Source organism: Pristiophorus japonicus, chromosome 7, assembly GCF_044704955.1.
Source record: "Pristiophorus japonicus isolate sPriJap1 chromosome 7, sPriJap1.hap1, whole genome shotgun sequence".
Taxonomy (NCBI): domain Eukaryota; kingdom Metazoa; phylum Chordata; class Chondrichthyes; family Pristiophoridae; genus Pristiophorus; species Pristiophorus japonicus.
In genome coordinates, this window is record NC_091983.1 from 102525662 (window position 1) to 102814019 (window position 288358).

Consider the following 288358-nt stretch of genomic DNA (forward strand, 5'->3'; position numbering starts at 1 on the left):
AGAGTGGTGAACCTGTGGAATTCTCTACCACAGAAAGTAGTTGAGGCCAATTCACTAAATATAGTCAAAAGGGAGTTAGATGAAGTCCTTACTACTCGGGGGATCAATGGGTATGGCGAGAAAGCAGGAAGGGGGTACTGAAGTTTCATGTTCAGCCATGAACTCATTGAATGGCGGTGCAGGCTAGAAGGGCTGAATGGCCTGCTCCTGCACCTATTTTCTATGTTTCTATGTTTCCATGTCTGCTTTTGTTGATAAAAGGCTCCCGAGGTATGGGAAATGGTCCACGTTGTCCAGGGCCGTGCCTTGGACCTTGATGACAGGGGGGCAGTGCTGTGCGGTGAGGACAAGCTGGTGGAGGACCTTTGTCAACTGCGAGTGTCTATGGAGCATCCTTCTCCATTTCGGATGCCTCCAAAAGTTCGTCAACATCCTCCGCCTGCTCCACAATGACATGCAGGCCGTGATCTTTACCAACGGATCCATTACAGACCAGATCCATGTCCGGACCGGGGTCAAACAGGGCTGCGTCATCACCCCAACCCTCTTCTCAATCTTCCTCACTGTCATGTTCCACCTCACAGTCAACAAACTTCCCGCTGGAGTGGAACTAAACTACAGAACCAGTGGGAAGCTGTTCAACCTTCGCCGTCTCCAGACCAGGTCCAATACCACCCCGACCTCTGTCGTCGAGCTACAGTACGTGGATGACGCCTGCGGCTGCGCACATTCAGAGGCTGAACTCCAGGACATAGTCGATGTATTTACTCAGGCGTACGAAACCATGGGCCTTGCGCTAAACAGACACAGTCAAGGGCCCTGTCAACCACAGTGGAGGGGAATCCTCGGTTGAGGAAAAATGAAGACATATCGGAAGCACTAGTATGGAAGGTGCCGGGTTAGAACAGATGTGATAGAGACAGAGAAATTGGGAGTAGGACTGGAATGAAGAACTTTTCATATATTTCACAAAAAGGCAGGCATAACTAGGACCCATAGCAATACCTTTTATTTGGAGGAAGTGAGTGGAGTCAAAGGAGAAGTTGTTCAATGTGAGAACGTTTAGCCAGGCAGAGGAGAGTGGTGGTGGATAGGGACTGGTTAGGAAGAAGTGGAGCATCCTCAGGTTGTCCTGGTGGGTGATGGCGGTGTAGAGGGATTGGACATCCAGAGTGAAAAGGATATGGTTGGGGTCAGGAAACGGTTAAAGTGGCGGAGGGGGTCGGAAGAGTCAAGGATATAGGTGGGAAGAGAGTGGACAAGGGGAGAAAAAAGAGTTGAGATAGGAAGAAATCCGTGGGGCAAGAACAGGCTGAAACGATGGATCTATCGGGGCAGTCCAGTTTGTCGACCTTGGGAAGGACTAGAAGCGGGCTGTGTGGGTTGGGGAACAATGAGGTGGGAGGCTGCGGAGAGAAGATCTCCTGAGGTGATGAGGTCAGTGACAGTCTTGGAAACAATGGCTTGATGTTCGGTAGTGGGCTCATGGTCCAGGGGGAGGTAGGAAGAGGTGTCAGAGAGTTGGCAAGCTAGAGGTCTGTTCACCAAACAACAATCACACCACCCTTCTCAGCTGGTTTGATGACAAGGTTATGGTTGGATCTGAGCAAGTGGAGTGCTGCAAGTTCAGAGGGAGGTAGGTTGGAGTGAGTGAGGGGAGTAGAGAAATTTTATGTGGTGCACTTGCTGTTCTCCCAAAGATTTATTTGAGTAAATTAACTGTGACACTGATCCATACACATCTCGAAAGTCCCAGATTAACTCACTGTTCTGAAATGAATCAACTTGTTTCAACAGTGGTGGTGTCCTTAATGGGGTAGATATTGGTATGCATTCTGCTCATTCTTCAGGCATTAAACGGGCACAAAGCATACCAATTTAACAGTAGGGCAGTCTGCACCCAATCCGCACAGCTTTTGTTTCCACTGCTAAAATCGTGCGGCCCCTTTTTTTGGCATCCCAAAAAATACCTGAAACAGTAATTTTACCCCTGGACTATGCTTCAGGGCCTGTGATCCTAGGCAGCAGCAAACCAAAGGTTGGTTTTTAAAATGTTTTAATTTACGGAGTGCTCCTCCGTCTCCACAGGAATCACAATCGCCCAACCTTTCCTCCCAGGCTTTCCCCGTGTGCCTCTGCTGACGAGGTAGGCAGCCTGAAATTGATGTTTTGACTCGGGCGAGCTGCCTGTGGAGACACGACCAGTGGCAGCAGCTCACGCCGTGTATGCTGATGTGGCACGAGCACCAATTTCCAGCGATCCTCAGGCATCTATTTTATCGTCTGACCATATCAACCTGTGATTATGAAATCTGACCGCTGGGTTTCCAAAATGTTTTCTGAAAATTTTTTGCAACTGATACTTTTTTTTCATGAACTGAAATTTCCAAAATTGTTCAAATAACAATTTAAACACAAAATGGTAATTACAAAATTCACAATAACAAGATTAAATTTAGCCACTGAATTGTCTTTTAATGACTTTATTAATTTTTATTTCCAGGCCTCAGCCTCTCTCAACAGCTTGAGCTTGGAGTTAACAATTTGGCCCAGAACTGTGAGCTAAATTTAAATTGTGCAGTCTGAGCACATGCAGTGTCCCTATTTTCCCATGATGCATTAGTACTATTCAGTCAGCTATACTGATGACATATTTTTCTTTAGCTTCTAGCACTTTCTGTTTAGAAGCTTTTCTTCAAATCATTTTGAAAAACAACAGGACGAAAGGTCATCAACCTGAAACGTTAACTCTGTTTCTCTCTCCACAGATACTGCCTGACCTGCAGAGTATTTCCAGCATTTTCTGTTTTTATTTCAGATTTCCAGCATCCGCAGTGTTTGCTTTTGACAAAAGATGTGTTCTGATAGCACACCAGTTGAACCTTTTATTTTATATTCTATAAATTTTAGAAAGTATTTTTAAGCTGAGAGGGAAAGAGAGAGGTTGAGTATGTGTATGAGAGAAAGTCTTCATGGTGATGTTCGTTTATTTTTTCAAAAGAAAGCAATTGGATTTTGAAGTTATCTAATTACCTTTGCTGTGTTTTGTTGAGTAAAAAATGCCATGCTAATAACTTAGAACTTTGAATTAGTTTTACATTTCCAACATCCGTGAGACCAAGGAGGAAAAGAGAGACAGAGAGAAAAGCACAATAGAAAGAAAGAAAGCCAGTTTCTTTCCTAATTCTAATTTGATTTCTTTTTTCAAAACCAAATAATTAGAATTTTGAAATCTAATAAATCATAGAATGATACAGTATAGAAGTAGGCCAGGGGCCCATCATGCCTGTGCTGGCTCTTTCGTAGAGCTATCCAGTTAATCACGTTCCCTGCTCTTCCCCCACCAAAAATGTGTTCCCTTCAAGTTGTTATCCCATTCTCTTTTGGATATTACTATTGAATCTGCTTCCACCACCCTTTCAAGCAATGCATTCCTGATCATAACAACTCACTGTGTAAACATTTTTCCTCATAGTGCCTCTGGTTCGTTTGCCCGTCATTTTAAATCTGTGTCCTCTGGTTACTGACCTTTCTGTCCCTGGAAACAGTTCCTCCTTATTTACTCTTATCAAACCGTTCATGATTTTGAACACCTCTAATAAATCTCGTCTTAACCTTCTCTGCTCTAAGGAGAACAACCCCAGCTTCTTCAGTCTCTCCACATCACTGAAGTCCCTCATCCCTGGTACAATTCAGGTAAATCTCTTCTGCACTCTTTCCAAGGCCTTAACATCCTTCCTAAAGTGTGGTGCCCAGAATTGAACACAATACTCCAGCTGAGGTCTAACCAGTGTTTAATAAAGATTTAGAATAACTTCCTTGCTTTTGTACTCTTTGTTTCTATCAATAAAACCAAGAATCCCAAAAGCGTTTTTAACAGATTTCTCAACTTCTCCTGCCATCTTCAAAGATGTGTGTGCCCCCAGATTTCTGTTCCTGCACCCCCTTTAAAATTAGACCATTTAGTTTATATTGCCTCTCCTCATTCTACCAATTATATCACTTCACACTTCTCTGTTAAATTTCATCTGACATGTGTCTGCCCATTTCACCAGTCTGTCTGACCTCCTAACGTCTGTTACTATCCTCCTCACTCCAAATTTCGTGTCATCTGCAAACTTTGAAATTATGCCCTGTATACCCAAGTCCAGGTCATTACTATATATCAAAAAGAGCTCCTGTAGGAAGGGAGGGCATGAGGCAGGGGTGGGGGCTGTGGTTTCTTTGCAACCACCCTCAGGTAGCCGATGGGAGTGGGGGAGAGTGAATGGAGGGTTACCGATAAGGTGAGTAACAACAGAGCAAGGGGAAGGGAAGGATGTAGGGGTGAAGGAGATAGTTCGAAGGGCAAAAGACAGGAGGAATGACAGGAGTGAGAGGGTGACAGGAAGGGAATTGGTAGTTGGTGAGGGGTAAGGTGCAGTGGAAATCAAAGGTTGGGATGATGTAGCTGAACGCTACATTTTCCTCACATCCCCACTCCAAATGTGGCCTGCAGCGATTGGTGACACCTTTCCCTGCCTTGCCATACCAGTCACCATCTCCCACTCACAAGGAAAGAAAATGATCTGGCCCATTCTCGGTGCCATTATGTCCTGATGGAAGCATCTCCCCCCTCCCCCCCCCCCCCCCCCCCCGGCACTGCTCTGGTACTCTACAGGAGACAGGCACCTAAAATACACTGCACCTGTCCAGGCCTAGAGTCCTGGTTTTCCTGTCCCAAACCATTAGCATAGCCTAGGGGCACCCCTGGTAGAGCCGAGAACCAACAGAAAAGGCAAGAAATGTAGAAGCAGCTGTGGATCTCGCATGATTGCAGCTGTGTGATGGGACTCTGAGATTGAGCTTTCTTACTGCTGATGGAGATCAGCGGCCAGAAGATCACAGTTACCTCTAAACATCTTGGGGAGGTAGGAGGTAGAAACATTTTTTAAATTGCTAACTTTTCTGTTTTTGACTTGCTCCCAGGATCCCAGCATACCTAAATGATTTGTAGAGGTGGTTGATTTGAATAATTCCAACCAATTACTACCTGGGTAAATTTATATACTTTTAATAGATTAAGCGATTGGGCAAAACTGTGGCAAATTGATCTCAGTATAGGCAAATATGAATCTAGTAGTAAGTGAAACTGGTTTTATTTCAGAATATGCAGTGTTTTCACTAAGTTTGTAAATGGCTAGCTATCTAAAGAGCCTCAATATCCACCAGTTGGAATATTGCCCACAAATGTAGAGTATTATTTAAATAGGAGTGATATTTATATTTGAAAAGTGCTTCAGGGTTCACATTATGAGTTTTAAATTATGGTGTAAATTGAAAAGTGAAAAATTCTAGTTTTGCAAGATTTCACAAAGAAGCGGCCTGCTTTCAACATTGGAATTAGCACGACAATTGAAACATGCTCAAAGAGCTTCATACAATAACTCAAATGAGGCTTTGTGCCTTTCAATGAATACAGGTTGATTTTTCAAAAAGTACAGCCAGTAATGCCTGGATCTTGAGTGCAAACATTAGAAGAAGCAACATGGTGATTAATGGATTACATGAAATGTGGAGAAGCAGCTCAAGAGTCACAGCTGGTGGTCTAATTCAAGATCTCTGCAAGAGCATTACAGAAACATGCTTCATTATTATTTAAGTAATTGGTTTATATTTTTATTTTATTTTTAGGTCTTTGTTTCATTACTGCTTAATGGATCTCATTTCAGAGCTTAGAATGTTTGTGATTAATGGACTGGAAACAGCACGAACTGCAAATTCTTATACTTTATTTCATAGTTTCCAAAGCATGAGGTTTGCAAAGAAGATGGAAGTGACAAATTATCTTAAATTAATTTTCTAGATTAGCAATAACCCTTGAATCAGAATTATTTCATACTTAACCAATATGAGTATAAGAACTGAACATCCCAAACCACTGTAAGTAATTTCATTGGCGTATGTTGACTAGATCTATCGATAATTGTTAAGTACATGTATTATAAAATCACAGAATGTTTCCAGCATGAAAGAAAGCCATTCGGCTCGTCAAACCTGTGCCTGCTCTTTGCAAAAGCACCTCAGCTAGTCCCGCTCCCCCGCCCTTTCCCCCTAGCCCTGCAAAAATGTTACTTTCAGGTACTTATCCAACTCCCTCTTTAAAGTCATGATTAAATCTGCATCCACCACCCTCTCCAGCAGTGCATTTCGGGTCCAAACCACTCGCTGCGTAAAAGGTTTTATCTTGTATCGCCAATCACCTTAAATCTGTGTCCTCTGGTTCTCAACCTTTCTGCCAATAGGAACTGTTTCTCTCAATCTACTCTATCCAGACACCTCATGATTTTGAACACCTCTATCAAATCTCCTCTCAATCTTCTCTGCTCTAAGGAGAACAACCCCAGCTTCTCCAGTCTATCCACATAACTGAAGTCCCTCATCCCTGGAATCATTCTCGGAAATCTTTTCTGCACCATTTCGAATGCCTTCACATACTTCCTAAGGTGCATTGTCCAGAATGGACACAATACTCCAGTTGAGGCCGAACCAATGTTTTATACAGATTCATCATTCTCGGAATAACCCAGTGAACTGTCCGAGAGGTTGGGAGTTCGAGAGGTTGGGAGTTCGAGAGGTTGGGAGTTCGAGAGGTTGGGAGTTCGAGAGGTTGGGAGTTCGAGAGGTTGGGAGTTCGAGAGGTCCGGGAGTTCGAGAGATCCGGGAGTTCGAGAGGTCCGGGAGTTGGAAAGGTCGGGAGTTTGAGAGGTCTGGGAGTTCAAGAGGTCGGAAGGTAGTGAGTTTGGGAGGCCAGAGAGGTCGGTGAGTTCGGGAGGCCAGAGAGGTCGGTGAGCTTGGGAGACCAGAGAGGTCGGTGAGCTCGGGGGACCAGAGAGGTCGGTGAGCTCAGGAGACCAGAGAGGTCAGTGAGTTTGGGAGCTCAGAGAGGTCGGTGAGTTGGTAAGTATCTCTCTTTTCTCTTTTTCTTTTTAATTAGATTTTAAACTAGATAAGTCTAACTAGAGGGATGGCAGGGCAGCTCAGTCCTGTGGAGTGCATGTCCTGCGGCATGTGGGAAGTTCTGGATGTTTCACACTGCCTAGACAACCAAGTGTACAGGAGGTGTCTCCAGCATCAACTACTCGAACTCTGCATTTCAGAGCTTGAGCGGTGACTGGAGTCAAGACGATGCATCCGCGAGACTGAGAGCTACGTGGATAGCATGTTTCAGGAGGTGGTCACCCCGCAGTTTCAAAGCAGAGGGGAAGTGGGTGAATACCAAATGTAGTAAGGATGTGAGGCAAGTAGTGCAGGAGTCCCCCCGTGAGTCCATCTCGCTTTCCAACCAATATTCTCTTCTGAGTATCGGTGAGGACGATGGTGCCTCGAGGTATTGCAGCCAGAGCCAATTCCATGGCACCATGGGTGGCTCGGCTGCACAGAGGGGAGGGACAAAGAATGAAAGAGCTCTACTGGTAGGTGATTCAATAATTAGGGGAATAGAGAGGTGTTTCTGCTGCTGTAGACGTGACTCCCGAATGGTATGGTGCCTCCCTGGTGCCAGGATCAAGGATGTCACAGAGCGGATGCAAAGCATTCTGCGGGGGAGAGGGTAAACAGCTAGAGGTCGTGGTCCATATCGGGATCAACGACATAGGTAAAAAGAGGGATGAGGTCCTACAGGCAGAATTCAGGGAGCTAGGAAGAAAATTAAAGGGTAGGACCTCAAAGGTAATAATCCCCGAGTTACTACCGGTGCCACGTGCTAATGAGTACAAGAATAGGATAGAGAGGATGAACACATGGCTGGAGAGTTGGTGTAGGAGGGAGGGCTTTAAAGTCTTGAGGCATTGGGACCGCTTCTGGGGGAGATGGGACCTGTACAAACTGGACGGGTTGCATCTCAACAGCGCTGGGACTAATATTCTTGCAGGGAGTTTGCTAGTGCTGTTGGGTAGAGTTTAAATTAGCTTGGCAGGGGGATAGGAACCTGAGAACAAATTCAATAGGGAAGGACGTAAAGCAGAAAGTGGATAACAAGAATTTAGAAAGCGAATCTGTCAAACAAGGTTAGTAAGTAGTAATCAAGGAGGTTTTCCTGTGCTAAATGATATATACTTTAATGCAAGGAGTATAGCAAATAAGGCGGATGAGCTAACAGCACAGGTAGATACTTGGGAGTATGACATTATAGCCATTACAGAAACATGGCTGAAAGAGGGGCAGGTTTGGCAGATCAATATTCCTGGCTACAGGGTTTTTAGACAAGACAGAGAGAGGGGTAAAAAAGTGGGGGGCATCGCAGTACTGATTAAAGAAACTATTACAGCGGTGAGGAAGGATGATATATTAGAGGGATCATCAAATGAGGCCATATGGGTCAAATTGAAAAATAAAAAACCGCCGCTCATAGTGCTGGGAGTGTATTATAGACCCCCAAACAGTGGGAGGGAGACAGAGGAGCAAATATGTAGGCAAATTGCTGTGAAGTCCAAAAACCATAGGGTAGTAATAGTAGGGGATTTTATTGATTAGGACAAATTTAGTGTGAAGGGTATAGAGGGTGCGGAATTCTTGAAATGCATTCAAGCAAACTTTTTTAATCAGTATGTAGCAAGCCCAACATGAGGGGGTGGTTTTGGACTTAGTTTGGGGTAATGAAGCTGGGCAGGTTGAAGGGGTATTAGTGGGAGAGCATTTGGGTGGCAGTGACCATAATTCAGTCAGATTCACATTGGTTATGGATAAGAACAAGGATAGGCCTGGAATAAAAGTCCCGAATTGGGTAAAAGCTAATTTTGCTAAGTTAAGGAGTGATTTGGCCACAATGGACTGGAAACAGCTACTTGTGGGTAAATCAGTGTCGGAACAGTGGGAGGCGTTCAAGGAGGAGATCCGGAAGGCTCAGGCCAAACGTGCCCTTAAAGAAAAAGGGTGGGAATAATAATTCTAGAGCCCCCTAGATGTCTAGGGACTTACAGGGAAGGCTAAAGGAAAAAAGGGATGCTTATGTCATATACCAACAGCTAAATACTATAGAATCTTTAGAGGAATATAGAAACTTAAAAGTCAAAATTAAAAAGGATATTAGGAATGCTAAGAGAGCACGAAAAATTCTTGGCTAGTAAAATTATGGAAAACCCTAAGATGTTCCATAAATATATTAAGGGTTAGAGGATAACTAAAGAAAGGGTAGGGCCTATTAGAGACATGAGGGTAATTTTGTGTGGAGGCGGAAGATGTTGGTAAGGTTCTTAACGAATACTTTGCATCTGTTTTCACAAAGGAAAGAGGTAATGCAGATACTGCTATCGAGGAGGAGTGTGATATTCTGGATGAAATAAATATAATGAGAGAGGAAGTATTAAGGGGTTTAGCAGCTTTGAAAGTAGATAAGTCCCCAGGCCCGGATGAAATGCATCCCAGGCTGTTGAGCGAAGTAAAAGAGGAAATGACAGAGGCCTTGACCATCATTTTCCTGTCCTCTTTGGATATGGGCATGGTGCTGGAGGATTGGTGAACTGCTAATGTACCCTTATTCAAGATGGGAGAAAGGGATAGGCTGAGTAATTATAGGCCTGTCAGCCTAACCTCAGTGGTGGGAAAATTATTGGAAAAAGTCTTGAAAGACAGGATAAATCTACATTTGGAAAGGCAAAGATTAATTAGAGACAATCAGTATGGATTTGTTAAGGGAAGATCGTGTTTGACTAACCTGATTGAATTTTTTGAGGAGGTAACCTAGAGGGTCGATGAGGGTAGTGCGTACTATGTAGTGTATATGGACCTTAGCAAAGCTTTTGATAAGGTCCCACTTGACAGACTGGTCACGAAGGTTGAAGCCCATGGGATCCAGGGCAAAGTGGCAAATTAGATCCAAAATTGGTTTAGAGATAGGAAGCAAAGGATAATGGTTGATGGATGTTTTTGTGACTGGAAGGATGTTTGCAGTGGGGTTCCGCAGGGTTCGGTACTGGGTCCCTTGCTTTTTGTGATATATATCAATAATTTAGATTTGAATATAGGGAGTATGATTAAGAAGATTGCAGATGACACTAAAATTGGCTGTGTGGTTGATAATGAAGAGGAAAGTCATAGGCTGCAGGAGGATATCAATCTACTGGTCAGCTGGACAGAGCAGTGGCAAATGGAAATTAATTCAGAGAAGTGTGAGGTAATGCACTTTGAGAGGGCTAATAAGGAAAGGGTATACACATTAAGCGGTAGGCCACTTAATAGTGTAGATGAACAAAGGGACAGAGTGCTTGTCCCCAGATCCCTGAAAGTAGCAGGCCAGGTGGATAAGGTGGTCAAGAAGGCATACAGAATGCTTGCCTTTATTGGCCAAGGCATAGAATATGCAGGGAGGTTATGCTTAAATTGTATAATACTTTGGTTAGGCCACAGCTGGAGTACTGCATGCAGTTCTGGTCACTATTATAGGAAGGACATGATTGCACTAGAGAGGGTACAGAGGAGATTTACTAGGATGCTGCCTGGAATGTAGAATCTTAGTTATGGATAGGCTGGGTTTGTTCTCATTAGAACAGAGGAGTTGAGAGGATACCTCATTGAGGTGCACAAAATATTGAGGGGCCTGGACATAGTGGATAGTTAGGGCCTATTTCCATTTGTTGGGGGGTCTATTACGAGGGGGCATAGTTTTAAGGTGGTTGGTGGAAGGTTTAGAAGGGATTTGACGGGGGGCTTCTTTACACAGAGGGTTGTGGGGATCTGGAACTCACTGCCTGGAAGAGTGGTGGTTGCAGAAACCTTCACCACTTTTAAGAGATGGTTGGATGGGCACTTAAAGTGCCGTAACCTGCAGGGTTATGGACCTAGAGCTGGTAATTGGGATTAGACTGGCTAACCTCTTGTTGGCCAGTGCAGATATAATGGTAAGTACTACAGGGAATTGAATATGGCCAGGGTGATCTGCTGGACTAGTTTCAATTGCCTGGATGGGTTGGAGAGGAATTTTCCCAGATTTTATTTTTCCTTAAATTGGCCTGGGTTTTTATCTGTTTTTTTTCCTCTCCCAGGAGATCACATGGCTCTGGTTAGGGTGGAGTGTAGAATGTTTCAGTGTAAGGTGTGTTGCAGTTGTGTGGGACGGACTGGTTGGGTTGGGTGCTCTTTACTTTTCCGCCATTGTTCATAGGTTTATATATAACCTTCAGGGCTGCTGACCATGGGCCGTGTGGCACTTTGTCGGCCGGCGCGGACACGATATGCCGAAATGGCCTCCTTCTGCGCTGTAAATTTCTATGTTTCTATCATAATTTCCATGCTTTTGTACTCTATACCTCGATTCATGAAGCCCAGGATCCTGTAAGCTTTTTTAACTGCTTTCTCAACCTGCCCTGCCACCTTCGATAATTTGTGCACATATACCCCTAGGTCTGTTCATGCACCCTCTTTAGGATTGTACCCTTTAGTTTATATTTTCTTTCCTCATTCTTTCTACTAAAATGTATAATTTCGCACTTTTCTGCATTAAATTTCATCTGCCACGTGTATGCCAATTCCACCAACCTGTCTATGTCCTCTTGATGTCTATCACTATCCTCACTGTTCACTATACTTACAAGTTTTGTGTCATCTGCAAATTTTGAAGTTGTGCCCTGTACACAATTTTTTGGTGTTGTCTCTGTCTATGAATAATGATCTAAAGTATTATTGGGCCGGATTTTCGAGAGGTTTGTGACCGGGTTTTCGCAGCGATTTGACCCTCCGTGGAAAAACCTAGTTGCAAAGCCCGGGTGGGATTCTCGGATATCTGTTTGTGGCGGCGCTTTCAAGTACCGCCGGGGAGAGGTGCTCCAACATGTAACGACGTGGACTACGTTACCGTCGTACTTTCGGCACTCTACCAACCCGTATGCCGCGCCCAGAATACCGACAGGTCAAACCTGTCGGTGCAGCCTTGCCAGCAGCAGTAAGTATGAAAACCTGCAAAAAAGGTAAGTTAGAGTTTAAAATTTTTTTTTGCAGCGATTAGATAGTTAAGGGTCTTGTAAATGTTTTTGGAATTTTTTTTCCCCCTCCCAACCTCGCACAGCGCAAACGACCCCGGACTAAAGTTGCCGAAACTCGCGGTTTGCACCGCAAATACTTGTGCAACGCCTTCCTTGGTCCATAACCCTGGTGCAGATGTAAAGGCCAAAAGTTCGACCTAAAAACGGTAGTGCAGCAAAAACGGTAAGTTTCATATATCGCTACCGTTTTCGCCGAAAAACCCTGAAAGCTGAAAATCCAGCCCATAGTACCTGTTGTATGTGCAGAGGATAATCACAATAATTTGTACCAGAATAAACCAAACTGAATATTTCAAAATATTCTAATATTATTTACATGCAATGATGATGTTGGTGCTTTCATTTAAAATCTATTTAAATTGTGGTACAGTGGCTACAAGTACCAACAGATAATGCAATGAGATACACTGTTGAAATTCCCTATACTTCTGAGTTCCAGATCTCAGACATGAAGTAAAATCACCAACACCTTTATAGTAAAACCAGAAAAGCGGACACCTAAGAAAATATTAATTAGAAAGAAATTCTAATATATTCTGAGTGGCATTGTTTTCTTGAACAGTGAAAGGTCTTATAATTTTTTTGAATTCCTTGTGACTTTTCAGTATTTTCATCAGTACCTCACTAAGTTATTGTGGATTGTAGCTATCACTCCTTGCCTTTTTTATTGAAGATAGAATAAGGAGCCGCCCATTTAAAACTGAGATGAGGAATTTCTTCTCTTGGAGGGTTGTAAATCTGTGGAATTCTCTGCCCCGGAGAGCTGTGGAGGCTGGGTCATTGAATATATTTAAGGCGGCGATAGACAGACTTTTGAGCAATAAGGAAGTAAAGGGTTATGGGCAGCGGGCAGGGAAGTGGAGTTGAGTCCATGATCAGATCAATTGATCTTATTGAATGGCGGAGCAGGTTCGAGGGGTCAAATGGCCTACTCCTGCTTCTATTTCTTATGTTCTTACAAAATGATCAAAAAACAAAATACTGGAACTGAAATCTAAAGGGCCTGGAACAGCGAGCTGTGTTAAGGTGCCCGATTGGTGGTCACATCGGGATTAGTACGGCCCTCGGGCCTTTCTCTTCGAGTGCTGTCGAATTAAAGCCGCAATAAGACTTCATGTTGAGGGTGCAGTAAGATTTTCTTTATTCTGGATGGATGAGCTAAAATTTAAGGGAACAATGTATTCTGGTAAAAATATGAAGTGAATCATGAATGAGACGAGGAACCACACTGGTTAAAAGCGTATGGCTTTATTCTGAAACTGCCATCACTGACAAGGCACTATGATTTACACTTTATTTCTTAAATTACAAACATGAATTGTCTGTTTGCATTGTTTGTTCTTATTGCAGCATTGCTGCAAAATTTACTTTATCAAAAATCAATGGGTCACATTTTTAAAAAAAACTAAAAACATCAACGTTGTACATTCTCCAGCTTGTGGCCATGCTGTGTGACATTTACCCATTTCTAGATCATCTTTTATTTTCAGATTACTGATTGAAGTCTTCAAAATCAAACCAAACAGTGATGCTATTTAACCTAAATAATGATTAATTTGCTGCAATACATGAAATCATGGTGCTAATGGGACATTGTTGCATTTAAGTCAGAGGGGATCATCTTGACTTTGGACAATAGTATAAAATGTGAGATATCAGTGCGGCCACCTGTTAAACACCTCTCATGATTTTTATTAACTTCAATGCCTCCCTTATCCGGGAATCAATGCCATTGCAACGTGAGGGAAAAACTGCAGGAAATGTTCACGCAGACAAGTAAAAATGCAGAAGTTGATGTTATAAAAATAATTGTACGATATTAACAATCTTCATAACCAATAAATTTGCAAAAAAATTGCACAAGCACAATTGCAGGATTGCAATTTTTTGAATTAGAACCCAATTCTTACAAAGGAATAACATTTTCCACTTGTTTACATAGCAGGTAAAGATGATCTACATTACCTAGTATTTCTAAAACTAACATTCCAATACTTCTTAGATATGCACAGATACAGTTACTCCAAATACTCGTACAATGACTACTCACAACTTGATCTTCCAGTCTAATAATGATACATTACTACTTTGTAAATTTTTAAAAACATGACAAGCTCCTTCAGTTTTTCAAATTGTAACAACCTATTACAAAAATGAATACGTGCTTACTACTTCATACAAACAGTTGACTCTCTTTTCCATTAAATAGAAAAGGTCTTTTTAAGTAAATAACAAATCTTCTCTGTACAAATACATTAACAAAAACAACTTCATCAAATACAAGATACAATACAGACAGTAAAAAACAGTAGAAATGCAGCCACGAGCGGTTTATAGTTCTAAAACAAACAGACTCATGAAGATTTCCTTTCATTGTTTTTAGTTGATAGAAGTGAAAATCAGTTTGAAGATCACAGAACTCCCATATTGATAAGCTATCAAATCTATATTGGTCATAACATGGACTGATACACTGATGTACAAGAAAGCCTCTGAATATATTAAAAAATGTCTGAAATAACTTACAAGGAACAGACAGTGGAGCCATTCATCCTTCTCTGAATTTTTAAAAAGCAGATGGCCAACATATTAATGAATTAAAGGAAATGTTATAGGGTTTTTTTTGGGAGAGGAATATTTATATGATCTTTTATGGTGCAGATAAACTACATTAAAAGTTTGGAGTTGAAATTGTGTTGTGCTATATTAGTAATGAATTCAGTAAAATATGTAGGTTAACAGCTTTGTTAAACAGCAGACAGAGGAATGTTGAATGAATGTATTTAATATGGCAGCCATCGATATCACACAGCATAATTTCACCCCATTGTGAAATTTTTGCATTGCTAAAAATCGTAACATAATTTATATTTCTTTACAATTTGTTTAACCACAGATTTACACATTGTTTTGAAAATGAAACAACATTACGATTGAATAAACTTTGACAAAACTTGTGACTTTGCTGTAATTTATTCTTGTTGCCTCTCAAACTTAAGTCGGGGACAGTAACATGAATATTAAACACTTGGGATTGAAATTCCTCCTGTCAATAATTTAAGTGAAAGTCAACTGTCATGTACTCACACCAACTTATTTTCAGCAGGAAGAATTTCATCCCTAAATTTCTGACCTTTGGCACTGAAAATGTTAAGTACAAACTTTATGGAAAACTGTAAAATCTAGGGAACAATTCAGTAAGCCTCTTGTACACTGTACTCACTGTCATATTGTACAAACAGTGCAAAACATAATGCTGTTTCTCACATAAGCAGCATTTTGCTTGGAATGCAAAATAAGCAAAACTATTTAAACATATTATTTAACAGTCTTTCAGTGCATTTCGTCTCTACACAGCAGTGTACAGTCCATTACTATGTATCATTACACACTATCTGCAACCAAGGCAAGTACAGTTCTATTAATTCAGTAGAACTACTTATTTAAAATTATAATCTATAAATAATATACAGCATATAAGTAACAGATACTTGGGAAAGAGTTCCCAGCCAGACCTAAATCTCTGGTTGTAGATATAGAATGTTAATTGTTTCGATTTTCACTGATTTTCATAAATACAAAGTGAAAACAGGTTGATATTCTGCAATATTCTGGGCAATTACATTAAAACACATTGTGGCACCAGCTATAGTGAAACCAGCACACAAAAGAAAACCCTTATGGTATTCTCTGCCAATATCCCACGTAGTTACTGCCAGAAATGAATAATCACATTGCACAAATGAATTGATTTTAGAATTACAGAAAATGAATCACGGTTTCACAATTAAAACCAGAGTACTGAATGCCCTTTGGAGTTCTCAGTAATTGTTTATCTTCTACCAACTTCTATCTGCAGAAAGATTATTTTCTTGTAATATTGACATGATCACTAGTATAAAATAGAATCATAAAACTGTACAGATTCAGAGAATATTTCCTCATCTGGAGTTTTTCCAAAATGGGAATAAAATAGTTTTGCTATTGTATTTTGGTTTAACTTTTTTAACTAACAAATGTTTTAGTTTTAGAAAAGCAATTAGTTTACATTGGATATAAAATGATATGCTGATAAAAGTACATATAAGAATAGGATTTCAGGTTTCTTTTATTTAATTAACATTAAACTTGAGTTTTGTGTGGTATTTTCATTCATGAAATAAAAGATACAATTCCACTTCTCTACTTTTCCTTTTCAGTTATATCTGTGACTTTTTATTTTCCAACCATAATGGCCTATAAATTCGATAGTGCCACTCCCATTTTTCAGGCACAAAACAGGCCTCTAAGCATCCAGCATGGCGGACCAGGCAAACACATTCAATACACACCGGAAGTGTGCCGCCCACCATACGGGTAAAGGCAGAAAAAGCAGGTGTCCAAGGTCCACGCCTGAAACAAGCGTTCGGCCCTTTCCATAAGGAAATAAGGGACCTCATGCCTGTTTGAGGCCCTAGTTTGCAAAATTGGGCTGCCAAGAAAAACGTGGTCTACATGCAGCCTAACCAGCAGTCCTTAAAGGGACCAGTGGAGACTGTCACCAAAAGTTAAACAAAAAATACTTGCCTGAATGTGTAGCTAGGAGGAACAGGAGTGCTCTTCCCAGCTTCACTGCAGTACCGAAGGCCTTTCCCCCTCTCCCGATTACCTTCCGTGCATTACATTCACCCCCTCCCTACTGATCATGCCCCACCTCCAATCCCGATCCCCCCCACTCCCTCCAGATCTCTTTCCCCCTCCGCCTGCCCGCTTTCCCAGGACCTACCTGAAGACCACCACAGAGGACGTAGCGGCCTGACATTGAAATCCTCTTCATGGGCAAGCTGCCTGGAACATCCAGCAGGCATCTGCAGCTCGCCGGTCTCATGCAGGCCGGCACAAACCAATTTCTAGGCCTGAATTCAATGGAAATGAAAATCGGGCAGAGCATATAACCAGCAGTCAATTCGCTATCGCTTGCTTTGCGCTGCTGCCCATGCTGAATTTTCATCCCCCAGTGTACCTGACAAATGTGCATTTTGTATCACCATGGAATTCTTTTCACTCTATTTGATACATAATAATAATGCTAAACACTTTACAACACACTTAAACACAGCACAAGAATATTTCTCTACATTTCAAAATTGCAAAATTTTTTTTTAAAAACCTTGTGTCAAAATCTACTTCAATTCACGATTTAAAAGCACCAAATCCTTTGAGCTGGCAGAAAAACATTGCAGCATATATTCAGCAACATGATTTAATCAGCATAATGTCACTACTTCAACAGATGGAATTGTTGCAGGAACGCAGGGCTGCACATTGATAACTGTGACCCTAAAGTTGAGCTGTGAGATGTAATGTGCCAACATGTAATGCATTTGTCTGAAATCCCCATCTCTGCTATTTTGGTAAAAGAGTTTATAATGCATTTATCTAAATTTATCTCTATTTTTCAAGAGGTAAATGATAAACTCTTTTATTAAAACTACAGTACTGGAAATTTCCTCCAACTAAATATTAGGAAAACCGAAGCCATCGTCTTCAGTCCGCGCCACAGACTCCGTTCCCTAGCCATCGACGCCATCCCTCGCCCTAGCATCTGTCTGCAGCTGAACCAGACTGTTCAAAACCTTGGTGTCATATCTGACCACATTTTTTTGACCACATATCTGCATAACTAAGGCCGCCTATTTCCACCTCCGTAACATCGCCTGACTCCGCCCTTGCCTCAGCTCTTTCTCTGCTGAAACCCTTATCCATGCCTCATGTTACCTCTTGACTTGACTATTCCAACACACTCCTGGCTGGTTTCCCACATTCTAACCTACGGAAACTTGAGATCATCCAAAACTCGGCTGTCCGTGTCCTAACTCGCAGCAAGTCCCGTTCACATTTCACCCCTGTGCTCGCTGACCTACATTGGCTCCTTGTTAAGCAACGCCTCGATTTTAAAATTTACATCCATCTTTTCAAATCCTTCCATGGCCTCAGCCCTCCCTATCTCTGTAATCCCCTCCAGGCCCACAACCCCCTGAGATTTTGCCGCTCTAATTCTGGTGTCTTGAATATCTCTGATTTTAATTGCAAAACCATTGGTGGCAGAGCCATCAACTGCCAAGACCCGAAGCTCTGGCATTCCATCCCTAAATCTCTCTACCTCTCTATCCTCCTTTAAGACACTCCTTCAAACCTATCTCTCTGACCAAGCTTTTGGTCATCTACCCTAATTTCTTCTTGTGTGGCTTGGTGTCAAATTTTGTTTTATAACTCTCCCGTGAAGCGCCTTGGGACATTTTACTACATTATAAGTGCTATATACGTTATTGTTGTAATATAATGGAGAGCGACAAATGCATTAAGCATCCGTATGTTAGTATCCCATGTGTAATTTCAGGGCCTATATTTTTTTTCCCGCTACTATTTACTTGATTACGACCTTGTAAGATCGTTTTTACTGAGGAAAGTAAAAAAGTATCAGCAGCTAAATTTGGCTTTGCATTTCAATGACTCTACAGAAACCATGTAACGACAATGTAAAACCTGTAGGATCAGATTACTGTGTCAACGGGAACTTGATAAAGTTCCAGAAGAACTGCAGATACAAATAGCTTGCACAGAGCTGATATTTTGAGATTTTTCTTATCCTGTCCAACCACATTCGCATCTATCCTACACCCTAATCTAGCTAGGGGGCAGTGAAATCATCTGCTTTGGTTCACTGGACTTTAGTACCAGTTGCATCAGCTGAGCTTCATACAACTGTCTTTTTTCTGACTTGTCAGCTTCCACGGAATTTACTCCACTGTTCCAGCTTTTTACAAGGTCCATTAATTGTTTAAATGCACAGTGAGTTGAAATTATTTGAACTGCCTTTTAAATTCTTAAAACATTTCTATATTCAGTGCCCAGTATACCCTAGCCACACACACCATTCTCTGTAATATCAGTGCAAAGTGGTTGTTCTTCACTTTGATGCTACAATTGTGGAGCTAGATTTTCTGCCTGCTCTGTGTGCATCCAGAGTCCGGGCCCAACCCAGCACTAGAGGAGGGAGTCTCACTCTGCTCTTGTCAGGTTAGACCTGGCCATACTCCATATTCACACGTTTAGCATTGGTACAAAGCACAAACTGCTAGTGTAAATGCACCTTCAGATTTTCCAGACCGCAAACATCTCTAGGGCAATCAGTACCACTCCTTTAGTGACAGGAGGCATACTTTACTAATTCAGGAAGGAACCCTTCCTGGATAGTTGTCACCTCCTATCTGAGATTTTATGGCTAAAAGAGACATTCTCACCTAATTCTAAATGCTAGTTAACACTGGGATTCAAGCTTGTATTTCCAAGCTGAAAGTACAGTATACTTGCACTGGAATTACTAGGCCCAGGGAAACTAGAATTTAAATTGAGAGTTACTAATTACTGTCGCCAAAACTCAATTGTATAGGTGTACGATCAGTCAAATGAAGAGTTAAAGCTACTAGCAATAAGGATATCACCAGCTCTAAATTCAAATGTCAAGTTGAAATGAAGATAGAAAGTAAAGGATTCGATCGATGGTTTTAGGTAGAGAATGCTCAGACCACCAGGCAGTTGAGGTTCCCAAGCAGGTATAATGTGAAACATTTAATAATACAAAACAAACAGAAAGCAAATAATTTCTGACAGTTACACTGAGCATGGATCAAGCCGAACAGAAGTATGAATAGACGGGTAAAAATACAGAGATTTTGATGAAAGAGCGTTGGACCTTGGAAGAACCAAGGGTACAGATGTTCATGGAAATCAATCGTATCTTGAAGACCATCGCGAGTCTTATTTGAGGACTGTTCTGAAAATTCCCATCCATGCTCACCTTTCCAAATGGAGAACAATATCCAGATGAATTAGATCAATGTACGATGAGGAGGGTTCTAATTCAGCTCAGAGGTTAGAAAGGAATTTCAGCAATTAAGATTTTTAAATATTTGGATGTCTTAGTGCATGAAATTGGTTGGATGGGCTCAAAGACTTGAATTATAGACCAATATATTTTCAAAAAACTATTCAGTCTGCATATTTAGAAGAAACCTTAGAAACGTTGAAACTCTAAACATTTGTAACTATGCACAATAAAACTGAAATAAGTGGCAAAACGATTTTACCCATTGTTACCAACTCAAGTTTTATACTTAAGACAGAATCCCAGCATCAAACAGATTGAAATGACTGCTGTAACTCTACAAAATCCTTTCCTATCTATTTGTATAACAGGCTAGATGGTTCAGAATCTAGTTCATCCTGGAAAATAGACGGAGACAGAATTGGAAACCCATTAGACCACCAAACAGTAAATTCAAAGTTTGCATCAGAAAGTAAAGAAACTAGGAAATGAGTGATGTGTTTCCTTGTACAGGACCATTATATTGCTTAAATACTCCAATGGTTCTGCTGTTTTCTACTATTGTTGTCACACGCATCAAAAAGTTAATTAATCTTGTATCAATCCAAAGTCACCCTTATTAAATAAGATACAGGGACCGAGCATTGAACTCCCCTACCTGCTGTCAGACCATATTGTATAGCTCAAGTTACTGCCAAGAATGTTAAAGTTAATACTGAAACATTACCTAACAGACCACTTAGAAAATAAGATCAGACACGTACTCCTGAACCCACTGCTGCCAAACTGAATAAGGTTCAAAAACAAACCATATGGCTGATCTTTTATCCAAACACTACTAAAGCCCTCAAAGCCTCCTTGATAAAATGCCAAAGACCGCCCTAAGTGGAGGAAGAGCATCCGGGAGGGCACTGAGCACCTCGAGTCTCGTCGCTGAGATCATGCAGAAAGCAAGCGCAGGCAGCGGAAGGAGTGTGCGGCAAACCAATCTTCCCACCCACCCTTTCCTTCAATGACTGTCTGTCCCACCTGTGACAGAGACTGTAATTCTTTATTGGACTGTTCAGTCACCTAAGAACTCATTTTTAGAATGGAAACATGTCTTCCTCGATTTCAAGGGACTACCTATGATAATGATGATGATGACTAAGACATTAAAAAAAGTATTGCATAGCACCCATATAATTAAAGTAGCTTGCTCACTTTGTACTAGGCTGGTGAAAATTGGCGCAAAATTATACTTCTGAACTGAAAATCTTCATGATTATTCTTAAAGGGAATTAATATTTTATTGAATTGTTCCATAATTCCTCAATTGTATAAAGGTATACCTTCTAGCCAATTGCCTCTTGATACCCTATAAACTGTTAGTTATATTATGTTGCCCTCACCATTACAACCCAGTGCCATCATAAATGGAGTGCTGTCCCAGGCTTATTATTTCTATTATGACATCACTGGAGTAGAACATCACATCATGTCACGACTGATGCAAGGGGGATTATATGCAAAATGCCTACTCCCAGATTGCCTTTAAGTAAAAGTACTTAGATGTACAAAACACTAGACAATGATCAACTGAAAGGCATCAGTAACAGTACAGATATTTTCTTTTACAATATTTATGCTTGCGGAATAAATCAGTAGAATATATTTCTCTTTCAGCTTGACAATGCAGTGCACATTGCTATCCCTTTTCTGGTAAGTATATGTTTCTCAATATCTGGAAATGGTAAAGGTTGTTATGCAACAAACAGGGAAACGATAGCAAAGTAAAAACTGTAACAACTGATGCCACTATCACCACAAGATTGTTTTGGTGAGATTACAACCTCTCTCAAGCACTGCAACATTTATGTAACATTAACCTTGATTTCTCAGATCACAGGGCAGATGTAAGTCAAAATATAGAATTAACCCCACTCTTTTATCAAGATATCATCATCAACTTTTAACAAAATTAACTGTTTACTGTTGTTTCTTGCTCACCTACTGACGGCAAACATCAGTCCCTACAAAGAAACTGTAACATAAAATAGTAAAGACAAACATGGAAACATAGAAACATAGAAAATAGGTGCAGGAGTAGGCCATTCGGCCCTTAGAGCCTGCACCACCATTGGATAAGATCATGGCTGATCGTTCCCTCAATACCCCTTTCCTGCTTTCTCTCCATACCCTTTGATCCCCTTAGCCGTAAGGGCCATATCTAACTCCCTCTTGAATATATCCAATGAACTGGCATCAACAACTCTCTGCGGCAGGGAATTCCACAGGTTAACAACTCTCTGAGTGAAGAAGTTTCTCCTCATCTCAGTCCTAAATGGCCTACCCCTTATCCTAAGACTGTGTCCCCTAGTTCTGGACTTCCCCAACATCGTGAATAATCTACCCGCATCTAACCTGCCCCGTCCAGTCAGAACCTTGTGTGTTTCTATGAGATCCCCTCTCATCCTTCTAAACTCCAATGTATAAAGACCCAGTTGATCCAGTCTCTCCTCATATGTCAGTCCAGCCATCCTGGGAATCAGTCTGGTGAACCTTCGCTGCACTCCCTCAATAGCAAGAACATCCTTCCTCAGCTTAGTAGACCAAAACTGAACACAGTATTCCAGGTGAAGCCTCACCAAGGCCCTGTACAACTGCAGTAAGACCTCCCTGCTCCTATACTCAAATCCCCTAGCTATGAAGGCCAACATACCATTTGTCTTCTTTACCACCTGCTATACCTGTATGCCAATTTTCAATGACTGATGTACCATGACACCCAGGTCTCGTTGCACCTCCCCTTTTCTTAATCTGCCACCATTCAGATAATATTCTGTCTTCGTGTTTTTGCCCCCAAAGTGGATAACCTCACATTTATCCACGTTATGCTGCATCTACCATGCATTTGACCTGTCTAAGTCACCCTGCAGCCTCTTAGAGTACCCCTCACAGCTCATACCGCCACCCAGTTTAGTGTCATGATATGAAATGTCTGGTTTGGGATGAGCCTGGAGACAGTTAGATAAAGTTAGAAGTGTAATTGGTGGTGTGGAGCAAGCTGAACACCAAAGGTGGTCTATGTTTCCATAGAATGCAGTCCTAATGTTACCATCATAGGCAGTCCCTCGGAATCGAGGAAGACTCCTAATGTTAACTGCTAAGAGCAATGTGTGAAAGATTAATTACACCAGAATGTTGAATAAAAGATCAACAAACATGGTAGAGAAAGTATTCCTGGAACAAAGGATACTCACTCACTCACTCAGAGGCAGTCACACTGCAGAAGCTAAACAAGAGTTTGCAAATGGTCTTTGGTGACGGTAGCATTAGGTCTGGTAACAATTCAGGAAAGAGCAACAATTATGCTAAAGATGGAATTTCAAACAAATTAGTCTGTTACTCTGAGGTTACACATGTTCCAAACATCTAAAAGGTTTTGCTTGAAAGTTATGACTTATATTTCTTTATATGAATGTTACCCGTTATTGTCTTATTTGTGTTTCAAAGACAGAAGGCAATGCTTTTGGTGCATCTTAGAATAAGATCTACAACAGTGCAAACAATGGACCTGCTCTGTTAGAAAGGTGTTCTCAGTATAATTTAGCTTTAACATTCCCACAGCATTGTTGTGAAACTATCAGCTCTGTGCTTTTTATGACTTGCTTGTCAATGCCAGCTGAATTTCTATTCCAGTGCTAATTTTGACCATTATTTCAAACACTAAAAGAAATTCAAACCATGTTGGCATTGTTCATGCATTGCCCTGGTACCAGTTAAACAGTAAGGTCTGTTACTGAGGACATTCGGTTGAATTTGCAATGTGTTGGGTAGATTGAAGCATGCAATGATGGCTAAATGCTTCCAACTATCCAAATATTCTAAAGTATCTAGCCAATTGTACAATTCAAAGCACCTCAATGCTATATAATCATACCTGAAGACCCCAAAATGCTATAAAAAGTAAAAATCCATACTTTTGAATACAAAAAAACAAGGTCACCTCCACCATCATTAGCCACGGGTATAAGGAAATGTTTAATAATTGAGGGTTAGTTAAGGAGGGTAGTGCATTTATTTCTTCAGTGGCTGGTACATTAAAGTATTAGGATCAAGTACAGAATTCCCAGTCTCCACAAATTTAGAGGAATAGTGTGAAGTTCCAGGACTAAGCGTGCTTGTAACGTTGTAAGTGATCCCAGGCATAACTGCCATAACTTCTGCAACCTTCTGTTTGAGCTCTTCAATTTCCTGATCTTGTTGGATTATATGTCCTGAAAAAAAATATTAATATAAGATAAGTGATTAAATCTGTGACAGTTTACCTATTCTCTAGTGTACCGAGCTCTTAATGTTTATTAGGCTAATTCTTTCTTGGAATAATGGGAAAGAAAGGAGGAGACAGCAAGATGAAGCAAATTGCTTACATTTCTTTATATTTATTTTAAATTGCCAAGTAAATAGGGTTAATATGTTACAGTAAAGGCGCAGGAGTAGGCCATTTAGCCCCTCAAGCCTGCTCCGTTATTCAATAAGAACATGGCTGATCTGATCCTGGCCTCAACTCCACTTCCCCGCCCACTCCCCATAACCCTTGACTCCCTTATCATACAAAAATCTGTCTATCTCCAACTTAAATATATTCCAAGACCCATCCTCCATAGCTCCCTGGGGTAGAGAATTCCAAAGATTCACGACCCTCTGAGAGAAGAAATTCCTTCTCATTTCTGTATTAAATGGGCGACCCCTTATTCTGAAACTATGCATCCTAGTTCTAGATTCCCCCACTATGGGAAACATCCTCTCTGCATCTACCCTGTCAAGCCCCCTCAGAATCTTATATGTTTCAATAAAATCACCTCTCATTCTTCAAAACTCCAAGGAGTACAGGCCCAACCTGTTCAACCTCCTAGAATTAAATAGCTTCATTGCTGAAATCTAAGCATTGTTTCAGCTTCACAGTTGTGAATTGCATTTTTAGGAAAGTGTCTGTCCCAGAGCCAGTGATCTGTCCCCTGATCAATGTAGGCCCGTGCTGCAGCCTGGCTGATAATTACGTGTCTGCCTGAAATGAGACTGTGCCATAAAGTTGAGTGCGGTGGTCACCTTCACAGCCCAGAGAGAGTAGTGCAGGCAGATAACCGTGGCTGCAGGTTCTCATGCAGTTGGTCACAGAGTTTCCCTATTTCCTGTTTGGTGATATACACTCTTCTTACGTATATTTCCTCAGGAAGGTGCCCATATGACCTGTGCTGCCTATATATTCTGGATTCGGGAGGGGGTGGGAGAGACTGGGTGGGGGGGAGGGGGTAATATCTGATGTGCTGTATCCTCCTCATATGCTACCTGACTCTCCTTAGCTCCATTCTGTGTTGCTGTTCCTCCTCTTGCATGACAGTGGCTTTACTGAGAAAGTTGCTGTGATATCTTCCTTACGACATCACAAACACACACATACATACAAGATGGCTCTACAGGAACTTGTCAGGTAACCTAGTCACATGATCCTTTTATTGTACAAACAGCAGTGGTTGGATTACCACAATAGTCCACCAGGTGGAGCTCTATATTACAGTCACCATACTCACTGTGGGTAGTGATTGGGAGCTAAAATCTGCCTGTAATCTCACCCTGTCAGAAGTAGCAAGAAGCAAGTCCAGGTCCAGGTCTGTATAGGCAGAATGCTTCAAGATAAAGCTGTCAAAAGTGGTTCCTAGCTGCAGGAATCTCTACCGGAACTCTCCAGACTCTGCAGGCTCAGAAAGTCCTCACTTCTGCCTGTCTCAGGTTTTGCTCACTGTAGCCGTGTCTTATCATTCTCAGTCCAACTTACCCCATGCGCATCGCCAGTGTAAAAGCAGGAGAGTTGAACCTGCAGCGTCATGGCTCTCATTATAATATATTTCAATGAATGTACTCAGGATTTAGCAAGCAGGTCACAAAAAGAGTCAAAAACCATGAGGCAACTTGGGTAGAAAAGCAGTGGCTTCTGTCCGATTTCCTTGCCACAAAAATATACTTGCCCCGCTAATGCACCGAAAATACATTGAAAAGAGCACAGAACTTCAAGTTCATTATCAAATCTGCTCTATAAGCATTCACAGTGTACTATGATTCTCCATTTATAAACACCATTGCTTACCTTGTGCAATCTCCAGTTGCCGTCTGGCATCCCCAAGAGCAGAGAAAAGGTCCAGTTTAATCCTAGTCTCTGCACTAAGATTGGTTTCTAAATGTTGTGTTTTATCCTGCATGGCTGAAAGTGCTGCCATCAACATTTCGGTGTCCTGTTCGTTTTCTTTATATTTACAAAGCTCCTGCAGAAAAGTGGGAAAAAAATTACAAATCCAAGTAAATCTTCAAAACGACTGGTTGAAAAGCATTCCGTGTTACTATTTTGTAATCCTTTACATAATCCATAACATCTCTTCCTGTCAAAGGAACATCTTGATGTATAAATTAAAAAAAATATTCAAATGATAGTTAAGAATTTTATGTGCAATCTCTCATTTATTTCTCCTTTCACTTGCTGATTTTAGTCATTTAGAATCTCACACAACAGTACTGAGGTTGATTTCTGCCGCCCCCAGTAATATTCTCAGTTCCTCTTTTATAGGTGCTGATTCTTGCTGGGTTATATCCACCTCAACCAAAGGATATCATTCCTAATGTTTCAGATTAAAGAATGAATGCTGCTAAGCTATTTGACAACAAGAGGCATCACAGGAGGTATGATTCTGTCATTACCCAAAATGCATAGCTTTGCAGCTGAAGTCATTAGCTAATAATTAAAAATGGTTACCATGACCAATTATTCCCCTTCCCCAGCCCAGAGATACTTACTGTACTTAAATGTTAATTTTGCCTGAATATTTTTCATTTTTATAAAACTTAGCATTTACACCAAAACATAGTTATGACAATTTATTATTTAAAGTAAAACATTAAACAAGCAATGCAAAGATAGTGTAGTGGTACTAGTCGAGCAACCCTGAAGGATTTGGGGCTTCTCAATACAAGCTTTAAGGATTAAATTAGCGGCTAAAGGCGCTGAGTTTGATTAAAATAATTAATTCAACAAAGACACTGTTAAAATGCCTGTTCAATGGCATGCTAGGATGACGGGCCACATTCAATTATCTTATTCCGCAGACAGTCTAGAAGGTTACAGATACGTCTGTGACAAGCTGTTATAAACATCAGATGCTGCAGTATCAACTTGTTTTAAGCCATGGGAGAATGTGAAAAAATACCAACAGCATGCCTTTGCCAGCAAGAAGAGCATAAAACATAAGAACATAAGAAAATAAGAAATAGGAGCAGGAGTAGGCCACCTGGCCCCTCGAGTTTGCTCTGTCATTTAATAAGATCATGGCTGATCTGATCATGGACTCAGCTCCACTTCCCTGCCCACTCCCCGTAACCCTTTATTCCCTTATTGCTCAAAAATCTGTCTTATCTCCGCCTTAAATATATTCAATGACCCAGCCTCCACAGCTCTCTGGGGCAGAGAATTCCACAGATTTACAACCTTCTGAGAGAAGAAATTTCTCTTCATCCCAGTTTTAAATGGGCACCCCCTTATTCTGAGACTTAGGGCTAGACTTTCGGCATCCATCCGCCCATTTATCACCCATATTACCGCCGAGATGCTCTTGACCGCCCATATTTGTGTATAAATGGAAACTACCGCCCGTTTACCGCCAATTTATCGCTGGCAGTATATTCAGCATTCAATTACTGCCGGTGATGAGCAAAACCGCCCACCCATGTATAAAAAAAAAATCTGACGTCATCACTCGTGCACCGCCCAGAAGACTGTTTATAATAGAAATGACCACCCAAATACCACCCAAATAATCGCCAAGCGCTACTTTCAGCATTTTGCCCATATACTGCCCACATTACCGCCCGCCCAAAAAGACACTCAGAAAAAGTTGCACTCACCTTACCTTACCCCGGCGGTGTGGACGCCATGTTTAAATTGGATGAAGTTGAAGAAAAGGTGCTTAAAGTTGATGGGAGCATTGAAATAATTTGTGAGTGATTTTAAGGGTGTTTTAAAATCTTGACAATCATCTGAGCACATTGTGTCAATGTTAAGTTTATATTGTGGTTGTTTAAGGACAATTCAAGAATTTGAAGACAGATTAGGGCATTTATAGTGATGGGGCCTGTAATTTCTCAGACAGTATTGCTGACTATTCACATGCTGCAGAATAGAGATGGGAGAAGGTTCATTGAAGAGCATTATGTGTTGAATCAAAGAGGTGGCAGACTGCTGAGGAGGAGGAGGAGGAGATCTTACACCAAAAGCATTTACAGGGATAAGCGATCATACCTGAACCTGTCCGATAGAAAGTGCATTAGAAGGCTGTGCTTCCGACAGGAGGTCATCAGTGAGATATGCTAACTAATTAAGGGAGATCTGCAGCCTGCCAGCACCATCAGGACCGCATTGCCCATTGAGGTAAAGGTTACTGCAGCACTTTCCTTCTATGCATCGGGCTCCTTTTAGGCCTCAGCTGGAGACATTTGCTGCATCTCTCAGCATGCCACACATTGCTGCATTCGACAGGTGACTGAAGCCCTTTACGCACGCAGGATGGACTTTATAAACTTCCCTATGACCAGAGAGGCACAGACTGAGAGGACATTGGGGTTCTCGAGAATAGCAAACATCCCCAAGGTCCAGGGTGCAATAGACTGTATGCTCATCGCCATGTGAGCACCTTTAGAGGAGTCAGAGGTTTACTATAACCAAAAAGGATTCATTCCACTTCCTGAACGTGCAGCGTGTTGTCTACCACAAGCAAATAATCATGGCAGTAAATGCCAATTTTCCAGGGAGCATTCATGATGCGCACATCTTGTGTGAGAGCACTGTCTCCGACCTCTTTAACAGTCAGCCACAAGGTCAATGCTGGATGCTTGGTGACAAAGAATACAGCTTCGCTACCTGGCTCTTGACACCCCTCCGTAAGCCCCGGACAGATGCCGAGCATCGCTACAATTAAAGCTATATAGCCACAAGCAATATCGTCAAAAAGACAATTGAAGTGCTGAAGCAGCGCTTCAGATGCCTGGACCACTCTGGAGACAACCTACAATACCACCCTGAGCAGGTCACTGAGTTCATTGTGGTCTGCTGCATGTTGCATAACTTAGCTATCAGGAGGGGACAGGAATTGCCAGATGGGACTGCCGGTCCACCTCAGGAGAGAGGAGAGGTGGACGAGGAGGAGGACGACCTCGGGGTGGACAATCAACCTGGCGACGAACCCATGCCCGCACCCCCCTCCACCCACACACCACTGGAAAAAGCCCCGTGGTAGTTACACAACTGCAAGACTGTTGCATTAGCAGCTCATAAATGAACGCTTTGCTTGAAGTTACGTTGGTGACAGTTACGTTACATTACGTTTCATCCTTGCCTGACCTGGCCATTGTTTGCAACCCTTGTATTGATGGTTAATCTTATGTCTGTTTGCAAAAGACATTGCACAACAATTGTAAGTGTAATAAAACTTTTATATAAATAAACAATTGAAAAAAACTTTAAAACATTTTTTTAGACATATAAAAATTTTAAATGGGAAATAACAAATAACAGATACAAACATTACAGAATAGAACCCCCCCCCCCCCCCGCACCCAGCAGTCAACAACTTTTTAATAACAATGTAAATAATTATAACAACTCCGCCTCCACCACCCAGCAAAAATTCTACCTGCGGCCACCGTTTGTTCTGCCTCTAACCCCCTGACCTTAACACGCCCTTTCCCCCTAATGTTACCCCTGTCCCTGGTCCTAACCGTATTAACTCCGAGCAGTCTTGAAGCAAGACACCTCGAGCGTGCTGCTGTCGGGGGTGGGGGTGGGGGGGGTGACAATGACCAATGACCCCGGAGAAGACTGGGTATCTGAAGACCCATCTCCAGAGTCAGAAGCAACTGCTTCCTCCTGACTCTCATCTGCCAGCATAGGTGGTACGGCAGCTTGGGGTGCAGTGCCATTTACCGAGTCCATCATTTGCCGCATGGCATCGATGGAATTGGTGGTTCACCGCATCACCGCAATCAGCTGCGTCATGTCCTCCTAATGACGAGCTGAAAGTGTGGCAATGTTGCCGGTTAACCCACCTATCGCCTGGAGGAGCTCTCGACCAATGTCGACGCTCGCCCTAGGCAGTGCTACCATGACCAGGTTGACATCCGCCTGTCTCTGAGCATGCCTACTTTACTGAATCAACCTCCCCGGATTCAGCATAGGTGCTGGACCACTCGGTGTGCCCTGCTGCAAGCCGCTTGGCCCCGCTACTTCTTCGGTTGAGGAAGAGGTGGCTGCAGGTAGATTGGACTCGAGTCCCCGAGACCCCTCCTCCACATTTTGGATTCAGCAGAGTGGTTGAGGGTCATCCATCCGATCCTTCTCCTCCTCTGTGGTCTCGTCTCCGGTGGTGAGCACCACTTGAACTAAAAGGGGCGACATCCAGGGGCCTCCAAAGGTCTCCGACACTTGGGTAACTAGAAAACATATGAGAGGTGAGTAGAAGAGGAGGGAAGGGCCAGGGTGACATGAGAATGCTTATGCTGTACAGGGATATGTAGGAGAAGCAACACTACGGCATTCGATATCACTGACAGACGTTACATTTAAATAACATGAACAGAAAGTACAGAAATTGCATGGCATTATAATATTTCATAATCCCAGCATTAATGACATTACATTGACTAATTAGCAATCTTGTTGTGCGAGGCCCCTTGGGGAAGAGTGACCATAATATGGTAGAATTCTTTATTAAGATGGAGAGTGACAGTGTTAATTCAGAGACTAGGGTCGTGAACTTATGCAAAGGTAACTTCGATGGTATGAGACATGAATTGGCTAGAATAGACTGGCAAATGATACGTAAAGGGTTGACGGTGGATAGGCAATGACAAATATTTAAAGATCACATGGATGAACTTCAACAATTGTACATCCCTGTCTGGAGTAAAAACAAAATGGGGAAGGTGGCTCAACCGTGGCTAACAAGAGAAATTAAGGATAGTGTTAAATCCAAGGAAGAGGCATATAAATTGGCCACAAAATGCAGCAAATCTGAGGACTGGGAGAAATTTAGAATTCAGCAGAGGAGGACAAAGGGTTTAATTAGGAGGGGGAAAATAGAGTATGGGAGGAAGCTTGCCGGGAACATAAAAACTGACTGAAAAAGCTTCGATAGATATGTGAAGAGAAAAAGATTAGTGAAAACAAACATAGGTCCCTTGCAGTCAGATTCAGGTGAATTTATAATGGGGAACAAAGAAATGGCAGACCAGTTGAATAAATACTTTGGTTCTGTCTTCACGAAGGAAGACACAAATAACCTTCCGGAAGTACTAGGGGACCGAGGGTCTAGTGAGAAGGAAGAACTGAAAGATATCCTTATTAGGTTGGAAATTTTGTTAGGGAAATTGATGGGATTGAAGGCCGATAAATCCCCGGGGCCTGATATTCTGCATCTCAGAGTACTTAGAGAAGTGTCCCTAGAAATAGTGGATGCATTGGTGATCATTTTCTAACAGTCGATTGACTCTGGATCAGTTCCTATGAACTGGAGGGTAGCTAATGTAACACCACTTTTTAAAAAAGGAAGGAGAAAGAAAACGGATAATTATAGACCAGTTAGCCTGACATCAGTAGTGGGGAAAATGTTGGAATCAATTATTAAAGATGAAATAACAGCGCATTTGGAAAGCAGCGACAGGATCGCTCCAAGTCAGCATGAATTTATGAAAGGGAAATCATGCTTGACAAATCTTCTAGAATTTTTTAAGGATATAACTGGTAGAGTGGACAAGGGAGAACCAATGGATGTGGTGTATTTGGACTTTCAAAAGGCTTTTGACAAGGTTCCACACAAGAGATTAGTGTTCAAAATTAAAGTACATGGTATTGGGGATAATGTATTGACGTGGCTAGAGAACTGGTTGGCAGACAGGAAGCAGAGAGTCGGGATAAACGGGTCCTTTTCAGAATGGCAGGCAGTGACTAGTGGGGTGCAGCAGGGCTCAGTGCTAGGACCCCAGCTATTTACAATATACATTAATGATTTGGATGAAGGAATTGAGTATAATATCTTCAAGTTTGCAGATGACACTAAACTGGGTGGCAGTGTGAGCTGTGAGGAGGACGCTAAGAGGCTGCAGAGTAATTTGGACAGGTTAGATGAATGGGCAAATGCATGACAGATGCAGTATAATGTGCATAAATGTGAGGTTATTCACTTAGGGAGCGAAAACAAGAAGGCAGAATATTATCTGAATGGCTGCAGATTAGGAAAAGGGGGGGGTACAACGAGACCTGGGTGTCATGGTACATCAGTCATTGAAAGTTGGCATGCAGGTACAGCAGGCTGTGAAGAAGGCAAATGGTATGTTGGCCTTCATAGCTAGGTGATTTGAGTATAGTAGCAGGGAGGTCTTACTGCAGTTGAACAAGGCCTTGGTGAGGCCTCACCTGGAATATTGTGTTCAGTTTTGGTCTCCTAATCTGAGGAAGGACATTCCTGATATTGAGGGAGTGCAGCAAAGGTTCACCAGACTGATTCCCGGGATGGCTGGACTGACATATGAGGAGAGACTGGATCAACAGGGCCTTTATTCACTGGAGTTTAGAAGGCTGAGAGGGGGTCTCATAGAAACATATAAAATTATGACAGGACTGGACAGGTTAGATGCAGGAAGAATGTTGGGGAAGTTCAGAACCAGGGGACACAGTCTAAGGATAAGAGGTGAGCCATTTAGGACTGAAATGAGGAGAAACTTCTTCACTCAGAGAGTTGTTAACCTGTGGAATTCCCTGCCGCAGAGAGTTGTTGATGCCAGTTCATTGGATATGTTCAAGAGAGAGTTAGATATGGCCCTTACATCTAAAGGGATCAAGAGGTCTGGAGAGAAAGCAGGAAAGAGGTATGAGGTGAATGATCAGCCATGATCTTATTTGAATGGTAGTGCAGGCTCGAAGGGCTGAATGGCCTACTCCTGCACCTATTTTCTATGTTTCTATGTCTATGTTTCTATGACATCATTCATATATTATATTCAAATGGCATTAAATTATATTAAATTACCCGGCGCCACAACCGGATCTACACCACCACGGGTGGCCGAACGATTATGGACCCCAACGAGGTCGGTCAGTTCTGCCAACTCTGCCTGCCTTCCTCCCGTGTGCCGATGCTCAGCGTGATTGGAAGATATCTTCTTCTGCAAAGATGACAAGAGCATAGTATAAGCTAATTGTCCAGGTACTAGTACGGAACACACAAATAGACATCCACAGTTAGTCATCGGCAAAGCTTTTCATCAATGGCCCATTAACGTTATATGTTATATACTAATACCGTTTGGATGCAATTGATGCATGATTAACACATCTACGTTCAGAGAAGCAATGTAATAAGATCGTGGATAGGAAGTAATGCATGACACCAAGATTACCCAGCTTAATTACAATCTGGCAGAGTTACATTTTAAGTAATGAGCCACGATTAAAATTATTTAAGTTATTAAAGTTATTAAAGTTAGTACTTACTCTAGCAGACGCAACCAGGTCGTTCCATCGCTTGCGGCACTGGCTCGGCTCACAAAAATCGTGCAGTGACGACGACAGCACCTTGGCGATCTCCGCCCATATGCATTGTTACACATTCTGGGGGGTTTCCTACACCCACCCCGTGTTAATTGGCTCCACTGCATCTCCACCTTGTGGACCAAGGCTGCGTGGCCTCATCCGAAAATCTCCTGACCCTTTTTCTCCCTCCAACCTCAGCCACTTCATCCACCTCACTCATGACAACTTCCTCATTATCCATAATTTATATTTGGGATGTCTAATAATTAGTTTTAAACTTTAAAGCCACAAAGATTCTACTTCCGCTTAATCTGGCTGAAAAATAGTCTCTCGCGCTCTCTCTTTCTCCCTCCCTTTCTCTTCTGCGCATGCGCAAATGACCTCTGACCTCCTGAATCGCGGGAAAAGTTAAGTGCCAGAATAAAAATGCGCATGCACAGAACGGCCGTTGCTAGGGACGCTGGCTTTGCACAATTGAATAGATCACTACCACCCACTTGAGATCGCTACCGCTACCGCACAAATGAAAAAGGCGAAACTAGTGGTTTTTAAAATGGGCGATATTCCTGCGGTTCTTAAATGTGGGACAACCACTACCGCCGGAAATATCGGCCATATATGGATGGTGGTGATCTAAGCTGAAAGTCTTGCCCTATGTCCCCTAGTTTTAGTTTTCCCGATGAGTGGAAATATCCTCTCTGCATCCACCTTGTCGAGGCCCCTCATTATCTTATATGTTTCGATAAGATCACCTCTCATTCTTCTGAACTCCAATGTGTATAGGCCCAACCTACTCAACCTATCTTCATAAGTCCACCCCCTCATCTCCAGAATCAACCTAGTGAACCTTCTCTGAACAGCCTCCAATGCAAGTATATCCTTCCTTAAATACGGAGACCAAAACTGTACGCAGTACTCGAGGTGTGGCCTCACCAATAGCCTGTACAGTTGTAGCAGGACTTCCCTGTTTTTATCCTCTATCCCCCTTGCAATAAAGGCCAACATTCCATTTGCCTTCCTGATTAATTGCTGTACCTGCATACTAACTTTTAGTGTTTCATGCGCAAGGGCCCCCAGGTCCCTCTGTACTGCAGCACTTTGTAATTTTTCTCCATTTAAATTATAACTTGCTTTTCTATTTTTTCTGCCAAAGTGGATAACCTCGCATTTTCCCACATTATACTCCATTTGCCAAATGTTTTCCCACTCACTTAGCCTGTCTATATCCCTTTGCAGATTTTTTGTTTCCTCCTCACAACTTGCTTTCCCACCCATCTTTGTATCATCAGCAAACTTGGCTACATTACACTCGGTCTCTTCATCCATGTCATTAATATAGATTGTAAATAGTTGAGGACCCAGCACCGATTCCTGCGACATCCCACTAGTCACTGTTTGCCAACCGGAAAATGATCCATTCATCCCGACTCTCTGTTTTCTGTTAGTTAGCCAATCCTCTATCCATGCTAATATATTGCCCCCAACCCTGTGAACTTTTAGCTTGTGCAGTAACTTCTTATGTGGCACCTTATCGAATGCCTTCTGGAAATCCAAATACACCACATCCACTGGTTCCCCCTTATCCACCATCCTCAATAAACTCCAGCAAATTTGTCAAACATGATTTCATAAAACCATGCTGACTCTGCCTAATTGAATTATGCTTTTCCAAATGTCCCGCTACTGTTTCCTTAATAATGGACTCCAGCATTTTCCCAACGTCAGAGGTTAGGCTAACTGGTCTATAGTTTCCTGCTTTTTGTCTGCCTCCTTTTCTAAATGGGGCGTTACATTTGTGGTTTTCCAATCCGCTGGGACTGCCGCAGAACCAAACTCTTTAATGGGCTTTAAATAGCTAATATATCTATGTAGCTACCTGTATATCTATATAATATAAATGGTGAACTGCATTTCCATGGAATGCACCTGATCCTCCTGCCAATATTTTTGCAGGAGATCAGTGGAATCATGCAGAAATTCTGTACATCTAACGTCCACTTCCAGTCCACCTCACTTCAAGTGTCACACCCTAACCCTGGATCCTGCTCACCCATTCTACCTCACATTTCCCATTTTCACTCTATTTCCAGTTTCTCTCCTTGTGGAGCTCAATCTGCCTCTGCTGGCACTCAATCAAATGCTATTGCACACAGCCAAAGAATCATAGCGCCACCCAGTACTCAACCAATGGTATTACACACAGCCAAAGAAGCACAGCACCACCCAGCACTCAACCAATGCTATCACACGCAGCCAAAGAACCACAGCACCACCCAGCACTCAACCAATGTTATTACACCCAGCCAAAGAACCACAGTGCCACCCAGCACTCAATCAATGCTATTAAATCAACCTGATGACCCAATGTCCTAGGGGGAATGTTTGCTAGTGCTGTTGGGGAGGGGTTAAGCTAATATGGCAGGGGGATGGGAACATATGCAGGGAGACAGAGGGAAGTAGAATGGGGGCAGAAGCAAAAGATAAGAAAAGTAAAAGTGGAGGGCAGAGAAACCCAAGGCAAAAAGCAAAAAGGGCGACATTACAGCAAAATTCTAAAGGGGCAAAGTGTGTTAAAAAGATAAGCCTGAAGGCTCTGTGCCTCAATGCGAGGAGTATTTGTAATAAGGTGGACGAATTAAGTGCGCAGATAGCAGTTAACGGATATGATGTAATTGGCATCACGGAGACATGGCTCCAGGGTGACCAAAGCTGGGAACTCAAAATTGAGGGGTATTCAACATTCAGGAAGGATAGACAGAAAGGAAAAGGAGGTGGGGTGGCGTTGCTGGTTAAAGAGGAAATTAATGCAATAGTAAGGAAGGACATTAGCTTGGATGATGTGGAATCGGTATGGGTGGAGCTACGGAATACCAAAGGGCAAAAAACACTAGTGGGAGTTGTGTACAGACCACCAAACAGTAGTAGTGAGGTTGGGGACGGCATCAAACAAGAAATTAGGGATGCGTGCAATAAAGGTACAGCAGTTATCATGGGCGACTTTAATCTACATATTCATTGGGCTAATCAAACTGGTAGCAATGCAGTGGAGGAGGATTTCCTGGAGTGTATTAGGGATGGTTTCCTAGACCAATATGTCGAGGAACCAACTAGAGGGCTGGCCATCCTTGACTGGGTGATGTGTAATGAGAAAGAACTAATTAACAATCTTGTTGTGCGAGGTTCCTTGTGGAAGAGTGACCATAATATGGTAGAATTCTTTATTAAGATGGAGAGTGACACAGTTAATTCAGAGACTAGGGTCCTGAACTTAAGGAAAGGTAACTTCGACGGTATGAGATGTGAATTGGCTAGAATAGAATGGCGAGTGATACTTAAGGGTTGACGGTGGATAGGCAATGGCAAACATTTAAAGATCACATGGATGAACTTCAACAATTGTACATCCCTGTCTGGAGTAAAAATAAAACGGGAAAGGTGGCTCAACCATGGCTAACAAGGGAAATTAAGGATCGTGTTAAATCCAAGGAAGAGGCATATAAACTGGCCAGAAACAGCAGAAAACCTGAGGATTGGGAGAATTTTGTAATACAGCAGAGGAGGACAAAGGGTTTAATTAGGAGGGGGAAAATAGAGTATGAGAGGAAGCTTGCTGGCAACATAAAAACTGACTGCAAAAGCTTCTATAGATGTGTGAAGACTAAAAGATTAGTGAAAACAAACGTAGGTCCCTTGCAGTCAGTCAGGTGAATTTATAATGGGGAACAAAGAAATGGCAGACCAGTTAAACAAATACTTTGGTTCTGTCTTCAAGAAGGAAGACACAAATAACCTTCTGGAAGTACTAGGGGACCGAGGGTCTAGTGAGAAGGAGGAACTGAAGGAAATCCTTATTAGGTGGGAAATTGTGTTAGGGAAATTGATGGGATTGAAGGCAGATAAATCCCCAGGGCCTGATAGTCTGCATCCCAGAGTACTTAAGGAAGTGGCCATAGAAATAGTGGATGCATTGGTGATCATTTTCTAACAGTCTATCGACTCTGGATCAGTTCCTATAGACTGGAGGGTAGCTAATGTAACACCACTTTTTAAGAAAGGAGGGAGAGAGAAAATGGGTAATTATAGACTGGTTAGCCTGACATCAGTAGTGGGGCAAATGTTGGAATCAATTATTAAAGATGAAATAGCAGCGCATTTGGAAAGCAGTGATGGGATCGCTCCAAGTCAGCATGGATTTATGAAAGGGAAATCATGCTTGACAAATCTTCTAGAATTTTTTAAGGATATAACTGGTAGAGTGGACAAGGGAGAACCAGTGGATGTGGTGTATTTGGACTTCCAAAAGGCTTTTGACAAGGTTCCACACAAGAGATTAGTGTTCAAAATTAAAGTACATGGTATTGGGGATAATGTATTGATGTGGATAGAGAACTGGTTGGCAGACAGGGAGCAGAAAGTCGGGATAAATGGGTCCTTTTCAGAATAGCAGGCAGTGACTAGTGGGGTGCCGCAGGGCTCAGTGCTAGGACCCCAGCTATTTACAATATACATTAATGATTTGGATGAAGGAATTGAGTATAATATCTCCAAGTTTTCAGATGACACTAAACTGGGTGGCGGTGTGAGCTGTGAGGAGGACGCTAAGAGGCTGCAGGGTAACTTGGACAGGTTAGATGAATGGGCAAATGCATGACAGATGCAGTGTAATGTGCATAAATGTGAGGCTATTCACTTAGGGAGCGAAAACAAGAAGGCGAATATTATCTGAATGGCGGCAGATTAGGAAAAGGGGAGGTGCAACAAGATCTGGGTGTCATGGTACATCAGTCATTGAAAGTTGGCATGCAGGTACAGCAGGCGGTGAAGAAGGCAGATGGCATGATGGCCTTCATAGCTAGGGGATTTGAGTTTAGGAGCAGGGAGGTCTTACTGCAGTTGTACAGGGCCTTGGTGAGGCCACACCTGGAATATTGTGTTCAGTTTTGGTCTCCTAATCTGAGGAAGGATGTTCTTGCTATTGAGGGAGTGCAGCGAAGGTTCACCAGACTGATTCCCGGGATGGCAGGACTGACATATGAGGAAAGACTGGATCGACAGGGCCTGTATTCACTATGTTTCTATCTTCGGCAGTCCCTCAAACGAGGATGACTTGCTTCCACATAGAAACATAGAAACATAGAAAATAGGTGCAGGAGTAGGTCATTCGGCCCTTCGAGCCTGCACCGCCATTCAATGAGTTCATGGCTGAACATACAACTTCAGTACCCCATTTCTGCTTTCTCGCCATACCCCTTGATCCTCCCTAGTAGTAAGGACTACAGCTAACTCCTTTTTGAATATATTTAGTGAATTGGCCTCAACAACTTCCTGTGGTAGAGAATTCCACAGGTTCACCACTCTCTGGGTGAAGAATTTTCTCCTCATCTCGGTCCTAAATGGCTTACCCCTTATCCTATGACTGTGACCCCTGGTTCTGGACTTCCCCAACATTGGGAACATTCTTCCTGCATCTAACCTGTCTAAACCCGTCAGAATTTTAAAGGTTTCTATGAGATCCCCTCTCATTCTTTTGAACTCCAGTGAATACAAGCCCAGTTGATCCAGTCTTTCTTGATATGTCAGTCCCGCCATCCCGAGAATCAGTCTGGTGAACCTTTGCTGCACTCCCTCACATGAGCCACCCAGCACTCAACCAATGCTATTACACCCAGCCAAAGAACCACAGCGCCACCCAGCACTCAGTCAATGCTGTTACACCCAGCCAACAAACCACAGCACCATCTAAGATTCAAATAATGGTATTACACAGAGCCAACCAACTAATGTCGCCCAGCATTCAACCAATGTGAAAACAACCAGTCATTAAACCACAGAACCACCCAGCACTCAAGCAATGGTTGAAATTTGCCGCAATGGTGATATTGGTGATGAAGACGAGCTTTTGTTGCAACGCATAAAAGTACTCTGAAGCTTGATGTGAGATGATTACCTGCACTTCCCACTCTACTTTTCTTAGGTGATCATCCTTCATTTTGAGTTCTGATTGCAGCTGTTTATATTCTGCATCCAATTCTTTCATTCTGCTCTTCAGGGTGTCTGTGCAGTCTCCCCTGGAAGGAATAATTCATAAGAGAGAAAATATACCACAAAACCCCCACTAACCACTGAAGTAATCTTGAAGGGCCAAACAGGTTGGTTGTTTGAGTGTCAAACTGGAGCTCAGTGATGCCATGGGTTCAAATCCTGGCACCCTTCTGGGTAACTAAAATAAGTGCTATATCATACGAGGTGAGAGTAGGGGTTGCATGGTGCTTCCAACACATGACAGTACCTGTCCTCACACATTCAGGACTGTTACAAAAGTAAACAGAGACCAGCATTAACCTTCTGGTGGTGAAAAGATAAGTCTCTCTATCTAATTAGGGAAAATATAAACTATCTTCAAAATCAAAAATTTATAAATAAGCTAATATATATTAATAAGGTAATTTAGAATGTATGCTAATATTTATCTTCTCTTTGCTGCCCATAGCTGAAAGTTCCTCGGTAAATTTTGCCTTTAATTTTTCCTCCCCCCATCCTCCACTCATTAGGAATGGTGGCAAATAGTAACAACTTGAATTTATATAGCACCTTTAACATAGTAAAAAGTCCAAAGGCGCTTCACAAGAGTGTTATCAAACACAAATTGATACCAAGCCAGAGAAGGAAACATTAAGACAGGTGACCAAAAGTTTGGTCAAAGTGGTAAATTTGAAGGATTGTCCTAAAGGAGGAGAGAGGTAGGGAGTCAGAGAGATATAGGAACCCTCAGGAGATCATTTTAAGCTGACCTGCCCAGTCAGTAGGAGCAGGTCTGAGCAGCCAATTCCACCTTCTACCTGGTCTCGGCAGGTTATCTCCGAGCCCCGCAGGTTCCTGCTAGCTTCCGGAGCGGGTGGCAAATCGGACGGTGGAATTTGAATGAGGCTCAGGAGCTAAAATACCCTGGGCCTCATTTCTGATGCAGTGGGTCATAGAAACATAGAAACATGGAAAATAGGTGCAGGAGTAGGCCATTCGGCCCTTCGAGCCTGCATTGCCATTCAATGAGTTCATGGCTAAACATGCAACTTCAGTACCCCATTCCTGCTTTCTCGCCATACCCCTTGATCCCCCTAGTAGTAAGGACTACATCTAACTCCTTTTTGAATATATTTAGTGAATTGGCCTCAACAACTTTCTGTGGTAGAGAATTCCACAGGTTCACTACTCTCTGGGTGAAGAAGTTTCTCCTCATCTCGGTCCTAAATGGCTTACCCCTTATCCTTAGACTGTGACCCCTGGTTCTGGACTTCCCCAACATTGGGAACATTCTTCCTGCAGTGTCTAACTCACAGCTACTCATTCGTCAAAAACTGGCCAACAGTTAAAATTGGTTTCAGTTTATAACGTTAAACTCCTCTCTTTGCATGTGGCAAATTTATTAAGGGATGACAATCCAGGGGAATGGAATACATCTCAACTTTGTGCTTAGTATGAGTCAAATGTATATACATAATTTAGGAAATAAACTTCCATCAGGTTCAACCAAATACGAGCCCAGACTGCATCTTCCCGTTGATTTGGGAGTAATAGGTGGCGTTAAACAAAAGGCTGCTGACCATGACTGCTGTAGCCACCCTGTAGCTAGCCTGTATATTGCATGAGACATGCACAGCACAGCAATACCTGATGGATGCATTGAGTGAGATGGCCCGAGCAAGAACTGCAGTTTCATCTGTTTTCCTCCTCTTTGCGTCCATTAGCTGCTTCTCCAGCAGAGCTCGACCCTCCAGTTCTGCCCTTAGCTTTTTCTCTAAGTAGGCGATGTTCTGCTTGTCTTTCTGTTTTGCTTGCAAAGCACAATGCATTCTTAAAATAAAGTGAAACACAACCGTTACACTAATATTATAGCATGCTTACTATTATCCATTTAATATGAGCAACACTGCCGATTAAATAATGCTAACCTCAGTGCTGTGCATTGACACCATTCCTACCTGGTTTGTAAAAGCTCATTTTCTTGTCGAAGCTGAACAAGCTCAGACCGTATTTTTTGTTTGCTGTTGGTCAAAACATTAACCTGACTGCGGAGCTCCTGTTCATATTGTCTAGAGACTTGTAGGTCTGCCTTCAGCTTCTTTATGTCATGCTCCAATCTAGGGAAAGGAAAATATATATGGTTAACTTTTAGTACTTCGTGAAAAGATTAACTTGTGTGGTTACATTCTTATAGTGAGACATATCAGTGGCTCGACAATACTGTGACCTGCATCATACCCGACAAGGAAAATGTCATCAAATGGAAAATGAAAGCGGTCCTCTCTTCTGTGTACCGTGAACTATCACACACTCACAAACACGCATCTTCATGGGATGCTGCTTTGTTTTTGCTACAAAATTAGCATATATAATCGCCCAGTAAATCTTGAAATGGGAATATATATTTCTTTCCCAAAAGATTTAGGAAAGCAGAAGAAGCCATTGACAGGTTTTGCTGCAAATGTAGGCCCAAAGTGATAAAAGCAAAGCAAGTAAAAATAAATGAAGTGCTTGTATTGCCATTAAAGAAGTTTTGTATCAGCAAAAGGGGTTTTAAAAATTTTCATTTCTTGCAGAACATAAGAACATAAGAAATAGGAGCAGGAGTAGGCCATTTAGCCCCTTGAGCCTGCTCCACCATCCAATGAGATCATGGCTGATCTGATCATAGACCCAGCTTCATTTTCCTGCCCGCTCCCCATAACCCTTCACTCCCTTATCGTTCAAAATTCTGTCTATCGCCACCTTAAATATATTCAATGACCCAGCCTCCACAGCTCTCTGGGGCAGAGAATTCCACAGAATTATGACACTCTGAAAGAAAAAAATTCTCCTCATCTCAGTTCTAAATGGGCGACCCCTTATTCTTAAACTATGGCCCCTAGTTCTACATTCCCCCACGAGTGGAAACATCCTCCCTGCATCTACCCTGTCAAGCCCTCTCAGTAACTTATATGTTTCAATAAGATCATCTTTCACTCTTCTAACTCCAATGAGTAAAGGCCCAACCTGCTTGAGCTTTCTTCATAAGTCAACCCCTTCAGGAATTAACCTAGTGAACCTTCTCTGGACTGCCTCCAATGCAAGTATATCCCTCCTTAAATAAAGAGACAAAAACTGCACGTAGTACTGTAGGTGTGGTCTCACCAATACCCTGCACAGTTGTAGCACGACTTCCCTACTTTTATACTCTATCCCCCTTGCAATAAAGGCCAACATACCATTTGCCTTCCTGATTACTTGCTGTTCCTGCAGACTAATTTTTTGTGTTTCATGCACAAGGACCCCAGGTCCCTCTGTACTGCAGCATTTTCTAATCTCTCTCCATTTAAATAATAATTTGCTGTTTTATTTTTCCTGCCAAAGTGGATAGCCTCACACTTTCCCATGTTATACTCCATCTGCCAAATTTTTGCCCACTCACTTAGCCTGTCTATATCCCATTGCAGATTCTTTGTGTCCTCCTCACAACTTGCTTTCCCACTCATCTTTGTATCATCAGCAAAAATTACACTCGGTCCCTTCATCCAAGTGATTAATATAGATTGTAAATAGTTAAGGCCCCAGCACTGATTCCTGCAGCACCTCGCTAGTCACCATTTGCCAACTGGAAAATGACCCATTTATCCAGACTCTCTGTTTTCTGTTAGTTAGACAATCCTCTATCCATGCTAAAAATTACCCCCACCCCCGTGAGCTCTTATCTTGTGCAGTAACCTTTTATGTAGCACCTTATCGAATGCCTTCTGGAAATCCACTGGTTCTCCCTTATCCACCCTGCTTATTACATCCTTAAAGAACTCTAGCAAATTTATCAAACATGATTTCCCTTTCTTAAAACCATGCTGACTCTGCTTGACTGTATTATGCTTTTCCAAATGTCCTGCTACTGCTTCCTTAATAATGGACTCCAGCATTTTCCTAATGACAGGTGTTAGGCTAACTGGTCTATCGTTTCCTGCTTTCTGACACCCTCCTTTTTTAAATAGGGGCGTTACATTTGTGGTTTTCCAATCCGCTGGGATCTCTCCAGAATCCAGGGAATTTTGGTAGATTGTAACCAATGCATCTATTATCTCTGTAGCCACTTCTTTTAAGACCCCAGGATGCAGGCTATCAGTTCCAAGGGACTTGTCCACCTTTAGTCCAATTATTTTACCAAGTACTTTTTCTTTGGTGATAGTGATTGTTTTAAGTTCCCCCCTCCATATAGCCCCTTGATTATCTATTATTATTGGGATGCTTTTAGTGTCTTCTACCGTGAAGACAGATACAAAATATTTGTTCAAAGTCTCAGCCATTTCCCTGTTCCCCATTATTAATTCCCTCCTCTAAGGGACCAATGTTTATTTTAGCTACTCTCTTCCTTTTTATATACCTGTAGAAGCTCTTACTATCTGTTTTTATATTTCTTGCTAGTTTACTCTCATAATCCATCTTCTCGCTCTTTATTATATTTTTAGTCGTCCTTTGCTAGTTTAAAAATGTTTTGCAATCCTCTGGCCTCCCACTAATCTTGGCAACATTGTATGCCTTTATTTTCAATGTGATACCATCCTTTACTCCCTTAGTTAGCCATGGATGGTTCTCAAATCTCTTAAAGTCTTTCCTTCTCACTGGAATATATTTTAGTTGAGAGTTATGAATCATCTCCTTAAATGTCTGCCACTGCTCATCAACCATCTTATACTTTAATCTATTTTCCCAGTCCACTTTAGTCAACTAGAAGGTCAGTCTACAACAGCGACTGAAGCCCTTGTCATCAGAGATGGTGGCAACTGTATTCTTGCCCTTGCAAGATGAAGTATTTGAATCACCCATACCTGTATCTACAGACTAGCAAAGCAGTTTTTTCCCCCCAATGTTCAGGGTACCTCATGTTAAGATACTTATCGTATCTCATGTTTTAAACTGGCTGTTCATGAGGTTTTTTTTCCAGAGATCATTAATTTCTTCTGTGGCTAAGGAAGCTAGTCTATCAGCCAGCAACGGAAAAACTGCATTAGTTCCTGGCTGGGAGACTTGAGCATATTGTCTACACCAGCAGTTCAGTGCGGTACTGTCACAGATGCTGTCTTTCGGATGAGATATTAAACCGAAGTCCTGTCCGTCCACTCAGATGGATGTAAATGATCCATCGCACTATTTGAAGAAGTGTTGAAGTTCGCCCCGGGGTCCTGTCCAAGATTTATCTCTCAAGCAACACCTAAAACAGGTTATCTGATCATTTATTTAATTGCTGTTTGTGGGACCTTGCTCTGTACAAATTGACTTCCATTATATTTATTATTATTTTTCCTATATTACCACACTGACTACACTTTAAAAATACTTCATTGGCTGTAAAGCACTTTGGAAAATCTTGAGATCACGAAAGGCAGTATATACATGCAAGTTCTTTCTTATTTCAACATCTGTTACTGGGCTGTGAGACCATGAGATGCCTCAAAGTAGTATTTTTGAACTGTTGGATACTACCAATTGTTCTCCCCTACCATCCTTGTCTCTATGTGCAGATTCTGCCTTGTTCTTGTCAGTCCGAGAGAAGGCATTGTCACAGCCCAACCATACCAGTTCTAGTGAAAGGTCACACCTCGAACCTACCTGTCCTCAGTCACTTTCAACCACTGCTCAACCATGTATTGCTAGCATTTTCTGGGTTAGATTTCCAGCATTCAAGGTATTTAAACAATCTGATTAAATTCCTTATGGGAAAAGTAATATCAGACTAATTTAGTTAAAGAATTTAAACATGGATGCTTGTGGATAGGCATTTAAAATGACTTAGAATGGGCTCACGCTTTAATAAAATTGTATCAATTCTATGAGATCATTTGAAATATATCAATTCTGTTTAGGCAAAAATTAAGTAAAGTTAGATTGTAGACAAGCAGGGCTGAGAGAAGTGAAAAGTGTACATGCTGCTCAACACGATGGAATACCGCTGAACTCATTATCCAAAGAGAAATGCAGAAAACTCTTGCTGTTATCAAGGATTAGGCTCACGAAACAACAACCAGGTGCAAAGGGTAGATTCACTAGTAATTCCTAAAAGGTTTGTGGCTGAGTTCATAGAAACTCTCAAGAAGATAGTATCTGGAAAATGTCCGAATACAAACCAGCTTATCGTAGTAAAACCAGACAACTGGTTGGGGTGGAGACAATAATCATAGAAAAAACAAACTGCAAGGCTAGCTAAGGAGTCGCATATAATGGTACGAGATAACGGAAGACAGAGAAGGATTGAGACACCTCAGCTTTGTCTGTCAAACCTAGTCAAGGAGATAGCTACACAAGATAAATGGGTCTTGGAAGGATTTCACAGGAATGATGTAGCACGTGACTAATCAGATAAGAGGCGCACGGGATGATGTAACAAAATTGTATGTACCAATGAAATTGCTGTAGTTGTATGCACCAATGAAATTGTTGTAGGTAGGCGAGGACTTGTGACACATTAAGGAAACAACCAATGAAGAACTTCCACGCATAGCTTCATGATTTTGTATGTATTTTGACTGTATAAAAACAGCAGCCCTGAGGCTGCTCGGAGAGAACGGTTGGGGATGCACCCAGTTGTGGAACTGGTGTGAGCCGTGTCTCCCTTGATCGACCGAGCAAATTAAACAACTCTTTTCTCTATATACAGATCTATGTTGAGTGTCTTTGCTAGACTCCACAACAAGTTCTAAAATGATTTTTTTAAATCTACGTTATATCAGAAGCTCTAAGCTGAGCTGCAGAATTAGAATGCACATGGTTCATTTATTTAATGGTGCTTCCCTTTTGCTGGAACCATTTGCTGAATCTGAATGAACAAGCTGCTCATTTTCAAAGACATTGTTGCCAAATTAAGTTAATTTAAGGGTTAAGTCATGGCATGAGAGCCCAGACGTGTGTCATGCTCCTCCTGTGTTATGTGGGAAGTCAGGGACGCTCCCAGTGTCCCTGACTTCTATGTTTGCATAAAATACATCTAGCTGCAGCTCCTGACAGACAGCATTGCGGCACTGGAGCTGCGCATGGATTCACTCTGGAGCATCCGCAATGCTGAGGATGTCGTGAATAGCACGTTTAGTGAGTTGGTCACACCGCAGGTAAAGATTACAAAGGCAGATAGGGAATGGGTGACCATGCTTGACAAATCTTCTGGAATTTTTTGAGGATATAACTAGTAGAATGGACAAGGGAGAACCAGTGGATGTGGTGTATTTGGACTTTCAAAGGGCTTGTGACAAGGTCCCACACAAGAGATTAGTGTGCAAAATTAAAGTACGTGATATTGGGGGTAATGTATTGATGTGGATAGAGAACTGGTTGGCAGACAGGAAGCAAAGAGTAGGAATAAACGGGTCCGTTTCAGAATGGCAGGCAGTGACTAGTGGGGTACCGCAAGGTTCAGTGTTGGGACCCCAGCTATTTACAATATACATTAATGATTTAGATGAAGGAATTGAGTGTAATATCTCCAAGTTTGCAGATGACACTAAGCTGGGTGGTGGTGTGAGCTGTGAGGGAGGATGCAGGGTGACTTGGACAGGTTAGGTGAGTGGGCAAATGCACGGCAGATGCAGTATAATCTAAATAAATGTGAGGTTATCCGCTATGGTGGCAAAAACAGGCAGGCAGAATATTATCTGAATGGTGATAGATTAGGAAAAGGGGAGGTGCAACGAGACCTGGGTGTCATGATACATCAGTCAGTGAAAGTTGCCATGCAGGTATAGCAGGCGGTGAAGAAGCCAAATGTCATGTTGGCCTTCATAGCTAGGGGATTTGAGTATAGGAGCAGATGGTCTTACTACAGTTGTACAGGGCCTTGGTGAGGCCACACCTTGAATATTGTGTACAGTTTTGGTCTCTTAATCTGAGGAAGGACATTCTTGCTATTGAGGGAGTGCAGCGAAGGTTCACCAAACTGATTCTCGGGATGGCAGGACTGACATATGAAGAAAGACTGGATCGACTAGGCTTATATTCACTGGAATTTAGAAGAATGAGAGGGGATCTCATAGAAACATATAAAATTCTGACGGGATTGGACAGGTTAGATGCAGGAAGAATGTTCCCGTTGTTGGGGAAGTCCAGAACCAGGGGTCATAGTCTAAGGATAAGGGGTAAGCCATTTAGGACTGAGATGAGGAGAAACATTTTCACTCAGAGAATTGTGAACCTGTGAAATTCTCTACCACAGAAAGTTGTTGAGGCCAGTTCAAAAAGGAGTTAGATGTGGCCCTTATGGCTAAAGGGATCAAGGGGTATGGAGAGAAAGCAGGAATGGGGTACTGAAGTTGCATGACCAGCCATGATCATATCGAATGGTGGTGCAGGCTCGAAGGGCCAAATGGCCTACTCCTGCACCTATTTTCTATGTTTCTATGTTTCTATATTTAGTTCAGGGTGTCTAGAAATGGGACAGAAATGATCAATTTGCAAAACTCAGTACCACAGCCCATTTAATGATTCCTCTCAGATTTAAATAAAAACAGACAACACAGATAGCATTTGTGGCAGATACAGGTACAGGTGTAGCGTCGAGAATCCGGAGTTCCGGAATCCAGAATGTTCCGGAATCCAGACTCAGGGTTGTCAGGAATCAGTAAAATGATCCGGAATTCGGACCCAACGACCCTGCCAACCTCAGGGCCTCGTCGCCTCCCGACCTCAGGCCTAGCCTCCTCTCACCTCGCCCTGCTCGCCTCGCTGCCACTGCCCTTACCTCAGGGCCTGCTCGGCGGCCCACCCAACGTCCTCTTTGGTGGGGCCCGCCCGAACACATCCTCGGCGGGGCCCTGCCCGACAACATCCTTGGCGGGGCCAGCGCAAGGGCATCCTTTGCGGGGCCGCCCGACGACCACCTTGGCAGGGCCCACCCGAGAACATCTTTGGTAGTGTTGGCATGAGGATGTCTTTGGTGGGGCTCGTCCGACAACAACATCCTTGGCGGGGCCGGAAGGCCCGAACAGTTCTTCGCCGGGAATCCTTAACACCCTTTCTGACGTTCCGAAATCCGAAAATACCTAAACCTGGGCTCGGGTTTTTCCAGATTCGTGACGTCAGAAAACAAATGGAAAATCCGGAAAAGCCCAGAATCCGGAATGGCCTTGGTCCCAAGGGCACCTGTACATTCAACATCACTGACTTCACAATCTCAGCTGCTTGCCCGTAGGGAGCATTTGCTCATAAGAAAAAAGAAATTGGAGCACCTGTGGTCTCTGGTTGTGCACCTTGCCCTTGCCCTGGTCAAAATATCATCATCAGAGCTGGGAAGCAGCTTAGTTGCTCTACTCTCAGCTGCAGCTTAGGGGCAGTTCAAGGAAAATTGGAAATTAAAAAAAGCATAATATACTTTACACTTTTTCAATTTTGTGATATTTAAGATTATGTTATCGAATCCAAGGGGTAGAAATTGAATCTAATTATGCCCATTTTACAGGCACAAAATGGGCACAATGAGACCCAATTTGGGGACCAACAACCTGCACCTCATTGAAAAACATCTGACTCGGAATTGGGTCGGGCCATGTTTCAAGGAGTTAGGCCCCTTGTATATGCTAAAACCTGATGTAGGGTCTCTCTGGGAAATTGAGCTGCCCTGAGCACAGCAAGCCAATGTCTGCTTTACTCCACTCAGGTTTTTTAGCTCTTGAATGTGGCCTAGCCAGCAGCTGCCATCGAAAACGTAAGTTTCATTTTTTTTTAAGTGATATGGAGCCAGGAGGAGATACCAACAAGCTCCGATTAAGTAAATGTGACCCTCAATCGATTAACAAATTGGACATGAGATAAAGAGAAAAAACGGCTTCTCCAATTTCTGCAGAGGGAATGGGGAAGCGGATCACTAGGATGAGTGTAAGCAATTGCTGAAATATGTTGAAAGGGTGATTGGAAGAGCAAAGAGAGACCTGGAAAAAGGCACAGTAGTTGAGGCTAAGCACAAGAGTAAAAACTTCTTGCAGTAACACAACAGTAACAGGGCAGTCAGAGAAGAGTTCAGAACAGTAAAAGATGCAATGGGCTTAAAACTGAGGAGCACAGAATGGTAATTATTATGAATTATGACTTCATCCAAGTATTCACAAGGGAAGACATGAGCAACATGCCATCTCAAAAATATCCAGAGCACAATGAATTGCTTCATCATATATGAGATGGAAGTTCTAGACAGGCTAAAGGACTAAAAACAAATAAATCTCCAGAACAGACAGTATTTATTGCAGAGTGCTGAGAGATACTAGGACGGAGATTTGTGAGGCACTGACAATTATTGTGAAGGAGTCAAACTGGGGAGATATCAATAGATTGAAAACAGGCTAATGATTTTTTAAATTCATTTACGGGATGTGGGCATCGCTGGCATGACCAGCATTTATTGCCCATTCATAATTGCCCTTGAGAAAGTGGTGGTGAGTCACCTTCTTGAACCATTGCAGTCCATATGGTGAGGGTACTCCCAAAGTGCTGTTAGGGAGGGAGTCCCAGGATTTTGACCCAGCAGGGATGAAGGAAGGATGACATATTTTCAAGTCAGTATGGTGTGTGACTTTGAGGGAAACTTGGAGGTGGTGTTGTTCCCGTTCGCTTGTTGCCCTTGGTTGTAGATTTGGGAGGTGCTGCCGAAGAAGCCTTGGCAAGTTGCTGCAGTGCATCTTGTAGATGGTACACACTGTAGCCACGTTGCGCCGGTGGTGGAGGGAGTGAATGTTTAAGGTGGTGGATGGGGTACCAAACTAGTGGGCTGCTTTTTCCTGGATGGTGTTGAGCTTCTTGAGTGTTGTTGGAGCTGCACTCAAGAAGCTCTACAAGGGAGCAAGCTATCTTAGATCTGGTCCTGTGTAATGAGACAGGAATAATGAGCGATCTCCGAGCAAAAGATCCTCTCGGAATGAGTGATCACAGTATGGTTGAATTTGTAATACAGATTGAGGGTGAGGAAGTAGTGTCTCAAACGAGCATACTATACTTAAACAAAGGGGTCTACAGTGGGATGAGGGCAGAGTTGGCTAAAGTAGACTGGGAACATAGACTAAACGGTGGCACAATTGAGGAACAGTGGAGGACTTTTAAGGAGCTCTTTCATAGTGCTCAACAAAAATATATTCCAGTGAAAAAGAAGGGCGGTAAGAGAAGGGATAACCAGCCGTGGATAACCAAGGAAATAAAGGAGAGTATCAAATTAAAAACCAATGCGTATAAGGTGGCCAAGGTTAGTGGGAAACTAGAAGATTGGGAGAATTTTAAACGACAGCAAAGAATGACTAAGAAAGCAATAAAGAAAGGAAAGATAGATTACGAAAGTAAACTTCGCAAAACATAAAAACAGATAGTAAAAGCTTTACAGATATATAAAATGGAAAAGAGTGACTAAAGTAAATGTTGGTCCCTTAGAAGATGAGAAGGGGGATTTAATAATGGGAAATGTGGAAATGGCTGAGACCTTAAACAATTATTTTGCTTCAGTCTTCACAGTGGAAGATACAAAAACCATGCCAAAAATTGCTGGTCATGGGAATGTGGGAAGGGAGGACCTTGAGACAATCAATATCACTAGGGGGGTAATGCTGGACCGACTAATGGGACTCAAGGTAGACAAGTCCCCTGGTCCTGATGAAATGCATCCCAGGGTATTAAAAGAGATGGCGGAAGTTATAGCAGATGCATTCGTTATAATCTACCAAAATTCTCTGGACTCTGGGGAGGTATCAGCGGATTGGAAAGCAGCTAATGTAACGCCTCTGTTTAAAAAAGGGGGCAGACAAAAGGCAGGTAACTATAGGCCGGTTAGTTTAACATCTATAGTGGGGAAAATGCTTGAAACTATCATTAAGGAAGAAATAGCGGGACATCTAGATAGGAATAGTGCAATCAAGCAGACGCAACATGGATTCATGAAGGGGAAATCATGTTTAACCAATTTACTGGAATTCTTTGAGGATATAACGAGCATGGTGGATAGAGGTGTACCGATGGATGTGGTGTATTTAGATTTCCAAAAGGCATTCGATAAGGTGCCACACAAAAGGTTACTGCAGAAGATAAAGGTACGCGGAGTCAGAGGAAATGTATTAGCATGGATCGAGAATTGGCTGGCTAACAGAAAGCAGAGAGTCGGGATAAATGGGTCCTTTTCGAGTTGGAACAGGGATCGGTGCTGGGACCACAACTGTTTACAATATACATAGATGACCTGGAAGAGGGGACAGAGTGTAGTGTAACAAAATTTGCAGATGACACAAAGATTAGTGGGAAAGCGGGTTGTGTAGAGGACACAGAGAGGCTGCAAAGAGATTTAGATAGGTTAAGCGAATGGGCTAAGGTTTGGCAGATGGAATACAATGTCAGAAAGTGTGAGGTCATCCACCTTGGAAAAAAAAACATTAAAAGGGAATTTTATTTGAATGGGGAGAAATTACAACATGCTGCGGTGCAGAGGAACCTGAGGGTCCTTGTGCATGAATCCCAAAAAGTTAGTTTGCAGGTGCAGCAGGTAATCAGGAAGGCGAATGGAATGTTGGCCTTCATTGCGAGAGGGATGGAGTACAAAAGCAGGGAGGTCCTGCTGCAACTGTATAGGGTATTGGTGAGGCCGCACCTGGAGTACTGCCTGCAGTTTTGGTCACCTTACTTAAGGAAGGATATACTAGCTTTGGAGGGGGTACAGAGACGTTTCACTAGGCTGATTCCGGAGATGAGGGGGTTAACTTATGATTATAGTTTGAGTAGACTGGGTCTTTACTCGTTGGAGTTCAGAAGGATGAGGGGGGATCTTATAGAAACATTTAAAATAATGAAAGGGATAGACAAGATAGAGGCGGAGAGGTTTTTTTCACTGGTCGGGGAGACTAGAACTAAGGGGCACAGCCTCAAAATACGGGGAAGCCAATTTAAAACCGAGTTGAGAAGGAATTTCTTCTCCCAGAGGGTTGTGAATCTGTGGAATTCTCTGCCCAAGGAAGCAGTTGAGGCTAGCTCATTGAATGTATTCAAATCACAGATAGATAGATTTTTAACCAATAAGGGAATTAAGGGTTACGGGGAGCGGGCGGGTAAGTGGAGCTGAGTCCATGGCCAGATCAGCCATGATCTTGTTGAATGGCGGAGCAGGCTCGAGGGGCTAGATGGCCTACTCCTGTTCCTAATTCTTATGTTCTTATGTTCTTATGTATCCAGACAAGTGGAGAGTATTCCATCACACCCCTGACTTGTGCCTTGTAGGTGGTGGAAAGGCTGTGGGAAGTCAGGAGGTGAGACACTCACCACAGAATACCCAGCCTCTGACCTGCTCTTGTAGCCATAGTATTTATGTGGCTGGTCCAGATAAGTTTCTGGTCAATGGTGACCCCCAGGATGTTGATGGTGGGGGATTCAATGATGGTAGTGCCATTGAATATCATGGGGAGGTGTTAAAACTGTCCCTGTTGGAGATGGTCATTGCCTGGTACTTGTGTGGCGCGAATGTTACTTGCCACTTATCAGCCCAAACCTGGCTGTTGTCCAGGTCCTGCTGCATGTGGGCATGGACTACTCCATTATCTGAGGAGTTGCGAATGGAACTGAACACTGTGCAATCATCAGCGAACATCCCCACTTCTGACCTTATGTTGGAGGGAAGGTCGTTGATGAAGCAGCTGAAGATGGTTGGGCCTAGGACACTGCCCTAAGGAATTCCTGCAGCCATGACCTGGGTCTGTGATGATTGATGTCCAACAACCACAACCATCTTCCTTTGTGCTAGGTATGACTCCAGCCAGTGGTATTACCCATATTCAAAAAAGGTGACAAAATAGACACTGCCTGACCAATCTCTCTGACTTCTTTGAGGAAGTGCAACCCGAATAGACTGTGGGAAGCCCTATGAAATGGTGTACCTCAACTTCCAAAAGGTTTTCGGTAAAGTTCCACATGGAAGGCTGTTAATTAAACTCAAAGCTGTGGGAATTCAGGGAAAGACCTGGGAATGGATAACAAATTGGCTGAAGGGTAGGAAACAATAAGTACTCCTTAGAGGAGTTATATCAGAGTTGGGGAAGTCCTCAGTGGGCTACCTCAGGGCCTGGTGCTGGAACTACTATTGGTTTCAATTTAAATAAATAACCTGGATTCAGAAACTCAATGTAAAGTGGTCATATTTTTAAATGATATCAACTAGGTGGGGCAATGCAATCGGCAGAGAAAGTATAGAATGCGTTGAACAAAATACTCGTAGATGGAAGTTAATGCAGACAAGTGTAAATCATAGAAAATTATGACATAGAAGGAGACCATCTGGCCCATCATGTCCGTGCCAGTCATAAAAGAGTTACCCAGCCTAATCCCACCTTCCAGCACAAGTCCGTAGAACTATAGGTTATGGCTCTTTAAGTGCACATCCAAGTACCTTTTAAATGTGACAAGGGTGTATGCCTCTACCACCCTTTCAGGCAGTGAGTTCCAGACTCCCATCACCCTCTGGATGAAGAAATGGTTCCTCATCTCCCCTCTAATCCTTCCACCAATACTTTAAATCTATGCCCCCTGGTTATTGACCCCTCTGCTAAGGAAAATAAGTCTTTCCTATCCACTTTATCTAGGCCCCTCATAATTTTATACATCTCAATGAAATCTCCCCTCAGCCTCCTCTGTTCCAAGGAAAACAATCCCAGCCTAACCAATCTTTCCTCATAGCTAAAGTTATCCAGTCCTGGTAACATCCTTGTAAATTTCCTCTACTCCCTCTCTAGTGCAATCACATCCTTCCTGTAATGTGGTGACCAGAACTGCATACAGTACTCAAGCTGGGGCCTAACTAGTGTTGTATAGAGCTCAAGCATTACTTACCTACATAGGGCCCAAGTTTTCCCCCAGGGTGCGCCAACTTTGAGGAACAGAAACGGCACCTGTTATTTACCTTTGTATTCTCCCAACAGTCTGGTCGATCCAGGCCCTTGGCGCAGCGAGGCGGAACGCATGGAGTGTGGAGCCAGGTCCTGGCGCAGAAAACAGTGCCGGGACCTCTGCACATGCATGCTAGAGTGTGCGCGCATGTGCAGTAGCTTCTCGCAGCCTGAATCTGTGCAGGCTGTGTGGGAGGGGCCCAGAGAACGCCATCCCTAGCCCTGGCCGAATGAGCTCCCTGGGCATTGAAGATCGGGATTCGGGCTTCCCTCCCTTTCAGCTCCCCCCCATCCCTTCCTCCCGTTCAGCTCCCCTCCTACTCCCTCCCTTTCATTCCCCTCCCCCCCACTCCCTCCCGTTCAGCCCCCCCCCACCTCCCATTCATTCTACCCCCTCCCGTTCAGCCGCCTCCCCCCTCCCTTCCGTTCAGCCTCCCCCCCTCCCTCCCATTCAGCCTCCACCCCCTTCCCTCCCGTTCAGCCTCCCCCCTCCCTCCCTCCCGTTCAGCTCCCCTCCCTTTCATCCTCCCCCCACTCCCTCCCGTTCAGCCTCCCCCCCACCTCCCATTCATCCTCCCCCCCTCCCGTTCAGCCGCCTCCCCCTTCCCTTCCGTTCAGCCTCCCCCCTCCCTCCTGTTCTGCCTCCCTCCTCCTCCCGCCCTCCCGTTCAGCTCCCCCCCTACCTCCCATTCATCCTCCCTCCCTCCCGTTCAGCCGCCTACCCCCCTCCCTCCCGTTCAGCCTCCACCCCCTCCCTCCCATTCAACCTCCACCCCATTCCTTCCCGTTCAGCCTCCCCCCTCCCATCCTCCCATTCAGCCACCCTCCCTCCCATTCAGCTGCCCCCTCCTCTTCCCGTTCAGCCCTTCCCCCCACTTCTGATGAGCCCTTCCCCTTCCTCCCCCCTTCTCTCCCCCCTCCCTCCCCTCACCTCTGCTTGGTTGATTTATTGATTTATTTATCATTTATTATTGATGATGGCTCTTTATTTGTAAAAGTGAAGTGTTTAATGTTTGTAAACTTCCCTCCCCCTCCCTCCCCCCTCCTCTGCCCCCTCCCTCCCCCTCCTCTCCCTCCTCCTCTCCCCTCCCTCCTCTCCCCCTCTCTCCCCGCTCCTCTCCCTCCTCCCACCGCCCCTCCTCTCTCCCCTCTCACTGCCCCTCATCTGCCCCCTCCCTTCCCCTCCTCTCCCCCCTCCCTCCCCCCCCCCCACTCGCCCCACCCCTCGCTGTCAGAAACAGAGAAAGACACTGACAGAGACAGAGACACTGACAGAGACAGAGAGAGAGACACTGGGGTGGGGGGGGGGGAGGGGGCATCCCAGCATGCTGTTGGAGGGCTCCTGGTGCTGCAGTAGGTGAGTAGAAACTTAATGTTTTATTTATTGATTTATTTTTTATTTTTTTTTTATTTTTTATTTTTTTATTTTTTTATTGATTTATTGGTTGATTTATTGATTTATTTATCATTTATTATTGATGATGGCTCTTTATTTGTAAAAGTGAAGTGTTTAATGTTTGTAAACTTCCCTCCCCCCCCCCATCTCTCGTTCCCTACGCCTGATTTATAAGTGTAGGCAAGATTTTTCTGAGTGTACAAAATCTACACTTACTCCATTCTACGTTAGTTTCGAGTAAGTTTTCGTTGCCTAAACTTGCAAAACAGGCGTAAGTGGCTGGTAACACTCCCTTTTGAAAAAAAAAACTGTTCTAAAACGAAACTATTCTAACTCACTAGAACTGGAGCAAACTAAATGCCGAAAGTTGCAATTTCTAAGATACTCCATTCTAAACTAGTTGCTCCAAAAATATAGGAGCAACTCAGGCCGAAACTTGAGCCCAAAGAAAGGAAAAATAAATTGCATGCATACTCCATGAATATTGCTGAAATTACTACAGGTAAAGTTGAAAAAGACCTAGCAGTCTTAGTCAACTGAACAGTAAACATGTCTAACCAATGTAGCAAAACAATCAACAAACTAATAGGATGTTGAACCATATAGCCAAAAAAGATAATAAGTCACAGGAGGTAATGAGCAAACTGTATTGTGCTCTGGTCAGATTGCACCTTGAATACAACATCCAGTCTGATCACCAAGAAACAAGAGAGACTTTCAAGGCATTGAAGAGAAGAGCCACCATACTGATCCCTAGTGTCAGGGTCAGAGTGATGGGGATAGACTGGCGCCTTTCAGTCTGAAAATACATTTTAGAGGTGGTCTTATAGAGGTTTATAAAATTGTTAAGGGTGTAGAAAATGTTAACCTCAAATATTACATTTCATTCAGAACTAGGGGACACAGGTTCAAACTAGTAAAATGTAATTTTAGAACTGATATTTGGAAAGCCTTTTTCACACAAAGAGTGATCAACGAGTGGAGTGCATTTCTAGATAGAGTATTGGAGGCAAAAATCCTATAACCATTTGAAAAGCAATTGGATGCTACAATGGGGGAACCTTACGATCTCTCTGGATGGGTGAATTAAGATGGGCTAACTGGCCTTCCTCATCTATAATTATTTTAATGGATGTAATCCCATTGTAACTGCAAGGATCACAGCCCCATGGATTTTCAGGGCCATAATGGACTAGAAATTCAGCGATTTTATGACCAGGTTTTTGGCGATCTTTCACCCTTTTTAGCGAAAACCCGGTCGGCAGGAAATTTGGTGACGTTTTGCGGCAGTGCTTTCCACCTACCGATGGGGAGAGGAGCGCCGTCGTGCAAGACCCGAAATAGTGTTTTCGCCAAAAATTTGGGTCTCTCTGTACCCGTATTCAATGCTCAGAATAACGACAGGATAAAACCTGTCGTGCAGCCCTGCCAGCAGCAGTAAGTATGAAGACCTACAAAAAAGGTAAATTAAAGTTTTTATTTTTAAATTCTTTTTCAGTGAGTCGATAGATAAATGTCTTGTGAAATTTTGTAAATTTTTTGTTTTGTTTTTTTCCAATTTTCTTTTGTGTTTTTCCCCCCCCCAAGGCTTCTCTCGTAGCGTTATCAGCCTCGGACTAAAGTTGGTGGGGATCGTGGTTTGCGGTACGAATCCTTGTGCAACGTCGATTTTTACCGCTGCGCAAATTGAAGGTTGAATTTACAGCCTACTAGTGGTAGCGAAGTGAAAGAGGTAATTTTGGTGAAAAAAATACCGTTTTTGCTGAAAACCGAATTTCAAGCCCATAGTATTTATCTTTCGTGGAAATATTCAAATTGTAAATTAGGCTTCAGAGAAGTCACAAAGGACATAAAGTACAGGTTGAATATCTCTGATAAGCTGTAAATATATACATATCAGAAATATTATGATTATTGCAGTTCTGGTTCGATGTGAGCCATTGCTGTAACATGTTGCTAAGCCACAAATAGCTCTGCATTATGTTATATTCAATTGATGTTATGAAACAGCTCTTTGGGCCACTTTCAATAAATTAGAAGGTAGCATTTACATTAGTCAGTCTTTTATCATTGCATTCTTATTTATAAATAATAGTTTGGAAGAAGAGGTAAACAATGGCCCTGAAATTGCGGCCTCTCCGGATGTGTGCAATGTGTGCACAGGCCCGAAGAGGTATCGCAAGTTCCAGGTTTAGGCGCGCAAAGCGCATGTGCCGAAATCCGGCACTTGCAAACTGTCAACGTTTCTTTTGACAGTTCTAACGTATTCCCGGGAGAAGGGCATTCACGGGCGGAGATTTGGGCTATCTGCCAGAAAATGTCCTTAAAACTCTTACACCTGGTAAAAGCAGGCGCAAGGCCTGCTTTTACCAGCGTAAGAGTTTCAAAAGATAGAAAAATTAAATGTTATCACTAATTTTTATATTAAAACCCTATCTCTTAAGGTAAGTTTATTTTTAACCCTATTAAAACATTTTTTTTAATTTTCAAAAAAATAAATGTTTTCCTAAAACATTTAATTTAATTCAATTTCAATTAATTTTAAATATGTGAGGTGTATTTTTAATTTATTGCGTTGTGTTTCTGTGTTTTTGGGGATATTCTTATTGATAGTAATGGGAGCTCGTATAAACGGAACGCACTATTATTATCAATGAGAATACTCCATGTTCATTGGTAGTCCAGGCCCATGTGATCACGGGTTGTGCTTACGTTCCTGGGATGCGTGGGAATCTGCGCTGCACTCCGCATATAGGCCTCGGACCGGAAGTGTTTGATCCTCCCGGACCACCAGGTACGTTTGTAAAAAAATTTTCGGTCAGAGGCATCCGACCGTAATTTTCGGTCCAATAATGATGACCTTCTTTATATTTTGGGAGCAGCATAACTTGCTGCTTATAATCTCATGTGAATGCAGTGAGTTGTGTTGCACATACTTTGACAATCAAGATCATTAGTCTTCTGAACTAAGACTGGATTTATACTGGATTTGTTGCAAACTCGAAACTAGTCTGAGGTGGCTTCCTGGAGGGTGTTTTAACCTTACTCCTGAGCAATACTTTCACTTTTAGGTTGATGCACACCCATTTGTTCAGAATAATCCCTGCCGTTTCCCTTTTGTCCACTTTGCTGTGTGTTATTGCTTTGTATGGATTCCAAGAGTCATTGTTTGCCTCAGCAAGTGACAACTTCAGTTATTAATAACTCTATAAATTACTTTAGATTTGTGCTAATTTCAATACATTTGTTTTGATCTGCACAACAATAAAAAGCCTCAGCTCTGTGTAAGTTTAAATATAAGGGACTAGAAATTGCATAGCGCACCATTTGGGGCGCTAACTTTTGCGGGAATGCAAAAGTATTGGTGGGCACTTGACAAGCGAATCCGATGTGAACTTCCGGTTTAGCGTTCCAAGAGGGAAGTGGAGTGTTAAATCAAGCACTACCACTTCTCTTGGAGTGTTAAACAGAGTAAGAGGAGCGGTAGCGGCAGAGCGCTGCACAATGTCCTGAGAATTGTCAGTGACGACACCTGCGATCCACGATGAGCAGCCCCAAGCACTGATCTGAGAGAGTGCAGGGCTGATCAATCGCGGGATTGAAATAATTCAAAAAACAGCACACTGGGGTGATAAAATGTTGGCCTTCCTGACCACCAATGCTTTTAATTACCATTCCCTAAGCGGCCGGCCAAGCTCACAACGCCTCCTGCAGCTGCTGTTGTTGACACCCAGTGATGCTGCAGGGGGCAGAAGCGAAGATCCGGGTCGATAATGGGGCGCTGCGCACAGGATAATGTCATGATCTACGGGGCGCAGGAGATCGAGGCAGTAAGTTTTAACGCCAGTGTTAATCTACCATCCAATTTTGCAGGCATCAGTAATTTCATCATGCCCAATCAGTAAGCCATTAGCGGCCATTATTGCCCCCTGGAGGCGCTAACAGGAGGCGCAAAGGAGGCCAATTTCTCCCCAAAGAACTCAATTCTGATGAAACTTTTATTTATGACAGATGAACTGCAGAACAAGTTGAAACTAAATAATACTTCAGTTGTCCCAATACCATGTAAATGGTTATTAAAGCTGCATGTTTACATTATCAGCATTGATATGGCAATCTTGTGAGAACTATAGCACTTGACTGAAAAAGCTTCAATGAAAAATTTTCCCTACTCAGGAGGGTTAACAACATGGGAGTCTCCAGAATAGATAATCGATCTCCCGAGTGCTGCTGCTGATAACCCGGGAGTAAAGCACAATATGTTCCGGTTTGTGCCTGTGTGCCTTCGATAGCCCAAACTGTCAGTTCTGGAAGAACCCGTCTGACTTGCATGTATATGTATATTTGTGCAAAAAGGCAAATCCTTTTTTAAATGCGAGTGGCTTTTGTTGTGGCTGAAAATTACGAATGAGCAAATACATAATTGGTTAATTACTCAGCATAGTTATAATGTGTAACATTTTTTTAAATTCTAACAAATGTCTACACACCTTGTATTGCCGTTGCACATAGCTTTTTTCCTACTGTGCACCTGGACTCAGTTTGTATGTATTAATATTAATGCACGGTTCAAGCTTTATATGTCTGTTAATACATTGAGCGCGTGGCCCCACACTATTCTGAGGTGACTAGGTCATGGTGCTATGGTTCAGATGTCATCTTCACCTTTACTCTGTAAATAAGTCTGTGATGTTATCTAAATAGTTCAGATTTAGCTCCCAGTAAAATGCAGGTCTGTTCCTTGCCAGAATGAGAGAGAGTGCAATTTCTGCAGAATTTACCAAGTTGCATAGGATACTACTCCAGTAACAAAGTCAGCAGTATAAATGTTTTCTTTAAAACCTCAGATATCTTGATTGTTGTTTCCTATCAAAGATTGCCCACTTGTCGGTGAAACAAGAAAGAGTGGCTGGCACCGCAGAACAAAACAAATTATTATGTGTCCAGATAAAATGCCAGATAATGGAGTTATGACCAAGCATCACATGATCAACCTCCAGCAATAAATCCAACCAGAGATGGCAAACTTTATGCTCAGCCATGTAACCAATAATTTGCATTATGTAAAATATTAATACTGATTGAAATGTGTTTATTTTGCAACCATCATGGTTAAAATTTGTACAAATTGATAAATAACAAATAAAGCTGTTTCATTGAAGAAAAGCTAGCGAGAGAAATTCAACTCATGACTGTCCATTTTGCACCTGAAAATTGAGCAGCCAGGTGTTTAAAACCATAAGTGGGTGGGGGGCACCTCAGCTATCCAATTGGTGCTAAGGCCTGCCTGGTGCTATATATAGGTGGGGCTGTAAATGAGCGAGCAGCCCGCACACCTAAAACAGATATAAAATTAAAATAAAATAAGCTGGAAATACTTATCAAGTCAGGCAGCGTCTGTCGAAGGGTCATCGACCTGAAACGTTAATTCTGTTTCTCTCTCCAGACACTGCCTGACCTGAGCATTTCCAGCATTTTCTGTTTTTAGTTCAGATTTCCAGTGTCCGCAGTATTTTGCTTTTGAAACATGTCAGGCTGCGTTACTGTGCCAAATCATAGGTTGCTGGACCCCGATGCAAAATTAAGGTACAATGGGCGTCTTCTCATTGAAACAAATAAAATCTTCTTTCAATAGCTCTATGACCATTTTGACTGATACAGTGTCACCTCTTGGTCAAGTAAGAAGAACAGGTGTTCTTGTTTTATTAGTTTTTAGAGGTTACAGTGCTACCTCAGGAGGAAGTAACAACGGCAGGCGTTACCACTACAGCGGAACCTATTGATTTCAATGATCTTGGGGCTAGACAGCATTAAATGTTTATATGGACTTTTTTTACATATCACAGAATTTCAATTTCAGTTAAAGATTAGATTCAGGAATTTTTTTTAATTTGTAAATTTTCAAAAAGACGCAAATGTCATATATTGAAAGTAATGTTGTTAATCTTGTTAATGACACAAGTTGACAGATTAATTTGATTTATAATGGCTGAATTAGACTCTTGACCAAATGTTTTGTCAGTTACCTTTTTTAGCCAAGTTCACCTCACTAACATTTAACTATGCACATTTCTGCATTTAAGGTTTAGGACCCTAGCCAAAACATGGACATCTTACCGTAGCACAGCCTCTGGTTTGCTGTTTTGATGATTCAAAGAGCCATTCTCAAAGATCCCTTTGCGTGTGCTTGTGTTCTTGCCTGAGCACTTTTGCTTCTTCTCATTCTTGGCAAAGATCACATTGCCATTTGATGTACCATGTGCCTTTGGTGATATATGCTTGCAGACTTTTGAGGTTTCGGCACATAAATCATCATGGGGTAGATTTTCTGTACTTCCAAATGACTCGTAGTCCGTAGTCTTGTTGAAGTGGTTTTCCACACATTCTGTTTCACTCATTCTAGAGTCAGCTGCTTGTAAACAGTTACTAGCTGTAAGAGCTTGTTTTGGGACTTCTTTCTCTTTCTCTTTGCCTTTTTCTTTAAATTCTAGTTCCGGTAAGGCTAAAGTGTATTTCTTCCCGATTGCAATGACTCTAGTTGCATGCTGGTATTGAGAGCACATCGGAAGCCCTTTAAATGCTAAAGCAAACAAAAAAACATTTTGTAGCATAAAAGGGGAATGCTGGGACTATACATCAGGTCTGTCAGCATCTGTAAGGGGAAAGGGCAGATTAATGTTTTGCATATCCGTCCTTCAAAAGGAGGTGTTTTGAAGAAGGATCCATACTTAAAATGGTTACCTATCTTTTTTCCTTACAACTGCTGATGGTTTCGAGTGCGAAATTGAAACAATAAACTAGTCTATACTGGGCCTCTTTGAATAAAGATAAAATAAAATTCCAATTCAGAACAATTTCGATATGAAGATGATTGTCCCTTAACATAAAGTGACATGTACTGGGGTTCTTGCTCTAAACATTCTTTTTGTGTTAAATTCTTTTTATTCTAGTGGGAAGGATGAGGAGATTTCTGCTTGGAGGGTTAGGGTTAGCAGGTCTCTGATAGTTGGTTGCTCAGATATGGCGGAGGGATGTGTTGCTTCATGGTAGATGTATATTCAGCGAATCCTTCATGGCTTATGGGGAAAAGTGGATGCTTCCTTCTGCTATGTGTGTACCATTTATTCTAACATGGAGGATCAGTGAGGTCTTACCAAGTGTGCATGAAACTACATCAGTAGAGCATTTGTGAAAGGACAAAGCATATATATGCAGGTTCAAAATGGGTATATTTTTCCCATGAATGATATCACCTTTGCAAGGATCAATGTGTTATTTAGTTTCCTGTTTCAAGAATGAATCTCAGTGCAGACAGGCTATGGAAGAATGCACCTCGGCTCTCCAATGCAATGTTAACATTTTAGACCAGATTTGGAGAAAGTTGACATTACTTTCCTCTCCTGGATGAGAGTTTCACCCATCAAGAGCGGAATATTCAGAATCTCGGTGTGCATTGTGCACAATTTCCCACCCAAATCAGTCAGAATATCATACGTAGCATGCACCAGAATTTCTAATTGACACTCTCAGGTTGAAATCTTACCAGCTCTGTGAGTGCGAGTTTGGAGGCGGGCCCGCTGCCAAAATGTCCGTGATTGACAGTGGGGCGGAATCCGCCCTGAACCTGCCTCCTTGTGAATTTCCAAAATGCCAGACCTGGCACTAAGCGATGTGTCAGGCAATTCTGCTCGTTAAGAAGCTGCATAAAGCTATTTTAGCAGAATTTCACTAGGTCCAAAGGATTTTTCCATGTTTTTTACGAGGGTCCCATCCCTCGGGTACCATGTCAGGTTAGTGTATTGGGTTCTCAACAACTCTGGGTTGGTTTGATTAGTTGACAGTTGCAGAAGTGGTATAAAAGCTGTTCAATTTCCAATCAAGAAGCTGGAGCCTTCAGGATTTGGAATACACTTTTCAGCTTTATGGAGGTTTGAAGTGTTTGCAGTGAACTCTCTATCCACTGTCACCGCCTTGGAGCAACTCTCTCACCACTGACAGATCACTTCTGTCATCTCAACTTCAGCTGCCATCAATTCCATCAGCATTGGTGCCCTTGAAAAAAATCTCATGTTGGTCCTCAGAATCTCACCACAATCAGCCCCAACACCAGCATCAGCAACAACACCAACCTTCTCCACAATCACCTGATGCTACACAGGACACAGGACATCAGCACCCGACCACATTGCTGCCAGGGACAGGGATGGCCTCATCGTGGCCAGATTTACTTCACTTGACGCTGTACACCCTGGCTGCCACATGATGTGCCAGGTTGGAATCACCCCCACACCAACACCATAAAGCATCCCTGCAATGCACAAGCCATTCCTTTCACACTCATCGTCATTGCGGGGAGGGTGGGTGGGGGCGGGGGGGTTACCCTTATGTCTCACCATTCACTATGACTCACTAAGCCACTTTCAAAGGTGCACACAAATTTGTCCAAGAATGCAGATTGTTCAAAATAAAGATTTCAATGTTTGACAACACATTAGCAGAAACTCTACATGAATATTTGGCTAAAAGACCCAAGTGCCTATCCTTGTGTGTTGGTAGTTGATATGATTGGACAAGAATGAGGGTGAGTGTGAGGGGTGGCTAGTGAGGTGGGGATGTGATAATGTAGATAGAGGGAGGATGGGTGGAGGTAAGTTGGTGTGAGTAAGGATGTACAGGAGTAGTGTAGAGAAGGTAGAATAATGGGGATATGATGAATGGCACAGCAGGATGAGGCTGAGTGTGGCTTTGCAGTAACATTTTGTGATCTACTGAGATCATTGAAAGGTTTGCACTACTGCAGCCAGGATCTCCTGACAACATCCCTACTTGTACCTGCCTGTTTAATGTGCAACCAGACTGTATTGGTGTCCTGGGGAGTTCTCTTCCGCCCATTGGAAGGGAAGACAACCTCTCTGCATGCTGTGACTCCCTCTATAAGCATCAGGAGGGAGTGATTGGAAAGCCTGTGTGCAGCCATGCACCTTTGTGCAGTGCTTGTCAGTGCTTGCAGCAGCTCAATGCTGTAGAACCCTGACAACACAACTGTCAAAATCAATGTGGGCACGATCCCTTTAAGAAAATCGGCTGATCATGCATCATCAAATGATGTCATTAGACTCACTTCCTTTTAATTGGCAGGGCACCTCGCAGGGCGGGCTTAACAAGCCCCAGGCACGTAAACTAACTTGGACAGAGTGGGCTGCAACCAAGAGCAAGGTTCCAGCACACACCCGAAGTCACACACCTCGCTCCCGATCCGGTCGGAAAAATCACGGCCTATGTGGGTGATGCATCGCTTTGGGAGCACAAAATCGGAAAATACCCCTCATATTGCATGGTTCTCAAATAGTCGGATGTGCCTATTGATGATCTGTCCAGGGGGTGCAGCAAAGGATGAGAAAAAAAAACAATATTCTAAACTTACTGTCAGTCAGTGGTTTAAGCAGGTAAAAACTCGTCAATATGTCAGTCGAACCCTCAATAGACTCAAGTTTGTGTGTGCCAATTCCCAATCCACCACCTTCTTCCATTGGTCTCCCAAACTGCCAACACTTGTCCTATTGCTTCTTGTTACCCAGCTCATCTGACATTCTGTCCTCTCCTGCCTGACTCTCTTGACCTGTTGCGCCCTTCCACAGCTGAGATTGGGGGAGGTTGGGGTGGTTGTTCATAGGCTGACAAACAAAGAAACAAACAGAAAACCCCTGCCAGTATCTATAGCCGGTGGGTAATAAGAATTTTTGGTGGGACATGTGCTGCAAACGTTGAAGAGCTTCTAGCATGTTGCATTTAGCAGTTAAATAAATATATCCTGTGGTGCCTCAACATGTATCCTCCATTTGTTTAAGAATAGGGGATTAAAAGCATAGATTTATGTGAACAAATGTATGGCAATGATTAAGCTAGTATCAGTGAGAAATGGAAATCTGTTCCAAATACCTTCTTCCAAGCTGCGGTCCTGTCTTGCTTGTAGCTGTTGTTCTGAGGGTAAGGCCTGCCGAAGAAGTTGCATGAAGAACTCATTCTGTTTTTGAACTTCTTTTTGTTTCCTTAATTTAATTTTGTAGCAAATGTAACTTTTAATTTCAAAACCTAAAGACACCACTGGATATCCAATACTAAAAAAAAGAAACGGAATGTCACTTAATGAAAGCAAGAGAAGAGAAAGAACTTGTATTTACATAGAGCTTTGACAAAAATACATCCCAACCATTTCAAGGCCAAAGAATTACTTTTGTAGTGTAATGTAGGAAAACGTAACAGCCAATTTGCAGACAGCGCGGTACCATGAGATAAATGACCAGTTCAGCGTTTTTTTCATAATGAAGTATAAATGTTGGACCTTAGCATCTATAATAATAAAATCTGAAGAGGTATTGTTTTGATAAAGCTGAAACCTTATAGATTTTATTTCTAAACACTTTATTTTCTAAGAAATATAGGTAACTATATAATGAAAGTATATCGTACTAGTCAACCTCCTGCAGCATTGCACACAAAGGATTCAAAACCGAGTGTAGTTTTTAAGTGAAGCGGGGTTAGGAGAGGAATAATTTCCGGGTGTGTAGAAATAATTTAGTCTGCATTTTAAAAATCATTCATTCTGTAGCTATTTATTTTCCATAATATACTTTGACAAAATTTACAGCAATTTAGGAAAGAGAGAAGTGAAGTTTTTTGCAGCACAGGAGTTTCCCTGGAGTAAAGACTGAGGAGCTGACAGACGCTAAACTGTGGCATTGTCCTATCACCACTGGCAGCCTGACAAGATTCCATTACAAGTGTCAACAAAGGCATATATAAAGTGAAAGTTGACAAGAGTGTAGAAGTATGATTTTTGTAATACATTATATTGATATGTATATAGCAAAATAGATACAACGTAAGAGTTCAGAAGAATGAGAGGTGATCTTATCGAAACATATAAGATTATGAGGGGGCTTAACAAGGTGGATGCAGAGAGAATGTTTCCACTGATGGGGGAGACTAGAACTAGAGGGCATGATCTTAGAATAAGGGGTTGCCCATTTAAAACAGAGATGAGGAGAAATTTCTTCTCTTAGAGGGTTGTAAATCTGTGGAATTCGCTGTCTGAGAGAGCTGTGGAAGCTGGGACGTTGAATAAATTTAAGACAGAAATAGACAGTTTCTTAAATGATAAGGGGATAAAGGTTTATGGGCAGCGGGTGGGGAAGTGGACCTGAGTCCATGATCAGATCAGCCATGATCTTATTGAATGGCGGAGCATGCTCGAGGGGCCTTATGGCCTATTCCTGCTCCTATTTCTTATGTTCTTATGTTCTTAAAAAGTTAGTTCCAGCCAGGAACAGCTGTGTACTCAACTGATGCTAGAACTTCCCAGCTCAGATGCTTAAAAGTATTGAAAGTATTGAATTCCATGCTATTGAATGGAGCCAATCTGAGATATATATGGATCACATCTATAATAGTTATCAATACAGGGAAAATAAATAACTAAAATATGGATAAGAGGTGGATTACCCCTTTAAATAGAAATTGTGGATGGCAAACTATTTGGTGCTGAAAGTGCTTCCACACCAGCTAGATGTTAATGATAAGAGTGAAAATCATTTATTTTAGTTTAAAAATGTGATCTATTGTGATATATATTTCACTCTTTAAAAATACATACAGTTTCATGGGGAAAGATTTCCACCGGTCAGTGACACAAATATAGTGGAGACAGTTCTTATATTCATTATTTCTAGAAGTCATCAGTAGTCAAAAAAAACAGATTTATAATTTCATTTCGAACAGCAATCAGAGTAAATCTTTCAGCCATCATACAAATGAGCTGACCTCACTAGATAATGCAAGGTCAGTTCATTTACATAAATTGATGGCACTTAGGCATGTCAGGAGTTTTCTTTTGCCTCTCCCATGGGATTGCATGGTGTGTGAGTGTGTTTGTGTGGGTGGGGGTTTGGGGAATGGCAGTAACGGTGTGCAGAAGTTACAATGTGCTAGGATAGGTCAGGCGCAATGCACAAGCTTACCGATTCCTTTTTTTCGTATGTTCACGTGCTGAGCCCAAGATCAGATCAGCCATGATCTTATTAAATGGCGGAGCAGGCTCAAGGGGCCAAATGGTCAACTCCTGCTCCTATTTCTTATGTTCTTATGTTAATGCTGACAGAAAAGAACTATTTTCTAGCCATGATATTCACCTTGTTGAAGAACATAAAATAAATAAAAAATAAAGGTTCCTCTAATACTGATTCTCAGAAATTGCCTCAAGTGCCTGTTGCTTCAAAATCACTGCTTTATGAGTAATCTTGCACGTATATAAAGATGCTTTTAAGTACAGCATCCCCTCAAAATACAGAGCATTGTTTTGAGTGGTCTTCAGAACAACAGATGTGCTGTGCTCTCCTTGCAGTTATGAATCACTGTCATTCCTACCCTTAGTATTCTTCCCAATCTTTCACAGCAACATGTGTATGTTGATAGGTAGATGCTTCTGTCACATCAGTCTGATCAAAAATATTTTTCAGCATATGTGAGTAGATTAAACTGCTCAGAAATATGGGAATCTCATACAGTAGCCTATGTAACATGCATTTGCGGCTGAGGCAAGATTAGAGTCAATTATATGGAGTATGAAGAATATATTCAGATTGAAGTATTAGGTATTGCAGGGACATGAATCTGAAACCACAATAGTGTAAACCAAAGTGAAGTATGCAATAAAAGATAGCAAAATGTTGCTATCATCTTTAAATGGCTCATGTTATGCCTCATTTAACCCACTGGATGGCTTCGATTAATTCTGCCTGCAGCATGATAATGTTATCTTAGAAATGGTGTTAAAACAGATCTATTTTCAAAGCAGACATTAAGTTTAATTTAACTCAAATTATAAAGGCATTTAAATATTTTTAATTGACAAAGGTAACATTAAGCAGGAAGTATAATGTAAAGATAAGTAGCAGAAGTTGTCATTAATTACCCTGCTGGAGTCTCAGGTAATTAATATAGTTTTAGGCCAATTCATTTTTTAAATAATCCCTATTATAAGACTCATCTATGGAGCTTCATATCAATTTATCTGTTACATAGTAATGCTGGTATAGTAAAGATGGCTTCAATTTTTGTAAGTGCCTGCTTCTATTGTTATTTTTGGCACGTGGCGTACTGGGTCACTTGCTGAATGAATTTTGTCTCGTTTTTGCCTTTCCCACCCCTTGGTGCTCCTGAGATCCACCATCTCATTCAGGCCTCAAATTCCTGAAAAAGAATGCTGCATCTCAGTTTCAATTTGGCAGTCTGAGAAAAATGTAGGAAATTGTCTTGTGCTCTGAAGTTGCTCCATTTTTTTAAATACAGTGGGTGGAGCAGATATGGAGGGGAGTGACTTAAAATGGGGGTAGAAATTAATTGAGGCAAAGGAAGAGGAATTTGCTCACCATTGATACAAAAACAAAATGCTGCGGATGCTGGAAATCTGAAATAAATACAGAAAATGTTGCTAATATTCAGCAGGCCAGGCAGCATCTGTGGCGAGAGAAACAGAGTTAATGTTTCAGAATTATGGCAAAAGGTCAGCGACCTAAAACATAACTCTGTTTCTCTCTCCACAAATGCTGCCTGACCTGTTGTGTTTTTCCACCATTTTCTGTTATTATTTGCTCACCACTGAAATGCATTGAATGGTGTTGTTAAGATGCTGTAATTGCTCAGTAAATATGAATTAAAATCAGTGTGTAAAAAGTCCAACAATATAGGGAGCACTGCTGGTACTAGTAATTGGAAATGAACCAGAACAGATAAGTGTAGGGGAACATCTAGGGAATAGCAATCACAACATAATAAGGGTGAAGATTATGGGCTAGAATTTCCTATGGCTTACTGCCCGGTTTCAGAGCGGTATTGGCCATTGTGGGCGGTAATCAGGTGAGCGAAGATTTCCTTACTCAAGTTATGCCAGTGGTTTCGAGGTACCGCTGGGGAGCGGACCACTGGCATGCACCGTCCTGAGATCGCTCTGGCACGATATTTGACTCAGCAGTGACCCGTAGGTAAGTTTTTTAAAAAATCTCGTGAGGATCAGCAGAGCTGGGCAGTAGGTGAGTAGCTCTTCAAGATAAAGGTTAGTAATTGTTTTTTTACTAATTATTAAAAAATGTGTTGTGGTGATTTAGTTTTAAAGTGTTTTGGTAATGTTTTTTTGATTTTTTTAGTTGATGTTTTTTGAAAAATTATTTTTATTGTTTTTCTGGTGTTTGGCCCAACCTGCAGCCTTGGGATAAATTTTTATTTTTTTTATTTTTTTCCCATTTTGTTTACGAACCGCCCAATTGACCCTAAATTGCACTTTTTCGCCCAGAATGGGAGTGCAAGGCCCATATTTCTTGCTTGGCAGATTTTAAAATTTTTTGCGGGGAAGTTTTCGCCGGCAATAATCTTCCCAGTCTTAGCAGTCTTTTGGGCGGCGATCAGGCGCTGGCAGGCTGATGGGAAACTCTAGCCCAAAGATGACAAAGGGACATAAAGACTAAAGTAATGAATTGGACAATGAGAATGGAACTAGGGAAAATAGATTAGAAAACTTTACTGACAAACATAGAAATAGAACAGGAGTGGTAAACATTTAAACAGTGATCAATATAGGAGAAATATATCCCACTAAATAGCAAGAACAAATGAGCCAGCAATAACATACCATGGATGAATAAAGAAATAAGGAAAGAATTAAAACTAAAGAAATAACAAATACTAAGTACATAGGCAGTAAAGGGGGGGGATGACAAAAGGGAATATGAAAAGGTTAGGAAAGAAGTCTAAAGAACCATTCAGAATGCAAAGAGAAACTACAAAATTTAATTATCCTGGAATATAAAAAGAAACAATAAAGTATTCTACAAAAACATAAATAACAACAGAGAAATCAAGATAGGGATGGGGCCACTAAGGAATGCATAATGGCAAACTCACAGGTAATGACAGAAAAATGGCAGAAATAGTAAATAGTTACTTTGCTTCAGTATTTACCAGAGAAACTAACATGGTGGACATGACATTAGAAGAAGAGATCAAAAAGGATAGAAAGTGGGGAGATAATTGGCAAACTAATCAAATTTAGAGAGGCTAAGACCCCTGGTCCAGAAGGATTGCATCTGCACATATTAAAAGCAGTTAGGGAAGAGATAGCAGAGGCATTATTATGTATATATAAATAAATTTGTTAGGAAAGGGAATTGTGCCAGAGAACTGGTGGACAGCTGATGTGATTCCTATATATAAAAAGGGAGATATAATAGGGAACTATACAACAATTAGCTTACCATTGAAGATAGGAAGGATAATGGAATTCTTAATCAAATTAATAGAAAAACATCTAGAACTGGAAAATATAATAGAGTAGTCAGCACAGATTCGAAATGGAAAGTTCATACCTGACTAACGGTATTGAATTATTTGAAGAAGTAATAAAAAATGTAGATAAGGGTAATGCAGCAGACATCATATATTTGGATTTCAAAAAAGCCTTTGATAAGGTACTGCATATTAAACACATAATTAAGGTCAGAGCATGTGGAGTCAGGGAACAAGTATCAAAATAATGGCAAGCTGGCTACAAAACAGAAAACAGAGAGTAGGGGTTAAAGGTAGTTACTCAGATTGGCAAAAGGTGGGAAGTGTTCCACAACGATCAGTGCTGGGACCACTGTTGTTCATTAGTTACATAAACAATTTGGACTCGGGAATCTGAAGTACAATTTCAAAATTTGCCGATGACACCAAATTGGGGCATGTAGTTATTACAGTGGACTGCAAAAAATATGGAACGACATTAATAAAGCTACAGAATAGGCACGTAATTGGCAAAGTAACTTCAATATAGATAAGTGTGAGGCATTACATTTTGATAGGAAAAATAAGGAGGCCACATACACCTTGGAAAATATGTGTCTAAATGGGGTAGAAAAATAGAGGATCTGGGGCTTCAGATACACCAATCACTAAAAATAGCAATATAGGTTAATAAGGCCATAAAAAAAAACAAAGCACAGGGGTTCATTTCTAGAGGGATAGAATTGAAAAGAAAAGTTATGTTAAACTTGTATAGAACCTTGGTTAGACCATACTTGGAGTACTGTGCACAGTTCTGGTCTCCATATTATAAAAAGGATATAGAGACACTGGAGAAGATGCAAAAAAGATTTACGAGAATTATACCAGAACTGAGAGGTTATACCCATCAGGAAAGATTGAACAGGCTGGGGCTCTTTTAGCTAGAAAAGAGAAGACCGAGGGATGACCTGATAGAGGTCTTCAAGATTATGAAAGCATTTGATAGGGTTGATGCAGAGAAGATGTTTCTACTTACGGGCAAGACCAGAACTACAGCCCATAAATATAAAATAATCATAATAAATCCAAAAGGGAATTCAGGAGCAACTTCTTTACCCAGAGAGTGATTCAACTGTGGAACCCATTACCACAGGGAGTAGTTGAGGCGAATAGCATAGAACCATTCAAGAGGAAGTTAGATAAGTACATAAGGGGGAAAGGTCTCGAAGGAAATATTGATGGAGTTAAATGAAGAAGGGTGGGATGAGGCTCGAGTGGAGCATAAGCACCGCCATGTATCTGTTGGGCTGAATGGCCTGTTTCTGTACTGTAAATACTTTGTAATTACTTTGTAAACTCACCACAGAAAGTTAAGTCTTGTCCATTACACTCAAAGTACCCTTTTAACAATGTGATAAGTATTAATTATTGTCAAACAACCTCTCTGGCAATAAAAGGTAACTATTACAAGTGTGGAGTCTCATTTCTTCAGGTTTTAATTGTTGTTGGAAATTTTTAAAATGTAGATAAGAACATAAGAACATAAGAAATAGTTGCAGATGTATGCCATTTGGCCCCTCGAACCTGCTCCGCCTTTTAATACGATCATGGCTGATCCGATCATGGAATCAGGTCCACTTCCCTGCCCGTTCTCCATAACCCCTTATCCCCTTATCAGTTAAGAAACTGTCTATCTCTGTCTTAAGTTTATTCAATGACCCAGCTTCCACAGTTCTCTGAAGCAACAAATTCCACAGATTTACAACCCTCTGAGAGAAGAAATTCCTCATCTCAGTTTTAAATGGGCCGCCCCTTATTCTAAGATTATGCCCCCGAGTTCTAGTCTCCCCTATCAGTGGAAATATCCTCTCTGCATCCACCTTGTCAAGCCTCCTCATAATCTTATATGTTTCGATAAGATCACCTCTCATTCTTCTGAATTCCAATGAGTAGAGGCCTAACCTACTCAACCTTTCCTCATAAGTCAACCCCCTCATCTCTAGAATCAATCTAGTGAACCTTCTCTGAACTGCCTCCAAAGCAAGTATACCCTTTCTTAAATATGGAAATCAAAACTGTACGCAGTATTCCAGGTATGGCTTCACCAATATCTTATATAACTGTAGCAAGTCTTCCCTGCTTTTATACTCCATCCCCTTTGCAATAAAGGCCAAGATTCCATTGGCCTTCCTGATCACTTGCTGTACCTGCATACTAATCTTTTGTATTTCATGCACCAGGACCCCCAGGTCCTGCTGTACTGCAGCACTTTGCAATTTTTCTCTATTTAAATAATAACTTGCTCTTTGATTTTTTCTGCCAAAGTGCATAATCTCACACTTTCCAACATTATACGCCATCTGCCAAATTTTTGCCCACTCACTTAGCCTGTCTATGTCCTTTTGCAGGTTTTTTGTGTCCTCCTCACACATTGCTTTTCCTCCCATCTTTGTATCGTCAGCAAACTTGGCTACATCACACTCAGTCCCTTCATCCAAGTCATTAATATAGATTGTAAATAATTGGGGTCCCAGCACTGATCCCTGTGGCACCCCACTAGTTACTGATTGTCAACCCAAGAATGAACCATTTATCTCAACTCTCTGTTTTCTGTTAGTTAGCCAATCCTCCATCCATGCTAATATATTACCCCCAACCCCGGAAACTTTTATCTTGGCAGTAACCTTTTCTGTGACACCTTGTCAAATGCCTTCTGGAATTCCAAATACATCCTTTATCCACCCCATTCATCACATTCTTTCAAAATTCCAGCAAATTTGTCAAACATGACTTCCCCTTCATAAATCCATGCTGACTCTGCCTGACTGAATTATGCTTTTCCAAATGTCCTGCTACTGCTTCTTTAATAATGGACGCCAACATTTTCCCAACCACAGTTTTTAGGCTAACTGGTCTATAGTTTCCTGCTTTTTGTCTGCCTCCTTTTTTTAAATAGGGGCATTACATTTGCAGTTTTCCAATCTGCTGGGACCTCCCCAGAATCCAGGGAACTTGGGTAAATTATAACCAATGCATCCACAATCCCTGTTGCTACTTCTCTTGACCCTAGGATGCAGGCCATCAGGTCCAGGGGATTTATCCACCTTTAGTCCCAACCATTATCTTATTGAATACCACCTCCTTAGTGATTGTGATTATGTTAAGTTCCATCCCCCCACCACCCACCGCCTCCCCCCCCCTCCCCCACCACCCCCATAGCCCCTTGACTATCCTCTGTTGGGATATTTTTAGTGTCCTCTACCGTAAAGACTAATACAAAATATTTGTTCAGAGTTTCTGCAATTTCCATGTTCGCCATCACGAATTCTCCAGTCTCATCTCCTAAGGGACCAACATTTACTTTAGCCACTCTTTTCCTTTTTATATATCTGTAGAAACTCTTGCCATTTGTTTTTATACTTCGAGTTAGTTTACTTTCATAGTCTATCTTCTCTTTCTTAATCATTTTTTTAGTCATTCTTTGCTGGCTTTTAAAAGCTTCCCAATCTTCTGTCCTCCCACTAGTTTTGGCCACTTTGTATGCCCTTGTTTTGAATTGGATACCATCCTTTATTTCTTTAGTTAGCCATGGATGACTATCTTTTCTTTTACATCCTTTCCTCCTCATTCGAATATATTTTTCTTGAGAATTATGAAATATCTCCTTAAATGTATGCCATTGTTCATCAACCTTTCTACACTTTAATCTATTTGCCCAGTCCATTTTAGTCAACTCTGCCCTCATACCTTTGTAGTCTCCTTTATTTAAGCTTAGTATGCTGGGTTGAGATCCAACTTTCTCCATCCGAATTTGAAATTCAACCATGCTATGATCACTCATTCCAAGGGAATCCTTTACTAGGAGATTGTTTATTAATCTTGTCTCATTACACAGGACCAGGTCTAAGATAGCCTGCCCCGGTTGGTTCCGTTACATACTACTCAAGGAACCCATTCCTTATGCATTCTATGAACTATTCCTCAAGGCTACTCTGACCAATTTGATTTGTCCAATCGATATGGAGGTTAAAATCACCCATGATTATTGCTGTTCCCTTTTTACAAACCCCCACTATTTCTTGGTTTATACTCCGACCAACAGAGTTGCTACTCTTAGGGGGCCTATAGACTGTGCCCACCAGTGACTTTTCCCCCTTATTATTCCTCATCTCACCCAAACTGTTTCAACATCCTGATCATTTGAGCCAATATCGTTTCTCACTATTGCAGTGTAGGATTTCTCTTTCATTTCTCTCTCTCTTATTCCAATCTTTCTATTCCTCTCTTTCTTTCTTTTTCTGTACCTGATTTGGCATTGAATTCACTCACTCTAATTTACACTTCCTTCTCAATTTCACAATCCTTCAATCTGATTGGTTATAGAGATACATATTTGGTTGCCTGGTTCAGTCAGGTCCTGTTTTCCTCACTGCAGCTCACACTTTCAGCAGCTTATAATATGAAAATAAAAACCTAAACGTGCAAGGATAAATCGAACTAGCTGTAGATGGCATTAGATGCTGTACCACAGTAACATTTTGCCCAATGAGTTAATCGCATGTTTCTACTATCTTCTTAACAGAATGAATCCCAGGCTCCAAATACTGCTTCTTGTTAGTGAACCAACTACGAGTACACAGATTGCGGTCATGCAAGGCAAGACTAATTGCATTTGAACCCAGTATCTAAATAATACGAAAATAAGTAAAATTATTGCAGTTGTCAGATTTGTAACCAAGAACTTTTGGGTACTTTTGGGTACTCCAGTCTATGTTCCTTTAAATGATTATACTGCAGCAGGTGAACACATTTGAACCCTATTTTTTTAACTTGAAAAATAAAAATAACAGTCATGGTACCATATTCTTGGGCAGTTAACATTGGGCAGTTGACATTCAGCTCTGTAAAATGTATTCAGCACATATCCTAAGAACATGTGTAAAGAGGTTATTGCTGATTCTTATAAAGACCGGAAGGATTTTTTCAAAGTTTGCGTGATTCTTTTTGTTATCAACCTAATTGGATTATTTACGCTGCTCACTGTCCAGCTTTTAATTTCCAACGCTTATTAACTGCTATTTTAAAATGTATTTTTCAGATTTTAGGTTTTAGAAACATAGAAACATAGAAAATAGGTGCAGGAGTAGGCCATTCGTCCCTTCGAGCCTGCACCGCCATTCAATGAGTTCATGGCTGAACTTGCAACTTCAGTACCCCATTCCTGCTTTCTCGCCATACCCCTTGATCCCCCTAGTAGTAAGGACTACATCTAACTCCTTTTTGTTGAATTAGTGTTTCCATCGGATTAATGAAAGCTATGGAAGTGGACATTTAAGCGCAGAATACTTCTGCGCAGCTTCCAGTTCGATAGCAACAGTCACTCTGTAAAAATAATCCATCACAATTAAACCCAAATTATCAGAGGAAATTCCTTGAAATACTTTTGTTGCAAAATGTTTGTGCTAAAGAGTGAGGGAAGGTCAGCGTTGCAGGTAAATGAAGATTTTCTATTTCTGGTACCCAAGTGTCACAATGAAGCAACTCCCTCAGTCGGTGCAACAGGCACAGGCGGAGGCTAAACTTCCCTTTATTCTGCATCAGCAGTGGTCCTGTGTCCCAAACCGAGACCCCCTGGCCCTCCCTAGCAGATCGCACGTGCGACCATTGTACATCATTCCCATCCGAATGGCTTGTTAATCTGATTAGCGATTAGAATGATAATTGTTTAAGTGAGAGCAGAATTATAGTCAGTTTTGTGATGCGTGTCTGTCCAAACTCATGTGTAATGGTTTTAACAGCCATTACACAAGTTATACCGGAATCCTCAGTGGAAAGACATTTGGAATTTCCTATTTCCAATGAGCAAATGTTGACAGTGCTCAACCAACATTAGTTAAAGAAAGAATCATGCAGTGCCAGCTACTGAAAACAATATTGTCAAAGGAGAGCTGAACTGCTGCTTAAGCACCATCTCCTGTCATCTGACAAATCTCCAGACCACACCTTTACATCCTCTAGAGCACCAAGATCATCAGTGCAGAGGCATGAAATCAGCAGAAAGAATATATAAAGTTTAAAACCAAATGTATCTTTTAAAGTTCAAACTGTCTTATAAATGCCAAAATGTATTGGATTCTATGACTTACCAGTGTGCTGCAAATGGGCGGCAAAGATCTACATTGAAATTTCTTAAATCCTTAAATCTGATTGTTGCTTCTATATAAATAAAAAGTATCCAAAGAGACAAAGTAGACAAGCAAACACCTCTATCTGCAGGGAAAGAAAAGAAATGCTTAGTGTTAGAAATTATACCATTGATAAACAGATCTGATCATATACAGTTTACAAATATAATTACAAATGAAAGGTTAATTTGTACAATGTAGTGTACTGGAACACTAACCTATGGCACCATTGTATCTAATGTGAACCAAGTATAATATGGATTCCTTAAATAATTTTGTTGAAAAGAAAAGTGACCACTAATATTTCTGTGTCTTCTCTTCTTCCAGTTATTCCAGTCTGTGCCTTCTTCAAATGTTATTTATTTTTCTAGTGAAACGCTGAAAACTCTTATCACTGAATAAATGATTTATGATACGATCAATCAGAACAATAGTAATTGACAACAGGAAGAAACTGCTGATCAAGATTGCATGAGAGGACATAAAAGAAGTGTGATAAATGTTCATGTGGGTGATTCTTGTGATCCAGAAGGATAGCAACTATTCACTACAGTCAGTAGTGCTGCAGGCTAATCTCTATTGCCAAAGGTCTGAGTTATAAGGAAAGACTGAAAAAACATAGGGGTTGAAATTCAGTATCGCCATTTTTGAGGCACATTTTTGAGACAGTGTCAGCAGCTGAGAACATTTTTTAATGTCTCGCTTTAGGCGCGGACCCCAAGCGCAAAATTCAGTGTTGCCGCCTAAAGAGTGGATAGCAGCATAAAATCATGGCGTTGCATAGAAACATAGAAACATAGAAAATAGGTGCAGGAGTAGGCCATTCGGCCCTTCGTGCCTGCACCGCCATTCAATGAGTTCATGGCTGAACATGCAACTTCAGTACTCCATTCCTGCTTTCTCGCCATACCCCTTGATCCCCCTAGTAGTAAGGACTACATCTAACTCCTTTTTGAATATATTTAGTGAATTGGCCTCAACAATTTTCTGTGGTAGAGAATTCCACAGGTTCACCACTCTCTGGGTGAAGAAGTTTCTCCTCATCTCGGTCCTAAATGGCTTACCCCTTATCCTTAGACTGTGACTCCTGGTTCTGGACTTCCCCAACATTGGGAACATTCTTCCTGCATCTAACCTGTCTAAACCCATCAGAATTTTAAATGTTTCTATGAGATCCCCACTCATTCTTCTGAACTCCAGTGAATACAAGCCCAGTTGATCCAGTCTTTCTTGATATGTCAGTCCCGCCATCCCGGGAATCCGTCTGGTGAACCTGCGCTGCACTCCCTCAATAGCAAGAATATTCTTCCTCAAGTTAGGAGACCAAAACTGTACACAATACTCCAAGTGTGGCCTCACCAAGGCCCTGTACAACTGTAGCAACACCTCCCTGCCCCTGTACTCAAATCCCCTCGCTATAAAGGCCAACATACCATTTGCTTTCTTAACCGCCTGCTGTACCTGCATGCCAACCTTCAATGACTGATGTACCATGACACCCAGGTCTCGTTGCACCTCCCCTTTTCCTAATCTGTCACCATTCAGATAATAGTCTGTCTCTCTGTTTTTACCACCAAAGTGGATAACCTCACATTTATCCACATTATACTTCATCTGCCATGCATTTGCCCACTCACCTAACCTATCCAAGTCACTCTGCAGCCTCATAGCATCCTCCTCGTAGCTCACACTGCCACCCAACTTAGTGTCATCCGCAAATTTGGAGATACTACATTTAATCCCCTCATCTAAATCATTAATGTACAATGCACAATGTAAACAGCTGGGGCCCCAGCACAGAACCTTGCGGTACCCGACTAGTCACTGCCTGCCATTCTGAAAAGTATCCATTTACTCCTACTCTTTGCTTCCTGTCTGCCAACCAGTTCTCAATCCACGTCAGCACACAACCCCCAATCCCATGTGCTTTAACTTTGCACATTAATCTCTTGTGTGGGACCTTGTCGAAAGCCTTCTGAAAGTCCAAATACACCACATCAACTGGTTTTCCCTTGTCCACTCTACTGGAAACATCCTCAAAAAATTCCAGAAGGTTTGTCAAGCATGATTTCCCTTTCACAAATCCATGCTATGACATCCTTAATAATTGATTCCATCATTTTACACACGACCGATGTCAGGCTGACCGGTCTATAATTCCCTGTTTTCTCTCACCCTCCTTTTTTAAAAAGTGGGGTTACATTGGCTACCCTCCACTCCATAGGAACTGATCCAGAGTCTATGGAATGTTGGAAAATGATTGTCAATGCATCCACTATTTCCAAGGCCACCTCTTTAAGTACTCTGGGATGCAGTCCATTAGGCCCTGGGGATTTATCGGCCTTCAATCCCATCAATTTCCCTAACACAATTTCCCGACCTACACACTTTGCACACTTACCTGGAGGCGCTACGCTACGCTAAGTGAGCCGTTAACCATGGGCTCAACATCCGGGAGTTAGGCAGCACTTGGAGCTGCGCCACAGACACAATGGCGCCACTTGGATTGAATTGAGGCGTTGATTGGCGCCTCAACATCTCGTGGGTATATTCGCTTCCTACGCACTCACTCAGATGGTGAGCATGGCAGACCTAGCAGCAGCTTGCCACATGCCCATCGGTTCACGGACGCCGCAGTCAATGCACTCCTTTATATATTGGAGAGGTGTCAGCAGGTGCTGTGGACAGAGGATGAGAGGAGACCACCACCACAAACGTACCGAATGCTATGGAGGGAGATAGCAGAGCAAGTGTCTGCGAGTGACACAGTGCCAAGGACAGCAATGCAATGCAGAAAAAAGTAGAACAACCTGACGCGTTTAGTGAAGATGAATATCTTTAATTTCAAACTTCAACATGCTTTGCTCTGACCTCAATGTGCACTCTCTGCTCAATGTACTGTTTCCGAATCCATGTTCTAAGTGGGTGAGGTCACAGTCAAGGTTCCCATTTGCAGACTCACCCACTACAAGGGCCTACATGCGCTGTTAACCTTGCCACTTGGTTCTGCAGACCCACCCCTCATGTTGTTGACTCCTCAGTCTTACATGAGTCTTCATATGTGTGTCAAATATGGTAGCCTCCCCGTTACTGTTAGGTCCTGGCTGCCTAAACCCACCATTGCCACAGCAAGTTCACGCAGCAAATGGTAGTTACATTGAACTCTTGATGCAGAGGCAAATAGATTCAACGGATGCACTGACCACTGCCATCCTGTCTGGGGCCCCATATGCTCAACGGGGAGCTAACCTTGCCGAACCAGGGCAGTAATCTGACCTCACCCAGATTTCTGCAGATGAAGATGCTCTGCCCCGGGGTAACAACAGCCTGTTGGGCCAGTTGGAACGTGATGTCGTTTCTCAGGACGACATCATTCCGCCTTCGCAGCTGCCGCTCTCTGCTACCCATCCACAACAGAGTGTTGCCACACAAGTTGAAGTTATGCATTCCACAGCCGGGTCTTCCAGGGTCCGAGCTGGTCGAAGACATCCTGCTGAGCCATCATGTATGGCTGCAACTCCAAATCAGCAATCGACGACCAGTCTTGCTTAAGGCCCTGAGACCCCATTGAGGAGCAGTAGTCGTGGGAGGGTGTAGAAAGGAAGGGCTGGTAAAGTACTCTTCAAGACAAAGTAAAGACCTGTGGGAAGATGGCCACATGTGGTCACCTTTTGAAGATATGGGGCTGGAATCTCCATTTTTGAACTTATCACCCAAAAATGGGCGTTATTTCCGGCGTCGGCGGTAAAAAAGAGTTTTCGGATCGCCGGCTTCTCGCACATTCTCAAAACACCGAATTTACATTTTTGAAAATGGGCGTTACCGTGAGCAATATCAAATGGGCGGTAGTGTTAAAATTTTTTGACCTTTTTCCGTAAAGTGTGGCCATCCTTAGCAAGGGCATGACAACGCTCGATTCCCACGATTCTGGAGGTCAAGGGTGACCATGACATGCGCAGAAGAGGAGACAGAGAGAGGGAGCTCAGAGTGACTGAAGGCGTGGCTGGATGTGGTGTGCCGGCTTTGGGAGGAAGGAGGGAGACTTTAGAGCTTCACAGCAAGTAGGCAAACAAAAAGTAGCTTTTAACAGCCACATATTTGATCGAATTTGCCCTACAATGGAGGGAGAGGAGGAGGCAGCACAGCACGCTGTGGAGGCTGATGCTGGAGAGAGCAGTGAGGTGGGAGAGGAGCACATTGGAGGGTGAAAAAGAGCCAGAAGGTTCTCGGTCGAGGCAAATGCCTCCCTCCTGCAGGAGGTCGAGTCACACTGGGGTGATTTGACACAGGGAGGGCGTGGGAAGCCCATGCCAAAGACCTACCAGAGGATATGGACCGAGATAGCAGAGGTGGTCTCGTCGGCGACCAACGAGGTGCGTGAGGGCAACCAATGCCGCAAACGATGGAACGACCTTGTGGGATCCGCAAGAGTAAGTATTACATTGATTTACATGTACTTATATATTTATATAATTTGATTTGTAACAGTCATGAGTGAATATCAGCAGATGTGAGGTCTTCACTTGGACCGGGAATGTTTTACAAAAAGCCTGCAGTCACGGTGTATGTCTTTAGGTAAAGATTGATAATTATCATCATAATCATGATTACATCTGTCGGTTATGTGTTGTATCAGTGTCTGTGACAGTACGTAGTAATGATATTGTTGTGTATGGAGAAAGAGTCAGACTGAACACTGAGCTCAAATTAAAGTATAACCGTAATATTTTATTGCAGGTCTCCGGAGTGCCTCTCCAACCTGTGAAGCCTTCTTAAATACCTGTGCTCCCAAGGGATTATGAGATCCCTTGGGACTCCGGTGAATGGGCCCTCTGGTGGCTGTACTGAGTAAATACAAGTCCACGTATATAACAACATTCCCCCGCAAAGTCAATAGTGTAACTATTTACAATGTGAGTCAATCTGGGGCCCTTCTTGTCCTGGTTGATCATCTCGATGTGAAAGCTGGTGTTGTTGAATCATTTGTTGGGCCCTCGCTGGACTGCTGTGCAGCTGGCCTTGTTGGGCTGCCTGGTGTGTTAGGCCCTGCAGGGCTGCTGTGGATGATGGGTTCTGCTTCGTGGTCAACCGTGGTGTCGGTTGCCACTGGTGTGTGTGTTGGGGGATCAAAAAAGGTAGGGTCCAAGGTGTGTTGCTCAGGGTAGTGCGTGAATCTAAGTTTGATTTGGTCCAAGTCTTTCCGGTGAATGAGTCCATTTGAAAGTTTGACCCAAAACATCCTGCTCCCCTCTTTGGCCACGACAGTGCTGGGAAGCCACTTGGGACCTTGTCCATAATTTAATACAAATACAGGATCACTGACTTCAATCTCACGTGACACATTTGCGCTATCATGGTATACACTTTGTTGAAGCAGCCTGCTCTCTACCTGTTCATGTAGATCGGGGTGAACTAACGAGAGCCTTGTCTTAAGTGCTCTTTTCATGAGCAGTTCAGCAGGTGGGATCCCAGTGAGTGCGTGTGGTCTTGTGCGGTATCTAAGCAGGACACGGGATAAGTCAGTCTGCAGTGAGCCTTCAGTTACCCTCTTCAAGCCTTGCTTGATGGTTTGCACTGCTCTCTCTGCCTGACCATTGGACGCTGGTTTAAACGGGGCAGATGTGACATGTTTGATCCCGTTACGGGTCATGAATTCTTTGAACTCAACACTGGTAAAACATGGCCCATTGTCGCTCACCAGGACATCGGGTAAGCTGTGTGTGGCAAACATGTCCCGCAGGCTTTCAGTGGTGGCAGCGGACGTGCTAGCCGACATTATCTCACATTCAATCCACTTGGAGTACGCGTCTACAACCACAAGGAACATTTTACCCAAGAACAGGCCTCCATAGTCGATGTGTACCCTAGACCACGGTTTGGAGGGCCAAGACCATAAACTTAACGGCGCCTCCCTGGGTCCATTGCTTAACTGCGAGCATGTATTACATCTGTGAACGCAGGACTCTAAGTCCGCATCGATACCGGGCCACCACATGTGGGATCTGGCTATCGCTTTCATCATTACGATGCCTGGGTGGGTACAATGGAGGTCATTGATGAAGGTGTCTCTGCCCTTCTTGGAGATCACTACTCAGTTGCCCCACAGAAGGCAGTCTGCCTGTATAGACATTTCATCTTTGCGCCGCTGGAACGGCTTTATCTCTTCTTACATTTCCACTGGGACACTGGACCAGCTCCCGTGAAGCATACAGCTTTTGAGCGGTCCTGGCTTGTCCAGGTTTTGATCTGCCGGGCAGTGACGGGTGATTACTCACTCTCAAATGCTTCCATAACCATGGCTAGATCTGCGGGCTGTGCCATTTCCACCCCCGTGGTGGGCAATGGCAGCCTACTGAGAGCATCGGCTCAGTTTTCTGTGCCTGGACTGTGGCGGATGGCATAGTTGTGAGCGCCCATCTCTGGATGTGAGCCGATGTGTTGGTATTTATCCCTTTACTCTCGAAAAACAGGGATATAAGTGGCTTATGGTCAGTTTCCAATTTGAATTTTAGCCCAAACAGGTATTGATGCATTTTCTTTACCCCATAGACATACACTAACGCTTCTTTTTCAATCATGCTGTAGGCTCTCTCGGCCTTAGACAGACTCCTGGATGCATAAGCAACCGGTTGCAGTTTCCCGAAATCATTAGCTTTTTGCAATACACACCCGATGCCATATGACGACGCATCACATGCTTGTACCAGATGCTCACATGGATCATACAACACAAGCAATTTGTTTGAGCATAACAATTTTCTCGCTTTTACAAAGGCATTTTCTTGGCTTTTTCCCCAAACCCATTCACCCGCTTTTCATAGTAAGACATGTAGTGGCTCTAGCAGTGTGCTGAGACCCGGTAAGAAGTTACCAAAGTAGTTCAAGAGTCCCAGAAACGACCGCAGCTCCATCACGTTTTGTGGCCTCGGTGCGTTCTCGATTGCCTCCGTCTTCGCGTTGGTGGGCCTGATGCCATCCGCCACAATCCTCCTTCTCAGGAACTCCACTTCAGGCACCAGGAAAACGCACTTCGAGCGTTTTAACCTGGGCCCCACGCGGTTGAGTCAACTAAGAACCTCCTCCAGGTTCTGCAGGTGCTCGACTGTGTTCCGACCTGTGACCAAGATGTCGTCCTGGAAGACCACGGTGTGCGGGACTGACTTCAGTAAACTTTCCATGTTTCTCTGGAATATCGCCGCAGCTAAACGGATTCCAAACGGGCATCTGTTATAAATAAAAAGACCTTTGTGCATGTTGATGCAGGTGAGGGCCTTTGATGATTCCTCCAGTTCCTGCGTCATGTAGGCTGAAGTCAGATCTAGCTTTGTGAACGTCTTTCCTCCCGCCAGCGTTGCAAAGAGGTCGTTGGCCTTTGGTAGTGGGTATTGGTCCTGCAGGGAGAAACGATTGTTAGTTACTTTGTAATCGCCACAGATTCTGAAGGTGCCGTCTCCCTCGAGGACTGGGACAATAGGACTGGCTCACTCACTGAACTCGGTGAAATAATGCCCTCTCATTGCAGCCAGTCTAGCTCGATCTCTACCCTTTCTCTCATCATGTATGGTACTGCTCGCGCCTTGTGATGGTCGCATCCCTGGAATTAGGTGGATCTGCACTTTTGCTCCTTGGAATTTCCCGATGCCTGGTTCGAACAGCGAAGGAAATTTGTTTAAGACCTGGACACACGAAGTGTCGTCAGCAGGCGATAGCGCTCGGACGTCGTTCCGGTTCCATCGTATCTTTCCCAGTCAGCTCCTGCCGAGCAGCATGGGACCATCGCCCGGTACCAGCCAGAGTGGTAGCTTGTACACCGCTCCATCGTAGGGGACCTTTACAATAGCACTGCCGATTACAGGAATCAGTTCTTTTGTGTAAGTTCTTAGTCTCGGTGCGAACTGGGGTTAAGACTGGCCTTGAGGCCTTGTTGCACCACAACCTTTCGAAAGTCTTTTTTTGCACATGATGGACAGGCTCGCGCCTGTGTCCAGCTCTATTGACACCGGGAGTCCATTTAGTTCAACATTCAGCATTATCGGGGAACAAGTCATGGTGAATGTGTGCACCCCATGTACCTCTACCTCCTCTATCTGAGGCTCTGGTTTGTAGTGATCCTCCATGGATCTGTCCTCCTTTGCAACATGGTGATTTGCAGGTGTGACAGGCTTAGCAGCTCGCCTGCACACTCGTTGGAGGTGTTCCATTGTTCCACAGCCCTTGCAAACGTATCCTTTGAATCGGCATGAATGGAAATGATGATCACCCCCGCAGCATCAACAAGGTGTTAATGGCCTTGCATTCATCACCCTTGATGGTGGACCCTGAGACATCTGCAGACGTGTAGCTGCAGGTATGTGTGACCTGCCCTGTACGTTATGATTCGAAAACAACATCACTTTGTTCACAGTTCTTGTAGCAGCACTTGTGTGCTGAGAGATTTGTTTCGTATTGTCACTGATGGCAATGAACGCCTGGGCTATCGCTATGGCCTTACTCAAAGTTGGGGTCTCTGCAGTCAAAAGATTGCGAAGTATGGTTTCGTGGCCAATGCCAAGTACGAAAAAGTCTCTGAGCATATCCTCCAAATGTCCTTCAAATTCGCAATGCCCTGCAAGGCGTCTCAGCTCGGCAACATAACTCGCCACTTCCTGGCCTTCAGACCTTTTGTAGGTGTAGAACTGGTACCTCGCCATCAGAACGCTTTCCTTCGGGTTCAAATGCTCTCGGACCAGTGTGCACAAATCATCGTACGATTTCTCCGTGGGTTTCGCTGGGGTGAGCAGATTCTTCATGAGACCATACGTTGGTGCCCCACAGATGGTGAGGAGGATCGCTCTACATTTGGCAGCGCTCTCTTCCCCATCTAGCTCGTTGGCCACGAAGTATTGGTCAAGTCGCTCCACAAAAGTTTCCCAATCATCTCCCTCCCACCAGTCCCCAGCGACATCACTAACTTGGAGGAGCAAGTCCTAGCACTCGTAAGGAAGCAACCCTGGACAGTCACAGACACATCTGCAGACCCTGAAGGGATACCACGTGAGAAAAGCTTACACCATTGCATGATGTAAAGTCAATAGATGTCACACCAACTCATATCCGTACAATCTTATATGATAGATTGATAGATGATTTTTAAAAGTGTCATAGAAATAATGCTGGATGAATGAAAAGCATTGCAATCCACAATGTGTTGATGGTCATGAAACGTGATGTCTGTGATGATTTTGAGAGCGGTGGTGCTTTTGTCATGCATATGCTGTGTGTAGTGCTGGACTCACCTTGTCAATCAAGCACCCCCTCCTCTAAGAACCTCATTTGTGTCTTGCAGCTCAGCCAGCAGTGCGGCCCCAGGCAAGGCCACGAGGCCAGAGGTGGGGGTGCGGGGCAGGAGTCGGCGGATGATCCTACTACATCTGGTGCTGAGGAGTTCTGATTATCGCCCATCAATCCGCTGGGTCTGTTCTCGACGGATGAGAGCGCAGACTTTGAAGAACCTGCATCACCACGCTCCAGAACCCATTCTACACCAAGGCCTTACTATTTGTCCTCCGTTCATTCCCGCTTCCACTCTGGAGGTGCCGACCCCAAGCACCTCTCCACAGGACACCCCATTTGTCCCCAGGACGGCGCCGACCCCATGGAGGCTTCGTGGATGCGGCAGGTCTATTCCACGAGTGCGACATGACAGCGGAGAAATGGTTCAGTTGTCCAAGAGGACTGCAGACATATGTGACCAGCTCATCGAAGCTTTGGGGGGCATATCCCGACACCTGGGCACCATGTCCGAGTACATTCCACGCATAGCGGAGTCCCTGGATGTGATAGCGAGGAACACTGCTGGCACAGCCCTCCCAGTGGTCCTAGAGCGCGACACTTCATCCCGAGGTTCCACATCACCACTGTGAATGACAGATGCGAAAAAGACCAAGATCCTGCTTCTACATCAGAGAATGTGGCCCCCTCGGCACCCCCCACTCCCGTACCCATCCAACCAACACATCTGCCTTCATTGCCCCCAATGAAGCACCGCCTGAGGAGCTCCTCGGCCAGACGCCGTGGAGCGAGGAGGGGAAGGGATAGAGGTGGGGAGAAGAAAGAGAGGGGGGAAGGAAAGTGAGGTGCATGTCCGCAGGTGATGGCTGTGTTATATCTCCATCTGGGTGTATGAAATTTGTTGTAATGTAGGGGGGAGAGGACCACCCTCCTGCTTTGCCTTTGTATTCTGTGTTGCTGGACATGTTGACTGTTATATATGTGGACTTGTATTTTCTCTACAGCCACCAGAGGGTTCATTCCCTGGAGTCCCAAGGGATACAATAATCCCTTGGGAGCACAGGTATTTAAAAAAGCTTCACAGGTTGGAGAGGCACTCTGGAGACCTGCAATAAAAGACTAAGGTCACACTTTACTTTGAGCTCACAGTGTTCAGTCTGATTCTTTCTCCATACACAACATTGAACATGTGATTGATGTCAATGGTGGAAAAAGTGGGGTGTGGGCGGGGGTTGGGTGTTATTGACTGTGTTACTTATGATTTCAGACCAATGTTGGTATTAAACTTTTGTTATTGAACATAACCTTGTTGCGCATTGTCTCAGATAGCTGGACCGTTACACACTGGTGATTCCTTCCCGTGAAAGGGTTAAATACAACTTAACATCAATAAAAGTAAACTTTAACTGACACCAAGGTGATGGGCACCACTGATGTCTGAGCTGCACACACACACACACACAGCAGTTGTCACTCAGAGCAGCGCTCTTTCAGGCAAATCTTTCCGATATCAGCTCCTCATGTAAGGGTGGGACTTAACAAATGCCAGCCACACCGCTGGCGTCCGTCCCGGTTAGTTCCACTTTTTGTGGGTGTTTTTTGAATGGGCAATATTCTGGGCGATATGTGTGGGAGGTGGTGAAATTGTCGGTGGGCGATCTCCATGTAGTTTGAGTAAATATGCTCTTCACGACAAAAAACAGTCGCTGGCCGTTATTATTGAATCTCGGCGTTAAGTCCGTGAGGAAAGTAACGCTGGGCAATAATATGGGCGTTGAAATCGCCCATTCTGCTGATTCTGCCCAAAAAAAGTGGGCAATGGTAATATTTTTTCTCGCCGTTAATTGGGAAAATAACGCTCAGCGATAAGTCTCGTAACAAAGCCCGTCAGTTTCCATTTTGTGCCAAAATGGGCGATATCTGGGCATTATACGTCATTTCAGCGGTTAAATGGGCTTTAAATGGGCATTAAGCAGGCAAAAAAGTGGAGGTTCTAGCCCATGAGCTTTTAAAACTAGTTGCACTTGTATCACCCACCAAATACTTGCTTGATAGTCACCAGAGATGGCTAGTGTTGTGTATCTGTAAAGCATGCATTCCCATGTTCCGTCACCAGGGAGCTCATCCCCTGAAGTCCCAAGGGATCCCAGCATCCCTTGGGAGCACTGTATATAAGCCGACCCCTAAGGGCTGTTCCTCATTCTGGAGTGTCTTATTAAAGACTGAGGTCACTGTTACTTTAACCTCCCTGTGTGCAGCCTCATCTGTGTTCGGAACACAATAACTGGCGACGAGAATACGAATCCAACGCAAAGATGCAGCAAACTGTGGGCATCCTGGAGAAATTCTCGGAGGATGAGAACTGGGAAGCCTATGTCGAACAGCGAGACCAGTACTTTGTAGCCAACAAGCTGGACGGAGAAGGAAATGCTGCAAAAAGGAGAGCGGTCCTCCTCACGGTCTGCAGGGCACCAACCTACAGCCTCATGAAGAATCTTCTGGCTCCGGTGAAACCCACACATAAGTCGTATGAGGAGCTGTGTACATTGGTTCGGGAGCATCGTAACCCGAGGGAGAGCGTGCTGATGGCAAGGTATCGGTTCTACACGTGCCAGCGATCTGAAGGTCAGGAAGTGGCGAGCTACGACGCCGAGCTAAGGCGACTTGCAGGATAATGTGAGTTTGATGGCTACCTGGAGCAATTGCTCAGAGACTTTTTTGTACTGGGCATTGGCCACGAGACCATCCTACGAAAACTTTTGACTGTGGAGACACCAACCCTCAGTAAGGCCATTGCGATAGCACAGGCATTTATGTCCACCAGTTATACACCAAACAAATCTCTCAGCTCACAAGTGCTAGCAATGTTCATAAATTAACTGGAACTGTGTTTGCGAGCAGAAATGTACAGAGCAGAACCAACGAGTCTGCAACTGCCAGCAAGCCTCAGGGGACCCTGATGACTCAGAGTCTGCAACAAAGGATGAATGCAAGGCAATACACCTTGTTGGCATTATGGAGGCTTCCATTCAGCCTATTCATGCCGCTTCAAAGGGTATGTTTGCAAGAGCTGTGGAACAATGTGACACCTCCAATGAGCTTGCAAACCAGCTGCAAGCTCTGCAAAACCTGCTAACCACCACGTGGTGGAGGAAGATCGGTCCATGGTGGATCATAGCAATTTCGAGCCTCAGAGAGAGGAGGCAGATGCTGAAGTACACGGGGTGCACACATTTCCGATGAAATGTCCACCTATAATGCTAAACGTAAAATTGAATGGCTTACCCGTAGCCATGGAACTAGACACTGGCGCTAGCCAATCCATCATGAGTAAAAAGATGTTTGAGAAACTGTGGTGCAACAAGGCATTCAGACCAGCCCTGAGTCCCATCCACACGAAACTGAGAACGTACACCAAAGAGTTTATCACTGTCCTGGGCAGCGCCATGGTCAAGGTCACCTACGAGGGCACGGTGCACGAACTGCCACTCTGGATTATCCCGGGCGATGGCCCCAAACTGCTTGAAAGGAGCTGGCTGGGCAAAATCCACTAGAACTGGGATGACATCCGAGTGCTATCACATGTCGATGAGGCCTCATATACCCAGGTTCTTAAAAAATGTCCTTCCCTTTTTGAGCCAGGCATTGGAAACTTTACCGGGGTGAAGGTATGGATCCACTTGGTCCCAGAGGCACGACCCTTTCACCACAAGGCATGAGCGGTACCTCACATGATGAGAGAGAGAGTGGAAATCGAGCTGGACAGGCTGCAACGCGAGGGCATCATCTCCCCAGTGGAATTCAGCGAGTGGGCCAGCCCAATTGTTCCAGTACTCAAAAGTAATGGCACGGTTAGGATTTGCGGCGATTATAAAGTAACTATTAATCGTTTCTCGTGACAGGACCAATACCCGCTACCTAAGGCAGACGACCTATTTGCGACGCTGGCAAGAGGCAAGATGTTCACCAAGCTCGACCTGACTTCGGCCTACATGACACAGGAGCTGGAGGAGTCTTCGAAGGGCCTCACCTGCATCAACACGCACAAGGGGCTGTTCATCTACAACAGATGCCCGTTTGGAATTAGATTGGCTGCAGCGATCTTCCAGAGAAACATGGAGAGCCTACTCAAGTCGGTACCACACATGGTGGTCTTTCAGGACGACATATTGGTCACGGGTCGGGACACCACCGAGCACCCCTTCAAAACCTGGAGGAGGTCCTCCAGCGACTGGATAGCGTAGGGCTGCGGCTGAAGAGGTCGAAATGCGTCTTCATGGCAACAGAAGTGAAGTTTTTGGGGAGAAAGATCGCGGCAGACGGCATTCGGCCCACAGACGCCAAGACTGAGGCTATCAGGAACGCGCCCAGGCCCCAGAATGTCACGGAGCTGCGGTCGTTCCTGGGACTCCTCAACTATTTTGGTAACTTCCTATGGAGATTAAGCATCCTTTTAGAGCCCCTACATGTGTTATTGTGCAAAGGTGAGAACTGGGTATGGGGAAAAAAAAACAAGTAATTGCTTTTGTGAAAGCCAGAAACATTTTATGCTCCAACAAGCTGCTTGTATTGTATAATCCGTGTAAAAGGCTTGTGCTAGCATGTGATGCGCGGCGTACGGAGTCGGGTATGTATTACAACAAGCTAACGTTGCGGGGAAGTTGCAACCTGTCGCCTATGCCTCCAGGAGCTTGTCTAAGGCCGAGAGGGCCTACAGCATGATTGAGAAAGAGGCATTAGCGTGTGTGTTCGGGGTAAAGAAAATGCATCAGTACCTGTTTGGCTTCAAATTTGAGCTGGAAACCGATCACAAGCCCCTCATATCCCTGTTCGCTGAAAACAAGGGGATAAATACAAATGCCTCAGCCCGCATACAAAGGTGGGCACTCACGCTATCAGCGTATAAATATACCATCCGCCACAGGCCAGGCACCGAGAACTGTGCGGATGCTCTCAGTCGGCTACCATTGCCCACCACGGGGGTGGAAATGGCACAGCCTGCAAACTTGTTGATGGTCGTGGAAGCGTTTGAAAATGATAAATCGCCTGTCACAGCCCGCCACATTAGGACTTGGACCAGCCAAGATCCTCTGCTGTCCCGAGTAAAAAACTGTGTACTGCATGGGAGCTGGGCCAGCATCCCCGTTGAAATGCAAGAGCCAATCAAGCCGTTCCAGCGGCGAAAGGACGAGCTGTCCATTCAGGCAGACTGCCTGTTGTGGGGTAACCGCGTAGTGCTACCAAAAAAGGACAGGGAAACGTTAATCTCGGATCTCCACAGCTCACACCCGGGTATAGTAATGATGAAAGCAATAGCCAGATCCCACGTGTGGTGGGCCGGTATCGACTCTGACTTAGATTCCTCTGTATGGCAATGCAGCGTATGTGCTCAGTTGAGGAACGTGCCCAGAGAGGCACCACTAAGTTTGTGGTCCTGGCCCTCCAGACCATGGGCGAGGATCCATGTCGACTATGTGGGCCCGTTTCTCGGTAAAATGTTTCTGGTGGTGGTGGATGCTTTTTCAAAATGGATTGAATGTGAAATAATGTCAGGAAGCACTGCCACCGCCACCATTAAAAGCCTGAGGGCCATGTTTGCCACCCACGGCCTGCCTGACTTACTAGTCAGTGACAACGGGCCATGTTTCACCAGTGCCGAATTTAAAGAATTCATGACCCGCAATGGGATCAAACATGTCACCACGGCCCCGTTTAAACCAGCCTCCAATGGGCAGGCAGAGCGGGCAGTACAAACAATCAAACAGAGCCTTAAACAGATGGCTCACTCCAAACCCGCCTGTCCTGAGTACTGCTCAGCTACCACACGAGACCCCACTCGCTCACAGGGGTGCCCCCGGCTGAACCAATGAAAAGGACACTTAAAACCAGACTCTCGCTGGTTCACCCCAACCTGCATGATTAGGTAGCGAGCAGGCGGCAGCAACAAAATGTAAACGATGGTCGGGCCACTGTGTCACGGGAAATTGATCTGAATGACCCTGTGTATGTGATAAACTATGGAAATGGTCCCAAGTGGATCGCGGGCACGGTGATAGCTAAAGAAGGGAATAGGGTGTTTATGGTCAAACTAGACAATGGATAAATTTGCAGAAAGCACCTGGATCAAAGGAGGATGCGGTTCATAGACTGCCCTGAACAACCCACAGCAGACATCACCTTTTTTGAGCCCACAACACACACGCAAAGGATCAACGACACCACGCCAGACCAGGAAATCGAACCCATCATGCCCAACAGCCCAGCAAGGCCAGACTCACCTAGCAGCCCTGCAGGGCCAACAACATGCCAGCCCAGCGAGGGCACAGCCAACACACCAGAACAGACATTTGTACCGAGGCGGTCCACCAGGGAAAGAAAGGCTCCCAATCGCCTCACCTTGTAAATAGTTTTCATTTTGACTTTGGGGGGGGGGGGTGGCGGGGAGTGATGTTGTGTATCTGTAAAGCGTGCAATCCCATGTTCCGTCACCAGGGAGCTCATCCCCTGAAGTCCCAAGGGATCCCAGCATCCCTTGGGAGCACTGTATATAAGCCGGCCCCTAAGGCCTGTTGCTCACTCTGGAGTGTCTTAATAAAGACTGAGGTCACTGTTACTTTAACCTCCATGTGTGCAGCCTCATCTGTGTTAGGAACACAATAACTAGGTTGTTGCAATGTGAGCTCATGTAAATTGTTGCACTTGGCTGAACGATGCAACCATTGTTTGGTAGTCGCCAGAGATGGCTATCTTGTTACAAAATTAACTGATGTCAATAGTTGCTCTTGGATGTCTCTGAGAATGTTTGAAGGGGTTTTGTAGGTATGTTGATGTGTTGGGGATGAAGTTGTTGTCTTGAGGTTGTTTTCGGCACACATGGTTTATATTTACAATAAACCAGCTTTTGATTGTTCACATGATTATGCAGTGTGCGTAGCGATGTGTTTAGTTGATGCCCACGTGTATAGGCTGGCCATTCGGCACGTCAAGAGTCATTCATTGGAATTGATCAGCGATGAGTCTTAGACAAGCATCCCTTCCAGCCACAGCAGTGTCATGCTGCCTCCTCCTTGTCTTCCTCGTCATCGTCGTCCTCCTCCTGAGGTGGGTCATCCATCCCTGGTGGTAATGGATGGCCCCTCATAATGGCCAGGTTGTGCAGCATGCAGTAGACAATGGTGAACAGGTGAATACTGGAATGCCACTCCAGAGCGGTCAAGGTAGCGGAAATGTTGCTCTGGAACCCCGATAGTTTGCTCGATAATAGCCCGGGTTGTGGTATGGCTGGTGTTGTAGCGCTGCTCGACAGGGATGGTGGGATTGCGGAGAGGTGTCATCAGCCAGGGGGCCACACCATATCCTTTGTCGCCCAGGAGCCAGCCGTGGCTTTCATGCGGTGGCTTGAAGAGTTGTGGCACACTGGTCTCCCGCAGGATGAAGGCATCGTGGCAGCTGCCAGGATATCAAGCATTGACAGCGAGAATCATCTGCCTGTGATCGCAGACCAGATGTACATTGAGGGAGTGGAATCCCTTGCGATTCCGAAAGGCCCTTTCATTGTGGGGCAGGGCCCTCAAACCCATATGTATACAATCAATGGTTCCCTGAAACTTGGGAACGCCCGCTATCCTGGCAAAGCCATGGGTGCGCTCATCCTGGTCTTCCCTGGACATGCTGAACTTGATGTAATCCATTAGTTTGCTGTAGAAATTGTTGGTCACCTGGCAAATGCAACAATGTACTGCAAACTGCGAGATGTTGCCTATATTGCCGACAGGAGACTGGAAGGAGCCAGTAGCATAGAAGTTCAGTGTTGCTGTCACTTTCACTGCCACTGACAGCGAGGTCCTGGTGCCGACGTCAGCTGCCAGGTATGTCTGCAGAAGGTTGCAAAGCTCCGTGACCAACTCCTTGCTGAACCTCAGCCTTCTTATGCAGTGCTCCTCAGACATCTCAAGATAAGAGTAATGCGCACAGTAAACCCTGCGTCTGTACGGGCTCCTGCCCCGCTGTCTGGGGTGTCTCCTCTGGGGAGGATCCTCATTTTCCCTAAGCTGTCTCTGCAGCCGGCGTCTTTCAAGTCGGCGCCGCAGATGTGTGATCACTGAGTCCATAACTTGGCACAGGTCACAGCGAAATGCAACTTTCAAATTTTCCCGATATGGAACCCAACAATGTGTCCCAGATACTAGTACCCAATCTGACGAGTCAACAGCAATACGACGCCAACATTCTACTCTCTGTGCAGAGGAACAAAGGGATCTTGAAGTGCAGGTCCACAGATCTCTGAAGGTAGCAGGCCAGGTAGATAAGGTGGTTAAGAAGGCATAGAAACATAGAAAATAGGTGCAGGAGTAGGCCATTCGGCCCTTCTAGCCTGCATCGCCATTCAATGAGTTCATGACTGAACATGCAACTTCAGTACCCCATTCCTGCTTTCTCACCATACCCCTTGATTCCCCTAGTAGTAAGGACTTCATCTAACTCCTTTTTGAATATATTCAATGAACTGGCCTCAACAACTTTCTGTGGTAGAGAATTCCACAGGTTCACCACTCTCTGGGTGAAGAAATTCCTCCTCATCTCGGTCCTAATTGGCTTACCCCTTATCCTTAGACTGTGTCCCCTGGTTCTGGACTTCCCCAACATTGGGAACATTCTTCCTGCATCTAACCTGTCTAACCCCATCAGAATTTTAAATGTTTCTATGAGGTCCCCTCTCATTCTTCTGAACTCCAGTGAATACAAGCCCAGTTGATCCAGTCTTTCTTGCGAGGTCAGTCCCGCCATCCCGGGAATCAGTCTGGTGAATCTTCGCTGCACTCCCTCAATAGCAGGAATGTCCTTCCTCAGGTTAGGAGACCAAAACTGTACACAATACTCCAGGTGTGGCCTCACCAAGGCCCTGTACAACTGTAGCAACACCTCCCTGCCCCTGTACTCAAATCCCCTCGCTATGAAGGCCAACATGCCATTTGCTTTCTTAACCACCTGCTGTACCTGCATGCCAACCTTCAATGACTGATGTACCATGACACCCAGGTCTCTTTGCACCTCCCCTTTTCCTAATCTGTCACCATTCAGATAATAGTCTGTTTCTCTGTTTTTACCACCAAAGTGGATAACTTCACATTTATCCATATTATACTTCATCTGCCATGCATTTGCCCACTCACCTAACCTATCCAAGTCACTCTGCAGCCTCATAGCATCCTCCTCGCAGCTCACACTGCCACCCAACTTAGTGTCATCCGCAAATTTGGAGATACTACATTTAATCCCCTCGTCTAAATCATTAATGTACAGTGTAAACAGCTGGGGCCCCAGCACAGAAACTTGCGGTACCCCACTAGTCGCTGCCTGCCATTCTGAAAAGTCCCCATTTACTCCTACTCTTTGCTTCCTGTCTGACAACCAGTTCTCAATCCATGTCAGCACACTACCCCCAATCCCATGTGCTTTAACTTTGCACATTAATCTCTTGTGTGGGACCTTGTCGAAAGCCTTCTGAAAGTCCAAATATACCACATCAACTGGTTCTCCCTTGTCCACTCTACTGGAAACATCCTCAAAAAATTCCAGAAGATTTGTCAAGCATGATTTCCCTTTCACAAATCCATGCTGATTTGGACCTATCATATCACCTCTTTCCAAATGCACTGCTATGACATCCTTAATAATTGATTCCATCATTTTACCCACTACCGATGTCAGGCTGACCGGTCTATAATTCCCTGTTTTCTCTCTGCCTCCTTTTTTAAAAAGTGGGGTTACATTGGCTACCCTCCACTCCATAGGAACTGATCCAGAGTCAATGGAATGTTGGAAAATGACTGTCAATGCATCCACTATTTCCAAGGCCACTTCCTTAAGTACTCTGGGATGCAGTCCATCAGGCCCTGGGGATTTATCGGCCTTCAATCCCATCAGTTTCCCCAATACAATTTCCCGACTAATAAGGATTTCCCTCAGTTCCTCCTCCTTACTGGACCCTCCGACCCCTTTTATATCCGGAAGGTTGTTTGTGTCCTCCTCAGTGAATACCGAACCAAAGTACTTGTTCAATTGGTCCGCCATTTCTTTGTTCCCCGTTATGACTTCCCCTGATTCTGACTGCAGGGGACCTACGTTTGTTTTTACTAACCTTTTTCTCTTTACATATCTATAGAAACTTTTGCAATCCGTCTTAATGTTCCCTGCAAGCTTCTTCTCATACTCCATTTTCCCTGCCCTAATCAAACCCTTTGTCCTCCTCTGCTGAGTTCTAAATTTCTCCAAGTCCCCGGGTTCGCTGCTATTTCTGGCCAATTTGTATGCCACTTCCTTGGCTTTAATACTATCCCGGATTTCCCTTGATAGCCACGGTTGAGCCACCTTCCCTTTTTTATTTTTACGCCAGACAGGAATGTACAATTGTTGTAATTCATCCATGCGGTCTCTAAATGTCTGCCATTGCCCATCCACAGTCAACCCCTTAAGTATCATTCACCAATCTATCCTAGCCAATTCACGCCTCATACCTTCAAAGTTACCCTTCTTTAAGTTCTGGACCATGGTCTCTGAATTAACTGTTTCATTCTCCATCCTAATGCAGAATTCCACCATATTGTGGTCACTCTTCCCCAAGGGGCCTCGCACAACGAGATTGCTAATTAATCCTCTCTCATTACACAACACCCAGTCTAAGATGGCCTCCCCCCTAGTTGGTTCCTCGACATATTGGTCTAAAAAACCATCCCTTATGCACTCCAGGAAATCCTCCTCCACCGTATTGCTTCCAGTTTGGTTAACCCAATCGATGTGCATATTGAATACTTGCCTTTATTAGCTGAGGCATTGAATACAAGAGATGAAGGTTATGCTTGAATTGTATAAAACACTGCAGAGACCACAGCTAGAATTATGCAAGCAGCTCTGGTCATGTTGTGACCAGAAAGATGTGATTGCACTAGAGAGGGTACAGAGGAGATTTACGAGGAAGTTGCCTAGACTGGAGAAATTTAGCTATGAGGAAATATTGGATAGGCTGGGTTTGTTTTCTTTGGAACAGAGGAGGCTGAGGGGAGACTTCATTGAGGTGTATACATTTAATGAAGGGCCTAGATAGAGAGAACTATTTCCCTTAGCAGAGAGGCCAAAAACCAGGGGGCAAAGATTTAAAGTAATTGATAAGAGGTTTAGATGAGATTTGAGGGAGAATTTCTTCACCCAGGGGGTGGTGAGGATCTGGAACTCACTGCCTGATAGTGCGGTAGAGGCAGTGACCCTCACCACATTTAAAAAGTGCAGGGATGTGCACTTGAAATGCCATAACCTCCAGGGTTATGGACCAAGAGCTGGAAAGTGGGATTAGGCTGGATAGCTCTTTGTTGGCTGGTGTGGACACGATGGGCTGAAACAGGGGACCGAGAGTGTAGCGAGGAGGAGAAACTAAAGATAATCCTTATTAGCCAGGAAATTGTGTTAGGGAAATTGATGGGATTGAAGGCAGATAAATCCCCAGGGCCTGATAGTCTGCATCCCAGAGTACTTAAGGAAGTGGCCCTAGAAATAGTGGATGCATTGGTGGTCATTTCCAACATTCTATCATCTCTGGATCAGTTCCTATGGACTGGAGGGTAGCTAATGTAACACCACTTTTAAAAAAGGAGGGGGAGAGAAAACAGTGAATTATAGACCAGTTAGCCAGACATCGGTAATGGGAAAAATGTTGGAATCAATTATTGAAGATATAATAGTCGCTCATTTGGAAAGCAGTGACAGGATCGGTCCAAGTCAGCATGTATTTATGAAAGGAAAATCATGCTTGACAAATCTTCTAGAATTTTTTGAGGATGTAACTAGTAGAGTGGACAAGGGAGAACCGTGGATGTGGTGTATTTGGACTTTCAAAAGGCTTTTGACAAGGTCCCACACAAGAGATTAGTGTGCAAAATTAAAACACATAGTATTGGGGGTAATGTATTGACATGGATAGAGAACTGGTTGACAGACAGGAAGTAAAGAGTAGGAATAAATGGGTCCTTTTCAGAATGGCAGGCAGTGACTAGTGGGGTACCACAAGGTTCAGTGCTGGGACGCCAGCTATTTACAATATACATTAATGATTTAGACGAAGGAATTCAATGTAATATCTCCAAGTTTGCAGATGACACTAAGCAGGATGGCAGTATGAGCTGTGAGGAGGATGCTAAGAGGCTGCAGGGTGACTTGGACAGGTTAGGTGAGTGGGCAAATGCATGGCAGATGCAGTGTAATGTAGATAAGTGTGAGGTTATCCACTTTGGTGGTAAAAACAGGAAGGTAGAATATTATCTGAATGGTGACAGATTAGGAAAAGGGGAGGTGCAACGAGACCTGGGTGTCATGGTATATCAGTCATTGAAAGTTGGCATGCAGGTACAGCAGGTAGTGAAGAAGACATGGCATGTCGGCCTTCATAGCGAGAAAATTTGAGGATAGGAGCAGGGAGGTCTTACTGCAGTTGTACAGGTGTGGCCTTGGTGAGGCCACACCTTGAATATTGTGTTCAGTTTTGGGCTCCTAATCTGAGAAGGACATTCTTGCTATTGAGGGAGTGCAGCGAAGGTTGACCAGACTGATTCCCGGGATGGCAGGACTGACATATGAAGAAAGATTGGATCGACTAGGCTTATATTCACTGGAATTTAGAAGAATGAGAGGGGATCTCATAGAAGCATATAAAATTCTGACGGGACTGGACATGTTAGATGCAGGAAGAATGTTCCCAATGTTGGGGAAGTCCAGAACCAGGGGTCACTGTCTAAGTATAAGGGTAAGCCATTTAGGACCGAGATGAGGAGAAACTTCTTCACTCAGATAATTGTGAACCTGTGGAATTCTCTACCACAGAAAGTTGTTGAGGCCAGTTCGTTAGATATATTCAAAAGGAAGTTAGATGTGACCCTTACAGCTAAAGGGATCAAGGGGTATGGAGAGAAAGCAGGAATGGGGTACTGAAGTTACATGATCAGCCATGATCATATTGAATGGTGGTGCAACTCGAAGGGCCAAATGGCCTTCTCCTGTACCTATTTTCTATGTTTCTATGTTTCTATGTTTCCATGCTGTAAATTTCTATGATTCTATGAATATGGGAGTATTGTGCTGGGGGAGAATTGCAACCTTCAAAAAGCCTTTGGTTGAAGGTATGCAGCAACAGGCTGGGGCAGCAGAAGATAACTATTAAATGGTTTGAAGGATTGAGTAGACTATCAAGTCGCTATCATAGATAGCTCATGTGAGATTTTGTGGCACTTGAAAAAAATGTTTTCCACGGGAAGAGTGGGCAGAGGCACCCAAAGAAGGGAGCAGGGGATTGAAAAGAAGCAGAATGAAGCTGGTCTACACACATTCTTGAATCAAATCCAGCAACAGAGAGAAATACTGCTGTGTGTGCATGGGAGGAAACCTCAGCAAAGTGTCTTGCGTGCCATGTAGAGGAAGGTGCCAGTGACACTGAGTCCCACCTCTTTCACCCCCAGAACTGCAGACTAGTGCCAGAAAAAGATCAAAGACCTGATGAGAGCAGGCAAGATTACATACTGTCAAATCTCACTTTTTTACAGTACCAAAATTTCTCCCTTTATCTTGGATACCGTGAGGACTAATACACTGTTCATCCTCTAAAATTATTAGCTGCACAAGCTATCCTTCATACTGCACTATGGTTCAGGAGTTCACTAACTGTATCTTACAATGTGTGCTTGCATGTCCCATAACAGGAATGACTTAAATACTGCAGTTTTAAATCCCTTCCTTCACCGTAACAAGCTGCTAACAGCAGATATGATACACCAGCTGTCTGATGCCACCTTTAAATCCTTTAAATGCTATGTTTCACCTTAAGTACTTAATCTTGTGACATGAGAAACTTACACACAATTCCCATGAAAGGGAAGGGACTGGAGCGTACATCCCTGATATCAGAGAGCTCACCCCCTATCAGGAGCAGAAAAACAGCTGGTGAGAACACACTCTCGTCAAGCACTGGGTGATGGCAGGATCCTGGGCCCATGTTTCTCTACCCCAACCACTAAAATCTCACCTCCGGCGTCATTTTCTTTCTTGCTTGCACACACCTCCTCCCTCAGGTACTGTTACTGGGGGAATTAGACTGTGCAAGTGAGATTGTGCTACTGTACTGGGTGATTTACGGAGCATGAGGAAACTGGAGGAGTGAAAAGTGGATGAATCTTCTCAGCAGAGGCAGAGAAAAACGCTATCACAATTCATGGGTACCCAATGAAAGGAAGGATGTTCGAGGAACAGTTCTGTTATCGACAGGCTCTGAGGTCAGTCTGTGGGAATGCCATTGACTCTCAGGGTCCAACAAACAACGAGACAAAGGACTAGATAATCTGTTTTGGGTGGTGATGACTGATGAGGATAAATGTTGGCCAGCACCATGACATTGCAGCACTCCCTCAATATTGCACTGAAGTGGCAGATGTGATTACATGCTCAAGTCTTTGGAGTGGGTTGTTAGAAATCAGGGCTGCCTAAAAATGTATAAAACTGATACGAATGTATAAGACAGATACGAATGCTGTGTTTAAATTGTTGTTTTGAACTGGAGATGAGGTGTCTGCTTAGAATGATAGAGAAATGCATGGAAATGCTAATTATCTGTGGTTTTCAGTTTGTTTATGTATCTTAAGACAATTTGTATGGAAAGGCTTAGAATCAAAGGAAGAGAAGGAATTAACGTAAACACAGGCAGTTTGCTATGTCATAAAGAACGGTTGAGATGATAAAGCTCTGGTTTGGCCTCAAAGTTCAAAGAGTAAAGGGCTATGGCTTTGTATTCATTGTACCCAAGAGAATAGGGACAGAGAGATATTAAAGGAATTCTACAGAAAAGCGACTTCGATAAGGAATAAACGATGACATGTGACCAAAATTATAAGATATCTTTAAGGCGGGTTCTTGAAACAAGAATCGAGACAAAGAACTAGCAGTCTTATTGGACATTAAGTTTTATGGGGCACCTCTATAGGTCAAAAGGTCTTGTCAATATACAGGTTCAAGTCCACCCCTAAAAATAGGTTAAAAGTGACCTCCTAGAAGTTTATAGTCACAGACAGAAGAAAGAAAGAGAAGGAGATTCACAGATGGAAGAAACAGAGAAAGAGAAGACTCACAGATGGGAGAAAGAGAGAGAGAGAGAGAGAGTGAAGGAAGCCTAAGACGATAGGAAGAACAGAATTGCTCACGTGTGTCAACCGTCTGTCCGATTGGATCGATTCCAACTATTGTTACGATCGTATGTTTCTATTATGTAACTAATGTGTTATATTCCGTCTTAACCTCTGACTAAACACAATTATCCTCCATATTGGTTTGCACATGAACCTGATTATTTAAAATAACGAGAAATATCCGTGTAGAGGCAATTTCTAACAGAGTCTTGAACCCACAGCCTTTTGATTCAGAGGAAGAACCACTGAGCCAAGTCTGAGTCCTTTTAAAGCCCTGATGGTTCTCTTTATAATAATTCTGCTAGAGGCAGAATGCCCAAGGATGAATGATTCATGGCAACTTCCAGCAAATCTGGCATTGATACAAACGATGCAAAGGATGGTGCATATGGTCACACACAGTTTAGACATTCAGCGAATGGTACTCCTTTCTAATAAGAAAGCTGATAGGGTTAACAGTAGATGTTCACAGTGCTTCATGCATACCATCTATTGTGGTCTCCTCACATGGTGGGTTTGGAGAGGATGCAGATAAGGGCCTCGAGACTAATACCCAGTTTAAAGCATGTTAATTATTAAGATAGGATAAAAGAGTTGGGACTCTATACTTCAGAGAAGTGTAGACTTAGAGGTGATCTAGAGGTTTAAAAGATAATGGAGGGAACAGATTGTGTTCCAGTTGATAGTTTGTTTCTAGAGGACCGGGGTGGGGGGTCACAAATTTAAGTTGTATAAGGCTAGATCTAGGTTAGATGTCAGGAGGTGGTTCTTTTCCCAGAGGATAGTGGATCTCTGGAATAGGCTGCCATCGCGTGCTGTGAATGCTGATTCGCTGAATTCCTTCAAGCGAGAGCTGGACCTGTTTCTGGCTGGGGAGGAGATCACCTCTTGCAGAAGGTAGGTACTACAGGGAATTCAGGGGCAGAGTAGACTAGTTTTGATCGCCTAGATGGGCCGGAGAGGGATTTCCCAGATTTTGTTCTCTAAATTTGTCTGGGTTTTTTCATCTGTTTTTTTGCTTCTCCCAGGAGATCACCTGGTTTCAGGTGGGGTGGAGTGTATATGTTGTGATACACAAGGTATCGTAATTGTGTGGGACAGGCTCGATGGACCAGAGGGTCTTTAGCTGTCCGTCATCATTCATATGTTCGTATTGAACCCTGCACTCTGCGGAATTCAGCAATGTGATAAAACCGGATAGCCCTATCACACTGCTGCCTTGCTGCCATGCCGCACTGGCAGGTTTTAGTCACTCCACCTAATAATTCCTTCTTCAGTTTGCTGTCCATTTTTTATTACACCTCAGTGAAGCAAATTTGGGTGTTTTTTTCTATGTTAAAGGGCTTTTATAAATGTGTAGTTGTATTCCCCTAAAATGTGCGTCAACTACTCAATGAATGCATGCCCAGATGCCACCCTGGGTGATATTACACAGATCTCCTATGGTTGCTTGAAAAAAGAGATGACATAAAAATTAAGAAGTGTGGTGATCACCTTGACAGCCATAGACAAATAGAAACATAGAAACATAGAAAATAGGTGCAGGAGTAGGCCATTCAGCCCTTCGAGCCTGCACCACCATTCAATATGATCATGGCTGATCATGCAACTTCAGTACTCCATTCCTGCTTGCTCTCCATACACCTTTAGCCGTAAGGGCCACATCTAACTCCCTTTTGAATATATCTAACGAACTGGCCTCAACAACTTTCTGTGGTAGAGAATTCCACAGGTTCACAATTCTCTGAGTGAAGAAGTTTCTCCTCATCTCGGTCCTAAATGGCTTACCCCTTATCCTTAGACTGTGACCCCTGGTTCTGGACTTCCCCAACATTGGGAACATTCTTCCTGCATCTAACCTGTCCAGTCCCGTCAGAATTTTAAATGTTTCTATGAGATCCCCTCTCATTCTTCTAAATTCCAGTGAATATAAGCCTAGTCGATCCAGTCTTTCTTCATATGTCAGTCCTGCCATCCGGGGAATCAGTCTGGTCAACCTTCGCTGCACTCCCTCAATAGCAAGAATGTCCTTCCTCAGATTAAGAGACCAAAACTGTACACAATATTCAAGGTGTGGCCTCACCAAGGCCCTATACAACTGCAGTAAGATCTCCCTGCTCCTATACTCAAATCCTCTCGCTATGAAGGCCAACATGCCATTTGCCTTCTTCACCGCCTGCTGTAACTGCATGCCAACTTTCAATTACTGATGTACCATGACATCCAGGTCTCATTGCACATCCCCTTTTCCTAATCTGCCGCCATTCAGATAATATTCTGCCTTCCTGTTTTTGTCACCAAAGTGGATAACCTCACATTTATCTACATTATACTGCATCTGCCATGCATTTGCCCACTCACCTAACCTGTCCATGTCACCCTGCAGCCTCTTAGCATCCTCCTCACAGCTCACGCTGCCACCCAGCTTAGTGTCATCTGCAAACTTGGAGATATTACATTGAATTCCTTCGTCTAAATCATTAATGTATATTGTAAATAGTTGGCGTCCCAGCACTGAACCTTGTGGTACCCCACTAGTCACTGCCTGCCATTCTGAAAAGGACCCGTTTATTCCTACTCTTTGCTTCTTGTCTGCCAACCAGTTCTCTATCCACGTCAATACATTATCCCCAATACCATGTGCTTTAATTTTGAACACTAATCTCTTGTGTGGGACCTTGTCAAAAGCCTTTTGAAAGTCCAAATACACCACATACACTGGTTCTCCCTTGTCCACTCTACTTGTTACATCCTCAAAATATTCTAGAAGATTTGTCAAGCATGATTTCCCTTTCATAAATACATGCTGACTTGGACCGATCCTGTCACTGCTTTCCAAATGAGCTACTATTATATCTTTAATAATTGATTCCAACATTTTCCCCACTACCGATGTCAGGCTAACTGGTCTATAATTTCCTGTTTTCTCGCTTCCTTTTTTAAAAAGTGGTGTTACATTAGCTACCCTCCAGTCCATAGGAACTGATCCAGAGTCGATAGACTGTTGGAAAATGATTACCAATGCATTCACTATTTCTAGGGCCACTTCTCCTTGCTGAGGCAGCTGCACAGCCAGCAATGCTGGGACTGAGATGCTGCAATGAACCTCCCCTTTAAGTACTGGGGAAAGCATGTGGCAATGATGAGTTGAGATTAGACTGCATCCGATTTTGGTCCACCCTTTAAGTGTAATGCCAATGAGCTAGGCCTTTATGATTTGAATTCGCACTCCAATCATTTCTTTGAGCAGTGAGAATTAATTTTGCACGCAGTCTAAAGCATTAGTGCCTGCCGCTAATTCTCAGGGGGCGAAATTGCCCTTTTTATAGCCCTATTAGCGCCTTCGGGGGATGCTAATGGAGCGCAACAAAGTTATCGCCGGGAGAAGGGCTCGAGAGCGCTTCCGGGGAAATTGCGTTAGAGGTTTGGGGGCTGTTGTGCCGCTAGCGCTGCACCCGTGATTTGTGTCCCGGACTGGCACATGCATGGTGATGACATCATCGCCATGTGCGCCGACCCCTTTGCACCCTGCGGGGGGAATTGCCCCGCGGGAGGCGAGGATAGCACCGGCTGATATTACCGCCAGCTTCACGACCGAAGCTGGCGGACATCTGTTGCCAGGACGCCCCTTAAAGGGGAAGCGGTTTGTGCCGTGGGCTGCCATATTTTTCTGTCAGCCGACTCTTCTGTCGGCCCAATAATGGTGGCCCGCACCTCGACTGGGCCACCATCCTGCAGCCTGGCACTCCGTTTTGGGTGCCGGGCTGTTGGCCCAGTCAAAGGGGTCCCGAGTGGCCCAGTGGCGGCTGCGAAAGGGACTGCAGCGCGTGCAGCAGCCCTCTCCTTTAATTGAAGGGGAGGGGTGTTCTACCATGTCAGTGCTATGTGGAACATCCATGTAGCGCTGACATTGCTGGCGGGGCATTAGGCTCTGGAGCGCCGCGCTGGACTCAGTGCCGCTCTACCGCCCTAGGAGCGCCCCTACACCAATGCAGAATGCCTCTGATAATGCTCCGCCTCCACTGAGGGGCAGAAAAGCTTAATTCCACGCCGGGGCAGAACTTCCAGCTGGGCGATAAATGTCCTGGCCCCAGAAAGTTACCATGTACAACGGGGCACGGGGCAATTTCGCCCCTCAAACTTTTCTAATGATACCGTCCATTCCTGGGCTATAATGAATTTCTAGCTGAATGAGTTAAGCTATAATAAAAATGGAAGTAAATGTCCCAATAGCTCCACTGGTAAATGCACTGCCTCGTGTGGAAATGAGCCATACAGACCCAGGTTCAATGTCTGGTCTGCACTGAATTAACTAATCTCCAGCTGTGACAGTGATAGTCACCTCAATTTCACAGGCAATCAACTAAAAAATCTTACTACTTATTGCTATCCTCTGTAAAGTGCCTGTTGATAACTTGCTCACAGTTTAGATTACCGTAAGAAGAATGTGCACCGGAGCAAGATAGCAACAGATGGCTGTTACTCAGCTCATTGTATCCTAGTATGAGTGCCCTCAAGCGAGAAAGAAAAAATTTGGTGAAGGAAGATACAAATTAAAAAATCTAATTTAGATTTATCTTATTCAAGTATACTTAAGATATGCTCGTGACAGATTTTAATAGTCCAGCGAGGAAAAACCAAGAGAAGTCATAAAATCTGCATATCCCTCACTTGGGCACCAGACTTAGTGCCGCCACAAAATGATTTTGATGTACTTTTATCCTTTACAGATTGCAGATAAAATTAAGCTAAACATCCGTTGTGCCAGACAATTCAGGCAGGGGTGTCCTCTTTCCTGCTTAAAACTTAAATCACATAATATTCCTAAGTGACCCAATAACAGAAGTACCCTACTATATACTTCAATGACATAACCATTTTAATAAGATTTTCCCTTCCGTATAATATAAGCAATTTTAAGATATTCATCAGGGTGAGCCGAGATTCAAAGCCAAACAGGAAAAACATTCCTTTAGCCAAATATGAGTTCAAACATTAATTTCAAGAGAAAGATTACTGTAAGTCAGTTCAAATAAATCAGCAGAGCTTTTAAAATTTTTACAAAATTAAATAAATTTCTGAAACAAATGTTACACTTTTAAAGGACTGCTTATTTTGGATCTAAGTAAGCAATAAACAAACGTGGCAGATATATGAGAATAATAAAACTGGTCTATAGAATATGGTTGATAATTGGCTATCAAGTCATATACACTCATCTACATCCTAATACACAATGCTAAGCAAGATTTTTCTCTGGCTTAGCGCCATTTTCCAGTGCTATTCAGGTTGGTGGGGCTACACAATTGGGGGGGAGCCTTACTGCCAGATCCCAACCCATTTGTACAGCAAGTAGCAATCTTCTAAGCAGACTTGTATATTGGGTTTATTCCAGCATCCAGGTCACTTGGGATTAGGGAAGACAAGGCCAAGAAAATTTCCTGCATGGGCATTCTTTCTCAGCCCCACTCCTTCCAAAGTTATGGCCATTTTTGGGATGACCAGAGGTTCCACCCAAACCAGCCCTAAATCGCTGCTTCTCTTGGCTTCATATTAAACATGAAAAAAAACGACCTTTTTGGTGGCGGCCGCTTGCGAGGCTACAGTCACACCTGTGAAACCTGATCAGAGCTGACCCAACGCATGATCCACTCAGGGCAACCCTATTACCCTGAGGGGTCTTAAAACAAGCATTTGGCCTTCATTAGTGTATGCAAGGGGCTTAATGCCTGTTTTAGGTGTTCACCCCATATGCTCGATAAAAGGGCCTACCCAATATTGAGTTGGATGTTTCTCAGGCATTCTTGGAGCGCAGGACGTTGGTCCCTGAAAAAAGAGAGGACGCAGACCAAGTTCTGCGCCTCAGACCATAATATGGTGGAATTCTGCATTAGGATGGAGAATGAAACAGTTAATTAAGAGACCATGGTCCAGAACTTAAAGAAGGGTAACTTTGAAGGTATGAGGCGTGAATTGGCTAGGATAGATTGGCGAATGATACTGAAGGGGTTGACTGTGGATGGGCAATGGCAGACATTTAGAGACCGCATGGATGAACTACAACAAGTGTACATTCCTGTCTGGCGTAAAAATAAAAAAGGGAAGGTGGCTCAACCGTGGCTATCAAGGGAAATCAGGGATAGTATTAAAGCCAAGGAAGTGGCATACAAATTGGCCAGAAATAGCAGCGAACCCGGGGACTGGGAGAAATTTAGAACTCAGCAGAGGAGGACAAAGGGTTTGATTAGGGCAGGGAAAATGGAGTACGAGAAGAAGCTTGCAGGGAACATTAAGATGGAGTGCAAAAGTTTCTATAGATATGTAAAGAGAAAAAGGTTAGTAAAGACAAACGTAGGTCCCCTGCAGTCAGAATCAGGGGAAGTCATAACGGGGAACAAAGAAATGGTGGACCAATTGAACAAGTACTTTGGTTCGGTATTCACTGAGGAGGACACAAACAACCTTCCGGATATAAAAGGGGTCGGAGGGTCTAGTAAGGAGGAGGAACTGAGGGAAATCCTTATTAGTCGGGAAATTGTGTTGGGGAAACTGATGGGATTGAAGGCCGATAAATCCCCAGGGCCTGATGGACTGCATCCCAGAGTACTTAAGGAGGTGGCCTTGGAAATAGTGGATGCATTGACAGTCATTTTCCAACATTCCATTGACTCTGGATCAGTTCCTATGGAGTGGAGGGTAGCCAATGTAACCCCACTTTTTAAAAAAGGAGGGAGAGAGAAAACAGGGAATTATAGACCGGTCAGCCTGACATCGGTAGTGGGTAAAATGATGGAATCAATTATTAAGGATGTCATAGCAGTGCATTTGGAAAGAGGTGATATGATAGGTCCAAGTCAGCATGGATTTGTGAAAGGGAAATCATGCTTGACAAATCTTCTGGAATTTTTTGAGGATGTTTCCAGTAGAGTGGACAAGGGAGAACCAGTTGATGTGGTATATTTGGACTTTCAGAAGGCTTTCGACAAGGTCCCACACAAGAGATTAATGTGCAAAGTTAAAGCACATGGGATTGGGGGTAGTGTGCTGACATGGATTGAGAACTGGTTATCAGACAGGAAGCAAAGAGTAGGAGTAAATGGGGACTTTTCAGAATGGCAGGCAGTGACTAGTGTGGTACCGCAAGGTTCTGTGCTGGGGCCCCAGCTGTTTACACTGTACATTAATGATTTAGATGAGGGGATTAAATGTAGTATCTCCAAATTTGCAGATGACACTAAGTTGGGTGGCAGTGTGAGCTGCGAGGAGGATGCTATGAGGCTGCAGAGCGACTTGGATAGTTTAGGTGAGTGGGCAAATGCATGGCAGATGAAGTATAATGTGGATAAATGTGAGGTTATCCACTTTGGTGGTAAAAACAGAGAAACAGACTATTATCTGAATGGTGACAGATTAGGAAAAGGGGAGGTGCAAAGAGACCTGGGTGTCATGGTACATCAGTCATTGAAGGTTGGCATGCAGGTACAGCAGGCGGTTAAGAAAACAAATGGCATGTTGGCCTTCATAGCGAGGGGATTTGAGTACAGGGGCAGGGAGGTGTTGCTACAGTTGTACAGGGCCTTGGTGAGGCCACACCTGGAGTATTGTGTACAGTTTTGGTCTCCTAACCTGAGGAAGGACATTCTTGCTATTGAGGGAGTGCAGCGAAGGTTCACCAGACTGATTCCCGGGATGGCGGGACTGACCTATCAAAAAAGACTGGATCAACTGGGATTGTATTCACTGGAGTTCAGAAGAATGAGAGGGCACCTCATAGAAACGTTTAAAATTCTGATGGGGTTAGACAGGTTAGATGCAGGAAGAATGTTCCCAATGTTGGGGAAGTCCAGAACCAGGGGACACAGTCGAAGGATAAGGGGTAAGCCATTTAGGACCGAGATGAGGAGGAATTTCTTCACCCAGAGAGTGGTGAACCTGTGGAATTCTCTACCACAGAAAGTTGTTGAGGCCAGTTCACTGAATATATTCAAAAAAGAGTTAGCTGAAGTCCTTACTACTAGGGGAATCAAGGGGTATGGTGAGAAAGCAGGAATGGGGTACTGAAGTTGCATGTTCAGCCATGAACTCATTGAATGGCGGTGCAGGCTAGAAGGGCCGAATGGCCTACTCCTGCACCTATTTTCTATGTTTCTATGTTTCTATGTTTGCTACTTGACCTTAACAAATACTAAACAAACTAATTGTGTCTCTCATTGAATTTATGACTGCCTGTATTATAACTGCCGCATTTCGCAAAAAATTATAATTGGAAGTTTTAATTAAAAAACTGAAATTACTTTATTTTACATAAACACAAGATTTTGACAATGAAAGTCTAAAATACTTATTTTGATGTTGTCATTTCCAATCACCCCATTTTTCTTCCCTCGTTTAACCTCCTCTTAATCAAGTTTTTTCCTCAATTTTCTGCCATCTCCAGAAAGCATATTAATGCTTCTTGGTCAGTCCAGCAGGGGTTATGCTTTTGTAAATTCTCCCTAAACTGGAAAAACTTATCCTTTATACTAAAATTTGCCTATAAACTCTTCATAGTGCAAAGAGATAGATGATCTTTTAGTCTGGTCTACATGTGTATATATCTATTTATATATATGTAAATTACGCAGGCCGTCTTACTGTAGGGAGGCCATCAGGTGCAGGATGGGAACCAGTGACATGAATACATAAGGTCCAGGTTGGTGATTAGAGCAAGGGCAGATAAAGCAGGAGTGGCGAGAGACTGTGGAGGGACGTGATCGGGGCCCAGGAGAGTCGTGAGTTCGGGGCCAGGGGCAGCACGGGCCAACCCACACTGCAATATATGTGTGCCCTAGGCCTGTGCAGCAGAGCAGGTCTCCAGTCGTCTTGGATAATCCTTGCCACTGGACCAAGACCTAGCTTTGTCAAGCTCGTGTGGTGGCTGGTCTGCAACGGCCACCACACGTTAAAAAAATCCATGCACAGGCATCTTCCACCCTTCAACATGTAGGTCGGGATCCGGAATATTAGGTCCTTCATTGAAACACCTATGAACTCATCCCTTTTCGGCGTGGAAGCAAATCATCCTCATTTCGAGTGACTGCCTATGATGATGATATATATATATAAATATCAAGATATATATAAACATATATATCTATGCACACATATATAGGAAAACAGATGTGTGTAATTCAACATATGATCTTTACACAGTTAATTTAGAGACTGGGGTCCTGAACTTAAAGAAAGGTAACTTCGATGGTATGAGATGTAAATTGGCTAAGATAGACTGGCGAATGATACTTAAAGGGTTGACGGTGGATAGGCAATTGCAGACATTTAAAGATCACATGGATGAACTTCAACAATTGTACATCCCTGTCCGGCATAAAAATATATCAGGAAGGTGGCTCATACGTGGCTAATAAGGGAAACTAGGGATAGTGTTAAATTCAAGGAAGAAGCATATAAACTGGCCAGAAAAAGCATCAAACCTGAGAGACTGGGAGAAATTTAGAATTCAGCAGAGGAGGACAAAGGGTTTAATTAGGAGGGGGAAATAGAGTATGAGAGTTAGCTTGCAGGGAATATAAAAACTGACTGCAAATGCTTCTATAGATATGTGAAGAGAAAAAAATTAGTGAAGACAAATGTAGGTCCCTTGCAGTCAGAATCAGGTGAATTTATAACGGGAACAAAGAAATGGCAGAAAAATTGAAGAAATACTTTGGTTCTGTCTTCATTGAGGAAGACACAAATAAGCTTCCAGAAATACTAGGGGACCAAAGGTCTAGTGAGAAGGAGGAACTGAAGGAAATCCTTATTAGTCAGGAAATTGTGTTAGGGAAATTGATAGGATTGAAGGCCAATAAATTCCCAGGGCCTGATAGTCTGCATCCCAGAGTGCTTAAGGAAGTGGCCCTAGAAATAGTGGATGCATTGGTGATCATTTTCCAAAATTCTATAGACTCTGGATCAGTTCCTATGGATTGGAGCATAGCTAATGTGACCCCACTTTTTAAAAAAGGAGGGAGAGAGAAAACAAGCAATTATAGACCGGTTAGCCTGACATCGGTAGTAGGGAAAATGTTGGAATCAATTATTAAAGATGTAATAGCAGCGCATTTGGAAAGCAGTGACAGGATCGGTCCAAGTCAGCATGGATTTATGGAAGGGAAATTATGCTTGACAAATCTAGAATTTTTTGAGGATGTAACTAGTAGAGTGGACAAGGGAGAACCGTGGATGTGGTGTATTTGGACTTTCAAAAGGCTTTTGACAAGGTCCCACACAAGAGATTAGTGTGCAAAATTAAAGCACATGGTATTGGGGGTAATGTATTGACATGTATAGAGAACCGGTTGACAGACAGGAAGTAAAGAGTAGGAATAAATGGGTCCTTTTCAGAATGGCAGGCAGTGACTAGTGCGGTACCGCAAGGTTCAGTGCTGGGACCCCAGCTATTTACAATATACATTAATGATTTAGACGAAGGAATTCAATGTAATATCTCCAAGTTTGCAGATGACAAATAAGCTGGGTACAGTGTGAGCTGTGAGGGGGATGCTAAGAGGTTGCAGGGTGACTTGGACAGGTTGGGTGAGTGGGCAAATGCATGCCAGATGCAGTATAATGATGATAAATGTGAGGTTATCCACTTTGGTGGCAAAAACAGGAAGGCAGAATATTATCTGAATGGTGGCAGATTAGGAAAAGGGGAGGTGCAATGAAACCTGAGTGTCATGGTACATCAGTAATTGAAAGTTGGCATGCAGGTACAGCAGGCGGTGAAGAAGGCAAATGGGATGTTGGCCTTCATAGCGAGAGGATTTGAATATAGGAGCAGGGAGGTCTTACTGCAGTTGTACAGGTGTGGCCTCCTTGAATATTGTGTACAGTTTTGGTTTTCTAATCTGAGAAGGACATTCTTGCTCTTGAGGGAGTGCAGCGAAGATTCATCAGACTGATTCCCAGGATGGCAGGACTGACATATGAAGAAAGACTGGATCGACTAGGTTTATAGTCACTGGAATTTAGAAGAATGAGAGGGGATCTCATAGAAACATATAAAGTTCTGATGGGATTCGACAGGTTAGATGCAGGAAGAATATTCCTGATGTTGGGGAAGTCCAGAACCAGGAGTCATAGTCTATGGATAAGGGGTAAGCCATTTAGGACTGAGATGAGGAGAAACTTCTTCACTCAGAGAATTGTGAACCTGTGGAATTCTCTACCACAAAAAGTTGTTGAGGCCAGTTCATTAGATATATTCAAAAGGGAGTTAGATGTGGTCCTTATGGCTAAAGGGATCAAGGTGTATGGAAAGAAAGCAGAAATGGGATACTGAAGTTGCATGATCAGCCATGATCATATTGAATGGTGGTGTAGGCTCGAAGGGCCAAATTGCCTACTCCTGCACCTATTTTCTATGTTTCTATGTTTCTATATAGTTGAGATGTTGGATTAATTTAACTGAAGTAGGGGAGGCACCCCATTTATTGTTACCTTCCTAGTGAACGTGTGCCTGCTGCTGAAGCTCTTTGTCCATTGGTACTGCTGTTTGCATTGTCCTTGGAGACAATGGGCTAGACTTTCCATTATTTTGCATCTCTACCACCCACTTAACATCCATTTTAACGCTGAGATGAGGTATTCCATCCAGATATCGCCCATTTAGCAACAAAATGGAAACTAACGCCCATTTATCGCTCACTTATCGCCCAGCGTTACTTTCGGCATATAGTTAATGCCGAGAATTAAAAATAACGCCCGCCCATTTTAATCTGCTGTAAACATCAGAAAAATGGAAATTAACGCCCCTAATATCGTCGCGAGTTACTTTCAGCATCTCGTACCCATATCGCCGAAAATATCGCTCGCCGAAACAAATGCTGAGAAAAAGTTGCTCTCACCTGAACTTAACCCAGCAGTATGGACACGATGCTGTAAATCAGAGGACTTTTCATATAAAGACTGCTTCAACTTCTGGGGAGTTCTGATGTAATCTGGAGTTATTTTAAGGTGATTTGAACATCTGAACAAACAACTTATCATACTGTGGACAATTTGAATTTATTTTATTTGTTGTAATAGGTAAATTTATTGTTTGTGAACAATATGTATAATACTGATAGTTATTGTAATGGGGCCTGTAATTTCTCAGCCTGTCTTGATGACTATGCACATGTTGCAGACTAGCGATGGCAGAAGGTATATTGAAGAGCATTCATCATCATCATCATCATCATCATAGGCAGTCCCTCGGAATCGAGGAAGACTTTCTTCCACTCCTGAAGTGAGTTCTTTGGTGGCTGAACAGTCCAATACGAGAGCCACAGACTCTGTCACAGCTGGGGCAGATAGTCGTTGAGGGAAGGGGTGGATGGGACTGGTTTGCCGCATGCTCTTTCCGCTGTCTGCGCTTGATTTCTGCATGCTGTCAGCGTTGAGACTGGAGGTGCTCAGCGCCCTCTCGGATGCACATTCTCCACTTAGGGCGGTCTTGGGCCAGGTGTCAGTGGGGATGTTGCATTTTATCAGGGAGGCTTTGAGGGTGTCCTTCTAGTGTTTCCGCTGTCCACCTTTGGCTTGTTTGCCATAAAGGAGCTCTGAGTAGAGCACCTGCTTTGGGAGTCTCCTGTAGAGCATTATGTGCCCAATCAAAGAGGTGGCACACTGAGGAGGAAGAGGACGAGAATTTACACCCAATGCACTTACAGGGAGAAGCGGTCTTATCTGAGAAAATGCGCAACAATGTTATGTTAAATAAAATAAATTTAATGATAACATGTGTATAAAATCATCGTGATAACTGTACAAAACTCCCCACCCCACCCCGCCCAACAACAAAGTTAGAACATTTATATCATAAATTACATTTTTTACATTTCCAACAAGACTTCAGGGCCACCGCTATCCGCGGCATGTACTCTGTCATGGTCGTGGATATGGTGGCCAGTTGTTGTGATATGCCCCCCATTGTCTGGAGGATCTGCTGACCTATGTCAACACTCCTCCTGGACAAATGAACCATGTCCCCGTTTAGATCTGCCACTTGTGGAGCAGTCCTGCAGCGTCGAACCAACCTCTGCGGGGTCGGCGCCGGCATGGAGACACTTGGGGTGCCCTGCGGCAAAGTGTTTGGGCCCAGTACCTCCACGGTGGAGAAGGACATGGCCGCAGGGGCACTAAAGGTAATAGGTGTGCTTGACATGATGGAGCTTGTTGCTGCAGGCTCCTCAAAGTCCACACTGTCATCAGTGGAGAAGGCACCCTGCAGCTCCACGGGTGAGATTCGGGGCTCCTCATCACCACATTGATGATCCCCCACCGAATCCGACGCCGAATCCGCAACTTTTGGCCTCGGTGGTGCTGCCTGTGACTGCGATGTTGGCTGAGCTGCAAAACATAAATGAGGTTATTAGAGGAGAAAGGGGTGCTAGGGTCACAGAGTGATTCAAACGCTACACACAGCATATGGACGACAACAGCACTACCACTACCTAAATAATCACAGACATCACATTTAATGAACATAACCAAATTCTGCATTACAATGATTTTTATGAGCCCATCATTAATTAGATAACGCTTTCATCTATCATCTATCTTATATTGGTTGGATATGAGTGGGTATGGCATCTATTGACTTTCCATCACGCAATAGTGTATACTTTACTCACGTAGCATCACATCAGGTTCTGCAGCTGCTTGCGTGGCCGACCGGTGGTGGCTCCCCACTAGTGCCAGCACCCGCTCCTCGATGTCGGTCAGCTCACTGATGATTGGTGGACCGCCACCCGTGCGCCGCTGCTCGGCTCTCTTCTTTGAAAGCTTCTTTTTCAAAAGGTAACAACAGCACGACATGGCATCAGATTATTGCATAGAATCATTGCTAGGTACTGTCACAGATACTGATACAACAAATAACTGACAGATGTTATAATTATTATTATCATTATTAATCTAAACACGTACACCGTAAACGTAGGCTGTCAGATAAACATTCCCGGTCTAAGTGCAATACATCAGAGCTAAATTTATTCAATCATTACACTTACCATTCCAATTATATAAATATATAAGTAAATGTCAATAAATGTAATACTTACTCTGGCGGATCCGACAAGGTCATTCCAGCGCTTGTGGCACTGGTTGCCCTCACGCACCTCGTACGTCACCGATGAGACCATATCAGCTTTTTGGCCCAAATTTTCTGGTAAATCTTGGGGTGGGCTTCCCATGCCTACCCTGGGTCAATTGATCCCAGCGTGACTCCACCTCCTGCAGGAGGGCAGCATTTGCCTCGTCGGAGAATCTCCGAGCTCCTTTTCGTTCTCCCACTTCAACTTCCTCTCCTACTTCACTACTCTCAACAGCCTTCTCCCCCTCCACATCGTGCTGTCTTGCCTCCTCCATGCCTTCCATGTAAATAATTTAATTTCCCCAAAAATGTCGGTGTAAACAAACTAAATAGTCCTCTTAATTCTTCTTACTCCTCCAAAATATCTTTCCTACTTCCCACAACTGCCGAACAACCAGACAACACACCCACACACGCTTTCACCTCCTCTCTGCTCTCTCTCTCTCTCCTCTTCTGCGCATGTATTGATGACCTCTGACCTCCTGAAATGCGGGAAAAGACCATTGCCATGGCGTTGGTATGGATGCCAACATTTTACGGCAGAAGGGCAAAAAAATGACCACTAACGTCCATTTCACATCGCTCCCGCTTATGCCCATTTTATAAAATGGAAACTGAGGGTTTTGAAAATGCGCGATAATCCGGCGATGTCAAAACCCATAATAAATGCTAACGCTGGAAATAATGTCCATTTTTGGGTGATCTGTACAATAATGGAAAGTCTAGTCCAATCAATTTTAAATTGAGGAGGATGCCTGGGTTTCTTTGTGCAGGTTGTTTTTCTCATTTACGTGGTTTAAATTCAAATGATTTTCTATGCTACAGTACAGTTGTGAAATTTAATTCTGCATTTGCTCTCAATCCCTCAATTAGATGATTTTATTGGATCCTAATCTGTTAGTTCTGTCGTAGTCAGGTTATATTTGATCTCTGGATAATACACTTCTATTCAGAATTCTCATTTTCAAATGTCACTGCCATCCCATTGTTGATAGCATGTTGCTGTTGGGGTTAAAATTCATCCTGTAACATTAACTGAGTGACTTCTACACAGCGAGACTGAGAGCCATTATGCTATGATTGAACTAAGTGATTAGGATCTAGGAGCAAATGGAGAATTACATTTCAAAACAGAAGAATAGAATAGAAAATCATTTGGATTTGAAGCATGAACAGTAAAAATATTATGCCAAGAAACACAACCACCCTCATCAAGCAGTTCTCCAACATAAATGTACCATTAAATTCCTAACAAAGGGGTCAGCCATGCTCGCTCTCATTTTGTGTCACTCATCTTAAATTTGTTCCACATGATAAACATTGGAGAAACAATATTTGAAAGAAAAATTGGACTATCTACTGGTAACATGTTCCATTACAGTCATGTTATATTTAGTTATTGGGGGGTGAGTCTGTGATCTGTCATTCCTAGCAGGTAACGGCACTCACAGGGACTGCATCTAGGACATTGTGAACATGCAGTCCTCAATTTCCTTCCACTGTGACCTCCTGAGATGCGCTCCCCGAAAGAGATGCTTCACACTGAGAGCTTTGTATCACAGAATCACCTTACAGTTTCAAACTTTGGAGCTGAATTTTACCAACCTCGGCGGGTTCGTGGCGGGTCCCGACTTCGCTGATGGCTTCAGCCCGCTTTCCAAAATGATTTCCCCCTGATTGGGCTTGTTAAGCACGCCCAGCACGTTTGCCAGCCAATTGAAGAAACCGGGTCTGATGACATCATTTGATGACATATCATCAGCCCGTTTCCTTAAAGGACCCATGTGCAAATTTATTTTGACATTTGTGCTGTCAGTGTTCTACAGCATTGAGATGCTGCAAACACTGACAAGCACTGCACAAAGATGCACGGCTGCACCCAGGTACCTCCCGCAATGGTGATGAGTGTGAAAGGAATGACTTGGGCATTGCAGGGATGTTTTATAGTGTTTGTGTCAGTTGGTGCCAACCTGGCACATCATGTGGCAGCCAAGGTATACAGCGTCAAGTGAAGTAAATCTGGCAATGGTGAGGCCATCCCTGGCGTCTCGGGCAGCAATGTGGTCGGGTGCGGATGCCCTGTGTCCTGTGCAGCATCAATTGATTGTGGAGATGGTTGGTGTTGTTATTAGTGCTGTTGGCGTGCCTGGTGATGCTGGTGTTGGGGATTATCGTGGTGGGATTCTGAGGACCAAGGTGAGATAGTTTCAAGGGTGCTGATATAATAGATGACAGGTAAAGTTGAGATGACAGAAGCGATCTGTCACTTGTGAGAGAGGTTGTTCAATGAGGTAACACTAGGTAGAGAGTTTTCACTAAACACCTGCAACCTGCATAAAGCTCAATCTATCTTCCATATGCAGTAAGCAACAGCTTCTGAGCTTGGAAAGTGAACAGCTGTGAGATGGGAGCTTTTATTGCACATTTCTAACTGTCAAGTAATGAGATGATTCCATGGCCAAACAACTCCTGCCCTGCTTACCTGACATGATCCCGAGAAGTGTGAACTCTGGGCAACCTGGTAAACTTTGAAGGTGAGCTGAAAATAGTTCTTAACCCTCTGTTAACAAGGTCACAATGACGTGAATTGCCTCCCCCGCTGCTGTGTGTCGAGTCTGCTCAGCACTGACAGACCCCACATTTGGGAAAGGTGCAGGTGGCGGGGTCCCGACCAGCTGTAAAAAAAAAAACATTTTCCCACCCGACCCGCCACCGACGCCCTGCAAAATTCCCCCCTTGTCTGGGTATTTTTTCAGGTCTAATTTAATGGTCTACCTTGCTCCCCTAAAAGGGAGAGGGAGAAGAGAAATAGTACTTTTCAGGCAGTTTTGTATTTGCATTTACAGGTTGGACCTCTCCAGTCCGGCACCCTTGGGACCTGACCGGTGCCAGACCAGAGAATTATCCGGACCACGGGAGGTCACGCGACCCACGCGCTGTTAGCAGTACCCGGTAAATTGTTAATGTAATGGTTCATTTTAGGCGGAGACATCAACTCTCGGAGCAGCGGGGTCAATGTGTACTTGTGGGAACATCAGTGAAGTGTCGCCGTGGGCTGCAGGTCGGCCGAGAAAGATCAGCAGTGTTTACAGCGGCGTTTAAATCCTTCCAACTGATATAAAGTCCAATGTCTGATCTTGAGAGTTTGTTTTAGATGAGTGCTCTTCATTGTTTTAAGCATTAGTTCAGAGCTTGCAATACTTCAGCCGACTTTGTCCTCTCAACTTCAAAACGTGGCTAATCATCAATATCAGTTTTTAAACAAATAAACAAAATAATCGACGATGTATGATTCACACATAAAAAGAGAGTGAGTGAGAAAGCTAAATGGACAGATGGATTCTAGTTGGATTAAAACATGATAAAACTACAGGTGGGTAAAACATGTCTGTTTTATTTCATGAACTCATTCTGCTCGGTGGTAATGAAACACGATTGGCACTGATGATTAAAGCAATGCATTTCAACACACAGATCGGACACAATCCCGCCCGCTCTCCTATCTGTGTAGTATATTTGAATGAAAATGAATTAAATAAACAAGCCTACAGCTAGTTAATACCCTGGTCTGTATTCCCGACAGATTGTCCACAAATCGAGTCAGGATTTCTGCAGGTGTCTGTGCAAGCACCAAATCCCAAAGTTGCGGTCAGTTTCAAAGGCAGTATGACGGTGAACGTTACCAGTTTGCGATAATCCCAACCGCAAATTCCAGGCCACTATCCTTTTACTACCGCATCTTTCGTTAAAATCCATCCAGAAAAAATATAGTCAAAGACTCTTCGCTCTGCTAGCTAAAAGGATCCTGCTCAAAATAAATTTAAGCTGTTTCAACTTCGTTTCTAGCAGACCACAATCTAGTAATCTTACTCAAAATGGTTAATGCAAGAGGTGAATCTAAACTACACACTGCGTTGGCTTTTATAGGAAAATTGTATTCGTTTAAATTTTGACGTAATCTTAAAAGCTGTAACATTAAAATAATGAGGGCATTTTCTAGAAATAGCAACTAGATGAAATCTTCATGAACACAATTGTAATGTTGTTGCACAACGATCAAAGCAATTCTTCCTCATCAAATAGATTTTAACGACTCAATTTTCCCCAGTGATTTGCGCCGTTTTATTGGCGTGCGTCGCTTTTTTTGGCCTAAATTTAAAAATCCCAAGTTTCCCCAATCTTTATGCGCCAGCGCAACTCAGTTACGATTTTTTTAGGTTAGCTTTTTTTTGCGTCATAACCTGATGTCTGCGCCAGTTTTTCACAATTATGGAAACTTATCCTAGGATGGCGTATGTTACCACTCCTGAAAAACCTTCTGGGCACTTAAAAAAAACCAGCGCACATTAAAAAATTGGCACAGAAAGACGCCATTGTTTTTATGCGAAGTTTGGAGGGAGTCAAGAACACATAAATATCCATTATCAATTTAAATTTTTTTAAATGAAAACACAGGAAATGGAAGTTTAATGGAATTATTTAAGTTTTCATTTCTTTAAACTGACACGCCACCACCGAACGTCTTCAAATCAGGCTCGAGAGTCGGAGCATCGCCCAGCAGAATCGGTCCCTCGCCCAGACACAGGGGCTCGGGGCTCGGCCTCAAAAGAAGCCCGGGGGAGGTGTGGGGCTGTGGAGGGCGAACGGAAGGCATGAGAAGCCTACATTATGCTGGAGGGGGTTCCCAATCATTGCGCCTGCTCAGACCTGGGTTTCGTTCATACTAGGGTGTCGACCTTGAGGAGAGGGAACAAAGAACCTTGTCCTGCCTGCCATTTTTGAGCTTCTTGCAAAGGTACAATTTAATCATTGGGGCAATACTGATAGTGCCATACCCTGTGCAAGTCTTCTGCATGATGGTGCTGCGGAGGAGATAATTGATTCAACGTCATCGTATGAGGAACCTCAGAGCACATAGGGTGCTGGGCAGGAGGCCTTACCCATGTCGGGTATATCGAGACAGGCGTTCGTACCTGCACCTGAGTGATGCAGGCTGTGTCAGAAGGCTGTGTTTCTGCAAAGAAGTTGTAACTGAAATCTATGAGTTAGTAAGCAGACCTGCAACCTAGAAGCGTCAGGAGGACTGCTTTGTCAGTTGAAGTGAAGGTTACAGCTGCACTTTCATTCTATGCATCTGGATAGTTCCTGGCTACAACTGGGGATGTGTATGCCATTTCTCAACATGCAACACATATCTGCATTCAGCAGGTGACTGCTACACTATATGCCCGGAGGAATGACTACATAAAGTTCCCCATGACCGCCCAGGTAATGCGTGAAAGGGCTGTGGGCTTCTCCAGGATTGCTGGCTTCCCAAAGGTACAGGGTTGCATTGATTGTACCCACATCGCCTTGTGAGCACCTTTGGAGGATTCCGAGTTGTACAGGAACATAAAAGGCTTCCACTCCATTAATGTGCAGCTCGTGTGTGAAGACATGCATCGCACCATGTCAGTTGATGCAAGATACCCTGGGAGCACCAATGATGCATTCATCCTACGCCAAAGCGTTATATCTGCCATGTTTCAGCAGCAGCCAGAGGGCAGAGCTGGCTACTGGGAGACAAACAGTTTGGCCTCACCACCTGGCTCATGATGCCCCTAGGGGTAACCCGGACGGAAGCTGACCAGGAATACAACATGTCATACATTACGACGAGCAGCATAATAGAGAGGACCATTGGCATCTTGAAACAGCATTTCTGATGCCAAGACCATTCCAGAGGCTACTTGCAATACTTCCCTGAGATTGTTGGTCAGTTCACTGTTGTGTGTTACATGCTGCATAACTTAGCCATCATGAGGAAGGAGCAGCTGGTAGTGGAAGACCCACTTGAGGTGAGAGTAGCTGATGATGATGAGGAAGATGCAGATGATGATGATGATGATGATGAGGAGGAGGAGGACGAGGATGAGGAAGCCATGCAATGACCTAAACCTGGAGCACGACAGCGGAGAAGGGCGGGCCATCGTACTCCTTTAACGATTGCTCGAGCCGTGTGCCAACAGCTCATCCATGAACGCCTTGCTGCCTGAAGGCTCAGCGGCAACTATTCTAAATGGACCATGCTTACTGTTTGGACCTGTTCTGTAATGTTGTATTGTGTTAATGGAACAAATGATGGAAATGATTCTTCTTTACTTCAAAACGTTGTGTTAATAATGGAACAAATAATGTAAATGATTCAGTTATAATGTAAAATATCCTTTATTCCCAAGTTTAACAAACATTTGTTTGTACTTAACTTTAATAAAAAATATTCTTGTATCAAACTTTAAGGTTTTCAGTTAAGATCACTTACAAAGTTTAAGATCACTTACAAACTCTAAGATCACTTAAAAACTTTAAGATCACTTACAAACATCTAAACGTGTAAATTTACATAACTTACAAAAATGTTTAATTTGAGAACAGTTACAACAGTTACAACAATAATAATAACAACAACAGAAGCAGCAACAAAGAAAGGCTGCATCCATCTCTCTTCCACCTTATTCTAAGAACGCCCACTGCCCTTGATCTTGGTGACTCCACCCCTGCCCGTATCCCTGGACCTCATGGCTCACATCCTAGGGTCTTGAGAGAGATGGCTGCAGAGATGTTGGATGTATTCGTTGTAATCTACCAAAATTCCCTGGATTCTGGGGTTGTTCCAACGGATTGGAAAATCACAAATGTAATACCCCTATTTAAAAAAGGAGGCAGATAAAAAGCAGGAAACTATAGACCAGTTAGCCTAACATCTATCTTTGGGAAATTCTGGAATCCATTATTAAGGAAGCAACAGCGAGACATTTGGAAAAGCATAATTCAATCAAGCAGAATCAGCATGGTTTTATGAAAGGGAAATCATGTTTGACAACTTTGCTGGAGTTCTTTGAGGATGTAACGAGCAGGGTGGATCAAGGGGGAACCAGTGGATGTGGTGTATTTGGAATTTCAGAAGGCAGTCGATAAGGTGCCACATAAAAGTTTACTGCACAAGATAAAAGTTCACAGGGTTGAGGGTAATATAGAGGATTGGCTAACTAACAGAAAACAGAGAGTCGGGATAAATGGGTCATTTTCTGCTTGGCAGATGGGTTATAATGTGGCAAAATGTGAGGTTATCCACTTTGGCAGAAAAAATAGAAAAGCAAATTATAATTTAAATGGAGAAAAATTGCAAAATGCTACAGTAAACAGGAACCTGGGGGTCCTTGTACATGAAAACCAAAAGTTAGTATGCAGGAACAACAAGTAATCAGGAAGGCAAATGGAATATTGGCCTTTATTTCAAGGGGGATATAGTTTAAAAACAGAGAAGTCCTGCTACAACTGTACAGGGTATTGGTGAGGCCACACCTAGAGTACTGCGTACAGTTTTGGTCTCCGTATTTAGGGAAGGAAATATTTACATTGGAAGCTGTTCGGAGAAGGTTCACTAGGTTGATTCCGGAGATGAGGGGATTGACTCATGAGGATAGGTTGAGTAGGTTGGGCCTATACTCATTGGAGTTCAGAACAATGAGAGGTGATCTTATGGAAATATATAAGTTAATGAAGGGGCTCTACATGGTGGACGCAGAGAGGATATTTCCACTCATAGGGAAAACTAAAACTAGTGGACATAGTTTCAGAATAACATTGAGATGAGGAGGAATTTCATCTCTCAGACAGTTGTAAATCTATGGAATTCTCTGCCCCAGAGAGCTATGGAGGCTGGGTCATTGAATATATTTAAGGTGAAGATAGACAGATTTTTGAGCGATAGGGAAATAAAAGGTTATGTGGAGCGGGCAGGGAAGTGGAGCTGAGTCCATGATTAGATCAGCCATGATCTTATTGAATGGCGGAGCAGGCTCGAGGGGCCAGGTGGCCTACTCTGCTCCTATTTCTTATGTTCTTATGTTCTTCTGCATCATCAGGGTTGGCCTCAAGTTCTGCAAAATATAACAGAACAGACAAATGGTTAGCAGCAGAGGAGGTGGCATGAGTAAGCTCACACAGCGCAGTCAGCAGGCTGATTTGAAGGACAATGATGAATGATAGCACAATGCATCAACTGAAGCGTCGCTGACAGAGACATCCCCATGAACTGAAGCATGGCTAGCCCACGTAGTACTTAACATTTAGCAAAGCCAGACTGTGGAAATTGCAGGACTTACCCTCTCCCTCGAGTGTGGGCCCAGCTTGTGCAGTGGTGATTGCTTTTCTCCAGGCAGGACCCATCAAAGCAGCGACCCTCTCTTCCAGGGGTGTCAGAGGCTGCCGATTTGCTGGACCTCCTCCTGTTCGAGTTCTTCCTCGTTTGTTGTGTGCCACTTTCCTCTGCAAAGATGAAAATATAACTTTTCAGAAACGGTATATTTCTGCTGGGTGGGACATATACAGCTGGTCACATTTACAATTGCAATTCCATTGAATAAATGAAAATATTACTTACACTAATGACTTGACCAAGGTCCTGCCACTTCTTTTTGCACTGGCCTCCAGACCTCAGGATGGTCACCATCGCACAGTAATCTTCTGCAAGTCGGTTCCAGCATTTCTTCATTTCTTTTGGTGGATCTTTTATGTGACCTCTGCTGGTGTCCAGCTCATGCCATCTGCCCTCAATCACAGTAACTAATGCCTCCACTTCATCCTGTAAGAAATTCTTGGTCCTTGAGCTGCATTGCACCTTGTATTGCAGCTCCGATTTTTCCAATGAGAATTAAAGTTCCCACACACAACTGGTTCTTTAAAAATGGCCGAACGCAGACCAGAAGCTGTACTGGGCATGCGCGCCCATAGGAATCACATCAAAAACATCCTTTTTTTTCACGCATGTGCAGAAGGGGCAGTATTGTTTTTTCAGCACAGACATTAGGCTCCACCCCCCGAGGCTACAGGACAGGCTGAGTAGTGCCAATTTCAAAAATTGGAATGGGGAAACTTGGTACTTTATTTCTGGAGTAGAAAAATGAGTGTAACTCCGGCAATACACCAAAAAACGGCATTGGGGAAAATTGAGCCCATAGTTACTGCTTCTCTGTCTTTTTTCTTTGTATGTTTTTTCTTTAAAACTACTTGAAGAAGAAACATGGGAACATACAGTTTGTGCAGAATTTCTCTTTGTAGAGAGTGCCCAAAGGCACAGTGGTGTAACACTGAACTATTCAGACCAGAAAGGATTACGGTTTGATCTAGACGGCATAACCGTGGAAATACTACAATTGGTCCTGGTGTCATCGGACTAGGGAGGGACAAAAACTCCCATTCATTATCCATTAACCCTGCTAGAAAGTGCATCTATGAACATTGTGCGAAGAACGTTAGGCTTGGTTGCACCATCTCCTGCAAGGTTGAATGGCTTACACATGAAGAATGATCATTTTGACAATATACAAAAGGCAACTTTAGTGGCCTTTGAACCAAACTCCAGGATGAGTCACTCATCATCAAATAAGAGGGTAGAAAACTGGAGTTTAAAAAAGTGCAAGTGACACAATGGATGGGGCAAGGAGTTGAACATTTATCTCATTACACAATGTTCTTGCAAGAAAGTTCAATATTAAATGGTGCCAATTTTCTTTTCTATCCGCACTCGCCCAAGTTTCTATCAACAATGTGCATCCACCCAATACATTAGCACCTGAACCTGCCAGTGCTTCCAGAATAAAGTCAGTTGCATATGATGAGGCATAAAGCAAGGCGGAACTTCCATCCAGGTATTTGCAACATTCAAATAGAATTGGGAATTTGAAATTCTTCTGCAAGCCTTAAACGTCTCTAGCAGCTTGAGGCTTCAAATGGTCCCTCAATTGTGGCAGCAGAAATTATATTTTTGGTGTAGGAAGTGGCAGTAGGGCAGGCAGAAGTATCTCCAGGTTTCATGCAGATTCTACAGAAAGATTGTTGCAGCAAAAGAGAGAGATTATTTTCCCTCAAACTCAGTGGAGTGTTAGAAAGGCAGAGGGTCAGTGAACTTGGCAAGAAGTGGAAGGTGCAATCAATGCCAGAACCTGAGTACAGTGCTGCAAAAATTCAGCGATTTCATCAGGAGTGGCAAAGTGAGCATACACTTAAATATACTAATAATACACAATGGCTGTGCAGTACTCTTCTCCCCTAGCCATGCCTCCCAATACAAAGTATTTAACTTCCCAAAGGTGTCTATCAAACTGCATTTGTCAAATTCATTTTTCCAGCACCAGCTCTTTTATTGTAAAACTGTGCACCACAAGCCTCTTGCAACTCTGTCTTTGCCCGGCATCTATATACCTCACGGTTCTGTCACAGCAATAGCAACACAAAGCAGCTAGACTCCTGGCTATCCTCTGAAGACCTGGCAGAGATGGCAACTAAGGAATACATGTTTGTGTTTCTTTAAGAGAAGAAGGGGCATAACAAGAGGAAGAGGTGGAAGACACTAGGAAGGCTAGCAGTACATCAACTTTGTTCACTGTTGCAGAGGATGGATCTGTAAATTAAGGCATGGTGATTTGGATCAAGAGGCAAGAGATGGAGATACAGGTGACATGGCTCCAGTTCAGCATTCATGCAGCAATTCATATTCCTTCATTCTATGCTCTTATAATAAATGGTAGGATTTACAAAACACTTGGCATTCACCAGCAACACCATGCAGTAAGTTAGGCAAACGCTTTTTGAAAGTATATGAAAATAAACAACAGTAGCTTACACTGGTTTTACTTTGGGGCACAATTCCCAAGAGACACCTAGAACCTCACACCCCACCCCATCACTTGATCTCGTTCTGGGAAACAGTCCAGAAACATCTACCATGGAGGACTTACCTAGTCAACTTGAAGTCAGCGTTATGGCTGAAGGGCACAGCACAGATAATTAGGAGCAGGAAGAAGTGGCACAGAAAGAGCAAGAAGCAACTGTCCAGAGAAGCCTGCCGCATCCACTTATAGATGAAAGTAAGCATCCTGTATTCCAAGACCAGGCTTGGACAAACAAATGCTTTTGGATAATGAGATTGCTGGAGTCATTGAAAGACCTGCGAAGAGTTTCTATCCCGTGACAGATAGTGTAGAAGAGTCAGACCTCAGGCTGCTGCTGCTATCCGTTAGATGGGAAGTCATTGCAAGTGGGCTGAAAAAGTGCTGCCAAAATGAGACAGAACACCATTGTGCGCTGCCATTTCAATCCTGCCCCTGCTTGTTGGTTTAATGTCACCAAGTCTACTGGTCTTTGTTCAGCAGAGCCCAAAGTGTCAGGGCATTTGGTGCAGCCCTGACAAAGGCCTGAATGGCAGCAGGCTGAGCATTCTTGAGAGCTGCAAATTTCACATTACAGGTTCAGTGAAGGGCTGTCATATCTCAGACTTTTAAAAACATTTTTAATGGAAAGAATTTGATAACACTACTTGCTTTGAATGTAAGGTTTTTTTAAGCAAAATGTATTCTTACAAGTTTAAAAAAAGGCATATAGACAAAGCATTTATTGTGCTGAATAGAAGTTATTTGCCTAGAGACCAAATAATAAGTAATTTGCTCGGTTGTTTCGGTAATCACCCTACTGTGGAAATATTAGTGATTTCAATACTTCATTTAAAAGCCTAAGAGGGATTGGATTGCTCTCTAAATCCATTTGTGTTTCTCTCGATTAACTGAATAGAAATATTGCAGAACAGTTGAATTTTATGCAATTTAAATTTCTCAAGCTTGAGCATTCTAACATATTGATTGGATTCTAACCTTGTAGCTGAGTACAAAATTGTTGGATTAAAAAAACGATTTTTGCAGTTTTAACACCTGCACAGAGTAACTTAAATCTGAGTGAAATAAAGTTATTTTTCTGTAAACATCGATGGATTTTTGTCATTTGTAGAAAAGCAAATTTGCTCACCTCTTCAACGCCTTTCTTGAAGATAAAATAGCTTACCTGAGTTCCAGAGGTACTGAATCCATACATATGTACTAGCTGCAAAGAAAAGCCAGTGCAGTGGTATGAAGATAAAACAGAACACATCTGAGGTAAATGCTGCACATACAAAAAGTATGGAAAAAGCCTGTGAAGGAAAAAAAGAAACATTATATTAGAATAGCTTGGTCCTGAAAATAGACAGCCATTTCAGCATACTCCTACTGCAACTTTAGCAGGAGTACATTTCGACAGCTGGAAACTAGACCAGGACCTGCCCACCACCCTAATCACCTTAAATCTGTGTCCTCTGATTACTGATTCTCCTGCCAGTGGAAACAGATTCTCCTTATTTACTCTATCAAAACCTCTCATAACTTTGAACTACTATTGGAGCTACTTTCTTGCACGTGACCACCTTCCCAACTTGCTTGCAACTTGCTACTTCTCCCCCTCAGCATGGATGCTGTATGAAGTTGTCCCACACCAATCTGTACAACCCTTTAAAACAACCACTCATTAACTCTCTCCCTCTCTTTCTGCTGTCTCACAATAACCAGGAGAGGACGGGAACCAGGGAAGGGCCTGCCTCCATCCAGGCCCTCAGCCAGATGGAGGATGAAGCCATATACATCATCGGAGCAGGCAGAGTAAGGAGCATCAGCAATGACGACGTTGGACACTACACTTAGCAGGATGTCTGCCTATTACTTGTACTGCTTCTCTTTACTCAAGCAATAACACATTCAGACAGCATTATAACCTGGTGCTGCATAATGGTGTCAATCATCAGCTACTGCCTAGCCTTTCTGTGCTATGCTGACCTTTGTCCTTTTCCCCTTTTTCTAGGACCATCTGAAGACCTGAAGCCTGCAGAACAAGACTCCGAGGACTATCCTGCTCCAACCCTCCCAAGCATCAGCACAGAAAGCAGAACCTCGGGTTGGAAAGATAGTAAGTTGCAGTTGGTGAATCATGTAACTCAAATGAGCAGAAGCATGTGCTAGTGGAAAGGACAGCCCTGGGGTCGGTTCACTGGAGTGCAAGCTCTGCTGAGGAGGGCAAAGGTGCCAACTTCAGGAGCCCAACCTTCAAAGGAAAACTGCTTTCTACACATATTCTGTAATGCGTGAGGTATTGGAAAGCCTGCCTAGGAGCTGTTGCACCACACCTGAGAATATGGAGGAGTCCACTTCCAGCGTACGTGGCATTCTGTCACAAGGCATCAGCACTCTGCAATCTACCATTGAGCATGTGGTCACCTGTACAACACCTCAGTCGGACAATCACAGCAGGAGGCTGTGTCATCACCTTGTGCAACTTTGAGTGAAGCTCAAACTGGTTCCATCCAAGCTTTGGGCTCCACCATCTCTGGGTGAAAATATGATGTTAAGGCTCGTGTGTCAGTCATTAAAAAAATCACAGCATTTAACTTTGCAACTTTGTCTGAAGTGGGGTTCCATAGTAGCTACTGAGTCTGCAAGGTCAGATGTGAGGTATATGAAAGTTGGTCACAGGTTGAAAGTTCTTTATTGTAAGGTGGAAGGACAAGTAGAGGAGGTATTGAGGAGTGTTAAGGCAGCTGTGGGAGAGGGGTTAGGTGAGGGGCAAGAGTACATGGACCTGCTTCTGCTCCATTCACACTGTTATTGGGGTCTGTGACGTCGGATTGAAGGAGGTTTTCTTGCTGCACAGTCTCCATGTACTGTCCTCATCTGTTATACAGCCAAGTTGTACAGAATGCAGCAGACAGTCACAATGCAGGAGACTCTCTGTGGGGTGCATTGCAGAAAGCCCCCAGACCTGTCCAAGCAGCAAACACATTGGCCGGAATTTTCCCATAAAAGAATGGGTGGGTTTGGAGCATGGGGTTAGTTAAATTGTTAAAAATGGGATTCCCGACCTGATCTCGCCTCCAGCCCATCCACTTCCAGATTTATCGGAGGCGGGATGGGGGGGTGGAACATGGGTGGGCAACTAACCCACTGCCAGAGGGGGTTACCTCAATTTAAATACTATGATGAGGTTGGAAGCCTCTTTTTTCACCTCCATTTTGAATTTAACTGCCTGTGGACAAGTTTCACATAATTCGTGAAACCCGGAAATTAAACAGAGGCGGGGTTTGCTGCATCTAGGAGATAAGTGGCTTTACAGTTACCTTCTGGATCCAACCACTGCAATCAGAGACCCCACCATGAGGCTTCCAATCGCATTCTCAGGCCTCCCAACACCTCCCTCCTCCCAGCGATGATGATGAGGCCAGTCCCGATCCTCTGGCACCCCTGCTGATCCTCCGCCCCCAACCCCCTCAATCCTCCACCCACCCTCAATCCCCAATCCAACCCCACCCCCGTGATCCCCGCTTGCCTGCCGATCCCTGGCCTCCATGATCCCCTGCCGATCCTGCAACCGCCCCGCCGATCCTCTCTCCCCCTCCCGATTCCCAACCCCTCATATGCTGATTTCTGAACCCCTCGCACGATCCCTCCCCCGGACCAACCCCTTGCAACTGAGGCCTACCCACCCGCAGCCAACTAGCCAGCCTCTTAAGCTGGCTGGATGCGGGCAGGAAACTGAGGCCTCACATTCAAATTAGGCCCTGCCGGTAAATTCGGCAGGGCATGCGGGCTGCCTCAGACCCAGCCCCCCCCCCCCCACCCCTGCCCTCCTGCTGCCCCCAACCCATTTCTCCGAAGAAAATTCCGGCCCTTGTGTGAACTTTATGATGGCTCTAGGGTCCCACAGCTTTGCTTATATCTCCTTTTAGCAAGCGAGCACGGGTTACGTAGAAGTATCATGGGCCATGTGTACAGTGGATAGCTCTCCAAGCAGCTAGCCTCTGTGATACTGAGCCAGGTTAAATAGTGAAGGAATAGTGGACTGGCACAGTATGTATGCGTCATGGCAGCTGCCAGGAAACTGGATACAGACCAGCATGATTCCTTGGCAGGAATCAGTCACTAGCTGAACATTGACAGGGTGGTAGTCATTCCTATTGATGAAGGCTGCTGGTTGATTGTTAGGTATCCCGATGGTTACATGGATGCAGTCAATGAAAGCCTGCGTTAGTGGAAGGTTTGCTATGGCAGCAAAGCCTACTGCCCTTTCTTGCTGAATGTTGCCGTCCATAGGGAATTCAAACAAATTCTTGGCTTTGCCAAAGAGGGCAGCAGTGACCTGTTTGAGGCAGGCATGGCCTACAGATTGATGTCACCTTTTGAAGCCTGGAATGAAACCGAGGCAAAAACAATTATGGGTTGTTATCACTTTGACTGCCACGGGCAATCCATAACCAGCTAGGAGAATGAGTTGCACATCTTGTTGTAAAAGATTGCACAGATCTGCGACGGGCTCTCTGGAGAAGTGTAGGCTTCAGGTGCACTACTCCTCAGAAAAGTGGAGGTGACTGAATCTGGGCCCAGAAACCTTATGGGCTCAGTAAGGATGCCTACAAGTAGCCTTCCAGATGTGTGGTCTGCTGAGAGCACCAGCTGCAGCACCATGAAATTCCCTGTCCTGCTGCTGCTCTCGTTGCTCCTCTTCCTCCAACCACAGTAGAGCCCTCAGGATGACTCCCATCTTGAGCCCCGTGCTTCTTGATGCTGTAGTAGCAGAATAATCCAGCCAGGGGAATTGCACACAATTACCAATGATCTGCGTGCTTGCCCCTTTAAATACTGGTTCCAATTGCCAGTTCATGCCTTACCGCTCAGTAGTATTGGATGCGTCCAGCGCTGTGTGCTTTTATGCATTAAAATGGTTTTGAGGCCCTATTGACATGATTCATTTACATACTTTAATGAGATTTCTGGCTGCTTTGGGCAGGTACCTGGGTCACCCTTGTGAAGACCCCTGGCAAAATGGTGGCATGCAGGAACACGGCAGTAAGTGCAAAACTTCCATTTTCGGACCACAATCGCTGGACAGAGCAAGTTAAAATCGGCCCTCTCAAGTTACTAAATTAACTGATTCTGAATCAACTTTAAAACTTTGACAATAATCCAACAATTGGTGAATTTCAAAGACTATGGCCGAGATTTTCCGGGGGAGTCAGCAGGCGCATTCTGTGGTGGGTCGGGTGGGAAAGTGTTTTTTCCCCCAACGGGTCGGGACCCTGCTGTCAACCTGCCGCTACATGCCTTTACCAAATGTCAGGTTTGTGAGCGCTGATTAGACCAGACACGCAGCGGCGGGAGAGCCAATTTAAATGATTAGTGGCTTGTTTACAATGGTTTTAAACTGACCTTTTAAATTTGACAGCTCGCCCACAGGTTTCACGCTGTTGCTAGGCCACATCTGTGCGGCTGAGGTGGGAGGTTAGTGACCAGTGAATCAGCTGATGAGATGACAGCTTCAAATATATAGTAAAACCTCCCACCTTACAGAGGTACCTTCCCTCAGCCACAAGCTTGTCCTCACTGCATTTCCACCATGCTGCAAGTCTTTACACAAGTCTCCATCCAGTCTGACCTAATTACCTCTCCCACCATTGGCTGATCGCTTCTGTCATCTCTACTTCACCTGCCATCTATTCCATCAACATCAATGCCCTTGAAACTCTCTCACCTTGGTCCACAGAATCACACCATGATCATCCCCAACACCAGCAGCACCAGGCACACCAGCAGCACCAACAACAACAACACCAACCTCCTCCTCAATCAGCTGGTGCTGCACAGGACACAGGGCATCAGCACATTATTGCCAGGGACACCAGGGATGGACTCACCATTGCTAGATAGACTTCTCTTGACTCTGTACACCCTGGCTGCCACATGATGTGCCAGGTTGGTATCATCCCACATCAACACCATAAAGCATCCCTACAATGCCCAAGCCATCCCTTTCACATCGATCACCATTGCGGGGGGTACCGGTACGTTTCACCATTCACTGCAACTCACTAAGCCGCTTCAAAAGGTGCACACAAATCTTTCCAAGAATGCAAAGTGTTGAAAATAAAGGTTTCAATGTTTGATCCCACATTAACAGAAACTTTACATGAACATTGGATAAAACTCCCAAGTCGGGACCCACCACCGACCCCAGCCGCACCGGACCCACCGAGGTTAGTAAAATCACTGCCTATATAGCTAACAATGTTTGTATGTAAAATTAAATCTTAAAGGAAACTACCCAGCTGTCAGGGAGAATGTAGGAACCGAAAACTTTTTACAAATAGGAAAAGACTCTTATGCCCAACATGTCAAATTTTTATTTGACCATCTCCATCATCCCTTCCCTCTCACTGCAAATTGACAATGCACATGTACAGAGATGAGTCAGAAACTGAATGGCAGCTGACTTAGAGAAATGCAAGTAGTTTTATTTTTTTATATTTTTGGTACTGAGTATTGTAACCATTAGCAGTGGCAAGGATCACAATAACACATCGTATAAACTACACTTTTCAGCATCAATTTCGATAGTTACAGTTTCGTTTTGAAATATTTTTACCAGTGGAAAAGAAAATCTAATGTGGCATTTACAGCCCTGAGCACAGATATGCTATCCATTTAGAATCTTCATTCTACATACAAATACCTAAATATAAATTATACTTACAAGGCCCTGATAGCGAGAAGAATCATACACCCTCTTGACAAATAGCCAACCTGGCCATAAATATTCAAATCGGAGTTCAAGGATGAAATCTGCCAAAAGTATCAGTATCCAGACCGTAAGGAACTTCAGAAACGTGAATACACTATAAAATCACAAAAGAATAAATTATTCATAAAACTTAAATTGCAATCACTACTGTTGTACATCATTTACAACCACGTATGCAATGGTAATAATAGGGATAATTTTTTGTTTTGTTTGTGCTGAGTTCTAGACATGTCAGCCCCAAAGATCATTTTGGGGATGATTTGACTGCTTTTGGGGCCAATGAGGGTGGATTTTATGGGGAGATCTATTTACGCTGAATGTTGTAGAAGCGCTGGGAATTCCTGGGGAGAGCAGGGGCGGTGGTTCCTGGGTCCTGTCTGCTTGTAGCGTGACATCGGGAATGGAAGCAGGATTAGCAGGATGATGTTACCCACTATAATTCCCACCAGTCCTACCTATGGGTCCCCAATATACCGCACAACTGCAAGGGGCGAGTACAATACTTTACAGTGGTGGCCCAGTAAAGTAATCCCACTCTATAACTGGCTGCTGTAAAGAAAATAGCCACGCCAGAGGGAGCAATTATACTTGATTTCCACCATCTTCTGCCAGACCTGCCACTCTTGACTCAAGTGGTTGCCCATGCCGCATATTCCTGCCTACCGCCACCCCCCCATACCCCACCTAATGCATCCATTACATGCTAATTGTCTGACCCCAGGAAATCTGACAGGGCCATATGTGTAAGGTCCATCTACTCCAATGGTGAGGAAACCTTTGCTATACCCATAAATAGTCTAATCTAATGGTGCAAGACTGATCTGGTTACATGCTTGAAATGCCAAGACAAAAATACAGAATGAAAATCCAGCTATTTCATTGTCCAAGTGTTGACTGCAGGTGTGTGTCAGTGAGGCCCTTATGAATAAAGCAAGCCCTATAAAATACTGGTCAATGATTTGTGTTTCTAACTTAGTTTAGAACTCATCCCTTTGACATCAAGTATAAAAAAAAATTAATTATTTCAGTTCGATCTTTCTACAAATTTACCACTAACAGAAAATCAATGGCTTTGAAAATAAGACTGAAAGCTGAGCTCAATGTTTTATGGACTATGATGACAGGGGTAATGTAGACTGATTTCTTAAGAAGGAACTTGACAGAAGTCTTTGACAGTGAGAGACTGTGTGAGGGTCTGGAGGAGAACAGGCAGGTGTAAAGTTGCATTTTTGAAGAGTGAACCTTTATTTACAGAAAGCACTAGGCCAAAGGTTGCCCTTCATTCTCTGGTTGCAGGCTATTCTGTCCCAATTGCAATCCTTCTTGTATATCCTCCTCACACTGTGGGGAAGGAAGTCCTTCCATCGTCTTCTTCATTATCATGGCCTTCAGCTTCTGAAAGCAGCAAGCAATGCAATATTTTGTAGTATGCAGCAAGCAATAATGCTTGAAACTCTCATTGGGCTGCATTTCAAAGTTCCACCAAATATATCCAGGCACCTAAAACAGAATGTGAGAATTCCTATTGTCTGCTCTATGGCACTTCTTGTAGTGACATGGGCCTAATTGTATTGGTTGTCCCCCTCTGTGTTGCGGAGGTATTACTGGAATCGTAATCCACAACGACAGGGGATAGCACTGATTTCCAAACAATCATCTGGATACATGACTGAGAGTCAGTGTGGATTGTTGCAAGATGAAAGCGTCACAATAGCCAGCTGGATATCTCGTATTGATGTGCAGGTTAAGGAGATTTCATACTAGCTGCACATTAATAAAATGAAAGCAATTCCTGATCATAAAATCGAGGGGTTGTTATTTAGGGTTTTGAATGCCACATCTGTTCTGTATATTGCACCTTGCTGTGGTAACTCTGCCAGTCAGTACAGCAGGATAGCTCTCTCTCAATTGTTTGTCTGCTTCCATTGGAAAGGATCTTAATTGCGTAAATCTACTGAATAGAACATCTGTGACTTTCTTGATACAAGTGTAAGCAGCTGCTTGATTAATGTGGTGAAAGTCACAAGATGTTGCCTGGAAGGATCCAGTCGCAAAGAAATTAAAGGCAGTGGCAGCCTTGGCTGATGGAAATGGGCTGTAGGTCTTCAACTAGCAGTTGACATATTTCCCCAACAGCCTCTGGGGAAGTGCAGCTTTCTGAAGCATTGACGATGACAAAAGTCTGTAGACCCAAGTGAGGATATGTGTGCTTGTAGGGAAGAGATATCTTCTGTGATGCCTCACTCTAAGCACATCCAATCTAGCCTCTCCCATATCTCTCATCCTCCTCCTCTTCGTAGCATAAGGCTCGAGATTTCCATTGGGAAATCCATGTTACCAGTGCAAAACAGTACTTCAGGCACAGCTGAGTAAAACTAACAACAACATTCTTTTCTGAACCAATGTACTAAAGAAATTGGTATGCAGTCAAAGTAACACCAACCTTTAGTAACAGCACACAAAAGGGCCTTCACAATATGCTATCATCCTCAGGAATACCATATTGTAACTTATATCATGGTGATAATTATTGAGGTAACTTTGGGTGGAGGTTGGGAGAAATGGGTCAGAGGGGTTAATCATGTCGCCCTGACCCCACGTGCATGCAACAGATTGGGATCCCAGCAGGCCTTAAAAGGGTCAGGCAATAATTTTGGAGTAGTATTTTACAGGATCCTCTAAAAATCCATTTTATGCTCTAAACCCAGCCCAAAATTGGTGATTATTCAGAGAAGAGTTTGGCTCCTAGTGTCACATTGTTATCTGGCTAGACAAATTGAAACTCTGCATAAAATGTGCTTATACACATACAGAGCTCCACTCACCAACATCCAATAGAGGCTACATTTTTCATTTTAATGAAACGCCAATGGGACAGTGGGCTCTTTGTTAACACTAAAATGTTAAAAATAAATGGGCTGAAACTGTGCTGAGTGATATTAGTAACGGGGTATTAATGTGTTCGTATGAAATTCTTCCGTCTGCTATTTTTACGAAGGCATTTGAGTTAACATCTTTGTTAAAATAGCAAAGGAATTTCATACGAAGGTGCTTGTTACTAATGTCTTACAGTGGAATTTCAATCCTGAAGTTTAAACAGTTGGACTGACTGGCACCATTTTAACGTTTGCATTGTATTGTCTAAAATTGCAAGCTTTGTAAAATTTAAAGTAGTGTCAGACTACCTCCTTGAGATGGTTTTACATGGCTTCTGTTAAACCAAATCCAGGCTGAATACAGCAGGCTCTGTGCTGATCTGATACAAAATGTACAGTCTAACTCGCCCAATAAATAATTGTGGGAGGTAAGCCAATGGGAAACTCTATAGAGATAGGACTGTTCTTCAGTACCTCTTTGCCCACCTCATGCATTTCAGCAGAATCTAGAATTTACTTCAAACTAATAGATAAAACTGTGTTGCATTATAGTTCTGTCAACACTGACATAGCTAATTCAACTCTCTCTGGTTACACAGCCATTCTGATGGAGCTTAAGTCAAATTAGAAGTACACATATAAATAACCTGCTGTGTGAGAAGATTCAATACATATCAAGTTGTCAATCAACTGTTAAGCTTCAATTCTTGCTGTACAGCAGTTTAGGATACCAGGATCTTGTCACTCTGTTTTATTTATAAAATTGGTTATTTCACTAGAGTAAATAGATATATCAAAGTAATATGTTTCAAAGATATGAGTTTGAAGTAATAACTGTCTCCCATTCACTGAAAATAATGAGGTCATGGTGTGAGACATTTATAACCAGGTAGGAGCCATTTCAGTTGAGAAATTCAGCAACTTCAATGTATTATATGGCATGACTTTAGTTTTGTGGTTTTTGTTGATTTAAAAAAAAAATGTGCATTTTGGAATATGTAGTTTTTATCAGTACCAGATGTGGAGAAAGTAATGAAACCATTAATTTTCTAAAGATGAACAGTATTAAAAGCTTGATTAAATAAAGACTTATACCTGGAAATAATAAAAACAGTAATCTAATTGAAATATATGCTGAAAATGTTTAAAATACACAGCACCTCCATCAGCATCTGGCAAGAGCAAAGATAAGCCAAGGTTTTATGTAGAAGTCTCTATCTGAAACATTAAATTATTTTTTCCCTTTTCAGATACTGTTGGATCTGCTGCATATTCCCAACATTTTCCATTGTAATTTCAGATTTTCAGCATTTGCAATTTTTCTTTTTTACTTCCACAGTAATCTCATTGAGAGACTTCAAATGAGATCATTCACAAAAGCTAAGCTCAAAGGGGAGAAATTCAGCTGCTTAGTGCCTCCCACTAAAGCCTGTGGATGGGGGGGGGGGGGTTGGAGGGGCGCTAATGGGGCGCTCAGGCAGTAGCGCCATGGCGGGGCGAATCCCACACCGCACATCACAGTTAGCGCCTTGGCACCTTTTGCAATGCAGATCGTGACGTCAGTGAGTGTGCAACGCTCGCTGGGTGTCCGATCTGCAAACTTCAGTAGTGCCCCATGCCTTACTGCCTCACATTGACAGCGCCAGCGATCGAAGGCATGAACAAGCTAGCTGGCAGCTGGCGGGGCGGTACTTAAAGGAATGCGCCCCAGTACTTCCGTTCCAAAGATAATTTATGCCTGCCAGAGAGCACCTGGTGTATCTGCAGCCAGATAAATGCTGCTTAGTTCCCGAAGTGTTGCGGGCCATCAAAGGAATTTGCATTTCATCCCACGGCATATCGCCATTCTACACTCCCCGTATCATTGGGGACTGGTGTGCAGACTCCAGTGATCCTCCCCTTTAATGGCTGGAAGGCGCCGTCGCCAATGCTCACTTCCAATTACACAACACCTCATTTTCATTACCATTTGGAGCCGAACGACACCTGGGAGTCCCTGGCGAAAGACCACCCTAAGTGGAGGAAGAGCATCCAGGCGGGCGCTGAGCATCTTGTGTCTCGTCGCCGAGAGCATGCAGAAAGCAAGCGGAGGCAGTGGAAGGAGCGTGCAGCAAACCAGTCTTCCCACCCACCCTTTCCTTCAACGAATGCCTGTCTCACCTGTGACAGAGACTGTAATTCCTGTATTGGACTGTTCAGTCACCTGAGAACTCACTTTTAGAGTGGAAGCAAGTCTTCCTCGATTTCAAGGGACTGCCTATGATGATGATGACCATCACTCACCGACACCATTAACACCTGATTTAGTTCCCCCACATTCTCTCAGTGCAGAGACTCAATTTCGCGGGCGTGGAGATTGATTAGCGCCTGGCGCTAAACTTACAACTTTTCAAAATTTAGCGCCCCAACCAGGGCGATAAGGAATTTCTACATTTTATACATTAGGGTATAGACAAAAAAATAAATAAAAGGTATTTCAAAAATTTGCAATGGTTTCTGGGAGCACAAAGTAAAACAGAAAAAGTAGTAGAATCTTAGATTTCCCATTCCCAAATGCGTGTGCCTGCAACCCTGGCACAGCAACTGATTGCCAACTGCATTTTTACTTTTGCGTACTGGGGGAGAAACTCTAGGAGATCCTAAATGGAGGACCAGCTTAAGTGTTGGTGGTGCTGTTGCAATCCTCTGCTCATAATCTTGCAGAGGATTGACATTTGGAAAGGAAGTCTGGGTACTTTGCTGTCACTTCAGTCCCTGGATTTGAATGAGTTATAATATATAATTCTCCTCCACTTTTATTTTTCTAGGTTTTCTTATTCCAGTTTAAGCATTTACTGCTACCGGTGTGTCCTTACCACCATTAACCAAAATAGATTTGTGCCATGTGACAGAAACTGAGTTTTTAAAAAGAATGACTGCTATGGATTTTAGGGTAGATGGAACGGTGGATTTTAAAAGTCAGCTGTTGATGAAATTTAGAAAGTCCAGAAATCCTTTTTAGTCAGTTAGAAGCTATAATTTGCAAATATGTGGTCTATTTACTTATTTAAATGTACCGTCTCTGTGAATGTGTACATGCTGCTGTACCATGGCTAGAATGGTAGCAGTACCCCAAGCTGGAGACTGGGCACCCCTACAGTCTTCTTTGGAGAGAGTTAGTAAAAGGGCAACACTATGATGTCAAACAGAGAAAACGAGGGTGGGCATGAACAGTGATGGCGTGGGAATGGGAGGAAGGTGTTGTTTAATTGTGAGGCTTCTCTTTTTATTCAAGGTGATTTGGGGAGGGGGATTCTTGCTCTGTTGTAGGGAAACAATGGTTTGTGACTCAGGAGAGGACCAGGCAAACTTGCTGAGCAACTATTGAGGGAGCTTCTTGTAGTTTCACCTTGTTTGCCTCCAAATAAGCCATATTGCAATGGGGGTGGGGCGGCAGGTAGGGCGACACACAGTACTGGACATAGCCCTCATCAAAGCATAAAAGAATAACAACATTCTTGAATAATTCCAGAAGAAACAAAGCCATTTTTTTTTAAACCCAAAATATGGACATATCATGATACTTCACAAATGTCCAAGAACATTGATAGTGCCTAAACAGCAGCTCAGAAGGTGCTATTTTGGAACAGAGCAGTGGAAAATTAGCCCTAGGTTTTCTTTGCAGTTTCTTAGGGCTCAAATTTAGCCCACCCCTTTTTTGGTGCACAACATGGCCAGTCGAGTCGGGGGCGGAGCCAGCGCCCTGTGCTGAAAACAGTGCCGGGACGTCTGCACATGCGCATTGGAGTCGGGTCACAATGTCCGCGCATGCGCAGTGGTGCCAAAATTTGGCAATCGCCCATTTTTAAAGGGATACAAAGCTACTTGAGTTTTGGTGCCAGAAGGAGTGCTGTGGAACGAAATTAACTGCTAGAATCCAGAAGCAGTGCTCTGTATGTTAATATCAGTGCTGCATGCCTGCAAAAGTGCCAGGAGTGCTGTATTTCTGAAAATCATTGCTGCATGCAAAATAAGGACTGTGTTTGGAAAAATCACTGTGTATCTAAGAACATTGGAAAAGTGCTGTGAGTGCCAATGCAGCAATGCAACAACGTGCACCAAGAACAAAGAATTTCTTGCATGACGAAGTGGAGATACTAGTTAATGTCATTGAGAACAGATGGCAGGAGCTGGATACCAGCAAAGGTCGCACAAAAGTGCCACCCAAAGAAATGAAGAAATGCTGGAATCAAGTTGCACAAGATTACTGCGCAGTGGTGAACACCCAGACATCAGGAAGCCAGTGTAAAAAAAAATGGCAGGACCTTGGTCAAGTAGTTAGTGTAAGTAATATTTTCATTTATTCAATGCAATTGCAATTGTAAATGTGACCAGCTGTATATGTCCCAGCCAACAGAAAAACACTCTCTCTAAAAAGTTGCATTTTCATCTTTGCAGAAGTGATCTTAAAGTTTTTAAGTGATCTTAAAGAGTCATATTAAAGTAAAGTTTGATACAAGAATTATGTTATTACACCAAAGTTAAGTACATTGCAAACTTTTGAATAAAATATATTTTACATTAAAACTGAATCATGTTCCATTAACACAACACAACATTACGGAACAGTTCCAAACAGTAAACATGTCCATGCAGAAAAGTTGTCGCTGAGTCCTCAGGCATCAGCAAAGCGTTCACGGATGAGCTGCTGGTGCAAGGCTCGAGCAATCATTTCAAGGAGCATGATGGCCCGCCCTCCTCCGACATCGTGCTCCGGCCTCAGGCACTTGCATGGTTTCCTCATCCTCGTCATTATCCTCCTCCACCACCTCCTCCAGCTCATCACCTGCATCTTCCAAATCATTATTATCAGCCACTCTCACCGCAGGTGGGTCTTCTTCTACTATCAGCTGCTGCTGCCTCATGATGGCTAAATTATGCAGCATGCAGCACACAACAGTGAACTGACCGACAACCTCAGGAGAATATTACAAGTAGCCTCCGGAATGGTCCAGGCATCAGAAGCGCTGTTTCAAGATGCCAATGGTCCTCTCTATGATGCTGTGTGTCGTAATGTGCGACATGTTGCATTGATGGTCAGCTTCCATCCGGGTTATACGTAGGGACATCATGAGCCGGGTGGCGAGGCCGTACCCTTTGTCTCCCAGTAGCCAGTTCTGCCCTTCTGGCTGCTGCTTAAATATGTCAGATATAATGCTATCACGTAGGATGAACACATCATGGGTGCTGCCAGGATATCTTGTAGAGATTGACATGATGCGCTGCATGTCGTCACACACGAGCTGCACAATCACGGAGTGGAAGCCTTTTCTATTCCTGAACAGCTCGGCATCCTCCAAAGGTGCTCGCAAGGCAATGTGGGTACAATCAATGCAGCCCTGTATCTTTGGGAAGCCAGCAATCCTTGAGAACCCCACAGCCCTGTCATGGATTGCTTGGGCGGTCATTGGGAACTTGATGAAGTCATTCCTCCGCACACACAGTGCAGCCGTGACCTGGCAAATGGAGACATGTATTGCATGTTGAGAGATGGTGCACACATCTCCAGTTGTAGCTTGAAACGATCCTGAGGCATAGAAGGAAAGTGCAGCTGTAACCTTCACTTTAACTGACAAAGCAGTCCACCTGTCATTTCTCGGCTGTAAGTCTGGTCTCAGTAACTCAAATCTCACAGACAACTCCTCTGCAGAAACGCAGCCTTCTGACACAATCTGCATCACTCAGGCCCAGGTACGAATGCCTGACTCGAAATTGCCGAGGTGGGTAAGGCCTCCTGCCCAGCAGCCTACGGGCTCTGATGTTCTTGATGTGATGAGCTCTAATCAATTGTCTCCTACATAGCACAATGATGCAGAACACTCGCAAAAGGTGTGGCATTGATATTATTGCCCCCATAGTTAAAGTTAAACTTTCAAAGAAGGTCAAAATGGCAGGAAAGCAGGCAGCACAGCTCAGGTTCGCAGTTCTGTGTCTCTCTCTCTCTCTCCCTCCCCGCAAGATATGTATATGGACCGCACCCAAAGGTCTTTTGTCCTCTCCCCCGCCCCCCCTTGAGTCATGTGACCTCTCTCAACCTCCCCCCACCCCCAGCCTCTCCGTTTGCTTCCTGCAGCCTGTGTGTGCTTCGATGTTGGCAGTTCCCATCCCTATTCCTGGCTGAATGGTCTCCCGGTCGTCCCGCCTCTATCCCTGGCCGAGTGGTCTCCCGGTCGTCCCGCACTTATCCCAGGCCGAGTGGCCTCCCGCACCAGCCGGCCCGATGTTGAAGTAGTTGCTTGTATTTTGTCCTTGCTGCAGCCTGTTGCAGCCTGTTCGGTGAGTTTGCTTCATGCAGCCTGTGTGTTTTCCGATGTAGGCAGTTCAATCGCTCCCGTTCCTATCCCTGGCCGAGTGGTCTCCCGGTGTGTTGTCGTCCCACACCTAGCCCAGGCCGAGTGGTCTCCCACACCGGCTGGCCCGCTACCTTCCTGGACCGAGTTTTCAGATGAAGGTAGGACTTACTTCAATTTTTTAATTTGTTACTGAATGCTTATTTTTGTGCTTTGTTTAGTGCTTTGTAAATCTTGGTGCAAGGTCCTCTCCGCTTTCCTTCCCGTCCCATCCCAGGCCAATTGGCCTCCGATGTACCTACCTGCACTGATTTCTTAACTCTCCGCAAGGATTTTCTGAAGTGGCCACATACGCTGGCCGAAGTAGAATCGGAGTAACTATTAGCTGGCCAAAGTGGCCTAAATGGCCAAAACTGGTGTAGGTAACTGGTAACATAAGAATATAAGAACATAAGAAATAGAAACAGGAGTAGGCCATACGGCCCCTCGAGCCTGCTCCGCCATTCAATAAGATCATGGATGATCTGATCATGGACTCAGCTCCACTTCCCTGCCCACTCCCCATAACCCCTCATCCCCTTGTCGCTCAAGAAACTGTCTATTTCTGTCTTAAATTTATTCAATGTCCCAGCTTCCACAGCTCTCCAAGGCAGCAAATGCCACAGATTTACAACCTTCTGAGAGAAGAAATTCCTCCTCATCTCTGTTTTAAATGGGCGGCCCCTTATTCTAAGATCATGCTCTCTAGTTCTAGTCTCCCCCATCAGTGGAAACATCCTCTCTACATCCACCTTGTCAAGCCCCCTCATAATCTTATATGTTTCAATAAGATCACCTTTCATTCTTCTGAACTCCAATGAGTAGAGGAGGCCCAACCTACTCAACTTTTCCTCATAAGTCAACCCCCTCATCCCCGGAATCAACCTAGTGAACCTTCTCTGAACTGCCTCCAAAGCAAGTATATCCTTTTGTAAATATGGAAACCAAAACTGCACGCAGTATTCTAGGTGTGGCCTCACCAATACCCTGTATAGCTGTAGCAAGACTTCCCTGCTTTTATACTCCATACCCTTTGCAATAAAGGCCAAGATTCCATTGGCCTTCCTGATCGCTTGCTGTATCTGTATACTAACCTTTTGTGTTTCATGCACAAGGACCCCCAGGTCCCCCTTTTGAGAGAAAAAAAACTAAACTAAAAAAATCCTAACTAACTCACTTACACTGGCACAAATTGATTGTGCAAAATGGGGATTTTTAAGATGCTCCAGAAAAATCAAGTTGCTCCAAAATAAACAGAGCAACTCCGGGCAAAAATGGAGCCCTTAAAGAGGACTACAATATTCTATCACTGTATAGATTCAGGCTTTATACAATGCCAATGTTCGTGACAAGTAGGGCCCAATTATTCGGGATTTCCACTCATCTACCATCTTTGGCCAAAATTTGCCAAACAGCTAAATGTTTGCAACTAAAAAGTTGGTCATGATTAAAAGTGGTTAAGCATCACATTTCAGGATTTTTTGAACCATTTTTTCACAGAAAGGATTTGAAAAAGAAAGTTATTTTAAATTTTGTGTTGGCATCTCATAGTATATTACTGCAAGGGGGAATAAAACAGGTCTGAGACGATTGATAGTTAAGATGCTAATGAGCTAGCCTTGATGCTGTTTCTTCATAGACTGTAATTAATATCTCTGCAATTGATAAATATCTCACACCACTGTATTGGAAGGCATTTAATTATTATGACTGTGAACAGTCAGGAATAAAGTAGAATGTTAGGCAACTAAAATGCAGTCTAGCTTTTGGAACAAAAACTGCAAATGAAGCAGAAGGACTCTGGAAAAAATATGTTTAAAGAAGCAAAATGCAGACGATAGCCTTTTTAATTCAGGCAAGGTAGCCCACCAAAGTGGGGTAGCATATCTTGTACATTGTTTTCATGTTATTATATGAATGTAAGTAATATCAATTGAACTACATGACTATGATCATAACTATGGTTCTGTACAGTCACATAACTGTGGAATAAAGAAACTTAATGGTTTGAACCAAGCCTCATATCATCTAATGTTAACTCAGTCCACCTTTGGCACAATTGAAGAAATGTATGTGCAAAAGACATAGATATCCATTCCATGTCACAAGGGGGCTCGCCATTTCCTGCAATGGTACTAGTAGATATAAGATAGCGTGAGTCAGCTCACACAAAAGAAAGATGCTCAGACCAGTTATGGGAGCAACTAATGCCATTGAATATTTTTTTATTCATTCTGGAGATATGGGTTTTGCTAGCAAGGTCAGCATTTATTGTCCATCCCAAGTTTCCCTTGAGACGGAGTTGGTGAGTCTTCTTCTTGAACCACTGCAGTCAATGTGGTGAAAGTACTCCCACAATACTGTTAGGTAGGGAGCTCCAGGATTTTTACCCAGCGATGATAAAGGAATGCCAATATATTTCCAAGTGGGGATGGTGTGTCACTTAGAACATAAGAACATAAGAAATAGGAGCAGGAGTAGGCCATTTGGCCCCTCGAGCCTGTTCTGCCATTTAATAAGATCATGGGTGATCTGATCTTGGGCTTAGCTCCACTTCCCTGCCCGCTCCCCATAAACATCACTCCTTTATCGTTCAAGAATCAGTCTATCTCTACCTTAAATATATTCAATGACCCAGCCTCCACAGCTCTTTGGGGTAGAGAATACCAAAAATATATGACTCTCTGAGAGAAGAAATTACTCCCCATCAGTTTAAATGGGCGGCCCCTTATTCTGAAACTATGCCCCCAGTTCTAGATTTCCCCATGAGGGGAAACATCCTCTCTGCGTCTACCTTGTCGAGCCCCCTCAGAATCTTATCCATTTCAATAAGATTACCTCTCATTCTGCTAAACTCCAATGAATATAGGCCCAACCTGCTCAACCTTTCTTCATAAGTCAACTCCTTCATGTCAGCAATCAACCAAGTGAACCTTCTGTCAACTGTCTCCAATGCAAGTATATCCTTCATTAAATAAGGAGACCAAAACTGTACGCAGTATTCCAGGTGTGGCCTCACCAATACCCTGTACAGTTGTAGCAGGACTTCCCTGCTTTTATACTCCATCCCCTTTCCAATAAAGCCCAACATACCATTTGCCTTCCTGATTACTTGCTGTACCTGAACACTAACTTTTTGTGTTTCATGCACAAGGTCCCCCAGGTCCCTCTGTGCTGCAGCACTTTGCAATTTTTCTCCATTTTAAATTATAATTTGCTTTTCTATTGTTTCTGCTGAAGGGATAATTAAAGAAATTAGCAGGTGCAACTGTAGAACAATGGTGCGAGTTCCTGTTATTCAGAGCTAAGGTCGTGAGCCTAGGAAGTGGCTGCCTGTTGTTATTCAGAACTAAGAAATAAGTTCCTGTTAGTGGCAGGAAGCAGGATGCAGGATACATAGGTTCATACCCAAGGAGGATGCTGGAACAATTAACAAAGTTAAAATTAAACAATCTGTAACAAAACGAAACAAAATTGTCACGCGGTAGAAAGACTGACCAATGATAATGTAAATGATGACTTTGCAAAATTTTGTATAAAGAAGCAGCTCCGAATGTGTTCAAACGAGAACGGTTGGTAATGCACCCAGTTGAGGAACTGGTGTAGCCATGTCTCCCTTGATCAAGCAATTAAACAATTCTTTTCTCCACAACAGGCCTGTTTTGAGTGTCTTTATCACTCCACATCATTGCCAAAGTGGATAACCTCACATTTTCCCACATTATTCTCCATCTGCCAATTTTTTGCCCACTCACTTAGCCTATCTATATCCCTTTGCAGATTTAGGTGTTCTCCTCACAATTTGCTTTCCCACCCATCTTTGTATCATCAGCAAATTTGGCTACATTGCACTCAGTCCTTTCATCCAAGTCATTAATATAGATTGTAAATAGTTGAGGCCCCAGCACCGATCCCTGCGGCACCCCACTAGTTACTGTTTGCCAGCCGGAAAATTACCCATTTATCTCGACTCTCTGTTTTCTGTTGGTTAACCAATCCTCTATACATGCTGACATATTACTCCCAACCCAATGAACTTTTATCTTGTGCAGAAACCTTTTATGTGGCACCTTATCGAATGCCTTCTAGAAATCCAAATACACCATATCCACTGGTTCCCCTTTATCCCCCTACTCATTATATCCTCAAAGAACTCCAGAAAATTTGTCAAACATGATTTCCCTTTCATAAAACCATGCTGGCTCTGCTTGATTGAATTATGCTTTTCCAAATGTCCCGCTACTGCTTCCTTAATAATGGACTCCAGCAATTTCCCAATGACAGATATTAGGCTAACTTGTCTATAGTTTCCTGTTTTTTGTCTGCCTCATTTTTTAAATAGGGGCATTACATTTGCGATTTTCCAATCCACTGAGACCGCCCCAGAATCCAGGGAATTTTGGTAGATTACAACCAATGCATTCACTATCTCTGCAGCCACTTCTTTTAAGATCCTTGGATGTAAGCCATCAGGTCCAGGGGACTTGTCCGCCTTTAGTCCCATTATGTTACAGAGTACTACTTGTTTAGTGATAGTGATTGTATTAAGTTCCTCACTCCCTATGTCTCCCTTGATTATCCACTATTGGGATGTTTTTAGTGTCTTCTACTGTGAAGACCGATACAAAATATTTGTTCAACATCTCTGCCATTTCCCTGTTCTCCATTATTAATTTCCTAGTTTCATCCTCTAGGGGATCAACGTTTACTTTAGTCATTCTTTTCCTTTTTATGTACCTGCAGAAACTCTTAATAGGAGGAGGACGCTAAAAGGCTGCAGGGTGACTTGGACAGGTAAGGTGAGTAGGCAAATGCATGGCAGATGCAGTATAATGTGGATAAATGTGATGTTATCCACTTTCGTGCAAAAACACGAAGGCAGAATATTATCTGAATGGCGGCAGATTAGGAAAGGGGGAGGTGCAATGAGACCTGGGTGTCATGGTTCATCAGTCATTGAAAGTTGGCATGCAGGTACAGCAGGCTATGAAGAAGGCAAATGGTATGTTGGCCTTCATAGCTAGGGGATCTGAGTATAGGAGCAGGGAGGTCTTACTGCAGTTGTACAGGGTCTTGGTGAGGCCTCACCTGGAATATTGTGTTCAGTTTTGGTCTCCTAATCTGAGGAAGGATGTTCTTGCTATTGAGGGAGTGCAGCGAAGGTTCACCAGACTGATTCCCGGGATGGCGGGACTGACATATGAGGAGAGACTGGATTAACTTGGCCTTTATACACTGGAGTTTAGAAGGATGAGAGGGGATCTCATAGAAACTTACAAGAACTGGTTAGATGCGGGAAGAATGTTCCCGATGTTGGGGAAATCCAGAACCAGGGGACACAGTCTAAGGATAAGGGGTAGGACATTTAGGACTGAGATGAGGAGAAACTTCTTCACTTAACCTGTGGAATTCCCCACCGCAGAGAGCTGTTAATGGCAGTTCATTGGATATATTCAAGAGGGAGTTAGATATGGCCCTTATGGCTAAAGAGATCAAGGGGTCTGAAGAGAAAGCAGGAAAGGGGTATTGAGGGAATGATCAGCCATGATCTTATTGAATGGTGGTGCAGGCCCAAATGGCCTACTCCTGCACCTATTTTCTATGTTTCTATGTTTCTATCTGTTTTTATATTTCATGTTAGTTTACTTTCATACTCTATCTTCCCTCTCTTTATCATTTTTGTAGTCGTTCTTTGCTGGTTTTTAAAAGTTTCCCAATCCTCTGGCCTCCCACTAATCTTGGTCACATTGTATGCCCTTGTTTTCAATTTGATACCATCTCTTATGTCCTTAGTTAGCCACAGATGGTTATCCCTTTTCTTACAGTCTTTCCTTCTCATTGGGATATAATTTTGTTGTGAGTTATGAAATGTCTCCTTAAATGTCTGCCACTGCTCATCAACCGTCCCATACTTTAATCTATTTTCCCAGGTCAGTTTAGCCAACTCTGCCTTCATACCTTTGTATTCTCCTTTTTTTAAGCTTAGGACATTGGTTTGAGATTCAACTTTCTCACCCTCCAACTGAATTTGAAATTCAACCATGTTATGGTCACTCATTCCTAGAGGGTCCTTTAGTGGAAATCATTTATTAATCCTGTCTCATTACACAGAACCAGATCTAAGGTAGCCTGCTCCCTGGTTGGTTCCGCAATGTACTGTTCAAGGAAACTATCCCAGATACACTCTATGAACTCTTCCTCGAGGCTACCCTGGCCAATTTGCTTTGTTCTATCAATAAGAAGGTTAAAATTGCCCCTGATTATTGTCGTTCCTTTTTTACAAGCCTCCATTATTTCTTGATTTATACTCTGTCCAACAATATAGCTATTGTTCGGGCATCTATAGACTACGTCCACCAGTGACTTTTTCCCCTTATTATTCCTTATCTCCACCCAAACTGATTCAACATCTTGATCTTCTGAGCCAATATCGTTTCTCACTATCCCACTGATCTCATCTTTTATTAACAGTGCTATCCCACCTCCTTTTCCTTTCTGTCTGTCCTTCTGAATTGTCAAATACCCCTGAATATTTAGTTCCCAGTCCTGGTCACCTTGCAACCATGTCTCTGTAATGGCTATCAGATCATACCCATTTGTATCTATTTGTGCCGTCAACTCATCTATTTTGTTACGAATGCTACCCTAACCCTAACCCTAAATGCATTCAGATAAAGAGCTTTTAAATGTGTTTTTTTACCATTTTTAACTGCTTTTACATCACTTTCTGATTCTCCTTTATGTTTATACATTCTGTCCCTTCCTGCCACGCTCTGGTTTTCATTTTCCCCAGTGCTACCCTGCTCTATTGCCTTCTCCTTATTCTTAACTTTTTAAATTTTCGCTCACCTGAATCTCCCTCCCCCCCCCACCACACGGGTAAGTATTCCACCCTTGTAAACCCAGCCACATGCCCTGTTCTCATTAGGCACTGGGCTTCTAATATTTCATTGAATTTGTGAAATACTGAACATTTGCTATATTAATGTACACCAAACTCAGAAATAGACCTGTCATTTATTAGAAGTGCCGGGAATTCATTTTGGTTTAAAGTGTGACCCATTTTGCTCTATGCTGCTCTTACAAAAAAATATTTATAGAAGTGGCTTCTCAAGCTGAGTCACGCTTGCTGACAATAAATATCACTCTTAACATTTTGCTGATGTTGATAACGCTACACGCTGCTGAATCAGAAATACACAGTAGATCCATGAAAATCTGAACTGTGCTAATCGTTCTTCTTCTTTTCAGTTGTTGATGAGCCTGCTGTGTATTTTCATCAATTTTTGTTTTAATTCAGATTTTTAACAGTTCTGATTGCTTACTTTTATCCGTGCTGTTAACTCAGTTGTATAGACAGTTCATTGAATGCTTTAAAGTTAATTAATCATTTGTTTTTTATTTAACCACTGATTGGGGGAGAAATTTGTGTGGTTTGCGCCACACATTAGCACCACACGATGGCGCTAAAATGCCATTGAGAGCTTTAATGCCACCTGATGTTGATTCCAGCACCGCACGCCATATTGGTGTTGCCGATAGCGCTGGTGTTTAACGCGATTGCTGGGGACCTCGTCATCATGGAGATCGTGACATCAGTGAGTGTGCAATGCTCATTTGACACCCGATCTCTCAACTTCGTTACAGACAACGGGCTAGAAATTGCATTGGCTTACCACCCGGTTTCTGGGTGGTATTAACCATTGTGGGCGATAACCAGGTCGGCAAGAAATTGCCTAGCTGAGTTACGTCGGAAGTTTCAAAGTACTGCTGGGGAGCAGACCAGTGGCGTGCATCGTCCTCAGACGCTCTGGCGCGATATTTGGCTCAGCGGTGACCCGTAAGTAAGTATGACAAAAGCCGCCCGCGAGAATCAGTGGAGCTGGGCGGTCGGTGAGTAGCTCTGCAAGGAAGAGGTTAACAATTGTTTTTTTCCTCATTATTTTAACCTGTTGTGGTGATTTAGGTTAAAAGGGTCCTGAGAATGTTTTTATGATAAAATATTTTTAGTGTTTTACTCCTCCGAGGCCCAACTCGCAGCCTTGGGGTAATTTTTTTGTGATTTTTAAAAAATTTATCGCCCATTTTCTTTAGCTTCCGCCCAATCGACCCTAAATTTAGCTTTTTTGCCGAGAATCAGGGTGCAACGCCCGTTTTTTTCGCTGGGCGGGTATCTTTCTTTTTTTGGGGGAAGTTTTCGCCGCTGATAATCTTGGGAATCTTAGCGGTCTTTGGGGCAACAATTGGGTGCTGGTGGGTTGTGAGGAAATTCTAACCCTATGAACTTACTGGCTGTAGAAAACAATGACAGCTTCAAGTGGCATGCAGCTGCAGGAAGCCGGCTCCAGCGATGCTATTTAAAGGGATCATCACCAATCACTCGGACTCGGCAGGTTTTTAAAGTTTGAGTGACTATGTGATACTTCCTTCTACTGGAAGAGTTTTCTTTATTAATTTCAAGGTTCCTTGGTATCAGGGAGCGTTGTGGCAAGTACAAAGCTCCATAATTATTTCTAAAAAGCTTCAACCTACAACACTTGCTAAAAGTCATGGACCTCGCCCTCCAGGATCTATGGCGAAGGCAGCGAGACAAGTGGACTTCTGGATGGGCTGTCCATGCCCACCTCATCAGACTCCACTACGCATGAATGAAACCCCAGATCCCAGTAGCTCACCACATCCCTATCATACAATCCCTGTCTCACACCATATCACTGTGTCCTTCTGGCCGCAAAGGTGAAATGAGAGAGACCACAATTAATAAATGTATCTATAAACATATACATATTATATGAATTCTAATAACTAATGACTCTTGTGTCTGCTGTAGTTGAATAGCTATCATTGTGTGCAAGGTGTGAGATGTGGGTGTGAGTGTTCCTGGCAGAGATTGTTGGTGGGTGAGTGCTGGGGGGTGTGGTGCATTGAGCAGCGTGTGAAGCTTGTGGCATAGATGGTGGTATGTAGCATTTGTTGAAGCCTTCACCCATTCTACCCATATGAGCTCATTAAACGGTTTCCTGAACTGTGTTTGGGTCCTGGGGACCACAGTGCTGCCCGTGACGTACTGTGCCATCTCCCTCCACACAGTCCAGCAGACTTGTGGCGAGTGCCTCCTGCCAGTTGATGGGTACAGGACACTGCCTTCTCTCCACTTCTAAAAACAATGCCTCCAAAGCTTCATAGGAAAACCTCCGGGCTCTCTCCCTGGGGCAGCAATCTGCCATCAGGATTTGTAAATAAGTACTCCTTGTCCTTCTTCTTATGGTTGTAGAGGCAGCTGCACACTCAACACTGCTGAGAATGAGGTGCTGCAGCATCAATGAACCTTCCCTTTATGTAGTGAAAAATCCTGTGGCAATCATTACTTGCATTTAGACTACCACCCCCTGCCATCCCCCCCCCGATATTGGTCCATCTTTTCAGTGTAATGCCAATGAGCTTGGGTTTTTAGACTAGAATCATGACTGCAATAATTTTAATGAGGAGTGAGGATGAATTTAGTGTGCAGCCCAGATGATTTTCAACTAGCGCTACTTAACCATTTTTAGTCTAAACACTGCCCATTTCTTGGCTATAATGAATTTCTAGCCCAAAGTAGTAACATACTTGGCATTTAATTACTAAAATTAATAGGCCCTGACAGATGTATCTGATACACATGTTTGGTTTAAAAAATTAATGTGTTCACACATTTAGTGAAACTATGGATCTCAAGCTTTACTAAATTAGTTAGTCACAGCCGTGGTGGAGATTGGAGCGTTACAATCGGATGGGACGAATTATCTAATGACTTCTACTAGATGTGCAAGTGTGCAGATGTTAATGAGGGCAGTATCAAGTCTGGCTTTGATGCCAAAGTAGTGTTCTTCGATACCTTTATTAAAATGAACTTATACAGGTACAATCCCCGAAATCCGGAAACCTTGGGATCGAGGCCCTTCCGGTTTTTGGGTTTTTCCAGATTTCAGAACAGAAATCCAAAGTCCTGAATCCGGAAACCCCTAGGCCGAGTTTCGGGTATTTCCGGATTTTGGAGACAGGGACAGTGGCTGTGGGTGATTCAAATCCCGATACCGTCAGGGACAGCGGCTGTGGCAGGGACAGCGGCTGCAGGGGTGATTAAAAAAAAAATGGTTTTGTTATGCTTGTTTTGGATTACTATTAATTCAGAGAAGTCTTGCGCCGGCGTTTTTTAAGTACCGCTGGGGAGCGACCACCCCAGCAAGACTCGAAATAGCGCTTTCGACAAAATTTGGCTTACAGCGCACCCGTAGTGAGGAAGAAAAAAACCGCCTGGGAAAATCCTGCATTGCAGCCCTTGGAATAGCGGTAGGTATGAAGACCTGCAAAAAGGGTAAGTTAAAGTTTTTATTTTTTAATTCTTTTGCAACGATTCGATAGTTAAGTGTTTTGTGAATGTTTTGTGATTTTTTTTATTTTTGGTTTTTGCAAATTTTTTTTGGTGTGTGTGTGTATGTATGTGCTTGTAGGGGGAGGGATTATTTACAGAATACTGATCAGATATCCATTTCTGAAATTTTACTACTTTTATTTCATGCCGTTTATATCACTGTTGTGAAAAAAAAGTCCGTTTTTTGGAACAGATTTCCAGATTCCGGACGTCAATTCATGCGATCTGCATCGTGTCCGGTTTTCGGAACATTCCATTTTTTGGAACTCCGGATTTCGGAAGCTCTACCTGTATTACAACATGTAGGTATAAGCTTTCAGAACCACCTAGGTCTTTCCTTACTTTATTTTAATTTCTGCTACCTATGTAATGTAATGTCCTAAGCAGCCTGAAAGCTAGTATGCATTGGAAGGCCAATCAAAGTATAGGGTACCACTGTATCATCTCAGTATAAACTAAATCAGCTCAAAACTATATTCTAAATCTGCTAATTGGTCACTTACCCTGTGAGTAATCTCTATGCTAGCATCTATGAGCCAACCTAATATTTTTTTCTATTTTCCTTACTAATGACACCTCCCATGCTGTTACTCTCTGTGCCTCCATGTTAAATTTTTCATTAGCCACCAGCCAAGTTATTGTAACAGGACAATGAAAGTACTCTTTATAACATGAATTCATCCACGTTTGTAGCACTGTGATTATTGTGGCCAATTCAACTTACACTGTACCACATGAAAAAGCACTGTCATATCTAAGAGAAGCATAAGTTTGACTGTTACCACAGTGACAGCAATAATTCAGTACATTCAAACAAGATGAAAATATGAGGCAGCTGTGTTTTTATTTTATTTATAGTGGATGCCAATGAAGCAAAAATGGTGGCCCCATAATGACGATAAGATGATTTAGGATGAATCTTAGTTTACAGGATACTGGAATAAAAGATGTAAATTGAAACATTCATTCATAAAAAGAACCTCTTTCCAAAAACATCTTTATTGTAGAAATCATGAATGACATTTACACTGCCAGTATACATTTCAAAATCACAGATTCAAAACTCATGTTCGCCCCTCTCCCAGTCACCTTTCACTAGTTCAATTAAATGGAGCACTAGGATAGGTAGCTGTGCATGGAAACCATGGTTAAGAGGGAAGCACTGTGGCAATGAAGAGTAGACAGTCTTATAAAGCACTGTTTTAGAATAAATCACTGTTAGACTACTGTTCTATTTGTGTTTTTTTCCCCATAGTTGAAGGCCACCCTCATCCTACACCTTGTACTGGTGTACTCCCAGCAGCCACAAATAGCAGGGCAAACGATCATAATTAAAGAGCAACAAAAACTCCGATATCACATTACTTGCTGTGCCTTACCAAATCTGCTGAGTCTACCACACTGTACCCAAACAGCTCTTCAACTTTTCACTGCGCCCTTTTTATGGGGGGAGTTTGCCCATGACCTGTGACTGGCATAGCACCTGCAAATCAGGATGTAGGTTACTAGGGCATCATAAACACAATATAAACTCCTGAATGATGTTGGTGCACTTCCATGAGATCCAGTGCTATAAAGGCCCTCAGCATTCATGACAGAAAATTTGTAGGGAGCGCTGTTGGAGCAGAGTCGCAGCATTGAGAGTCTTGCCCATAATTCCAGAGTATTGCACTTATTCTACAGGACCTCTTAGGATGCTAGAGTTAGGAAAATTGGCTCGATACTCTAGCTACACATTTAACATAATAAACCATTTCTGGTATTATTATGTCTTTAATACTCTTATGAATGACTCCACGAGGTCTAGTGTTGTACTTGAGCTGTTGTGACCTTAGTCCCATTTATTGTAACTCCAGAGTGATGCACAAGCATGGTGGGCAGCCTTTTATACTGGGCCCTGCGCACCTATGCAGGTGACTCTTAGGTCTCCCACCGCCAAGCCCTCTGGTGCACACCTTATGTGACTATACAGTTAGTATTCATGGTCTACATACATAACATCACTTCCCCCCAAGTCTTTAATGCAAATTGACTCGTACATTGACGGTGACCTGGGCTTTGCTTTTCCTGGTTGACGATTGGAGGGTCGCTTCTAACTTGGGTGGGTTGGTAGTGAGATTTTTTGCCAGTGGAGGTCCCCGTGGTTTCTGGTTGTGAGTCCATGACGACTCCATTCCCCCCCCACCCCCACACAGATCATGCTAATGGCCCGTTACATGCAAGTTGCATTCAAGTTCATCACATGGGTTTTACATTTACATCTTGGTACATTTGTTTGGTGGATTACAGTTGCATTTCTTTTTGTGTGGTACGTTTACATGATTAGTACAGGTGTATCAGTACAGGTACACAAGGACAGTCTAGTTCCAGCACGGGCGAATGAGATCTAGGTCGTCTTGTGGCGGCACAGCGCCCCATGCTAGTAGGTCTGTGAGTGAGGTGAGCTCATTTTGGTCGAGTTGCCAGAGCTCAGGGCTCTTGCCGTTACTCCTAGTGTCGGGCAGGCCCAAAGACAGCTGATGTGTCTGTGACCTCCCTGTCCTTTTCGTTTGCACTGTGTCGTTGCTGCTCCCTGGGAAACGGTCTGAGCAAGTGAGCGTTTCGTCTAAGCGACGGTAGGGCTGCCTCATCTTGTCCAGCATTTCACAGGGGACTGCTGACTCGCTTTCCTTGAGGGCACCATTGTGAGCCTTCTCTAGTTTGGGATCCTGGCTGGTCCAGGTCCCATTCGGAGGAGCCATTGTGGGTGACCCTTCACTCTTGGGCATGGCCGTGGTGTCGAGTGGGTTTGTGGGCTGCGCCTTTTCCACCCAGGTGGTGGGCGACGGTAGCCAACTGCAAGCATAGGTGCCGAATTCACACGGTCCTGCCAGCCTCCTGAGGTCGAAAGCGTACTTTGTGATTTCCTGGCCCTCTGGGCGGCAGTGTGTATAAAATCGATGCCTGGCCGTGAGGATGCTCTCTTTCGGTTTGAGTTGGTCCTGAATTAGCACTTTCAGCTCCTCGAATGACTTGGTTGTTGTTTTCTCTGGTGCAAGCAAGTCCCTGATGAGGCCGTAGATCGCGGGCCCACAAGTGGTCAACAGGATAGCTCTGCGCTTATCAGCCAGTGGGACCGGATCATCGCCTACCAGGTCGTTTGCTACGAAATATTGGTCAAGCTGCTCTGTAAAGGCTTCCCAATGTTCACCCTCTGAGAACTTTTCTAATGCACCAACATTAGTCATTTTTGCGTGAAAGTTCTTTGTCTCGTCGCCAGTTGTTATGTCTTTAATACTCTTATGAATGACTCCATGAGGTGTAGTATTGTACTTGAGCTGTTGTGACCTTAGTCCCATTTATTGTAACTCCAGAGTGAGGCACAAGCATGGTGGGCAGCCTTTTATACTGGGCCCTGCACACCTATGCAGGTGACCCTCAGGTCTCCCACTGAAGTGCCTTCTGGTGGCACACCTTATGTGACTATACAGTTAATATACATGGTCTACATACACGACAGGTATTTTGAATTATTCATGTAATTATATTACTGAACTACTACTCCCTTTGCTAAGGCTTAGATTTAGACAGCTAATTAGCATATTGTGAAATGCCTATTTTCTTTGTAACCTGTTACTATTAATCTGATTGCACTGAAAATAAATGAAGGTTAAAAGTCTATTATAAAGCAGAATGGCACTCAAGGGTTTGTTTGACATTATAAACCACAAGAGCTAATTCTTCCCTTAGCACCACTAATAGTCAGCATGCTTTGCTTGGCAATTCCACATTACATGGCAAGAACAGTGGGTTGTAGAAGATTATGTATGATGCCAGACCAAAATTGAAATGGAACAAGCTACCTGGAAGCGATTCCTATGTTGAGAAGTATGATATGCAATAACATTGGAGTAAATTTTCATCTGCACCATGCGGTGGAGTGGATCACCTACCTTTATAAAATCTAACAGATTTTCATTCCAATGAGCTGCGGCTGATTTCAATGGGACAAAAATCAGGCGGATTTTACAATGGGTGGGTATTCCACCATGTTCTCTCTAAAATGTTGTTGCCGTGCGCGGCCAGTTTTTTCCATGCATAGTATCTTTAAATCTTTTCCGGGTGTGCGGCTGCTGCGTGGCCACACACGGTATTTGAGAACCTGTGCAGAGCCTGAGCGGTGCCTTCAAGATTGCTGCGTGCCAGCGCAAACGTGCAGCTTACAGGGAACATTGGTGCTCTGGGGTTATGTCCGGTTACTGCCCCGGCGGTGAAGATGAAAATTATCCCAAATGGGGCTTTATATTAACATTTAGCACAAAACAGATGGTTGATAGGTGGAATGCACTCACTGCTCACTTATTGGAGGTGCCCAGACCTCACTTGCATGGATCAGGTGAGCTGTTAAATCAGTGCTCTAATGAAGCCTGCCATTTGAGAGGATAGGAAATTGTTCAGGTCCTATCCTGAATTGGCTAACAGTCTAAGCTTCTGGGAGGGGCTGCGGGGTCGGGAGGGGGTGGGGCAAGGTCTGCTCCTCCTGGCTCCACAAAAATAAAATATAAAAATGATTTGGGGCCATTTTTTGAGCAGCTTCCACTGGTCCCTTTAAGGACTGCTGGTTAAGCCCATCACCACACCACACCGCACTCTCTATCTATTGCATCTCAAAATTGCATTTGGGGTTCTATGTACATCATATTAAAAGTGACATCTTGCCTAAAACTGGCAGGCGCTCTGGCCGCCCATCTAAAGGCCCCTACCAAGAAGGCAGTGGATGGAATGCCAACATAATGGAGCAGTAAATGACTCAATGCTACAACTGAAGCCGTAGCATGGGAATGGGAGAACCCGTCGAGAAATGGGCCATTTCCATTCAATTAATTTAAAACCTATAATTTTACATATATATCACAGAATGAATCCACCAGCATGGCCCACAGCCTTCAGGCCAATGGCACTCAATCGTGTTACTGAGCTACGTAATTAACCATAAAAAATGCCTATAGACATTGTTGAATTAAGTTGCTCATTTATCTGAAAATAACAATATTTAGTAACATTCCATTTGGAGCATGACGCAAAAGCAAGGTTTGTCACAACGGGGTTCCATTAAGCAGGGCAGCACAGATAGCCTATGTTAAAATGAGCATTTGTTGTTTAGACATTTTTATATTTTTTTACTGCTTCCCATGGCATACACACTCAACTAAACCTATAAAAACTAAGGCTGGGCTTCATTCCAACGCTACATACAAACAAGTCCAGAGTTTGATTCTCACAGTGTCGTTTCTACTCCCTTAAATGTTTTTGAATCATCAACTTTTTTTTGGACCAGCATTCCACTTACCACATGATGTCACATGACGAAAGATCCTCAAGACTGATGTGGTATTTTTCTAGATGGTTCGACTAAATAAAATATTTGGGCCTTGAAATTTGATAAGAACATAAGAACATACGAAATAGGAGCAGGAGTGGGCCATTTGGCCCCTCGAGCCTGCTCCGCCATTCAATAAGATCATGGCTGATCTGATCATGGACTCAGCTCCACTTCCGTGCCCGCTCCCCATAACCCTTTACTCCCTTATCGCTCAAGAATCTGTCTATCTCCGCCTTAAATATATTCAATGGTCAGCTTCCACAACTCTCTGGGGCAGAGAATTCCATAGATTTACAACCCACAGAGAGAAGAAATTTCTCCTCATCTCAGTTTTAAATGGGCGGCCACTTATTCTAAAACTATGTCCCCTAGTTTTAGTTTCCCCTATGAGTGGAAATATCCTCTCTGCGTCCATCTTGTTGAGCCCCCTCATTATCTTATAAGTTTCAATAAGATCACCTCTCATTCTTCTGAACTCCAATGTGTTTTTGGCCCAACCTACTCAACCTATGCTCATAAGTCAACCCGCTCATCTCTGGAATCAACCTAGTGAACCTTCTCACCTTGATGGTGCTGTGTCTGTTTTACAGGAGTAAACCGGGTGCCTATGGCAGATGGTGTGTATGTGCTCATTCCGTGCCAGATGTGCACCTTATTGTGGAGCCAGCAGGAGTGCCCTCTCAGCTCCGCATTATAATCATGGGTCTCTGCCGGCCACTGCTCACCTCCCCACCCAACTACCTCCCCAACTCTCGGACTATCCCGAGGCCTGAGGCCGACTTCTGAGCCAGCCGATCTTGCTGCCTCCACGACTGGTGAGCTGCCTCGAATGCTGCCCGCAGCTCGCAGGTACTACCCTAATGAGACCAATTTGCTATGATCCTGCGGCTGGCCTCTTTAGGTGCATGCACTGCACTGAGATTGTGCCTCCAGCATCCACTTTTGGGGATGATCCAATTTCTGGTCCAAAGATTTTTTTAAAAAGTCATATTTATAGAGAAAGACTCTATGGACAATTGCATCCTAAAGCTAAAGACCCATAATTGAAAAGTTTTTACAAATCCAGTAACATTTGTGAAAGGTCATCTGAGGGAAAAATGCCAATTTTGGTTGAAGAAAATTGCATAAGACAATACTTGTAAATAGGGATCTAAATGTTGTTGTGTTTTTCCTTAAACTAGAACTATTTTAAGTGTACATTTTGTCGTCATTTTTTTGGGGTTCAATTAGAAAATAATCAAATTTATGACATGGACTCAATTTTAATATTATAGAATGGTTATAGCACTGAAGGAGGCCATTCAGCCTGTCAAGCCCGTGCCGGCTCTCTGCTCTAAGGAGAACAACCCCAGCTTCTGTAGTCTATCCACATAACTGAAGTCCTTCATCACTGGAACCATTCTGGTAAATCTTTTCTACGCTCTTTCCAAGATCTTCACATCCTTCCTAATGTGCAGTGCCCATAATTGGACACAATACTCCAGTTGAGGCCAAACCAGTGCTTGATACAGATTCATCATAATTTCCTTGCTTTTGTACTCTAAGCCTCTATTTATGAAGCCCAGGATCCCATATGCTTTTTAACCACTTCCTCAACCTGCCCTGTCACTTTCAATGATTTGTGCACATATACCCCAGGTCTCTCTGTTCATGCGCCCGCTTTACAATTGTACCTTTCAGTTTATATTGCCTCTCCTCGTTCTTCCTACCAAAATGTATCATTTTGCACTTTTCTGTGTTAAATTTCATCTGCCACGTGTCCGCCGCTTCCACCAGCCTGTCTGTATCCTCTCGAAGTCTATCATTATCCTCCTCACTGTTCACTATACTTCCAAGTTTTGTGTCATCTGCAAATTTTGAAATTGTGCCCTGTACACCCAAGTCCAAGTCATTAATATATGTCAAGAAAAGCAGTGGTCCCAGTACCTACCACTGGGAACGCCACTGTATAACTTCCTCCAGTCTGAAAAGCAACCGTTCACCACTACTCTCTGTTTCCTGTCACGTAGCCAATTACGTAACCATGCTGCCACTGTCCCTTTTATTCCATGGGCTTCAACTTTGCGGGCAAGCCTATTATGTGGCACTTTATCAAACGCCTTTTGGAAGTCCATGCACATCAACCGCATTGCCCTCATCAACCCTCTCTGTTACCTCATCAAAAAACTCAATCAAGTTACTTAAACACGATCTGCCTTTGACAGTTTCATGCTGGTTTTCCTTAATTAATCCACACTTGTCCAAGTGACTGTTAATTTTGTCCCGAATTATCGTTTCTAAAAGCTTCCCCACTACCATAGTTAAACTAACTGGTCTGTAGTTGCTGGTTTATCCTTACACCCTTTTTTGAACAAGTGTGTAACAGCTGCAATTCTCCAGTCCTCCGGCACCACCCAGTATCTAAGGAGGATTGGAAGATTATGGCTAGTACCTCTGCAATTTCCACCCTTACCTCCCTCAGCATCCTAATAAGTATCCCATCTGTAACAAGATAATGTATAGCACCCTCTAGCTAGGAGGTATCGATATACTGTATAGCGCCCTCTAGTGAGTAGGTATAGAGAGCTGTATTGAGAGAGAGAGTCTGTGAAGGAACGTCATCTTAAAGCTCCACATGGCTGTGTGAGATCTCCCAAATAAATAAAGTTAAGTTGAACTGAGTGTTCAAGAGTGTTCAAGAGACTATAAAACATATGTGTCAGAAGTGGAATACACAAAGTCCTAAACTGTAGCGAGCTATCGTGACCACCACGGTGCCAACTCCCCCGTACATTCCTCTCCCACCTCCATTGCAGGTGACTGGCAATTTGAAAGCCAACTGGAAAAAATTCAAATGTGGAACAGCTATGAAATGATCACGAATATTGTAGAAAACCAGATAGAGTTAGGGTTGCAATGTATATCACTGCCATTGGCAGCGATGCCCTAGATAGCCACATTAATCTTCTCTATAAATCAGAGGAAGACAGCAGGAAATTGAGATTATTTTGAAGCCCTGGGAAGAGCACTGTAAAGGTAAAACCAAATCATCTATGAACCGTACCAGTTAAACAACTGTGCACAAGGAAACGAGCGATTTGACAGATATCTCCTGAAAGTGAGAGAGCTAGCATTGTCATATGATTTCGGCAATTTGAGGGATGATTTCATCAGAGACCGCATAGTCTGTGGACTATTTGATAACACTCTGCGTAAGAGGCTGTTGCAAGAATCAAGCCTAACATTCGATAAATGAGTGATGCTCTGGAAAGCTACAGAGACCACAGTTGCGCAAATGAAATCCATGAAGCTCAATAAAACATACTCTGAAGATGTCAAAGCTGTCAGACAGAAACCCTGACCCACAAAGAAAGAATTCACAGAAAAAGAGTTCACGAACAATTGCAGATATTGTGGCAAAAGACATGAGCTGTCAAAAAACTAAATGCCCAGCATATGGGAAGACCTGCAAAAGTTGCGGCAAACTAAATCACTTTTCTCAAAAGTGTAGGTAGAATGAATCGAGGCAGAAGTCTACACATAACCCTAAATATAAGGGCAAGCCAAAAGATCATGCATTATATGAAGAGAGTTATGATTCTGATTTTGAAGTCATGACTGTAAAGATGCTTGGTAAAGTTGATCGCACAATCAAAGACAAATCTAACAGAAAGTATCCGAACAAGATTATGGTTACCTTCTCCATTAAAGGTCAAATGGTAAAAATGCAAATAGATTGTGGGGCCACATGCAATGTGCTACCTTTTCCATCATAATCATCATAGGGAGTCCCTCAAAGCGAGGATGACTTGCTTCCACACCAAAAAGGGATGAATCCACAGGTGTTTCAATGTTCCAGATCCAGAACTAATATTCCAGATCCCGAACTACATCTTAAAGGGTGGAAGATACCTGTGCATGGATTTTATTAACGTGTGGTGGCCGTTGCACACCAGCCACCACACAGGCTTGACAGAGCTAGGTCTTGGTCCAGTGGCAAGGATTACCAAGACAACTGGAGACCTGCTCTGCTGCACGGACCCAGTGCGTACACATATCACAGTGTGGGCTGGCCCCTGCTGCCCCTGGGCCCCTGGCCCCGAACTCACACCTTTCCCGGGTCCCGATCACGTCCCTCCACAATCTCTCACCGCTCCTTCACCCCGACCTCGCTGCTCCTGCTGTATCTGCCCACTCTCCAATCACCAACCTGGACCTTGCTGACGTCACTCTTCACTGCCGTTGCCTTCCTGCACCAGCTCGCACTGTTCCCTGGAGTAGAATGCCTCCACGCTGCTCGTGGGTCTCCACACGCTGCTCCTTTTATGATTAAAAGAATCTAAGACACTATATGACAACCATGCAACCATTCCAGTGGTAGGGACTTGTAATGTGCCACTGGAAAATACAAAGAACAAGCAAAAATACATTGTGATCTTTGTGATCATTGAGCGCCAAAGTGCACCACTGATTGGTTCCTGCACTGCTCAACAGCTACAACTAATAAAAGTGCAACATCTGGATATCGCGGTGGTAAATGAACCATGCGAATCGCAAACTACAAACAAGGCAAACATCTCGCTAGTGTCAAAAACTGATGTCAACAATGCGTATCCGGATGTGTTTAAGGGACTTCGACGCACGCCAGGGACAGTTCACCTTGAATTTAATGAATCAGTGACACCAGTGGTAATGCCCCCCAGACGGGTGCCAATAGCGATCAAACAAACGCTAAGAGAGGAACTTGATCGTTTGGAAAATCGACAAATCATCATGAAAATTGTTGAACCGACGGACTGGGTATCCAGTCTAGTGACTGTATAAGAACCAAATGGAAAGATACGAGTATGTATCAACCCTCAACAATGCCCTGAAACGTGGACACTATCCACTTCCTGTGACTGATGACATCTTGCCACAGATGTCAAATGTAAGGGTCTTCACTAAAGCAGATTGCAAGGAGGGTTTCTTGCTATGTGAACTAGACACAGAGTCCTCCTACCTCACGACCTTCCAGACTTCATGGGGACGATATTGATATAATAGAATGCCATTTGGCATCAGTCCTGCCCTGGAAATCTTTCAGCAGAAGCTAGACCAGAACATCGAGGGTCTAAATAGAGTCTACAAGATTACAGATGATATCTTGGTCACTGGACACGGTGAGACACTTAAAGAGACCAATAACAATCATGACACAAACTTACGCAAATTCATGCAGAGATGCAGAGAGCGAAACATCAAACTTAACTTCGATAAGTTTGAATACAAGAGCTCCCACGTGAAATATATGGGACACATACTGTCTGGTGCTGGACTCAAAGCCAACCCAAGCAAAGTAGTCGCAATCAACAAAATGCACAAACCGCAGGATGTTGCAGGTGTACAACGATTTGTTGACATGACAAAGTACCTCACAAAATTCTTGCCAGATCTTTCAGACATCAGCGATGGCTTACTCATAAAGACACGTTTTCGAAATGGAGTGAAGAACAAGACAAAGTGTTTGAAGTTATTGAACAACGCATGACAGATTCTCCGGTGCTCAAGTACTTTGACCACAAACTTGCAACCGAAGGTCAAGGAGATGCTTTGAGCAAGGGTCTTGGGTTCGTCCTTCTGCAGCAGGGACAACCAATTGCATATGCGTGCCGAGCGCTCACACGAGCAGAAACGGGTACTCTCAAGTCGAAAAGGAGCTGCTTGCTCAAGTCTTCAGAATGGAATGAAACCATAAATATGTATATGGTCGCAAGATCACGCTATGGACAGACCATAAGCTTTTGGTTGCTATACGACGCAAGCTGTTATCTGCAGCACCCAAGTGACTACAAATTCTGCTCATTCGGCTCAACCAATACGACGAAAAAATAAAGTATCAACCAGGAAAATAAATGTACCTAGCAGACACCCTCTCATGCGCATACCTTGAAAACGTGGAGAGATCACCGACAGAAATTGCAGTGGAATGCATCCACATGGTGGACTTTCTCCAACTCTCCAAACAAGGACTGACTACCATACAATGTGCAACTAAAAGCGATTCCACACTACAACTGGTCATACAACAAATCACAGCGGGATGGTCAGAAACCGCACTTGAATGCCCGCCTGAAACGCATGCATACTGCAAAGTTCGTGACGAACTCACAACACAGGATGCTATAGTCTTCAAAGGCTATCGATGTGTCATACCAAAATCCCTGAGATCCGACATTCGTTAGCGACTCCATGCTGCTCACACTGGCGTTGAGAGCACTTCGATGTGCCAAAGAATCCGTTTACTGGCCAGGACTGGACAGTGAAATAAAAGACTATGGGCTAGATTTTACAATTTCGTGCTTATCGCCCAAAAATGGGCGTTAATTCCGGCGTGGGCGGTAAAAATGGGTTTTCAGATTGCCGGCGTCTCGCCCATTCTCAAAGCACCTAGTCTCCATTTTTGAAAATGGGCATTACCGCGAGCGATATGAAATGGGCGGTAGCGTTAAATTTTTTTGACCTTCTGCCGTAAAGTGTCGCTGTCCTTAGCAACGGCATGGCAACGCTCGATTCCCGCGATTCAGGAGATCAAGCGTCATCATGACATGCGCAGAAGAGGAAACAGAGAGGGAACTCAGAGGGACTGAAGGCGTGTCTGGGTATGGTGTGGCTGCTTTGGGAGGAAGGAGGGATACTTTAGAGCTTCACAGCAAGTAGGCAAACAAAAATTAGCTGTTACCAGCCACATACTTGCCCGAATTTGGCCTATAATGGAGGGAGAGGAGGAGGCATCACAGCACGCTGTGGGAACTGTTGCTGGAGAGAGCAGTGAGGTGGGAGATGAGCACATTGGAGGGCACAAAAGAGCCAGGAGGTTCTTGGAAGAGGCAAATGCCTCCCTCCTGCAGGAGGTTGAGTCACGCTGGGGTGATTTGACACAGGGAGGGCGTGGAAAGCCCACCCCAAAGGCCTACTAGAGGATATGGACTGAGATAGCAGAGGTGGTCTCATCGGCAACCAATGAGGTTCATGAGGGCAACCAATGCCGCAAACGATGGAATGACTTGTGGGATCTGCAAGAGTAAGTATTACATTAATTTACATGTACTTATGTATTTATATAATTTGATTTGTAACAGTCATGAGTGACTATCAGCAGATATGAGCACTTTTACCGGGAATGTTTTACTCAAAGCCTGCGGTCACAGTGTACGTCTTTTAGTAAAGAATGATAATCATGATTACATCTGTCGGTTATGTGTTGTATCAGTCTCTGTGACAGTACCTAGCAATGATATCACGCAATGATCTCATGCTAGGTCGTCCTGTCACCTTTTACAGAAGAAACTATCGACGATGAGGTCCGTGCAGAGGCGAACGGGTGGGGGGGGCACCAGTCCCCAGCGACATCACTGACATGGAGGAGCGGGTGCTCGCACTCGTGGGGAAGCACACCCAGACGGCCAGGGATGCATCTGCCATATGAGTAAAGCTTACACCATTGCGTGATGTAAAATCAATAGAAGCCACACCCAGTCATATCCGAACAATCATATATGATAGATGATTTCTAAAATTGTCATAGAAATAATGATGGCCTACTGAAAATCATTGCAATGCAAATATGTTGATGGTCATGAAATGTGATGTCTGTGATAGCGGTGGTGCTTTTGTCGTGCATATGCTGTGTGTAGCGCTGGACTCAACTTGTGACCCCAACACCACCTTCTCCTCTAATAACCTCATTTGTGTTTTGTGGCTCAGCCAGCAGTGTGTCCCAGCAAGACCACAGAGGCCAGAAGGTGGGGGTGCGGGGTCGGACTCTCTGGACGATCCTACATCTGGTGCTGAGGAACTCCAATTCTCACCTGTCAATCCGCTGGGTCTGTTCTCCACGAATGAGAGCGAGGACTTCAAGGAACCTGCATCACCACGCTCCAGAAGCCATTCCACCCCAAGGCCATCTAGTGGTCCTCCGGTCGTTCCCACCTCCACTCTGGAGGTACCGACCCCAAGCACCTCGCCACAGGGCACCCCATTTGTCCCCAGGACGGCGCCGACCCCGCGGAGGTCTTGTGGACGCGGCAGGTCTGTTCCACGAGCGCCACATGAGAGCAGAGAGATGGTACAGTTGTCCAGGAGGACTGTAGACAATAGTGACCAGCTGATCGAGGCATTGGGGGGCATATCCCAACAGCTAGCCACCATGACAGTGTACATTCCGCAGATGGCGGAGGCCCTGGATGCGATAGACAGGAACACTGCTGGCACAGGCCTCCCAGTTGTCCCGGAGCACGACACTCCACCCCTAGGTTCTGCACCACCACTGCGAATAACAGATGAGAGCAAGGACCAAGATCCTCCTTCTGCATCAGAGAATGTTGCCCCCTTGGCACCCCTAACTCCCGTACCCATGCAACCACCGCATCTGCCTTCATCCCCCCCAATGAGGCACTGCCTGAGGAGCTCCTCGGCCAGGCGTCGTGGAGTGAGGAGGGGAAGGGGTAGAGGTGGGGAGAAGAAGGGGAGTGGGGAAGGAAAGTGAGGTGCGTGTCCGCAGATGATGACTGTGTTATATCTCCATCTGGGTGTATGCAATTTGTTGTAATGTATGGGGGCTGGGGACCACCCTCCTGCTTTGCCTTTGTATTCTGTCTTGTTGGACATGTTGAACATTTGATTGATGTCAATGGTGGAAAAAGTAAAGTGTGGGCGGGGGTTGGGTGTTATTGCCTGTGATACTTATGCTTTCAGACCAATGTTGGTATATTTTTTTTATTGAACATAACCTTGTTGCGCATTGTCTCAGATAGCTGGACAGTTACACAATGGTGATTCCTTAACATGAAAAGGTTAAATCCAACTTAACTTCAATCAACGTAAACTTTAACTGGCACCAAGGTGATGGGCTCCATTGATGTCTGAGCTGCACACACACAGCAGTGTGTCAGCGTTGTCACTCACATCAACGCTCGTTCAGCCAAATTGTTCAGATATCAGCTCCTCACATAAGAGTCTTGCAGCTATGTAGCCACCACGGGCCCTTTCCTGCGGTCAGGAGGGGGTCATGGGCATGGTTGCATAGCCAGCCTGATTGTCTGGCCCTAGGTCAGCGTACAGCCCCTTCGTCCTCTTCCTCTTTCTTCTGAGGTGGAGCATCAGTCCCTTCTGGCAATTCTTGATCCTTCCTGAGAGCCAGGTTGTGCAGCATGGAGCACACGACCACGAATTTACCTACTTGTTCAGTGAATTTACCTATTGTAGCTCCCCTCCTGAGTGGTCAAGACATCTGAAGCGCTGCTTAAGCACAGTCAGTGTTTGCTGGCCCCATTGCATTGAAAGTATAATAGCGATTGATCAGAAGCATTGATTTCCTCACTAAAATACACCTAGAGTAAACCCCCAATAGTCCAGAGTCTGAAAATATGTCTGATGAGATGTTCACTTCACCTGAGAAGAACTCCAGAGTCAATGCAAACTTCCCCAAAGTTGAAGCAGCCTTTTGAATGAAGTGACCTGCGATTTAAAAAATGGCAGCCACACCGCTGGCGTTCATTCAGAACAGTTCCACTTTTTCTGGGCAGTTTTTTGGGTGAGCGATATTGTGGGCGATATGTGTGCAAGGTGGTGAAAGTGACGCTGGGCGATCTCCTGGGCGTTAGAGTCGCCAAATGTGCTCTTTACGACAAAAAAAATGGGCGGGCGGTATTATTGAATCTCGCCGTTAATTCTGTGTGGAAAGTAATGCTGGGCAATAATTTTCCTAAAAATGCCCGTCAGTTTCCATTTTGTGCCAAAATGGGCATATATGAGCGTTAGACGTCATTTCTGCGGTAAAATGGGTGTTAAGTGCACGTTAATCAAGCAAACAAAGTGGAGGTTCTAGTCCCATGTTTCAGTGTGAAACATGTAACACCTATCAATCGAGCCAACCAAAAGAACCATTGATAATCACAACCTCCCTCAGAGACCGTGAGAAAAGATTGGTTGTGACATATTCACACTTGATGGCAAAGACTACTTATGCACAGTGGACTACTACTCGGACTATTTCGAGATAGACAATCTGCATGGAAAGAACGATGCCACTGTCATCATCAAACACCTCAAGCAACACTTCTCTAACCACAGTATTCAAGACAAGGTTCAATGTGACAATGGACCTCCCTTCAACTCACAACAGTTCACAAACTTTGCAACAGAATATGGATTAGGTCACGCAACAAGCTCACCAGAATATCCACAAAGCAACGGAAAGGTTGAGAACGTGGTTAAGCTCGCAAAGCGGTTAATCAAGAAGACAAAGAAAGACTGTGGTGACTTCTACATGAACCTTCTCATCTGGCGAAACACACCAACTGGAGGCCTTGATAGTTCACCAACACAACTGTATAAAAAGAGGAGGCCTTGGTGCAGTCTTGCTCGGAGTGCAGCAGCAGCTCAGAGTGCAAAGGTAAGAGTTTGGTAAGTGGGAGAGTTCGGGCAAGTGGGAGTGGGAGGTGTTGCTTAGTCTTGTTTTCCCCACCAGTGCTGACTCCCCGACCTGGGAGGAAAAGAAAACTAAGTTTGACATCACAGCAAGAGGTTCGGGGATGTCGGAGTGGCCTATAAAGGCCAGCTGGTGCAGCTGCAGCAGGGAGAGAAGGCAAAAAAGTAGAAAGAAATCGCAAAGTGATGTCACAGCCAAGGGGGTAAGTGATTGGCTGGTGATTGGTGAGTAGTTTTTTATTTTTATTTTCTTTATCAGTAAGTAACCTTTAGCATTATTGTTGCCACATTAAGTTAATCTAGGGGTTAAGTCATGGGATGGCAGGAGAGCTCAGACACGTGTTATGCTCCTCCTATACTATGTGGGAAGTCAGGGATGCTTCCAGTTTCCCTGACGACTACATATGCAGGAAGTGTATCCAGCTGCAGCTCCTGACAGACCACATTGCAGCACTAGAGCTGCGGGTGGATTCACTCTGGAGCATCCACGATGCTGAGAATGACGTGAATAGCATGTTTAGTGAGTTGGTCTTACCGCAGGTAAAGGTTACACAGCCAGATAGGGGATGGGTGACCAACAGGAAGAGCAGTGCAAGGAAGGTAGTGCAGGGGTCCCCTGCGGTCATCCCCCTGCAAAACAGATACACCGCTTTGGGTACTGTTGAGGGGGATGACTCATCAGGGGAGGGCAGCAGCAGCCAAGTCCATGGCACCGTGGGTGGCTCTGCTGCATGTGGCTTGAGGAGTGGTGCAGAAGGGAGGGATTCAAATTCCTGGGACATTGGAACCGGTTCTGGGGGAGATGGGACCAGTACAAACCGGTGGGCATGAAAATGAGTGGGAGAGCTATAGTGATTGGGGATTCTATTGTAAGGGGAATAGATAGATGTTTCTGCGGCCGCAACCGAGACTCCAGGATGGTATGTTGCCTCCCTGGTGCAAGGGTCAAGGATGTCTCGGAGCAGGTGCAGGACATTTTGGAGGGGGAGGGTAAATAGCCAGTTGTTGTGGTGCATATACGTACCAACGATATCGGTAAAAAACGGGATGAGGTCCTACAAGACTGATTTAGGGAGTTAAGAGCTAAATTAAAAAGTAGGACCTCAAAAGTAGTAATCTCAGGATTGCTACCAGTGCCACGTGCTAGTCAGATTAGGAATCACAGGATAGCTGAGATGAATACATGGCTTGAGGAGTGGTGCAGAAGGGAGGGATTCAAATTCCTGGGACATTGGAGCCGGTTCTGGGGGAGGTGGGACCAGTACAAACCGGACGGTCTGCACCTGGGCAGGACCAGAACCTAGGGGGAGTGTATGCTAGTACTGTTGGGGAGGGGTTAAACTCATATGGCAGGGGAATGGGAGCCTATGCAGGGAGACAGAGAGAAGTAGAATGGGGGCAGAAGCAAAAGATAGAAAGAAGAAAAGTAAAAGTGGTGGGCAGAGAAACCCAAGGCAAAAATCAAAAAGGGCCACATTACAGCAAAATCCTAAAGGGGCAAAGGGTGTTAAAAAGACAAGCCTGAAGGCTCTGTACCTCAATGCAAGGTGTATTCAGAATAAGGTGGACGAATTAACTGCGCAGATAGCAGTTAACGGATATGATGTAATTGGCATTACGGAGACATGGCTCCAGGGTGACCAAGGCTGGGAACTCAACATCCAAGGGTATTCAACATTTCGGAAGGATAGACAGAAAGGAAAAGGAGGTGGGGTGGCGTTGCTGGTTAAAGAGGAAATTAATGCAATAGTAAGGAAGGACATTAGCTTGGATGATGTGGAATCTGTATGGGTGGAGCTACGGAATACCAAATTGCAGAAAAGCTATTGGGAGTTGTATACAGATCACCAAACAGAGTAATGAGGATGGGGACAGCATCAAACAAGAAATTAGGCATGCGTGCAACAAAGGTACAGCAACTATTATGGGCGACTTTAATCTACATATTGACTGGGCTAAACAAACTGGTAGCAATGCGATGGAGGAGGATTTCCTGGAGTGTATTAGGGATGGTTTTCTAGACCAATATGTTGAGGAACCAACTAGAGGGCTGGCCATCCTAGACTGGGTGATGTGTAATAAGAAGGGACTAATTAACAATCTTGTTGTGTGAGGCCCCTTAGGAAAGAGTGACCAGAACATGGTAGAATTCTTTATTAAGATGGAGAGTGACACAGTTAATTCAGAGAATAGGGTCCTGAACTTGGGGAAAGGTAACTTCGATGGTATGAGACGTGACTTGGCTAGAATAGACTGCCGAGTGATACTTAAAGGGTTGACGGTGGATAGGCAATGGCAAACATTTAAAGATCGCATGGATGAACTACAACAATTGTACATCCCTGTCTGGAGTAAAAATAAAATGGGGAAGGTGGCTCAACCGTGGCTACAAGGGAAATTAAGGATAGTGTTAAAACCAAGGAAGAGGCATATAAATTGGCCAGAAAAAGCAGCAAACCTAAGGACTGGGAGAATTTTGTAATACAGCAGAGGAGGTCAAAGGGTTTAATTAGGAGGGGGAAAATAGAGTATGAGAGGAAGCTTGCTGGGAACATAAAAACTGACTGCAAAAGCTTCTATAGATATGTAAAAGATTAGTGAAAACAAACGTAGGTCCCTTGCAGTCAGATTCAGGTGAATTTATAATGGGGAACAAAGAAATGGCGGACCAGTTAAACAGATACTTTGGTTCTGTTTTCACGGAGGAAGACACAAATAACATTGTGTTAGGGAAATTGATGGGATTGAAGGCCGATAAATCCCATGGGGCCTGATAGTCTGCATCCCAGAGTATTTAGGAGGTGGCCCTAGAAATAGTGGATGCATTGGCGATGATTTTCCAATAGTTTATCGACTCTGGATCAGTTCCTATGGACTGGAGGGTAGCTAATGTAACACCACTTTTTAAAAAAGGAGGGAGAGAGAAAACAAGGAATTATAGACCAGTTAGCCTGACATCGGTAGTGGGGAAAATGTTGGAATCAATTATTAAAGATGTAATAGCAGCGCATTTGGAACCAGTGACACGATCAGTCCAAGTCAGCATGGTTTTATGAAAGGGAAATCAAGCTTAACAAATCTTCAAGAATTTTTTGAGGATGTAACTCGTAGAGTGGACAAGGAAGAACCAGTGGATGTGGTGTATTTGGACTTTCATAAGGCTTTTGACAAGGTCCCACACAAGAGCTTAGTGTGCAAAATTAAAGCACATGGTATTGGGGGTAATGTATTGACGTGGACAGAGAACTGGTTGGCAGACAGAAAGCAAAGAGTAGGAATAAACCGGTTCTTTTCAGAATGGCAGGCAGTGACTAGTGAGTACCACAAGGTTCGGTGCTGGGACCCCAGCTATTTACAATATACATTAATGACTTAGATGAAGGAATTGAATGTAATATCTCCAAGTTTGCGGTTGACACTAAGCTGGGTGGCAGTGTGACTGTAAGGAGGATGCTAAGAGGCTGCAGGGTAACTTGAGCAGGTTAGGTGAGTGGGCAAATGCATGGCAAATGCAGTATAATGTAGATAAATGTGAGGTTATCCACTTTGGTGGCAAAAACAGGAGGGCAGAATATTATCTGAATGGTGACAGATTAGGAAAAGAGGAGGTGCAATGAGACCTGGGTGTCATGGTATATCAGGCATTGAAAGTTGACATGCAGGTACAGCAGGCGGTGAAGAAGGCAAAAGGCATGTTGACCTTCATAGCGAGAGGATTTGAGTATAGGAGTAGGGTGGTCTTACTGCAGTTGTACAGAGCCTTAATGAGGCCACACCTTGAATATTGTGTACAGTTTTGGTCTCCTAATCTGAGGAAGAACATTCTTGCTATTGAGGGAGTGCAGCGAAGGTTCACCAGACTGATTCCCGGGATGGCAGGACCGACATATGAAGAAAGATTGGATCGACTAGGCTTATATTCACTGGAATTTAGAAGAATGAGAGGGGATCTCATGGAAATATATAAAATTCTGATGAGAGTGGACAGGTTAGATGCAGGAAGAATGTTCCCGATGTTGGGGAAGTCCAGAACCAGAGGTCACACACTAAGGATAAGGGATAAGCCGTTGAGGACCGAGATGAGGAGAAACTTCTTCATTCAGAGAATTGTGAACCTGTGGAATTCTCTTCCACAGAAAGTTGTTGAGGCCAGTTCGTTCGATATATCCAAAAGGGAATTAGATGTGGCCCTTACGGCTAAAGGGATCAAGGGTTCTGGAGAGAAAGCAGGAATGGGGTACTGAAGTTGCATGATCAGCCATGATCATATTGAATAGTGGCGTAGGCTCGAAGGGCTGAATGGCCTACTCCTGCACCTATTTTCTATGTTTCTATGTTTCTATAAACAAAAGTTTTTGTAGTTGAATATCTTGTCAGTATTCAGCACAGAAGAGAAGTCTACTGTCTTATTAAAACCCAAGGAACATTTGTTATGTTTATGTTGTAATTCTAATCTGTGTATACTCCAAAATACAACAGCATTCAAAAGATGTACAGTCACTCCCAGTTGTAAAATCATGTCAATTCATGTTTAAACAATTCATTATATCTTTATAAAAATATTGCATTAAATATTTGGTAAATATGATCATTGTAGATCTGAAAATTGAGAAAGTGATATAGATTAGTGTGCTCTTTTTGGTGTGTAACATTTTGAAGGCAATTGGAAAACTGCATCTGTACTTTCCCTCCCTGTCAGTTAACAAAAGGGGCCTGGTTTTTAATGCAAACTGTCCCATTTCTATTATACGCCACCATGAGAGCGAAACACATTTCAATCCAACTTTTACTCCTCGTATCAAATTTTCTAATTAGTTACCATGGAATTGATTTTAATTTTCCTGCCAGTTGGGAAATTGATGGCAATGGGTCACTGCATGTTTTACACCTCAGCCAATATTCATTTTGCCTTAAGTCAAAAGTGCAACAGCTAAAATAGATCCCATGCATTTGTTTCCAAACAAAGCTGGTGAACAATCCCTTGATTATTTTATAATTATGTCTACTCTCTTGAAGAAAATAATCTCTAGGTACCGGCTATGTACACAACAATGCGGTAGAGGACACTAACAATATTCCGACAGTGGATAGTCAAGGGGCTATGGTGGTGAGGAACTTAACACAATCACAATCACTAAGGAGGTGGTACTCAGTAAGATAATGGGAGTAAAAGCAGATAAATCCCCTGGACCTGATGGCTTGAATCCTCGTGTCTTAACAGAAGTAGCGGCAGGGATTGTGGATGCATTGGTTGTAAGTTACCAAAATTCCCTGGATTCTGGGGCGGTCCCAGCAGATTGGAAAACTGCAAATGTAACGCCCCTATTTAAAAAAGGAGGCAGACAAAAAGCAGGAAACTATAGACCAGTTAGCCTAACATCTGTGGTTGGGTAAATATTGGAGTCCATTATTAAAGAAGCAGTAGCAGGACATTTGGAAAAGCAAAATTCGGTCAGGCAGTCAGCATGCATTTATGAAGGGGAAGTCATGTTTGACAAATTTGCTGGAGTTCTTTGAGGATGTAACAAACAGGGTGGATAAAGGGGAACCAGTGGATGTGGTGTATTTGGATTTCCAGAAGGCATTTGATAAGGTGCCACATAAAAAGTTACTGCACAAGATAAAAGTTCATGGGGTTGGGGGTAATGTGTTCCTAACATAGATGAGGCTGCACACAGGGAGATTAAAGTAACAGTGACCTCAGTCTTTAATAAGACACTCCAGAGTGAGGAACAGGCCTCAGGGGCCGGCTTTTATACAGTTCTCCCAAGAAATGCTGGGATCCCTTGGGACTTCAGGGGATGAGCTCCCTGGTGGCGGAACATGCGAGTGCATGCTTTACAGATACACAACGGGGTGTAATATATTAGCATGAATAGAGGATTGGCTAATTAACAGAGAACAGAGAGTCAGGATAAATGGTTCATTCTCTAGTTGACAATCAGTAACTAGTGGGTTGCCACAGGGATCACTGCTGGGACCCCAACTATTTACAATCTATATTAACGACTTGGAAGAAGGGACTGAGTGCAACATAGCCAAGTTTGCTGATGATACAAAGATGGGAGAAAAAGCAATGTGTGAGGAGGACACAAAAAATCTGCAAAAGGACATAGACAGGCTAAGTGAGTGGGCAAAAATTTGGCAGATGATGGAGTATAATGTTGGAAAGTGTGAGGTCATACACTTTGGCAGAAAAAAAATCAAAGAGCAAGTTATTATTTAAATGGAGAAAGATTGCAAAGTGTCGAAGTACAGCGGGACCTGGGGGTATTTGTGCATGAAATACAAAAGGATAGTATGCAGGTACAGCAAGTGATCAGGAAGGCCAATGGTATCTTGGCCTTTATTGCAAAGGGGATGGAGTATAAAAACAGGGAAGTCTTGCTACAGATATATAAGGTATTGGAGAGGCCACACCGAGAATACTGCGTGCAGTTTAGGTTTCCATATTTACGAAAGGATATACTTGCTTTGGAGGCAGTTCAAAGAAGGTTCACTAGGTTGATTCTGGGGATGAGGGGGTTGACTTATGAGGAAAGGTTGAGTAGGTTGGGCTTCTAGTCATTGGAATTCAGAAGAGTGAGAGGTGATCTTAACGAAACGTATAAGATTATGAGGGGGCTTGACAAGGTGGATGCAGAGAGGGTGTTTCCACTGATGGGGGAGACTAGATCTAGAGGGCATGATCTTAGAATAAGGGGCCGCCCATTTCAAACAGAGATGAGGATGAATTTCTTCTCTCAGAGGGTTGTAAATCTGTGGCATTTGCTGCCTCAAAGAGCTGTGGAAGCTGGGACATTGAATACATTTAAGACAGAAATAGATAGTTTCTTGAGCGATAAGGGGATAAGAGGTTATGGGGAGCGGGCGGAGAAAGTGGAGCTGAGTCCATGATCAGATCAGCCATGATCTTATTGAATGGCGAAGCAGGCTCCTGTTCCTATTTCTTATGTTCTTATGCACACCCAGCCCAGATGACCCTGCAAAGTCCGTCTCACTAACATCTGGGGACTTGTGCCAAAATTGGGAGAACTGTCCCACAAACTAATCAAGCAATAGCCTAATACAGTCATACTCACAGAATCATATCTTTCAGCCAATGTCCCAGAATCCTCCATGACCATCCCTGGGTATGCTCTGTCCCACCGGCAGGACAGACCCACCAAAGGTGGCAGCACAGTGGTATACAGTCGGGAGGGAGTGGCTCTGGGAGTCCACAACAGTGACTCCAAACCCCGTTAGTATCATGGCTTCAGGTAAAGCATGGGCAAGGAAACCTGTTGCTGATTACCACCAACCGCCCTCCCTCAGCTTATGAATTAGTACCCTTATGTTGAATACCACTTAGAAGAAGCACTGAGGATAGAAAGGGCACAGAATGTACTCTGGGTGAGGGACTTCAATGTCCATCACCAAGAATTGCTCAGTCGAACCACTACTGACCGAGCTGGCTGAGTCCTGAAGTACACAGCTGCCAGACTGCGCCTGCAGCAGGTGGTGAGAGAACCAACACGAGGGAAAAACCCACTTGACCTTGTCCTCACCAATCTACCTGTCACAGATTTATCTGTTCATAACAGTATTGGTGGCAGTCACCACCGCACAGTTATTGTGGAGACGAAGTCCCATTTTCGCACTGAGGACACTCTCCATCGTGTTGAGTGACACTACCACCATGCTAAATGGGGTAGACTCAGAACAGATCTAGCGCTCAAAACTGGCCATCCATGAAGCGCTGTGGGGCCATCAACAGCAGCAGCAGAATTATATTCCACCACAATCTGTAGCCTCATGGCCCAACATATCCCTCATACTACCTTAATATCAAACAAGGGGACCAACCCTCGTTCAATAAGGAGTGCAGAAGAGAATGCCAGGAGCAGCACCAGGCATACCTGAGAATGAGGTGCCAACCTGGAGAAGCTTCACCACAGGACAACATGCATGGACAGTGGAAGCAGCATGCTATAGACAGATCAGATCACGGATCAGATCAAAACTGAAGTCCTGCCACATCCAGTCATGAATGGTGGTGGACCATTAAACAACAAACGGGAGGAGGAGGCTCCATGAATATCCCCATCCTCAATGATGGCGGAGCCCAGCCCACAAGTGCAAAAGCTGAGGCTGAAGTGATTGCAACCATCTTTAGCTAGAAGTGGCGAGTGGATGATGCATATCGGCCTCCTCCTGAAGTCCCCACCATCACAGAAGCCCAGTCTTCGATTCCCTCCATGTGTCATCAAGAAACAGCTGAGCGCACTGGATACAGCAAAGGCTATGGGCCCCAAACACATCTTGGCAGTCGTGCTGAAGAATTGTGCTCCAGAACTAGCCGTGCCTCTAGCCAAGCTGTTCCAGTACAGCTACAACACTGGCATCTACCCGATAATGTGGAAAACTGCCCAGGTATGTCCTGTCCATAAAAAGCAGGACCAATCCAATTCAGCCAATTACTACCCCATCAGACGACTCTCAATCATCAGCAAAGTGATGGAAGGTGTCGTCGACAGTGCTATCAAGCGTCTCTTACTCACCAATAACCTATTCACTGATACTCAGTTCGGGTTCCGCCGGAACCACTCGGCTCCAGGCTTCATTAGGGACTTGGTCCAAACATTGGCAAAGGAACTGAATTCTAGAGGTTAGGTAAGAGTGACAGCCCTTGACATCAAGGCAGCATTTGACCAAGTGTGGAATCAAGCAGCCCTAAAAAAATTGAAGTCAATGGGAATCAGGGGAAAATCTCTCCACTGGCTGGAGTCATACCTAACATAAAGGAAGATGGTTGTGGTTGTTGGAGTTCAATCATTTCAGGCCCACGACATTGCTGCAGGAGTTCCTAGGGCAGTGACCTAGGCCTAACTATCTTCATCTGCTTCATCAATGACCTTTCTTCCATCATATGGTCAGAAGTTGGAATGTTTGCTGATAACCTTGCAGTGTTCAGTTTCATTTGCAACTCCCCAGATAATGAATTCCGCATGCAGCAAGACCTGGACAACAAACAGGCTTGTACCAGACGCATAACTACTGTGGCTGCAAGAGCAAGTCAGAGGCTGGGTATTCTGTGTCGAGTGACTCACCTCCTGACTCCCTAAAGTCTTTCCACCATCTACAAGTCACAAATCAGGAGTGTGAGTGAATACTCTCCACTTGCCTGGATAAGTGCAGCTCCAACAACACTCAAGAAACTTGACACTATCCAGGACAAAGCAACCCCATCCACTGTAATCATCAGGTCCCCAAGAATTGTTGGACAATATCTGGACATTGCGTTTTTAATATTTCTCACTGCAGAAAAGCTGGAAGCCTGTTTTTGGGAGGGGCCCTGGTATTTTTCCATGTTGGACTTGAAATGGAGGGTCCATTGTTAAGCAATGTGAACTCGTCAGAGTTAGATCAGATGAACTGATCAGTCAGCAAGCCATTACCTGGATGAGATAACCCTGAGAGGCGGGAATACCAGAACAATAGAAAGCCATTAAGTCCCAGACAGGTCGGAAGCGAAACCCCACACCAGCCACCAGTGGAATGCCCAGAAGCCACACAAACAAGAAGCTTCGCAATAAGAACAAACTTTATTCGGCCTGAAAAAAAAATGAACTGGGGGTATAAAAGAGGCCATGTGACCACAGCTCTCTCTGTTTTGCTCTCGCTGCTTCGCCTTTACAAGAATCGAGCACTCTGTGTGGGACGGAAAGAAGAAACCAGAAGAGACACGTTTTCACCAGGAGAAGCAGTGAGTAAGCCAACAAATCGGTGAGCATCATCTCTGCCCATACAATTTTAAGATCACAGCCAGGGTGTGAGGGGATATCGTGTGTTCTCCCAACCAAATCTTAGTAAGGGTTTTAAGGGGGAGGTTTTAGACCTGGGTACTTTGCATTAGGGGACTGTCTAGACAGGCCAGACTGTGTGTTGTACTGTGTTTGTTTGTATTACACTACCAGGATGTGTTCTTACTGGGTGCAGGTGTGTTTTAACTTGAATAAAGTATTGCCGGTTGAGATTGAGGTATTTGTCTTTGACTCATTCATCTGTTCAGTGCCGTAATCACTCCCAGGTCTAGAACTATTGTAACGTGCGGGTGCGTCGAAAACACCTAAGGGAAACCACTTACAGAATCTGGTGACTGCACTGAACAGAGAGTTATAGAAGATATTAAGGCCAAGAGATCGGCAATGGGGGATAGGATTTCCTCATATATCTTTGGGAAAGTTAACGTAACACAACAGTGGGTACTAGACCTGTTGTGGGCTGAGAGTCCGGAGGACAAAGCCGCTGAGTGGATGAGGAATAAGGAGCATAGAAAGGCAAAATAAAAGGTCATCTGACTCCTGTGTCTGCAGAAGCAAGTCCAACTGCTTAGGGAGCAGGTTGGTAGGCTTAAGGCAGAGCTCAAATTGTCCAAGGAGCAGTCAGCTGCAAGGGCCGTGGTAGGAACGAGGCTTTTAGATGAGTTGCGCGAAGAAAAGCAAGAGAGGCACACTCAGGAGGAAACTTCCCATAACAAAAGGGAGTACCTGCAGTGTCAGAGGCCAAGCTCAATGAGCAGGTCGCACGGGAGGAGACCGCTCGTATAGTGGGTAAATTAAATGGGCTGGAGGGGCAACTGAAGGATATTAAGACAGCATACAGGGTAGCCACCAGTAAGGGTTTTGAGAGTGGGAATCATGGGCCCTGCCAAGAGAAAATCCAAAGCTTGACCCACGCTTTATCCAAGGTCAAAGGAATAGTCTGCCTAATGGCCCCGAGGGGAGCCCGGGTGAACTGGAAAGAGGAAGGGGCAGACAGTGAGGATTGGGAGCCGGACAGGGACGCACGACCTCCGCCAGAGGTGCCAGAACCCATGTATCCCATACGGCAGCAGAAATACAGTGCACCCGTAGACAGCCACGGTCAGGTGGCACTGCAAAGCGATTTTGTCGTCCCATTCACAACCCCACAGCTACAAAATATGATTTCAGGGGTGCCCAAGCTTACCAACGAAGAAGACCCATCGGTCCACTTCACGGAGGTGGAATAGGTGGGAGGGATTAATGGGTGTAACGAAGTGGAGGTTCACAAGCTGCTGTTAGTTTCCCTAGAGGGGAAGATGTATCAGGCCCTATCTACCAAAAGCAAGAGGGGGCAGAGAACGATAGAGGGCTTAAAGGAGGAAATCCTAAGAGCCATGTGTCATGCCCAATGTAGTCCATTCTCCAGGGTGGAAAAGACGTTGCAACTGGCTGGGGAAGCACTTCAGGCTTTTGCGGACCGGCTCTGGCTGGTCTATAATAAAGCCTGTCGTGGAATGCTGGACCGAGAGCAGTTGCAGGAGGAGCCAAGGAACCATTGGCTCAGGATCCTAGTGTCAAAGAGTTTGCTCCGGATTAGGGTAAAGTCCGAGAACCGGTTTGACCCTGAGGAACTCCAGAACACGGAGGTTGGTGTGCTCTGTCACATGAGTCTGGTATTTAAGGCCGGCGTGGAGGAGGTCAAACCAGTTAAAGGGAAGGTTCACGAGATGAAGCCCAGTGGGGGTAGTAAAAGGGAATGGCGCCAGGAAGGGGGTAGCTCAGAGAGGGTTAGGACGTGTTTCGGGTGTGGGAAGCCAGGCCACTGGAGGAAAGACTGCCCAGCCCTGAGGAAGGGGCAAGGGAAAGAGGATCCTCCAACGCCCATGGCGAAACCTGTTGAGGTGAAGGGGCCTCACCACAAGAGGTGAAGAACAATTCAAAGTACTGGTGGCCACTCTTCGAACAGTTTTCATGCCGGAGCAGGGAAGGGTAGACGCTGCAGTGAGCAGAGAAGACCCGACCGCTCTGGTAAACCCAGCATCCTGACTAGCACGCGCCCAGCCTGAGTAACTGTGTTTGCTCATTTATGACGAGTGCAAGAAACCTTGTGTGAAAATGGGGGTGGAGAAGGTCATGGGGAAATATTTGTTGGACACCGGGGCTTCCAGCACGGTGATTCACGCAAATAATCCGACTACCTCACCTTTGACTAGCGAGATTCCACACAGTCTGGTGGGGTTCACAGAGAACGAGCAGGCAGGGTCGATCTCCAGGCCGCTCACCATCAATTTAGGATCACTCCACACTAAATGGAAGTGCGTCCTGCTGAAATGGGAGCAGCCATGGTCAGGAGTCCTAGGGGCAGATTTTTTGCTAACCCATAGATTCATGGTGGATTTAAGGAACCACTGTCTTTGGGCGGCGGTGTGTACAGGGAAGGAGAGGGAAGTAGTGGTTATCCCGGAGAAAAGGAAGGGTAAAGACACAGTGTGTACGATGAAGCTGAAGGATAGTTATGACCGAGAGTAATTGGTCAATAATACCCCGGTCAAATACCAGGCTTACGTGTGGGACAATCTCGCATCGTTCGCCACACATAGACACGACTGCGGTAGGGTGACGGGGGTAGAAGTCAGGGTACAAGGAGACCCTATGTCCTGGCTGCAGAAACAGTATAATTTCCCCAGGGAGGCAGAGGTCGACTTAGAGACGGCACTGGGATCCCTGGTAGCCCAGGAGGTGTTGAGGCCCATAGCCACACACGTGAACTTTCCACTTTGCGCGGTTCGGAAACCGGACCAGTCGTGGAGGGCCACCGTGGACTAGCGGGCACTCAACAAGAACATCCCAGCTTGTGCGCCCACTGTCACGGCCATAGCCGACCTGATAGGGAGCATTCCAGCATCCGCGACCACATTCACGGTGCTGGATATATCGAACGGGTTCTGGTCAATTCCCCTCAAAAGAGAGGACCAATACAAATTTGTCTTCACATTTAAAGGGCAACAGTATACCTGAACGTGCCTTCCCCAGGGTTTCCACAACAGCCCCTCCATTTTTCACCAACAGTTTAAAGGGTTTCAGCAGGCATCAGCAGTTGGTGCAGAACTGCTTTTGTTCTCCAACGAGGAGGAGGAGCATGGTCCACTGCTGGCCGAGCTGCTGGAGCTGTTGAAGGACACCGGGTTCAAGGTCAATCCCAAGAAAGCTCAGATCCGTCAAAAGGAAGTAAAATTCCTCGGGCTGACCCTAAGGGCTGGGGAAAGGGCTATTGACGGGGCTAAACGGAAGGCGGTACAGGAGTTACCAACCGCCATGACCATGATGGGGGTGAGATTCCTCCTGGGGCTCATGGGGTACTGCAGGGATTTTATTGAGGATTACGCCACCACGGCAGCCCCTCTACTTCGGCTCCTCCGCAAGGGAGTGGGATGGGAGTGGGATGAAGATTGCACAGCCGCGTTCAATTGTCTCAAGGGAGACCTGCAGACGGCACCCACACTAGGGGCGATTAATGGTGGGAAGGACTTCTTTTTAGAAGTAGCAGTCAGCAGGGACAGTTTGAGTGCGTTGCTGCTCCAGGAGCGGCACGGGAAACTGAGGCCCGTGGCTTACTCGTCAAGAGTCCTCACAGATGTAGAACGGGGGTACTCCAATTGCGAGAGGCATCTCCCTGCCACGCACTGGGCCGTGAAGCGCTCCCAGCTCTTCACGGGGTCATCCCAGATCATTCTACTGACCCACCATACCCCCACTCAGACGTTGCTAGATGGGAGAATAAAGGACAGCCATGAGCAGTGCTCGCATTGCTCGCTGGACTTTGTTGCTCTCACAGATGAATCTGAGGGTGCAAGGCCTGTGTGAGCCCAAGCTGGCAACTAACATGATCTATGCAGGGATGGCCCATAAATGTTCGGTCGAGGGAGTATGGGATGTAGACAAAGGATTTCAAGCCGGGTTACACCCGACAGGCTGCGAAATATATGTCGACGGATCCAGTTCGGTGGTATCAGGGGAGCGTTTCACCGGGTGCGGGATTTATGACCCGACAGCAGGCATTGCAAGGGCCATTAAACTCCTGAGCACCCTGAGTGCTCAGCACGCCAAACTGTCGGCGGTGGTGTACTTGTTACCCACGCTGACGAGTTCCCGGCCCCATACACCATCTGCTCAGATTCCATGTTCACATGCAATTCATGCACCGACTACTTGGCCATCTGCTCTCGTCGCGGTTTCACATCCGCAGACGGGAAGCCCTCAGCAATCATACCACTGTCGCAAAGGATCCTAGAGGCCACAGGAACCCAGGGAAGCCATTACATTCATAAAGTAAAGGCCCATTCCAAGACAGAGCACAGAGGGGAAGGCAACCAAAAGGCTGATGAGTTGGCCAAGGAGGGAGCCAAAACAGGAGAGTTTTGGGACCCATGCAGGTCCAGCCCAGTAGCAGCGATCCAGGACAAAGGGGGAACACAAGGGAGTGTAGGGGTAGCATTAGCCCCGGACTTGAGGAAAGTCCAGGCACAGGATCCCGTCCTCAAGGTTGTCCTGGAGCAGCTGGCTAGGGGAGAAAAGGTAGAAGACCCATTCGGAATAGCGGGCATTACTTTAAAGGAGGGAATGCTTTTCAGGAGAGATCATTGGGTGGTCCCAGAACAGCACCAGAGGGAATTCCTCCAGATAGCCCACGGGGGCCCAGGAGCGGGACACCCAGGGCCGAAGACTACCTGGCAGAGGATAGTACAGGCAGGGTGTTGGCCGCAAGTGAGGGAGGATGTCCGCGATCTTTGTGCAGACTGTCTGGTGTGCACAGCTAACAACCCCGATCCCCAGAAAAGAAAAGTTCCCATGGGACACACAAGAAGGGTGGAGGGACCATGGCAGTCGGTACAGGTTGATTACATCAGGCCATTGCCCACCGCAAAGGAGGGGTTACAAGTACTGTTTGGTTCTAGTGGACGTTTTCTTGTAGTGGGTTCAGGCCTTCCCTTGCCGATCAGTCACGGCTTTGGCGTTGGCAAGGATCTTGGTGAGGGAAGTGTTCTCGAGGTGGGGACTGCTGCAAATCGTGAAGTCTGACCAGAGGAGCCATTCACGGGGCAAGTCAGGCAGGCTATCTTGAAAGTGCTAGGGATAGAAGGGAAATGGCATGTGGCTCACAACCCACAGTCATCGGGGGTTGTGGAGCAACTTAATCGGACCATCGAAGAAAGGCTGTGAAAGGAAATAGGACAGTCCCTGAAAAAGTGGGTTGAGGTCCTGCCATTTGTCCTGATGGGGGTCCGAGCCAGCCTCTCCAGAAGCACAGGGTATTCCCCGCAGGAGCTCATGACTGGTAGGGTCATGCGCACACCCACCCATGTTTTGGCACTGGTTCTCACAGCGGTGTAGGTGAGAGAAGTAAACTGGGACAAATTTGTCAAGAATCTGTTCGAGCACTTGAAACAGATTCATTGGCAAGCTGCCAGCAACATGGGGAAGCAGCACCGGAGCAATCGGTTGTTGCTCGAGCCCCGGAGAACCCACGAGTGGAAGGTAAGGGATCAGGTTATGATCCGCAATTACGCTCGGGTGGGCACGTTTGTGCCTTTGTACATGGGACCCTACAGCATCATAGATAAGGCCAGTCCCATGGTGCACGCGGTTAAGCTTCCGAAGCACACAAAGTTGTTCCATGTGAACCAGTGCAAGGGGGAAAGAGCGAGAAACAGAAAGAAGCACAAAGGCACTGTAAACAGCATGGTGGACGCGGGTCTACCTCCCATAGTTTGGGACAGTGAGGAGCCCGTGGTGGTGGTGGTTAGGAGGAGTAGCAGGATCCCACGGCCAAGAGCGCCGTGGTCGTCTCCTTACACACCACCGAGGAGCCGTAAAAGGCCCAGGATTGTAGAGAGCTAACGTGGTCACCCAGAGACGGATGGTGGTGTATATAGTTTCCTTCTCAGTTTTGTGTTTTACGGAGTATGTTTTGATGAAGCCAGACCTGTGGAGGTATACCCTCTCACAGAAAGGTTGTTGTTTCTTTGTATCTTCATAGAAAGCTGAGAGAAAGATGGCGATAACCCTGGTAATCGTTCTTTGGAGCTTGGCTGGAACAGGTCACAGCAGGAGGGGGACACCGAGTGGTCCTTCCTCTATGGATGTACTGTGGGGAACGGACCCACCATGACACAGGGGGGTAGGACAGGGGACACGGACGGGATGGCAGCCTACCTCCACGAGGGAAGGTGGCCAGGGTGGCTGGGGTCGAATCCAATGAAATACTCCAGCCACGCCGGGTTCACATACGGGGAGGCTTCCATAACATGTCCCAGACTAAAGGTCACAGCCACATGGGTTGTGGTGATTGAGGGCAAGCGCGTATGCTTGAAGTGCAAGGAACACATTCCCCTGTGATGGTCGTGGTGGCTCAGGAAATTGAGTCTGGACACGGGGAACCAGACAGCGGACTGGAAACGACGGCGGAACAATACATACTGACAGATCACGGGGTCCAAAGGGGGAGTGGAAGTGTGCTGGGACAAGTGGTGGAAGGAGGAACAGGGAATTTATGTGTGTATGTGGGGGTCGGAGCGGGTCTGTCCAGCGGGTGTGTCGATTGCCTTTTCGAGGCAATGGCAGGACGCCGGGGCTGGGATCAGATGGGATCGGAGTATGGACTCCTGCGTGATCCCAGACCCTCCCAACACAATAAATGCCACTGAACTTGTAGGACACAAGAGGAAGCCCCTGCCCACAGCCCCACCGGTAAAGACGGCAGAAGTTAGGTGTCCAGCCACCACACCAGGCCCAGGGAATGGTTTAATTTTAGTCCCGACTGGAAAGGTTTTATTCCAGGGGTTGCATCACGCGGTCGCATCAGTCATTTTTAACTTAACCGGGGTACATCTGTCCAAAAGAAACTGAGCAGCTGTATGAGGCGCAGGAGTTATCGAGGAGGCGGCGTGGGAGTCCGGGGAGGCCTATAAAGGTCCAACAGTCGGTGTAAAGTCCTGACCCTGCAGTACAGACTTACACGAGGCACATGCTGAAGTCAAGGTCACTCTGGACCTGCACCTTTATTTCACAGCTCTCGAGTGCCTCATTTGCCTGAGATCTGCCTTTATATACCTGTGTGGAACAGGTATGCAGTGTCTCCTGCAAGTGCACCCCTGGTGGTGATGTATGCTTGTGGTTACAGGTCATATCTAGTTACAGTCATGTATAGCATGGTAAGATACAGTTATGTACAGTGGTGTGAGATACATGACATCACCCTCCCCCAAGGTCTTATTGTCTTTATAGATTCAGTCTCTCAGGTGGTCTACGCTCTCGCATGGAGCGTCTTAGTTGTGGTTCAATTGTTTGCCTTGGTGCCTGTTTTTCTTTCGGTGTGATTGCAGGTATTTCGCCTGGGCTGTCTGTTTCGTTCAGTATGATTGCTGGTATCTCGCCTGGGCTGTCTGTTGAGAGTGCCCTTTCCTCAGGTTGTTCCCTCTGTCTGTCCACCAGGTGTGGTGTGAGTTCCACATTGTAGTCTGTCTCTGGTTCTGCAGTGTTGTTGGTGAATCTACTTTTTACTTGGTCTACATGCCTCCCGCAGGTTTGGCCATTGTATATTTGTACAACCAGTAGCCTGTTTCCTTCCTTGTCTGTTACTGTCCCTGCAAGCTATTTGGGACACCTGCCATAGTTTAGCGCAAATACTTTGTCCCCTATTTCATTCCACCTCCCCCTCGAATTTCGGTCATGGTACTCAGTTAGCTTCCGGCGCTTTGCCTCAACAATTTCATGCATGTCTGGGAGGATTAACAAGAGCCTAGTCTTCAAGATCCGTTTCATCAATAGTTGCGCGGTAGGGAACCCCAGTCAACGAATGTGGACGAGATCTGTATGCCAGCAGCAGTCGCGACAGGCGGCTCTGCAGCGTGGGACCTTGGATTTTTAGCATGCCTTGTTTAACGATTTGCACTGCTCGCTCCGGCTGGCCATTGAAGGCCAGCTTGAACGGTGCCGTCTGAACGTGATTTATGCCGTGGTCAACTATAAAATCTTGAAATTCTGCGCTGGTGAAGCACGGACCATTATCACTGATCAATATGTCAGGAATTCCGTGCGTTGCAAACATGGTTCTAAGGCTCTCCACAGTAGTGGAGGTGGTGCTCGAGTTTAAAATGGTGCACTTGATCCACTTTGAAAATACATCGACGACTACGAGGAACATTTTGCCCATGAATGGGCCCGCATAGTCTACATGCACCCGCGACCACGGTTTGGTGTGCCAGGGCCAGGGGCTTAGGGGGGCCTCCCTGGGGGCATTACTGAGTTGGGTACAAATGGTTCACCACCGGACGCAGAGCTCCAAGTCCGCGTCAATGCCAGGCCACCAGACGTGGGATCTGGCTATGGCCTTCATAAGGACGATCCCCGGGTGCTCGCGGTGGAGCTCCCGGACAAACGCCTCTCTGCCTCGCAAGTGCATAACTACTCGGCTGCCCCACATCAGGCAGTCTGCCTGTAGTGATAGTTCATGCACGCACCTATGGAAAGGTTTGATCTCCTCGGGGCAGGCATCGCGAGCCTCTGCCCAGTCATCAGTTAAAACACATCTTTTGACTAAGGATAACATGGGGTCGCTGGTCGTCCAGGCTCTGATTTGGCGAGCCTTAATGGGCGAACTTGTGGATTCAAAGGCATTGATTGCCATGATCATCTCACAGTCCTGTTCGTCGGATCCTTCCGTGGTCGTCAAGGGTAGCCTGCTAAGCGCGTCGGCACAGTTGTCTGTGCCTGATTTGTGCCTCATGGTGTCGTCGTAAGACGCCAGCATGCGTGCCCACTGCTGAATTGCACCGAGGCGTTGGTGTTTATTGCCTTGCACTCGCATAGTAGGGACGTGAGGGGTTTGTGGTCAGTTTCAAATGCGAACTTGGCCCCGAAAAGGTATTGGTGCATCTTTTTGACACCGTACACGCACGCGAGCGCCTCCTTCTCAACCATACCGTACCCGCGCTCCGCCCGCGAAAGTGACCTGGAGGCATAAGTAATGGGTTGTAATTTACCCGCATCATTGACATGCTGTAAAACACACCCGACCCCGTACGCTGACGCATCACATGTAAGAACTAACTTTTTACCTGGGTCAAAAAAGGCTAAAACACTGTTGGAACATAGAAGGTTACGTGCCTTATTCAAGGCGCGTTCTTGGGCGTCCCCCCAAAACCAATCGCACCCCTTTCTGAGTAGCACGCGGAGAGGCTCTAGCAGCGTGCTCAAGTTCTGCATAAAGTTCCCAAAGTAATTGAGTAGCCCGAGAAAGGCGCGCAGTTCCGAGACATTCCGGGGCCTGGGTGCCAGATGAATTGCTTCAGTTTTGGATTCTGTTGAGCGGATTCCATCAGCGGCAATCCTGCCCAAACATTCAACGTCGGGCGCGAGAAACAGACAACTTGGATTTGTTAACTCTTAGGCCTACCCGATCTAATCGACTTAGTACTGTCTCCAAATTGCGGAGATAGGAGTCAGTGTCCCTGCCCGTGATAAGTATGTCATCTTGAATCACAATCGTCCCCAGGATGGACTTCAGCAGACTCTCCATGTTGCGCTGGAATATAGCAGCTGACGACCTGATGCCGAATGGGCATCGATTGTACATCAAAAGGCCTCGATGTGTGTTGATGGTGGCGAGTAGCTTAGACTCTTCGGTCAGTTCTTGCATCATATACGCAGATGTGAGATCTAGTTTCGAGAAAAGTTTTCCTCCAGCCAATGTGGCAAATAGGTCCTCCACTCTGGGCAGCGGATATTGGTCCTGTAGGGAGACTCTGTTTATGGTAGACTTGTAATCCCCACAGATTCGTATGGATCCATCAGGCTTCATGATGGGGATGATGGGACTTGCCCAGTCGCTAAATTCCACGGGTGAGATAATGCCTTCCCGCAGAAGCCGGTCCAGTTCGTGTTCAATCTTTTCCCTCATCACATAAGGCACAGCTCTAGCCTTGTGATGGACCGGTCTGGCATCCTGTGTGATGTAGATTTTAACTTTAGCCCCTTTGAAGGTGCCCGCACCTGGCTGAAAGAGATGTTCAAAATGACTTAAAACTGTTGAGCAGGAGGTCCGTTCCTCTGACAACATGGCGTGAACATCATCCCATTTCCAATTTAGTTTTGCCAGCCAGCTTCTCCCCAACAGTGCTGGGAGATCTCCGGGGACAATCCACAGGGGAAGTCGGTTCACCATCCCTTTGTGTGTGACTGAGAGCATGGCGCTGCCAAGGACTGGGACAATTTCTTTGGTTTGGTGTCGATCCTTGTGAGTTTTGGTCTGTTGCTTTTGTGCGGCCACAGCTGTTCAAATTGTTGGACGCTCATGAGAGCTTGACTAGCTCCCGTGTCCAGTTCCATGTTGACGGGTTACCGTTGAGTAGGACCCTCGTCATTATTGGAGGCGTCTTGATGTAAGAACAATGGACATTGATCGTGTTGACCCGCTGTACCTCGGTGTCCTGGGCACTGTCCCCACCATCTTCTGGTCTGCTTTCCGACCCTTCCAATTCGTATACCAGCCGAGCTGCTATTTTTCTGCACATGTGAGCCAGATGCCCTGTATAGTTGCAGTTTCTGCAAACAGCATGCTGAAATCGACACCCGCCTTCCCCCACATCTCCAGCACCGACCGCTTCCATTGTTTCCGAAGGATGAGCTGCGTCTGGCTGATCGCTCTTGAGCTTCTCTCAGTCTGTAGTTGATTGCTCGCATTGTGGGTTGATGAGGTGTGAACGGCCGTTTATATGGCCCTTGATGGCTTCTGGCGCCACTGCCTGCTGTTGAAGGCCTGCTCTCATGCCTTTGTCTGTGTGTGGGGGTAGCGGCTTGTTTCACGCTGTGAACCCCTTGTTCCGATGCCTCGTTGGTTGTCGTACCGGAAGTATAGATCAACCTTCTTCTCCTGCCAAAAATGTCTGTGCGACCAGTGCTGCTGCCTCTAGGGTTAAGTTCTTGGTCTCTATAAGCTTTCGGAATATGCCTGCGTGGCCTATTCCTTCAATAAAAAAGTCTCTCAGTACTTCTCTCCTTAGTTCATCAGAGAACTCACGTAAATTAGCCAGCTTCCGAAGTTCCGCCACAAAGTCGGGTATGCTCTGGCCCACACAGCGTCTGTAGTTGTAGAACCTGTGTCTGGCCATGTGTAGGCTACTCGCTGGCTTCAGGTGGTCTCTCACCAGTGTGCTCAATTCCTCAAATGACTTGCTTGCTGGTTTCTCGGGTGCCAGCAGGTCCTTCATTAAGGTATATGTTTTCGAGCCACAGCTGGTCAAAAGATGGGCTCTTCTCTTGTCTGCCTTATCGTCGCCCAACCAGTCTTTGGTTACAAAGCTTTGCTGGAGCCTTTCTATAACTTCCTCCCAATTGTCTCCAGCATTGTATTTCTCATCTGAGCCATTGGTAGCCATGCTGTGGATTCTGTGATCCCGTAACTCATCGCCACTGTAAAGTCCTGACCCTGAGGTACAGACTTACACAAGGCACATGCTGAAATCAAGGTCACTCTGGACCTGCACCTTTATTTCACAGCTCTCGAGTGCCTCACTTGCCTGAGACCTGCCTTTATATACCTGTGTGGAACAGGTATGCAGTGTCTCCTGCAAGTGCACCCCTGGTGGTAAAGTATGCTTGTGGTTACAGGTCATATCTAGTTACAGTCATGTATAGCATGGTAAGATACAGTTATGTACAGTAGTGTGAGATACATGACAGTCAGAGGGCAGCGGTGAGTCATCGAGGAGGCGGCGCGGGAGTCTGGGGAGGCCAGCTGGTGCAGGGAGAGAAGGCAAAAAAGAAGCAAAAAGAAATCGAAGGGTGACGTCATACCAAGGGGGTAAGTGATTGGCTGGTGATTGGTGAGTATTTGATCTTTTTCTTTTTCGTTATCAGTAGGTAACCTTTGGCATTGTTGCCAAATTAAGTTAATTTAAGGGTTAAGTCATGGCAGGAGAGCCCAGACCAGTGTCATGCTCCTCCTGTGCTATGTGGGAACTCACGACTACATGTGCAGGAAGTGTATCCTGCTGCAGCACCTGACAGAGCGCATTGCAGCATTGAAGCTGCGCATGGATTCACTCTGGAGCATCCGCGATGCTGAGGGTATTGTGAATAGCATGTTTAGTGAGTTGGTCACACCGCAGCTAAAGGTTACTCAGGTAGATAGGGAATGGGTGACCATCAGGAAGAGCAGTGGAAGGAAGGTTCCCTTTGGTCATTTCCCTCCAAAAAAGATACACCGCCTTGAGTGCTGTTGCGGGGGATGAGTCAACAGGGGAGGACAGCAGCAGCCAAGTTCATGACCGTGGATGGCTCTGCTACACAGGAGGGAAGGAAAAAGAGTGGGAGAGTTATTGTGGTAGGGGATTCTATTGTAAGGGGAATAGATAGACGTTTCTGTGGTCGCAATCGAGACTCCAGGATGGTATATTGCCTCCCTGGTGCAAGGGTCAAGGATGTCTCCGAACAACTGCAGGACATTTTGGAGGGGGAGGGTGAACAGCCAGTTGTTGTGGTGCATATAGGCACCAACGATATAGGTAAAAAATGGGATTAGGTCTTACAAGCTGAATTTAGGGAGTTAGGAGTTAAATTAAAAAGTAGGACTTCAAAGGTAGTAATCTCAGGATTGCTACATGCTAGTCAGGGCAGGAATCGCAGGATAGCTCAGATGAATACGTGGCTTGAGGAATGGTGCAAGGGGGAGGGATTCAAATTCCTGGGACATTAGAGCCGGTTCTGGGGGAGGTGGGACCAGTACAAACCGGACGGTCTGTACCTGGGCAGGACCGGAACCAATGTCCGAGGGGGTGTGTTTGCTAGTGCTGTTGGGGAGGGGTTAAACTAATATGGCAGGGGGATGGGAACCTATGCAGGGAGACAGAGGGAAGTAGAATGGGGGCAGAAGCAAAAGATAGAAAGAAGAAAAGTAAAAGTGGAGGGCAGAGAAACCCAAGGCAAACTCAAATAGGGCCACGTTACAGCAAAATTCTAAACGGGCAAAGTGTGCTAAAAAGACAAGCCTGAGGGCTCTGTGTCTCAATGCGAGGAGTATTTGTAATAAGGTGGACGAATTAACTGTGCAGGCAACTATTAACAAATATGATATAATTGGCATTACGGAGACATGGCTCCAGGGTGACCAAGGCTGGGAACTCAACATCCAGGGGTATTCAACATTCAGGAAGGATAGACAGAAAGGAAAAGGAGGTGGGGTAGCGTTGCTAGTTAAAGAGGAAATTAACACAACAGTAAGGAAGGACATTGGCAAGGATGATGTGGAATCTGTATGGGTAGAGCTGTGGAATACCAAAGGGCAGAAAACGCTAGTGGGGGTTGTGTACAGACCACCAAACAGTAGTAGTGAGGTTGGGGACAGCATCAACCAAGAAATTAGGGATGCATGCAATAAGGGTACAGCAGTTATCATTGACGACATACAGATTGGGCTAACCAAATTGGTAGCAATACGGTGAAGGAGGATTTCTTGGAGTGTATTAGGAATGGTTTTCGAGACCAATATGTCAAGGAACCAACAAGAGGGCTGGCCATCCTAGATTGGGTGATGTGTAATGAGAGAGGATTAATTAGCAATCTTGTTGTGCGAGGCCCCTTGGGAAAGAGTGACCAGACCATAATATGGTAGAATTCTTTATTAAGATGGAGAGTGACACAGTTAATTCAGAGAATAGGGTCCTGAACTTAGGGAAAGGTAACTTTAATGGTATGAGATGTGAACTGGCTAGAATAGACTAGCGAATGATACTTAAAGGGTTGACGGTGGATAGGCAATGGCAAACATTTAAAGATCACATGGATGAACTTCAACAATTGTACATCCCGGTCTGGAGTAAAAATAAAACAGGGAAGGCGGCTCAACCGTGGCTAACAAGGGAAATTAAGGATAGTGTTAAATCCAAGGAAGAGGCATATAAATTGGCCCGAAAAAGCAGCAAACCTGAGGATTGGGAGAAATTTAGAATTCAGCAGAGGAGGACAAAGGGTTTAATTAGGAGGGAGAAAATAGAGTATGAGATGAAGCTTGCTGGGAACATAAAATCTGGCTGCAAAAGCTTCTATAGATATGTGAAGAAAAAAAGATTACTGAAGACAAACGTTGGTCCCTTGCAGTCAGAATCAGGTGAATCTATAACGGGGAACAAAGAAATGGCAGACCAATTGAACAAATACTTTGGTTCTGTCTTTACGAAGGAAGACACAAATAACCTCCTGGAAATACGAGGGGACAGAGGTTCTAGTGAGAAGGAGGAACTGAAGGAAATCCTTATTAGTCAGGAAATTGTGTTCGGAAAATTGATGGGATTGAAGGCCGATAAGTCGCCAGGGCCTGATAGTCTGCATCCCAGAGTACATAAGGAAGTGGCCCTAGAAATAGTGGATGGATTGGTGATCATTTTCCAGCAGTCTATCGACTCTGGATCAGTTCCTATGGACTGGAGGGTAGCTAATGTAAGACCACTTTTTAAGAAAGGAGGGAGAGAGAAAACAGGGAATTATAGACCGGTTAGCCTGACATCAGTTGTGGGGAAAATGTTGGAATCAATTATTAAAGATTTAATAGCAGCGCATTTGGAAAGCAGTGACCGGATCGGTCCATGTCAGCATGGATTTATGAAAGGGAAATCATGCTTGACAAATCTTCTAGAATTTTTTGAGGATGTAACTAGTAGAGTGGACAGGGGGGAACCAGTGGATGTGGTGTATTTGGACTTTCAAAAGGCTTTTGACAAGGTCCCACACAAGAGATTGGTGTGCAAAATTAAAGCACATGGTATTGGGGGTAATGTATTGACATGGATAGAGAACTGGTTGGCAGACAAGAAGCAGAGAGTCGGGATAAACGGGTTCTTTTCAGAATGGCAGGCAGTAACTAGTGGGGTGCCGCAAGGCTCAGTGCTGGGATCCCAGCTATTTACAATATACATCAATGATTTAGATGAAGGAATTGAGTGTAATATCTCCAAGTTTGCAGATGACACTAAGCTGGGTGGCAGTGTGAGCTGCGAGGAGGATGCTAAGAGGCTGCAGGGTGACTTGGACAGGTTAGGTGATTGGGAAAGTACATGGCAGATGCAGTATAATATGGATAAATGTGAGGTTATCCACTTTGGTGGCAAAAACACGAGGGCAGAATATTATCTGAATGGTGACAGATTAGGAAAAGGGGAGGTGCAACGAGACCTGGGTGTCATGGTACAACAGTCATTGAAAGTTGCTATGCTGGTACAACAGGTGGTGAAGAAGGCAAATGGCATGTTGGCCTTCATTGCTGGGGGATTTGAGTGTAGGAGCACGGAGGTCTTACTGCAGTTGTACAGGGCCTTGGTGAGGCCTCACCTGGAATATTGTGTTCAGTTTTGTTCTCCTAATCTGAGGAAGGACGCTCTTGCTATTGGGGGAGTGCAGCGAAGGTTCACCAGACTGATTCCCGGGATGGCGGGACTGACATATGAGGAGAGACTGGATCGACTGGGCCTGTATTCACTGGAGTTTAGAAGAATGAGAGGGGATCTCATAGAAAACATATAAAATTCTGACGGGACTGGACAGGATAGATACTGGAAGAATGTTCCCGATGTTGGGAAGTCCAGCACCTGGGGACACGGTCTAAAGATAAGGGGTAAGCCATTTAGGATCGAGATGAGGAGAGACTTCTTCACTCAGGGAGTTGTTAACCTGTGGAATTCTCTACCACAGAGAGTTGTTGATGCCAGTTTGTTGGATATATTCAAGAGTGAGTTAGATATGGCCCTTACGGCTAACGGGATCAAGGGGTATAGAGAGAAAGCAGGAAAGGGGTACTGAGGTGATGATCAGCCATGATCTTATTGAATGGTGGTGCAGGCTCGAAGCCGAATGGCCTACTCCTGCACCTATTTTCTATGTTTCTCATTAAAGAAATGTTCCGCCAGTTCTTTGCACTCAGTTACGGGGATGTGAGTCGGGAAAGATTGTACTATAACGTTGGTCCGGGGAGGCAGAAGCGAGTGGTGCTCAATGATGTCGCCACGGCGTTTAGCGTAGGTACATCTCTCGTCAATAGCATGGATGACGTGCAGCTGCAGCTGCAGATCAGTGGTTTAAAGGACCAGCTGCGGAAAATCTTGGGGGAAGGGAACGCGATGGTAGGGTCGGAGTTAGAGGAGGACCAGGCAATGACTGTCCATTTAAAGGAGGTTATTGCAGAGCTGGAGACACACGCAAAGACTGTAAATGCATTAATGCGGGAGGACAGGAATTCGATGAGCTCGTGTCAGCTCCCTCACGCCTCCGATGCCTACCCAGTCCCAGTGGATTGCGGTCGGTCCAACCACACAATCATGGGAATAGTGTTGCGTATGCCGGTAATGGGCAGGACATCACAATCAGCGCCGGTATACAAAATGGAGAACATTGGGGTCATACAGGAAGGAGTGCACGTGCGGTATCATGCGGACCCACCATTTGTTATAAAGTGGGAACACGCCATGATCAGCATTGACCTCAAGGGGTGCCAGAGCAGGGGTGCACACGTCATATTGTGTCTCCAGCATTTCAACGCGTTCGATCGGCCAGAGTGCGGGTTTGAATTGGAGATCGAGAGCCCATCAATTGCACCATGGAGGTGAAGCCCCAGAGCCACGTTCCACCTCAGGGAGCATATACAGGCAACAGGACATACTCCGTAACCACGAGTGTGAACTGGTATCGAGTGCATCGAGTCCGGTCACCAACAGCACTTTCTGCATCAAACCCCACGCCGAAGTTCAAGTGGCACAGAAACGTATTATTCTGATCCCAGAGTCATCCATGGTACACATTACGGTAAATGACATGATTCCGAACCTGCAACAGTACCTTACCCAGTTCGGGTATCAGATTCCTTTCCTGCTGGAACACCTAACAACGTTATTAAAGGCCATCGAGCTATCCCAAAAACATTATTTCACACTGGAACAGACAAACCGGGACACGGGAAAGAAATAAAGGGATAAATTCCCTGCCCTGGTGGAACCTTGGTATAAGTGTGGATGTTCCTCCGTGGATCCGGATATGCTCACACGTTCCCCTCATTGTACAGTTTTTGATTGTGATATACCTGTTATGTATTTCTTGTAAAAAGAGAAGTCAGGCGCTCCGGAGTCGATGAGAGGCCACAGTTAACGAATGTAACTTTCTGTATATATGTGGTAACAGTGCGAAGCACGGTTGTATTTCGGGGACGTATATTCGGGGTGTTTTAAAAGTAAAAAGAGATAGGATTGGTTGGAAACCACGAAGCTTGCTCACCAGCGAACATTGATATGTTCTAGAAGGACTCTTGAAATATCATAATGGGGGACTGTAGGCATCGGGTCCCCAAGAATTGTTGGACATTTTCTAGACATTGCGTTTTTAATATTTCTCATTGCAGAAAAATTGGAAACCTGTTTGTGGGAGGGGCCCAGGTACTTTTCCATGTTGGATTTGAAATGGAGGGTCCATTGTTAAGCAATGTGAACTTATCAGAGTTAGATCAGATGAACTAATCAATCAGCAAGCCATTACTTGGATGGGATAGCCCTGAGAGGCAGGAATAACAGAACAATAGAAAGCCATTAAGTCCCAGGCCGGTCGGAAGCGAAACCCTACACCAGCCATCAGTGGAATACCCAGAAGCCACACAAACAAGAAGCTTCGAAATAAGAACAAACTTTATTCGGCCTGAAAAGGCAAACGAACTGGGGGTATAAAAGGGACCGTGTGGCCATAGTTCTCTCTCTCTTTTGCTCTCGCTGCTTCACCTCTACAAGAACCGTGTGGGATGGAGTGAAGAAACCAGAAGAGACACGTTTTCACCAGGAGAAGCAGCGAGTAAGCCAACGAATCTTTGTGTATCATCTCTGCCCACGCAATTTTAAGATTACAGCCACGGTGTGATGGGGTATCATAGAAACATGGAAACATAGAAAATAGGTGCAGGAGTAGGTCATTCGGCCCTTCGAGCCTGCACCACCATTCAATATGATCATGGCTGATCATGCAACTTCAGTACCCCATTCCTGCTTTCTCTCCAAACCCCTTGATCCCTTTAGCCATAAGGGCCACATCTAACTCCCTTTTGAATATATCGAACGAACTGGCCTCAACAACTTTCTGTGGTAGAGAATTCCACAGGTTCACAATTCTGAGTGAAAAAGTTTCTCCTCATCTCGGTCCTAAATGGCTTACCCCTTATCCTTAGACTGTGAACCCTGGTTCTGAACTTCCCCAACATCGGGAACATTCTTCCTGCATCTAACCTGTCCAATCCCATCAGAATTTTATATGTTTCTATGAGATCCCCTCTCATTCTTCTAAATTCCAGTGAATATAAGCCTAGTCGATCCAGTCTTTCTTCATATGTCAATCCTGCCATCCCAGGAATCAGTCTGGTCAACCTTTGCTGCACTCCCTCAATAGCAAGAATGTCCTTCCTCAGATTAGGAGACCAAAACTGTACACAATATTCAAGGTGTTCTCCCAACCAAATCTTAGTAAGGGTTTTAAGGGTGTGATTTTATACGTGGGTACTTCACGTTAGGGGCCTGTTTAGACAGGTCAGACTGTGTGCTGTACTGTGTTTGTTTCTATTGTACTACCAGGGTGTGTTCTTACTGAGTGTAGGTGTGTTTTAACTTGAATAAAGCATTGCCGGTTGAGACCGAGGTATTTGTCCTTGACTCATTCATCTATTCAGTGCAGTAATCATTCCCAGGTCTAGAACTATTGTAACGTGGGGGGGGGGGGGGTCGAAAACACCTAAGGAAAACCACTAACACCTCCACCTTAAATATTCAATACGTAATTTGAACTACACCACTTGGTGGTAATCAGGATTAGCAGATTGCCCACCCACTTTCAAAATCACCCAATTTTCATTTCCATTGATTTTGGCCCTTTCAAGACACCTTTGTCACCCTCCTATCTGTCACCATTTTATCACTCGGTTAAAAGTTTGACGTATGCTGTCACTGCTCCGTGTCTATAGAGAAGCTCTTCACATAGCTGTGTTGAATGAGACGGTTGATATTATCAGGATTCTAAACAAGCACAGATTTGTGCAATTAGTTTAGTTTCGCATCTGAAAAGCTTCCAAAATTCAAGTTGTTTCTCTTTTATTGTGGAAAATGAAAAATAATCTCAACAGTAAAATCTTGAAGATTATATAACGCAGAAAAATATTATATTTCACAAGAACATAATTTGTCTCCAGCTGTCTCTGATATACTCTTTCTCAACTAATAAATATTTTCTAACAGTTTAAATAGGATAGATTACCTGAATATCCTGTTTAAAAATTGCACAGGTAGTTTTCAAATCATTTTGAAACATCGAAATCCTTTCACACAATCAGGACTTGCATCTTGCACTTGCCAAATCCAAGCGGAATCTTACTTCAGAACATAAGAAATAGGAGCAGGAGTAGGCCATTTGGCCTTTCGAGTCTGCTTCGCTATTGAATAAGATCATGGCTGATCTGATCATGGACTCAGTTCCACTTCTCTGCCTGCTCCCCATAACACTTTATTCCCTTATCGCTCAAGAATCTGTCTATCTCCGCCCTAAAGCTATTCAATGACCCAGCCTCCTCAGCTCTCCGGGACAGAGAATTCCACAGATTTACAACACTCTGACAGAAGAAATTCCTCCTCATCTCAGTTTTAACTGGGTGGCCTCTTATTCTGAGACTATGCCCCTTAGTTTTAGTTTTCCCTATAAGTGGAAATATCCTCTCTGCATCCACCTTGTCGGGCCCCTCATTACCTTATATGTTTCGATAAGATCACCTCCCATTCTTCTGAACTCCATTGTGTATAGGTCCAACCTACTCAACCTATCCTCATAAGTCAACTCCCTCATCTCCAGAATCAACCTAGTGAACCTTCTCTGAACAGCCTCCAATGCAAGTATATCCTTCCTTAAATACGGAGACCAAAACCGTACGCAGTACTCTAGGTGTGGCCTCACCAATACCTTGTACAGTTGTAGCAGGACTTTCCTGCTTTTATACTCTATGCCTCTTGCAATAAAGGTCAACATTCCATTTGCCTTCCTGATTACTTGCTGTACCTGCATACTAACCTTTTGTGTTTCTGCACAAGGACCCCCAGGTCTCTCTCTACTGCAGCACTTTGCAATTTTTCTCCATTTAAATAATAATTTACTTTTTCATTTTTTTTACCAAAGTGGATAACCTCACATTTTCCCAAATTGTATTCCATCTGCCAAATTTTTGACCACTCACTTAGCCTGTCTATATTCCTTTGCAGATTTTTTGTGTCCTCCTCATAATTTGCTTTCCCACCCATCTTTGTATCATCAGCAAACTTGGCTATATTACACTCGGTCCCTTTATCCAAGTCATTAATATAGATTGTAAATAGTTGAGGCCCCAGCACCGATCCCTGCGGCACCCCACTAGTTACTGTTTGCCAACTGGAATATGACCCGTTTATCCCGATTCTCTGTTTTCTGTTAGTTAGCCAATCCTCTATTCATGCTAATATATTACCCCCAACCCCTTGAACTTTTATCTTGTGCAGTAACCTTTTATGTGGCACCTTATCGAATGCCTTCTAGAAATCCAAATACACCACATCCACTGATTCCCCCTTATCCACCCTGCTCATTACATCCTCAAAGAACTCCAGCAAATTTGTCAAACATGATTTCCCCTTCATAATACCATGCTGAATCTGCTTGATTGAATGATGCTTTTCCAAATGTCCTGCTACTGCTTCCTTAATAATGGACTCCAGCATTTTCCCAATGACAGACGTTAGGCTAACCGGTCTATAGTTTCCTGCTTTCTGTCTGCCTCCTTTTTAAATAAGGGTGTTATATTTGCAGTTTTCCAATCCGCTGGGACCTCCCCAGAATCCAGGGAATTTTGGTAGATTACAACCAATGCATCCACTATCTCTGCAGCCACTTCTTTTATGACCCGAGGATGCAAGTCATCAGGTCCAGCCTTTAGTCCCATTATTTTATAGAGTACTACTTCTTTAGTGATAGTAATTGTATTAAGTTCCTCCCTCCCTGTAGCCCTTTGATTATCCACTATTGGGATATTTTTAGTGCCTTTTACCGTGAAGACCGATACAAAATATTTGTTTAAAGTCTCTGCCATTTCCCTGTTCTTCATTATTACTTCGCCAGTCTCATCCTCTCGGGGACAAACATTTACTTTAGCCACTCTTTTCCTTTTTATGTACCTGCAGAAACTCTTACTATCTGTTTTTATATTTTGTGCTAGTTTACTTTCATAATCTATCTTCCCTTTCTTTATTAGTTTTTTAGTCGTTCTTTGCTGGCTTTTAAAAGTTTCCCAATCCTCTGGCCTCCCACTCGTCTTAGCCACATTGTATGTCCTTGTTTTCAATTTGCTACCATCCCTTATTTCCTTAGTTAGCCACGGATGGTTATTCCTTCTCTTACAGTCTTTCCTTCTCATTGGGATATATTTTTGTTGCGAGTTATCAAATATCTCCTTAAATATCTGCCACTGCTCATCAACTGTCCCACACTTTAATCTATTTTCCCAGTCTACTTTAGCCAACTCTGCCTTCATACCTTGGTAGTCTCCTTTATTTAAGCTTAGGTCACTGGTTTGAGACCCAACTTTCTCACCCTCCAACTGAATTTGAAATTCAACCATGTTATGGTCACTCATTCCTAGAGGATCCTTTACTAAAAGATTGTTTATTAATCCTGTCTCATTACACTACTAATGCATATGGGAAATCCTGCAAATGGCATATGCTCAGACGTCACAGGTCTTAACTGTTATGAGGGGAAAAAAATACTATGCCATGATTTGCTGTAATGGGGAATCTAATGGCGTCTGCCTTTAGTTAGACTTGCCTTTGCTTGTTAGGTGTATACATTTTTTCACAGCAATTTACATATAAATATTGTCAAGTGCCATTAGACTCACCATTATTTTGACAGAAAATTATGGCCCACTGGGGTGATTTTCCCTGGATACTTTAGGCACTAAAAAACCTTTGAGGTGGCCACGATGGGGTCTTGAGCTGCAATGCCGGTTTAGCCCATGTTTAGCACAACACACCATCTTGGTAAAGGAGTTGAAGCTTGCGCTAGAAATGGAAGCCTGGAGGATCGTTCAGGGAGTGATTGGAACTTAAGTTGCGTGCTAGCGCTCATTAAAGTGGGTGCACAGCATTTTGGTGGCTCGTGTTTGAATTAACGCCCTCTCCTAACAGCGACCAGCTGAATAGGAGTAAACAAGTCATTGCTGAAGATTTTGAGCGCTACTTAAAGGCATACTCAGCTTTCACTGTTCACTTGCTGCTGGAGGTTTGAAGAGGGCTTTTGAAACACATCGGGTGACTTTCTGGGACAGGTTGTCAAGACCTCAACAACACTCTATCAACATTTATTCTGGAAATTCTCTGAGGACTTCATCCAAAAAGAGGGACAGGAGGGCGAGGAGGGCAAGGTGGACTCCTCCCCACCCCCTGCGGGTACAGGAACTTCTCCACCAGTGCCAAATCTGAGAACCTGTGCACCCTGTCCCTTGGTCTCTGAGCCAGTACCTCACTTCAGTGGAAGTGAGTGTGTGGAGCCCATATATCCTGTTCTTTGAAAATTGCATCTAATCAGCGCTTGAGTACTAAACCTGCAGGTGTCTGGTTTAGTGCCTGCAGGTAAATTCAAATTATGGTAATCAGCAATTAGGACCAAAATTGGGTGTTAAAACCAGACTTTCAAACAGGTGTGTCTTATTAGTGTTGCATCCACAAAGCGCCTGTTTTCACCCTTTGGCCAAAATAACCCCACTGTATCTAATTGAATCTTTTGAGACCAGCTGAGTTCATGAAGTAAAGCTGCAACATCTGAGGATGGTGGTTCTTCAGGGGCAAAGGACTGCACCAGAGGCACAGCAACATGTAGAAATGCAGCGGTAATAGAGGATTCAATAGTCAGGTGGATAGACAGGCGTTTCTGCAACTGCCGACTTGTGCCTCACAAGGTGTGTTGCCTCCCTGGTGCCGGGTTAACGGAGATCATTGAATGGTGCAGAACATTTTGTAGGGCAGGGAGAGGCAAAGCCAGAGTCATGGTCCATGTTGGAATCAATGACATAGAAAGGAAAAGAGTTGAGGCCCTGCAGTCGGATTTTCAGGAACAAGGGTGGGGTGGGGGGGGGACTGCACGGCAGACTAGGATGGGTTTGAAATGCACGGTAAATATAGCTGGTGAGCTGCAGGCACAAATTGCCACATGGGAGTATGATCTAGTGGCAATAGCAGGGACCTGGCTCAATCAAGGGGAGGATTGAGAACTTAATATTCCTGGCTACAAGGTATTCAGGAAAGATAGAGAAGGAAAAAAAGAGGGGACGTGGCAGTATTGATCAAAGATGCTCTTACAGCACTGGAAAGGGATAATGTACTTGAGGATTCAAAGACATCATCTATTTGGTTCGATTTAAGGAACAATAGAGGAACTATTAGACTGCTGGGTGTAAACGATAGTCCACCAAATAGTGGAAAGGATATAGAGTAGCAAATTTGCAGCCAAATTTCAGAAAGAAACAAGAACTACAAGAACTTCAATTATTCTAATGTAGACTGGCAAAATAACAGTGTTAAAGGCAAAGAGGGGGAGGAATTCATGAAATGTGTAGAAGACAACTTTCTTGATCAATATGTTTCCAGCCCAACAAGGAAGGAAGCAGTGCTGGATCTAGTTCTGGGGGAATGGAGTGGGGCAAGTGGAGAAAGTTTCAGTGGGGAAGCATTTGGGAACTCAATATCATTATGTTTAGAGTAGCTATGGAAAAGGACAAGGAACAATCAAACGTGAAAATACCCAATAAAGGAGAGATAATTTCAGAGAGTTGAAAGGGGATCTGGCCCACATGGAGTGGAATCAAAGACTGGCAGGTAAAGCCGTAAATAAGCAATGGGAGGCCTTTGAAGAGGAGATAATTCAGGTATAGATTAGACACATTCACATGAGAGGGAAAGGAAGAGCTTTCAAAGCTAGAGCTCCATGGATGACTAAAGATATGAGATTGAAATGAAAAAGGAAAAGGAGGCTTATGATAAATGTTAGGCTCATAATCCAGTAGAGCATCAAGTTGAATACAGAAAGTATAGTGGAGAACTGAAAAAGGAAATAAGAGGAGCAAAGAGAGTGTATGAGAATAGATTAGCGGGTAACATAAAAGGGAACCCATTTATAAACATAAATAGTGAAAGGAAGGGTGAAGCTGATGAGAGATCAAAAATGAAATCTTCTTGTGGTAGAAGAGGGCATGGCTGGGGTACTAAATGAGTACAGGTGCAGCGCCTAAAATCCGGAACCCTCAGGACCAAGGCCGTTCCGGATTCCAGGCTTTTCTGGACTTTCAATTTGCTTTCTGACGTCACGAATCTGGAAACACCCGAGCCCAGGTTTGGGTATTTCTGGATTTCGGAACATCAGAAAGTGGGGGGAATTCCCGCCGAGGAGCTGTTTGAGCCGCCCGGCCCCGCCGAGTATGTTGTCGAACGGGCCGGCCCCGCCAAGGAGGTCGTCAGGCGGGCCGGCGAGGAGGCCCTGAGGTAAGGGCAGCGGCGGTGCCCCGAGGTCAGCAGGGTCGTCGGGTCCGGATTCCGGAACATTTTACGAATTTTGGATGACCCTGCCATCGATCGTCCCAGAGTCCGGATTCCGGAATATTTTGGATTTCGGAATTCCGGATTCTCGGCACTGCACCTGTACTTTGCATCTGTTTTCATGAAAAAAAAGAATGCTGCCAATGTCACAGTAAAGTAGAAGTTAGTAGAGAAATTGGATAGGATAGAAACAGATAAAGTGGAGGTATTTAAAAGGTTGCCGCTCAAAGTAGAAAAATCACCCAGTCCAAATGGGATGCATCCTAGGTTGCTGAGGGAAGTAAGGGTGGAGACAACAGAGGATCTGGCTACAATCTTCCAATCCTCCTTAGATATAGGAGCGGTGCCGGAGGACTGGAGCACTGCAAATGTTACACAACTGTTCAAAAAAAGGGGCGAGAATAAACCCGACAACCCAGAAACTTTTAGATTCTGGGAACCACACTTTAGGAAGGATGTCAAGGTGTTAGAGAGGGTGTGGAGGAGGTTTAATAGAATAGGACCAGGGATGAGGAACTTCAGTTATGTGGAGGGACTAGTGAAGCTGGGGTTGTTCTCCTTAGAGTAGAGAGGTTAAGAGGAGGTTTAATAGAACTGTTCAAGATCATGAAAGGTTTTGATCGTGTAAATAAGCAGAAACGGTTTCCAATGGCAGAAGAATTGGTAACCAGAGGACATAGATTTAAGATAATTAGCAAAAGGATCAGAGGCAAGATGAGGACATTTATTTTACGCAGTGAGTTGTTATGATCTGAAATGCAAGAGTGGTGGAAGCAGATTCACGAATAACTTTCAAAAGAGAATTGGATAAATACTTGAAGGGAAAGCATTTGCAGGGCTATGAGGAAAAGGCAGGGGAATGGGACTAATTGGATAGCTCTTTCAAAGAGCTAGCAAAGGCACGATGGGCTCTTTCAGTGCTGTTCTGTTAGTTGTGGAGGAGAGCAACATATTAAAAAATGAATGATTTTATGTAGTCACTGATGGCAGAATGGATATTACAATTCATACAGATTTTACTTGGGTGAAGGTGTTCATTATGAGCTTTGTCAGCTGCAGTCTGGCAATGGGTTCTCCCGTTGACCTCTTGTTGAAGCACAACCGTGGCTGCCTGCTTACCTTGCTACTCCACTGCTCTTTCCTCTTCTTCCTCTTCAGAATGCAAGTACAGGGAATCCTAGGGCTAAACATTCTGTAGTGCCCCAGTGCTAACTTTTGAAAAGCAGAAAAAGTAGCTCAAGCCGCTTGGAGCACTAAATCAGATGCTAACCACTTCTCTTAAGTGCTAAAGCCCGAGAGCGGGCGGTAGTGGCAGAGCGCTGAACAATTTGCAGCACATTGCTAACGGCATCGGAGGCTGCTTCCCTCGCTTAAAGGGAAGGGCAAATGATGGTGCACAACCTACTTGTCAGCAGTTCTGTGTTGCCAGGCGATCTGCATGACTGCCATTACAGCCCCAAACACGCTCATAAAGTGGACATCTTGCAGCAATGAAACATCGAAAATTTTGAGCAGGCAGTAGACTGGTGCAAATAATAAAGGTTGGCCTACCTGGAAACCATTCCCTTTAATTAGCGCGCCCCAGGCAGTCAGCCAAGTTGACAGCACCTCCTCTTCCTGCCATTGTTCACACCCTGTTGTACAGCCTGTTGTACAGCAGGGGGCGGGAGGCAATTTCACATCCGGGGCGATAACGGGGTGCTGAGCACTTTATGATGTCACGATCTGCGAGGGGCTAGATGCCTAGGTGTTACGAGTTAGCACCAATGCAAAACTGGCACTGATGTTCGCGGGCGTTGCTGCATTCGCCACGCCCAATCGCTAATCCCTTGGTGCTCCATTAGCACCCCCTCAGGCGCTAACGGGAAGCACTTTGCAGACAAATTTCTTCTTGTGTCCTGTGCTTTATAAGAACATAAGAAATAGGAGGAGTAGGGCATTTGGCCCCTCAAGCCTGCTCCGCCACTCAATAAGATCATGGTTGATCATTGACCTCAACTCCACTTCCCCGGCCATTCACCAAAATCCTTGACTCCCCTATCATTCAAAAATCTGTCTATCTCCACCTTAAATATATTCAATGACGCAGCCTCCACAGCTCTCTGGGGTAGGGAATTCCATAGATTCACGACCCTCTGACAAAAGAAATTCCTCCTAATTTCCGTTTTAAATGGGCGACACCTTATTCTGAAACTATGCCCCCTAGTTCTAGATTCTCCCACAAGGGGAAACATCCTCTCTGCATCTACCCTGTCAAGCCCCCTCAGAATCTTATACATTTCAATAAGATCACCTCTCATTCTTCTAAACTCCATTGAGTATAGGCCCAACCTGCTCAATCTTTCTTCATAAGACAACCCGTTCATCACAGGAATCAACCTTGTAAACCTTTTCTGAACTGCCTCCAATGCAAGTATATCCCTCCTTAAATAAGGAGACCAAAACTGTACGCAGTACTCCAGGTGTGGTCTCACCAATGCCCTGTACAGTTGTAGTAGGACTTCTCTATTTTTATACTCCATCCCCTTTAAAATAAAGGCCAACATTCCATTTGCCTTCCTAATTGCTTGCTGTACCTGCATGCTAACTTTTTGTGTTTCATGTAATGGACCACCAGGTCCCTCTACACGTCAGCATTTTGTAATCTCTCCCCATTTAAATAATAATTTTTTTTTTAATTTTTTCGACCAAAGTGGATAACCTCACATTTTCCCACATTGTATACCATCTGCCAAATTTTTGCCCATTCACTTAGCCTATCTATATCCCTTTGCAGATTCTTTGCCATCTATCTTTGTATCATCAGCAAATTTGGCTACATTACACTCAGCCCCTTCATCCAAGTCATTAATATAGATTGTAAATAGTTGAGGCCCCACCACCGATCCCTGTGGCACCCCACTAGTTACAGTTTGCTAATCTGAAAATGACCCATTTATCCCAACTCTCTGTTTTCTGTTAGTTAGCCAATCCTCTATCCATTCTAATATATTACCCCCAATCCTGTGAGCTCTTATTTTGTGCAGCAACCTTTTATGTGGCACCTTATCGAATGCCTTCTTGAAATCCAAATAAATGACATCTACTGGTTCCCCTTTATCCACCCTGCTCATTACATCCCTTAAGAATTCCAACACATTTGTCAAACATGATTTCCCTTTCATAAAATCATGCTGATGCTGCTTGACTGTATTCTGATTTTCTAAATGTCCTGCTAATACTTCCTTAATAATGGACTCCAGCATTTTCCCAAAGACAGATGTTAGGCTAACTGGTCTACAGTTTCCTGCTTTCTGTCTCCCTCCTTTCTTAAATAGGGGTGTTACATTTGCGGTTTTCCAATCCACTGGGACCTCTCCAGAATCCAGGGAATTTTGGTAGATTACAACCAATCTAATTTTGGTAGATTGCATCCACTATCTCTGCAGTCACTTATTTTACGAGCCTAAGATGCAGGCCATCAGGTCCAGGGGACTTATTCAGGGAACTTAAAATAATCACTATCATTTTTTTCTAGTGATAGTGATTGTTTTATGTTCCCATCTCCCTATAGCCCCTTAAATATCAATTTTTGGGATGTTTTTAGTGTCTGCTACTGTAAAGACCGATACAAAATATTTGTTCAAAGTCTCTGCCATTTCCCTGTTTCCCATTATTAGTTCCCCAGTCTCATCCTCGAAGGGACCAATGTTTACTTTAGCTACTCTCTTCTTTTTTATATACCTGTAGAAGCTCTTACTGTCTGTTTTTATATTTCTTGCTAGTTTACTTTCATAAACTATCTTCCCTCTCTTTATTATTTTTCTAGTCGTCGTTTGCTGGTTTGTAAAAAATGTCCCAATCCTCTGGCCTTCCACTATTTGTTGCAACATTATATGCCTTTGTTTTCAATTTGATACCATCCTTTGCATCCTTAGTTAGCCACGGATGGTTCATCCTTCTCTTATAATCTTTCTTTCTCACTGTAATATATTTTTGCTGAGAGTTATGAAATATTTCCTTAAATGTTTGCCACTGCTCATCTACCGTCTTACCATTTAATCTATTTTCCTAGTCCACTTCAGCCAACTCTGCCTTCATACCTTTGTAATTGCCTTTATTTAAGTTCAGGACACTAGTTTGAGACCTAGCTTTCTCACTCTAAAACTGAATTTGAAATTCTACCATGCTATGATCACTCTTTTCAAGAGGATCCTTTACTATGAGATAATTAATTAATCCAGTCTCATTACACGTTACCAGATCTAAAATAGTCTGCTCCCTGGTTGATTCCACAACATATGAACCGACAATCAAAATAAATCTCCCCAGCACCAGCAGCAATGCTGAAGTTATTAGTAGGTTTGAGATAGAAAACACCCCAAAGAACAAAATAATACATTATTCAGCAGCGATAGCCTTGAACAGTACTTCTTTAATGTCACCCAGCAACCAGCAGTGCTTCTTTCATACAGCTGTTAATTTTTTCAGATGGACAACAGGCAGTATGGGTGGAATATCCAACACTGGACATCAGTACCTCATTTAAACCCTATGTGCATGCAACAGGAGAGATTGCAGCAAATGCTGCAGGCCATCCATATCTCAGGTGGGGGCAAGTTGAAACAGAGTGTTTGATGGGGAAATGGCGTTAGGCTTCCCCAACCTTTCTTCCTCCAGTGTTCACCCTTAATCCACTGCAAAATGTGCTGCATATAAATCTAGATGGGTACGTCTTTCATCTGTGTTTGTTGTAATAGGCAGGGAGAGATTACAACCCCACTTCTTGGGCAAGTAAGAAGAAGTAGGTGTTCTTGTTTTATTAGTTTTTACAGGTTATGGTGCCCCTTCTGGAGGAAGTAGTAATGACAGGCTTTACCATTACAGCATAACCTATTGGTTTCAATTATATGGGAGCATGAAATGCGTGTAAGGATTTATTTTTACATACCACTGTATCTCAGTTAAGGATGAGATTTGACAATGAAGCCAACAATGGTGGCCTTGGTAGAGCTACTCCACTTGAGGGATTTTATTTAATGAGTAAATTTTAAACAAAGTAAGTGTCCTATTTTCAAACCATTTGAGATAATGCTGTTAATCTGGCAGTTTGCAAATTCAATATGTAAAGCTAGGGGAAGACATGGAAATACGGTTGCACAGCAGCCTCCCTATTAATCCAGGCTCCTACCACAGACCAGAAAGATCCAAGATCAAAAGAAACGGTTTTCTAAAGTATTTCCTCCACTCCCCAGGTTAATGCTAAGGGATTGTGGGAGAGCAACAGAGGACTTCCCTAAGCAGCATGATAAGCAGCATTTAAAAAAAACGAAATAATGCTCAGCAGCATCCTATAAATTAAATTTCAACTGTTTGTCTTGCAATATTTTGCATTTTGTTCTCCTCTTCTTTCCTGAAGGTGCTGACCCAGGCTGGGAATTCAGTTTAGAAGGTATAGGCGGCCTTCCAGCAGTTCAGCCAAGTGGCTAGTCTTCATGAACTTTGATAACGTGTGTTACATCAGAAGATAAGAATTAGGAGCAGGAGTAGACCTGCTCCGCCATTCAATAAGATCAGGGCTGATCTGATCATGGACGCAGTTCCACTTCCTTGCCTGCTGCCCATAACCCTTTATTCCCTTATCGCTCAAATATCAGTCTATCTCCGCCTTAAATATTCAATGACCCAGCCTCCACAGCTCTCTGGGGCACAGAATTCCACAGATTACATCCCTCTGAGAGAAGAAATTTCTCCTCATCTCAGTTTTAAATGGGCGGCCCCTTATTCTGAGACTATGGGGTAGACTTTCGCCTTCACTTTCTGCAGTTTTCTCAGTGGTCCAGCTGTTTTTTGATGAGAAACCACCCAGCAAAAATGTCCTCCTTATTTTTTAAAGACTTCCGCCCACATTTTGAAAAGACCGCCGGGGAGCAATTCGCCCACGTGCATTTGCGTGCACCGTTGAGAAAACCGCCAGGATCGAAGTTTGGCCTCAATGGGGCCCATACACACCAATGAGGAAACTGCCCACGAGAAACTGCCTTGAACAGGGAGGTAGGTGAGTACCTGCAAAGAAAGGTAAGTTAAAGGTTTTTTTATTATTGTTTTTAAAATTCTAAAATGGCGATTACCTTAAAACTGTCTTGAGAATGTTTTATAACTTTTTATTTTTTTTGTGAAAAAAATATTTTTTGAGTTTTCCCTCTTCCCTAGGCCCAAAAGCAGCCTCGGATTAAATTTTAAATAATTACCATCCATTCCGGTAAGAACCACCGGTTTTCCCTAATTTTAGCTTTAACAGCCGAGAAACCACCGAGAATCTTGGTACAAGATCTCTTGTCTTGCCAGGTGGTATTTCTTACCTGTAGTATGGAAATTTCCACCAGCGTTAGCGGTGTTTCTGGGCGGCAATCAGGCAGTGAGGGGCTTTAGGGAATGTCTAGCCCTTGGTCCCCTAGTTTTAGTTTCACTATGTGGAAATATCCTTTCAGCATCCACCTTGTCGAGCCCACTCATTACCTTATATGTTTCGATAAGATCACCTCGCATTCTTCTGAGCTCCATTGATTATAGGCCCAACCTGCTCAACCTATCTTAATAAGTCAACTCCCTCATCTCCAGAATCAACCTAGTGAACCTTCTCTGAACAGCCTCCAATGCAAGTATATCCTTCTTTAAATACGGAGACCAAAACTGTATGCAGTACTCTAGGTGTGGCCTCACCAATACCCTGTACAGTTGTAGCAGGACTTCTCTGCTTTTATACTCTATCCCTCTGCAATAAAGGCCAACATTCCATTTGCCTTCCTGATTACTTGCTGTACCTGCATACTAACTTTTTGTGTTTCATGCACAAGGACCCCCAGGTCCCTTTGTACTGCAGAACTTTGCAATTTTTCTCCATTTAAATTATAATTTGCTTTTCTATTTTTTCTGCCAAAGTGGATAACCTCACATTTCCCACATATGCTCCATCTGTCAAATTTTTGTCCACTCACTTAGCCTGTCTATATTCCTTTGCCGAGTTATGTGTCCTCCTCACAATTTGCTTTCCTACCCATCTTTGTATTATCAGCAATCTTAGCTACATTACACTTGGTCCCTTCATCCAAGTCATTAATATAGATTGTAAATAGCTGAGGCCCCAGCACCGATCCCTGCGGCACCCCATTAGTTACAGTTTACCAACCAATCCTTTATCCATGCTAATATATTACCCCCAACCCCGTGAACTTTTATCTTGTGCAGTAACCTTTTATGTGGCACCTTATCGAATGCCTTCTGGAAATCCAAATACACCACATCCACTGATTCCCCCTTATCCACCCTGCTCATTACATCCTCAAAGAACTCCAGCAAATTTGTCAAACATAATTTCCCTTTCTGCTTGATTGAATTATGCTTTTCCAAATGTCCTGCTACTGCTTCCTTAATAATGGACTCCAGCATTTTCCCAATGACCGAAGTTAGGCTAACTGGTCTATAGTTTCCTGCTTTCTGTCTGCCTCTTTTTTTAAATAGGGGCATTACATTTGCAGTTTTCCAATTCGTTGGGACCTCCTCAGAATCCAGGGAATTTTGGTAGATTACAACCAATACAGCCATTATCTCTGCAGCCACTTCCTTTAAGACCCTAGGATGTAAGCCATCAGGTCCAGGGGACTTGTTCCCTTTAGTCCCATTATTTTACCGAGAACTATTTCTTTAGTTATAGTGATTGTATTAAGTTCCTCCCTCCCTATAGCCCCTTGATTATCCACTATTGGGATGTTTTTAGTGTCTTCTACCGTGAAGACCGATGCAAAATATTTGTTCAACGCCTCTGCCATATCCCTGTTCTCCATTATTAATTCCCCAGTCTCATCCTCTAGGGGATCAACATTTACTTTAGCCAATCTTTTCCTTTTTATGTAACTGTAGAAATTCTTACTATCTGTTTTTATATTTCGTGCTCGTTTACTTCCATAATCTATCTTCACTCTATTATTTTTTTAGTCGTTCTTTGCTGGCTTTTAAAAGTTTCCCAATCCTCTGGCCTCCCACTAGTCTTGGCCACATTGTACGCCCTTGTTTTCAATTTGATACCATTCCTTATTTCCTTAGTTTGCCACGGATGGTTATCCCTTCTCTTATAGTCTTTTCTTTTCATTGGGATATATTTTTGTTGAGAGTTACGAAATATCTCCTTAAATATCTGCCACTGCTCATCAACCGTCCCACACTTTAATCTATTTTCCCAGTCCAATTTAGCCAACTCTGCCTTCATACCTTAGTAGTCTCCTTTATTTGTCTGGGTACTCGACAACCAAGATCCTTACAAGCTGTCCACATAGATACACTATTGACTGAGCAATGATCTGAACTGGGAACGCTGGCTAACTGAGAGATGTTGGAGAACTGTGTTTTTACTGCTGTCCTAGCTGAGATCAGTAAACTTGGCACAGATTGGGCAACTGTGAACTTCCTGGTCTCCAAACCCATACATGTCAAACATCAGTTTTCTTAAGCTAATGGTAACTGTTTCAATTTGTCAATGTTTCACAAGAAAAGCTAGTTTCTTTTTCACTGAGATTGGATGTTGTCAGTATCAAATATCCGATTTATTGGAGAACAGAACTGACATCTGTCAGAACCAATCAGACTATTTGGAGGGTGGGCTGCCAGAGCCAATTAATCAGATGTTACTTTTTGCCACTGTTTGCAGATGATCTTGAGACAGAAAAGCTTTAAGGTGAGCTGAGTTGCAGGTGTGTTTAGTAGTTTCCAAAAAAGGTGCCAAGGACAGTGCTAAAATGCAGTTCTAAAAGACTTTCCATTTTCCCCAGTAGAACTCTGTGGGACATGCTTTACTGTTGCATTAAGTGAATAATTATTTTCTTCAACATGAGTTGAAACTGCATTTGTGATTTAAGGAAGATGTTCCCTGGTGTGAATACATGAATTAATATGGAATTTCCAAAGTTTGAAATCGAACAGTGTGTGGAGATTGAAGTGGTGATGTGCTTTACTTAATTTTAAAAATTAGCATTGAGATTGCCATATTTAGGCTTTTATTATAGTACTACTGTGATGCAGACAATTGGCCTATTTATGTGAGTTGTTGCATTTAGTTATCTTCAATAATTATGAAAGTTGTCCTCAATTTGGTTGCGTACTCATAATGGAGGTCCCTTTATTACCATGCAGAAACTTGGAAGAGAGCCCATACCATCCCTATTAGTGTGGACAACATCAATGTGGAAATGTGGTGACTGACATTAACAATCACTAAGTGTATTACAGACTGGAGGCAGTAGGTCAGCTCCACCTGAGAGCGCAAAATTCAGCTCTACATGTCAGAGCCTGCAAATAACATTTTTATGCACTTTATGTTTATTTTAATCATTGCAGTGTGTAATGATTTTTATTTCGGGTACAAGAAAACAGCTACTTGAATGGGTCGAAAGAGCAATATAGGCCAGAGGTTGCTGCTGATGATATTAACATGTTTGTGTGACACTCCTTTATGTGTTACAGAGGCATAAATGTCATTCATTTAAATGTTAAAATAACACACAAAGCAACATCATACAAACAAATTAAATATTTGTCTCCAATTATTGCCAACAGCTTTTAAGAACAAAAACATGTTTGAAAAACACAGCAGGTTGATCAGCATTTAAAAGAAGAAAAGACAGGTCGGGGCCCTGTGTAGCACACTCGTGCTGTAATTCTGGTAGGAGTGTGGTAGAATGGCCCCAACAAGGCCATCACTGTAGGATCTGGTGGGGCTGGAGTTGGGGACTCCCAAGGCTGGGTAATCCCACACCCTGGCCGATCACCAGGACCTTAGCAGTTGATGCACCAGGTGAGAGCATATGTAGTTGCGGGGATCACTTTTGGGTCCGGACCAGGATTGAGCCTTGATCCCTGAAGAAGAAACTAATTATTGAAGACAGGCATTAATGAGATGTTTCCAGTGTGGGGTCCAGGCAACCCCTCCCAGACTTGTTAACCTGCACCACAGTTTGTGACCTCTAGAGGAAGGTGGGTATCCCCCATTGGCATATTAATGAAGGAATCTCCCCCTGACTCTGTGAACTTTAGCAGGTGCAGGTGCGTTCTGACTCATGTGATCACTGTGGATTTTCAGCCCCTTGAATATTTGGATGTGACCCTTTATCAGAACTTGGTTTTGTTTCAATGATACTGACGCAACCTTATTCCTCCTGAAGCTACATAAAAATAAAAATTGTTTATTTAAAATAGTTACGTGAGAAAACCCTCAAAACAGCTAATCCCCCATCCACTTCTGGGTTGCTATGGAGTACAAACAGATTTGGTGGTGAGCCAGATTTATCATGTGACTGTAGAATGCACTGCAGGCTGAGATTATTGTAATTGTAATTAATAAAAGACTTCAGTTCACAAATTAACATGATCTGGAGTTGGATTCTGAATTAAAGGAATTGGAATCCTGTAAAGCGGTACTGAAGTTCCTATAAATACTTTCATTGCCTTTTTTTAAATATCTCTAACACTTTCAAAATAAATTATTTTCGGCTTGAAAGCAGAATTACAGTAGATTCCAAAATGTCAGGAGGTGCACCAAATAAAATATCAAATATCTAAATATTCTGATGCTGGTGTCATCCCCTCAAGCCTCCCGACAAAATAACAATGTACCTGGCTTACAAAGGGTTGGAAATAAATGGACTACCAGAATACTTCAGTGTTGAATCTTTAATGCTTTGAATAACAGTTTAAAAACATCTATCATATAAGGCCAAAACAGGCATTGCAATTGACGCTGCAACTATTTAATAAAATGCTTCGAACCTACTGATCAATTTTTCAAAGTACAGTGTGCAATGAGACAGGAATAATAAATGATCTCCTAGTAAAAGATCCTCTCGGAATGAGTGATCACAGTATGGTTGAATTTGTAATACAGATTGAGGATGAGGAAGTAGTGTCTCAAACGAGCGTACTATGCTTAAACAAAGGGGACTACAGTGGTATGAGGGCAGAGTTGGCTAAAGTAGACTGGAAACACAGACTAAACGGTGGCACAATTGAGGAGCAGTGGAGGACTTTTAAGGAGCTCTTTCATAGTGCTCAACAAAAATATATTCCAGTGAAAAAGAAGGGCGGTAAGAGAAGGGATAACCAGTCGTGGATAACCAAGGAAATAAAGGAGAGTATCAAATTAAAAACCAATGCGTATAAGGTGGCCAAAGTTAGTGGGAAAATAGAAGATTGGGAAAATTTTAAACGACAGCAAAGAATGATTAAGAAAGCAATAAAGAAAGGAAAGATAGATTATGAAAGTAAACTTGCGCAAAACATAAAAACGGATAGTAAAAGCTTTTACAGATATATAAAATGGAAAAGAGTGACTAAAGTAAATGTTGGTCCCTTAGAAGATGAGAAGGAGGATTTAATAATGGGAAATGTGGAAATGGCTGAGACCTTAAACAATTATTTTGCTTCGGTCTTCACAGTGGAAGACACAAAAACCATGCCAAAAATTGCTGGTCACAGGAATGTGGGAAGGGAGGACCTTGAGACAATCACTATCACTAGGCGGGTAGTGCTGGACAGGCTAATGGGACTCAAGGTAGACAAGTCCCCTGTTCCTGATGAAATGCATCCCAGGGTATTAAAAGAGATGGCGGAAGTTATAGCAGATGCATTCGTTATAATCTACCAAAATTCTCAGGACTCTGGGGAGGCGCCAGCGGATTGGAAAGCAGCTAATGTAACGCCTCTGTTTAAAAAAGGGGGCAGACAAAAGGCAGGTAACTATAGGCCGGTTAGTTTAACATCTGTAGTGGGGAAACTGCTTGAAACTATCATTAAGGAAGAAATAGCGGGACATCTAGATAGGAATAGTGCAATCAAGCAGATGCAGCATGGATTCGTGAAGGGGAAATCATGTTTAACTAATTTACTGGAATTCTTTGAGGATATAACGAGCATGGTGGATAGAGGTGTACCGATGGATGTGGTGTATTTAGATTTCCAAAAGGCATTTGATAAGGTGCCATACAAAAGGTTACTGCAGAAGATAAAGGTACGCGGAGTCAGAGGAAATGTATTAGCAGGAATAGAGAATTGGCTGGCGAACAGAAAGCAGAGAGTCGGGATAAATGGGTCCTTTTCGGGTTGGAAATCTCTGGTTAGTGGTGTACCACAGGGATCGGTGCTGGGACCACAACTGTTTACAATATACATAGATGACCTGGAAGAGGGGACCGAGTGTAGTGTAACAAAATTTGCAGATGACACAAAGATTAGTGGGAAAGCGGGTTGTGTAGAGGACACAGAGAGGCTGCAAAGAGATTTAGATAGGTTAAGCGAATGGGCGAAGGTTTGGCAAATGGAATACAATGTCGGAAAGTGTGAGGTCATCCACCTTGGGAAAAAAAACAGTAAAAGGGAATATTATTTGAATGGGGAGAAATTACAACATGCTGCGATGCAGAGGAACCTGGGGGTCCTTGTGCATGAATCCCAAAAAGTTAGTTTGCAGGTGTAGCAGGTAATCAGGAAGGCGAATGGAATGTTGGCCTTCATTGCGAGAGGGATGGAGTACAAAAGCAGGGAGGTCCTGCTGCAACTGTATAGGGTATTGGTGAGGCCGCACCTGGAGTACTGCCTGCAGTTTTGGTCACCTTACTTAAGGAAGGATATACTAGCTTTGGAGGGGGTACAGAGACGATTCACTAGGCTGATTCCGGAGATGAGGGGGTTACCTTATGATGATAGATTGAGTAGACTGGGTCTTTACTCATTGGAGTTCAGAAGGATGAGGGGTGATCTTATAGAAACATTTAAAATAATGAAAGGGATAGACAAGATAGAGGCAGAGAGGTTGTTTCTACTGGTTGGAGAGACTAGAACTAGGGGGCACAGCCTCAAAATACGGGGAGCCAATTTAAAACCGAGTTGAGAAGGAATTTCTTCTCCCAGAGGGTTGTGAATCTGTGGAATTCTCTGCCCAAGGAAGCAGTTGAGGCTAGCTCATTGAATGTATTCAAGTCACAGATAGATAGATTTTTAACCAATAAGGGAATTAAGGGTTACGGGGAGCGGGCGGGTAAGTGGAGCTGAGTCCACGGCCAGATCAGCCATGATCTTGTTGAATGGCTGAGCAGGCTCGAGGGGCTAGATGGCCTACTCCTATTCCTAATTCTTATGTTCTTATATTCTTAAGATATAACAGACTGCCAGTATTATGCGTTTCCTTATGAATGCAGTTCTTGCAATAAATTTTATATTATAAAGAAACCCAATTAACTGGGAGAGTCACTCAAGGTTGAGACTTGAGCACAAAGCCCTCTTTAATCACCACAAAGCTTTTAAAAAGTAACATTTTGATAATCACTGATATCTGACAGACAGCACTGTGAATGTTTAATGAGGTGATTTGTTCAGCCAAAGACTAGCAACCATAACTGCAGTAATTAAAAATCCTATAGTAGACACATGCCTGAGTTTATTATTGCTATTGGATTCTGTACTTTATTCACAGATAGGTAAGTAAAAATCAATTACCATTTAAAAATAAAAATGTTTTAAACTGTCTAAACATAATATATAGAGCTAAATTGTTTCAAATTGAGTTTAAACTTAGAATGACAGTTGGCATCAAAATCTTTATGGAGAATTGGACAGAGGATGCAATTAATTCTAAAAATCAATATTCTGAGTAAGTGCGCCAGCAGCTTTACAATGCTGTCACAGCCAATAAAAACACTGATATTGATTCCACAGTGACAAAATGTGCATTTTACAATGATTCTCTCCCAATTAAAGCCATTGTTTAAACCACTTGTAACCTAAATCATATGTAGGACTATGTAGAGCATAAAAACTAATTTTCTGAATCTTAAGACTAGTAGAACTCCTGTTGAGTGGCCAGCAGGTAATTATGTAGTTGGAGTGCGATACTCCATATATGCTACCTGATATTACATTTTGATTCTCATCAAGTTCCTAAAGTTAACCTTTAAAGGTTTTGTTTATCTACTAGGGTAAACATGGGAATTGGGACAGTTGGGCCATGGAGGCTGAGGTTGGGCTGATTCCTTTCCTTTTGCTTGTAGAATGCCTTTTGTTTCCTGGACAGCAACCATTTGAAAATTGGAGAAAACTACACTGCCACTACATCACCTATGTCCACTTTGAAAATATCCAGTTTGCACAGTGGCATCAAGGGGGTTGGAAGTGGCCTGGAAGAATTGCTATGATTCAGCCATGTATTATTGTCTCCTTTTCTGGCTGTGTTCTTCTCTCTGATACTCTCAGTTTTTCTTTGTGTTTCTCAGTTACTCACTTCCTATATCATGATAGTTCTCCACTTTTGTCTACAAGTTTCTATTAATCCTTATCTGCTCCTCTGTTACTTTCTCTCTGTATTTCTGTTACTCGCTTTCTGTGTCTCTTTACTTTCCACTTTGTCTCCAAGTGTCATTCTGGTAATTAGTCACAGTTCTTCTGTTACTTTTTCTTTGTTTCCTCTCCTTCTGTTACTCACTTTTTGTGTGTTTGTTTGCCTTTTGTGATTTTCTGTGTTAATCTCTCTGTTATTCTCATCATGTATCTCTTGGAACTAAGTCAACCCTCTGTGAAGGACTCAGTGCTCCTATTCCTGAGCTATGCAGGTTTCTTATATTCCTGGGCATAACTAATGATTGGCCAGCCTGCTTGGCTTCTTAATGAGGCCTAGAGAGGGAGACTTGTTATTAGAAGCTGTCCCATTTAGCTCCATATAATCCTACAATCCAAAACCCAAATGAATAGAATAGGGTGGTCCAGGATGGACATTGAGCAGGAAGTGTGTCAGTGGTTTGTGCTGGAGTGGTAACTAACACAGTTTGATTGATTAAAGTGCACACTTGGGATCTCTAAACCTGCAATGTGATTGGGCTCATCACCAACCTGTATCTAATTTCTGTGGACTTAGATGAGTGAGGTGTGCCCCTGTGGGGAGATTGTGTGAACTTACTCACTATCAGTCATCTTTGCATTGCTGCTTCTCTTTCAGGACACAGAAGGTCTACCAGTGTGGATTCCTCCAGCGGCTTGGTTTGATATTATTTTAAGCATGGTGATGGCTTTCTCAGTATCGTTCTGTAATTGATTTGTGTTTATCTCTGTTACAATCTCACTGTTCTTGGTACTTTTTCTGTTACTCCAGTGATCTCCACCAACGATATATTTTTTGTTCCGTGTTCTGCAACTGCTGTATTTACATTCAGTCATCTATGACTATGGGAGCAGAGGCATGGGAGCTGGGGCCTGAGCTGGAGTACAGGGATATGAGAAGGTGTGGGTGGAGCTATCAACTAGAGGAAGAAGGCACACTGGGGACTTGAGACTGTTAATTTTGCACAGGGGAGGGGAGAAAGACATTAAAGTGATTGGAAGGTGAGGTGTGGAAGCTTCTGAGTAATTATTATTTTAGCAAACTATTAAATTTTTTGCATGTTAACTAGTGGATCTTCCATGGTATTGCTCAGGGTAAATCTGCTGAGATGTTATTTTATAATGACAGGAAGCCTATACCATCTAGCACACAATGTATTACTATGTGTGGATCTATGTTCAACTGGCCTGTCCCTTTTAGGCCACAAATAGTCATTACGGCAAATAGGCAAATTTTTAAGTCAATTAGAGGTTAATTACTGTCAATGAATGAAATTTGCAGATTGGTAGCTGCTTATGAGCTTCCAGCTCCAGATCAGAAGAAATCAGCATGAAATAACTGTCCTTATTATTTATTCTCTACTTTAAAATAACATCCAAAGTACAAAATCTGAAGAGGGATGTCTGATGTGTGATGGATGCACACCAGAAGAAAGTATTTTTTACATATAGATTATATATGAAGTTTATTTATAAGTGTATAGCGTAGGTTGGGTGAGGAATTATGGCGTGGATGTTTCCCACAGAAGATTCTTTTGGTCCAATGTGACTGGCTGGATTTGTTTGACTGCAATGTGACTGCATTGTTTTATTGGAAAAAAGTTTTGAGAAATATGAATTATAAAAGTAATAAATTAGGAGAAAAGACAAATGAAATGAAATTAAATGAAATATCATGCAATATTATCTAACAAACGCTTAACATATTCATACAAAATGCATTCCTCCACAACTTTAATAGATGTATTAACTCATTTACAATTAGCTTAAATAGACCAATGCTTCTGTTAAAAGAGCAGAGGAAGATAGACACATAGAAACATAGAAAATAGGTGCAGGAGTAGGCCATTCGGCCCTTTGAGCCTGCACCACCATTCAATACGATCATGGCTGATCATTCCCTCAGTACCCTTTTCCTGCTTTCTCTCCATACCCCTTGATCCCCTTAGCCGTGAGGGCCATATCTAACTCCCTCTTGAATATATCCAATAAACTGGCACAAACATGTGAGGCTAGTATTCTAGGGCCCAAATTTCCGCCCTCTAGAAAAACGGCGCATCTCGATAATGTGCGCCGACTTTCTGGAAAAAAAAGGGCGCGGAAAACTTACCTTGTGATTCTCCAGTCTTCTCAGGACGTCTTAGTGCTCAGCGTGGTGCAGCACAAGGGGTCGGGGACGGAGCCAGGTCCCGGCGCTGAAAACAGTGCCAGGACCTCTGTACATGCGCGCTAGAGTGCGCGCATGTGCAGTAGTTCCAGGCCCCCGAGGTTACGTGGGAGGGGCCCGATCCCTAGCCCTAGCCGAATGGGCTCACGGGGTGAAGATTGGGACTCGGACCTCCCTCCCGTTCAGCTGCCTCCTCTCCCTCCCTCCCGTTCAGCCTTCCCCTCCCCCTCCTCTTCCCCTCCCCCTCCTCTTCTCCACCCCACTTCTCTTCCCCCCGCCTCTTCTTCCCGCCCCCATCGGCAGTGGGGTCCACCCGGCATCTCGCTGGGGGCAGGCCCCGCCCAAAGTGTCGTCGGCTGTGGCGGCCCGGCCCGTTCAGCCTCTCCCTCCCTCCTCTCACTCCCTCCATCCTCCTACCCCCCCTCCTCTCCCTCCCTCCCTCCTCCTCTCCCTTCCCCCTCCCCTTCTCCCTCCCCCCTCCTCTCCCTCTCCCCTCCTCTCCCCCTCCATCCCTCCTCCCCCCTCTCCGTAACCTCCTCCCTCCTCTCCCCTTTCTCTCCCCCCCTCTCCCTCTTCCCCCTCTTCTCCCCTCCTTCCCCCTCCTCTCCTCTCCCCTCCTCTCCCTCCTCCTCTCCCTCTCCCTCCCTCCTCTCACACCCTCTCCCCCCTCCTCTACCCCCCTCCCCCCCTCCCCCTCCCCTCTCCCACTCTCCCCCCTCCTCTCCCTCCCCTCCTCTCCCTCCCCTCCTCTCCCTCCCCTCCCCTCCCCTCCCCTCCCTCCCTCTCCACCCCACCCCCTTCCCCCCTCTACCCCCCACACCCTGTGCTGTCAGAAACACAGAGACAGAGAGAGAGATACTGACAGAGACAGAGGGGGAGACACTGGGGGGGAGGGGGCTCATCCTGGCACGCTGTTGGAGGGCTTCCAGTGCTGCAGTTGGTGAGTAGAAATAATTTTTTATTTATTGATTGATTTTTTATTTTTTTATATTTTATTTTTTAATTTTTTTTGATTGATTTATTGGTTGATTTATTGATTTATTGATCATTTATTATTGATGATGGCTCTTTATTTGTAAAAGTGAAGTGTTTAATGTTTGTAAACTTCCCTCCACCCGCACCCCCCCCCCCAATCTCTCGTTCCCTATGCCTGATTTATAAGTATAGGCAAGATTTTTCTGAACGTACAAAAATCTACACTTACTCCATTCTAAGTTAGTTTGGAGTAACCTTTCACTGCCTAAACTTGCAAAACAGGCGTAAGTGGCTGGACACGTCCCTTTCGAAAAAAAAAATTGTTCTAAAATAAAACTATTCTAACTGACTAGAACTGGAGCAAACTAAATGCTGAGAATTGCAATTTCTAAGATGCTCCATTCTAAACTAGTTGCTCCAAAAATATAGGAGCCATTCAGGCCGAAACTTGAGCCCCTACAGTGTCATTTCAAAGCATAGTTTGCTACTGAGTGAATGTCTGAAACACAGGTGTTTATTTTATATTTTTCAAAAGTTTTGCTCTGATCATTCTACACTTCAAAGAGGTTAAAAAAAGATAAGCAGGAAATCTTAGTACATACATTGTTTATCCCAGTTGGGTCGTCATTCTGTCTGACCTCTGTTTAGGTTAACCTAAGCAACAGCTGATCCTTGTTAGAATTTAAAGATCACCGATACATTGCATGGCACAGTATACATAACCAACAATCATTTGCATAAGAATCTTTGTCCTATGAGTCAGTTCAACATACACAATTGTTAACATTCCTTGTGGGGAGGAAGATTTTTTTGAATCACTATTTATAATAAAGTTGAAAACCCGAGCATAAGAAACATGTTTATGATTTCACAGCAAACATCAAACAAAGAAAAACTTCCTTGTGGTAAGGTACTGAGGTTTTAAATACAAGGGGGCAGAAATTCCGCAGTGGTTCCATCAGTTTCTCACTATGACTTTAGTGAGGGACTGCTTAAGGTTCTACTATGGCTACAAGTAGTGGAAACTATCTCAAGATAGAATAATTTGAAGGTAACTACAGAATGTTTGACTTCTGTATTTCACAAAAGTAAATACAAAACCTAAACTGATAATCTAGTTATGCATTAGTATGTGTGATTAAGTAGGTTCCTCACCTAATTATAAAGCAGAAGGATTATTAGAAGAAAAGTGCTTTAATCACCAGGAAGCATCTTATTCCAGCATGGAGCCCACTTATTTGCACTGCTCAAGTTAATACATAGTTCAGATAAAACCTTTTTTTTGATTCATAGTTAGGAAATTGCAGTGCTGCCCCACAGCTGCCACAAGATATTTTCCAAGGAATCTGCCAAGAAATGTATTCCTAGTGCAATTCATTATAGCTATTTTGAAACTTTAGGTAGGTGGAAATTATTTACTTGGGTCACCAACTCTGCCTCTAAATCCTTGCCAGTCACACAGCCAGAAGCCAGAGCTAAGAGCCAGAGTCAAAAGCACAATATGTAAATTTCTGAGATAATCTTCTATTGTGAAACTTGAAGATATCAATCTTTGCAACAAATGAAACTAATAAGAAAAATTAATACTCGAGTATTGCAGCATTATCCCGCTGTTAATATTCTTTGTAGGAAAAAAGATTTTGTCTGATCACTGTTTGTAGCAAAATTGAAAACCCAAGCATAAGGAACATGTTTATGATTTCACTACAAAGAGTGAACAAAGGAAACATTTCTTGTGTTAAGTTACTGAAGTTTAAAACACAAGGAAAAAGTGGAGCAGCACAATGTGTACTAAGGCCCTTGAGTGTGAAATAGTAGAATGGGGCCTATATATAGTTCTTAGGGCATGAAACATTTTGTGAATATCATTTCTGTTCTGTGTATTTTTATATTGACTATTTCAAATGTTTTACATTCATAAATCAGCAAATTTTATTTATCATGCATAGGTATAAATAATTGATTGATGGCAGACTAAAAACTAAAAGCTGAAGTGGGAGCACTGCTATAGGGTAATTATTAGGCAGGTGATGCTGACAAAGAAGAGCACATATACATTTTAAAATAAATTTAAATATCTGTATTAAAAGTCTTGTATATAGCACACACTTCCTGTAAGTGTCACATTCACTTTCTCTAACACTTTTCCTGTTGCATTTTGTTGCTAATACCCTTATTATTACAAAACATTGAATCCTCTGATATAAAGCGAGCAATACCACAGGAGTGTATATATATTAAACATTGTATAGATAGCATGCACGTCTTGTGCTTACAGCAAAGTTACAGCATGCTGTTTCCACCACACCCAGGTGCCATCCGTGAGTATTAGATTTATGTCAGTAAAATTTACATTTCCCCAAATCCCAACATACTAACAACAGTTCTCTCAGCTCCTGATTTGCATCACCAAGTAAATAAATGATGCTGTGTCATTATGCACCACCCACTTCATGCTGTTTTTTTAAGCCTGATGCAATTGCTTCCCATTCCCCAATGCTGGCCTGTAGCTTTGGCTGGATTCCTCTTACTTCCAGATGCTGATCTGGATCCCTCACCCCCACCCCGGCCCCTACCTACAACCCAAAAGTCAACCTATGGCCCTGGCCAAATTACTCCCCCTGCCCACCCACCTGCAGCCCAACAGGCCTACAGTCCTGGCTTGATCTCTCCCCTGATTGGTGCCCGAAGGTGACCACCAGAAACTGCAGCGTTTCTCCACCAGCCACTAAACATCACCTGTAGCCCACAATCCAGCAGCAGATCACCAGCTACAGCCCTGGCTGAATCTCTCCCTAACTGGCCCCCACACCTGCAATATCACAAATCACCACCCACCCGAAAGAACAGAAGAAAAGAAAAGGAGAGGCAGAAGTATTAAAGGTCAGAGATAGAAGCAGAAAAGAAAAGAGAGAATCAGGAGGAACGAGTGAGAAGCAGATGCGGAGAGAATGTGAAGCAAAAGGAGAGGGAAATTATAAGAGGAACAAAGCAACAATACAGAGATGGCACAGATAGGTGAGAGTAGTTGAAATCTGGCAGGGTAGTGGCAGAAATGGCAAGAAAATGGGGCTCTGAGACGTACCACCATCTCCCACTCTGACCTCAATTTCCCTCTCCCTTCCCTCTGCCAAGACCATTGCTGGCGGCCCTTCCCTGCTCATCGTGGGTAAATCCCGACCCACATTCTGCCACCTGTCCCTGTTATTCCCGTTTGCTGGAACTATCTGATAAAAAGTAATGCTGGACTCAGGGGAGTGATGGTAATGCACCCAAAGTGCAGCAACGGGCCCTAGTCGAGGCCTCCTCTTCCTCCAATCTTGCCCCCATTCACTTATCAAGATGTCAGCCTTGGCTCTGTGATAATGATCTCCTCTCGGAGTCAGAAGGTCATGGGATTAAGCCCTATTCCAGAAAGTTGAGTATATTTTCTGGGCTAACACTCCAGTGTAGTACTGAGGGGAGTGCTGCATTGTCAAAGGTACTGTCTTTCAGAAAGCAAGCATATACATAATAAACAAAAGTCCCACTGCAGTCTTTTGTGTTGTGATTGATATGGAGTCTCCTGTAGTCTAAACTTTTCCAAGTAGTCAGTATAATGGTATTATTCCTAACTGTTCCTGCCTGTGTCAAGAAGTCTGCAGAAAAACTCTGTTGAAATGTAATGCCCCTTTAAAACTCCCATTCTCCAGTAAGCACACATAGGATCAATGATTATAGTCACAATTTAGACTAAACTCATGTGACACCTCCTTTGAAATGCAAACCATTTTTCTGAGAATATCAAAATTTTGCTATCTCTATTTTCTCTTCATACCTCCCATTCGCCTGGTCCTATCCTGTAACCAGATAGACATCCTGAGATCTTTGCTAAAGACATTCTGGAACTACCGATTGGAAGTACATGGAAAAGCTCCAGAAGTACTTGCTAACTCTTCAGCTTTATGGAAAAGCATCTGTCATCAGCTTGACTCAGTGGTAACACCCTCACCTCCAGGTGAAAAAGTTGTGGATTCAAGTTCTATTCTAAGACTTTGGCACATATAACTGGGCTGACCAGTGCGGTAATTGTTGGAGGTGGTGTCTTTCAGATGAGATGCTAAGTTGAGGCGTCATCTGCTTTATCAGGTGGATATAAAAGGTCATGGTACTTTTTTGAAGAACAGCAGGGAGTTTTCCTGGTGTCCTGCCTGACACTCATTCCTTAACCAACACCACCAAAACCCATTAACTGGTCATTCGTTTGCTGTCACCATTGCCTATAAATCATTTCAGAAGTTTCTGGGTATCACATGTTAGGAAGCATGTGAAGGCCTTGGAGAGGGTGCAGAAAAGATTTACGAAAATTATTCCAGGGATGAGGAACTTCGGGTACGTGGATAGATAGGAGAAGTTGGGGTTGTTCTCCTTAGAGCAGAGAAGACTGAGCGGAGATTTGATAGAGATGTTCAAAATCATAAGGGGTCTGGACAGAGTAGAGAGAAACTGTTCCCATTGGTGGAAGGGTCGAGAACCAGAGGACACAGATTTAAGGTGATTGTCAAAAGAACCAAAGATGACATAAGAAAAAATGTTTTTACACAACAAGTGGTTAGGAGCTGGAATGCACTGCCTGAAAGGATGGTGGAGGCAGACTCAATCACTGCTTTCAAAACGGAATTAGATAAGTACCTGAAAGAAAAAAAATTGCAGGGCTACGGGGAAAGAGCTGGAGAGTGGGACTTGCTGAGGTGCTCTTGCAGAGAGCTAGCACGGGCTCGACGGGCCGAAGGGCCTCCTTCTGTGCTGTAACCATTCTATGGTTCTATGATTCTAAGTAATTCAATGGCTGTAAAGCACTTTCCTGAGGATATGTATAAACATATTATTTTTTCTTATCTTGCAAATTATCTTGCAGGACACAAGATTCTGCCACTCCATGACAAATTGCAGGATCTCTCTGATGAAATGCATAAAATCAGTGCATATTACTTACTTATGACAACCATTTAATGACAGTATTAATCCTTCAAGCCTGCTGACATGTAGCATTTAAATATTACAAATATCTTAATGAAACTTTAATTACACCGTTTGTATAAATTCTAATTTCTATATTGTTGAATTGATACAAGGTACTATTCCAACAGTCAAGAGATAATAGGGGTGTGATTTTACCAGAAATATCATAATCAAAAACCGTATCTTATCACAGCAACGGATTTCTCACATCAGTCATTAGGTTTACTGTTTCCCTGACAACTAGCATGTTAGCATTGCAAATCTGTCCCCCTGTTGTGTAATTATCAATATCACGTACTCAAAATACAGATATAACTCAATGTAAAACTTAGATATCTTATCACTAATCCATATAGCTAGTATTAGAGTTTATATCATTGCTTGTGTGTGAAGTTAGCAATGTATATGTTCTCAAAGTGGAGGGAAACTTTACCAATATAAATTGTAATCATGGATAATATATTCTCTTTTTGTTCCTCGCAGTTTTCCTACCTTCCCATCTTTTCTTTGTACCAATTCATTCCCCATTCATTCTCTGTCACGCAGTAGATTAATCGACCGTTCATAGTTAATGGACAGAAAATCTGGAATCATTTAAGAATGAGCAACATTACTGATAGTTCTGCTCACAGTGGATGATTTTTTTTTTAATCTTTAATGAAAATAATATCATCTCCGAGGGCTGAGGTGTTACGTTGACGCTTCGCAACCTGCATGTTAATCTGTGTGTGTGTGCAATTTGTAAAGCTCTGACGAACGAGCACATCGCCAGTCCCCAGTGCCCAGCTCGCTGGGGAGAGGGTCGAGAGCCGCGTTTATTTCACGGCTTCACTGGGGGACCAGCCCATGACCCTCGCTCGCTCGCAGCCACTGTGCAGCTGAATGAAAGAGACAGTCTGATGTCTTAATAAAACCAGAGAGAACACGAGACATCCCAAACGGCCGTCTGTATAAATGAGTTAGACAAAGAGAGAGGTGTTTAAAGAAAGATCTGTCTGAATGGAAACGCGCCACTTCTGAACAATGTGCTGAATGATGGCTCTCACCCACCCTCCCGTGCAGGTAACTTCCGTTAACAAGTTCAATTCAAAGAGACAATATACCTATTTATACATTCACACATAAACACAAACATATATATATATATCCGCGCATCAATTGATGTCCATTCGACTGCATCCAGAAGGAAATTAAAAGCTTGAAGTTTGCCCCCCGCTGTGTGTGTGTGTAGCCGAGTGGCCGCCAAGGCAATGTGTAACCGGGTGATGTTTAAGCAATAACCCGATACACCGCACAACACAAAGAGCAGCAGATGCCCAGCCTTACCTTTCCGAAACTCCTTCCGCGATCTTGCTGCCTTTTAAAGGTCGCATCATCTCCGTCAGTCGCCCACTGAAATCCACCAGTGCGCTGGTTACGTTTGTAAATAAATATCGCGCCACGAAGAATGAAAACATAACCACATCAAGAGGTTCGGATACAAAGATTTTAGATGCTAAAACCCGCCCCAATGCCCCCGACGTACACGCAATCCCCCCACCCACCCTTACCCTGGCCTGTGGTGTGTCTGCATTTACGCAGCTTCCAGGCTCTTGAGATGTTTGTACAAAAGATGCTACAGCCTTTCTTTCTCCTCTCCACCATTTATCAGTCGTGTAGCATTGCCTTCGGTAGCATTGGAAGCTCAATTAATTGAAGGTCATGTTTAGTTTGTAAAAAAAACAAATATTTTTACATTAAAATGCACACACGCGAAGACACACATTACAGATTGCAATCATTAATGATGGTTTAACAATAAGACCATATGTGTCGTTCTATTTTTATAGTAAAAGCTGAGAGAAATATCAGACTATATTGAACGTATTTCACTGAGGGCTGTATGGTGTTTGTCTTTGTACAATGAGTTATGAGCCACCGCCGGACTCAACAGTGGAAATTATGATGAATGTGTCGACGAGTAAACTGGTTTGTCTTAAATGCAATATCAAATTACAATTTCAATAACAATAAGGACAAATCTAGATTTTATCAATTTGGTACATCAAGGGACTGTGTAATAAGAATTGTACAATTGAAATTGTTCCAAAAGTGTAATATATCAGATGATATTAGGACAACTAAGTAATTTCTACCCTGGTAGGGTGCTGCTGAGGAAATCTGTACACAAATATAAAGGCTGTTCAAGGATAAGGAATAGACCACACACTAAACAGGTTTAAAACTAGATTCATAGAATCATAGAAATTACAGAATAGAAGGAGGCCATTCAGTTCATTATGTCTATACAAGTGCTATCTGCTCTAATCCCATTTCTCTGTCCTTTTAGATCCATCCTTTTCAAATATTTATTCAGCTCCCTGAGACTACAACTTTATATAAATCCAGAATCTCTTTTGTCTTGCCATTTTCTACCTGCAATCCCACCAATCCATATATTGAACATCTAGATTGCTTTGTTCTTCCATTCTGTTATGGGTATACTGTTTTTTCTGTTCTTTAGCCAAAGATTTACTACTGTATATTTCTCTGCATTCAACTGTATCTGCCACCTAGCTGCCTGCTCTGTTAGCCTGTCGATGCTATCCTGCAATCTCTTGCATCGTTTTTCACAGTTTGCAAAGCACCTTAATTTTATATCATAAGCAACTTCAATAGCATTCATTTTGTGCTTATAATACTGTTGAGAATTCCTACATCATGGTCAGCAGAATATTTCAGGAGAGAACCATGGTTAGAAACAATTTGAAGAAAGTGATGTGTGGTTGGAATCAATTTAATTAAATTGCTAATTAATTAAATGAAATGAAGCTATTTAAGTCTCTATTGGCCATACAATCTGAAAACTGATGGGGTTGATATACCTTTGGCCACTGTAATTTCTGACCTAATCATCACCTCTACTGTCAGTCATGGCCTTTATGGTCAATGCCCAGCTGGCTCGATGGCACGATAGCGAAGTACAAGATGGTGGTATTTTTCATTTGCAGGACAAGGCTACATTCTCAGCATAGTAAGGCATATATGTGGCAAAGTTCTGCATGCACACTCCAAATTACCCTGTCAGTCACAGAAATCATCAATGCTGTTTTTTTGCATATATTCTAATAAGAAAAACATTGCAGATGTTTGAAACCTGAAAAGAACAGGAGATGATGGAAATATACAGCAGCTCTTTCAGAATCCAGAACAGACACGTTAAATAGTTAGGTGTAGACATTTTGTGGAAACTGGAAAATAAGAAAGCCTCTTAATAAGACTGAATAAAATGAAGCAGGGATGGCGAAGAGAACAAGAAGCAAAAATCAAGTGTCATGAATGCTCACTTCTGTCAGAGAGAGGCAGGTAATGGGTGGAATGTTATGCAATCAAGATTTTTGCAAAGCTAAAAAGAGGTGAAAGCTAATGGTTGGAATATGAAGAATATCTAAGAACAAAAGGGCTTGAAAATAGTAAAGTAAGACAGTGAATAAAATGGAAAATAAGCACCAAAAGTAATTCAACACTGGAGGCAAATGCAAGAGGCAAGAAATAGGGAAAACAAAAAAAATTGCAAATGCTAGAATTCTGAAAGCACATCTGATTTCTACACTGCACAGGTGTTGCCTTCCACAATGGATGGATACTGCAGGATGTAAACTCTATAATCAATCATGATGAATTAAATTAGAGATGGAAAAAAGCACTAATCCTCATTCAGATGCCACTGAGTGCAAATCATGGGAATGTTCCTTTGATTGATTATATACAGTAGCACCTCAGGGGTTATAAATGTGACTGTGCATTATCTGGATCCCTCCATTCAACAGCAGTAGTGCGCAGCTTCAATCCCATTCTTTCTCTTAAATTCAGATGAAAGCTCAGCATATAGCAGATGCAGTCTTTTAACTAGCTGCAGGAATGCTTTAAAATCCTTATTCAATGTGCACAGACTCCTACAGGTTGTCCATTGTGTTAGAACTTTTTCACCAAGAAATCAAACGGAAAGTTAATGGTTATACATGAAGATCAACAGAATCCTCGGTATGCCATTCCCATCAGAATCATCTTCTGATAAGATTTTCTAGTCGATAATATGAATCAGGGCAAACTTTTGTACTGAAGAAGTATTTTTTCTTTCAGCTCAAAATCCTTAAGAAATCCTGAAGAAATAGAAGAATATTATTCCATAAATAGAAATCATATGAACATTCATCCCTTTATGGGGCACTTTGATGCCGGCATATCATCCAATGGTTGTAATCAACAGTTCAAAGGCAACTATAAATAATAAAAAGGAGAGTGGGTATCGCTGTACCTCCTCCCAATAGGGAAAATACATTAACTATTCAGTATTGAATGAAGAAAACTGTAGGATTCATTTATAATTTGAATAGTATCAATTAATTTGTTCCCCGCCTGAATTCTTTGAGTATTATTCACCCTGACAAAGGTTTTATCAGTATTGAGGTAGACCTCTGTGTTCAAACCACTGAATTCTTTTATGATTACAACAAAGAGCATTTGCAAATTGCCCAACTAGGTGGTTTCCATCAATTAGTGATAGCAAGAGATTATCCAACCAAGAGACATAGCTTGACCAAATATTTTACAAGCAAAGTTGATGAAAGAACTTCCATCAATGATTGAGACTTTTCTAGAGTTAGGACAATCACCAAATGCAGAGATCCAGGGTGTGCATGATGACCAACTGCCTCATTAAAAGCATGTACAAAGATAGGGACCACATGTATTTGCACCTCTCCCTAAAATTCATCAGTACCATCCAAACCTTAAAGTTTGTATTGGGAGTGGGAGTCAGTAGTCCTGTCTACTTTGAAGAATATTGGATTTGGACCTTATCTAGAAAAAAGTGACACAATCAAAGAACTCCTGTATCTTTTACAAATCTAGAGGTTTATGAGAAGAGTATCCCTGAGAAACGTAACTTCAAAAAGTTTACTAATGGCTCCACCTCTGTGGAGTGTAATGTCATGAATCATAAGAAAGTAAAGAATGAGAAATGCTATCCGACCTATCAAATCCATTCGAACCATAGTCCATATATATTTTTTCAATCATAATTTCCTCCCATCCCACTACCCATTGATCCTACTCTAAGGAACAATAATTTATTTTTCTCTCCTCCGCCCGTGATTGGAAGCATGTTCACTTCGAGGGAGGAGAGAGTGTTGTGCAGGCGGCTCGGCCTCCTCCAGTGGCAACTTCTTGGTTGTGTGCAATTTTCTCCTGCAAGAAAGAAGGGTGTGCGTTGAGGACAGACTTATGAGGTGTTTAGCGAAGGTTCCTGTTGTTATGTCTTTAATACTCTCATGAATGACTCCACGAGGTCTAGTATTGTACTTGAGCTGTTGTGACCTTAGTCCCATTTATTGTAACGCCAGAGTGAGGCACAAGCATAGAAACATAGAAACATAGAAAATAGGTGCAGGAGTAGGCCATTCGGCCCTTCTAGCCTGCACCGCCATTCAATGAGTTCATGGCTGAACATTCAACTTCAGTACCCCATTCCTGCTTTCTCGCCATACCCCTTGATCCCCCTAGTAGTAAGGACCTCATCTAACTCCTTTTTGAATATATTTAGTGAATTGGCCTCAACAACTTTCTGTGGTAGAGAATTCCACAGGTTCACCACTCTCTGGGTGAAGAAGTTCCTCCGCATCTCGGTCCTAAATGGCTTACCCCTTATCCTTAGACTGTGACCTCTGGTTCTGGACTTCCCCAACATTGGGAACATTCTTCCTGCATCTAACCTGTCTAACCCCGTCAGAATTTTAAATGTTTCTATGAGGTCCCCTCTCACTCTTCTGAACTCCAGTGAATACAAGCCCAGTTGATCCAGTCTTTCTTGATAGGTCAGTCCCGCCATCCCGGGAATCAGTCTGGTGAACCTTCGCTGCACTCCCTCAATAGCAAGAATGTCCTTCCTCAGGTTAGGAGACCAAAACTGTACACAATACTCCAGGTGTGGCCTCACCAATGCCCTGTACAACTGTAGCAACACCTCCCTGCCCCTGTACTCAAATCCCCTTGCTATGAAGGCCAACATGCCATTTGCTTTCTTAACCGCCTGCTGCACCTGCATGCCAACCTTCAATGACTGATGTACCATGACACCCAGGTCTCTTTGCACCTCCCCTTTTCCTAATCTGTCACCATTCAGATAATAGTCTGTCTCTCTGTTTTTACCACCAAAGTGGATAACCTCACATTTATCCACATTATACTTCATCTGCCATGCATTTGCCCACTCACCTAACCTATCCAAGTCGCTCTGCAGCCTCACAGCATCCTCCTCGCAGCTCACACTGCCACCCAACTTAGTGTCATCCGCAAATTTGGAGATACTACATTTAATCCCCTCATCTAAATCATTAATGTACAGTGTAAACAGCCTTTTTTCCTGGGCCCTGCGCACCTATGCAGGTGACCCTCAGATCTCCCACCACAGTGCCCTCTGGTGGCACACCTTATGTGACTATACAGTTAGTATACATGGTCTACATACATGACATCACTTCCCCCAAGTGTTTAATGCAAATTAACTCGTACACTGATGGTGACCTGGGCTTTGCTCTTCCTGGTTGACCATTGGAGGGTCGTTTGGGTGAGTTGGTGGTGATATTTGTTGCCAGTGGAGGTCTCAGTGGTTTCTGGTTGTGAGTCCATGACTACTCCATTCTCCCCCACACACAGAGATCATGTTAATGGCCCATTATATGCAAGTTGCATTCAAGTTCATCTCATGGGTTTTACATTTACATCTTGGGACATTTGTTGGGTGGATTACAGTTGCATTTCTTTTTGTGTGGTATGTTTACATGATCAGTACAGGTACACAAGGACAGTCTAGTTCGAGCACGGCCGGATGAGATCCGGGTCATCTGGTGGTGGCGCAGCGCCCCATGCTAGTGGGTCTGTGGGCGAGGTTGCCGGAGCTCAGGGCTCTTGCCGTTACTCCTAGTGTTGGACAGGCCCAAAGACAGCTGATGTATCTGTGACCTCCCTGTCCTTTTCGTTTGCACAATGTCGCAGCTGCTCCCTGGGAAGTGATCTGAGCGAGTGAGCGTTTCGTCTAAGCGACGGTAGGGCTGCCTCATCTTGTCCAGCATTTCACAGGGGACTGCTGACTCGCTCGCCTGGAGGGCACCGTTGTGAGCCTTCTCTAGTTTGTGATCCTGGCTGGTCCAGGTCCCGTTCGGAGGATTCATTGTCGGTGACCCTTCGCTCTTGGGCATGGCCGTGGTGGCGAGTGGGTTTGTGGGCTGCGCCTTTTCCATCCAGGTGGTGGGCGACGGTAGCCAACTGCGAGCATAGGCACAGTTTACTGTTTCTGGCCTGTGGCAGTTCATGCCATCGGGTACCTGCAATGTTAAACCGATCTGAGGCAGGGTATCGCTACCGGTGCCTCTGCTCTCCAGGGATCGTTTACTCTGCAGCTTGTCTACTTCTGTCAGCTGTGGGGACACTTTATGATACATTGTTCTGGTCCCGGGGACGCAGGCTACAGCATTGGGTAACCCACTGGACCTGTATACGACCGTTAGGTGTTCGCCCGCTACATTGGCACCTGACATCGCTCAACAATATTTTGCTCGTTACAACTGGACTTTTACATTGGTTACCAATTTCAAGCAGTTCATTCAAAAATGGCAGGTTTCTGGCCTCCTTTAAAATGGCCTTACTACTTTTACCCCAATTGTCTTCCTTGCATGGAACCATGTGTCGTTGCTCCATTGGCGCTGCACCTCGTGGATTGGACGCCATCTTTTTCCTGTCCATGATGTCGACTGCCACGATCTTCTTTCCCAGGGATTCTGCCACTGAAGCTGGGAAGGCGCCCTCGGGGTCCTGACACTGAAACCGGGAAGGTGTGTTTGGGTCGTCTCGGCCGGATCATCACCACGCGGTCTGTGCCTTGGGGGCTGCGCGCATCTGCTCTCCGGTGCCTGGTCCAACCGAAGGTGGGGGCTTGCTCTGCCTCTGAGCACGGGGGCCGTCGATCGCTGGAGTGATGGAGTCTTCCCAGTTCCAATGAATCTTCCCCATCAATTTTCTTCCAAGTAGCGTTGATCCATCACCTGAAACAATCCACAATAGTAAATTGTGCACCGCGCCATCATGGGATACACTTACATCCGCACTACCAACTGATATGAGTTCCTTGGTGTAGGTGCACAGCTTTGCCTGAACCGGGACCAGCTTGTGTCGTTCAGCTTGATCGTTCCATAGCCTCTCAAAGGCTTCCTGGCTCATTACTGACTGACTTGTCCCCGTGTCCACTTCCATGAAGACTGGAACGCCATTTATCTCGACTTCCATTATCACTGGAGGACAATCAGTGTTGCAGGTATATACCAGTACTCCATACACTTTGTCCTGGGACTGAACTGCCTCTCTAGTCATCTCCTCGAAATCCACATTGGATCCACAGCCATCTGCTGACTCCACTTCCACGTGGTGAGTCACAGCTCTTTTGCACATTCGCTGGAGGTGGCCCTTTGTGCTGCAGCCTTTGCACACACATAGTCTCTGAACCGACACTGATGAGCCCTGTGATTACCTCCGCAATGCCAGCATGGTGCTACCCTCGGCGGACTCTGGGTTAAAGGACTTGGGGGCCTGTACGCACTGCAGATTCACGTTCAACAGTGAAAGGCGCCATTCTATTTAAAGTACTTGCCGAGTTTGAGTCCTGAGAGTGAGTCATGAATGCTTGGCTGATGCTGATGGCCTTCTGCAGAGTGACGGTGCTTTTGGCAGAGAGTAGCCTGTGAAGAAGGGCCTGATGACCGATGCCAATTACAAAGACGTCCCGCAACGCATCGGCGAGGGATGCGCCGAATTCACACGGTCCTGCCAGCCTCCTGAGGTCAGCAGCATACTTCGCGATTTCCTGGCCCTCTGTGCGGCAGTGTGTATAAAATCGATGCCTGGCCATGAGGATGCTCTCCTTCGGTTTGAGTTGGTCCCGAATTAGCACTTTCAGTTCCTCGTATGACTTGGTTGTTGTTTTCTCTGGTGCAAGCAAGTCCCTGACAATGTCATAGACCGCGGGCCCACAACTGGTCAACAGGATAGCTCTGCGCTTATCTGCCAGCGTGGCCGGATCATCACCTCCCAGGTCATTTGCTATGAAATACTGGTCGAGCCGCTCCGTAAAGGCTTCCCAATCTTCACCCTCTGAGAACTCTTCTAATGCACCAACATTAGTCATTTTTGCGTGAAAGTTCGTACTCTTGTCGCCAGTTGTTATGTCTTTAATACTCTTATGAATGACTCCACGAGGTTTAGTATTGTATTGAGCTATATTGTGACCGTAGTCCCATTTATTGTAACTCCAGAGTGAGGCATAATCATGGTGGGCAGCCTTTTATACTGGGCCCTGTACACCTATGCAGGTGACCCTCACGTCTCCCACAGCAGTGCTCTCTGGTGGCACACCTTATGTGACTATACAGTTAGTATACATGGTCTACATACATGACATCTGTCATGGTGAAATAGCTAATAGTCTGTGTATCACATGTGAGGCATGGAGAAATGAGGGTAAGAATAGCGGTGAATGTGAGGTGAAGAACGTATAGTAAAGTGTGGTGCAGTGTTTGTAGCAGCGTGAAGGTAAGCGAGGGAGGCAAGTATTCTGAGAGTTGTGGGTATTGTGAGTAATTAAGCTGTAGGTGATGGAGGTCTGAGCAGAGAGTAAAAGAGCAGTATTCTTACCTTGACAACTCGAGTGAAGTAATTGAACTTTTCCCGACATTGTCGTGAGTGCTAAGCTACTGGCATTCACATGCTCTTCAAATGCTTCCCACTGTCTCCTGAGTTGATGCTTGGACATCTTCCTGCCAGAAGTTGATGTCCCTCCTCTTGTCCACTGTCCAGATCAGAGCCTCCAACATGGCATCAGAGAACCTTGGTACCCTCTCAGTGTTTGCTGCAGCCATTTCTCTCCTTTCAAGGGTAATATGTCCTTACAGTATACAGTATATACAGTATAAATGCACACGAGGCCCATACTTGAGAGAAGGTCACTCTGTGACCAGTAACCTTTATTTGCGAGCACTGAAGTGATGAAGGTGGGTGGAGCTTCCCATTTTATACCTGAAAGTCCAGGTTCGGAGTGGCTCCCACAAGTTCAATGTTCTTACGGTGTACAACTTAGGTCAGTTTATACATGGGTTACAATGACAGTTGAATACATGACATCATCTCCCCCCCAAAGTCTTATTGGCATCACAGGTTAAGTCTCTCTGGTGGTTTATGCTCCGTTGTCGAGCGCGTGAGTTGGGGCTCCGATTGTTGGGCGCTGGCCTGAGTGTCTACTGTTTGCGGTGCCTCACGCCTGTCCGGACTGCCCACAGTGACTAGGCTCTCCTCCGCTTGGTTCCGGTGTTCGGTCACCTGTGGTGGAGTAAACTCTACATCGTGTTCTTCCTCTGCTTCTTCTATGGGGTTGCTGAACCTCCTTTTTGTTTGATCCATGTGTTTGCGGCAGATTTGTCCATTGGTAAGTTTAACTAGCAGAATCCTATTCCCCTCTTTGGCAATCACAGTGCCTGCGAGCTATTTAGGCCCTGCAGCGTAGTTGAGGACAAAGACAGGGTCATTGACATCAATACATCGCGCCCTCGCATTCCCGTCATGATAGTCACATTGTGACTGGCGCCTGCTCTCAACAATTTCTTTCATGGTGGGGTGTATAAGGGATAACCTGGTTTTGAGCGTCCTTTTCATTAGCAGCTCTGCGGGTGGGACCCCTGTGAGCGAGTGTGGTCGGGATCTATTGGCCAACAGGAGGCGTGATAAGCGGCTTTGTAGGGAACCCCCTTGGATTCTGAGCATCCCCTGTTTGATTCTCTGCACTTCTCGTTCCGCCTGGCCGTTTGAGGCCGGCTTCAACGGTGCTGTTCTGATATGGTTGATACCATTTCCTGCCATGAAGTCCTGGAATTCAATGCTTGTAAAGCACGGGCCATTGTCGCTGACCAAGACGTCCGGTAGACCATGGGCGGCGAACATTGCCCGTAGACTTTCTACTGTGGCAGAGGATGTGCTTGAATTGAGAATGTCACACTCGATCCATTTGGAGTAGGCATCTACTACAACCAAAAACATTTTTCCCATGAAAGGACCTGCGTAGTCCACATGGATGCGTGACCATGGCTTGGCAGGCCAGGACCAGGGGCTAAGGGGGGCTTCCCTGGGCACATTGCCCAGCTGGGCACACGTGTTGCACCTGCGAACACAAAGTTCCAGGTCTGCATCTATCCCTGGCCACCAAACGTGTGACCTGGCAATTGCCTTCATCATGACAATGCCCGGGTACTCATTGTGGAACATATGAGTTCTCTGATGAACATCTCTCTGCCCATCTGGGCCATGACTACTCGGTTTCCCCATTGTCGGCAATCGGCCTGAATCGAGAGTTCAGCCTTGCACCTGTGAAATGGTTTAAATTCCTCAGGGCATGACCCGCACGCAGCTGCCCAGTCCCCATTCAGGACACATTTCTTGACTAAAGACAGTAGCGGGTCTCTATTTGTCCAGAATTTGATCTGACGGGCTGTCACGGGTGAGCCTTCGCTTTCGAAAGCTTCAACAGCCATGACCATCTCAGCAGCATGCTCGGTTGCCCCCTTAGTGGTGGCTAGTGGGAGCCTGCTGAGTGCATCGGCGCAGTTTTCAGTGCTCAGTCTGTGCCGAATTGTGTAGTCATAGGCGGCTAACGTGAGTGTCCACCTCTGTATGTGGGCCGATGCATTTGCATTTATGGCCTTGTTGTCAGCCAAAAAGGAGGTTAGGGGTTTGTGATCTGTCTCCAGCTCAAATTTCCTGCCAAACAGGTACTGATGCATTTTTTTTACACCATATACACATGCAAGCGCTTCCTTTTCTACCATCCCGTAGCCCCATTCTGCCTGGGACAGACTTCTGGAGGCATGAGCTACCGGCTGTAACTGACCCTTGGCATTAACATGCTGCAACACAAATCTGACTCCATAGTACGACGCATCGCACGTTCGAACAAGTTTCTTACATGGGTCATATCGCGTTAATAGATTGTTGGAGCATAACAAATTTCGTGCTCTATCAAAAGCCCTTTCCTTGCTGTCCCCCCATTCGCGACCTTTGCATAGGAGCACGTGTAGCGGCACTAACAGCGTGCTCAATTTGGGAAGAAAGTTACCAAAATAGTTCAGGAGCCCCAGGAACGAACGCAGCTCCGTTGTGTTACGGAGTCTGGGTGCTCTCTGGATCGCTTCTGTTTTGGACGCACTAGGTCTGATCCCGTCTGCTGCTACCCTCATCCCCAGGAGCTAGGAAGACGCACTTCGTCTTTTTCAGTCGCAGATCTACCCAGTCCAGTCTGCGTAGCACCTCCTCCAGTTTGCGGAGGTGTTCTTCAGTATCACAACCCGTGATGCGGATGTCGTCTTGAAAAACCACTGTCCTTGGAATCGACTTGAGGAGGCTTTCCATATTTTGTTGAAAGATCGCGACGGCCGAGCGAATCCCGAATGGACATCTGTTGTACTCAAACAACCCCTTGTGAGTCGTGATGGTGGTCAGCTTCTTCGACTCACTCGCCAGCTCCTGGATCATGTAATCTGAGGTCAGGTCCAATTTCGAAAAAAGTTTGTCACCGGATAGCGTCGCATAGAGGTTCTCTGCTCTCAGTAGCGGGTGCTGGTCTTAGAGTGACACCCGATTGATGGTGGCCTTGTAATCACCAGATATCCTGACCAACCCATCCGCCTTGAGCACCGGCACAATCGGGCTCACCCAGTCACTGAATTCGACTGGCGGGATGATGCCTTCCCTCAGCAGGCGGTCCAATTCGCCTTCTATCTTTTCCCGCATCACGTACGGCACGGCTGAGGCCTTATGGTGTTCTGGCCTGGCGTCCGGGTTTATGTGAATCATTACCTTGGTCCCCATGAAAGTGCCAATGCCGGGTTGAAATAGCGAGTCAAATTTGTCCAGGACCTGTAAGCATGATATTCGCTCCACAGAAGAAATTACATTGACATCGCCCCATTTCCAGTTCATGACAGCAAGCCAACTCCTCCCCAGTAGTGCGGGACCGTCCCCCGGGACAATGCAGAGTGGCAGCCAGTTCTCCGAATCTTTGTGGGTCATGACTACCGTGGCGCTGCCTAGCACCGGAATTATCTCCTTTGTATATGTCCGTAGCTGTGCGTCAATTGGCAATAATTTTGGTCTCCTGGCCTTGGATGCCCACAACTTGTCGAACTGTTTGATACTCATCAGGGACTGGCTGGCCCCCGTGTCTAGCTCCATTGATACTGGGATGCCATTGAGGAGCACTTTCATCATTATCGGTGGCATGCTGGTGTATGAACTTTATATGTGCTCCACATGAACTCGTTGAACTTCGGCTTCCAGTGATTTCCCCCAGTGTCCACTTGGCCTCGTAGGGCTTACATCAGGCCCGTCCTCCTCGTACATCAACCTGGCTGCAGGCTTCCTGCACATACGCACCAAGTGACCGCTGACGTTGCAGTTTCTGCAGGAATATTGCTGATATCTACAAGCTCTGGCTGTGTGTTTGCCTCCACACCTCCAACATGAGCTGTTGTTGGAAACAAAAGGTCCATTACCAGTCGATCATCTCTGACTGTGTCTGTAACTGTCCTTAAGCGCGCCATTGACAGGTGTTGATGGCCCCATTACTGGCCGTATTGTCCCTTGCGATGGTATGAGTCGCCGTTCAGCTAGCCATTGTCTCTGTTGAATTCCCCCTTTGGGTTCGACTACATGCTCGGGCATGTCCGATTGCCCTTGTCTGCCTGGAGAACTGTGTGCCGCATTAACAATAGTGACTCCCTATCCATTTGCTGCATTTATACCAAGATTTTTGTCAAACATCATTCTGGTCTCTTCCTCCCCTGAGATAAATGTCTGGGCTATCAGAGCCACTGTTTCCAGGGTCAAGTCTTTGGTCTCAATCAGTTTCCTGAAAACCCCAGCGTGCCCGATGCCCTCAATAAAAAAGTCTTGCAGTATCTCCGCTCTGCATGCATCTGGGAACTTACATAGGCTCGCCAGTCGCCGGAGGTCTGCCACGAAGCCTGGAATGCTTTGCCCTTCTCGCCGCCGGTGCATGTAAAACCGGTGTCTCGCCATGTGCATGCTGCTCGCCGGTTTAAGCTGTTCCCCGATCAATTTACTGATCTCTTCAAAAGTCTTGTCCGCCGGCTTCTCTGGCGCTAGAAGGTCTTTCATCAGGGAGTACGTCCTGGATCCACAAACCGTCAGGAGATGAGCCCTGCGTTTGTCGGCCGAATCCTGTCCCAGCCATTCCTTAGTGACGAAACTTTGCTGTAGTCTCTCAATAAAATCGTCACAATCATCACCAACACAATACCTCTCATCTGTGCTGCTAGTGGCCATGCTCGCGTGGTTTAAATCCCAATTTCTCGTCGCCAATAATATGTCCTTACTATACAGTATAAATGCACACGAGGCCCATACTTGAGAGAAGGTCACTCTGTGACCAGTAACCTTTATTTGCCAGCACTGAAGTGATGAAGGTGGGTGGAGCTTCCCCTTTTATACCTGAAAGTCCAGGTTAGGAGTGTCTCTCACAAGTTCACCACTGAGTGGGCAGTGTTCTCACGGTGTACAACTTAGGTCAGTTTATACATGGGTTACAATGACAGTTGAATACATGACAAAGGGGTTCTTTCCTTTAGCATATAATCATTAAGTTCTGTCCTCACTGGAGTGTGTATAAACAGACAAACTGCTGTATTGGGAATGGAACAGGCACTAATGATTCTAGAGTTGGGCAAGCCAACAGCTCCACCAAGATTAGTTACCAACTTAATTGCTCTATCTTAATACTGTACTGGATAGCGTCTGCAATAGGTTACAGTGCCAGTACATGTCCCTATGTACACTAAAAATGATAAAAAGAAGATGCATGAGGAACGTTTCACTGAAGTCGAAGGAAATTTCTGTTCATTCATGCACTTTCAAAATATAGTACAAGGGATATACCCGGCAGCCACTTACTGTGGATGAATTACGAGCCATCAACAAAAAATCAGATTAATCTCAAATACAAACATCAACCATGCTAGTGCTACAAGTGGTGTGATAACTATTAATTTCCTCTTTAAATTAATTTGCAATTGAATCTGAGAGCATGTTCATTGGCAGAAGTATTTCCAGCAGGGTTTATAGAACAGGGTGAGGAAACAACATCAGGAGTGAAATACATATTTTTATTTTATTCGTTCCTGAGATGTGGGCATCACAGGCAAGACCACCATTTATTGCCCATCCCTAATTTCCCTTGAGAAGGTGGTGGAGGTGAGCCTCCTTCTTGAACCACTGCAGCCCCTGTGGTGAAGATACTCTCATAGTGCTGCTAGGGAGAGAGTTCCAGGATTTTGACCCAGCAATGATGAAGACATGGCAATATATTTCCAAGTCAGGATAGTGTGTGACTTGGAGGGGAATTTGGAGGTGATGGTGTTCCCATGTGCCTGCTGCCCTTGTCCTAGGTGGTAGAGGTCGTGGGTTTTAAGAGGTGTTGTCAAAGAAGCCTTGGCGAGTTGCTGCAGCGCATCTTATAGATGATACACACTGCAGTCATGGTGCGACGGTGATGCAGGGAGTGAATGTTTAAGGTGGTGGATGGGGCGCCAATCAAGCGGGCTGCTTTGTCCTGGATGGTGTCAAGCTTCTTGAGTGTTGTTGGAGCTGCAGTCATCCAGGCAAGTGGAGAGTATTCCATCACACTCCTGACTTATGCCTTGTAGATGGTGAAAAGGCTTTGGGGTGTCAGGAGGTGAGACACTTGCTGCAGAATACCCAGCCTCTAACATCCTCTTTAGCCACGGTATTTATGTGGCTGGTCCAGTTAAGTTTCTGGTCAATGGTACCCCAGAATGTTGATGTTGGGGGATTCGACAATGGTAATGCCATTGAATGTAAAGGGGCAGTGGTTAGATGCTCTCTTGTTGGAGTTAGTCATTGCCTGGCACTTGTGTGGAGCGAATGTTACATGCCACTTATCAGCCCAGGCCCTGCAGCATGCGAGCATGGACTGCTTCATTATCTAAGGATTTGCGAATGGAACTGAACAGTGTGCAATCATCAGTGAACATCCCCACTTCTAACTTTATGATGACGGGAAGGCCATGAATGAAGCAGCTGAAGGACCCTGCAGCAATGTGCTGGGACTGAGACAATTAGTCTCCAACAACCACAACCATACTCCTTTGTGCTCGGTATGAGAGTTTTTCCCCTGATTTCCATTGACTTCAATTTTACTCGGGCTCCTTAATGCTATACTCGGTCAAATGCTGCCTTGATGTCAAGGGCAGTCACTCTCGCCTCCCCTCTGAAATTCGGCTCTTTTGTCCATGATTGGAAGAAGACTGTCATGAGGTCTGGAACCGAGGTGTCCTGGCAAAACCCAAACTGAGCTTGGTGAGCAGGTTATTGTTGAGTAAGTGCCGCTTGATAGCACTGTCAACAACACCTTCCAACACTTTGCTGATAATTGAGAGTAGACTGATGGGGCGGGAATTGCCTGGTTTGGATTTGTCCTGCTTTTTGTGGACAGGACATACCTGGGCAGTTCTCCATATTGTCGGGTAGCTGCCAGTGTTATAGCTGTACTGGAACAGCTCAGCTAGAGGCACGGCTAGTTCTGGAGTACAAGTCTTCAGCACGATAGCCGGGATGTGCTCGGGGCCCATAGCCTTTGCTGTATCGAGTACGCTCAGCTGTTTCTTAATATCACGTGGAGTGAAGACTGACCTGTGAAGGTGGGGACCTCAGGAGGAGGCCGAGATGATCATCCACTCAGCACTTCTGGCTAAAGATGGTTGCAAACGCTTCAGCCATATCTTTTGTACTTCCGTGCTGGGCTCCGTCATCATTGAGGATAGGTCATTCATGGAGCCTCTTCCTCCCGCCAATTATTTAATTGTCCACCTGCACTATTCATGACTGGATCTGGCAGGACTGCAGAGCTTTGATCTGATCTGTTGATTGTGGGATCACTTAGCTCTGTCTATAGCATGTTGCTTCCATTTTTTTAGCATACATGTTGTCATGTATCCTACATGGTTACTGCTTGCACTATTACAAGGTGTTCCACCAGAGGGCACCGCAGTGGGAGGCTTGTAGGTTACCTGTACAGAGGTGCCAGGCCTAGTATAAAAGGCAGGCCACCATGTGTGATCCTCACTCTAGAGTTATCAATAAAGGACTAAGGTCACTACAGTTCAAGTACAACACATTGCCTTGTGGGGTCATTATCAGAGCATCTAAAGACATAACAATTGGCGACGAGATTACGGACCTTCACGCACAAATGCTTACCCTTGGTACGTTGCAGCAGTTCGTCGATGGTGATGATTGGGACGCCTTTGTGGAGAGGGTCGACCATTTCTTCACAGCAAACGACCTGGCAGGCAACAATCCGGCCACACTGGCTGATAAGCACAGAGCTATCCTGCGAACCAGTTGTGGGCCCACTGTCTATGACCTCGTCAGGAACTTGCTGGCACCAGTGAAGACAACGACCAAGACGTACAAGGAGCTGTAACGCTGATCCAAGAACAACTCAAGCCCAAAGAGAGCATCCTCACAGCCAGACACCGGTTTTATACACACCAACAGCCCGAAGGCCAGGAAATTGCGAAATATGCTGCATACCTCAGAAGGCTGGTGGCACCGTGTAATTTTGACAACCACCTCACCGAAGCGCTGTGGGATATCTTTTTCATTGGAATCGGCCATGAGAGCCTTCTTCATAAGCTACTGTCTGCGGATACCACAGTCACACTACAGAAGGCTATCTCCGTGAGCCAGGCATTCATGACATCGACCTGTGGCTCTAGGCAGATGACTCATCCTCAGGACTCAAACCCGGCAAGAACTGTGCACAAAGTGGCACCTTTTAGAGGCTGGACTGTAGAGTGCGAACCCTCTCAGGGAAGAGAGAACAGGCTCCCGAGTCCCTTAACTCAGAGTCCACCGAGGGCGGGCTAACTGAGTAGCTTCATACTTGCATTGCGGAGGGAATCACAGAGCTTACCAGTGCCGCTTTAAAGACTTTGTATGCAAAGGCTGCAGCACAAAGGGCCACCTCCAGTGAATGTGTAAAAGAAATATGACTCACTGTGTTGATGAAGAGTCTGCAGATGGCCATGAATCCAGCGTGGATTATGAAACGATAGTTAGAGAGGCAGCTCAGCCCCACGATGAGGTATATGGCATGTTTACCTGCACCACCGAGTGTTCCCCGTTGAGGATGGAAGTCGAGATAAATGGCGTTCCAGTCTTCATGGAAGTGGACAGGGGGGCGAGCCAGTCAGTAATGAATCAAGAAGCCTTTGAGAGGCTATGGGACAATCAAACTGATCGACCCAAGTTGGTTCCGGTTCAGGCAAAGCTGCGCACCTACACCGATGAACTTATCCCAGTCGTTGGTAGTGCGGATGTAAAGTTACTCCATGATGGCACGGTGCACAAGTTACCTCTGTAGATTATTGCAGGTGATGGACCAACGCTACTCGGAAGAAGGTGGATGGAGAAGATCCATTGGAGTTGGGAAGATTTCATCCCTCCAGCGATCGACATCCTCCGCGCTCAGAGGCAAAGCAAGCCCTCACCTGAGGTTGGATCCGACACCAGAGAGAAGACCAGCACAGCACCCGAGGCACAGACCGCTCAGCAGGACTGTGTGGAGATGATCCAGCTGAGACAACCCGAACGCACCTTCCAGGCTCCAGTGGCAAGACTCCGGAGGAAGAAAATTGGATCCAAAGGCGACTTCCCAGCTTCGGTGGCAGAACCCGGGGAGAAGAGGATCACCGCAGTCGCCATCGTGGATGGAAGAAAGATGTCGCCCAAACCACGAGGTGAAGCGCTGAAGAAAAAGATGGTGGTGGCAAGCGCTGATGGAGCAACATGTGGTACCAATCGGAGAAGAGGATTAGGGTAAAGATAGCAAGGCTCTCTTAAAGGACGCCTGCAACCCACCACACTTAAAGGGACAGTTCCACATTCTCAATCAATGTAAGAGCAAGATGTAAAATGTTTAATTGATGATCAGAGTTGTGCATATGCAACAAGCAAAGAAAAGTCGCGCAATTGCAATCTGAGCTACAGGTTATTTACAATGAGTAATGAAACGTTGTGCGATGTAGGATTTCAACTGCATTTAGTCAATGCAGTGGGCAGACACCCATCGGGAGCACACAGGTCCAGCGGGCTACCCAATGTAATAGCCTGCTTCCCTGTGACCGGAGTTACGCACCATGGAGTGTGGCCACAAGCAGCCAATATATACAAGCTGCAGAGCAAGCGATCTCAGGAGGGCAATGGCACCGGTATCGATACCTTGCCCCCGATCGGCTCCACCTCTCAGGCACCCGATGGCACCAACCACCACGAGCCTGAAAGAGAAAACCGTGCTAAGGCGCAGCCCCCCAGACCCTATCGCCATTAAGGCCATACCCGGGAACGAAGGGTCACCCGCAACAGTTCTCCCAAATGGGACCGGGACCAGCCAGGATCCCAAACCAAATAATGCCCAGGCAAGCGAGTCAGCAGTTCCCTGTGCACTGCTAGATGACTGCTTCTCAGGGAGCAGCAGCGATCTGGGGCACAAGGAGAGGACAGAGAGGTCACAGGCATCTGTGAACCTGCCCGACGCTAGGAGCAACAGCAAAAGGCCCCGAGAGCAGGCAACTTTAGCCAACCGGGTTCCTACTGCCAGCACTGGGCACCGTGCCCAGTGCACCTGGACACCATCCAGCAGCTCTGGTACGAGTTTGTCCTCACGCACCGGTGCTGACACCAGTACTGATTTCAAGTACGTGTCAAAAATGTATCTCACCAGTCGAATGTACTTGCCTCACAACAGTACCACAAATGTAATGATGTAAATGCAAATTTTTTTTCTGGACTTGAATATATATGAAAGTAATGAGCCACCGGCATAATCTATATGTGTGGGGGAGAGAGAATGGAGTGGTCATCGACACACAAACAGAAACCACCAGCACCTCTGCTGCTAACGAAACACCACCCACTCACCCAAGATGGAAACGACCCGCCAAGGGTCAACCAGATGGAGCTAAGCCCAGAGCACAGTCAATGCAGAGACGATTTGCACTAAAGGCTTGGGGGAGAGTGATGTCATGTATCCTATATGGTTACTGCTTGTACTATTACAAAATGTGCCACCAGAGGGCATCGCAGTGGGAGACTTGTAGGTTACCTGTACAGAGGTGCCAGGCCTAGTGTAAAAGGCAGGCCACCAGGTGTGATCCTCACTCTGGAGTTATCAATAAAGGACTAATGTCACTTCAGTTCAAGTACAACATAGTGCCTCGTGGAGTCATTATCAGAGCATCTAAAGACATGACACACGTAGTTCTGTGTTGCAGCTTCCCCGGATTGGCACCTCATTTTTAGGTACGCTCCTGGCATGCTCTTCTACACTCCTCATTGAACCAGGGTTGGTCCCCTGACTTGATGGTAATGGTAGAGTGAGGGATAGTTACAGATTGTGGTGGAATACAATTCTGTTGCTGCTGATGGCCCACAGTGCTTCCTGGATGCCCAGTTTTGAGCTGCTAGATCTGTTCTGAATCTATCCCATTTAGCCTGGCGGTAGAGCCACAAAACACGATGGAAGGTGTCCTCACTGTGAAGACAGGACTTTGTCTCCACAAGGACTGTGTGGTGGTCATTGGTACCATTACTGTCATGGACAGATGCATCTGCGACAGGTAGATTGGTGAGGATGAGGTCAAGTAGGGTTTTCCTTCGTGTTGGATCTCTCATCACCTGCTGAAGGCTCAGGATTTTCCATCTCTTATGTCTCATTTGTACTTAAAGCAGCAAAAGTATGAAACCTACAGTAACTTGAACAGTCTAGTCTGCTCTATTGCTGTTTTTTCTCTTTAATACCATTTTCTCTGTAGCTGACATAAGGGAAAAAATAAGTGATGCATGTAGGCCAAACTATTTCTCTTTACATGAAAGGAGAAAATTATAGAAGGAACATGCTTCCTTTTGAGTTATTTAGAGATTGCGATGTCAAAGTAAAATCTTAGTTCTTGAGCCAAATATAATTGGAAAATTAAACACAGTGCAAGTATAGTCTCATGGTGAAAATTTAGCCCAATTGTCTGAAAATATTAAAATGTTCCTAAAATGCACCTGCACACAAATGTCAAAATCAATATAAGAACCAATAATTGACTGTAATGAATCAACTGCAAGTTTACTTGAGGTTGCACTTTATTTAAATTGGAAAAATAGCTGGTCTTCATTGCTTCAGACTACAGGATTAGCTGGCAAGCTCTCATCTCGTCGGTAGATTTCTGAGTATATGGTGGTGTTGAGGAATCTTGCCAACTGCCAGCACATGTCCAAAAACTGTGAACAACATTCCCACAATTTTCCAATATATGCTGATGGTGAGTGTGGTTCTTAACTGCCAGCGAAGAGGCAGAAAATTTGGCCTCTAGTCCAATCCCCAAATTTGCAGCTTCCGTTCACAAGCCAGGGGACCAATTAAAACATTCAGTAGGTCACCACAACAACTAACATTGAAAGAGCACCTTTAACGAGCCAAAAGTCTCAAGACACTTCATGGCCGCGATTTCGCCAGCCGTGGCAAGTCCGGCCGGCCTCAAACCTCCGCTCCCGTCTTCATTCCGCTTCCTCCAAGTGATTTTGCCCTGATTGGGCTTGTTAAGCCTGCCCTGCCAGGTTCCCAGCCAATTAAAAGGAAGCCAGTCTGATGACATCATCTAATGACGTGTTATCAGCTGGTTTCCTTAACAGGGCCATGTCCATATTCATTTTGACAGTTGTGCTGTCAGTGTCCTAAAGCATTGAACTGCTGTAAACATAGAAACATAGAAACATAGAAAATAGGTGCAGGAGTAGGCCATTCGGCCCTTCGAGCCTGCACCACCATTCAATATGATCATGGCTGATCATTCACCTCAGTACCCCTTTCCCGCTTTCTCTCCATACCCCTTGATCACTTTAGCCGTAAGGGCCATATCTAACTCCCTCTTGAATATATCCAATGAACTGGCATCAACAACTCTCTGCGGCAGGGAATTCCACAGGTTAACAACTCTCTGAGTGAAGAAGTTCCTCCTCATCTCAGTCCTAAATGGCCTACCCCTTATTCTAAGACTGTGTCCCCTGGTTCTGGACTTCCCCAACATCGGGAACATTCTTCCTGCATCTAACCTGTTCCGTCCTGTCAGAATCTTATACGTTTCTATGAGATCCCCTTCATCCTTCTAAACTCCAGTGTATAAAGGCCCAGTTGATCCAGTCTTTCCTCATATGACAGTCCAGCCATCCCTAGAATCAGTCTGGTGAACCTTCACTGCACTCCCTCAATAGCAAGAACGTCCTTCCTCAGATTAGGAGACCAAAACTGAACATAATATTCCAGGTGAGGCCTCACCAAGGTCCTGTACAATTGCAGTAAGACCTCCCTGCTCCTATACTCAAATCTCCTAGCTATGAAGGCCAACATGCCATTTGCCTTCTTCACCGCCTGCTGCACCTGCATGCCAACTTTCAATGACTGATGAACCATGACACCCAGGTCTCATTGCACCTCCCCTTTTCCTAATCTGCCGCCATTCAGATAATATTCTGCCCTCGTGTTTCTACCACCAAAGTGGATAGTCTCACATTTATCCACATTATACTGCATCTGCCATGCATTTTCCCACTCACCCAACCTGTCCAAATCACCCTGCAGCCTCTTAGCATCCTCCTCACAGCTCACACCACCACCCAGTTTAATGTCATCTGCAAACTTGGAGATATTACACTCAATTCCTTCATCCAAATCATTAATGTATAATGTAAAGCACTGAGCCCTGTGGCACTCTACTCGTCACTGCCTCCCATTCCGAAAAGGACTCGTTAATCACGACTCTCTGCTTCCTGTCTGCCAACCAATTCTCTATCCATGCCAGTACATTACCCCCAATACCATGAGCTTTGATTTTGCACACCAATCTCTTATGTGGGACCTTGTCAAATGCCTTTTGAAAGTCCAAATACACCACAGCCACTGGTTCTCCCTTGTCCACTCTACTAGTTACACCCTGAAAAAATTTCAGAAGATTTGTCAAGCATGATTTCCCTTTCACAAATCTATGCTGACTTGGACCAATCCTGTCTCTGCTCTCCAAATGCGCTGTTATTTTATCCTTAATAATTGATTCCAACATTTTCCCCACTACTGATGTCAGGCTATAATTACCCATTTTCTCTCTCCCTCCTTTTTTAAAAAGGGGTGTTACATTTGCTACCCTCCAGTCCATAGGAACTGATTCAGAGTCGATACACTATTGGAAAATGATCACCAATGCATCCACTATTTCTAGGGCCACCTCCTTAATACTCTGGGATGCAGACAATCAGGCCCCGGGGATTTATCGGCCTTCAAACCCATCAATTTCCCTAACACAATTTCCCGCCTAATAAGGATATCCATCAGTTCCTCCTTCTCACTAGATCCTCGGTCCCCTAGTACATCCGGAAGGTAATTTGTGTCTTCCTTCGTGAAGACAGAACCAAAGTATTTGTTCAATTGGTCTGCCATTTATTTGTTCCCCATTATTAATTCACCTGAGTCCGACTGCAAGGGACCTACGTTCATCTTCTCTAATCTTTTTCTCTTCACATATCTATAGAAGCTTTTGCAGTCAGTTTTTATGTTCCCGGCAAACTTCCTCTCGTACTCTATTTTCCCCCTCCTAATTAAACCCTTTGTCCTCCTCTACTGTATTCTAAATTTCTCTCAGTCCTCAGGTTTGCTGCTTTCTCTGGCCAATTTACATGCCTCTTCCTTGGATCTAACACTATCCTTAATTTCCCTTGTTAGCCACGGTTGAGCCATCTTCCCTGTTTTATTTTTACTCCAGACAGGGATGTACAACTGTTGAAGTTCATCCATGTGATCTATAAATGTTTGCCATTGCCTATCCACCGTTAACCCTTTAAGTAACATTTGCCAGTCTGTTCTAGCCAATTCGCGCCTCATGCCATCGAAGTTAGCTTTCCTTAACTGAGTGCAGCACTGCATAAAGGTGCAGGGCTGCACCCAGGCGCTTATGGAGGGAGTCACAGCACGCAGGCAGGTTCTCTTCCCTTCCAATGGGTGCAAGAGACCTCCTAGGAGATCAACACAGCTTGGTTGCACATTGCACAGGAGGGCACAAGCAGGGATGTCATCAGGTGGACCTGGCTACAGCGGCACAAATCTTTCAATGATTACAGTAGATCACGAAATGTTACTGCAAAGTCACACTCAACCTTATCCTCCTGTGCCACTCATGACATCCCCATTACTCTGCCTTCCCTACCCTATTCCTGTCCATCCATACTCACACCAACTTACCTTACACCTCCACCCATCCCTCTCTACCTACGTTATCACTTCCCCATTTCACTAGCCACCCCTCACACTCACCCTCATCCTTGTCCAATCTTTCAAAATACCAACACATAAAGGTAGACATTTGGGTGTTTTAACAACTGTTCGTGTAAGGTTTCTGTTACTATGTTGTCAAGCATTGAAATCTTTATCTTCACCACTTTGCCTTCTTGGACAGATTTGAGTACACCTTTGAAACTGTCTTAGTGAGTTCCAGTGAATGGTAAGACATACGTCCCTCATCCCCTCTAATGGTGATGAGTGTGAAAGGAATGACTTGACATTGTAGGGATGCTTTATGGTGCTGGCATGGGGTGGTGCCAATCTGGCGCATCATGTGGCAGCCAGGATGTACAGTGTTAAGTGAAGTAAATGTGCTGGCCATGGTGAGGCCATCCCTGGCCTCCTGGGCAGCATTGTGGTCGGGTGCTGATGCCTTGGTTCCAGTGTAGCTTCAGTTGATTGTGGAGAAGGTTGGTGTGGGTGTTGGTGTTGCTGGTGTGCCTGGTGATGCTGGTGTTGGGGCTGATTGTGTTGTGAATCTGAGGACTAAGGTGAGATTTTTTCAGCGCACCAATGCTAATGGAATAGATGGCAGGTGAAGTTGAGATGACAGAAGCGATCTGTCAATGGTGAGAGAGGCTGTTCCAATGAGATGACACTGGATTGAGAGTTTACTCCAGACACTTGCTAGCTGTATAATGGTCAATATGTCTTTTAAATGCAATAAGCGACTGCTTCTAACCTTGGAAAGTGAAGACCTATGAAATGCGAGCTTTCATAAACCATTTGCAGCTGTCAGGTTAGTGAGTCATTCGATGCTGACACAACACCCAACCTACATACCTGATGTGATAACTGCGCTCTAGGAAACGTGTTAAAAACCTGGTAAAATGGTAAGAACATGGTAAAATCCTGCTTAGCTACCTTTTTACAAGCTTTTAACTATCTAAATTAGCTGACCCGCCACTTTGTGTCAGGTCTGTTTAGGAATGACAGACCTGACACTTGAGAAATTGACAAGGAGGCGGGTTTACAGTGGGTTGCCAACCCGCTGTCAATCTTTTTGATTTTGACAACAGAACTGCCTCCAAACTCGCACTCTGAGCACTGGTAAAATTCTGACTCATGTTTAGAAGTCAAACCTAAACAGAAATAGAAATGAGAGTAAAGGAGTTGATCAAAGGTGCATGGAAGGGTTAGGTTCTATGGTGGCTTTTGAAGATGGGGAGAGAGGTAATAAGATTGTAGCTAGATAACTTGAGAGTATGTAGACAAGAGAGTGCAGGGAAGGAGATCGGATAGGAAGAGGTTGCAATGGTATGGAGGGATGAGGCTAAAGAAAGATTTGAAGATGAGGATAATAAATTTGAAATTGATGTGCTGAGAGATGGGAAGCCAATGGAGGTCAGTAAAGATGGGGTGATTGGTGAGCAGGACTTAGTGTGGGACAGGATAATGGTAGTAGAGCTCGAGTTGGAGGCTATGTGCAGTGGAGCTCAGAAGGCCAGTGGAGTGAGCATGGGAAAAGTCAAGTCTGGAGATGACAAATGTGTGGGCTGAGGGGTGCGTGGTTAGTTCCCTCCTCCTGTGATAGTTACAGCTTCCCTCTCAACAGCCACCACTGGATATATGGAAGAAAAGTGCCACGGTAATGAATAAGGATCACTATCAGTTATATGACTCTGACTGTTAATTACTTTGCATTGGTATAATGGGTGTGAATACTAATTATCTTGGATTGTTAGAGATTCCTTTCCAAAGAGGTTGGAGGTGTCAGCCATGTTTGCCTGAGTAGTTTCGCACAACAGTTATCATTAGCATAAAATTAAACAACATCTTTTTAAGAAATGGAGTACAAAAAAGAGACAAATGAGGATATTTCAGAACTATATTACAACAGGCTGAGATGATTACTTGCAGCTGTGAAATATTATTCACTAATTATACTTGTGCAGCAGTTGAACTGACTGCACAAAAGTCTGATTTTCCAACTTCAGTTGATATGATACATTACATAACTTTCTAAAACAAACAGAATGGGCTAGACTTTCTATTATTTTTGTATGCATACCGCTCACTTAAAGTCCATTTTAACGCTGAAATGAGGTATAATGCCCACATATCGGCCATTTAGCCACAAAATAGAAACTAACGACCTATTCTCGGTCACTTATCACCGAGCGTTAGTTTCGGCATGAACGTAACGCCGATAAAAAAATAATACCGCCCACCCACCTTTTTTGGGCAGAAAGATCAGAATGGGCGAAACCAATGCCCATAATATCACCCAGCGTTACTTTCGACATCTCGCCGACAATATCGCTCGCCAAAAAAACCGCAGTGAAAAAGTTATTCTCACCTGAACTAATCACACGGTATGGACACCATGTTCTAAATTGCAGTTTGTGTCATTTAAAAGGCTGCTATCACTCCGGGGGAGTTTGGATGTACTCTGGAGTTCTTTTAAGGTGGTGTGAACAACTGACCAAACATCTTATCATACTGAGGATGATTGGAATTTACTTTAGGTGTCTTAGTGGGGACATTTATTGTTTGTGAACAATCGGTGTAATACCGATAGTTATTGGAATGGGGCCTGTCATTTCTCGGCCTGTCTTGATGAGTACGCACATGCTGCAGACTAGAGATGCCAGAAGATATATTTGACAGCATTATCTGCCCAATCTAAGACGTGCCAGACTGATGAGGAGGACCAGACCTTACACCACCTCCCCACACACCGCACTTCCAGGAAGAAGCGGTCTTAGCTCAACTTGTCTGATAAAACTTGCCTTCGGAGACAGCGCTTCCACAAAAAGGTTATCAGTGAGATATGCCAGCTTATCAGGGGAGATGTGCAACCTGCCAGCACCATCAGGACCGCACTGTCCGTCGAGGTCAAGGTCACCACGGCACTGTCATTCTATGCATCGGGTTCCTTTCAGTCCTCAGCTGGCAACATTTGCGCTATATCTCAGCATGCCACATATTGCTGCATTAAACAGGTCACTGAAGCCCTTTACGTATGCAGGATGGACTTTATCAGCTTGCCTAAGACCAGGGAGGCTCAGACTGAGAGGGCTTTTGGATTTTACCGAATTGCTATCTTCTCCAAGATGCAGGGAGCCATAGATTGTCTGCACATCGCGATGCGGACACCTTTTCAGGATGCAGAGGTTTTTAGGAACCGCAAGGGATTCCACTCCCTGAATGTGCAACTCTTTGTCGACCTCCAGCAAATAATTATGGCAGTGAATGCCAAATTTCTGGGCAGCATCCATGATGCTCACATCCTGCGTAAGAGCGCTGTATCTGACATGTTTACAAAACAGCCACAACGTCAATGCTGGATGCTTGATGATAAAGGATATAGCCTCGCAACCTGGATGATGACTCCCCTGCGTGACACCCGCACCGAAGCCGAGAAGCGATACAATGAAAGCCACAGAGCCACTTGCAATATCGTCGAGAAAGCCATTGGAGTGCTTCAGCAGCGCTTTAGATGCCTGGACCACTCAGGAGGAGAACTCCAAACCACCCTAAGCAGGTAGCTCAACTCGTGGTAGTGTGCTCAATGCTGCACAACTTGGCTATCAGGAGGGGAAAGAATTGCCAGAAGGGACTGACGGTCCAGCTCAGGAGAGAGAGGAAGAGGAGGACGAGGAGGTGGACGCTGACCTCGGGCCAGACAATCAGGCTGATGCTGAAACTATTATCCCGCCCCCCTCTAGACCACAGCAAAAGGGACCGTGGTGGCTACATAGCTGTAAGACTCTTAAGTCAGCAGCTCATAAATGAGCGCTTTGCTTGAAAGAACTTGGTTGTTATTTACAAAGCTGCAACACTGTTGGGTGTGCATGTGATACATCAACGGTGGGCATCACCTTGGTGACAGTTAAAGTTTAAGTCGATTCAAGTTAAGTGTAATGATATCCTTTCATGTTAAGGAATCACCAGTGTGTAACGGTGCAGTTATCTGAGACAATGCGCAACAAGGTTATGTTAAATAAAAAACATTTAATCCGACCATTTGTGTGAAATCATAATTATAACTGTAAAAAATACCCCATCCCATCCGCGCCCCACAACAAATTTATTACATTTACATCATTCAATTGGTCACCATTTCCAGCAACACAGAACACAAATGCAAACCAGCAAGGTAGCCCCCTTGCCCCTTCCCCCAACCCTCCCACCAAAATAGCACCAACAACATAAAAATATGCCCAAGACAACATCTGCAGCATGCACCTCCATTACCTTCTCCCGCCCCCCCCCACCCCCTCCCCCGCTTTTCCTCCCCACCTCTACCCCTTCCCCTTCCCCTCCAGATTCCAAGCCACCTGGCTGAGGAGCTCATCAGGCGCTGCTTCATTGGGGGGATGACGGCAGAACCGCTGCTTGGACGGATAAGGGAGAGGACGGTCCTGAGGTGGCAATGGGGGTGTGGCCCTTGGGGTGCAGTACCGTGCTCTGGAACTACTGGGAGGCCTCTGCCACCAGTGCTCCTGGCTATCAGCTCCAGGGCTCCACCATCCTTGGCACGTACTCCGTCATGGTGGTGGACATGCTGGCCAGTTGGAGGGATATAAGAACATAAGAACGTAAGAAATAGGAACAGGAGTAGGCCATACGGCCCCTCGAGCCTGCTCTACCATTCAATAAGATCATGGCTGAACTGATCATGGAATCAGCTCCACTTCCCTGCCCACTCTCCAAAACCCCTTATCCCCTTTTCATTTAAGAAACTGTCTATTTCTGTCTTAAATTTATTCAATGTCCCAGCTTCCACAGCTCTCTGAGGCAGCGAATTCCATAGATTTATGAACCGCTGAGAGAAGAAATTTCTCCTCATCTCAGTTTTAAATAGGCTGCCCCTTATTCTAAGATCATGCCCTCTAGTTCTAGTCTTCCCCATCAGTAGAAACATCCTCTCTGCATTCACCATGTCAAGCCCCCTCATAATCGAATACGTTTCGATAAGATCACCTCTCATTCTCTGAATTCCAATAAGTAGAGGCCCAACCTACTCAACCTTTCCTCATAAATCAACCCCCTCATCTCCGGAATCAACCTAGTGAACCTTCTCTGAACTGCCTCCAAAGCAAGTATATCCTTTTGTAAATATGGAAACCAAAACTGCATGCAGTATTCCAGATGTGACCTCACCAATACCCTGTATAGCTGTAGTAAGACTTCCCTGCTTTTATACTCCATCTCCTTTGCAATAAAGGCCAAGATTCCATTGGCCTTCCTGATCACTTGCTGTACCTGCATACTAACCTTTTGTGTTTTGTGCACAAGTACCTCCAAGTCCTGCTGTACTGCAGCACTTTGCAATCTTTCTCCATTTAAAAAATAACTTGCTCTTTGATTTTTTTTCTGCCAAAGTGCATGACCTCACACTTTCCAACATTATACTCCATCTGCCAAATTTTTGCCCACTCACTTAGCCTGTCTATGTCCTTTTGCAGATTTTTTGTGTCCTCCTCACATATTGCTTTTCCTCCTACCTTTGTATTGTCAGCAAACTTGGCTCTGTTACATTCAGTCCCTTCTTCCAAATCGTTAATATAGTTGTAAATAATTGGGCTCCCAGCACTGATCCCTGCAGCACTCCACTAGTAACTGATTGCCAACCAGAGAATGAACCATTTATCCTGACTCTCTGTTTTCTGTTAGTTAGCCAATCCTCTATCCATGCTAATATATTACCCCCAACCCCGTGAACATTTATCTTGTGCAGCAACCTTTTATGTGGCACCTTGTCAAATGCCTTCTGGAAGTCCAAATACACCACATCCACTGGTTCCCCTTTATCCACCCATATGCCCCCCATTGTCTGTTGGATCTGCTGACCTATGTCAACACTCCTCCTGGACAAGTGTGCCATGTCCCCACTCAGATCTGCCACTCATGGAGCAGACCTGCCGCGTCGAACCAACCTCCGCTTGGTTGGTGCCATCCTGAAGACACCTGGGGTGCCCTATGGTAAGGTGCTTGGGCCCGGTACCTCCACGGTGGATATGGGAATGGTCGCAGGAGCACTAAATGTCAAATGGATTATGGAGGTTGGGAATGCAGGCTCCTCAAAGTCGGCACTGTCATCCGTTGAGAAGGGTCCCAGCAGATGCATGGGCGAGAATCAGTGCTCTTTAGCACCTGATGGAGGAGAGTCTGGCGAGTCCGTCCCCACGCCCCCACCTTCTGGGTTCGGTGTTTTTGTATGGGGCCACGCTGCTGGCTGAGCTGCAAAACATAAATTAGGTTGTTAGAGGAGAAGGAGGTGCTAGGGTCATAAGATGCACCCAGCGCTACACACAGCATATGCACGACAAAAGCAACATCGCTATCAAGATCATCACAGACAGCACATTTCATGACCATCACCAAATTCTGCATTGCAATGATTCTCATGAGGTCATCATTATTTAGAGAAGAATTTTATGATTCATCTATCATATAATATTGGTCGGATATGAGTGGGTGTGGCATCTATTGACTGTAGATCACGCAATGGTGTATTCCTTACTCACGTGGCATCACATCAGGCTCCGCTGCTGCTTGCGTGGCCAACCGGGGGTGGGTCTCCACTCGTGCCAGCACCCGCTCCTCGATGCCGGTGAGGTCGATGATGACTCCCATCATCCCCCACCCATTCGCCTCTGCTCAGCCCTATTCCTCAAAAGCTTTTTCTGTAAAAGTTAACAACAGCACGACATGGCATGAGATCATTTCATTGCTAGGTACGGTCACAGACTGATACAACACATAACCGATAGATGTAATCATGATTATAATGAAAATGATCATTCTTTATCTAAAGACGTAGACCGTGACCGCAGGCTTTGAGTACAACCATCCCAGTATAAGTGCAAGACATCACATCTGATTTTAATCACTCATTACACCTACAATTCCAATTGTATAAATATATAAATACATGTAAATAATCCGACAAGGTTGTTCCATCGCTTGCGGCATTGGTTGCCCTCACGCACCTCGTTGGTCGCCGACGAGACCACCTCTGCTATCTTGATCCATATCCTCTGGTAGGCCTTTGGGGTGGGCTTCCCATGCCCTCCCTGGGTCAATTGACGCCAGCGTGACTCAACCTCCTGCAGGAGGGAGGCATTTCCGTCGTCTGAGAACCTCCTTACTCTTTTTCGTCCTCCCAAGTGTTCCTCTCCCAGCTCACTGCTTTCGCCAGTGTCCTCAGTCTCCACAGCGTGCTGGATCGCCTCCTCCATCCCTTCCATGTTAAATATTATTTTTTTACACAAAAACTCAGTGCCAACTACCTTCTTTGTGCTTAGTAGGCTTTTTGCTGCTGGTGAATTTCCCTCGTGCCTCCCACAACAGCCAAACAAGCACACGCCACACGCCACACCCACACATGCTTTCAGTCCCTCTCTCTCTGTCTCCTCTTATGCACATGTAATGATGACCTTTGACCTCCGGGAAACACAGGAAACAAGCGTTGCCATGCCGTTGCTATGGTCGGTGACATTTTATGGCAGAAGGCCAAAATATTTTACACTAATGCCTATTCCAGATCGCTCGCGGTAACGCCCATTTTCAAAAATAGAAAGTTGGGGCTACAACATCCACTTCTTTTGCATGCTTAACGCCCACTTAACGCCCATTTTATTGCTGATATGACATATAATGCCCATATATCGCCCATTTTGGCACTAAATGGAAACTGACGGGCATTTTTAGGAAAATTATCGCCGAGCGTTACGTTCCCCATGTGCTTAACGCCGGGAAAAAATATTACCGCCTGCCCATTTTGTTTGGGTGGAATCATCAAAATGGGTGAAATCAATGCCCATAATATCACCCAGCGTTACTTTCCGCACGGAATTAACGCCAAGATTCAATAATACCGCCTGCCCATTTTTTTTTATCGTAAAGAGCACATCTGGCGAAACTAACGCCCAGGTGATCATCCACCATCACTTGCAGCACCTCGCACAATATCGCTTGCCCAAAAAACCACCCACAAAAAGTGGAACTGTTCTGAACAAACGGCAGCGGTGTGGCTGGCATTTTTAAAATCACACTCTTACGTGAGGAGTTGTTATCTGAACGATTTGCCTGAAAGAGCGTTGATGTGAGTGACAACGCTAACACACTGCTGTTTGTGTGCAGCTCAGACATCAATGGTGCATATCACCTTGGTGCTAGTTAAAGTTTACGTTGATTGAAGTTAAGTTGTATTTAACCCTTTCATGTTAAGGAATCACCAGTGTGTAACAGTGCATCTATCTGAGACAATGCGCAACAAGGTTATGTTCAATAACAAAAAAATGTTTTATACCAACATTGGTCTGAAATCATAAGTAACACAGCCAATAACACCCAACTCCTGCCCACACCCCACTTTTTCCACCATTGACATCAATCAAATGTTCAACATGTCCACCAACACAGAAATCAAAGGCAAAGCAGGAGAGTGTTCCCCAGCCCCCATACATTACAACAAATTGCATACACCCAGATGGAGATATAACACAGCCATCACCTGTGCACACGCACCTCACTTTCCTTCCCCCCTCCCCTTCTTCTCCCCACCTCAACCCCTTCCCCTCCTCACTCCACGGCGTCTGGTCGAGGAGCTCCTCAGGCGGTTCCTCATTGGGGGGGATGAAGGCAAATGCATTGGTTGAACGGGTACGGGAGCAGGGAGTGCCAAGGGGGAAATATTCTCTGATGCAGAAGCAGGATCTTGGTCCTTGCTCTCATCTGTCATTCGCAGTTGGGACCACTGGGAGGCCTGTGGCAGCAGTGTTCCTGGCTATCGCATCCAGGGCCTCCGCCATCCGCGGAATGTACTCGGTCATAGTGGCCAGCTGTTGGGATATGCCCCCCAATGCTTCGATGAGCTGGTCACCAATGTCTACAGTATTCCTGGACAACTGTACCGTCACACCGCTCTCATGTGGCGCTCGTGGAACAGACCTGCCGCGTTCACGAGGCCTCTGCGGGGTCGGCACCGTCCTGGGGACAAATGGGGTGCCCTGTGACGAGGTGCTTGAGGCCAGTACCTCCAGAGTGGAGGCGGGAATGACCGGATGGGCACTAGATGGCCTTGGGGTGGAATGGCTTTTGGAGCATGGCGATGCAGATTCCTTGAAGTCCGCACTCTCATCCGTGGAGAACAGACCCAGTGGATTGACGGGTGAGAATCGGAGCTCCTCAGCACCAGATGTAGGATTGTCCAGAAAGTCGGGCCCCGCGCCCCCACCTTCTGGCCTCTGTGGTCTTGCCTTGGAACGTGCTGCTGGCTGAGCTGCAAAACAGACATGAGGTTATTAGAGAAGAAGGGAGTGCTAGGGTCACAAGGTGAGTCCAGCGCTACACACAGCATCTGAACGACAAAAGCATCACCGCTCTCAAAATCATCACAGACATCGCATTTCATGACCATCAACACATTTGCATTGCAATGATTTTCATTAGGCCATCATTCTTTCTATGACAATTTTGGAAATCATCTATCATATATGAGTGTTCGGATATGAGTGGGTGTGGCATCTATTGAATTTACATCACGCAATGGTGTAAGCTTTACTCACGTGGCATCACTTTAGGGTCTGCGGATGCATCTGTGGCTGTCTGGAGGAGCACTCGCTCCTCCATCTCAGTGATGTCGCTGGGGACTGGTGGCCCCCCCACCTGTTTGCCTCTGCACGGACCTCATCATCGATAGCTTCTTCTCTAAAAGGTGGCAGGATGACATGGCATGAGATCATTGATTGATATCATTGCTAGGTACTGACACAGAGACTGATACAACACATAACCGACAGATGTAATCATGATTATTATGAAAATTATCATTCGTTACCCAAAGACTTACACCGTGACCGCAGGCTTTGAGTAAAACATTCCCGGTAAAAGTGAAATACCTCACATCTGCTGATAGTCACGCCTGACTGTTACAAATCAAATTATATAAATCCATAAGTACATGTAAATCAATGTAATACTTGCTTTTGTGGATCCCACAAGGTCATTCCATCGTTTGCGGCATTGGATGCCGACGAGACCACCTCTGCTATCTCGGCCCATATCCTCTGGTAGGCCTTTGGGGTGGGCTTCCCATGCCTTCCCTGTGTCAAATCACCCCAGCGTGACTCAACCTCCTGCAGGAGGGAGGCATTTGCCATGTTCGAGAACCTGTTGGCTCTTTTGCGCCCTCCAATGTGCTCCTCTCCCACCTCACTGTTCTCTCCAGCATCAGTCTCCACAGCGTGCTGTGATGCCTCCTCCTCTCTCTCCAATATAGGCCAAATTCATGGCAAATATGTGGCTGGTAATAACTAATTTGTGTTTGCCTACTTGCTGTGAAGCTCTAAAGCCTCCCTCCTTCCTCCCAAAGCAGCCACACCACAGCCAGACACGCCTTCAGTCCCTCTGAGCTCCCTCTCTCTCTGTCTCTTCTGCACATGTCATGATGACCTTTAACCTCCAGAATCGCGGGAATCGAGTGTTGCCATGCTGTTGCTAAGGACACTTTATGGCAGAAGGTCAAAAAAATTTAATGCTACCGCCCATTTTATATCGCTCGTGGTAACACCCATTTTCAAAAATGGAGACTAGGTGCTTTGAGAATGGGTAAGAAGCCGACGATCTGAAAACCCTTTTTTAATGCCCACGCCGGAATAAGTGGAGGTTCCTAGCCCTTAGTGTTTTGAAAATGGGCGATAATTCGGTGATCTCAAAACCCATTTCTACCGCCCACACTGGAAATAATGCCCATTTTTATCCAATCTGCACAGAAGTGGAAAGTCTAGCCCAATGTATTTACTTCTATCTGCAAAATTACATTTCAAATAACACATCCTGTTATTTTCTTTGCAGAAGAAAACAGATTTAAAGCATACTTTTGTGCCAGGACTGTTGGTGATACACAAATAAAAGCCCCACTCTGCATCACCTACATCACTTGAAGTAGGCGCTAGCCCACACAGGCTGTGTCACTTTTTATTGGTGAGAAAGGGGCTGAGGTGGCATGTGGCTATTACTCTGTGGAGCAATTGCAGAACCATGGGTCCTGTTGAGTTGCTTTGTGATTCCAACTTCATGGAGCTACCAATGAAATGAAGGAACCCTCACTGGTAAACAAGTTACTTGCCTCACTATATCAGACAATGACACCGGAATAGAGTTGCAGATTCTACCAGCAACTTGGGCAATCATTGATCAGTATCTGTTGCATTGGCTGGTGGACTGGGGATGGGTGGGAGTTATGCACCCCATCATCCTCTTTTTGAGACCTGCCTTACTGCAATTTTTCTTGAAATAGTACCTTAGATAATGCTTTCCTTAGCACCCAGAAAGAAGGCATTTGCAACCCTCCAACCTTCATTTCTGCTCAGTACAACCAAGGAGCACTTACTTCCAGTAGCACCCTAAAAAGCTGGCACTAGGCATTGTAATAGAACTTCTTTCAGAGTGAAGGATCTGGAGAGGGCCTGGCAGCAAGGCAAAGTGGGCCAAACAGATTTCAACAGCTGAACATTGTGGACATTATTCTCTGGGGGCCTTCTAGTTGCTATTGCAACACCTAGAATTCAACAAGGCTGGTAGCCAGGCCTGCACTCATGATTCCTAGCACAAGGGCTTTCCAAAGATTGGGCCTGTGGTCTACCTGCCTTGTGCATAGGTGAGTGGGATGGAGATGAATATCAGGATTTACGTTTCAGTGGTAGTATTGTGTAACATACTAGAATCATTGGGGGTAACTCCAACCCACAAACATGGGTCGGTTTGGATCGGATGGGAAGTTAAAATGAAAAACATTTCAAACACAAGCCGCCTCGAACGCACCGGTTTTAATGGAAGTGGGATGGGGGGCGGTCAACCGTTCTCAGGAGGTGGCTTGGTTGTTGAAACCTTTTAAGGAGGCTTTCTTTCTCCATTTTTATACGGTTTCTATTTTTAACACCGTTGGCTGCATTTTCCTGGCCTCGGGAAACGCGGCAGGTAAAGGAGGTGAGCAGGGCTGGATCCATAAGATAAGTGCCTTTACAGCACTGCTTGTAAAGAAGTAGGAGTGTTTCCTGCAGGCCCAACAAGCTACACTGTAAACCACATTCCACCCCCCCCACCCCGCGATCTGTCTGACCCCTCCACCTCCACGATCTCCAACTCCCAAACATCCCCCCTGTGATCACCAACCTTCTCACGATCATCAAATCCTCCATCTCTCCCCCTCGCAATCTCCCCCTGCGATCTATCAGCTTCCCCGATCCCCTCGCCATCTCTCCTCCCCCACCACCTTCAGACTTACCTACTCTGTGGCCGTGGCCCTGTGGTTTGCTTTGAGATAGTGGCCAGGGAGGGGGATGGAACCAGTGGCAAAGGTATTATCAAGTTGTTGCAAAAAACAATTTATTTTGTACGTTCAGAATTCAACTCTAACCAGCATAAATCTCTCCCACCTCCCACGGCAGAAAATCCTGTCAACACTCAGCTCGTAACGTTTGACTGGCTACTCACTCCCATCCCGGTGTTCTTGCATGCCATGCCCTATGCGTTGGAAATACTGTCAAAATATTACAATGAGCTTGCCTAACATTATGGGGTGAGGCGGTTCATTCCTCCAAAGTATTCGGATCACCTGAATAGTGCCTTTCAGGCACTTTATGGGGACCCACGGGATATGATGACTACCTATGACTGGTCGTGAAATAAAATATAATCTCTGCTGTTCAAATCAACTTATATCTTTGAGCTTCTGTTTATATCATGTGATACTAATTCAATCAAGGAAATTTGCTGGCAACCAAGATATCCACTGCTGGCTATAATCCCGTCCACACACCAAAAAATACAACATCTGCACCCTCCAAATGAACTTCCAACTGCATATATAATACATATAAATACAAACTGGATTGGATTATCATGAGATGGTGTTGGTTAATCTCTCGAATCTTAGCATTGATATCATCACATCAATTGATGTTCTATTGATTGATAATGCACACCAGCCCATGTGTTAAAATTCTAAGAAAGAAGACTTGGATTTTTATATAGTGCCTTTCATCACCACCGGACGTTGTCTCAAAGTGCTTTATAGCCAATTAAGTACTTTTGGAGTGTAGTCACATGTAATGTAGGAAATGCAGCAGCCAATTTGCACACAAGCAAACTCCCACAAGTTGATTGAGGGATAAATATTGTCCAGGACACCAGGGATAACTCCCCTGCTCTTCTTTGAAATAGTGCCATGGGATCGTTTAAGTCTACTTGACAGAGTCTCAGTTTAATGTCTCTTCTGAAAGATGGCACCTCCAACAGTGTAGCACTCCCTCAGCACTGCACTGGAGTGTCAGCCTAGATTTTTGTACTCACATCCCTGGAGTGGAACTTGAACCCACAACCTCCTGGCTCAGAGGCGAGAGTGCTACTCACTGAGCCACAGCTGACACAAACTTACCATGGGGCTATGGAGTGGACAGAGAAAATCTCAACCATATGCATCCAGGGCACCGTCGAGGAGGCACCCGGATCCTAGCGTGCCGATGAGCCATATCTTGGTAGAAGCGAGGTCCACAAGCTTTTGAAAGGCTGTATGATGTCATGTATTCAACTGTCATTGTAACCCATGTATAAACCGACCTAAGTTGTACACCATGAGAACATTGACCACTAGGTGGTGAACTTGTGGGAGACACTCCTAACCTGGACTTTCAGGTATAAAAGGGGAAGGTCCACTCACCTTCATCAATTCAGTGCTGAAATAAAGGTTACTAGTCACAGAGTGACCTTCTCTCAAGTATGGGCCTCGTGTGCATTTATACTGTATAGTACGGACGTATCATTGGCGACGAGGATGGGATGTAACGCGAGCATGGCCACTAGCAGCACAGACGAGAGCTACTCTATTGGTGATGATTGGGACGATTTTATTGAGAGACTGCAGCAAAGTTTCGTCACTAAGGAATGGTTGGGACAGGATTCGGCCGACAAACGCAGGGCTCATCTCCTGACGGTTTGTGTATCCAGGACGTACTCCCTGATGAAGGATCTTCTAGCGCCAGAGAAGCCGGCGGACAAGACTTTTGAAGAGCTCAGTAAGTTGATTGGGGAACACTTTAAATCGGCGAGCAGCATGCACATGGCGAGACACCGGTTTTACACGCACCGGCGGCGAGAAGGGCAAAGCGTTCCAGACTTCGTGGCAGACCTCCGGCAACTGGCGAGCCTATGTAAGTTCCCAGATGCATGCAGAGCGGAGATGCTGCGAGACTTTTTTATTGAGGGCATCGGGCACGCTGGGGTTTTCAGGAAACTGATTGAGACCAAAGACTTGACCCTGGAAAAGGTGGCTTTGAAGGCCCAGACAGTTATCTCAGGAGAGGAAGAGACCAGAATGATGTTTGACAAAAATCTTGGCTTAAATGCAGCAAATGGACAGGGAGTCAACATTGTTAACACGGCACACAGGGGCAATCGGACATGCCCGAGCATGTAGTTGAACCCAAAGGGGGAATCCAACAGAGACAATGGCTAGCTGAACGGCGATTCATGCCATCGCAAGGGACAATGCGGCCAGCAATGGGGTCATCAACACCTGTCAATGGTGCGCTTAAGGACAGTTACAGAGAAAGTCAGAGACGATCGACTGAAAATGGACCTTTTGTTTCCAACAACGGCTCATGTTGGAGGTGCGGAGGCAAACACACAGCCAGAGCTTACAGGTATCAGCAATATACCTGCAGAAATTGCAACGTCGGCGGTCACTTGGCGCGTATGTGCAGGAAGCCTGCAGCCAGGTTGATGTACGAGGAGGACGGGCCTGATGTAAGCCCTACGACGCCAAATGAACACTGGGGGAAATCGCTGGAAGCTGAAGTTCAGCGAGTTCATGTGGAGCACATATACAGTTCAAACACCAGGACGCCACTGATAATGATGAAAGTGCTCCTCAATGGCATCCCAGTATCAATGGAGCTAGACACGGGGACCAGCCAGTCCCTGATGAGTCCAAGGCCAGAAGGCGAAAATTATTGCCGATTGACGCACAGCTACAGACATATACAAAGGAGATCATTCTGGTGCTAGGCAGCGCCACGGTAGTCGTGACCCACAAAGATTCGGAGAACAGGTTGCCACTCTGCATTGTCCCGGGGGATGGTCCCGCACTACTGGGAAGGAGTTGGCTTGCTGTCATGAACTGGAAAAGGGGCGATGTCAATGCAATTTCATCTGTGGAGCGAATAACATGCTCACAGGTCCTGGACAAATTTGATTCATTATTTCAACCAAGCATTGGCACTTTCATGGGGACCAAGGTAGTGATTCAGATAAACCCGGACGCCAGGCCAGTACACCACAAGGCCAGAGCGGTGCCGTACGTGATGCGGGAAAAGATAGAAGGCGAATTGGACCACCTGCTGAGGGAAGGCATCATCTCGCCAATCGAATTCAGTAACTGGGTGAGCCCGATTGTGCCGGTGCTCAAAGTGAATGGGTCGGTCAGGATATGTGGTGATTACAAGGCCACCACCAATTGGGTGTCACTCCAAGACCAGTACCCGCTACCGAAAGCGGAGGTCTTCTTTGCGACGCTATCCGGTGGCAAACTTTTTTCAAAATTGGACCTGACCTCAGCTTACATGACCCAGGAGCTGGCGAGTGAGTCGAAGAAGCTGACCACCATCACTACACACAAGGGATTATTTGAGTACAACAGATGTCCGTTCGGGATTCGTTCGGCCGCCGCGATCTTTCAACGAAACATGGAAAGCCTCCTCAAGTCAATTCCAAAGATGGTGGTTTTTCAAGACGACATCCTCATCACGGGTTGTGATACTGAAGAACACCTCCAGGTGGTGCTACGCAGACTGGACCGGGTAGGTCTGTGACTGAAAAAGGCGAAGTGCGTCTTCCTAGCTCCAGAGGTAGAATTCCTGGGGATGAGGGTAGCAGCAGACGGGATCAGACCTACTGCGTCCAAAACAGAAGCGATCCAGAGAGCACCCAGACTCCGTAACACGACGAAGCTGCATTCATTCCTGGGGCTCCTGAACTATTTTGGCAACTTTCTTCCAAAATTGAGTATGCTGTTAGAGCCGCTACACGTGCTCCTACGCAAAGGTTACGAATGGGGGGACAGCAAGGAAAGGGCTTTTGATAGAGCACGCAATTTGTTATGCTCCAACAATCTGTTAACGCCATGTAAGAAACTTGTTTTAACGCGCGACCTATGGGGTCGGGTGTGTGTTGCAGCATGTTAATGCCAAGGGTCAGTTACAGCCAGTAGCTTATGCCTCCAGAAGTCTGTCCCAGGCAGAACGGGGCTACGGGATGGTAGAAAAGGAAGCGCTAGCATGTGTATATGCAGTAAAAAAAATGCACCAGTACCTGTTTGGCAGGAAAATTGAGCTGGAGACTGATTATAAACCTCTAACATCTGTTTTGGCTGACAACAAGGCCATAAATGCAAATGCATCGGCCCGCATACAGAGGTGGGCACTCACGTTAGCCGCCTATGACTATACAATTCAGCACAGACCGGGCACTGAAAACTGCGCCAATGCACTCAGCAGGCTCCCACTTGCCACCACCGAGGAGGCAACCGAGCATGCTGCTGAGATGGTCATGGCTGTTGAAGCTTTCGAAAGCGAAGGCTCACCCATGATAGCCCGTCAGATCAAAGTCTGGACAAATAGAGACCCGCTACTGTCTTTAGTCAAGAAATGTGTCCTGAATGGGGATTGGGCAGCCACGTACAGGGCATGCCCTGAGGAATTCAAACCATTTCACAGGTGCAAGGATGAACTCTCGATTCAGGCCGATTGCCTACTGTGGGGAAACCGTGTAGTCATACCCCAGATGGGCAGAGAGATGTTCATCAGAGAACTCTACAATGAGCACCTGGGCATTGTCATGATGAAAGCAATTGCCAGGTCACACGTTTGGTGACCAGGGATAGATGCAGACCTGGAACTTTGTGTTCGCAGGTACAACACGTGTGCCCAGCTGGGCAATGCGCCCAGAAAAGCTCCCTTTAGCCCCTGGTCCTGGCCCGCCAAGTCATGGTCACGCATCCATGTGGACTACGCAGGTCCTTTCATGGGAAAAATGTTTTTGGTTGTAGTAGACGCCTACTCCAAATGGATCGAGTGTGACATTTTAAATTCAAGCACACCCTCTGCCACGGTAGAAAGTCTACGGGCAATGTTCGCCGCCCATGGTCTACCGGACATCTTGGTCAGTGACAATGGCCCGTGCTTTACAAGCATTGAATTCCAGGACTTCATGGCAGGAAATGGTATCAACCATGTCAGAACGGCACCGTTCAAGCCGGCCTCAAATGGCCAGGTGGAACGAGCAGTGCAGATAATCAAACAGGGGATGCTCAGAATCCAAGGGGGTTCCCTACAAAGCTGCTTTTATGACGCCTCCTGTCGGCCAATAGATCCCGACCACACTCATTCACAGGTGTCCCACCCGCAGCGCTGCTCATGAAAGGGACGCTCAAAACCAGGTTATCCCTTATACACCCCACCATGAAAGAAATTGTTGCGAGCAAGCGCCAGTCACAATGTGACTACCATGACGGGAATGCAAGGGCGCGATGTATCGATGTCAATTACCCTGTTTTTGTCCTCAACTACGCTGCAGGGTCTAAATGGCTTGCAGGCACTGTGATTGCCAAAGAGGGGAATAAGATTCTGGTAGTTAAACTTACCAATGGACAAATCTGCCGCAAACACGTGGATCAAACAAAAAGGAGGTTCAGCAACCCCATAGAAGAAGCAGAGGAAGAACACGATGTAGAGTTCACGCCTCCACAGGTGACCGAACACCAGAACCAAGCAGAGGAGAGCCCAGTCACTGTGGGCAGTACGGACAGTCCTGAGCCACCACAAACAGCAGACACTCAGGCCAGCGCCCAACAACCGGAGCCCCAACTCAGGTGCTCTACAAGGGAGTGTAAACCACCAGAGAGACTTAACCTGTGACCCCAGTAAGACTTTGGGGTGGAGCTGATGACATGTATTCAACTGTCATTGTAACCCATGTACAAACTGACCTAAGTTGTACACCATGAGAACACTGACCACTTGGTGGTGAACTTGTGGGAGACATTCCTAACCTGGACTTTCAGGTATAAAAGGGGAAGCTCCACCCACCTTCATCATTTCAGTGCTGAAATAAAGGTTACCAGTCACGGAGTGACCTTCTCTCAAGTATGGGCCTCGTGTGCATTTATACTGTATAGTAAGGACGTAATCATATTCCTTACGGCACTATGGCATCTGATCACATGATCAGGTGCCGTATGGAAACCAGCCTTTTTGGAAATAGATAGCTTTTTTGACCATTTATGGTCATCTTCATCTGACAATACCAGCACTCTGATGCTGCATCAAGGATTTATATCAACATTCCACGAACTGCACCACAAATGGCACAGGCTCTTCTAAAAATGTCCCTGGGAATTTGAATGGGGTCAAGGGTTTGACTTCCTGGAGGAAAGAAGTCCTGCTCCACCATTGTTACAGCAGCCGAGGGGACTTGCTAAGGCAGAAAAGGGTACGTTTTCATCTCTCGTGCTCTTGGCACGGAGCTTTTGATGTTAGGAGTGCATATTGGGAATTCAGGCTTGTGCCCCAGGTCCATGATTTTGCAGCCATTCATTTTAATGGAGGGAAAATTATGCTTGTGCTAAAGACAAAAAATTACTCCAAAATGTACCTAAATACTCTTGCACACAAAATGCAGCCAGATGGAAAATTACAGACTTAAGTAACTGGATAAAGACATATCTAAAGTCTATTCAAATAATTTCCCAGTCATCCAGCATCCATTCTGCCTGCAGTGGCCATAAGATGATTAAAAAAATTATCCTCTACTTTGTATAAGAAAGATCTTGCAGTAAATGAGAGTCACCAGCAGGTGGTATTACTGTGTAACATTTATATATCTCAATAGCATGTCCACTAACTTACCAGCACCTGGCTATTCTGTTCAAGAAGAAGGGATAGATTACTACTGCGGGTACATTTTCCCAATTACTGTGTTTTTGATGGTTAAATAACCACCTGCCACTGGGCTGGCAGCCTGGCAAACGTAATTTGGAGATTTTGCAGTACGTAAGGAGAAACTAGAAAGTTCACAAGCAGTATTAGCTACAACAACACCTTCCATTTATATAGCCCCTTTAAGGTAGTAAAACGTCCCAACGCGCTTCACAGGAGCATTATAAAACAAAATTTGACACCAAGCCATATAAGGAGATATTAGGGCAGATCACCAAAAGCTTGGTCAAAGAAGTAAGTTTTAAGGAGCGTCTTAAAGGAGGAGAGGGGTTATTTGAAATCAAAGATTTAGTGGGAGAAATTCAGTCGCGTCTCTGTTACGGCATTGTCCTGGTCGGAGCGGTGAATTTTGGCCGGCAAATGGATTGCGTGGGACGCTGCAAAATTCACCAGCTGGGGCCAGAGTTTGGAGCGGAGCGCTAAGCGAGGCATTGCACGCCTCTTTTAGGGTGCTAGGCCAGCTGAGCAAGCGAAAATCCCGAGCTAAATGCCGGCCTCGGAGCATCATAAGAGAGGACTCGGGGGGGGGGGGGGGGGGGCGGGGGGTGGGGGGAACATGAAAAAAACCCACCAAAAACAATCCCAATACACAACTCACAACTCACACCACCACAATATAAATCGCAACAAAAACAAATTAAAAAAAACAATCACATTTACCTGAGGTCGACATTACTTACCTCACTGTGGCTGCTACAGCTTGGAATGCCAGCTTCCACAGGCGTTCCCAGCAGGGTCAGGCAGCAGCCAAAAATCGAGCCGGTTTCGCAATCAGGGACGTTGCATACCGGCTCGCCTCTGGGCAGTAATGCTCCCCGCCCCACTGAACCCGGCACCAAATGTCCCGGCGGGGCACTGGAAGCTGGCCGCCCGCCCGGAGGTGCTTACCACTGCCATTGCCGCTCCTTCGGGGTGCTAACAGGGACAGCAGAAGACTGAAAATCCAGCCCTTAGTCCTTCCCTGAAAAAGTCAGACTTCCAGTTATTTTCACAAAATGATAGGTCATTAACAACAAAAGAATTGAAATTATGTCATATGATATTTATATCACATTGACTAATGTATTTGCATAAAATCCCTCCGTTTACTCCTAGGACACACTTGTCCCAAGAGGGAAATGGCCCATACAACATAATGCACAAAGCCATTCCTGCTGTAAACTACAATTGGGCCCCAATTATTTATGCAAGGCAAGCACCTACCCACACAGCATGCTCTAATGGAGTTGGAATATCGGAGTGCTGCTGAAGCAAATTAAAGGCTGCAGCATCGAAGTGCTGATTTTGTTTTTTGCCATATACAGCACTCAGGGATAATGCCATGGAGTTTTGAAATAAAAATGAAGGGATAGATTTTGCAAATCAGTACATCTGGTGCAGAACTTTGCATAGTGGAAGCATATTGGGCCCAGAGATCAGTGCAACCTGCATAATTTTTGATTTATTCATGTGGTGGGTGGTAGGTAAAGATAAAGATTAAAAGATCAAATTAATGTTCAGGTCTGCTTTGGATACATGTAAAATACAGCATTTCATGTTTGAAGTGACGAAGATGGAAGTGAGTATGGCAGGAAGATCTACAGGCACCTCAACAGTAATGACCACACCTGCATTATTCCAACTATTATTTCGACAGACCCTGGCACACCTGCTTAGCAGTGATCATGTGAAAGTTTATTTGCAGACTTCAGGTCAGCACAGAACCAGTTCTTAACCTGTACCATCTGCCACCTGCAGTAAAACTTGCAATATAGACATAGCAAAGACAGTGACAGTGAAGTCACCTTCTTCCTCAACTTATTTGCTACCACCTACTACCGGGCATGCTGCTACCCTCTGTGACGTGCGTTATACAGTGCCAACCAGACCAACCTCCTTTCATCTAACTCATACAGCCACACCTCCACTTTGCCAGCTATCAAACAAGGAATTTAGGTGCTATGCCTCTCCATCATTTGCCCACAGAACTCTGTTTTCTTCATGTTTATTTTGCCAGCCACTTTTTGTGCCCAGTCTTTGGAAAGGCTGAAATATACAGAGTAAACATTAAACATGTTTCTGTCCCCATATGGAGGCACTTACCACTAAGTGATTGCATCTCTTTAAATTTCTCTTTAAGAATTACTGGTGAGCACACTTTTCCACCCTGAACTTTTGGCAAACTCCCAGTGCTAGACCCAATATGAGCTGGAAGCTCACCATGGATCAATAATGAGGGCTAAGCCCAAAGAGATTCAGAAATCTTACAAAATTGGTGAAGAATGCGGGCAACTGGCGAGACAGGTTTTTGATGATTCTTTTGAACAATTGGAAATCTCGAGAGTTGCGATTCTAACCTATGTTGCAATTATAATTGAAACAAATAAACGGATCGGGAGTTGCATCTTAGGGGAGCAGTCATCTCGATAGTTGGAACTGTTTAAGTGGGGTGGGTTGTAACTGTTTAAGTGAGGTGGGTTGTAACTGTTTAAGTGGGGTGGGTTGTAACTGTTTAAGTTAGGTGGGTTGGAACTGTTTAAGTGAGGTGGGTTGTAACTGTTTAAGTGGGGTGTGTTGTAACTGTTTAAGTGAGGTGGGTTGTAACTGTTTAAGTGGGGTGGGTTGTAACTGTTTAAGTGGGGTGGGTTGTAACTGTTTAAGTGAGGTGGGTTGGAACTGTTTAAGTGGGGTGGGTTGTAACTGTTTAAGTGGGGTGGGTTGTAACTGTTTAAGTGGGGTGGGTTGTAACTGTTTAAGTGGGGTGGGTTGGAACTGTTTAAGTGAGGACCCACCAGTAGTTATATTTAAAAGACACAGGATGAAGGGATCAGTCATGGACAGAAAGCCTACAATAAAAAGTAATGTTGAGCTAGTTTATCAGGAGAGGTTGTCCAAAAAGCACCCGATACAAGACGCAGAAGAGTTAAGGGCACAGGCACAGTACGAGGGTAGACCTGCGTCATTTGGGGAGAAGGTGAGACTTATACAGGAAAAGGTAGATAGGAGAGAGCTGACACCAAAACGGGCAAACAGTCTCGTGGCGTTTAGCGCTTTTTATTGTGCCAGGAGAAATGAGGAATTAATGAGGCAAGAAGCCAAAGTGATACAAGATTTGAAAGAATTGCAAGTAAAAGAGATTCAATTAAAAGAAAGAGAGATTGAAGGTATAAAACAGCAAAAGGAAGAAGGCCTCCAACTTGTGAAGCAGTAAAAAGAGGGAGAAATACAGCATTTAAGACAAGAAATTGGCCACTTAAACCACACGATTAAGCAATTAGAAAGAGAGGCCGAACAGGCAGCTTCACTGCTACAGCAACAAAGTCTCACAAACTTAAATGCCACCGCAGCCATTGTTGAAGCAAATGAAAACAAATTAGAGTTAAAAAAATATAAATTGGAAAACTTAAGGCTTTAGCAAGATAGAAGATGCTAGAGGTGCATTAAGAGAAGTCATTACAAAACCACATTGGGAGGCAGATCATTCTCAGTGCCAACTAGAAATAGCGAGGCTGAAAAGTAAGATAGAGGAGCAGCAGGCCCTGGTATTTGCGGTAACACGGGCAGCCATAACAAAGACAGCAGAAGGGGATGAGGGGAGACAGATTGGGAAGAGGAAGGAAGTCAGTATAATCCCCAGAAGAGTGGTGCAGAATGGGATACCTTGGAGACACAAGAACCAATTGTAGCCGTAGTAACCATTTCTTCACGACATAATGAGCATGGCAACATCACCAGTAACCATACCGACTCACGGCTCATATCTGATGCTGACGCCACGGCATGTAGCCACGAGTTGAGGCCCATTAATGATGGGGATGACTCACTGGAAGTTAATAGGAGGTGGGCAAATTTAAGGAGGGGTCACCCCAAGTTGGAAGAGACAGACTTAACACGAGTCCTCCTCTTGGCCTGTTCCACTTCCCTAAAAGATAATCTGCCAGAAGCAGTCCTCCAGCCTGGCACAGCGGCCGTTGCACTCATGACCGAGATCCTAAACCATTTAGGGATCCAAAACTTGAACTTAGTGGCTCTGCTTAATCAGACCAAGCAGCGCCCAAAAGAGACCCCTAGAGTTTTCAGTGATCGCGTGTATGATATCTATCAACATACGCAGAACCAGGCACCCGCAAATGGTACAGTAGGAAAGAATCAGGAACAATTTAAATCGATGTTTCTGACGCAACTCCACCCTTTAGTTAAAACCACCTTGGGAATAGCCAAGAGGCCCACCAATCAATGGACAGATATAGAGACCAACGCTCAAATAGCCTGGGAGATGGTAAAAGACCAGTTAAAGGGGAAGTCACCACCCACTGTAAATAAACCAGCGTCAATGGTGGAGGGATCGCGAAACTACCCCTTTAAGGGACAGTGCTTTAATTGTCAGAAGGTAGACCACCCAGCAAAAGACTGCAGCAGACCCAGACCAGCATCGAACCATGTTGCAACGCATAGATACCTCCCGAGGGATGAATCCAAGCCCTCTGGGGCAGATCAACGATTGGATAAATTGATAACCCTTCTACAAACCCAAATTGCCACGGGAAGAATGCAAAATCATTTACTGTTGCACGCAATCGCCGATGCACACGTATTAGAGAGATCCATTCCAGGATCGACCCCATGACAGGGTTCGGCCCCCAAAGATTGGTTAGAAGTGGGGTTCTGACATGATGGTAGCGGGAGACCAGTAGTTCGTGTTGTCTTAAAAGGGGGCAGACAGCAAATTATGCTTAGCGATACTGGCTCAGCCGTTACTATCATCCACACCCCATACCCTGAACGTCATGCAGCAGCGGGCAATGGTTATATGACCCTTAAAGGGTATAACGGTGATACAACCACCTCGCATACCGGGAAGGCCACTGAACTTCAGTTGGGAGGCCTCACCTGTAAGGTCCCAGCACCTATGCTAATGACCATCCCCGATGGAAGGGGTATTTTAGGGACTGATGTGTTGGATCAGTATGGCGCGGTGATAGATTATAATCAGGACTGTGTTTGGATGGGATTGGGAGATAAGGCAGGAGTGATAGAAATTTCAGATGCTCACTCGGTTTTTGCTATTAAAAAGCCATCTGAGTATGATGCTCCAGGGAGCGAAAATGAAGCTGTGGCAAAATTAATTCGGGAACACCTAGCGGTGTTTGCCACATGCAAGCATGACTGTGGAAAAATTGCAGGAAAGGAATCTATTGAGGGACACTCCCACTCATTCACTAAACAGTACCCCATCCCAAGGGAGAGTCACCCTTACATCCAAGACACCATAAAATCCCGAGTCACGCAGGGTGTCCTTAGGATAGGCATTTTCACGACCAATTCACTCGCATGGCCGGTTAAAAAGCTTGATAGCAGCTGGCGACTGACTATTGATTACAGAAAGTTAAATTCTGTAACACCAGCTTGCTCACCGGTAGTAAGACAAACTCCTACCATATTATCTCAAATTCCTGCTGGTTCCAAGTACTTCTCGACCCTCGACATCACCAATGGATTCTGGAGTATCCCTGTTAAATGGGAAGACCAGTACAAATTTGCATTCACATTTGAGGACCAGAGCTACACCTGGACATGCTTGCCTCAGGGGTTCCACAATACTCCCATAATATTCCACAAAAGAATGTCTGCAATTTTAAAAGACTTTTCCCACCCAACCTGCTTGTTGCAGTATGTAGACAACCTACTGTTGGAACCGACAACATGGAGAAGCACCTGTCCCTTTTGCACGAACTTTTGATATTGTTGGCTCAGGCGGGACTAAAGGTGAACCCCCGTAAGGCTCAATTAGTAAAAGAATGGGTCACCTTTCTAGGAGTGTCCATTTCTCCAGCGGGATCATTCCCTGACTCTCACAAGGTGGAGATAATATAGCGACTGCCATTACCCACTTCCAAAACAGCCCTACGATCATTCTTGGGTTTGGAGGGATAGCGAAGGAACTTTACCCCAGGCTTTGCAAAGCCCCTGTATGATCTAATAAAACTGCAGGGTGATGACATACGCCCGGCATGGACTGATACCCACGCCCAGTCTGTGGCTAAATTAAAAACTGCAGTGATACAGGCTGCATGTCTGATCCCTCCTGATCACATGTAGCCCTTCCATTTGCAGGTTAGGGCCACAGAGCAAAGACTCACTGCAGTTCTGTGCCAAATGCGAGCTGATCGACAACAGCCCATTGCATATGCGTCTCGAATCCTGCAGGGGGCAGAAAAGATATATAGAAACATAGAAACATAGAAAATAGGTGCAGGAGTAGGCCATTCAGCCCTTCGAGCCTGCACCACCATTCAATAAAATCATGGCTGATCATTCACCTCAGTACTCCTTTCCTGCTTTCTCTCCATACCCCTTGCTCCCTTCAGCCATAAGGGCCATATCTAACTCCCTCTTGAATATATCCAATGAACTGCATCAACAACTCTTTGCTGTAGAGAATTCCACAGGTTAACAACTCTCTGAGTGAAGAAGTTTCTCCTCATCTCGGTCCTAAATGGCTTACCCCTTATTCTTAGAATGTGTTCCCCTGGTTCTGAACTTCCCCAACATCAGGAACATTCTTCCTGCATCTAACCTGTCCAGCCCCGTCAGAATTTTATATGTTTCTATGAGATCCCCTCTCATCCTTCTAAACTCCAATGAATACAGGCCCAGTCGATCCAGTCTCTCCTCATATGTCAGTCCTGCCATCCCGGGAATCAGTCTGGTGAACCTTCGCTGCACTCCCTCAAATTAGGAGACCAAAACTGAACACAATATTCCAGGTGAGGCCTCACCAAGGCCCTGTACAACTGCAGTAGGACCTCTTTGCTCCTGTACTCAAATCCCCTAGCTATGAGGCCAACATACCATTTGCCTTCTTCACTGCCTGCTGTACCTGCATGCCAACTTTCAATGACTGATGTACCATGACACCCAGGTCTCATTGCACCTCCCCTTTTCCTAATCTGCCGCCATTCAGGTAATATTCTGCCTTCCTGGTTTTGCCACCAAAGTGGATAACCTCACATTTATCCACATTATACTGCATCTGCCATGCATTTGCCCACTCACCTAACCTGTCCAAGTCACCCTGCAGCCTCTTAGCATCCTCCTCACAGCTCACACCACCACCCAGTTTAGTGTCATCTGCAAACTTGGAGATATTACACTCAATTCCTTCATCTAAATCATTGATGTATATTGTAAATAGCTGGGATCCCAGCACTGAGCCCTGCGACACCCCACTAGTCACTGCCTGCCATTCTGAAAAGGACCGGTTTATCCCGACTCTCTGCTTCCTGTCTGCCAACCAGATATCTATCCACATCAAAACATTACCCCCAATACCATGTGCTTTAATTTTGCACACCAATCTCTTGTGTGGGACCTTGTCAAAAGCCTTTTGAAAATCCAAATTCACCACATCCACTGATTCTCCCTTGTCCACTCGACTAGTTACATCCTCAAAATATTCAAGAAGATTTGTCAAGCATGATTTCCCTTTCATAAATCCATGCTGACTTGGACCGATCCTGTCACTGCTTTCCAAATGCGCTGCTATTTCATCTTTAATAATTGATTCCAACATTTTCCCCACGATTTATGTCAGGCCTATAATTACCCGTTTTCTCTCTCCCTGCTTTTTTTAAAAGTGGTGTTACATTAGCTACCCTCCAGTCCATAGGAACTGATCCAGAGTCGATAAACTGTTGGAAAATCATCGCCAATGCATCCACTATTTCTAGGGCCACTTCCTAAATACTCTGGGATGCAGACTATTAGGCCCTGGGGATTTATCGGCCTTCAATCCCATCAATTTCCCTAATGCAATTTCCCGTCTAATAAGGATTTCTTTCAGTTCCTCCTTCTCACTAGATCCTCGGTCCCCTAGTATTTCCGGAAGGTTATTTGTGTCTTCCTTCGTGAAGACAGAACTAAAGTATTTGTTCAACTGGTTTCTTTGTTCTCCATTATAAATTCACCTGATTCTGACTGCAGGGGATCTATGTTTGTCTTCATTAATCTTTTTCTCTTCACATATCTATAGAAGCTTTTGCAGTCAATTTTTATGTTCCCAGCAAGCTTCTTCTCACACTTTATTTTCCCCCTCCTAATTAAACCCTTTGTCCTCCTCTGCTGAATTCTAAATTTCTCCCAGTCCTCAGGTTTGCTGCTTTTTCTGGCTAATTTATAAGCCGCTTCCTTGGATTTAACACTATCCTTAATTTCCCTTGTTAGCCACGGTTGAGCCACCTTCCCCGTTTTATTTTTACTTCAGACAGGGATGTACAATTGTTGAAGTTCATCCATGTGATCTTTAAATGTTTGCCATTGCCTATCCACTGTCAACCCTTTAAGTATCATTTGCCAGTCTATTCTAGCCATTTCACATCTCATACCATCGAAGATACCTTTCCTGAAGTTCAGGATCCTAGTCTCTGAATTAACTGTGTCACTCTCCAGCTTAATAAAGAATTCTACCATATTATGGTCACTCTTCCGTAAGGGGTCTCGCACAAGATTGCTAATTAGTCCTTTCTCATTACACATCACCCAGTCTAGGATGGCCAGCCCTCTACTTGGTTCCTTGACATATAGGTCTAGAAAACCATCCCTAATACACTCCAGGAAATCCTCCTCCACCTTATTGCTACCAGTTTGGTTAGCCCAATCTATATGTAGATTAAAGTCGCACATGATAACTGCTGTACCTTTATTGCACACATCCCTAATTTCTTGTTTGATGCTGTCCCCAACCTCACTACTACTGTTTGGTGGTCTGTACACAACTTCCACTAGCGTTTTCTGCCCTTTGGTATTCCGCAGCTCCACCCATACAATTCCACATCCTCCAAGCTAATGTCCTTCCTTACTATTGAATTAATTTCCTCTTTAACCAGCAACGCTACCTCACCTCCTATTCCTTTCTGTCTATCCTTCCTGAATGTTGAATACCCCTGGATATTGAGTTCCCAGCCTTGGTCACCCTGGAGCCATGTCTCCGTGATGCCAATTATATCATATTCGTTAATTGCTGCCTGCGCAGTTAATTCGTCCAGCTTATTACAAATACTCCTCGCATTGAGTCTTTTTAACATATTTTGCCCCTTTATAATTTTGCTGTAATGTGGCCCTTTTTGATTTTTGCCTTGGGTTTCTCTGCCCTCCACTTTTACTTTCCTTCTTGCTATCTTTTGCTTCTGCTCCCATCCTACTTCCCTCTGTCTCCCTGCATAGGTTCCCATCCCCCTGCCATATTAGTTTAACTCCTCCCCAACAGCACTAGCAAACACTCCCCCTAGGACATTGGTTCCGGTCCTGCCCAGGTGTAGACCGTCCAGTTTATACTGGTTCCACCTCCCCCAGAACCGGTTCCAATATCCCAGGAATTTGAATCCCTCCTTTCTGCACCACTCCTCAAGCCACGTATTCATCTGAGCTATCCTGCGATTCCTACTCTGACTAGCACGTGGCACTGGTAGCAATCCTGAGATTACTATCTTTGAGGTCCGACTTTTTAATTTAGCTCCTAGCTCCCTAAATTCAGCTTGTCGGACCTCATCCCGTTTTTTACCTATATCGTTGGTACCTATATGCACCATGACAACTGGCTGTTCACCCTCCCTTTTCAGAATGTCCTGCAACCGCTCCGAGACATCCTTGACCCTTGCACCAGTGAGGCAACATACCATCTTGGAGTCTCGATTGCGGCTGCAGAAACGTCTATCTATTCCCCATACAATAGAATCCCCTACCACTATAGCTCTCCCACTCTTTTTCCTGCCCTCCTGTGCAGCAGAGCCACCCATGGTGCCATGAACTTGGCTGCTGCTGCCCTCCCCTGATGAGTCATCCCCCCCCAACAGAACCCAAAATGGTGTATCTGTTTTGGAGGGGGATGACCGCAGAGGACCCCTGCACTACCTTCCACTGCTCTTCCTGCTGGTCACCTATTCCCTATCTGCCTGTGTAACCTTTAGCTGCTGTGTGTCCAACTCACTAAACGTGCTATTCACGACAGCTTCAGCATCGTGGATGCTCCAGAGTGAGTCCATGCGCAGCTCCAGTGCCGCAATCCGGTCTGTCAGGTGCTGCAGCAGGATACACTTCCTGCACATATAGTCGTCAGGGACACTGGAAGCGTCCCTGAGTTCCCACATAGAATAGGAGGAGCATGACACGTGTCCGAGCTCTCCTGCCATGACTTAACCCTTAGATTAACTTAATTTGGCAACAATGATAAAGGTTACCGACTGATAACGGAAAAGAAAAAGAAGAAAAACTACTCACCAATCACCAGCCAATCACTTACCCCTTTAGCTGTGACGTCATCCTTCGATTTCTTTCTACTTTTTTGCCTTCTCTCCCTACACCAGCTGGCTCCTCCTTGATGCTGCTGCTCCCCGACAATGATTGTTGGGCCTTTTATAGGCCTCCTGACTCACCGCGCTGCCTCCTCCTCAATGCTGCTGCTTCCCGATTGTGACTGTTGGGGCTTTTATAGGTACTTGACTCACCGCGCCGCCTCCTCCTCGACGCTGTCGCATATACCGCTCGACGTATACCACATGCGAGCGCCACCTACTGGCCGTCTTCTGGACGGTACATCACTTTACCTTTATTACTGGGTTACAGGCTACAATCCTGCACAGCGGACACACACTTCTGAAACTACTGATTAAACCTGGAGATTCGCTAGTTTCCTCGCAGCGCCTCAGCAAATGGACATTGGAATTTATTGAAAGAGACATTGATACCATTTCCTAACCTACCACCTTGCTGCCACAATTTCTGATCTATGAGGGGAACTGCATGAATGTCCATTACCCCTGATTATCTTTGAGGCCCATCCTGGACAGAAAGAGCCCATACAGGGTGCCCCAGATGTCTACATCGATGGGTCCTCATATCACATTGAAGGATCCCCTCACACCGGATATGCTGTGATATTTGCCAGAAAGAACCATCCAGCGAAGATGCAACAGACAGTCTTCACAATATGCAGAAATCGCCGCACTTCTAACTGCTATAAAGGAAACCTCAGATAGACCCGTGAATATTTGGTCCGATAGTGCCTACGCTAAAAAACCATGCTCTCCCTGCCCCTATACCACAAAAATGACGATTGTACGATAGACAGTAAGGTCCATGGACTCTGGTTACGCCTGCTCTGGTCATACCTTAAACAGCGATCCCAGCCCTGCTTCATAGGAAAGGGAGCAGCCCATAGAAAAGGGGGTCCACATAGTGAGGGAAATTCCAGAGCAGACAGAGCAGCCAAGGATGCTGCGATTGATGGGGAGATAGAGGATATAGTTGTTGAGCCCTGCAATGCTGTTAGCAAGGCCTCCCCAACAGATCACCTAGATTCAAAATCCCTGCAGCAGCAATATTGGTCATATGCTGTTGTAAGCGCCTGGCACGAGGAAGGCAGACCCCTTCCTCATTCCAACAGCCTGGGCTCCCAATACCATACTAGCCACTGCCCCTGACTCAGATGAGCAATTACTGATGTTCAAAAGAAAGCCAAATGCCTGCCCGGTGGCATGTGTTCCACCAGAGGTGGGTCAGGAACTGCTCTCCCTCTTTCACTCCCACCCCACAGCAGGGCACTATTCGGCCCTGGTAACCTTCTACAAGGTAGCATCCACAGCTTGGTGGCCTTCCATGAGGGAAACAATCGACCAATACGTGGCACAATGCAACACAATCTTCCCGCATGCACTAACCGAGCCTTGCTTCAAAGTGCACCCCCACCTCAAGGGTCATGGACTCACTTCCAGATAGACTTCATTGGGCCACTTCCACAGGCACAAGGCAATTTTCAGCATGCCCTAGTGGTGGTGGATCAATTCACTAAATGGATCAAAGCATTCCCCTGCCGCTCCAACACTGCAATCACGGCAGCCAAAATACTATTGAATCATGTGTTTAGTAGTTGGGGAGTACCAGTACAAGCAGACAGCGATCAAGGTTCACACTTTACCGGTAAAATTTTTACCCACCTGCAGGAAATGTTGGGGATAAAATACAAATTATATATTGCTCACCGCCCCCGGTCATCCAGAGGGGTTGAAAGGGGAAACAGGACCCTAAAGTTAATGTTAAAAAAATTATGCGCGGACCACTCCACTCAATGGGCTAACATGCTGCCAATGTGCTTAATGGCAATGAGGTCCACACCTCACAAAGCAACAGGGGTCTCCCCATATCAGGCCATGATGGGGAGGCTCATGAGAACACCAGGCCAGCTAACACTAACAGGGATGAGTCCCTTGACAATGAAAACATGTAGTTCCAAGTGGCTGGAACAAGTGGTAGATCACACCAATCTGATCAATCAATTTGTGGCCACCAAATTGGGGAAGTCAAAAAGACAAATTAAAAAGTACTTTGACAAGAAAGTACGTCCCTTTGTATATGAGGTGAGAGACTCAGTAATGATTCCAAATTATGGGAGAAAGAAGCTGCCTTTGAGCCCAGGGGGTGGGGACCGCATAAGATTATAGACCGATTGAACCCCGCGGTTTATTTGATTCAGTTACCGGGGGAAAAGGGTGTTAAGTACAAGAAGTGGTTTCACATTAATCAGTTAAAAACTGCCAAAGAGTAAATACAGCACTGACCTTGTTTCCCATAGACCATGTTACGGATCCTCACGATTGTCAGGACGATACCGGCCAAGACCGAAGCCAAGGGAGGATGGAGAAGCGGGAACTGCAGCATGACTCACGAACATCATCAATCATCAATGTGCTTCGAGAAGCGACGGTGCACTGAAGATACGGGGAGGGGAGAGTCTCCGCTGGAGATGCTATCGGACTATTATTAAATCCCCTACACCTTACGAGGTGGGGACCAAGTCAGGCCACCCACTTTTCTTCCTCTCCCCCTCAATGTTTACGATATATGAGGGGTCAGTAAGGATATTTCCCCCTCAAGGTGGGGAGTTTGTAAGAATAAAAGTGTTTATTAATGATTAAAATTGATTATGTGTATGTATAAATGTTAAAAGTGTAGGTTAACGGAAAGACCAGTTTGTGTTGAGATAAAATGGAAGCCCACAGATTGCCAGCATGGGCTAAGTTTTGTAAGAAACAAAATGAAAGCCCCCAGAGCTGCCGCATGGATTTTGTGTATTGGAAAGCCATTTAATCTAATCAAGAGATGGCTGAGCCAGGATAGATAGCCACATGTGTGAGGAGAGCCAATGGGGAACTGCCCTGGAGCCAGGGTCCAATCGTGAAGCTTTTGGAGGGATAATGGCTTTGAGAGCTTTAAAAGAACTCAGCCAAAGACTTCTCTATCTCTCTTGGACACATGGCACGAGACATCCCTGAAGACCAGCTAAAACAACAAGCCGTGTGTCCAAACCAGCCACCAAAAGGGACGTAACGTATATCACTCGTTATTACAACCTCATTGTAGCTCTGTTATAACATAATTGACAACTGTTGGTAATGTGCATGTGTGTGTCTTTTAATAAACCCTTCCAATTGTTTTGAACGAATCATCTCACTGTCAAATATAAGCCCAGAGAGATTCAGAAATCTTACATGGGAGACCAAGGCAGAAAGACCCAACCTGAGTCCAATAAATGCGAAGTTGCGTACCTACACCAAAGAGCTCATACCAGTGATCAGCCGTGCAGCAGTAAGAGTGTCGTACGAGGGAGCGGTTCATGATCTACCATTATGGATTATCCCGGGCAACGGCCCATCGTTATTCGGCAGGAGCTGGCTCGAGAAAATAAAATGGAAATGGTATGATATCAAAGCTTTGTCATCAGCGGATGATGATTTGTGTGCTCAAGTGCTGAGCATATTTCCCTCACTGTTTGAACCGGGAATTGGCAGCTTCAAGGTAGCCAAGATGCAGATTCACCTAGGCCCAGACTCAAGGCTCATCCATCACAAAGCCAGGGCGGTCCCGCACATGATGAGAGAAAAGGTCGAGCTCGAATTGGACAGGCTACAATGTGAGAGGGTCACCTCACCGGTCGAATTTAATGAATTGTTTCGGTGTTAAAGAGCGACGGCACGGTCAGGATTTGTGGAGACTTCAAGGTCACGATCAACCGAGTTTCGAAACAAGATCAGTACCTGCTACCGAAAGCTGATGACCTGTTTGCAACGCTAGCCGGGGGAAAATCGTTCACCAAATTGGATCTAACATTGGCTTACATGACACAGGAACTGGTTGAATCATTAAAGAAACTTACGTGCATCAACGCGCACAAAGGATTGTTTATTTATAACAGGTGCCCTTTTGGCATTCGTTTGGCGGCAGCCATATTTCAGAGAAACATGGAGAGCCTATTGAAATCCATCTCCAGGACCATGGTATTCCAAGACGACATCCTAGTCACAGGTTGTGGCACTGCCGAGCAGTTGCACAATCTGGAAGAGGTTCTGCATCATCTAGACAAAGTGGGACTCAGGCTCAAACGTTCAAAGTGCGTTTTCATGGCACCAGAATCTGAATTCCTTGGACGAAAGATTGCTGCAGACAGAATCAGGCCTACAGATGCGAAAACAGAGGCCATCAAAAATGCACCCCGGCCCCAGAATATGACGGAGCTGCGTTCCTAGGTCTTCTCAACTACTTCGGTAACTTCTTACCCAAATTGAGCACAGTATTAGAGCCTTTACACAAGCTGCGCAGGAAAGGAGATGACTGGGTGTGGGGTGAACTTCAAGACAGAGCCTTTGAGAAGGCTAGAAATCTGTTGTGTTTCCACAAGCTACTGGCACTATATGGCCCATGCAACCGTCTAGTTTTGACCTGCGATGCGTTGTCCTATGGGGTCGGCTGCATACTCTAGCAAGCCAATGAGTCAGGCAAACTACAACCAGTTGCATACGCGTCTCAAAGCCTGTCCAAGGCAGAAAGAGCCTATGGCATGGTAGAGAAAGAGGCTTTAGCATATGTTTATGGGGTGAAAAAAATGCACCAGTACCTGTTTGGGCTTCACTTCGAGCTGGAAACCAATCACAAGCCGCTTATATTGTTGTTCTTGGAACATAAAGGTATCAACACCAACACATCGTCCCGGATTCAGAGGTGGGCATTGACATTATCTGCCTATAATTGTCATTCGCCATAGACCAGGCACCGACAACTGCGCTGATGCATTGAGCCGGTTACCGTTGCCTACACCGGGGGTGGAAACGCCAATGCCCGCAGAACTATTCATGGTCATGGATGCCTTTGAGACTTAAGGGTCACCTGTCACTGCTCAACAAGTTAAGACCTGGACCAGCCAGGATCCGACCCTATCGGTTGTAAAACGTTGTGTTCTTAACGGGGACTGGTCGACCACCCCCAAGGAAATGGGTGATGAAACCAAACCGTACAGCCATCGCAAAGATGAGCTTTCCATCCAGTCCGACTGTTTACTGTGGGGTAATCGTATCGTAATGCCCAAGAAGGGCAGGGCGAGATTTGTACGGGAGTTACATAGTACGCATCCCAGTATTGTCATGTTTGGTGACCTGGCATTGACTCGAACTTAGAGTCATGCGTGCATCAGTGCAGCACTTGCATGCAGTTAAGCAATGCCCCAAAGGTCATGGCCATCCAAACCATGGTCTAGAATCCACATCAACTTTGCGGGCCCCTTCCTCAGTAAAATGTTTTTTGTGATGGTGGATGCATAATCCAAATGGATAGAATGTGTGATCATGTCATCCAGCACTTCCACTGCCACCATTGAGAACCTGAGAACCATGTTTGCCACACATGGTCTGCCAGACATTGTTGTCAGCGACAACGGACCGTGTTTCACGAGCCTGGAGTTTCAAGAGTTCATGAAACACAACGGCATAAAACACATGAGGTCAGCCCCGTTCAAACATGCGTCCAATGGTTAAGCGGAGTGGGCAATTCAAACCATCAAGCAGAGCCTGAAATGCGTAACTCACGGTTCCTTGCAGACATGCCTGCCACGCATACTGCTCAGTTACAGGACAAGGCCACACACGCTCACCGGGGTCCCGCCTGCGGAACTATTGATGAAGAGAGACCTCAAAACCAGGCTCTCTCTAGTCCATCCTGACCTTAACGATCATGTCGAAACCCGACGTCAACGCCAGCAGTGGTATCACAACCGTACAGCAGTGTCATGCGACATATCTGTAAGTGACTAGTGTATGTACTTAACCATGGTCAAGGGCCCAAGTGGCTCCCAGGCAATGTTACGGATAAGGAGGGTAACCGGGCGTATATGGTTAAGAATGGGCAGATGTGCAGGAAACACATTGATCAAATCAAGCTAAGACACACTGATGAAGCGGAACAGTTGGAAGAAGACACTGCGAGCTTAGACGATCAACCAACTCATGTCCAGCCATCAGAAGAACCCACGGTGGTCAACGTCCAGCCCCAAGTCATGAGAGACTCAGAAAGCACTGGGATTGTACTGAGATGGTCAACCAGGGAGCGAAGGGCTCCTGACCATCTGAACTTGTAATATGGGCTTGTGCCAAGAACTGGAGGGGGGAATAATGTAATGTATGTGTCATGTATTCAACTGTCATTGCAACCCATGTATAAATTGACCTAAGTTGTACACCGTGAGAACACTGACCACTAGGTGGTGAACTTGTGGGAGATACTCCTAACCTGGACTTTCAGATATAAAAGGGGAAGCTTCACCCACCTTCTTCACTTCAGTGCTGGCTAATAAAGGTTACTGGTCACAGAGTGACCTTCTCTCAAGTATGGGCCTCGTGTGCATTTGTACTGTATAGTAAGGACATATTATTGGCGACGAGAAATTGGGATTTAAACCATGCGAGCATGGCCACTAGCAGCACAGATGAGAGGTACTGTGTTGGTGATGATTGGGACGATTTTATTGAGAGACTACAGCAAAGTTTCATCACTAAGGAATAGCTGGGACAGGATTCGGCTCATCTTCTGATGGTTTGTGTATCCAGGACGTACTCCCTGATGATGGACCTTCGAGCACCAGAGAAGCCGGCGGATCAGACTTTTGAAGAGCTCAGTAAGTTAATCGGGGAACACTTTAAACTGGCGAGCAGCATGCACATGGCGAGACACATGTTTTACATGCACCGGCGGCGTGAAGGGCAAAGCGTTCCAGACTTCGTGGCAAACCTCCGGCGACTGGCGAGCCTATGTAAGTTCCCAGATGCATGCAGAGCGGAGATGCTGCAAGACTTTTTTATTGAGGGCATCAGGCACGCTGGGGTTTTCAGGAAACTGATTGGGATCAAAGACTTGACCCTGGAAAAGGCGGCTTTGATGGCCCAGACATTTATCTCAGGGGAGGAAGAGACCAGAATGATGTTTGACAAAAATCTTGGTTTAAATGCAGCAAAGGGACAGGGAGTCAACATTGTTAATGTGGCACACAGTTCTCCAGGCAGACAAGAGCAATCGGACATGCCCGAGCATGTAGTCGAACCCACAGGGGGAATTCAACAGAGACAATGGCTAGCTGAACGGCAACTCATGCCATCGCAAGGGACAATGCGGCCAGTAATGGGGCCATCAACACCTGTCAATGGTGTGCTTGAGGACAGTTACAGAGACAGTCAGAGATGATCGACTGGTAATGGACCTTTGGTTTCCAACAACGGCTCATGTTGGAGATGTGGAGGCAAACACACAGCCAGAGCTTGCAGGTATCAGCAATATACCTGCAGAAACTGCAACGTCAGCGGTCACTTGGCGCGTATGTGCAGGAAGCCTGCAGCCAGGTTGATGTACAAGGAGGATGGGCCCGATGTAAGCCCTACGAGGCCAAATGGACACTGGGGGAAATCGCTGGAAGCTGAAGTTCAACGAGTTCATGTGGAGCACATATAAAGTTCATACACCAGGACGCCACCGATAATGATGAAAGTGCTCCTCAATGGCATCCCAGTATCAATGGAGCTAGACACTGGGGCCAGCCAGTCCCTGATGAGTATCAAACAGTTCGACAAGTTGTGGGCATCCAAGGCCAGGAGGCCAAAATTAGTGCCGATTGACGCACAGCTACGGACATATACAAAGGAGATAATTCCGGTGCTAGGCAGCGCCACGGTAGTCGTGACCCACAAAGATTCGGAGAACTGGCTGCCACTCTGGATTGTCCCAGAGGACGGTCCTGCACTGCTGGGAGGAGTTGGCTTGCTGTCATGAACTGGAAATGGGGCAATGTCAATGCAATTTCTTCTGTGGAGAGAATATCATGCTCACAGGTCCTGGACAAATTTGACTCACTATTTGAACCCGGCATTGGCACTTTCATGGGGACCAAGGTAGTGATTCACATAAACCCGGACGCCAGGCCAGTACACCACAAGGCCAGGGTGGTGCCGTACGTGATGCGGGAAAAGATAGAAGGCGAATTGGACCGCCTGCTGAGGGAATGCATCATCTCGCCAATCGAATTCAGTGACTGGGTGAGCCCGATTGTGCCGGTGCTCAAGGCAGATGGGTCGGTCAGGATATGTGGTGGTTACAAGGCCACCATCAATCGGGTGTCACTCCAAGACCAGTACCCGCTACCGAGAGCAGAGGACCTCTTTGCGACGCTATCCGGTGGCAAACATTTTTCAAAATTGGACCTGACCTCAGCTTACGTGACCCAGGAGCTGGCGAGTGAGTCAAAGAAGCTGACCACCATCACGAAACACAAGGGGTTGTTTGAGTACAACAGATGTCCGTTCGGGATTCGCTCGGCCGGCGCAATCTTTCAACGAAACATGGAAAGCCTCCTCAAATCATTTCCAAGGACGGTGGTTTTTCAGGACGACATCCTCATCACGGGTTGCGATACTGAAGCACACCTCCACAACCTGGAGGAGGTGCTGCGGCAGACTGGACCGGGTAGGTCTGCGATTGAAAAAGGCGAAGTGCGTCTTCCTAGCTCCAGAGGTAGAATTCCTGGGGATGAGGGTAGCAGCAGACGGGATCAGACCTACTGCGCCCAAAACGGAAGCACTCCAGAGAGCACCCAGACCCCGTAACACGACGGAGCTGCGTTCGTTCCTGGGGCTCCT

At 44.6% G+C, this 288358-nt stretch overlaps 1 protein-coding gene across 1 annotated transcript; it reads right to left on the reverse strand.

Moving 5' to 3' along the window:
* Positions 1–23943: 23943 nt before the first annotated feature.
* LOC139266821 (macoilin-like) lies at positions 23944–227468 on the reverse strand. The gene is made up of 13 exons (XM_070884426.1): positions 227383–227468; positions 227151–227244; positions 226317–226408; positions 133315–133456; positions 127771–127897; positions 77245–77368; positions 65723–65901; positions 61901–62363; positions 41473–41631; positions 41162–41344; positions 39441–39561; positions 26012–26186; positions 23944–24143 (listed from the first exon to the last, which is right to left on the reverse strand). The coding sequence occupies exons 1-13, from the start codon at positions 227466–227468 to the stop codon at positions 23944–23946; spliced, it is 2145 nt and encodes a 714-aa protein (XP_070740527.1).
* Between the last annotated feature and the right edge of the window lie 60890 nt (positions 227469–288358).

Excerpts from the sequence above, each read along its gene's own strand:
- LOC139266821 (XM_070884426.1), bottom strand. The coding sequence starts at position 227,468 with ATGGTGGAGAGGAGAAAGAAAGGCTGTAGCATCTTTTGTACAAACATC. Across the intron at positions 77,369-127,770 it reads TCAGTACCTCTGGAACTCAG|ATAGAGGTGTTTGCTTGTCT; the intron begins GTAAGCTATTTT and ends CTTTCCCTGCAG. Across the intron at positions 26,187-39,440 it reads AAGTAGAGTGGGAAGTGCAG|GAGCTTTGTAAATATAAAGA; the intron begins GTAATCATCTCA and ends ACTTTTCTGCAG.